At 38.1% G+C, this 262,500-nt stretch overlaps 3 protein-coding genes across 9 annotated transcripts; 1 reads left to right on the forward strand and 2 right to left on the reverse strand.

Moving 5' to 3' along the window:
- Positions 1 to 24,379: 24,379 nt before the first annotated feature.
- Tmem67 (transmembrane protein 67) lies at positions 24,380 to 77,895 on the reverse strand. 2 transcript variants are annotated; one of them, XM_042673228.1, is made up of 30 exons: positions 77,865 to 77,895; positions 77,310 to 77,483; positions 69,901 to 69,988; positions 67,329 to 67,417; positions 63,257 to 63,350; positions 61,535 to 61,634; positions 59,846 to 59,915; positions 59,677 to 59,751; positions 56,578 to 56,640; positions 54,042 to 54,196; positions 53,821 to 53,929; positions 52,900 to 52,986; positions 52,508 to 52,573; positions 50,554 to 50,710; positions 49,646 to 49,769; positions 47,606 to 47,711; positions 46,802 to 46,858; positions 44,844 to 44,942; positions 41,773 to 41,871; positions 41,020 to 41,106; positions 39,815 to 39,914; positions 39,573 to 39,712; positions 37,412 to 37,552; positions 35,146 to 35,226; positions 34,337 to 34,453; positions 29,696 to 29,812; positions 29,488 to 29,592; positions 28,173 to 28,275; positions 25,565 to 25,707; positions 24,380 to 24,703 (listed from the first exon to the last, which is right to left on the reverse strand). In XM_042673228.1, the coding sequence occupies exons 4-30, from the start codon at positions 67,383 to 67,385 to the stop codon at positions 24,623 to 24,625; spliced, it is 2,733 nt and encodes a 910-aa protein (XP_042529162.1). In that variant the 5' UTR covers positions 67,386 to 67,417; positions 69,901 to 69,988; positions 77,310 to 77,483; positions 77,865 to 77,895; the 3' UTR covers positions 24,380 to 24,622. The 2 variants fall into 2 exon arrangements, with proteins under 2 accessions (XP_042529162.1, XP_042529161.1); XM_042673227.1 differs by lacking the exons at positions 77,310 to 77,483; positions 77,865 to 77,895 and having other exon boundaries at positions 69,901 to 70,124.
- A 169-nt stretch (positions 77,896 to 78,064) lies between these two features.
- Positions 78,065 to 85,206, forward strand: Rbm12b (RNA binding motif protein 12B). 4 transcript variants are annotated; one of them, XM_042673230.1, is made up of 4 exons: positions 78,065 to 78,242; positions 78,415 to 78,484; positions 81,175 to 81,224; positions 81,777 to 85,206. In XM_042673230.1, exon 4 carries the CDS (start codon positions 81,805 to 81,807, stop codon positions 84,646 to 84,648), a length of 2,844 nt encoding a protein of 947 aa, XP_042529164.1. In that variant the 5' UTR covers positions 78,065 to 78,242; positions 78,415 to 78,484; positions 81,175 to 81,224; positions 81,777 to 81,804; the 3' UTR covers positions 84,649 to 85,206. The 4 variants fall into 4 exon arrangements, with proteins under 4 accessions (XP_042529164.1, XP_042529166.1, XP_042529165.1 ...); XM_042673232.1 differs by lacking the exon at positions 78,065 to 78,242 and having other exon boundaries at positions 78,349 to 78,484; positions 81,777 to 82,156; positions 82,190 to 85,206; XM_042673231.1 differs by lacking the exon at positions 78,065 to 78,242 and having other exon boundaries at positions 78,349 to 78,484; positions 78,730 to 81,224.
- Positions 85,207 to 88,307: 3,101 nt separating this feature from the next.
- On the reverse strand, positions 88,308 to 109,681 carry Cibar1 (CBY1 interacting BAR domain containing 1). 3 transcript variants are annotated; one of them, XM_042673233.1, is made up of 9 exons: positions 109,599 to 109,681; positions 108,359 to 108,593; positions 104,706 to 104,774; positions 103,952 to 104,053; positions 101,598 to 101,603; positions 99,416 to 99,520; positions 95,078 to 95,191; positions 90,433 to 90,552; positions 88,308 to 89,210 (listed from the first exon to the last, which is right to left on the reverse strand). In XM_042673233.1, the coding sequence occupies exons 1-9, from the start codon at positions 109,601 to 109,603 to the stop codon at positions 89,121 to 89,123; spliced, it is 846 nt and encodes a 281-aa protein (XP_042529167.1). In that variant the 5' UTR covers positions 109,604 to 109,681; the 3' UTR covers positions 88,308 to 89,120. The 3 variants fall into 3 exon arrangements, with proteins under 3 accessions (XP_042529167.1, XP_042529170.1, XP_042529168.1); XM_042673236.1 differs by lacking the exon at positions 109,599 to 109,681 and adding an exon at positions 109,116 to 109,255; XM_042673234.1 differs by lacking the exons at positions 101,598 to 101,603; positions 103,952 to 104,053; positions 109,599 to 109,681 and adding an exon at positions 109,116 to 109,234.
- Positions 109,682 to 262,500: the final 152,819 nt, after the last annotated feature.

Raw genomic sequence — 262,500 nt, forward strand, 5'->3', positions numbered from 1 at the left:
TTGAGATAAGAGTCTCATAGATTTTCCTGCCTGGGCTGGTTTTGAACCACAAATCCTCAGCTGTCAGCCTCAAGAGTAGCTAGGATCACAGGCATGAGCCAACAGCACCCAGCTTAACTCTTTTGCTTCAGTATGCCAGAAAAAGGGGGAAATAAGTACCAAGAACTTTTATTGGGCTTAAAATTCTGTAAGATTATGAAGCAGTCAACTGACACGGATCACAAATGAATGCTGTCTCAATACTGTCTTCAGATAAAGCAAAAACTGCTTGGGATGAAGGAGAGAAGACATGCATGACACTATCATGACCCTCAGCGAAGTCAAATCTGATTAGACCATGTTTTCTAAGGAAAACAGTTTCTGAGGCAACAGTGTGTGTGTGTGTGTGTGTGTGTGTGTGTGTGTGTGTGTGTGTGTGTGTGTGTGTGTGTGTAGCCTACTTCAGTGGTAGGAAGCAGTGGCATAGGGCAAATGACTAGAAGTACTAGATCCATGGATGTTTCCTCCCGTCCTGTTCCATAATGTCAGCCCTTGTTGGCACAACCCTTCTATTTGCCATACAGTCCTATCTGTACCCACTCTTCTGTTTCTTTCTTTTTTATTTTTCTGAAGGCTGAGTATGACTTTGTCTGCATGTGCTGTTTCAAACTTGTCTAATCAATATCAGACTAAGGCTCTCTCCTTTCTTTAGAAAAAGCCATCTGGGATCTTTGATTCTGTCAGGGAGCAACTTATAATGCAGTCACTCTCCTTTCAACACTTTGCCCAGGCAGTCTCCCCTGCCAGGAACTGAAAGGCTTTAATTTTGTGAACCATCAAAGCTTTTTCCTCTACATGGAGTAGAATAACCTTCTCTTTTCAGGTCGAATCCAGTAGCCTCCCAGACCTGAGGATGTCACCAAATGCCATGTTTCTGGTGTGCAAGAACAAAGAAAAAGCCATTCAAAGCTGAGCTACATATTACATAATACCTTGTTAGAAAATCTACGACCCATAAAACACTTACCTACTCTGTGAGGTTTAAATAAAGCAGAATGGCATTCTTTTTTTAAAGAACTGCTTTACAGTTCTCTTCCTGTCAGAATTCCAATTATTCTATGACTCAGTGGGTATGTGTCTAGATTTTTTTTTTAAAAAAGGAGGGGGGGTAAGAATATGAAGAAGTTTTTAGAAGAAGTTTGTAAAGGAAAAGTTTAACAATATAGTTCTACATCAAATACATACACACTTTATTTCATGATTTGAAATAAAATTTCAAAATAGTATTTTAAGAATTAAGCCTTACTGTATGAAGGATGAACACTGTACTGGGCACACTGGAAACACAGTATCTCATTCCTGTCATGGAATTCACTGTAATCTGTTGTGAGGACACAGTGTTACATTTCACCTTTCTCAAGCAGTAAGACTGATTCCTTTTCCAATGGATACGTTATGTATAGAGATTTTTATTTATTTATTTAGCCAGTTCTGGGGCTTCAACTCAGGGCCTTGGGATTGCTCCTAAGTCACATTGTGCTCAAGGCTAGTGCTCTACCATTCTGGCCATGGTGCCACTTCCAGCTTTTTCTGTGATTAATTGGAGGTAAGAGTCTCATAGACTTTCCTGCCCTGGCTGGCTTCAAACCATGATCCTCAGATCTTAGCCTCCTGAGTAGCTAGAATTAAAAGCATGAGCTACCAGCACCTCATTAATACATTAAATTTTAAAAAATAGTTTTATTATCTTTAGGTACAAAGCAGTTGCCAGTCAACAAAACAGTTTATGAATACCATGTGTCTTGATCAATGTCACCTCTTTTGACATTCTTACCCATCCCTACCAATCTACCCTTCCTTCATTTTTAATTTTGTAGGATGTGCATTGCATTTCCTGGTGTTTATTTTGTTAACCTTCGATTTAGCCTTTTTAAGAAATTATACTGTTTGCATTTTCTCTTGAATTTACCCTATTTCAGTTCATGCATTTGAGTGCATTTGCATACCACCTAAAGTATTTACATATTTATAAACTAATTCTAGCTTCCATATATGAGAGAAAACATGTAGCCTTTGTTTCTCTGGTCCTGACTTCATAATTTAAGTTTTTGTTTTTGTTTTCCAGGTCTTCCATTTCACGATTAAGGACTTTGAGGTTAAAAAAAAATCAGACAGAAAACGTTAAAATTGCATGTGTCTGTGTCTATGTACACAATTCATCTTTCCTCATTTCCCAACTTTGCACAGGCACATTTGAGTTTCACCTGTGGTGGCTGCTGCTCATCTTTTCCATCTCCACCTTGTCTTGGGCCCTCGGCTGGACTGTTTTCCCCAGGATCCTGACACATTGATTGGACTGTGTGCAGATGTAAGGGGCTCATCTTCCACTTGGCCCAAAGAAACTCCTATGTGATCCCTTCTCTCACTGTAGTCTGCAATGAGGTGGGACAAAGGCCACTAAAAAGGGTGCTCAGGACACAAACTGAATGGTCACATGCCACGTAGATACATGAGTGACTGAACTTTGAAGAAGTGAGAAACTTTCATTGTATATTCATTTCAACTTATTGATATAGAAAATGGGTTACATCCCGCTTTCACTATATTTGATGTCAGTATAACATGTGGAGGAGATGGGGACAAACAAGTCGTTTAAGGATTCAGGTGGACCTGTTGCAACAATGAGAAGTACAAAATGTCATGTCAAAACCAGCTTTACAATGTCGGTGGGGGGGGGGGTGGGGGGGTATGATTGGGTGGGAGGGAGGGGGGAGGCTGGGAAGGGAGGTGAATGGTAAACAAAGGAGGAGGCTGCAATGCTTGGTAAGAAATGTATGCATTATCCTGCCCATGTAATTGTAACCCCTCTGTACAGTATGTTCTCAAATAAAATAAAATAAAATTTAAAAAAAAAAAAAAAAAGAAAATGGGTTACATACTCACAGTAGAATATTATTCATCCTTACAGAAAAACAAAAATAAGTCATTCGTAGGAAAATGGTAGATCTGAAGATTACCATTCTGAGTCAAGCTCAGAAAGACAAACATCAAATATTGTTATTGGGTTTTTTTTTTAAATCAGGTACAATCTAGAGCTAGGATAATAAGAACAAGACATGATGGAAAAAGGAGGACTAGTTTGGGAAAGAACTAGTAAGGGGTAGGAGAAGAAGAATGTGGTGGGATAAATATGTTCAAAGTTTGTTATGTGTATCTGCCTGAAAATAGCATAATGAAATCCACTAAAACCTGTTGAAGTGGAGGAGGAAAGAGGAAGGGAGGTTACCTAAGGATGAAGGGGTGAATTGGTCAGAGTACAATATATTCATGTATATAAATGTCACAAGGAAACCTTTTGTTCAATTATGCTAATCAAAAGATTTTTCAAAACCACATCCCTGTGATTTGCATGTGTGTGTATGTGAGAGAGAGAGAGAAGAGAGAAAGAGAGAGAAGTTTTTAGTGCATCATCCATTTATAATCCATTCAGTACTCTTGTCCTCTCTCTACTTACCTTTTTCTTGCTCCTATTTTTTCTTATCCAATTATTAATCTTTCATCTTTAGTAATCAAATCAAACTGTCCTTAGCATGTCTGGGATTAAAGTTTCCATGGTGTTGAAATAATAATAAATAATCAGATTCGATTAAGTAGAAGAAAAAGGTCAACCAATGTTAACTTCTTAGAAAAAGCTTACTGGTAAAATATTTCAGGTTTTTTTTTTTAAATTAAACATCTGTTTGAGAGCATGGCAACGTTGATCTAAAGACCACACACACACACACACACACACACACAGTGCAGTAGGAATTGTGACAGACGTGGTTATCTTATCTCAGCATGAATGACCCAGCAGATGTGAACATGACAACAACCCTCTACCGAAAAGGAAGTCAACCAATGTCATTAACTTTGAAATCAATATTAGTCTAAGCCCTTAGCCAACTCCTTTGTTTGAATGGCCCTTTGGCTTATGGTGGACAGGCACGGACCTTGTAGAACAGTGTCAGGCAATTACAGCAGGCCGGGAAATGGACTGGTAGTTTATGACAGGCCTAGGCTTCCAAAAAAACTGAGGTTTCAAAACAGCTTTAAAAAAAAACACTCAAATACAGTGACAACAGGGTTATACCATGGGGGGAGAACATGCAAAGAAACAAAAAACCACAAAGTACATACAAGTTCATTAAAAAGAGCAGCAAGAAAAGATAAAATCTCTTGTGTCCCTATCTTGGGGTTCATTTCACTTAGCATCAGCTTAATATGGTCATATGTACATAGCTTTTGACCTCTTGTGCTTGTCCTAGACATATACTAGTTATTGCAGATAAGGGAAACCATGTGACTGTGTTTGATTCTGGTGTCCTGCATCTTGTATATATTCTTCTAATATGGGGAGGGGAAGGGAAATAACAAAATGCTGAAATACGGATACAGGATGACCCATTGTAACAATGAGCTGTACAAGACACTATGTTGAAAATGAACTTTACAACTTTGGGAGGGGAAGGTAGGAGTTGGGGATGTGGGGAAGAAAGGGATGGTGGGGGAAAAACAGGATGGATAGCAATGCTCGATAGGAAATGGACTCATTACTTTGCTCATGTAACTGTGACCCCTCTATACAATAGCTTTACAATTATATGTATATAAACACTCTAGGGTTGGGAAGGTGGCTCGGTGGTAGAGTGCTTGCCTTGCATGCATGAGGCCCTGGGTTCGATTCCTCAGCACCACATAAGCAGAAAAAGCCTAACGTGGCTCTGTAGCTCAAGTGGTAGAGCACTAGCCTTGAGCTGGAGAGCTGAGGGACAGTGCCCAGGCCCAGAGTTCAGTCCCCATGACTGACAAAAACAACAGAACAAAACAAAATCCACTCTAAAAACTAAAAGTAACATTCCTTCCTGGTTTTGTGTGAGCTACTTTGTAAGACTCAGTTTGGCACTTTTCTTCTTGCCCCATGCCAGTGCTTATCCCACTGGACTCTGCAAATCTATTCAGAGGCTACCAGCAGAAATGGCTTCCAGGCAATTCCACTTGGATTTAACCAGAAAAAGCCAAGCTTCATTGTGCTATGTGTTGCAAACTGGGCTTTGGCATACACATTTATTTTTTAATAGAAGTGGGACACTTGGCTTGGACAGGTTACAAATCATTGCTTTAGGTTTTGCCTGGAGTTCACATCTATTCTCAAGAATTCTGGTCTCACCCACCCCGAGATGTTCTCATCTGAGCCTACATCACATAGCTTTCCCGAGCCCCTGCTCACAATCCCCCTCACACTCCCGCACCTCCACTTACTTTGCTGCGTGTCTCACCGACACCTCCTCGAAATACCCTGAAATAGTATGTTATCCTGCCTACTCTTCCTTAAGCCATAGCATCACCATCTACCTGATTATCCACAGAGAACTCTGAGCCTACCTGCTCCCTTTCTTTACTCTTCCCACACCCAGCCAGTCATTTGCCCTCATTTATAAAATGTCCCAGCTATCCTTCTAGTGTGTCCTTCCTCTCCATCCTCACTGCCACTGTCTTGGTAAACCTGGTTATTTCCATCGTCTCCAATCGGCTCTCATGTCACTCTGCCTGGTGGTTGTCGATGTGTTGTTGTTGTTTTTTCCTTCTCAACTACGGTCAGAGTCATCATAGTTCATATTTAGTTTTAGAGTTGTAATGAACAAGTTGCTTTTGTGTGCACATTTAAATCCCACATTACTCCATCAAGATGACATTCTTCATATTCTTGTTCTTATGAAGCCTTATGAAAAGTATCTTGACCAACAAGTGTTAAAAAGTCATAGAGCTGAGATTTGAACACAAATCCAAAGACTACAGTTTTTGCTGATGATAGTAAAGTACATGAGGAAGTCCAAGCCTTTCTAGTCTGAAAAAAAGATGTAGTATTAGTGTTCTTAGAGCTTATTTAGTAGTTCATGGTACAGCTCTAGAGTTAGAACTCTTATTATATTGTGAAACCTTAAATTATGCAAACTCTCTAAAACTTAATTTTCTTTTCTTTTTTTTGTGTGTTTTGCTTTTTAAGACCTAGTTTTACTTCATAGCTCAGGTTGGCCTCAAATTCATTGTCTTCCTCTACTTTGTGATTTCTAGGATTACAGTCATCCTTCCCATTGCCCTCCCCCCACCTCAGTTTCTTAATCTGCAAAACAATGCCAACAATAGTTTATTCTCAAAGTCCTGTGACACACAAAATTCAGCAGGTGAAGCCTTCTATACTTAGCTTGTCTTAAAGAAAGTGCTCAATGGACATCCCTCACCATTTTCTTTACATTTCCCCCTATTTCAAGTAGATCAGCTGTCTCTTCTCCCCTGCGAAGCCTCAAAAATCAGTTAAGGATTTGCATATATTCCCATAGTTAGATACTTGGTCAGATAAATCCAGCCCTTAAGGTCAGCAGTGGAATTTCCTGAAGGCTGGTCAATTGGTCTTCAAAGAATGTTCCCACCCACAACAGACTGCTTCCTGGAAAATTTGCCCAGTTCTCTAGTTTTAGGCTCTCATTTCCCTGGCCCTGCCTCTTCTGCCCTCTACCACTTCTGATTTCCCATTTGCCCTCCAAGTTTGCCCTTGCTCTGGTTTTTGCCTGTCCTGATGCTTGACTCCAGCATGACAGTTACCTGACATCAGCACCATTCCCTGGGCAAGAAGGCTTTGGCTTCTTGTCTTGGCTCTCTGTGGCATCTGTTCTCAGTCTGTACATTCTATACATTTCAAGGTTCACTGTTTCCTTTTTACCAAGCAACTGGTTATTAATAATTGCTCACTCTTGAACATAAATTCCTGGAAGTTTCTTTCATTGAGCAAGTGATCTTTTTTTTTGTGGGGGCGGGGGTCCAGTCATTGGGCCTGAACTCTGGGTCTGGGCGCTGTCCCTCAGCTCTTCAGCTCAAGGCTAGTGCTCTACCACTTGAGCCACAGTGCCACTTCCAGCTTCTTTTAACTAAAATTATGAATTAGATAAATCATGCATATGGAAAATTGGCTGTTTAGTCCCTTGTTATACTGACTGTTGACATTCAGATTTTTATTTATTTATTTTATTTTTTTGGTGGGTCATGTGGCTTGAACTCTGGGCCTGGGCGCTGTCCCTCAGCTCTTCAGCTCAAGGCTAGTGCTCTATCACTTGAGCCACAGTGCCACTTCCAGCTTTTTCTGCTTATGTGGTGCTGAGGAATCGAACCCAGGGCCTCATGCATGCAAGGCAAGCGCTCTACCACCACTGAGCCACCTTCCCAGCCCAGCAAGTGATCTTTTGCAAAGTATATGCTACAAAATATTGCTTAAGTTGAAATACACAGAAGGTTTTGCATCTATAAACGAACCTCTTTGTGTTTGATTCAAATATCATCGTTTTCAATGAATACATTTTCTTTATACACTAGACATTAATTTTTCTCAAAAATCTATAAAACAAAGAAATGCCTATATAATCACTGTTTCTTTCCACCTCCAATACCTATAGTTACCTAGAAACATTCTTTAGGAAATGCACAGTGTTCATCAGAGTAAGTGATTATTCTTGATACTGAGGTACTACTGCACACCATTAGTGAGCATAATTTGGTACAATCTTTGCAGAAGGTAATTTGAAAATTTACATTACCTTTGAAACTATTTTGGAACACTCTCCTAAAGATATAATTGCAAATAGATGTAAAGTTCCGGCTATTGTAGTTCATCTCAGCATTTAGATTAGAAGAGAAAAAACATATTAAATGTTCATGAACCCAGTGGAGAACCATTTCCTAAACAAGACACAACAGACATTTGAGTCGCTTGCTCTGTGAATATTGTGTGGCTGGCCGGCATACACTAGGAAAGAAATTCCCAATTACAGGTCAGGTCAGGTCAGGTCTTGTGACAGGCACATTCAATAGCAGGATGGGTGTTATGCCAGAAAGGGCCACTTTTCTTCTCCATTATAGCACAAACCAGAGGAAACTGCACACCCCATAATCTAAATCAGTGGTTTGAGGAAGCACGTGAATGGATAAAACAGAGGAGTAAGAAACAGAGGAGTAAGAAAAAAAGACTCAAAACAAGACTAAGACAGAGCTTTTTCCAGACTCCCTCCTGAGTAGACCAGGTTCCAGGACTCCAAAGAAAAATGCTCTCGTGCACCACCTTCTGATGGCCATTTATGAGTACATCAAATACAAAGGTATTTCCGTCTCATGGACTCAAGTTCCAAATAGTTAAGATCAGTTAAAGGTTTGCAATAGGAAATAATTAAAAGGTCCAACAGTAGAAGATGGATTGAGGAAATGTTTATAGAAGATTGTTTGCTAACATAAATGTATACACACATAGGAGTGAAGCTAGCAGGTTATAGTGAATAGTCTTCTGTAAAATACAATGCTCACATATGTAGTATATGTGTATATATCCATCCCCAAACAAAAATATGGAATGGGACATCTTACTACAGAATCCCAGACACTGTGATTAGATCCAGCAGCAAATAATACAGACAAGGGACCTCCTCATAAGCCGTCATTTACTATGGTGAAATATATAACATAAAAACACAAACGAATCATATAACTGCGTGTACATTCTGTCGTCCATGCTTAAGATATGGTTTGTGACAAACAAGATAGAGATGAGTCTGTCCTAGAGGACCTCTCAGTCTTTCTGGGGAGGTGTGGGTGGGAAGGGTCTCCTAGACCCAAAACTGACTCTATCTTTAATGCAGTAGGAGTTTGTCTTGCCCATGAGAATCAAAATACCAGTTTCCCACAAATACCTCAGGGTCAGGAAATATGCTTTGCCCCTTGAGACTCCGGGAAATGTAAAATCTGTAATTTGTTAAAAAGCCCTGCAGCCCTATTTGTTTCCAGGGGTTTGAAGATGGGCAAAGTTAGGGGGGGAAAAACCCCTAACCTTTTGCCTGCCCAAGTGTAAACCCCACTTTTTGCCCACCAAATTCGCATGCCAATTCAAACCAAAATGAAAGGTTAGTTTAAACAGCTACTATAAGGCAGACTGTAACTCCACTGGCCACCTGTGAGTGACCTGATGTGACTATGCAATCTTTTGTGTGTGTTGCAAACCCATTGGCCACCTGCGTGTGTCCAGGCCTGACCGCATGGATTTTGCCTTTAAAAACCTGAGCTTGTGGGCCGTTCAGGGTCACAGTTTCAGCTCCCGAGTCTGTGCTGCGTCCCGGGCCGGTCAGCTATCCACTTCCCCAATAAAGTCATCTTTTTACATAAGGCTGTCTCTGAGTGGTGGACTCTTTTCCCCGTAACAGAAGCAGACAAAACAAGTTAAAACTGACACCATGATCAATACTATTTTCACTGGAGAAAGGGAAAGTTTTAGGATTCCCTATTAAGGTAAAAGAAAACCCTAAACTTAACTTCCTAATTCCCATGCATATTACAGAAACTTGAAATCCACCATAAGAAGCATTTTTAGAAAAAGGAAACGTACTAGGTCAAAGTGTAGCAAAGTTTTATTTAGCTGGAGTAGGGAATTGGGTCTGGCCAGAGCCATCTTGACCACATGGGGGATGGTAGGATCTGGCATCTTGTCTTCATGGTGGGGGAAAGTGAAGTTCCCACCACCCACATGAAGGACTTGCCTTAATCCCTAGAGGCAGGGGCAGGGCCTTGGATGATAGGTTACAAGTCTATCAGTCCAGTGTCTGGTACTCCAGTTTCCTGTGGCCCTGCCCCCTAACCTGATCCTGTTTTAGGACCCAACCAGCTCAGGCATCCTGATGCCATGCCACACGTCTCTGTGTTACTGTCCTGTCTTCTGTCTCCTCACTCTTCTCTGGTCACCATGGTGGCCCACTTCAGTGCTCCACTGGAGCTGAATTGGTTTGTTGGTATTGTTTTTGTTCTTTCCTCTCTGGCCTTCGTGGCTCAGTTTCCTAACTGTTAAGCATACACTTAACAAAGGCTACTGGTCTTTGAGATAGGAGTCCACCATGCAATCGCTGGCCTTTTAATAGATTCCAAGATTCAACCACTCAAAATGTGGCTCCTCTGTTTTCTTACTGTATAAGCAGCAACGCAAGCTGGTGCCCGTAGCTCATGCCTGTAATCCTAGCTACTCAGGAGGCTGAGGTCTGAGGTTCACAGTTCAAAGCCAACCCAGGCAAGAAAGTCCATGAAACTCTTTATCTCCAATAAACCCCTAGAAAACCAGAAGTGGTGCTGTGGCTCAAGTGATTGAGCACTCACCTTGAACTGAAGAGCTCAAGAACAGAGGGCAGAATTCAAACCCTACGAGCAACAAAAAAGACGAATCAGAAGAAGAAGAAGAAGAAGAATCAGAAGAAGAAGATGAAGAAGAAGAAGAAGAATCAGAAGAAGAAGATGAAGAAGAAGAAGAAGAAGAAGAAGAAGAAGAAGAAGAAGAAGAAGAAGAAGAAGAAGAAGAAGAAGAAGAAGAAGAAGAAGAAGAGGAAGAAGAAGAAGAAGAAGAAGAAGAGGAAGAGGAAGAGGAAGAAGCAGCAGCAGCAGCAGCAGCAATGCTCAGGAAAAAGTAGGGAGAAACAAAAAGGATTGGGAGCAGGGAGCCTCAAAAATGGCCGTCTTTGCTTCAGGTGTATAAATAACTTCTGAGCTAGAGGATTACAGATTGAATACCCACCTAGACACGTGGTCCTCTAGCAACTATCAATTATTTTGTTAAGTTCCTATGTTTGCTATTACTTGAACCAGAAGAAAATGGTCTCAGAGGAGTCATTATTACTCAAAACTTGACAAGGGACCCCTAGATCTTGTTGTAATGAAAAACATAAAGACAAGGAGTACAACTTTAGGATGTTCCTATTTTAGTCCAAGGATTCATTGATCAGATGCATACTTTGTTTTCTAGTCTGTCTATCCATTCAAGGAGATTGCAGCTATGAGCATGTGCACACTTTTGTGCTCAGCTCCACCCAGACCTGAGCTCCCCCCAGCCCTGGAGTTCCTGCCATACAGCCGGCCCCTCCCTCTCTCCACCCAGACCCACCTGAACTCCATCTACCTCACTTCCTACCCCCCAGACCCTGCTACCTAGATAGTGGAGGTCGCCACGTGCTCTCTTTCCAGAAGAAATATAGCTCCGCTAATAAACCTTGCAATAATCTTCCTCCTGTGCCTGCGTGGTGCTGCGTAGTCCCCTGGGATGGATGTGTCCGATCCTTTCAGCAACCTCCTTATGTCTAAAAGAATGGAATGTGGTAGGAGAAAGACTTGTGATTTTCAGCTTTACTTCCTGGTTCTGTTTTAATTCTTGAACCTGGCTTAATTTGTGAGATGTATAATTGTTTAATTTCCCGGTTGCTTTGCTATGTATTCTGCCTATGAATTGAGAAGTGGGAGTATTGTAGGTGAAATATGGATACTGGGTCTAACCAATGCCATTTTGACCTCACTACCATCCTGAAGTCTTAGTAAATGATGAGACTTTTCATCCAGTTACAAAAACTCTAGCAAGGAAATACATCATTCTTTAAAAAAAAAAAGTTTTGCTCCAGAGAATACTTGCCCTTGGTAGTCCTTGGTTGTTCCCCTAGATAGTTTGCTTTGCTTATGTATACACCCAACTTCAGTTCCCCACCCCAGCCTTGTAGCTTTTGCTTTTATAAGCTTTGTGCTAGCTGCATTCCAGGGCCGCAGGCTCTTTAGGACGTGTATCCACTTGCAGTCACCAACCTCTTAAAGGTGGCTTCTCTGTATCTCGCTGATCAAATTCCCATATAACATTCAGAGGCCCCAGCGAGATCCTAATGCCAAGGGGGGCACTTGGGTTCCTTGAAGCCACTGGCAGACAGTGGGGGCCTGTCTACTGCTCTGACCGCCAGCCCATGGACACCATGCCACTAAATCTTTTTTGGAGTCACTCAATAAAACCTCTGGTTTTTCTCTGTTTCTGTTTTCTGGAGATCCATCTATCTGGACCGTTGTGGAAGGGGATTGGACAAAATAAATACCCACCCCAACAGGCCCTCAAGACTTTGAGACAGCAGGAGAGGCGTTTGATTTGGTTTTGGTGAGTTAACTCGTGGTGAGCTATCTGCTCTTCTTGGAATTGGTTTTTGGGAATTGTTCCTTGTCAGATGGTCCTAATTAGGATATCCATCTGGTCTCATGAAGATATTTTGTCTGTCTGTCAAGCTGTGTCCCAAGTAGTCCCTCTCTCTCTATGTCTATTTGGTAGCACTAGCTTTTCTTTGTCTCACTCTGTTCTTACAGAGCCTGCACCAGCTACACTCTGTCTCTAGACAACTGCAATCTGTCCCTAGAAATAACGTTCTTCCCATAGTAAACCCACTGTCCCCCAGTGTCTGCTTAAGATAAGAACTTTCACAGGGGATTTGGGGGAATCCTAGGGGAGTCAGGTTAATCTCTCTGTGTAATGTAATTTGGCCTCAGTATAAAATGCTCTAGTCTGAAGAGTAGAGTAACGTCACAGGGTGGTTTAAGCTCCCTGCAATCTGCACTCTTCCACCAAGCTTACTCTCTCCATCCATCTAGGAAGTATGAAAGGTCAATCCATATGCTAATGTGTTTAAACAAAATTGTCTAAACAGATTCTGTTTTTGGTTATCTGTAAGAGATTCTGTTTGTTTGCAGGCAAAAATATTTGTTTTTAAGTTTCTGTTTTGTTAACACTGACCCTGCTATGGGCAAAAGTATCTCTTGTCACTAGAATTCCAGAAAACTTATATCCAATATTCATTTTTTAAACCAAGTGTACTTTAAGACCTTTGTGCACGTGTGTGTGTGTGTGTGTGTGTGTGTGTGCGAATATGTTCAAGGTAATCTGGTATCTTGATACAAAAAACTGTCAGCATGGTATGAGAAAAAGTAGTCTTTTCCATCTAACTAAAGTGCTTCTATTTTACATTTCTCCTTTTGGTACTACTATGTGGGAGATGTTGATTTGTTGTTCCTTACATTGTTTCTGAAGCTTGTTATCCTCCCTAATTTCTCATAAGGCTTCTTTCCCAGTTTGGAGTAAAAAAAATGTTCCTAATGATATCTAATCCTGGAAGTCCAAAAACTGAATTTCCCATGATACCCTTGGTAAGACAGGACAAGACTTCAGAGGTCTCTGGCTAGCCAGGGCCATTTCCCTACCCAGCTTAAGCAGTTGAAGAAGATGGATCTTTGCCAATCAACTTTCCTTAAGATTGAGAGACCAAAGTCATTTTTCTTTTTGCAAAAATGAGGCAGGATAGATTAGAAGAAAATAGGCATGGGAAAACAGTGGTAACAAGTTGAGTGTGGAGACCTCATTTATGAGAGATGGTTATAAGCCCAAGCCTTCTATGTCTGCCCAGTAAATCTTAGTTTTATTGGAGGAAATCTAATTACCAAAAGTTGTCACCCTGTTACATTGTCCAGGGCATCAAAAAGGGGATTTAGTAGTAAAATTGTGCAGCTGCTGCCACTGCCTGGGAAGCTGCCTTAAAGCCAGTGGGGCCCCTAAGTATTTTACTGACTGTTCCGGACCCCATCCTGCCATCCAAGCCAGTGTACTCAGAGGAAAAACAACATCTGGCTAACACATTGGAAAGTAGATCTTGCCAGACAGTAGGATTTTCTTACTCAAAGCTCTAGGCAGGACCTTGACGACCAGGTACACCAAACAACCTCCAGATGCCTGTCCTCAGGTCAACACAAAACAGAGTAAAAAGCCATCCCCAGGAATAAGGGTCTCACTAGTAGTAGTAGTAGTAGGCTAGTAGTAGTAGTAGTCTAGGCTGGCCTTGAACTTGAAATTCTCTTGGATTGCAGACATCTACCACCACATTTTATTTATTTTATTTTTAATTTTTTGGGTCTGGTAGTGGGGCCTGAACTCTGGGCCTGGGTGCTGTCCCTCAGCTCTTCAGCTCAAGGCTAGCACTCTACCACTTGAGCCACAGTGCCACTTCTGGCTTTTTTTTTCTTTTTGCTTATGTGGTGCTGAGGAATCGAACCCAGGGCCTCATGAATGCAAGGCAAGCGCTCTACCACTGAGCCACCTTCCCAGCCTCTACCACCACATTTTAATGTGTAACAATTGTGTCTTAGGAACAGAAAGTAGTGCTACAAAGACTAGGATCACCAAGTGTCCTAATGATATGAAAAGGATTACAGGCAACTTTTCAGTGAGGACAAAGTACACTTAACCTTGAGGTCTGATGGGATTCAAGAGCCCATGAGATTTTCCTCACACATACTGTTGTTTTTCTTTTCACTAACAATTTAAATTATAAGCTTGAAAGTGGTGCTGTGGCTCAAGTGGTAGATCGCTTGCCTTGAACTGAAGAGTGCAGGGACAGCGCCCAAGCCCAGAGTTCAAGCCCCACAACTGACAAAAAAAAATAATAATAAATTGTAATCTGAATGACACTAAAGGAAGCTCCATCTTTGGATAGCATAACATAAATTTTCTTTTTGTCAAATGAGTTTTACCAGTACCACTGATATATGTGTACATATTTTTGCAGGTATAATCATATACGATTTAAATTCAGAAGTCTCATTTACAAGAATTCTGAGTGATTGGTTGCACATGACAAGCAAAAGAAGCAACCTAAATTATATTATATCCCTGTAAAGCAATTATCAGGCCTTCCGTGGCTGTCCTTAGGGGACTTTAGTTGCAGCTTTCCAAGGCCTTGCAGTGAGCATGGACCTGCCATAGAACTGCTTTGGCATCAGTTTTCTGAGCTACAAAGGAGGGAGGTGAGCTGCCACTGCTTAGGTCAGGTCCACTCGATCTGGTAACTTATAATATTGTTCCCCTGTAGCAAAACTTGACAATGTCCTAGAAAATAAAGTGAAGCCTACTCATTGAAAACTAATAATTCCTATCCTAGAAGCTTTACAGAAAAGGAGCAATTGCTATTAAAAATAGCTATTTCAAGCCCCATGACCAAAAGAAAAAAAGAAAAAAAAAAGCTATTTCACACTCTAGAAGGTCGAGAAATCCAGCTCTGTTTTGCCTAAGATATGACTACAGATGGCTTTGATGATAGTAGAGGTATTTGCAAGGCACATCCTATGAGGAGAGACTTTTGCCAAAAGACAACTGTTTTGTAAGTAAAGCTGAAGGAGGGTGGGCTTTAGTGGTTAAAGGAGGGGTAGATGGATCTTCCCTCCAATCTAGACCCCTGGGCCTAGCCCATCTCCAAGCAAAGAGGACTTTGAGACAAGTCCTTTTCCCTTACTTTCAAGCAGTTTGCTTTCCCTTAGCCCCTTCTTTAAAGACCGACCAGTGTGTGTGTGTGTGTGTGTGTATGTGTTTGTGTCTGTGTGTCTGTGTCTGTGTGTCTGTGGGTGCACATGTACGCATGTGTGTAGCCCACTGCTAGGGCTCAAATTCAAGGCCTTGTGTTCTTCAATGTGCATGCTCATGGCTGGTGTTCGACCATACATCTAGCCCTGCTCTTTCTGGTTAATCGGAATTGGTGTCTCCTGGTTTTTTTTTTTTTTTTTTTTTAGCCTAGGTTAGCTTCAAATCTTAATCTGCTAGGACTCAGCCTCCTGAGAAGCTAGAATTATAGGAGTGAGCCACCAGTGTGGCCAGCAGAGTTAGAGAGGTTTTGAGTTACTGCTGGCAGAGTGGCATAGAAACCCTGGAGACTTCAAGAAATCTACCATGGCCAAACAGAACAGCAAGGTCTGATTTCATTTTCTCCCATCTGTGTTATGCTATAGATATCCTCTTCATTATAGATTCACAGCAAAACATAGTGTTGTCTAATGTTAATAGTTTAGACAATGATGCAGGGCAGGGCTCAGGTATGAAGTGATAGGAGCAAGAAAGGCAAGTTGGAGAAACAGGAATTCAGCACCATTCAAAGTGAGATCTCCAAATGCCAGAGTTGACATGTCAGATCCACTAGTCCCTATACACCAAATAGAGAAAATAACATCGAATGTCAGAGAAAGATATCAAGGCATAGGCAAACCAGTGTAATTTCAGCCATCTTCAGGGTATAGACATGAGCTTTAGCTTTAAATAAACTGGAGAAAGGGAGAAAGAGGGCTGCCTAAGTATTAAACAGTCCTGGTCAAGGTGTGGTCTGGTTGCTTACTTTAGTCTTTGTTTTGGAAAGGAGAAGTTGATTCTCATTTTAATCAGGATAAACAAATCATGGTTGCCTGGTCTGTAGGCTGTTTTGTGGAGGCTCTATTGTTCCTTGGCAGTTTGCTCCTTGTGATTGCAGACAGAATGACTTAGACACATTCAAAATGGAGGCAGAGCTGGCTCATGCCTATAATCTTAGCTACTTAGGGGACTGAGATCTGAGGACTGCAGTTTGAAGCCAGCGCGTGCAGAAAAGTACCCATAAGACTCTTATCTCCAATAAACCTCTCAAAATCTAGAAGTAGCGCTGTGGCTCAAAGTGGTAGTGTGCTAGCTTTGAGCAAAAGAGCTCAGGGACAGAGCCCAGGACCCAAGTTCAAGCCCTACAATTGACAAATAATAATAAATAATAATAATGGAGGCAGGCATGCCAAGCTTTTTTAAACCCTACTCTTCACTACTTCATGGTCTAAGCAAGTAGGCAGTGCTTTTGAGTGAAAGCAATTTTTAAGCACATCTTACAAGGTTATTGGAAGAATATAACCCAACATAACACGCTTTCTCACAAATTGCTTTCCCAGTGTAACATGTATCACGTGTGGGCACATGAACACACACACATGCAGCACATCATCCACAAATGCAAAGCCTCTCAGGCATCCTCAGAAATACCAGGAGGAAGGAGAACTTAGAAAGGAGATCTGGAAGTCCATTCTCTTCTGAATGGGACGGACAGGACGTTGAAAGGCTTGTAAATGACTTTCATGAAATGTAGGATTCTTTTATTATTATTGTTTTTTTTTTTGTGAAAATACCGTACAGAGGGGTTTCAATTACATGAGCAAGGTAATGAGTACATTTCTTAACAAGCATTGTTGCCTCCTCCTTTGTTTCCCCTTTACCACCCCCCCCCCCACCAAAGTTGTAAAGTTTGTTTTTCCACATAGCATCTTGTGCCTTTCATTGTTGCAATGGGTCCACCAGTATCCCTATTTAAACAATGTTTTTTCCCTTCCCCTCCACAAATTATACCATCAACTACAGTGAAAACAGGGTTTATACTGTCGGGGAGGGACATACATCGGGGAGGGACATACAAAGCAACAAAAATATCACCTTATAAATGTATTAGAAACAATAGCAAGAAAGAAAAACCACTTGAGTCTTTATCTTGGGGTTCATTTCGCCTAACAACAACTTATCTGACCTTTTTTCTGCTTGTCTCAGACATATACTAATTATTGCAAATAAGGGAAACCATGGGACCTATGGTTCTTTGGGCCTGGCTTACTTCACTTAATATAATTTTTCCAAGCCTTTCCATTTCCTAACAAATGGAGCAATGTCATTCTTTCTGATGGAGGCATAGAATTCCATTGTGTATATATACCACATTTTCTTGATCCATTCATCTAGTGAGGGGCATCTGGGTTGGTTCCGTATCTTAGCTATGGTAAATAATGCTGCAATAAACATAGTTGTGATGGTTAGCTTTAGTATGGTCATGTTTGTGATCATTTGCCCAAAGTGGGATTGCTGGGTCATAGGGAAGCTCCATGTGGAATCTTTTGAGGAACCTCCATACTACTTTCCAAAGTGGTTGAACAAGTTCACACATCCACCAACAGTACAGTAGGGTTCCCTTCTGTCCATATCCCTTGTAGCATCTGTTGTTGTTAAGAGTTCTTGATTATAGCAATTCTAAGAAATGTAGGATTCTTGAACTGAGCATTGGCACACATCTGTAATCCCAATAATGAGGAGACTGAAGAAGGAGGATCTTGAGTCTAAAGCTAGCCTGGACAATGCAGAAGTTCCAGCACACCAGCCTGGGCTATATAGTGAGACCCTGTATCAAAACACCCAAAGAAGAAACAAAACAAGGAAGGAAGGCAAGATGGAAGGAAGGAAAGGAGGAGGGAAGGGTTGAGGAGGGGGAGGGAGGAAGGGAAGAAGTCTTCTCACACAGAAAGGACACACTAGGCCCTTGTGTGAGTCCTTTCTAGGATGCTTTCACTTAAAAAGGCCAAAGAAATGTCTAGTTCACCTACATGGGCTGTCTCTATTATCACGGAAGGAAAGAAGGAAGATAGGAGGGATATTGGGCATAGTGGCACATGTTTTGTAATGTAAGCTACTCAGGAGGCAGAAGTAAGAGGATGGCATTTTATAGCCATGCATACAAGAGTACTGGGCAAGGCTCTGAAAAAAGCAGCACAGGAGGAAAAAAGGTTTTCTATTAGCAAATTAAAACTTGGTTGGCCAAATTGTTTCTTGAGAGTGGAAATTTCCCACTATAGATAAAGCTACTTTTTTCAACTGTTGAAATTGTTTTTCAACAAACTTCTTGTTTAAATTTCCACACTTCCTCTTTTAAGTTAAATTTACACTTTATAATCGGGGCCATTCCTTTGTCCCCAAGGACACTCTGAGTACTTTCTAAGATGGATGCTTTCACTTAAGAGTCCAAAGAGATGCCTCATGGCATCTACATGGGCTCTCTACTATCATGGAGATCGTTTCCATTTAAATGATCTAGTATTAGAGGCCTCTGCTCTCCTATTTAGCATGTGTAATGAGCCCACTAACTCACGTGGTTATGACAGGGGCATTTATAGTCTTTGTTTTGTGATTGTCAAAATATTAGGTCAGCCACAATGCCACGCTCATCTGTTGCTCACTTAACCTAGTCCAGGCTGACGACTTTATTCCTGTTATCTCCTTCCATCCTTCCATTCCCCCATCTTGTAGCAGGTGTTATGGGGTTCCATGAATAAGGAAAAGGTTCATAGAGATAGAAGGGTTGCTGAGGACCACACAACAGGAAGCAGAGATGTGGGAAATTCAGAGCTAAGTCTTTCAGAATTCAAAGCTTTTGGTCCAAGCTGCAATTCATTCTTCCCTTTTTATAGCTTTATGATAATCAAGGGGAACTGAGAAAACAAGAGGAATAGGTTTGAAGTTCTACTTTGATTCATGTCAAGTACTAAAAGAAGTCACATGCATTTCTGAAATCTTCATATCTCTTTACCTTTTTTTAAGGAAAGGTCAGAATTGAGGTGGCCAAGTAAATCACAGAAATAGTTAAAATGTCCATTTAGGGCCAAAGTATAGCTCTGTGATAAAACATTATGTGTAACATACACAGGACCCTAGGTTCCATCCCCAGCACTCACTTTTTAAGGCATGCAGGAAAAGGCAGGGCATGTTTATTAAGTGCTAGGAAACAAAGTGCCATGTCAACATTGGCTACAATTTTTTCTGATCAGAGTTGGCTTGAATTCTAAAGCTCAGTAAGTGACCTAAGAGGAAACACAGCTCTATGACTCATTTTTAAGCTATTTTTTTTAATGCCTTGGTCTGCCTCCAGCTGTTCTGTTCCTTAGTTCTTCACAAAGCTGGCTGCACTAGGCAGGGGTCAATGTGGAGCCGTGCAGGAACCAACAGCTGACCCCAGCAAGGAGCAGATTCAGATGATTGCCTTTGGCTTTGTGTTCTGAGCTCGGTTTTTCCTCCTTCTGGATAAGGATCCACCGATTTGTGTGTAATGATGGCTTTGAGAGAGACTCAAGGAAATGAGAACTGTTCAGTGTGTCCAGCCATATTCAGCTAGCTATGTAATCCAAGGTAAAGCCAAATTTTGCTAATTTCTTGAGTTTAGTCTACTAAAGTCTGTTTCTGGCCCTGTAAGATAATTTCATAGCCAGGTAGCTGTAGCTCATGCCTATAATCCTAGCTACTCAGGAGGCTGAGATTTGAGGATCGTGTTTCAAAGCCAGTCCAGGCAGGAAGGTCTGTGAGACTCTTATCTCCAATTAACCACTAAAAAACTGGAAGTAGCGCTATGGCTCAAGTGGTAGAGTGCTCGCCTTGAGCTGAAGAGCTGAGGGACAGCATCCAGGCCCAGAGTTCAAGCCCCACAACAAACAAAAACAAACAAAAAGATAATTTTGTATATGGCATTATGCCTCCAAATTGTGGTGCTTTGTTACCGAAGTGCTTAGTGTTCTTGTATTTACTTGTTGTTCATTCTTTTCCATTCAATTATTAAGCTCTATGAAAGTAGAGGCCATATATTATCCATGCATACATCCTCAGCACCTAGCACAGCACCTGGTACTTGCAAACCTCTGAATATATATTTATAAATTATGCTTGAGAGGAACACACAGTTATGACAGCCTAAGACCTTACCTAGGGGCTCCTCATTATACAGATAGTAACCCTAACTAAAATACCTGCCCGTCATTCCTTCCTTCCAGATGTGTCGCAGACCCCTGGGATAAGACAGTGGCCACATACCTGGCCTTTCCATCAATGAAGAGTGCAGAACCGCTCCAGGTTCTCATGACTTAGGAGCTTCTTTTTCTGTTACATAGTTGTGCTCGGGTGTCTAATATGAAGAGTAGTGGTGGAAATCTTTAGCGAAAAATCTTGTTTATATTTGCTATGTCATTTGTAAAAACAAAAGATTTATGGTTGGAAAGTGTATATAAGTAAGTTGTTTATATATGTTCAAATAGTTATGATGAAGGTGCATTAACAAGCAGAAATTCAAAATAGTTTGTGATGTTATAGGTAAATTCCACTGTCCCCCAAAGGAAAAGAAACAGATCCAAATTAGGGGTACCTTGTAAGAGACCAGGACCCAGTAGCAGGTTCACAGCTCTCTTAGATCAAGTGACTCTCTTTCTTTTGTTTCTGGTATGAGAATGAATACAAGAAATTTAAAAAAAATTAAGTTTTTGGGCACCAGTGGCTCTTGCCTGTAATCCTAGCTACTGAGGAAGCTAAGATCAAGGTTGGAAGCCAGCATGGGCAGAAAATTCCATGAGATTTTATCTTGAAAATAACTAGCTAAAGCCACGGTGAGTGTGGCTTAACTGTTCGAGCACCAAACAAGTTCAAGGCTCTGAGTTCAAGAAGTACAAATATTATGTAAAGTATCATGCATACTTGTACATTTGAGAAAACATTTATAATTTTGCTTAATATGGAGGCTTTAATCTTAAACTTTAAAGGAAGTGGGCTTCATGGTTGCTGAAACTATATTGACTTTTTTTGTTGTTGTTGTTGGTCATGGAGCCTGAACCCTGGGCCTGGATGCTGTCCCTCAGATCTTCAGCTCAAAGCTAGTGTTCTACCACAGCGCCACAGCGCCACTTCCACTTTTTCTACTTATGTGGTGCTGAGGAATTGAACCTAGGGCCTCATGCATGCAAGGCAAGCACTCTACCACTGAGCCACCTTCCCAGCCTCTATATTGACTTTTGATAAAGTTTAAAGTTGGAACATTAAAATGTAACATATAATAACATGACATGTATGTTACATTATGACAATGTGAATCATGGTATATAAGAAAATGTCACATAGGAAATGTCATAAGGACATTACATAGTATGGACAATAGCTTAATTTTAAAAGATTTTCTTCTTTTTCTTTTTGCTTATGTGGTGCTGAGGAATCGAACCCAGGGCCTCATGCATGCAAGGCAAGCGCTCTACCACTGAGCCACCTTCCCAGCCTTAAAAGATTTTCATGTAAATATACAGTTTATTAAAATAAGAAATGGAGAACTCCATAATCATTAGATAATTTGCTCCTTTTTTCTGAGGTACTCTTTCCTAGGAGATAAATGACAGTATATTTCTAATTTTTGCATTCAATTTCCAAACTAGATTAGAAAGACAGCACCAAGTTATCTGAGCGGCCCAGCACTCTGGGCTGTAAAGGGAGAGACAGCGGAGAGGTGTCAAGGGAGGGAAGAGAGAGATGGGTAAGGAGAGTAGTTTCTCCGGGATCTGCGGCAGTGGGAGCTCTGCCAGAGCTGAATTTACATAGGAATGTTGAGCCCAGTCCTCAAACGCTTAGTGTGCACTCTACTGCCATCTGCTGTCGTTGCTGGGTTAACACACAAGATCGGCTTCATATCTCTTAAGATTTGCCAACAGTCCAGCGGAAACTTACAGATAAACTCTACTCATCCTTGTAATAAAAGTTCATCTGTGCACACTTCCAACAATACATAGTTTAACTATTTTAGCTGTTTGGGTGGTTTCCTAGTGGTATAATTTGCATTTTCATGATGATTGATAAAATTACTTTTTCATATAATCAAGTCATTTGGAAACTCTCTTCGCTCATTTTCCTATTGTTTGTCTTTTCTATGACTAAGCTACACCCTCAGCCTCCTGTTGTAAGCATACTTTATTGTTTGTTTTTTTGTGGGTCTGAACTTTGGGCCTGGGCACTGTCCCTCAGCTCTTCTGCTCAAGGCTAGCACTCTACCACTTGAGCCACAGTGCCACTTATGGTTTTTTCTGCTTATGTGGTGCTGAAGAATTGAACCCAGGGCCTCATGCATGCAAGGCAAGCACTCTACCACTGAGCCACTTTCCCAGCCCCAGCATACTTTAATATACACTTTTTCACAACTCCTTGAGTAGCAAATGAAGGCTATTATTTCCGTTATAGACATGCAGAATGAAACTCTATGTCAAATAGCTTGATCCATAATCCAAAAGCACCTAAGAGGGACAAAAACTTTTCTTTAAAACCAAATGACTCAGGTTTCTATGACTAAACCTGAACAGTCCCTAGTAAGTCATACTGCTCACTGACCTATGACTTAAATTTATCCTCCCTCAGGTAATACTGTCCAGTCACATGCTCCATGCTTACAAGCTCTGGGAAGATGAAGTGGGAATGCTTTCCTTGCATGAAGGCCAGCAAATACCACAGAAGCAAGCACATCAAGCTCATCAATCTCTCCTAACAGGCTTGTCTGCAGAATATTTTGAAGGTGGATACAGAGTGCACAGCAGCTTAAATGACCCTCTGTAGAGTTTGTGTCATTATGAAATGAAATGATGAAGACAGCCAGCAAATATTTCTAGGCAATCATTAAAACTAGAGATGGGAGCTACTTAAGTTGGCAAAAGGTAATAGACTTGGTGGAAAATTATAGATTTAGAATTTAAATTGTACAATGTGAGCAAAGGAGTGGACAGTATGTGAAAATCTGAACACACTATTTAACTTTGTATTTAACCAAAATACAAAGTAATACTGTTCAAGACTAATTTAGAATGATTTTGAATATCTTCTCTGCTTCCATTTATCAGCAAATGGGCCACTTGATTATATATTTTAAATTTTGCCATTTAAAAACATTTCCACTCATAGGAAATTGTCATGAATAAATAAGGCCTAAATTTCATACATGTGCTCCTGAATGGATGCTTGAAAAATCTATGCTGATACAGATATACTTATTTGTCTCTGCAGAGACAAATATCTATTTATCTCTGCAGAGACAATTAGGTATGTCTGTAACGCTTCAGAAACTGGAGTTTCAAAGACTTTATTGACTTTTCCTCTCTTTGTCTCCTCATTGATCCTGAAGATCCAGGGAGCAGTGACAGACTCAGCTCTGTTAATGGCGTCCTGCCCTATCCTTGAATGCTAGCTCATTCATCAAACAAGAAGCCAAACTCCAAATGCTTTATTATGTATTTTCAATTCATAAATATAAGCAGTATTTATATTGCATTGTACTTAAGTATTGATACGGCATCAATGTAGAAAGCAGTAAGAAATGTTTTGGGAGTTCATGACCATCATGTTGAAGGCTTTCAAGTATACAGGAGACTATGAAAAGAATTAAGGGTGTATGTTGAAGAAAAAAATGTGAAAAATTATTAGCTATATGATAACCATATTTTGACCCAAATTTCTTTCATATTAAAAAAATGAAGCCTAATGCTTTGAGTAAGTTTCCTTGTCAATCTGACATGATACTTTAGTTATTTATAATCTTTAAACATAATTGAACAGCATAACTTTGAAAGAGTATTCTTAAAATACTAAGAAATTAAAAGTGTAAAAAAACCTACATGAGGAAAAAACACTACACATTCTAGTAGAATAAATGTGTGTATTAGATATGCAGACACGCTTCTTGGAAAGAATATTGTAACCTTCCAGCTCAGGTGTGCAGCAGAATGAATGGCACTGTTCATGAGATATCTGACAGAGAATCTCAGCATTGCCCAATAGACCAATAGGGTGGGCAGGAAGAATGAAGTAAACTGAGTCAGCAATAACACAATTCAAAAATTCAATGCAAATTGACAATATATCTGTCAATATTTATTTACCCATAAATGTAAATAGAAAATATTGAACTGAAAGCTAGTCTTAAACATAGAATCTAATTATTTTGCCAGTTGTGAGGAAATGCAGGCAAACACAGCTTTGAAATTATCTACAGAGACAAATGATGGGGATGAGTTTGGTTATTACTAAATGTGTTTTGCTGAAAGCGATGTTTATATTTTTGCCCCACTGTCAGTGGTAGTTTGTTATTTAGTGAAGTATATACCAAACAACGTGACACAATATTTTATACCATGACACATTATATTTTTCCCCGTCCCTCACATCATATTTTTACAAGCTATAAAAATACATCTTTTGGTTAAAAAAACAGAATAATTTGTATTAAATTTTTTTAAAATATGGCAAACTAGTAAGACTTTTTTCTTGTCACATTATACCGAGTATTTAAACACTCTAGTAAATAAATTAAATCAGAAATCTTTGATCCACCAATGTTTTGGTTGCCAAATTCTTTTGTCCTACTGTGTTACGAATAAATCTGAACACCTGGAAAATTAAAACAAGTATAATGAAATATTTATAAAGAAAATTAAATATGTACATCACTAAAATATCTAAATTAAATTCAACTGTTTCTTTTCATGTATCAGACATCTAGAATCCTATAGTGACACATAAAATTATTTCAAGACCCTCATTAGAGACATCATTTTACATAAATCAAAATCAATGTAAAATTCATTTAAAAATATTTTTATGAGTTAATAATTCAACTCTCTTTGTCTTCACCAAAATATTTGGAAAGGCAATTTTCTTCTAATTCTGTAAGCTATAAAAGCATTAAAAGAACCTACCTCATAGGGGCAGAATATGTTCATAATTCTAAATCTCTAACAAGGCTGATAAATTGCATGCTACTGACTTATGTACTTCTTTGACACAGTGGAGAATATTTGGGTACATTCACCATTCAAACACTGAGTTGTCTCCCTTAAACTATTTCAGAGATCTCATCCCTAGTTACTTATTATGCACTCAGGAGGGATGCCTGAGATACAAGCTGAAGGGACTTTGGAGTGCTGATCTCTGAGCTACATCTCCAGTGACAATAGAACCGTCATTAGTGTTCATTTCTGGTATCTAGGAAACTGGTAGTTAGATTATCTTCCTACCAGATTTTGTTCACTCACCAAGCAATTTATGCCCCGACCCTAGCATTTCACTGACCTAAAGGTCAGAGTGCAGAATGTGGCCAACTGACCTGTCATTCCTTCTTATGCTAGGGTTAGTTATATCCTAAGCAAATTCCTACTGTAAGTCAGTGATGCTACTCTCTGCTAGGAAATAAATACCTATTTCTCCAAGATATTCCTTTTTAAATAAGCCCAGAAAAAAAATTAAACTTACCTCTTGTTGTAGGTATGTAAGAAAGGCTGCTAAAATAAAATTTTGGCAAGCCAAATCCACAACACAGAAGAATAACAGATCAAAAGTAAGAAGGGTGGCTTCATTTCCATAATACAGCATACTGCTGAAAGAATAACTTTCATCTGTTAAAAAATCATGACGTATATTAGAAATTAAAATCTCTAGTAGTGTTAAGTATATAATCAGTATTTTCCAAAGGCCAGTTAATGAATATCCTTATATTCTTTTTCTCTTTCTCCCCTCACTTTCTTTCCCTTCCTCTTCTTTCCTTCCTCTTTTTTGTTTTTTCTTTTTTTGGTGTTTATGTGGGGGCAGGGGGAGGTACTAGGGTCTAAACTCAGGGCCTTGTACATGCTAGAAAGACAATGTACCACTTAAGCCATGCCCTAATCCTTTTTGCTTTAGCTATCTTTCAATAAAGTCTTGCTTTTTGGCCAGAATGACCTGGACCATGATCATCACTTTTCATATTATAATTTTTTTGGCAGGGGGGTGGGGGGGTGGGTAGGTGGGTGGGGGGGTGGAGACAGTACCAATACTGGGGCTTAAACTCAGGGTTTTGAAGTCTTGTTTAGCTTTCTGGTTCATGACTAGTGCTCTACCCACTTGAGGCTGCCTCTAGTCTGGCATTTCGCTGATTATTTTGGATATGGAGTCTCAGTCTTTTCTGTCCTCAATGGCTTCTAACTACCATACTAAAGTCTTAGCTTCCTGGGTAGCTAGGTTTATAGGCATAAGCCTCTGTGTGTGTGTGTGTGTGTGTGTCTGGGTAGCTAGGTTTATAGGCATAAGCCTGTGTGTGTGTGTGTGTGTGTGTGTGTGTGTGTGTGTGTGTGTGTGTGTCTGGGTAGCTAGGTTTATAGGCATAAGCCTGTGTGTGTGTGTGTGTGTGTGTGTGTGTGTGTGTGTGTGTGTGTGTGTGTGTGTGTGTGTACCTATAATTGAAACATACATTATATATTAAGAATGATGGAATTAGAAATAAGAGAAGTCATTTTTCTATACTTCCATGGATCAATGTAGACATCTAGCAGGGCAAAAATTTAATTCTTGTTTACAGGATAAAGAGAAACTCCCTAACATGTCAGAAAAAATGTTTGGGATATGGTATCTGTCCTCTTTACCATTGGAGCACTCTTCTTATACTGTGTCCCACTTCAGATTAAGCTATATAAAATCTGTAAAGTGATTTTTAACAAATTTCCATTATGCAAAATCAATGTTTTTAGAAAAAAGTTTAATAATATACTTAATATTTTCCTTAGCCCTCTTCTTTGATAAAATAGCTGGTTAGCTGGGCGGTGGGGGTTCACTCCTGGCTCACTCCTAGCTACTCAGGAGGCTGAAATCTGAGGATCGTGGTTCAAAGCCAGCCTAGGCAGGAAAGTCCATGAGACTCTGATCTCCAATTAACCACCAGAAAACCAAAAGTGGTGCTGTGACTCAAGTGGTAGAGCTCTCGTTTTGAGCTGAAGAGCTGAGGGACAGCACCCAGGCCCAGAGTTCAAGCCCTACCACCAACAAAAATAACTAAATAAATAATAATTGTTTGTTTTTTTCCTCTAAGACAAAGTTCAAAACTTATCCATGTTGCCTTTGGTGGCTTTTCTCTGACTAGCTTGATCTGTATTCTCCTTTCTGTCCTTGGCATAATCTGTACCTGTAGCCAGCTATGTCAGCACACATGTCCAACACAAGACCAAACAATGGAGAAGGGACTATTGGCCAGTGTCTCTCAGGACTGGCTCATCTGCCATGCAAGACACATGGACACAATATATGTAAGTCACACATGGATACAATATATGTAAGTCAGGACACTGTAGATCAGTATCATTCTTACCAACCTATATACCAGGTTGCTAGTCACATTACAACTGGCATATATGCTACCTTTCTGGTGTTTATAAAACCAAGTTTAATCAATATTCCTGTCAGAAATACCAGTGATTTTGAAGAACATGGGAGAGTAAAAAATTAAATGGGAGAGCACAAAGCCCAGATTTCAAGCAAAAAGAAAAAAAAAAGAAAAACATGTTTTAAAGATTAATCTAAATTTAGTGTGTGTGTGTGTGTGTGTGTGTGTGCCCTGAGCTTTTCTGCTCAAAGGCTAGTGCTGTACCACTTGAGCCACAGCTTTACTTCAGCCTTTTTTGGTGGTCAATTGGGATAGTCGACTTTCTTGCCCTGAACTTCCTTGGTTTTGAACTGTGATCCTCAGATCTCAGCCTCCTGAACAGCTCATATTATAGGTATGAGCCCTGGTGCCTGGCATCAAATGTTATTGTTTTTTCTTTAAGTGTTTCCTATTTCTTACTGAATATACATTGTAGTAAAATCTGAATTTTATGTTACTTTACTCTTTTTGAGGCCTACTGATCATGAAATTCAGCTTTCTTGTTGAATCTTTTGTATTTTTTTTCTACTACCTGACATAATAAAATGGAACACAGAAAACGACTACTAGTTTCATGAAGTTATTATGTGTCCTTTGTTTTCAGATGAAATTTTAAAAATCACAGGAAAAATAATTATAGTACTTTTCATCTCAAACTTTGAAAATAGTATATGAGCATTTGAAGGATACCATTGTAAAAGATGCTTTTTTCCATTGGTTCCATGAACTCCATTCCAAGAATTCTTTCAAGAAGCAACTTATCTTTTATAAAGTAATCCATTTCCTTATGAACCTAAAATGAGAAGTATCATGTAAGAAAATAGTGAAGTAAGGGCTTTCCAACTAATAAAAAATCAGAAGTAGGAAATATGAAAGTACACAAGGAAAATCTGTTTTGTAAAATGAATTTACTATACTAGGATTTATAACAAAATCTGTTTTAGGACTATCTTTTTGAGGTCTACTGGTCATGCTTTCTTGTTGTATCTTTTATATTTTTTTCTGCTACCTGACATATTACTATTGCTTTAGAACTAGCTTCAAACTTAATTGCCAGCAATAGTATTGAGGATCTGACATGCTTAAAATCACTTATAACATGCCTTTCAGGTATACAAAAATAATACAATAATAAGTAATAAAGTTATTAACAAGTAATAATACAGGGAAGACAATAATGAGTAATAAAGTCATTTATGTAACTCAGGTTATACCATACTATCAGAATAATTTATACAGTTTAAAAAAATCTGCTTGGCACACTTCAATGATATCTATGTTTATTAGCATGGTAATGTGCTAACAAATCTTAATACAGACCTATTTTAAGAGAATCACCATTTACTAATAGACACATTAAATAATAGACTTAATATTTCCCTTAACCCTCTCCTTTGATCAAACAACTGTTTATCTTTTTCTTTAAGACCCAGTTCAAAACTTATCTATGTCATCTTTTATGATGGCTTTTGTCTGTCTAGCTTGATCTGTATTCTCCTTTCTGTCTCTGGCAAATCTGTACTTGTAGGCATCTATATCAGCATACATGGTATACTAAACAAAACCAAACAATGAAGAAGGGATTGTTGGCCTGTTGTCTTTCATATAATCTAACTTTATTCCTAAATCAAACTGTTGATGATTATATTGTATGTGTGCCTGCACTCGTGTGTTTGTGGTGTGTGTGTTTGTGTTAGTCCTGGAGCTTGAACTCAGGGCCTAGATACTATTCCTGAGCTTTTTTGCTCAAGGCTAGTGCTCTACCACTTCAGTCACAACTCCAGTTCCAGCTTTTTGCTGGTTAATTGGAGTCTCATTGACTTTCCTGTCAGGGCTAGCTTCAAATTGTGATCCTTAGATCTCCTCCGCTTCCTGAGTAGACAGGACTATAGGCATGAGCCATTAGCACCCAGCAAGCCCATATATATTAAAGATCTAATTCCCACTTAGCTTTTTTAAAAAGTGCATTCGATCCTAGCTTAAATACAAATATTGACATACATACATGATCGATGAAAGAGCCCAGAAATTTATTCATCATATGATATGCTTTTATACTTTGCTCAAAAGTATTTGCTGATGAACTCAATAATCTTGCAGGGCCATTTTTCTAATATAAAAGAGAAACAAAAAATCATAACATGTCTTACATTCTTGGTATTTAATAACATTAAATACTGACAAAATATGTCTGAAATGTACTTTATACAAACCCTTGTTAATATCTCATGAATTCTGTCATAGTGTTGTCTCATCTGGCTAGAAACTGCAATCTGGAAAGTCTGACCATCTGTGTTGGGTACCAAACCTCTCTGGCTACACAAATTTTCCTGAAAAGATAAAGGATTTAAATTTTAAAAAATTAAAAAACTGCCTATCTCAAAAAGAAAATACAACATTTTTCTCTTACTTGTTACACATTATAAGACTCAGAAGCCTAGTAAAATTTGGTGACACTGTATTTGAGACAATATTATCCAAGGATCCTATTTTCTTCCAGATTTTTACCAAGTTCTATTTTTTTGTAAAACATACTTCTCTACAGATCTCTATATCATCTCCTTCACTCTGTTCTACTTAAAAAAGAAAAAAAAAAACTAAGATCATTGTACATGGATATTCTTGGTTTTATGATTAATCTCATTACTCACTAATGTATACTCAAAAGTCTAGTCTTAGAATTATCTAGATTTATAATTGCAAATGGTCTTTTCATTATCTAACCACTTGAATTCCACAAACAAAAAACAAACAAAAAACAAAAAAAACCAACCAAACCAACCAAACAAAATATAAAACCCATACATAGTGATGAAGGACTGAATAGTGAATATTATGCACCAGATATCCATTTTGGGTCGCCTTTAAATACTGACAACTACATATCCATAGCATTTTGCCATACCAACCCCACCATCTAGCTGATTGTCATTGATGAACTATTCCTCCAAAAAGTTTGATCACCTACTTATTTTAAATGACTTTTTTTCTTGATCAAGAGAATACATGCTACTGTGTAGAATTTATGAAACTTTCAGAGCTACAAAAAATTGCTATAATTTCAACCTTCAGAGCTACAGTTATTTTAAGGTCTTTGATTTCCTGTCTTTTTCCTAAGGCATACACATATGGATAGAATAAAAGAAATCATGCTGATTTTTTTTTTTTAGCCAAATATATTCTGAGCATCTCCCCATGCCATTACATCTTCTATAAAACATGTAGTAATGACTAATTAATTTATTTAAGGTTCTCTAATTTTTACATATTTTTCCACTTAAAAAGAACCTCTGTGTTAAAGATCCTAAATCTAATTAGCTGATCATATGGCTAATTTCTCTTTTAAGTTAAATTCATAAAACGATAAAAAGATCATGAATTCCTTTTTGGTCAAATGCTTTCCCAAGGTTTGTAAAATTTATTCTGACAGCAAATGTTTTGAAGGTGCCCACTGTGTCCTAGATACTTTTAAGCATTAGATTGGTTTTTTGTAACTTTGACGACTTGAAGAGGGAAAACATAACACTTTTTTTTTTTTTTTTGCCATTCCTGGGACTTGAACTCAGGGCCTGGGCACTGTCCCTCAGCTCTTCAGCTCAAGGCTAGCACTCTACCACTTGAGCCACAGCGCCACTTCTGGCTTTTTCTGCCTATGTGGTACTGAGGAATCGAACCCAGGGCCTCATGCATGCAAGGCAAGCACTCTACCACTGAGCCACCTTCCGAGCCCCATTCCTGAGTGTCTTTTGCTCACGGCTGGCACTCTACCACTTGAACCACAGTGCTGCTTCTGGCTTTTTCTGTGTATGTGGTAATGAGGAATTGAACCCAGGGCTTCATGTACACTAGGCAAGCACTTTACCACTAAGCCACATTCCCAGCCCAATATATCACTTTTATATTAAGTTATTTGATTATGACTTAATTTTTTTTGCATTTACTGATTTCTTCTGTTTCAGTCTTTATTTCTTAACATCTGTCTGATGTTTTAGTTTAGTGTTTTCTTATTGATTTGCTTAATTTTTAATATAGCTATTAATATCTGCCATATTTGTTATGAGTATTCTTCTAATTTTTATCTTTATAATTGATATGTTTATACAGTATATTAATATAGTAAAAGACAGTTCATATTCCCTTCTTGGTGCTTTCTATTTTTAAGTCATTACTTAATCTGAAATATTGTTTTCTATGTAGTTTTGATTTCAATTTTTATTATTTAACCTTTCAAGCCAGAGTAATTTCTAAGCAATCTAGTTCAATGTATTAAATATATTCTCTGAGATGTCATTACCATGTATAAAAGTCTTATAAATTATACATATTATATATATAGCCTCTGAATCACTTAATTCCATTCCCCCCTCTCCCCCGGGCCCTTTTGGTGCAGATACTGGGGCTTGAACTCAGGGCCTGGGTTCTATCCCTTAGCTTTTTGCAGCTTTAGTGCTACACCATTTGAGCCACACTTCTGTTCCCAGCTTTTGCTTGCTTTGAACCTTAATCCTCAGAATAGCTAGCATTACACGCATGAGCCACTAGCACCTAGCTCTCTTGGTTTTTGTTTTTAAGTGTAACTTGTTCTTTTAAGATTTTTACTATGGAAATTCTCAAATGCACATATCTATCATTCAGTTTCAATATTATAACATTTTGTTTCATGTATTCTCCTGAGTATTTTAAGAGAATTTTATTTTCTTTAAAGGATTTTATTTTAGAGAAACAATTATAGGTAAGGCTGGACTCAAATTGATGATCCTCCTACTTCTACCTCTTGAGTATATGATTATAGGTTGTACCACTATGCCCAGTTATTAGCATAATTTTGTGTGTATGTGGAAATGGGGTTCAAACTTAAGGCTTCACACTTGCTAGGCGGGCACTCTACTATTTGAGCCATGCTTCTAACCCTTTTTGTCCTATTTTTTTTTTTAATAAGGTTTTACCAAGGCTCTGGACCTCAGTCCTCCTAATTATGTCTATTTAGCTGAGATGACAAGTACATGCCACCATACACAACCTATTGGTTTAAAGGGAATATGTCATTAACTTTTTTTTTTTTTTTTGGTCAGCCATGGTGCTTGAACTCTGGGCTTGGGCGCTGCCCCTGCGCTCTTCAGCTCAAGGCGAGCGCTCTACCTCTTGAGCCACTGCACCACTTCCGGTTTTCTAGTAGTTTATTAGAGATCAGAGTCTCACGGACTTTTCTGTCTTGGCTGGTTTTGAACCATGATCCTCAGATCTCAGCCTCCTGAGTAGCTAAGATTATAGGCGTGAGCCACTGGAACCCAGCTATGTCACTAACTTTTTGCCTGGACTGGCATAGGACTGTGATCTTCTGATTTCTACCTCTTGAAGACATAGGATTACTGGTATGAGGCACTGCACTCAGTCTTAGATTTTAAAGCAGACTCCAGATCATGCTATTTAAATCATTTGTAAATTTCTAACTAATAAGGACCCTAAAATTAATTAGTTTAATATAAGTCCATTACATTTTTCTGATTTTTTTCCAAAGATATTTGTTATAGGATCTGAATCAGGATCCAAACAATTTCTGCACATTGTATTTAATTGTTTTTCTACTTCAGTTTCTCTTGGTATATAATAGCTCTCCTAACATCACCATTATTCCTCTTTTCATGCAACTGATTTATTTGGAGACTCTGAGCTACTTGTCATTCAATGCAATGGATACTCTGGATTTGGCTGAATGTTTCCTACCATGCTATTCCTTGTATGTCCTGAAAATGGTGGCAATATCTAGATATATTTAGGAGCAATTTTCTTAGGCAAGAATACTTCATGGATGATGTCATATACTTCCTACTTTATCATATCAGAAAGTGTATGTTAGTTTTCCTTATTTTTACTTATAAAAACAAACTCAATCAGTGTATGTAGATGATATCAACCTTCATAAGTTCCCTACTCTCGTTTTAGTATCCAGATGACCTACATTCACTAATCCACAAACCATTACAAAATGGTAATTTTCTAATTTAGAATTCCTCTTACTTTTTATAATGAAGACCTTTCATGTATTATCTGTTTGCCTTAAAACATAGTTCCTATAGAAACTACTGGATATTACTAGATTCCTATCTCTTACCAATGTTCAGGGTAATAAATTTGTATCCTGATAATTTTTTAAAGTGACCTTTCAAAAGTGAACTTTACCAATCCATGTTCAGGGTAATGAATTTGTACCCTGATAACTTTCAAAAATGAGAATTTTTGGGGCTGGGAAGGTGGCTCAGTGGTAGAGTGCTTGCCTTGTATGCCTTAGGCCCTGGGTTCGATTCCTCAGCACCACATAAGCAAAAAGAAAAAAGCCGGAAGTGGCACTGTGGCTCAAGTGGTAGGCGCTAGCCTTGAGCTGAAGAGCTGAGGGACAGCGCCCAGGCCCAGAGTTCAGGCCCCACGACCGGACCCAAAAAAAAAAAAGAGAATTTTTATGTTGTTAGACACTTCGTATTCACATACTGTTTTGTAGAAAGGGAATTTCTTTGTACAACCACTTAAAGATAACAAAAAATTTTTTAAAAAGAAAAAAATGAGAATGTTTAAAATATGGTTATAATTCCTAGATTAAGAAAAGAGAGCATCTTCAACAAACTAACAAAGATAGAGCATTCAAGTTAAGTGCTGGTGGCTTATATCTGTAATCATAGCTACTCAGGATACTGAGATCTATGGTTCAAAACCAGCCTTCAATTAATCACCAAAAAGCTGGAAGTGGAGCTGTGATTTGAGTAGAAGAGTGCTAGCCTTAAGCAAAAAAGCCCAGGGACAGTTCCCAGGTCCTGAGTTTAAGCCTTGTGACTACAAAAAAAAAAAAAGAATGTTCATACCGCTTCTCTTTTAAGATTCACATTCATTTCTTCCATGTTCGTATCTGCATGCCCGTGTACAGATCGACCATGAATGTAATATCCAAAACATCTGTGGGACAACAGAAACACTGATATCTATATTTTTAAAAAGAGGAAAAAGGAAAATTAGAAACTCATCTACAAACCAATAAAATCAAGTTTTTCTTAAAATTGCTTCTTCTCACAGACTAAACTCTTGGGAAACATAGGAAAAGTTTAATAAAGTATAAAAAACAAAAAGGATTTTTTTGGAAAGTAAACATAAGTTGGGCACCAGTAGCTCACACCTATAATCTGAGCTATTCCAGAGGTTGTGATCTGAAGATCATGGTTTGAAGCCAGCCTGGGCAAAAATGTTTATGAAAGTTGTATCTCCAATTAACCATCAAAAAGCCAAAAGTAGAGCTGTGTTGAACAATAAAGCTAAGGAACTGTGCCCAGGCACTGAGTTCAAGCCTCAGGACTATCACAAAACAAAAAGAAATGAAAAAAAAAGTTACATAAAGGTATTTCTCAAGAAAGGAGGAAATTTTGATATATGAAAATTTTTCAAGAGTCATAGGATAAATAAACTATTTGGCCGCATAAGAAATTCATAATTAAGAACTGCAAATAAAGAAGTAAAACCTAAGGCAACTCATTTTAACCAACTTTGGAATTAATAGCCAGTGGAAAATTAGACTAAAAATTCAATCACACCAAATCACTTTAAAAACCTCTCTTAATGTAGTCATTACACTCAAAGGGCAAAAAATAATAGGTTCAAAATAAAGTCAGAAAGTACTTACATTACTCATAGAGCACAAATCCACAAACTGTCGAATTTTATCCTCTATGAATCTCTCATAAAAGGCAGCAAAGTACACAGTCTGAAACATTAAGCCAAAATCATGCTAATTAGCTTCCAGATTTCAATTTTCTTTTATAGCCACATTGTTGTATTTTAAGAAGAAAGAAGTTCCAAATAAGAACACAGTGTACTCAAATGTGGGATTGAATAAATAAGTACATCTATAGAAGCTGATTATTGAGGACACTTTCCTAAACACTTTATATTTATTTGTTTATTTATTGCATGTGTATGACAGTACTGAGGCTTGAATTCAAGGCTTGGTGCTGAACTCAAAGCTGGCGCTCTACCATTTGAGCCACAGCACTAGTTCTGGCTTTGTACAACAGCATTCAATGTTTAAAAAGAAAGGATATCACCAAAAAGCTGAAAAGACTAAGCTTTAGACAAGTCTGTGAAACTATAACCAGTTGATAAAGGAAGTCCCAAGGATATCTGAAGAAGATACTTAGAATAATCTTAGAAGTGAGAAGCAAAATATGCAGTTACACAGTGGCTTCTCAGATTGCAAGCTGGTACCCCTTTCTCCTTAGTATAAACCTGTCCTTTGAATGGGCCACATTCCGCTGTCATTCTGCCAGTGCAGCTCAGCATGACCATGTGACCAAGCCCTGACACTTAAACAAGGGAAGTAGGATCATCTCTCCTGCCTTCCTCCTCCATCTCCATCAGTTGTTATGGATCCTGGGTTCCATGCAGCAGGGAGCTGAGTAGAGTAAAGCTGACTTCTGGTCCTGATGGCAGCACCAAGCCATCAATTCAGCCCAGTACTGCTAACCTCTACTCTTCTTTGCCATGGAAAAATAAAGTTCTCTTTAATTTCAGCCATGTCTATACTGATTTATTTTTGTAATATTTAACCAAATTTGAAAAGTTTTAGGTGTACTCCTTTAAGCTCTTTACAATCAGATATATCTGTGATACAGTCACAATGTACACTGGTATACATACAATATATTTCCTTACTATTGTATTAATGAAAACATGACAATTCATGTTCTTGATCCTGTCTTACTTTACTGCTAATTTATTTGTCCTACTTTTGTGTTTGTTACTCACCAGCTCTTTTGTGGGAACCCTAGAGCCTGTGGGACTGCAACTGGCTGCAGGGGATTTGACAGTGTGCTTGAAGTATAAATTATACCACTGGAAAACCCTGGTTGTATGGTTTTTTTTAATCTTATGTTTAAAGACACAGGATTATGAGCATTTGACCTTTTGCAATATTCCTGTCAAAAGACAGAGTCCTGTATGTACTGGATCCTTATCCACACTGCTATGTGCCTTCCTGACTTTTTGTCATCTACCTTGGAATGTGACCTTTTTTCTATTTTCCTGTAACTCCCTTGAGTTTGCCTTGAGCTAATTTGAATGTATAAATCATAGGTTGGAGGTATGGCTTAAGTGGTAAAGTGCCTGCTTAGCAAGTAGAAAGCCCTGAGTTCAAACCTCAGTATTACCACAAAAAAAAAAAAAGGGCCAACCTTGAACGTATACATCAGAGGTAGAGGGAGAGAATTTTGCTTAACCATGTCAGTCAGTTAATCCATCCTTTGTCCCATGGTGGTATGGTATTATTACTTATTTAATATTAAAATTACTAACTGAGATATTGCTGCTTGAGCATTTCTTCATCTATCTACTGCCCTGGAATCTGCTGGTTTGAAGAAGTACCCTCTTTTAAGTTTGAAAAAGAATTTATACTATACAAATAAATAGTGATATACATACATACATACACACATACACACACACACACATAGAGAGAAAGAGAGTGAGAGAGAGAGAGAGAGAGACAAGGGGCTATTCTATGTCTAGAAAGCTTCAGACTCTGAAAGATCTTTCAGAACACACATTACTGACAATGTAAATACTGAAATCAAACTGCCTGGGTTCAAATTCTAGTTCAGCCAATTACTAATTGCATGGTTATAAGCAATTGTTTAACCTTCCTGAGGTTCAAGTTTTCTCGCTTGTAGAATGAGGATGAGCCTATCTATAAGGATCAATGTAAAAGTTAAATAGCTAATATTTATAAAGTAACTAATACAGTGCCTGAATTTCATTCATTATAAGTAATTATTATTACTGCTTCTATAAGCATTCTGCTATAGAAATCAGAAAATGGATCAACAGTTGAGGGTAATCAATATGTAAAGACTTATAGAGAGGTAGTATTAATTAAAAGTATAATTTCTTGTTACCTGCATAATTCCAATGACTAGCCAAAGAGCAATAGACACTGCATATCTCAAAATGCGGCTGTAAGGAGGTAGGTAATCTGATGAGTTTCTAGAAAGACTAGAGGATGAGTCCATTAATGCTAAATTCTTGAATCCCACAACCTGGAGTAAAAAGAAAAAAATATAAATATCTAGCTCTTTCTGCTGTTTGTGAACTTGTGTAACTTTAGTTTTTCAAGGTAAAGGAGTAGAAAGTTCCATTTTCCGTCTGCAAAGTCTCAGTATGATTTCAATGAATCTAATGTATTGATTATAAAACTTATTTTTCAAATAGCCTTTAAAAACATTGCTTCCCAAAAGATGTATGTGAGGTAATAGGTATGTTAGTTAGCTTGATTTAGCCATTCCACAATGTATACATACATTAACTTCTATTGTATACTGTAAATGTATATAATTCTTGTCAACTTAAAAAAACAGCACTACTTCAACTGAAGTTTGCAGTATTTTAAATCATATTCAAAATCCCTGGGGATACAAAACAGAAAGAGGAAAAAGAAAGAGGAATATAGAGAAAAGAAAGAAGGCAGAGTAAGAGTTAATAATTCATACACAACCCTATTAAGGCAAATAGTTAGGTACATGTCACCAATGCAAATAGGTGACAGGTATATTTCTGTCCTATTCAGTACTGAATACTACTCAGAATACTATTTTTTATAATTCCAACCATATTCATAAGGTAACTATAAATATAATAATGCAGAACATAGTCCAAAGTAGGTGTTCAATAAAAATCTTTTGAAAAATATCATCCTTATGTTGGTTCTAACACAGGAGAGAAAACATGGATCCTTGGGGAGAGTGAGTTTTGAAAGATTAGACACAGTAGATATTTGGTATTTGTGGTTGCATGGTTCCAAGGAGAATACTGTGAATGTTTTGAGTGCACAGAGCTCAGTGCTGCACTGCAGATGCTTGATTCATTTTTCCCGGCTGCTGCTCAACTGTCCCTTAACAAATCTCCAGTCTTCATTAAATTTCACTACGCTTTTGGGGGCATACTATCACAAAGTCAAGGAGAGGGAATACTCAGAGGACCACATAGAGATTTAAACACAACTGCTACAAGATGGGACTGGCAGAGCTTCACAGCATCAGGTGTGGATGTTCAGGTGGGGGCTTACTACTTTTAGTTTTGAAATCTTTTTGATTAAAAAAAAATTATTAGTTGTTTTGCCTGTGCTTGATGAAAACTGCATGTCATAAAATAAATGAGTAAGGCAGGTTTCCTGTATCTGGCTTTATCTCAAAGCTATAAAATCAAATATAATCTCTAAGGGATATGAACACTGATATTTTATGTAAGTTCCGAGGTGGGGGTGGGGGAGTTCTGATACAAACCAGTGGTTTCAGAATTTAAGAGCAATCAGATTCACGGAGCTAGAAAGTAGCATCATGGTAAGGAGGAGCTGGGGTAAGAAGGGCATGAAGAGCTGGAAAAGAACGGTAGTGGGAGTTGTGCTCAGCCATGCAAGTGCAGTTATATACTTAAAAATAGTTAAGCTTGGAAGCTTTATGTTGTAAGTATTTTAACATATCTTACTTGTAATTTTTTTTGTGTGTGCCAGTCCTTGAACTCAGGACCTGGGCACTGTCCCTGAGCTTCTTTTGCTCAAGGCTACTAATTGAGCCCAGTGCCCTTTCTGGCTTTTTCTGTTTATGTGGTTCTGAGGAATCAAATCCAGGGCTTTATGCATACTAGGCAAGCACTCTACCACTGAGCCACATTCCCAGCCTCTTACTTGTAATTTTTTTATTTTTCTTTTGTGGGAAGGAGAAAAGGATTGAAAAGAAAGGCATTACAATTTTCTAAAGGGCCTGAGCATTCTTGCTCATTACTGTTTTCTGCTCAAAGTTGGTGCTCTACTAATTGAGCCAGCTTTTTGCTGGTTAATTGGAAATATGAGCTTCACAGACTTTTTTTCCTTGAGTTGGCTTTGCTCTGTGGTCTCAGCCTCCTGAGTAGCTGTATTACATGTGTGAACAACTAGCACTTGCTAGTATTGTTTTGATAACAATTTTCAACCTGTAGAACACTCTTCCATGAGCACTGTTGTAATTACATTAACATTTAGAAAGTACCAGTAAGTTGCATTTAAATTTGTAAAACAGTTTATACCTCCAAAAAGAAGAGGACAGTAAGTACTTGAAAGAGTGGATTAATTTTTCTCACAGTCTGAATCTCATTCCATTCATTTGCTACAAAGTACGTTCTCCAAATGCTCACAGGAACAGTGGCACTCCGAACACCACCTTCACCTGGTAAGAGAGATAAAATTAGTAAAATTAGTAAAATCTTTTTTCATTTTTGTTCTGCAAGGGTAAAAAGGGAATTCTTGTACAAATGTTTATTTCAATTACCTTCAACAGCCTTAAGAACTTTTCCTTTAGGTCGCTCCCAATCAATAAAGAATATATCTATGGTAATCTGGGATATGAGTTTATGCAAAAATTGCAGAGCCTGAAAACAACATACAAAAAACAAAGTATTAGTATTAAGCCTATTATGAAACCAATATTTATTCTTTAAGAAAGACACAGTGATGACAAGAGTACATAAATTTTACAAGTGACTTCAGATGGAATTCTAATACCATTAGAAGACCACTAGATTCTCATATCATCCAGAATCACCAAACTTGTAAAATTGTCATATGCCTATTAATTTACCTTCCCTTTTTCTCTCATTAAAATAGATTAAAAAACACAGAAGACATTCTTTGATAACTGACTCTTTCTCCCAAAGTTTTGTAGGTTATCTGACTTATTTATAAGTAAAGGTATTTGTAAGTAATTTTAAGTAATTCACTAACTTTAAGTTTTATGATGTCCTCTCTTTATTTTTTTCTATCTCTGGTATAGACATTCCTAATATTTTTAAATGTTGTCGAAACATATGATTGTCACTTATAGGAACATGTTTAAACTGAGGCATGCTTCCTGTTTGCATTATTTTGGTTAAAGGGAAAAAAAAAATCTAAGTAGGAGCCAATGACTCTCCCCAAGGAACTCCTTCTTCAATGGGAAAATCAGAGACCTACCTATTCATTACTATACAGTGGGATGGGAACAGAGAGGCATGGGAAGAGCCTCATCTACTACAACAGAGAACAGGGAAGCTAGGAAGGAGTTGCCAGAGGAAGAAGAGAATGAAAAGAATATGGAGGCAAACAAAATTTCTAATTTTAGCACTTTATCTAGAATGTTACTTTTTTACCCATGAAGAACAGAGACAAAATTCATGACTGGAAGCATTTTGTCCCATTATGCAACGCATCATTAGATTTTAAAGAAGAAAATTATACACTGAAATATCATTTTATCAAAGTAGCTACAATTCATGGTAGTCAAAACTTGTCTTGAGCTTCTTTGAAAAAATTACTTCAGATAACTTATTGAATAATATACGTAAAGGTGCATTTTCTATTGTAAAGTACAATAATTCATGCTTCCTTTCAAAACCAAAGTTAATTTTATTACAAAGATTTTGAATGTATCTTATTTGTCAAGATTTAGTAGTTTATTAGCAGGCCTTTTACTTTGGTAAACTTCCCTTTGAAGCTTACCTTCAGAGCAAAAGCACATCCCACATAAGTAACAAAACGTTCTTCTTGAATTGACATTGGTAGCAAAACAGAGACAGACTTCTGTGCCTATAATTAAAAGTTCTTGGTCAATAAAACCACAACAGATTTTTGTTAAACACAATTTATAAACCACAGAAAGCACAAAATAGGGAGCTAGGAAAGTACTTAATAAATGGCACGCTCAGGGGATGGTGAGTTTAGGATCTGCCTTGGAATTCTTGTTCGGAAAATAGCCCCAAATGAACAGTTTTCTTATACCCATGTTTTCTCTCATATTTGGAAGTCAGATCTAAATTATCAACAAATATGAAAACATACAGGGTCATATGCATATACACATAAACATACTGCCTAAAGTATAAACAACTAACTTACAGTTCAACATAATGAATACCAGGAAGATGAAACAGATGTTGTCTAGATGGAGGGAAGGGACAAGGGGCAGTGAGGGCAGATGAATGGAGAGAGAATAGGTGAGTGAACACAGCCATAATACTCAATGTACACATGTGAAAATAGAACCAGGCAACTTGAGGGTGTGTGTGGGCTTGGGAGAGATGGGGGAGAATGACGAAAGGGGTAATACCGATTAAGAACTATTTATTATTACTGATCAAGATGCACTGTACTAATAAATTGATATGTTGAACTGAAAAAAATAGTTCTCTCATAAACTGAGTTTGCCAGTTATTCAGATATTGTCATTTAGGTTAAATTTAGAAACTCACTCACTTTGAAGAAAATAAGCCAATAAAGACCTGTTCCCACTGTGATGATAAAAAACACATTGGCCAGATCACCAGCATAGTACATCAAGAATTTCATCACTGCCTGCAATTTAAAAAGAATTATAATGGTTAGACTCCCTCCATCCATTTACCATTTTTCCAAGTAATATTACTTTTAATAATATTCTGTCCACTAATTTTCTCAAGCCTAAAGCCTTCTTTATGAATCTATGTATCATAAATTATATGGACCGAGTCCTCTCCTGCACATACCTTTTGGATCCTTACTTTTCATTCCGTTCCCAGTAGTCTCCTTTCACCCTTCTAATCTTTCACTAAGAAAGTGGAAACTGCTTTCACATGTTCTTTTTTTTATTTTTTATTTTTATTTATTTATTTTTATTGTGAAAATACTGTACAGAGGGGTTACAATTACATGGGCAAGATAATGAGTACATTTCTTATCAAGCATTGTAGCCTCCTCCTTTGTTTCCCCTTCCCATCCCTTCCCATCCTCCCCCCGCCCCCCCCATCCAATCCTCCCCCCACCACACCAAAGTTGTAAAGTTTGTTTTCGACATACCGACTTGTACATCTCATTGTTGCAATGGGTCTATCTGTATCCCTATTTAAACGATTTGTTTTTCCCCTTCCCCTGCACAACTTATACCCACATGAAATACAGTGAAAGCAGGAGTTATACTGTGGGGGAGGGTCAAATTTTCTTTTGGTGGATATCTGCACTACATCTATCTTTCACATTTGCACCAGACTTGGTTTTCTAAAATTAAAATTGGATTATGTTACTTCCTTTCTTAAAAATATACAATTAACTCTCTTCATTTTAAATATAAATTCTTAAGCCATGAGGTCCTTTACAATGTGGACCCAAATTAGCTTTTTATTTAGCTCTTTCACTAACTGTAACCACTCAGTGATTAATTACTCTATATTTAAATCTCAAATACTTTGGGGATGAAAGGAGCATTATTTTTCCCTTTCTATCTTGGGCAAACTCTCATGATCCCTGAGGGCACAGACCTCAGAGATGTGTTTGCTTTCTGATAGAGTGCCAGGCCCTCAGACAGTAGGTCCTCAGTGACTATTAGGGAACAAATAATTCAGCATACATTTCAATTTTTTGGAGAGCTTTTCCTGACTATTTCAAACATCAAATCAAACCCTCCTGCTCCAATTCCTTAGCACATGGAGTTAAGATACCCTTGTTAAAGAAGTTACCATGTAGCCTTTTCTCATGATTTTCATCAGTAAAATGCATACAGTAACTTTTGTTGGAAAAAGCTGAATAGAAAATTTAACCTCTATCTTATTTCAGCATGTACAAGATGGTAGTAATATCATTAATACATAGTTTCATAGCACTATTGAAAGAATTAAATGAATTATATACATAAAACTTTTAAAATTCCCTGGAACATGGCTAGGCATATTTTGTTTTTAATTTAAAAAGACTAAATAATGAGTTGGGCATGGTGGCACACACCTGTAATTCTAAATACTCAGGATTATACTTTGAGGTTAGCTTAGGCAAGAGACTTTGTAAGATCCTATCTTAAGCAATATAAAACTGGGCATGGGAATGAGGAGAGGGTGACATTGTCCAAAAAGAAATGTGCTCTTTACCTGACTTATGTAACTGTAACCCCTCTGTATATCACCTTTATAAAAACAATGATTTTTTTTAAAGCTGGGCAAGCACTTACAACATGTTATCCCATCATCCCAGCTATGCAGGAAGTATACATAGGAGGATTTCAGTCTAGACTAGCAGAATAAAAAAAAAAAAAAAAGATTCTATTTTTCAGGGTGGTAGAGAGTGGTAGAGAGGTCTCAGGTGGTAGAGAGCCACCAAAGTCGATACAATGAACTTGGAATATTTTGGGGGTATTAAGATAGGAAAATTTTCCTTAATAAGACAGTAAAATCAGATACGATAATAAAAGAAAAAATAGGTGTGATAATATCAAAATTAAATGTGTCAAATTTGTGACACAATTTGAAATGTGACAATAATCAAATTTTATCGATAAAGGACCACATGGATAACAGGTAATTGGAGAAAATAATATCTTGGGAAAAAAGCATCTAAAACCAAAAAAGGGATTAATATTTATTAAGTTTATTATTAATATTTATTAAAAGTCTTTCATATAAACAAGAAAAACTATAAGCCTAACTGAAAAAACAGTTAAGGGGTCTAAATAGGAAATTCACACAAAGAAAAACTCAAGTGATTGAAAGATACGAAGAAGCCAGGGACTGGTGGCTCATGCCTGTAATCCTAACTACTCAGGAGGATTGCAGTTCAAAGCCAGCCTAGGCATGAGAAGCTGTGAGACTCCTATCGCCAATTAACCACCAGAAAACTAGAAGTAGTGGCTCAAAATGGTAGAGCTGTGGCTCAAAATGGTAGAGCACTACTAGGCTTGTTCAAAAGAGCTCAGGGACAGCATCCAGGTCCTGAATTCAAGCCCCATGACTGGAAAAAAAAAGTATATGAGCAGTGGCTCATGCTTGTAATTCTAGCTATTCAGGGGGCTAAGAACTGAGAACTGAGTAATTAAAAGTAAGACTCTTATCTCCAATTAACCACTCAGAAGCTGGCAGTTGATCTGTGGCTCAAGTGGTAATGCTAATCTTGCTCAAAACCGGTCAGAGACAACACTCAGACCCTGAGTTTAAGCCCCAAAACAGACACACACAAAAAAAATATACACACATATAAAAATACAAAGAATAATAAGAGACAGTAAAATCAATAGTGGTATGATGACTATTAGCCTGGAAAAAAATGAAAAGGTTGGCAAAACATCAAGTGTTAAGATGGGCAAAAACTAGAATGTATCTCAGTGGGAATGTAGACTGGCATATAACACAATGGGAAGAAAATGAGGTGTGTATGTATGTATACTATGATTTAGCAATACTTATGCTAATTTAATTTACAACTCAAAGAAATGTAAAGCAACTTTCTTACTCATCTTCTATATCTTTTGAAAAGGGTCCAAAGTAATTTTTATAAAATACAAGTTATTTTTTAAATTCCTGTGATACCTGTAAATCAATTATAGGACTTCCAATGCGCCTCTTCCACCCTGCTGTCTTCAAAAGAGATGATAACACAGCTAGTCCACCTAACACACCCAAAGCAATCTAAAAAAAAGGAAAAAAAATTAGAATTAGTATGATTCCTCTCATCAGTATTTAAAAATACTGTAAATAAAAAGTAAGAAGTGCATGCTGGGCCCTGGTGGCTCACGCCTGTAATTCTAGCTATTCTGTAGGCTGAGATCTGAGATCATAGTTCAAAGTCAGACTGGGCAGGAAAGTCCATGAAATTCTTATCTCCAATAAATCACCAGAAAACCAGAAGTGGCGCAGTGGCTCAAGTGGTAGAGTGCTAGCCTTGAGCTGAACAGCTGAGGGACAGTGCCCTGGCCCAGAGTTCAAGCTCCTCAGCCGACACACAAAAAAAGGAAGAAGTGCTTGTGTTGGTGGTTTGTTCCTGTAATCTTAGCTTCTCAGTAGGCTGAGATCGATGTTTGAAGCCAAGTGGGCTGAACAAATTAGAGGTTCTTACCTCCAAATTAACCAGCAAAAATCCAGAGCTGTGGCTCAAGTGCAGTGTACTAGCATTGAGCAAAAAAGCTCAGGGACTGCACCCAGGCCCTGAGTACCAGCACAAAAGAGAAAAAACAAGTGTTCAAAGAATGGCACAGTTGGGGGCAGTTGTAAGGCCACAGGATCCATGGTAGAGTTTCACTGGCCAAATCTGAGGAAATTTGAGCAAGAAAATGAACAGTAATTGATTATAATCACCTAAAATAAATATCTACAGGAAGTGGTGCTGTGGTTCAAGCGGTAGAGCGCTCCCCTTGAGCTGAAGATCACAAGGACAGCGCCCAAGCCCAGAGTTCAAGCCCCACGACAAAAAAAAACCCCACTTATTAATAAAAAAAATAAATATCAACATGTATATACTACTTTAAAGAAATAACTGAATAAATAAACTAAGTGGGCAATGGGAAAGCAATGACATTTCAATTCATAAATATAAGGGGAATTAGGAAAACTTAAAAACATGATCAGGCAAATATCACATAATACTTTCTGCAGGGAAAGATCATTAATGGATGCTAAAATTAGAAGGCAAAATAATAAGCAGGATATTTGCATAATTTCAAAGTATCTCGTGAGATACTGGTTAACTACAAATGGAATAATATGGATAAGAACCTTGCAGAAACTATCTTGCAGAAACAAAATTATTATCACCACTAATAAATAATAACATCAAGGGTCTACTGAAGTACTTTGATATGTGTGTGTGTGTGTTTGCCAGTATGGGGATTGAACTCAGGGCCTTGGTGACAGTTGTATCTGAGCTTTTTTCCTCAAGTCTAATGCTCTACCACTTGAGCCACAGTTTCACTTCCAGCTTTCTTGGGTAGTTAATTGGAGGTTATAATCTCACAGATTTTCCTGCCTGGGTTGCCTTTTAGGTCTTAGCCTCCTCAGTAGCTAAGATTACAAACATAGGCCACCAGTGCCTGGTTCTTTTTTTGTGTATGTGAACTCAGAGCTTCAACTCCATCCCTTACTTTTTCACACAAGGACAGGGCTCTACCATTTGAGCTACAGCCTTCTTGCTGGCTAATTAGAGGTAAAGGGCTAGGCTAGCTTCAAGCCTCTATCTTCAGAGCTCAGCCTCCTGAGTAGCTAGGATTATAGGCATAAGCCACTACTACCTGGCAATATTAATTTCTTGATTACAATCACTGTATGATTATCATATAGTATGATATATGGTATATATATATATATATATATATATGATATATAAAATGTCAGTATTAGTGTTGGTCAGAGCAAGAGTATATGGCAAATACAAACTTTGACAACTTTCTGTGTATCTAAAGCTATGTATCTTTTTATTAGCTTGAATTAGTTATTCGGAATTATGCCTTAATGAAAAATAATGTAAACATTTTAAAAGATTAATATATACTCACATCTGTCTGGACATAGGCTTCTCCTTGATTCATTTCATATTTGACTGAGAAAGAAAGCTGATATTTAAAAGAAAACAAATTAGCCTTACTGAAATTATATAACATATACATACTTTTAATATAAAAAATAAATTTGTAGATGGATGTCTTTCTCACTTAAGCTTCTTCAAAGCATTATGGGACTTGTGAAATTGAGAGAAAGAACTAAGTGTGCATAGCTAAGACCTTTCCATGCTCATTCAGGATCAGCCTTTAGGAGGTACAAGGTGTCTCTCTGGTGTATACATGCCCTCCCAGGCATGGAAGCCCTTCTATGTTGTAGTGAATTGTGGCTGCAAGTCCAAACTTTATTCTCATTATTTACTTTAACACTACTAACTATAAAGCTTGTGGTTTTAATCTCCTTCTGCATGTTAAGTGTATCCCTACTCAATGGGCTTTAGATTGGTGAACACACATATGCCCATTTATAAATCTTTTGTGTCTGGTTTACTTATGCAAGAAGACAAAAGGCAAAGTGTTCCAGAAAGGACAGGAACAGATGTTGCATATCTTATCATGCCCTGGTCTCTAACAGAGATGTTCAATTACTTGTGAGTCTTCTACTGAAAAGTTTAATTCATTCTTGTATTATTATTCTGAGGATCCATAAGAATTCACCTTTCACCATTAGTAGTTAAAACTAGTAAAACTTGACAATAGGGTTTGCTAAAAACTTAAAAAAACATTGTTGTTTGACTATTATGTAAACTACATCAGCATTATGTTTACACTTAGAAGGGCACTGATTAGTAAAGAACTCACCTTCACAGATTGGCTATTAGGATCTCTGATGTCAATGTCACTGTAGGCAATGGTGATTAAGGGAGGGTATATGTTTCCATTTTTTGTGTTGGGTACAAGGTAGATGCTATTTACAAGAAAATACATTTATAATTATGAATGTATCTAGGCCTGTAAGCATAATTTATCATTTCTTTTACATGCAATATAGGTTGTCATGATGATCTCAGAACTAACCAGTGAATAAGACCTAGAAAAGATTAAATATAACAATATTACCTAATGTTAAGTGGTCAAAACTTTAATATTAAAGTATATTCTCTGAGATCAATTAGAAACTCTTTTGAGGAATGTGTTTAGTTCAGTATTAGAGTATTTGTCCTTATCAAAATAACAACAACAAAAAAACAGAAAAAAAATACCAACCCAAAACACAAAGAGAATTTTTTGGGTCCAGGTCTAATAAAACTTACAAAGGAAATTACTGAAACATTGTAAATCATCCTTAAAGAGTAGTGGTACATGAAGCCATTAGAAAGGCAGATAATATCCTGACTTTCATATAAGATTCTTGAAAAAAAAAAGTGTCACATCTAGTATCAATTGAGGTACAAAGCAGAGTACATTTTACCAAATATATTCCCTCAGTACTATATAGTAAGTGAACTCAAAACAGAAAGTGCTGGCATGGTTTCATCAAGAACAAGTCAAGCTTGACTAGACTTTATTTCATTTTTATTAGAGATACTAGACTAACAGAATGAGGAAATATTAAAACCACAGTACATTTGGATTTCAGTTGGCCACATGATGAAGCTATGGTGTTATTCTTATCTCATAAGGTAACTTTTGAGTCAAAGTAACAGTGAAAAAAAGAAAAGTGTCTATTGAAGTGCTTTAAAGTGCTACACACACACACACACACACACACACACACACACACACACACACACACACAAACACATACATACATATATATCAATCTAAATTGCTTTTCCTAAGGGTATTCACAGTATACACCATAATATACTAGAGTGAGAATCAGTTATGATTCAGTGAGAGAAATTTTACACTGGAAAAGACAAGAGAGCCTGGGCTTCTACTCTAAGATTGCATCACAGTTAAGAGTATCCTAAGAAAGGATGTAGGGAAGTACTGTATTGCTAATTAACCTGGGTCAACCTAGAACAATAGCCATGAAAGGAAATGAGAATGGGAGACTGAACTGCTAACAATCATTCAGAAGGCTCATATTAAGATACACACTTCAGAGGCTGGGAAGGTGGCTCAGTGGTAGAGCGCTTGCCTTGCATGCCTGAGGCCCTGGGTTCGATTCCTCAGCACCACATAAGCAAAAAGAAAAAAAGCCGGAAGTGGCACTGTGGCTCAGGTGGTAGAGCGCTAGCCTTGAGCTGAAGAGCTGAGGGATAGTGCCCAGGCCGAGAGTTCAGGTCCCACGACCGGACCCAAAAACAAAACAAAACAAAAAAAGATACACACTTCAGCTCACTGGTATTTATCTTCTCTTCCTTTTTTGTTTGTTTATGTTTTTGTTTTGTTTTTGGTGCCAGTACTAAGGCTTGAAATCAGGGTCTGGATGCTATTCCTGAGCTTTTGTGCTCAAGACTAGTGCTCCCTACCACTTGAGCCACAGCTCCACTTCCGCCTTTTGTGGTTAACTTGAGATAAGAGTCTCACAGACTTTCCTGCCCAGGCTGGCTTGGAACTATAATTCTCAGATCTCAGCCTCCTGAGTAGCTAGGATTATAGGTGTGAGCCACTGGTACCTAGCTTCTTACTCTATTAATACATGTAGTTAGGTCTAGATGAAGTATGACCTAACTAACTCTACATGTTTTTCTGTTATAACACCTTTTCCCCATTGGGTTTTCACCTTTATTGGTCTGTACCATTCTAGAAATACCTAAGATAAGGATATGTATTATTCCAATTCAGTTGTCTCTGCTTTTATCTGATAATTACTGAAAAACATTTTCCATTTCCGTTATGACATTTTCCCATACACTTCAAACTTAATTTAGTCATTAGACATTGGTTTACCTCAGTGATATTTGGGTAGCAATTCGAACTACTTTTGGCTGATTCCCTAGGTCATTTTCTCGTCCACTCACTGCATCCACTAAGAAAATGCGCCGAGTAAGAAGCCACTTGTTAGGACTGCTATCTTTTATTATAAAAAGAGAAAAAGAAGATTGCATTAAAAAATATTCTAGAATTGGTAGATGGCTCTCAAGAAGTTTTTTGAACACATTTAAGATCAAAAAACAAAAGCTACTGTTATAAGAAATTATTGACATCTTTATCTCACTTGAATGTCTTCTAAATGTTTGAATTTTTTAATCAATTGGATTTTATAGCATGGATAACAATGAAAGAAATTAATTAGTCCAAAAAGTAGATTAAGAACAGCTTGAAGAAAAAGCCTCGGGCTGGGAATGTGGCTTAGTGGTAGGGTGCTTGCCTTGCATTCATGAAGCCCTGGGTTCAATTCCTCAGTACCACATAAACAGAAAAAGCCAAATGGCTCAAGTGGTAGAGTGCTAGCCTTGAGCAAAAGAAGCTCAGCACCAGTGACCAGGCCCCTGAGTTCAAGCCACAGGACTGGCAAAAAAAAAAAAAAAGAAAAAGAAAAAGAAAGAAAAAGCCTCATTTTGGCCTGGTGCCAGTGGCTCACACCTGAAATCCTAGTTACTCAGGAGGCTGAGATCTGAGTCAGTGAGACTCATCTCCAATAAACCACTCAGAAAACTGGAAGTGGTACTGTGGCTCAAGTGGTAGAACACTAGAGCTGAGGGACAGCACCCAGGCCTAAATTTCAAGCCTCACGACAAAAAAAAAAAAAAAAAAAAATAGAATCTGCAACCTTCTGTTAGTGGTTTATTAAATTATGCAGGTGATTTATTTACTGATTTGTGGTCAGAAAAAGTATAGTATGTGAGATGTCTTACCTTGGTTAACAAACATTGTGTTGTATTTCAGATTTAGATTTAACACAGGCACGGCCCAAATATTTTGTTGTTGATTTTCATCAGTATATTCAAGGTAAATATCATAAAATATAGGAGTGGGAAAGTCAGTTAAGATCTTAGACATAGGAATCTCACACTGGAAAATAAAATTAAAAATAAAAGTATCACAACTTTTAAAAAGCCTACTTACTATATTTGAAATTTCAGGTTTTCAAAATAAAGTATATCTATGTGTGACTTCTAAAACATGAATTCGTAAATATGATTCTTTTTGAAGGGGAAAAAAACCCAATGCCCTCAAACTGTAACAGTATTGAATTGCTCTGATCTTGACCTCTAGAGCACATATGGAGAAGATAAACCTTCATTCCCAACATTAAATGCACATCAGTGCAGAGGTTTTAAAACCATTATTGTCCAATGGAATAAAATTTCAGTTCTTTTGATGGACAATAATGTCAATGACTTGATTCCCTTTAGCAGAGCTTAACTATTCACTGCTTTCTACAAATCTATGGCCATGTATTCAGAGTAATCTACTGCAGTTCCCAATTATGCTATACCATTCTTTCTCTGATGTTGTAAATGCAGATTCTGCCTGACATTTCCTTATAGGCTGAGTTCTGTTTAATGCAGAATTCTATAATAGTCATTATAGAAGCCCAAGAATCACTTAACTCTGTGAGCCTTTGTATATTTACCTGAGAATTGGTATCTTATACATATCCATGGCACAATTTTTTTTTTTCCGTCAGTAATGGGGCTTGAACACTGGGCATGGGTGCTATCCTTCAGCTCTTCAGCTCAAGGCTAGCGCTCTACCACTTGAGCCACAGTGCCATTTCTGGCCTTTTCTGCTTATGTGGTGATGAAGAATCAAACTCAGGGCCCCATGCATGCAAGGCAAGCTCTCTACGATATTCTCAGCCCTGCAAATTTTTATATTTGTCAATACAGCTGTTTTGCCTACTAGGCTATGAACCTGAGGCCAGGATATATGTAATTACCATGGTTTCAAACCTAACAGAATATTTACTTTACAATTTATCTGATGCAAGACTGCACAAATTATCTAATCTTACTGAGCACCATTTCATTATCTGTGAAGAACAGATGAGAATCTCACATAGATATTTTATGAATCAAATGGGACAATGTACACTGTATTGGGTACTTAACAAGTATTGATTCTCCTAGCCCATGTAAACATACAATAACAGTTCTTTTATAAAATGAAAAAGTAACATATAAGCTATTTAAAAAAAAAAAAGTTAGTTCATTTACATGACAAAATTGTAGAAACTATAAAACAAAAATAACCCTAAATAAAGCCACCCAAGACAACCACTGTTAAAAAAGTTATTTATTTTCTTCAACTGGTTTGCATGATGGTATTTTAGGTTGTGGTTTTGTTCTATGTATGTATATGTGGTATTTTATCAAGAAAACATTTTTATTCACTACTACCTGTCTTTCAGATGTTTAATGGATAACAATATTTCTTTATATTTGAATTCCAAAATGAAAAGTCATGCAAAAAGAAGAAAGGAAGGGGGAAAATAAGAGGGAGAGAAAAAGATGTCTTTTCATTTGTTATTGGGGGTTAGAGTGAAGATACTAAAAATAAGGTCATGTTTTTAACTATTCAAAAGTATCATTACTTTTCAAGACCTGTAATACTAAAAAGAGTAGATAAATAATTGACTATGAGACCCTGAGGATGTTTAAGACCCTATGGATGACAAGGAACTCTCTTCTTCCTGATTAAATTAGTGTTTTCTGTGAACAAATAATAATAAACTATATTAATAATATAGTTTCTTCCCTACTGAGTTCACTGGAGTTCAAAATTTCATATGCCATTCTAATTGTTGCTGATATATTTTCAAAAATAAAGACAAAATGCAGACTGTCCACTGTAGTTCAAACTTACATTTTGTTGATAGGTTGTTCCAAAAGAATAAGCAGCATTTAGTCTTGTCTCTGTATCTGGACAAAGCTTTAGCAAAAGAATACAAGTGATAAATATTTCTTACAAACATTTTCTTTGCTTAGAGTCAAGAGTTTTCTAGATCCCACATGGATATATGCTCTAACACTTACATAATGTAGTAAGGCTAGGATAGCTAAGGGAAATATCTGTGTTATATTTACAGTAAAAACTTAAAAAAAAAAGGTTTAAGAAATTCCTATTTAAGGGATCAGAAAAAAAATTACCAGTGGTTTGTAATTGAGATGCTAGCAATTATCTAGTCTTTACACTTCGTGTTTGCATGAGGCATAATTAAAAAGTATTAGTAATTCTTTAGCTAGAACCATGCTCACCTGTAAAATACCTCCTTCTAAACTTTGCCACTTGAGAAAATTTCCTCTTATATCATAGGAAGCAGCAACAAACTTCAGTTTTGTGTTCTGATTAAAGAAAAACAACAATAAAATAGTCCATTTAAAAGCAACATTATGTAAGATATTTTTATTTTTACTTTTTTAAATTGAAAAATAAATTCAATTATTTTCACACCTAAGAGAACTGTACTTTTTTAACTTAAAAATTATTACTTCAGAATTGAGAGGCAGTATTAGGGACAGAAATTTCCTTTCAAACTTATTAAATAGAGAGGTTTGAACGTGGGGAAAAATATCATTCCTGCATTCTGGCAAGTTTAAAGGGTAGAGGTAGGGCTCAGCATGGTGGCTCATGCTTGTAATACAAACTACTTGGGAGGTAGTGAGAAAGGAAGAATAACATTTGAGAACAGCCACATCAAAGTTAGTGTGAGACCTTATCTCAACAACAATCTAAAAAAGGAAAAGAGCTGAGGACATGGCTTAGTGGTAAAGTGTTCAATTAACGAGCACAAGACCCTGGTATAATCCCCACAGTAAAAGGCGGGAGGTGGATTATAGCCTATAAAGTGCTGGGTCATATCACAGAGACTCATGAAATATTAGGAAATATTTCTTAAAATTAAGAATAGAGATAATTTTGTATTTGGTGGTGGAAGTTCGCATCTCTATTCTACAACTTACTACTTGCTGCTACAATCCAATAACCCAGAGCTAACTATATACTTCAGAAAGATAGCTAACTGCTCTTTAGTTCTTATAAACAGCTGATACCTATAGTTTTGTATCTAATTTTTTAAAATAACCTTAAAAACTTAAGAATTGTGATTAGTAATTTTATTAGCTTTGGAAGTTGCAAATCAAAATGTAGCTATCATTTACTGATTTAGAGACTTGTACCTGGTTTTGTTCTTTAAAACTGTAATTTCTAGGAAGAGGGGTAGTACTGAGTACTTGAGGTGCCAATCCAAGCTTGTCTCCATAAAACAGCCATGGAAGATTCTGTCTCCTAAAAACAATTACATTTGTTCTAATACGAGAAATATCTCTTATTATTAATCTTCATAAAAGTAACTGTGCTGCATTTGATTCAAATGGCAGTTATCCCAAAATATCCTCACCAAAATGGAATCGAATGAACAGTACTTAATCCAGCAGTATTTTCAAAGATATACTGAAATACTCGGCATGCATCAAATGTAGTAGCATCATAAGAATTCATGTTCATCACACAAATATTTCCGAGAGCTTGACAAGATGTTAGGTTGGCATACATCTACAAAACAACAATGGCAAAGAAACATAACATGATATTAATTGTATAATCAAGAGTTGATATGAAAAATAAGCTAATTTTAATTTTATTCATTGTATTAATTCTTTTTTTATTTTCTTGCTTTCAAATACCATTCCAGTAGCTTTGGTAGAAAAGAAATGCTCCATATAGGCAAAAGGAATAAGTACTTTAATTATACATTTTTAGGCTAAAATACAAAGACAAGTAACTGAAAGAATTTAGTAAAATTTAGAACATGAGCTTGGCACCAGTAGATCATGCCTGTAATCCTAGATACTCAGGAGGTTGAAATCTGAGGATCGTGGTTCAAAGCTAGCCCAGGCAGGAAAGCCTCCAATTAACCACCAGAAAACTGGTGCTGTGGCTCAAGTGGTAGAGCACTAGCCTTGAGCTCAATTGCTGAGGGACAGTGCTCAGGCCCAGAGTTCAAGCCCCATGAAAAACCAAAAAAAAAAAAAAAAAAAATATATATATATATATATATATAAAACATGAGAATTAAAAAATCTATTAGGTAGAGGGGCTGGGGGTTTAGCCCAGCGGAAGGGCGCCCACCCGGCACACGCAAGGCCCTGGGTTCGGTCCTCAGCCCTGGAAAAAAAAAAAAAAAAAAAAAACAACAAAAAAAAACCTATTAGGTAGAATATTTACATCTCAAAGAAGAGTAGAGTTTGCATATTTGATTTGACAGATATAATCAAATTCATTTTGTATAAGTACTTTGTTTTATGAACAACCAAACAAGATCAAACTGGGTGTGTTAACCTCTCAACTTCTCTCAACTTTCCCTACCAGGAAAATGCAACTGTCCAAAACTTTAGAGTAGGGTTGGGAAGGTGGCTCAGTGGAAGAGGGCTTGCCTCGTATGCCTGAGGCCCTGGGTTCGATTCCTCAGGACCACATAAGCAAAAAGAAAAACAAGCCGGAAATGGCGCTGTGGCTCAAGTGGTAGAGTGCTAGCCTTGAGCTGAAGAGCTGAGGGACAGCGCCCAGGCCCAGAGTTCAGGCCCCACGACTGGACCCCCCCCCAAAAAAAACACACAAAAAAACAAAACAAAAAGTTTAGAGTGAACTAACTTCTTTTCCTCTCTTTATCCAATTCACCTGTAAATCCTATTGGCTCCATTTTCTAACTATGAAGATAGGCACTTCATTCATTTCTATGGTGCCATTTTGTTCACAGTTCTATTCTCCCTCACTCAGATTATTAAAACAATATTCTCAACAATGGAAACTGCTATGTCCACACCCCAACAAAATCTGTTCTCCATGTATAGCAATACTTTCAAACCTGAAGTAAGATCATGTCTTCCTTTGCACACAAATTCTGCTTTCAGAGGAAAACCCCTTGATCCTTCCCAGAGCCACTTGCTACACTTCTGTACTCATCACTTTCCACTTGCCCTATTCAGTCTGCTGAAGCAGACTGAACTCTTGCTCTGTCACCTTTGGTCCTGCTGTGGTGTCTGCTAAGACCATTCTTCCCCTACACATTTCCATGGTTCATTTCACTTTTAGGTCTTTGCTCATAATACATGCCTGTCCTGACCACCCCTACCTAAAAACAGCATGCCTATACTCTTTTTTTTATGTTCATTACCCTGATTAATTGTCTTCCAAGATCTTAGTGCAATCTGACACTTAAGACTATTAACTCTATGTGGAATTCATTTTTCTGTTTTTTTTTTTTTTTCCTGGAGTATCTAAGCTGATGGAGAATAAGGCCTGCTATACATTAGGAATCAATAAATGTTTACTAATTGGCAAATGTTTACTAAGTGACTTTCCTCAAACTGTCAACTGCTGCCAGATAAGCCTAGAGGTGTCTATTTGTATAATATGAATAATTGTTTCTTTACATACTCTCTGTTAGCCCACCAGAAAGGCTTTATTTTTCCTATAAAATATCCTATCTATGTAGAATATAATATACTTAAGAGAGAAAACTTTTAGGCTAAGAGTGATGCTCAAGTGGTAAAGCACATGCTTAAAAATCTCCAGGTCTGGAGATTTCCCAGGGGCTGGGAAGGTGGCTCAGTGGTGAAGTGCTTGCCTCAGATGCATGAGGCCTGGGTTCAATTCGTCAGCACCACATAAACAGAAAAATGCCAGAAGTGGCTCAAGTGGTAGAGCTCTAGCCTTGAGCTGAAGAGCTGAAGGACAGCGCCCAGGCCCAGAGTTTAAGACTCATGCCCACAAAAAAAAAAAAAAAAAAGAAAAAGAAAAGAAAAAAAACCCTCCAAGACCTGGCTTCAATCTCCAGTACAATAAAAGAAAACTGAGAGAATTTTTATCTGGGTAGAAAATGGCACCACAATTCTTCAAAGAAAATAAGAGTGTTTTTAAAAATTCAGACTTACCGAACATGCAGATGCGGTTGATTGCAAATATTTTGCAAACCATTCTGAATTTAAAGATATACCCTGTGAAGAAAAAATAAAGTTTAAAGTTCAAAGGAAGACTCAACTCTACAGCTTAGATTACATTAATATGTATATTGCTAAATGAAAAATGACTAATGAATCTTTCTTAATGCCAGTAGAAAAATAGAATCTAATGGAATCTTAAGAATTAAGTCTAATTAATATGATTTATTACAGACTGGACTGCATATGAAATGAAAAGAAAAAAAATATGGCTGTAATTCAAAACAACCACATATGCTATTTCACTTATGGAAAAACTAAAAATGGCAAAAAAAAAAAAAAGGAAAGAAAAGAACAAATTTTGACTGGGTTAACATTTGGTTACATTGAGTGAACATTCTGAGTGGTTAACATTTGCTGTCTACAGTTATTATAAATACTTTTCTTTTTTTTAATTAACTTTTTTTTGCAGGTCATGGGGCCTGAACTCTGGGCCTGGGTGCTGTCCCTCAGCTCTTCAGCTCAAGGCTAGTTCTCTACTGCTTGAGCCACAGCGCCACTCCTGTCTTTTTCTGCTTATGTGGTGCTGAGGAATCGAACCTAGGGCCTTGTGCATACAAGGCAAGCCACTCTACCACAGAGCCACCTTCCCAGCCCCTGTAAATACTTTTCAAGATGATACATAACATCTGAGAAAAATGATTTCTAAGGAATGATTTCTAAGAAATAGAATATTTTACAGAGTAATTAACATTTAAAATCTTCCAAAAGGTGCTTCTCAAGCAATAGAGGATATCAGAATCACTGTTGGAACATCTTTCATTCCAAACTGAAATCAAACAGATTCTCCAGGATAAAACAAAGACTTACAGACCCGTAAACCCTATGTGGGAGGTAGAGGTCTAAGGTAAAAAGCAATTGTCTGAGGCTGCCATAGACAAAAACTGTGAGACCTTATCTGAAAAATAAATTACAACAAAAAAGAATGGCTCAAGTAGTAGAGTACTTGCTTAGCAAAACCAAGGCTTTGAGTTCAAACCCTAGTAACACATACATACACACATAGGGCTGTAGATTCTCTGGCTAAGAATAACTGCTTTAATCTATACATCTTTCTAGGAAAAAAAAGCAAAAAACAAAAACAAAAAAATGAAACACACTAAGAAACACATTACAGTAATTAGACATGAACAGATACACAATCAAATTATATGTAACTTGGTACCATATCAAAGAAATGTAAAATAAAAATTGGAAGCACTATTTTCATCTCTCAGGTAAATATTTCCATCTTATGAGATTAATAAATGCATAGAAGAAAGTTTGAAGATACTCATCTAAACAATGATAAAAATGGAAAAGCAATGGCAGAAGGACTTGTAAATGTATGCAAAATGGAGCCACATACAATGAGAGGGTTAAAGCTGCCCAATCATTTTATTTATATTCTAAGCCAGGAATTTAGAAATACTTGGGAAAAATCTAAGACTAAGGATCTATACCACACTAGAAAAGATTCTAAATGATTGGGCATCTCAGACCATGTAGGAAAAGCAAAGTGATTCAACTTGAATTACTTGAAAAAGAAAAAGAAAGCAAATTAGTGGCAGTCAAGTTTGATAATCACACACTAAGACTGGGGAAGAATGCCCAGAAGACAAGCATTTTATTATAGAGGAGTAAATTTTCAGATGATCTCAGAGCTTTCTATGTAAGCTCTTGTTTTAGTATGTATTTTGTCTTTCTGGAACTACTTGGTACTTGTTTGTCACCCCACCAGACTACATTGAAGAAAGAGACTTTTTTTAATTTATCAAGATCCAGATTCTACCATCTCAGTAGCCTCACACTCTTCCCAATCACTCCTACTTCCTTACTGATGATACTACTACCCTGCTGACTATCCCAAGATCTGCCTAGGATTTGTGAGCTCCTCAGTTCCAATACATTTACACCCCAGAGCTAAGATATAGTTCAGTGGTAGAATGCTTGCCTAGCATGCACAAGGTCCTGGGTTTGATCACCAGCACCACAAAAAAGAAGGGAGGGAGGGAGGGAGGGAGGGAGGGAGGGAGGGAGGAAGGAAAGAGAAAGACGTACTGTTAAAATCATACGTTGATGAAAATTCCCTGCAGTGCTGAAACAAACTCCCCCTGTCTTTATATGGAAGGGAAAAAAAGATAAACTTATTTATGGGAAGGTAGAAGTGACTGAATTGAGGAAGGAAGGAAGGCAGGAAGGAAGGAAGGAGGGAGAGAAGGAAGGAAGGAAGGAAAAGAAAAGAGAGAGGGAGGAAGCGAGAGAGAAAAGGAAAGAAGAAAAGCAACAACCTAATTCAACCACTTTTCCTTTTTTCACCTAAGCCTTGTTACCATCACTGTTTGCTGAAAAAGCTCAGTCAGTTCTCAGTGCTCTCATCTATAAAACAAGGAATCTGGATGAATGGATAAAAAGAGTCACAATTTCTTCTAGGTGCCACTTATAGGCACTGCAGTGTAAGCAAGTATAGTATCTGATTTACAGATAATAAACTCAAGTTTAGAAATGGTAAGTAGTCCAAAGTCCAAGGACACAAAATTAATCATTGGTAAATCTAGGGTTAAAATCTAGAGTCTGTGGAGCTCTAATCTATAATATATTGTTTTGTTTTGGTCAGTCCTGGGCTTGAACTCAGAGCCTGAACACTGTCCCTGAACTTTTTTTGCTCAAGGCTAGCACTCTACCACTTGAGCCACAGCACCACCTCCAGCTTTGTCTGTGTATGTGGTACTGAGGAATCAAACCCAGGGCCTCATGCATGCTAGGCAAGCACTCTACCACTGAGCCACCTTCCCAGCCCTATATTACAATTTTTATAGGACCTACATTGGACATTTTCAGTTTAAACAGTGAAATTCACTGGAAAAGCAAGGAGCATAGACAAGCTAGCACTATACTTATAAATTATAAGGCTGAGCTGGAGGACTAATATTTCTTAGGTTAATTCTGTTTCAAAGTGACATACACAGAAATACTTTGCATTTCAGCCTGAAATTAACCAAAGTAATGCAGAAAATGTCTTCATGACTTAACAAAATAGTAAAGCATACTTACAAGCTTTCCTTGACGTACTGTTGAAATTATACGCTGATGAAAATTCCCTGCAGTGCTGAAACACAATCCCCCTGTCTTTATATGGAAGGAAAAAAAAGATAAACCTATTTATGGAAGGTAGAAGTAACTGAAATGAGAATATATACTTTATCAATGTGATTATCCTTACTAGAATGTTTGGTCCTAAACATGCACAGGACTTGCTGGTATTGATGAATGTTGGACCACATCGGACACACCTGTTTGACATTAAAAAAATAATTTTGAATGTGGGCATAGTTCAAGTGGTAGAGCATGTGCCTAGCAAGTATGAGGCCCTGAGTTCAGTCCTCAATACTACAAATTTTTTTTAAGTTAGTAAATTATAACATACATAATTTGAGAACTACTAGTCTTCCTAAATGCCAATAAAACAGATTAACTCACTATACTGTTACTTAAACAAAATAGCAACACTGATTTACTTTTATATCATTTTTGTGTTGTATAAAACAATAAAATTAAACAATAGTAGGATTATTTTCCCAACTATATTCATGGGAATATATATAGAATGAATAATACTGAAGGGTACCCATTGTAAAGTCAATCAAGTTACAAAAGAGCCTAATAATCTCATATAAATTAAATCAATTTTTACAGGTAGTCATATCAAATATACTTTTTTTGTTGTTGTCGGTCATGGGGCGTGAACTCTGGGCCTGGGTGCTGGCCCTCAGCTCTTCAGCTCAAGGCTAGCACTCTACCACTTGAGTCACAGTACCACTTCAGGTTTTCTGGTGGTTAATTGGAGATAAGAGTCTCATGGACATTCCTGCCGGGGCTGGTTTTGAACCACAATCCTCAGATCTTGGCCTCCTGAGTAGTTAGGATTACAGGCATGAGCTATTGGCACCCAGCTTCAAATATACTTTTCTTATTTTATCTGCCACAAAGTAAAAAGGTATCATAAGCTAAAAAGATGAGTATTATTCCCTCTTGAAACCTACTCTTAAATATATTAGGCTTGGGAAGTATTACAAGGGGAAAACCTCGGGTTTAGTAGGCAGTTTTGGATGCTGCAACTCAGGTCAATCTGTTGATACTATATAAAATAGTGTTACAATGTTATATATTACTATTTCTATGTAACATTATTATATATAAAGGAAAGGTTCCGTACCATATTTGGGGCATAATTATACTTCAGGCTATATAAAAACTAAATAATAACAAACAAAAATAACTTTTGCTAAGTGACTAATGTTACACTGTGCTAAGAACTTACTGGCTTTTTTTTTTTGTTTTTGGTGGGGGGGATCCTAAGGCTTGAACTCTGGCCATTGTGCCTGAGCTTCTTTTGCTCAAGGTGAGCACTCTACCACTTGAGCCACAGCATCACTTCTGGCTTTTCTGAGTAATTTATTGGTGATAAGAGGCTCATGGAGTTTCCTGCTTGGGCTGGCTTTGAACCATGATCCTCAGATCTCAGCTTCCTTTGTAGTTAGGATTACAGGCATGAGCCACCAGTGCCTGGCTACCCATTTATTTTTTAGTCATTATTCTTCACAAAGTGGGTGGTACATTTCCACAAAGGACTGGGACTTACTGAGCTACTAATGTCAAACAACTATAAACTTCACCAAGATTTGAACCTTAACCTCCCTTCTGTTCTGGGCCTCAGCTTCTACATATGTTAATATTTACCTCTACCCTCCTTTGGATCATGAGTAACAAGTGATATGACAGGAAAATACTTTTCCAAAATGCAAAAAATGTAAGATGATAACAAATATCAATCGATATTAATATATATTTACAATAAATTACAAAAATGTAAGGTGACACTAATAAAGTCAGCTCCTAGTGTATTACTAACCTGTTTCCTAAAGTGTTTGCTTCTGTGAAAGAATTTTCATTTTTGTCACAAAGCTCACAAGTTGCTTGGGATAACAATGTTCCATTGACATTTCTTTCCACTAAAACAATTGAAAAGTAAAATTAAGATATAACTCATAATAAACAGATAAACTTCTATATACTCAGAAATATTAAATAAACTCACCTATAATTATTAAAATAATTATCAAAGCACATTGTTTACATAATAGGCATGTCAAGCAATCACTATAATAAAAGTATAGAAAGGGAAAGTAGTCCCCATTCCCATATGAAGAAATAAAAAAACTAATTTTTCAAGTCATAATAACAAATCAATTAACATTTTTCTTCAAAAATTTCCTACTGTCATGATGGGATGGGGAAACAGTATTTGTAGGGACTGCTATAACTTGAGGGGCTTCTGATAATGCCTATTGAAATCTTAAATTCAAATATTCTATGCAGCATTACAATTTTCTTTTCAGACATATAACCTACAGACATACTTGTACATGTGTATAAAGATATTCATTGAGGCATTATTTGTTAGAAAACAATCAATACCTAACAGAATATCTAACAGCGTATCTCTATGCTATAAAATACTGTGGAAGGGCTGGAAGGTGGCTCAGTGGTAGAGCGCTTGCCTTGCATGCATGAGGCCCTAGGTTCAATTCCTCAGTACCACATAAGCAGAAAAAGCCAGAAGTGGCAATGTGGCTCAAGTGGTAGAGCACTAGCCTTGAGCTGAAGAGCTGAGGGATAGCATCCAGGCCCAGAGTTCAGGCCCCACAACTGACAATAAATAAGTAATAAATAAATAAAATAAAATAAAATAAAATACTGTGGAAAAGATGTAAAAGAATGATATAGACATAACTGGTATGCCTGTATTCTTAGCAGACAGGAGGCTGTGGCAGGAGGATTGAGAATTCAAGGTTTGAGGTCACCCTGGGCTAATATGGTCAGAACCTATTTCAAGATTTTTTCCACTCTTACCCTTCTACACTCAGTTCTTCACTCTACAGGCAAGATTGTTACCAGTTTCTTATGAATCCAGAAATAGGTTATGCAAATATAAGCACATACACATATACATAATTACAAGTACTCAATAAATATTGGTGGATAAAGGAATAAATAATGCCTCTTCCTTTTCTGTTCAACATAACTTGGATTTCTTTCTACAGCAAGATGTGGAAAGCTTTCTCATTATTTTCTGTGGCTGTATTCTCTGCCACTGTATACATATACCATAGTTATCTCCTCTTGGTAGATTGTTACACTGTTTATAATCTTTTTAGGAATAATGCAGCCTCAAAATCTATGTATGCATACCCTTCTTCAGACATACCATTAAATATCTGAATGAGAAATTTCTAGATGAGCAATGATTAAACAAAGATGGCCTGAATTTTAAAATTTGGTAAATGTTGTCAATTTGTTCTCCCAAAAGGTTATACCAATTTCCAATTGTTCAGTAATATATGAATGACTTCCTTTACAAAAAAATTTAAAGACCTGTTAATTTAAAATCTAATTTCTGTCAGCAATGAGGGGAAAAAGCTGAGAGTCCCTGAGTCCAAGCTTCATATAGGCATGGGTAAAAAAAATTAAATAATATTATAAATCACCAAACTATTTAACGTTCATTATAAAACAAACTCAAGTAAAAAATCACCACCACCATTTTATTTAAAAAAAAAAAAAGTAATCTTACCTAAAATTTGTCCAGGGGGACACTGGCATTTTCCTTCTGCAGTTAAGTCACTAGGGCAAGAAATACAGTTCCAGCCATCTTCAGTAACACCTTTCTAAATTAAAAACAAAACAAAAACTTCTTAATTTTTTCGAGCCTTTTACTCTTGCTTAGCTTTTCTGATCAAAACTAGCACTTTATTACTGGAGCCACTCCTCCGCTTTCACTTTTTTTTTTTTTTTTTCCGGTCCTTAGGCTTGAACTCTAGGTCTGGGTGCTGTCCCAGAGCTCTTCAGCTGAAGATGAGCCCTCTACCACTTGAGTCACAGCGCCACTTCTAGTTTTCTGGTAGTTTTTTATTGGAGATAAGAGTTTCACAGAGGGAGAGAAGGTGGCTTGGTGGTAGAGTGCTTGCCTTGCATGCTTGAGGCCCTAGGTTCAATTCCTCAGTACCACATAAGCAGAAAAAGCCAGAAGTGGCAATGTGGCTCAAGTGGTAGAGCACTAGCTTTGAGCTGAAGAGCTGAGGGACAGCGTCCAGGCCCAGAGTTCAAGCCCCACGACCAGACCCCCTGTCCCCAGAAAAAAAAAAAAAAGAGTTTCACAGACTTTCCTGCCCCAGCTAGTTTTGAACTGTGATCCTCAGATCTCAGCCTCCTGAGTAGCTAGGATTACAGGTGTGAGCCACTTATGCCCAGCCCACTTCCACTTTTTACTGGTTAACTGGAGATAAAAACCGTTGGATTTGTCTGCCCAGGATGGCTTTGAATCAGCACCCTTACATCTCAGCTGAGTAGTTAAGATTACAGGTATGAACATGCAGAAAACTAAAAGTGGACCCCAGCCTATCACCATGCACCAACATCAACTCAAAATGGATTAACGACCTTAACATTAAACCTGAATCTCTGAAACTACTGCAGGACAGAGTAGGAGACACACTTGAACTTATAGGCACAGGCAGGAACTTCCTGAACAGAGTCCCAGGGTCACAACAAATTAGAGAGAGACTTGACAAATGGGACTACCTTAAAATAAAAAGTTTCTGCACAGCTAAAGCTATAGCAACCAAGCTAGAAAGACAATCAATTAACTGGGAAAAAAATATTTACCAGCCATATATCAGACAAGGGGTTAATATCCAGTATATTCAGGAACTCAAGAAACTAATCCCTACCAAATCCAACAAACCAATTACTAAATGGGCAAGGACACTAAAGAGAGACTTCTCAGAAGAGATAAAAATGGCAAAGAAACACATGAGGAAATGTTCACCATTCCTGGTTGTGAAGGAAATGCCAATAAAGACAACCCTGAGATAACACCTTACCCCAGTCAGAATGTCCCACATCCTCAAGTCAGCCAACAACAAATGCTGGAGGGGATGCGGAGAAAGAGGAACCATATTACACTGCTGGTGGGAATGTACACTTATACAACCACTTTGGAAAGCAGTCTGGAGGGTCCTCAGAAAGCTAAATATTGACCTCCCTTATGACCCAGTCATACCACATCTAGGCATCTATGCTAAACAACAGGAACTAGTATACAAGGACACAAGCACCTCTGTGTTTATTGCAGCACTCTTCACAATAGCCAAGATATGGAAACAACCCAGATGTCCCACCACAGATGAATGGATCCAAAAATTGTTATATACAATGGAATAATATGCAGCCATTAGAAAGGACAAAATAATGGCATTTGCAGGGAAATGGATAGAGCTAGAAGAAATCATGTTGAGTGAGGCAAGCCAAGAGCAAAGGGACAAATGGCACATGGTCTCCCTGATAAGTGGATGTTAAATCCAAAACGTAAGGTGATATGACAAAATTAACAAGATTTAAGAAACAAAGGACTTCCACTCATCTGGTCCAATCACTACTAATAACTCCATGCTGCTGATCACATATATGGTATATATGTGCACACCAGAGGGAAACCAGGAGGATGACACAGAACTAGAGGGAATCAGGGAAAAACATACAACAGTGAGACCCATCAGCTGGTCTGGACATTGATCAAAATGAACTAAACAACTCAATGGCAGCGATGGGAGGAAGGGAACAAGTGGTGAACAGGGAATAGCTGATGCTATGTAAAACAAAAGAAATGTACTTATCATCCAATGTGGAAGAAATAACTGTATTGCAAAGCTCATAGAACTCATAAATGTTATAGACCACGATAGACAATTTGCCCCATGAAAATTAGAATGTGTTTGTGACTTTAACTAAGCATCATTATCCCACAATACTGTGAAATTTGGGAAATTATGTAATCACTTAATCACAATAAAAAACTTGAAAGAAAAAAAAAGATTACAGGTATGAGCCACTGCACCTGACATTTCTCTTTTTCTTTTTCTTTTTTTGTGTGGCAGTCCTGGGGTTTGAATTCATGGCTTGTGCACTGTCCTTGAGCTTGAAGGCTAGAGTTCTACCACTTGAGACACAACTCTCCTTCCAGCTTTTATAGTGGCTAACTGGAGATAAGAGCCTCATAGAATTTCCTGCCCAGGTTGGATTTGAATTAAGCTTCCTGAGAGGCTAGGAGTAGGTATGAGCCATTGATGCCTGGCAACTTTTTTCTTACTAGATCATGTTAATTTAAAATTTTTTTTTCATTCAATTTTTCATTCACAAATATAAACGATAATAAAATTCAACAAGATCTGACCAACAGAGTTGGTTGATAGCTTTGTCTTACCTGTTCTGAAATACTCTATATTTAAAATTTTAAGGCCGGGAGCCGCACCTGTAATCCTAACTACTCAGAAGGCTGAGATCTGAGGATCATGGTTCAAAGCCAGACCAGCAGGAGAGTCTGTGAGACCAGAAAACTAGAAGTGGTGCTGTGGCTCAAGTGGTAGAGCTCTCACCTTGAGCTGAAGAGCTCAAGGACAGCATCCAGGCCCTGAGTTCAAGCCCCAAGATTGCCAAAAAAAAGAGTAAAGATTCAAGAATATTAGTTTTAAAATTTTAAGTTATGATTCAGAATGAGTGAACTTTATGACCTATAAATTATACAAAAAGATGGGACTCTTTCCTTTTAGCCGTAAATAAATTGTACACTAATAAAGGTTTGTGGTAAAGTCTGACATCATTCAAAATTGAACCTCTTATACTAGATGGTATAGGAAAAACCTAGAATATTATTACATAAGTTACAAATATGAAACTAATACAATGGTAAACACAAAATAATGCCATAAATTATCTTAAATTTTTATTGAAAAAAGAAATAGACATGAACTTTACTGCCTGGGTTGGCTTCCAATCAGGATCCTCAGATCTCAGCTTTCTAAGTAGTTAGGATTACAGGCATAAACCACTGGTGCCTGGCTAGGATCATTTTCTTTTTATTGGTAGCTTTTTGTCAAGTTCTCAGCTCAGACTATTATTTCCAAAAATATCAAAATGACAACCAGATATAGCCATAATGAAGACCTTTAAATTGGCCCAACTGGTAACTTTCCATTAAGTTTTCAGATTTATTTTAGTATGACAATGAGAAGAAACATTACTACAAAAATCGGAAGTATCACTCAGAGCATTTCTAAAAATGATCAGAAAATGTATTTTAGCTTAGAATTATCCTATATAATAAGCACTATTTACTATTTTCCCCCAAATTATATAATGACATGCAAGAAAACAGCAAGACATAATTTAACTATTTCTTGATACAGTTGGCATTACACAAACTTATTACTTTAGATACCATTATGAACATCAATCCTCAAATAAAACTGTTGACACAGTAAGTCTATAACACTGACTTAATGTATACCAATGAATATCCTTAGTTGTTCCACATATGTGATACTTGTCTACTTTCCTTATAACTGAGTTACTTTATGAGGAAAAATTAAAAGTACAAAATTTTAGGCCTTGTTTTGTTTACAGCAGACTAAACATTAATGAGATATATTTCTGTAACTTTTTTCTAAGTTTACTTTTCAAAATATATTCTAGTAAGTATAAAGTTGGCTTAATCATTTTAAAGTTTGTGGGAAATGAAGTAAATGCTATATTGAAGTTAAAGACACTTATTACATCTCCCAAAAAAGTAACTTTAAATTCTTTCATACCATGTTTTCCGGGCACTTTTTACAAGTAATGGCAGATCCTCCAAGATTAGAGATCATCTGAAATCCTGGTAGGCAAACACATGAAGTTCCTAAAATGAAAAGAGTCAAGTTTTTATTTTATTTTTTATTATTTTATAAGGCGTGGGGCTTGAACTCTGGGCCTAGGTGCTTTCCCTGAGCTCTTCATCACCAAGCTAGTGCTCTACTACTTGAGCCACAGAGCCACTTCTGGTTGTCTGGTGGTTAACTGGAGATAAGAGACTCACAGACTTTCCTGCCTGAGCTGGCTTCGAACCTTGATCCTCATTTCTCAGCCTCCTGAGTAGCTAGGATTACAGTGTGAGCCACTGATGCATCAAACAGTCAATTTTGTACTTGAGAAATAAAAAGAAACTCCAACAGAGAGAACTTTCTTTGTATGTGCCAGTCCTGGGGCTTGAACTTGGGGCCTGGGTGCTGACTCTGAGCCTTTCTTTTTGTTCAAGGTTAGTGCTTTACCATTTGGAGTCATAGCTCCACTTTTGGCTTGTTAGTGGTTAATTGGAGATAAAAGAATCAGAAAATTTCTTGCCTGGCTGGCTTTTAAAGGAGATCCTCAGACATCAACATCCTGAGTAACTAGGATCACAGGTGTGAGCTACCAACTGCCTAGCAGAACTTTTAATAATTCTTAAAATCTTGAGAAATTGTACATATTGGTTAACAGAAAAATTCTGGAGGGCTGGGAAGGTGGCTTAGTGGTAGAGTGCTTCCTGGGTTTGATTTCTCAGTACCACATAAATAGAAAAAGCCAAAAGTGGTGCTGTGGCTCAAGTGGTAGAATGCTAGCTTTGTGCAAAAAGAAGCTCCGGGACAGTGCCCAGGCTGTGAGTTCAAGACCCAGGACTGGCAGAAGAAAAAGAAAAAGAAAAACTCTGGAGCCAATATTGTCTGGTTTCAAAATTCTAAAAATTAGACTTCTTGAGTTCCAGTCTTAGTTCTCCTACTTAGCTGCATCACATTGAGCAAGTTTCTGAGTTTCTTTCTCTGTATCTGAAGAAAAGAACAGTACCTATCACAATGAATTCTATATTATATGTAAAATTCTTAGAGATATATCTGGCAATAGTGGGTATCACATTGCTACTATTTAAGTTAAAGCAAAACTAAATTATTAAAAGCTATTTAACCTCTATTGAAAAAAAGAAAAATATACATTTATGTCATTAAACCATAAACATTTAATTCATTTTAATTCAGTCTTATTAGGAAATTTGACTTCTCTCAAATAAATTAGCCTCTGTTTCAAAAGGTAGTCAGTACACATTAGAAGATAATTATTCAGCCAGGCATAGGTGGCTCATCCTGTAATCCTAGCTACTCAGGAGGCTGAGATCTGAGGATCACGGTTCAAAGCCAGCCGGGGCAGGAAAGTCCGTGAGACTCTTATCTCCAATAAACCATCAGAACACCAGAAATGGCGCTGTGGCTCAAGTGGTAGAGTGTTCTCCTTGAGCTGAAGAGCTGAGGGACAGTGTCCAAGCCCAGAGTTCAAGACCCACGACCGACAAAAAAAAAAAAAAATAATTGTTCAGGCCGGGCGCTGGTGGCTCACGCCTGTAATCCTAGCTACTCCGGAGGCTGATATCTGAGAATCGCGGTTCAAAGCCAGCCCGGGCAGGAGAGACCATGAGACTCCTACCTCCAATAAACCACTAGAAAACCGGAAGTGGCGCGCTAGCTCAAGTGGTAGAGCGCTGGCCTTGGGCTGAAGAGCTGAGGGACAGCGCCCAGGCCCAGAGTTCAAGCCCCACGGCCGACCAAAAAAAAAAAAAAAAAAGATAATTATTCAGCTAGATAGACAAGGATAGCATGGCAGCATTCTCTAAGGGGCTGTTTAAGTGGAAACATTACCCATGGGAGTCTATGTAGCACAACACATACAGTTATCTCCATTCATAAATATGAAACCAATTAATGTTCAGGCCTTACATGTTATAGATTGAAATGTTTTCTCATCCATATTTCCTAACCCGGACAGCATAATGTGCACCACGCAATGACTTCAAAAGGATATATTAAATCTGAAAATGTTAATTCCATGGATGGCTAATTTAAGACTGAAAACATTTTAAGACTTTCACTTATGGGAAAAGATGTATCCTGGGAAGTTTTAGTGAGAACTGAGAACAAATAGTATACGTTTTAGGAGGAAAAATAAGCCCGATTTATAAAGATTTTAAGAGCAATCAGAAACGTTGCACAATAAAAGTGAACACAATCTTACTAGGAAAACTATATACAGGAAATGCATGGGCTGAGACTGTGAGGGTGGCCTGGTGAATTCTCCCAGTTTCCATTTTGGGTGACACCGACCATGTCCCAGCGTCCCTGGGCTTCAGTTTCGTTAAATGTTCAGTAAAGAGACTGGACCAGTCATACGTAAGGGGTTCTAAATTTTGGAGATCTACAAAGCAAAATGAAGGGATATCAACGTTTATCGATGCTACTTCCCATTTCCTCTCTCATCTTTCCTGTCACTAGTACAAGGCGGGATGTTACTTTGGTCAGGTCCAGCCCAGAATCATCTCACCCCGGGCATCTGGCCTCTGGTGGGCTCCACACGGCACACAGGAGAGCGCAGAGATATCGAAATACTGGTCGTGGCCGCAGGACTCCGGCTTCCGGAAAGGAAAGGAGAAGGCCTGGGTCAGTGAGACGCGACCGAGGACCATGAGGAGGAACGCAGTCACAGCCCTGGCGGATAAGACGGACCAAACCGCCATGGCTACCTCAGCCCCAGCGCGCGTCTCCATGGTACCCACACCCGCAACTGCGCAGTCTCCAGGTTCCCGGCAGGCGCTGCGGCGACTCCGCCAAGCTGATTGGATCATTCAGGTTCCGGGAATCCCGGCTGACTGGTTGGTTGCTAGGCTACAGGACGCGCGGGAAGGTGCTGCCTCCCAGAGACCCAGGCAGGCACCTATTTAATCCTTAAGGAATGCCTTGCATGGCTGAGACTCCGGAAACAATAGCACAGCAAAGGAATATCTGATTAGAACAACTAAACCAAATCTAAGAACTGTCATCCAGACTCGCTGGTGGCTCAACCATATTTAATCCCTGCTATTCACTGAGGCTAGCTGTTCCAAGAGAGCTCTAGCAAGGTAAGTCCTGGAAACTCTCATCTCCGATTAAACACACACACACACACACACACACACACACACACACACACACACACACACACACACACACACACACACACACACGCCAAAAGTAGGAATGAAGGTATGGGTCAAGTGATAGAACACCTAGCATTGAGCAACAGTTAAGGGGGGCAGAGTTCAAGCCCCACTCCAGGCACCAAATAAAAGTAGTTTTATGAAACAATTAAATAATATTTATGTCAGAATGTATCCACACTATGCAGTTTTCATGGGAAATAAATGTATGTTGACAAATGTTGGGTTTAAAAAGCAAAATAAAGACCTATAATGTTTACAAATGCTAGTTCTCATTCTCTTCTACTCTCTCCTGTCACCTGCTGTTGCTCTTTCATCTCCCTTTCTATTTCTTTTATCTTCGCTATCTGGGCTGTCTAGATACTACCCTGAAAACTATCCCTCACCCTTGAGAGGTGAAGGACTGGCACTAAGAAAAGGGAATTACTGACAACATTTTTTTTTGTTGTTGTTTATCATGGGATTTGAACTCAGGGCCTGGACACTGTCCCTAAGCTCTTTTTGCTCAAGGCTAGCCCTCTATCACTTTGAGCCACTGCTCCACTTCCAGTTTTCTGGTGGTTAATTGGAGATAAGAGTCTCAAGTGTAATAACCCGGGGAATCAGCTTTGCCCCCTCATCTATGGGTGGACCCATGGCCCCTGGAAGGGGCGGGGCATCAAGAAGCCAGCCTCACTGCTCTGCAGACTGGAGGGGGCTGGGTCTCCAGAGACTGACATTGCTACCCCCGGGGTGTGCCACCGGAGAGGCGGGGCATGCCGCTGATAGGGGGGGGGATGAATGTACTGCTGGAGAGGGTGGGGTGTCAAACCCCGCAGGGGCAGCTTGGGGGAGGGGTATGAATGGTGGTTGGAAACCTTTAGGCACATGAAACTGTGAGTCCTGTTAGAGTGAAGAGAGAGCTGGAGGGGAAAGCCTGCCACAGCAGAGCAGGGCAGGTCTGTGGAGGCAGGGTAAGCCTCCTCAAAAGGTCATTCGGGGCTTCCTGGAGAAGCCTTTTGGGACCTCCTCAAGAGGTCACTTAGGATCTTCCTCTAGAGAGGTCTGTGGAAAGGCACCAACTGGAGAGAACAGGACAGGCCTGTGGAGAGTGGAGAGGTGTGCAGAGGAGGAAGGAAAGAAAAGGAAAAGCCTTCCCCTTTGGAGGTTTGTAGACCAACTAATAAAGGTCGGGGCTGCCCACTGGAAGCATGGAGGTTTTGTGGTAGAGGCTGCTCTTAGTTCTGGGTATCTAGCTCAGGACAAGGTAGTTGCAGGCCCCTTTCTGGTGTAAATAGCGTAAATAATTTTTTGTCACCTTTAACTGTGCCTTGAAGGATTGTCTCCCTCTTTAGAGGTCATAATTCAAGGAAATATGGCTTAGTGGTAGAGTGCTTGCGTAGCATGCATGAAGCCTTGGGTTTGATTCCTCAGTAACACATAAACAGAAAAAGCAGGAAGTAGCACTGTGGCTCAACTGGTAGAATGGTAGTCTTGAGCAAAAGGAGCTCAAAAACAGCACCCAGGTGTCTTGGGTTCAAGCCCCAGGACTGAAAAAAAAAGTCTCAAGGATCTTTCTGGCCAGGCTGGCTTTGAACCGTGATCCTCAGAGCTCAGCCTCCCAAATAGCACAGTTACAATTTCGAGGGCTTAGGGTACAGCTCAGTAGAAGGGTGATTGCCTACGATGACCCAGGTACTGGGTTTGATCCCTGGCACCACAAAATATCTCACTGATTTAAATATGCAATATTGTAATATTACCATAGCTTAATAACTGGGAAAAAACAACAACTTTCCTTTGAGACTTTTGTTTTTCTACTTTCATTGTTTTGAACCTAGAAAATCATGTGCTTAAAATGAAATAATCCTGGGCTGAGAAGGTGGCTCAGTGGTAGAGTGCTTGCCTTGCATGCATGAGGCCCTGGGTTCGATTCCTCAGCACCACATAAGCAGAAAAAGCTGGAAGTGGTGCTGTGGCTCAAGTGGTAGAGCTCTAGCCTTGAGCTGAAGAGCTGAGGGACAGCCCCCAGGCTCAGAGTTCAAGCCCCAGGACCGACAAAAGAAAAAGAAAAAGAAATCAGCCTAATTGTTTTTTTAAAGTAAATCTACATGTGCCACGATGTTGTATTTCAAGGAGACAACCTTGGAGACTAGCTTTCAAATATTTTGGTAAAAAAATTAATATTTAAATCTCATTTATATTTTGTTGTATTCATTCAGATTATTGTTGTATTTTAACTCTCACTTTCTCCCCCAATAAAATAACCTGGAACATTTGAAGCTACATCATTTAGAAATATTAACTTGATTTTGCTTTCCCAAGAAAGTACAAATTTTGCAATAATAATAATAATAATTTGTCCTTTTATAATCTGTGTGTGTTTAATGGATGTGGAAAGTGCATCTAGAGAAGTTAGATAACTTATTTACCATTAGGCCTTCCTCAAAAAAACAGCACACAGCAATCATTATCTATGACACAGAGGTGTATAGTCTGAAATCTGTTCCTCAAAGAGAAAGTCTAAAAATACAAATATGTTTAGCCGGGCACCAGTGGCTCATGCCTGTAATCCTAACTACTCAGGAGGCTGAGATCTGAGGATCGTGGTTCAAAACCAGCCTGGGCAGGAAAGTGCATGGGACTCATATCTCCAATAAACCACTAGAAAACCAGAAGTGGTACTGTGGCTCAAACAGTAGAGCATCACCTTGAGCTGAAGAGTACAGGGACAGCGCCCAAACCCAGAGTTCAAGCCCCACAACTGACAAAAAAATAAAAATAAAAATTTTTTTGAGTAATTGCTGTGTTTGTTGCAGTGAAAAATTTAGAGAGAAAAGGACATCTTTCTGTTGTTTTTTTGCCAGTCCTGAGGCTTGAACTCAGGGCATGAGCACTGTCTCTGAGCTTCTATTATATTTGCTCAAGGCTAGTACTCTACCACTTGAGCCACAGCGTCACTTCTAGCTTTTGTTCTGTTCATGTGGAACTGAGGAATTGAACCCAGAGCTTCATGTATGCTAGGTAAGCTTCATGTTTGCTAGGCAAGCACAATACCATTAAGCCACTTTCCCAGCCCAGCATTTAATCTTTCTATATAAAAGACTGTGACTACATAAGTATTAATGAAGACAAAAAAGAAATAGGGTCCAAATAGGGACTAATCTGTAAAAGCAGTAAAAGCTTTATATGGGTGAGTTTTAAATCTAGTTTTCTTTGATAAAGTATATAATGTTATATACTCCATGGGAAGGTTTTAGAGCAATAATATTTTCTTATTGCCTACTGTGTAATTAAAGCAATAAAATCAGCTCCTATGTACCCTTATTTTCTATTTGTACCATATTCTGCACTTTGCTAGGCACTTAACAACATTAATCTTAATTCTTTAGAACAACGTTTTATGGAAAGACTATTCCTAATTGGGAAAAACGGGCTATCAAAAAGTTAAGTTTCAGGAGATGTTGAAACTAGACTTTTATTTGGTCAGGCCTAAAATTTGTCATCTTTCCACTGTATTAAGAAGCTACTCTATGGAATGTAAATAAAAATGGACACATTACACAAAGTGATACAGCCATTATAGACCACACACATGTAATTGTCTAAGACCAGTGGCTATTGCACCTAGTGAGAGTTTGTCTGTGGTCAAGGACTTGAAATATACAACCACAGTTAAGTTGGAGATAACGGGAGATACTATGGATTGATTTATATAAACTGTGATGACAGCAGAAAAGAATGTTAGTAAAGGCATAATTTTGAAACTGTATCATCAGGGGTATTTTCGTTGCAAGTAACAGAACCAGGCAATGTCAGCTCTTTCACCATAGCTTAAGCAAAAATAAATACAATTTGAAGGTGTTTGTACAGTGATGTCAGATAATTATCTCTGCAGTTTTCTGGCTTTCCCCCTTAAAACTGCAGTATGACTGCCATTTACCAGATAGCAACATTCAAGTTTAAGACAGGAAGAAAGACAGAAATTGAACCAGGAAAACAAATCCTTTCTCTAATCAGGAAAACAAATCCTTTCTCAGTAATATGTCTTGGGCTAAACTCCTTCCATGTGTCATTTTAATCGTCTAACAACCCTACAAGTTGTATCAAGAACTACAACTATTTTCATTTATCAGGTTTAGAAACATGCCCAAAGTTACCCAATTAAGATTCATTAACAAATGCAGAAGATATTAGTAGATTATAATTTAATGACAATTTAGAAAGAAGCAGACCAAAGACAGTGAGAGAACAGGTTCAAAGACAGTGAATACCTAGTAGGAAATTGACACTGGTCCATGCCTTACAATATAAAAATAAATCTACTCAGCAATGATGATTAAATGAAGGCAAAATTTGGCGTTAAAATCTTAAGACTCAGTTTGCAATTTGCAGAAAAAATTGAATTGTTAGCTCAATTGTAGGAGCTGCTTAAATATAATGGTGTGCCTCTTCATAATATAAATGCTGCAGTAAGGTCAAGAAGCTAAAATGGAGAAAAGTCTTTGATTTGGGTAACTGGAGATCATTAGTTACCTGTTAAAGTGCAGTTCCATGGTAATGGTTGGGATAGAAGAAAACCGCAGAGCTGTGTTGATACAAAATAAGCACCAGATTTTAAAATTCTAAAACTATATATTGTGATAAAGGCAAAAGAAACAACTAAGCAAGAAAATGTTTTTAGGGATAAGGCAATATGTAAGTCAAAAGAAACTGATCAATAAAAAACAGAGATTCAAAAGAAAAAAAAATGGAGAAAAGTATATTTTTCTCTTGATCAGGAAGGAGCCAAGGTCTTACATCAAAGAATCATTAGAAGATGCCTCAAAGGGAATATCATTTTTTTTAAGTGTGAAAGAAAAGAAATGAGATGAGTAAAGCTGTGAATAAATCCTTGTGTAGAGAGCAGATAAGACAAGAAGGATTGGTATTCTAAATAAAGAATATGTAACAGTAAGTAATAATTTGAAAAGACACAGTGGGTAATTAGAAGGGAAATCATTTAGAGATGCAAAAATTACAATTAGTTTAGGTCTTTCCTCAAGACTAAATCATGGTGAGGGTGGGGGCAGCTAAAAGATAAGGGAGGGAAATTTGGTTTGTTCTTTTGTTTTTTTGGGTCCGGTCATGGGGCCTGAACTCTGGGCCTGGGCGCTGTCCCTCAGCTCTTCAGCTCAAGGCTAGCGCTCTACCACTTGAGCCACAGCGCCACTTCCGGCTTTTTTCTTTTTGCTTATGTGGTGCTGAGGAATCGAACCCAGGGCCTCTGGCATGCAAGGCATGCGCTCTACCACTGAGCCACCTTCCCAGTCTCAAGGGAGGGAAATTTGGGTGAAAAGACGAATTTAGTTTGTCTACTAAAATAGGGAAGTATAGCTGAGAAATAGTTGTGGAAGTCTAGTGCTTTGTGAAGAGGTTGGTACCAGAAATCTGGCTATCACAAAGACTATATTATGTGTTGAATTGCTAAACTTAATAAGACACACATTATCCCTAGGAAATAGCCTACATGAGAACTCAAAATGAACCTACGCTTTGTGGGGAGTTATATTGGTTTTGAAACACTTCTAGGAACTACACACTTCTAGGAGATGGATATTTGTCAAAAGGAAGGGTGCTTTTCCTAGGGGTTCACAGTAAAATAGAGAACCAGACCCAGAAACAATTAAACATATAGTGCTAACTGTTCTAATTTAGATCAGAAGAACTGGGAAATTAGAGCTGACAGGCTGGCAGGCTGAAAGGCCAGAGGAGAGTTGGAGGGGCCGCTGGAGACTGTGGAGAGCAGGAAGGAAGGAAAAGAAAAAAAAAACCCACCTTAGAGGTTGCAGTTACTCCTAGTACTGAGGTGTAACCCAGGACAGGTTGTAGACCAACTAATAAAACTCGTTTGTCACCTTTAAAGTGCTTCTGTGGTGGATTTTCTCACTTGTGGGGTATTATACATTAACAACTCCATTTCTATGCTCCCCTTTATGCTCCCAAAGATGAACAAACAAGACAAAAAGAAAAACAAAAACAACAACAATGATAAACCTCTTGTTTCCATTCCCTGCAGTTCACTTGGACAAGTATTATTTTATGTGATCAGAGACACATAGTCATTGTGCCTTTGCGTTCCTCTCCTAAGAGTATATAGGAATTATTTTTTATTCTTATTTAACTACTCATTAACTACTTATTTAATTACTTATTAACTACTTATTTAACTATTCTTATTCTCACAACCTATCACTTGAGAATAGGTATTTTGAGACAGGGATTCAAAATTCATTTACATCAGTATCTTTAAAATGTAATTTGTTTTCTTAGTGAGCTTTTAATTTGCCATAAATGCAGTTACAAAGTGTGATGGGCTGCTTCATTATTTGAGAATAATAAAGCCAAGCACAAAGTTGATCACAATCTACTGCAGAGCAAGCCTCACAAAACACGCCTGTAATTGTACTTTCCATTTCTCAATTTTCTGGATTGGTACATCCATCTGTTGGAATAACAAATTTAAAAAAGATATATCACAAGCTTATTCATGTCTATAAGGATTGTTTAAAAATGTATGTATTAGGCTCTTCGATGTTGGCTTTGTTCAAGGTAAACATAAGGTAGTAAATGGCCTTTTGGAATTTTCAAGAACCTTTCAGAAAATGCTTTCAAACCTGTGGTAACAGCAGCACAGAAAGCCAAATCGCCCACTTTTTTTTTTTTTCTTTTACATCTTTTCCCTTAGCTGCTGAAAGAATCTAATGTTTGTTCTGTGTATTACGATTTGTGTACTTACCTCAGATTTTCTTGACACCTACCAGTTGACGACTCTTTCATTTTTTTGCCCGTATCCAAACACCGGGTTTACACTCAGTGCTGGTGCTCTTGGCATGATGAACAGTGCTGTCTTTTACTCATCCTCTCTCATCTTCAGATTTCTTGTGTAGGCATGGGGATGATTATGGTGAATCTGTCAGGAAAATGGAACCAAATCATTTTAGAAACAGTGTGCTTCAGGGAGATGCCATATAAATGACAAGTTGCTATTACTATGCATCCCAAAGATGTAAAACTGCTATTTTGTTCATCGATATTGTAAAAATATTATTCAAAATTAAAAAAAAAAAAGAACAGGAAAAAAGGCTGGTGCTCTACCACCGGAGCCACACCCACACGTCCGGCTTTTTGCTGGTTACTTGCAGCTAAGATTCTCAAGGAGTTTTCTTAATCGGGTTGGCTTCTGACCCGTGATTCTGAGATCTCCGCCTCCGGAGTAGCTAGGATTACAAATGTGAGCCACCTCCCCCCCCCCCCCCCCCCCCCCCCCCCCCCCCCCCCCGCACCAGCTAACTTTATAGTCTCCCAATTGATCTGGCTCGCGGGATGGCTGGGAACTGAGCATGCGCAGTAGTCCCCCTGTCTCCACCCCTCCATCCCCCCCCCCCCACCTTCCGAGGCGCCGCCTCCCTTTCCCTTGACAACGGGGAAAGCGTCGCGCCCGGCGTGCGCGCTTGCGCGTGCGCCGCCAGACACGCTGAGGAGGAAGCGGGTTACGCCGGGAGAGCGCGCATGGGCAGACAAACTGTACGTCCGTTTGTCCGAGCGCGAGGGGAGAGTGGGCGCCATCTTCCTCGCCGCCGGCTGGCTGAGGGCTTTTCCTGTTCCGTGGAGGCAGCTGCGACGAGGAGCGCGTCAGCCCCGGCCCGGGGTGACGAACTGGGCCGCAGCGGTGTGTGTTGCTCACGGCCGAGGGCTCCGCAGCCTCCCCGGGCGCCGGGGACGGGGGGAGCGGGGGAGCGGCCGGCGGGGCCGCGGCGGACGTGCAGGAGGGCGGGGCCGCGGGCCGGGCGGCGTCGGGGCGCCCCCCCCTCGCTGTACCCCGACTCTCCCTCTCCCGTCAGCTTCCCGGAGGTGGTGTGCGCGCGCGCTTCCCGGGGAGCGTGACAGTGAAGATCTGGAAGGCTCGCCTAGGTATTTCCTTTTCCTTTGCTCTGTCATGGTAGCTGGTGGTGGCCGGAGAAGGTCGGCAGGCCCGACTCCTCCGGCTCGAAGTGGGCGGCGGGGGTCAGGGGGTCAAAGGGCGTTCCGGCTAGATGCGGGGCCCACCGGGGCCCGTGGCGCGTGAGGGTGCAGCCGTGCGCCCCGGGGCGGCCGGCGCGGACCGGCGCGGAGGTTGGGCGGTCCTGGTTAACTGGAAGGCTGGATTGTGGCCGAAGGTCCGGCGACCGCAGCCGATCCCGTCGTAGCAACTTGGCCTGGCGAAGAAGAAGGGCAGAAGAAGGAGACCAAAAGAAGCTCTGACCCCCCCGGAGTGCTGACAGAAGGCCGAGAAATCGGTGCCTTGGGACGATGATGGAAGTTAACGGGAACTCCTGTACCCCTGTGGACTCGTCTCCCCGCACAGTTTTCCCGGGATCGGTGGCCGGCCGTGGTCACGACGCCTTTGGTTTTTAATGTTAACCATCCACGTATCAAAAGGCAGGTGATCGGAAAGAATGAATGTGGCCTGGGGGTAGATGATGATGATGATGATGATGATGATTTTCTCTGCAGGGAGACTTCTCGTTTAGAATTTGAATGTGCTTCACGTTGACTGACTGGGTTTAAGTAGTCTCGCAGAAGAAGAGTGAAAAGTTTTTACTCTCCCTCATCACGTCTGGAAAATGACTTGTACTTGCTAGTCACTAGTCAAGTGGATCTGACATAATGCCTGTGAAATTCAGTCTCCTGGGTTCCTCTCAGTCTTGATTAGAAGATGCACATTTCATATTGTTTAGCCACACTGGTGATTGATTAGGATGAGTCACTGTGTAAAAGCCAGCAGTTACTTAAAATGTTCTTACACTTACGTGAGCTTGTGCTTCTAAATCACAGCATTAAAGTCACAAACATTTTTGCATTCATAACTAGAAAAAAAACTACAGGTAGGGTAATTTGTGTGTGTGTGTAGGGGATTTTTGTGCAGTCTAATGTGTTAATAGAGTTTCTGGCGATTTTGCTTAAGGACTGTAGCATGTTGGCACTGCAAGAGAAACTCATTTTTTGAGAGCTGGTATTAGAAGTGGTCCAGATGTTGCTGTAGGAGGATAAATGATAACATTAGTACATTACTATTGAAAGTCAAAGATGTGTAAGCATTAGTTATATTTAACTGGCAAATTAAAACAAACTAGTCTTGAATTGGAATTCATGAGGTTTGTGCTAATAAAACAAATTGTCTTAGTTAAGATGATTAGATAAAATTTAAGTTAGGATGTGTGTTTCAACAATTTGACAATTGTTGAAAAAATGTTTACTTGTAGGTGGATTTATTTATTTTAATTAGGGAAGACAAAATGACATGCATTATGTTGCTTCCCAAAATATTTTTAAAGTTAAAAGAGACTAAATAGGAATATTGGAATTTTCACGTGGACAAGTTTTCAAGAAGCCATTTTATAGCTTTCGTTGACATATTAATGTGAACACTTTTTTGAAACCAGGCTTATTACTTCATTTTCTTTTCTAGTACTGTGCAGATATTTTAATAGCAAACCACACTGATTTTGGAGGTAGCATGTACCAAGTAATTGAATATCTTTACTAGATCAGTTTGTAGCTCAAAAAGTTTATAGATCCTTCTTAAAGGATAGCCTTTCAGACCTTTGTGTGATAGTGGTACTTAGGTGTAAGGGATAGACTAAAGCGGTGTTTGATCATTAAAGACATGTTAATTATAATTATTAATTTACACGTCTCATTTGGTGAGACTTCATTAAGTCTTGTTAGTTCACATATACATGAAAGTGTTAGGTACAAGTTTCCTTAAGTTATTTAGGAGTTCATACTGGTAATCTTTGTATTTCAAGTTAATTGTATTTTTAGTATGTTTCTGCTTCTCTACATTGTTATTTAGGTTCCTCAGTGTTGTACAGGATGGTTGAAGTGCCTTAAGGTTATTGGCATAATTAGATTCCATAGTTACAACATTTTATGTTTTGTTTTAGATTAGTTTTAATGGTATTGCTTTAAGCATATCAGGTAAAGAGTGGTGCTGAGATTTTTTTGACTTTTAGTATTTATCTTGGTTACTTTGGAATCATAAAATTTGGAAAGCCATTGATTTGGATTTATTTAAAAGCTGATTTTTGAATTTCAAGCTTTGCTATTTTATCATGTTAAATGGATGCTTTATTAATTTGAGTTGGTCTTTTGTAAGGGAGGAGAATGGCAAGAGAGATGAACATAAATATGAACTAGATATTTGAATTTTCACTGGGGAGTGATAGGGAAGGATTTAATTTTGTGTTTATACTGATATTTTACTTGTAGAAGTTTTTTTTTTTTAAGTGGATATAAAACGTTAAAATGCATTGACCTTAAGATATAACTAAATGAGCTTGGTAGTTAATACACGCTTCTTACTACCATTGCTCCTTCTACTCATGTAGTACAATTTTCAGCACATTTTTATTGTTCATTATTTGAAGATATCTACTTGGGTTTTATATTTACTTTTTGCAGAGGCTAATTAATTTCCCCTTGAAACAAAATGATTTTGTTATACCCATAATTCTAATTGTTTTCACTTTTGGTAGGTTATTCTGAAATGGATATCCTACCCTGGCATGAGACCAATTACAGGGTTCAAAGATTAATTATATTTCATTTTCTTTCCACAGTTAAGTTGCTTTTACAGAATTAACAGGTCTCCAAGAAATAAAAAGAAAAGGTAAGACATCAGAGTTTAAGGCTTTTCACAGAGACTTGACAAAAATCAAATAGATTTAATATGTCAGAGTACTCATGGCTTCTGTTGTTTATGTCTTGCCAGTGATACTAGTGGTAGGCAATTTAATATAATGGGCAGAAATTATATATTGACCACAGATGACTTCTCTAAATATGTAAAATTCATTGTGGTTGGTAAAATAACTTAATTGCTCTCACTTTGCATTAGGAGATGTGTTTGAGAGTCTGAAAGTAGTTTGGTCTTGTGAAGTAGCATTTTGCAGATTTACAAAGGAGATGTGAAAGTTGTGAAGTTCCTATTGTAAAGGATAGGTGATATGAAATACTTCAAGTTGGCTTATTTGTGTGTTTAGACAGGAGAAAGTGAATTGTTTGCCTAAAAATTAGATAAGAACAATATTTTGTGAATGTGTATCTTGTTTTCATTGATCTATGCTGAAGGAGGCAGGTACCAAGTAATTACTAAGCTTAGTTTGGGCTAAGGTACTTTAAGAAATAAGACTTGCTATTATGTGTACCTTTTTGTCTGCAGGTCATTATTGCTGTGGTTTGAGCTCAGCATGGCTGTAGTCATCCGTTTACTGGGGCTTCCTTTTATTGCGGGGCCTGTGGATATTCGTCACTTCTTCAAGGGATTGACTATTCCTGATGGAGGAGTGCATATAATTGGAGGGGAAATTGGGGAGGCTTTTATTATATTTGCAACAGATGAAGATGCAAGACGTGCTGTAAGTCGTTCAGGAGGGTTTATCAAAGATTCATCTGTAGAGCTTTTTCTTAGTAGCAAAGCAGAAATGCAGAAGACTATAGAAATGAAAAGAACTAATCGTATAGGAAGAGGGCGACGAGGATCTGGGTCATCAGGGGTTGGAAAACGGTCTAATTTTATTGAGGCAATGAAGAAAGATGAAAGTAATTCTAGATATGGCTCTTCAGTTAATCAAGATGCTGGATTTCATACTAATGGTACAGGATTTGATGATTTAAGGCCAAGAAAGACAAGGCCATCAAAGGCTGAGAATCCTTATTTGTTTCTACGAGGTTTGCCTTACTTAGTTAATGAAGATGACGTACGTGTCTTTTTCTCTGGTCTGTGTGTGGATGGAGTCATTTTCTTAAAACATCATGATGGCCGAAATAATGGTGATGCCATAGTAAAATTTGCTTCATGTATTGATGCATCAGGAGGCCTTAAATGCCATAGAAGTTTTATGGGTTCAAGATTTATAGAAGTAATGCAGGGTTCAGAACAACAGTGGATTGAGTTTGGTGGTAAGGAAATTAAGGAAGGTGTTCCTGTACGATCTGAAGAACATCCTCTCAGAGGAATTAATAATAGACATTTCCGAAAACGGTCTCATTCTAAATCTCCCAGAAGAACACGCTCTCGCTCCCCTGTTGGATTTTATGTTCACTTAAAAAATTTGTCCCTAAGTATTGATGAAAGAGATTTGAGAAATTTCTTTAGAGAGACTGATCTGACCGATGAACAAATTAGGTTTTTATATAAGGATGAAAGAAGGTCACGATATGCCTTTGTGATGTTTAAGACTGAGAAAGACTATAATACAGCATTAAGTTTACATAAAACTGTTTTACAGTATCGTCCAGTTCTTATTGACCCAGTTTCTAGAAAACAAATGCTGAAGTTCATTGAATATTATGAAAAGAAGAGACGAGGATCAATTGAGAAAGAGAGAACTGGACATGCTTCACAAAAATACTTAGAAGAGGACTACACTGGCCAGAAACTCTGTATATATATAAGAAATTTTCCATTTGATGTTACAAAAGTTGAGGTGCAAAAGTTTTTTGCAGGCTTTGCCCTTGCTGAGGATGACATTTACTTGCTTTATGATGACAAAGGAGTTGGTCTGGGAGAAGCGTTGGTGAAATTTAAATCAGAAGAACAGGCTATGAAAGCTGAACGTTTAAATCGCCGAAGATTCTTAGGGACAGAGGTATTACTAAGACTTATAACGGAGGCACAAATGCAGGAGTTTGGTATAAATTGTTCTTTCATGTCCAGTGGCAAAATGCAAGCCTGTTCCCAGTCGCGTGATAGAGATGACCGGTGCCATTTATTTGGCTCAAAAGACTCACCAGTATACTCATATGACCCTTCTGAAGACCGGAGATACCAGGTAGAGGAGTTAAGGCATCCAGGTAACCTCAAGCATCCCCAGGGACATTTCCGACAGCCCAATAGGCACCCTCCGGAAAACTTCAGGCACTCTCCAGAGGACTTCAGGCTCTCCCCAGAGGATAATAGACACACTCGGGAGGAATACTTCCGGCGGCCTCCTGCAGAAAACTTCCGGCGCCTACAAGAGGACTTTAGGCACCCACAAGAGGACTTTAGGCACCCACAAGAGGAAAACTGGAGACGGGAGGAAAACTGGAGACGGGAGGAAAACTGGAGACGGCCTTTTGAGGAGGACTGGAGGGGGCCACCAGAGGAGGATTTCAGACAGCCCCCTGAAGAGGACTTAAGGCGACCCCTAGAGGAGGGTTTCAGGCGTCCTTGGGAGGAGGACGACTTGAGGTGCCATAGGGAGGAGGACTTCAGGAGACCCTTTGAGGAAGATTTCAGACATTCCTCTGAGGAGGACTTCAGGCGGTCACCCCCGGAACACTTCAGACGACCACCTCAGGAGCATTTTAGGAGGCCACCCCCAGAACACTTCAAGCGGCTGCCGCCGGAGCACTTCAGGAGACCGCCCCAGGAGCACTTCAGGAGGCCACCCCCGGAACACTTTAGGCGGCCACCCCAGGAACATTTCAGGCGTTCCCAAGAGGAAGATTTCAGGCATATGCCAGATGAAGACTTCAGAGGCCCTCCTAATGAGGACTTTAGGCCCCCTCCTGATGAAGACTTCAGGAGCCCCCCGGAAGATGATCTGAGATGCCCTTCTGACGAAGACTTCAGGCAGCTTCCTGCGGAGGACCTCAGGGACGTTCCAGAGGAGGATCCCAGACTTCCTGACAATTTTAGACCTCCTGGAGAGGATTTTAGGAGTGCATCTGCGGATTTTAGAAGCCATCGTCCTTTAGTGAATTTTGGTCGCCCAGAAGGTGGCAAACTTGATTTTGGAAAGCGTAATATGGGAGGTTATCCTGAAGGGAGATTTATGCCTGACCCCAAATTAAATTGTGGTTCTGGTAGAATAACTCCTGTTAAAATAGTGAATCTTCCATTTAAAGCTAATGTTAATGAAATCTTAGACTTTTTCCATGGTTATAGAATCATACCTGATTCAATTTCAATACAGTATAATGAGCAAGGATTGCCTACAGGAGAAGCCATTGTTGCTTTGATAAACTATAATGAAGCTATGGCTGCTATTAAAGATCTAAATGATAGGCCAGTGGGGCCCCGCAAAGTTAAGCTGCTTTTGCTTTAGAGTGCATTTCTAAATTGTTTCCTTCCCACAGTATTGATGCAGTAAAAATGAAGATTTGAAATAGTGTTTTAAAAATATCTAGTGAAACATTTTAATTCTGACCTGTGAATATAAAAAATGTAAATAGAATGTGAATCTGGTTTTGTTTTACTTGCACATTGCTGCTTTTTTCCCCTAACTTATAATTCCATATGCCTTATTTTCTCTAATTAATGAGGTTTCCCAAGGGTATGTCTTCCCCCCTCCCAATGTTATGGATACAGTTGTATAGAGTTGTAATAGAAGAGGAAAAATTTTATATTCACTTTTATTCTGTAGTCAATCTGTAGCCAAGGAAATAGTGAGTGACTGTTCAGGTTTGGCATTTTATTATCTGTCTGCAGAATTAATAACCTCTTGTCTGAGATTCTACCATACTAAGGTCTCCTATTATAAATAATTCAAAATGAACAGACTGTGAACTTGAAATTTACTTATGTAAAAAGCTTAGGAGATTCTTAAAAGTTTGTGTTCATAACCTTGCAGTTTTTTAAAAAATAAAATCGCAACTGAAATAGACTAACTTGTATTTGTATAAAAGGGAAAAATAGTTGAAGTTGGGTAGTATAAAGTTTTCAACGCGCACATTCAACTCCACTTATGATGAAAGAGATCCAACACTGATTAGTTTTATGGTTTCTTGAATATTTTAATTTTAGGCTTCAGCCTTAGGAAGGGGGTGGAATATCTTATTAACCAAATAAGATTAACAAAAAGTAGACAAAAATGGGATCGGTTTATATTTGGAAGAGTTTGATAAAATAGGTATTTTTTTTTCTGGGAAGAATTTACTCAAGACTCATACACCTTGTATGTTTATTAGGTTCTCACGTTTTAGCTTCAAAACTTTGTGTCTCTGTAAGACTTGTGAAGTTTAATTTTGACTTTAATATTCAACATTCAGTGTAGGCAATTTTCAGGTACTGGATTAGATTTTCTTTCATCCAGGTAATACAAATGTCTGACATTTTGGGGTAACCTAATAAGTGTTAGGCACTGACTATATGCATGATCTTAGTGCCTATTATTTACTTGTCCCACAAATCAAATATGAAGCCAGAAAGTTTCAACAACCTACTTGAAGCCAGTTACCCTGTCCTAGAGCCATTTTCAACATAAACAGACCACTGATTGCAGTTAAAATCTTTTGCTATCTGATTTTATGAAATTTTTTAAATTAAGGTCATACTAAAAGTATTTTCAGGGTTAAATGATATTTTCTTACTTCTATTGTTGCTTTAAAATAGTAAAGATAAAACTAGAGTGCTCAACCATTTGTAGAAGAAAATGTGACTTTGTTTCCAGGGTTTCTCTTGGGGTTCTCACGTTACATACTGCTTTCTAATTCAAAAATGTGCATCTAACTTGATTTGATTTGGTTGGCTTTCTAATAGTTTACATAAAACATTAATGTTTCTCAGTTCTCTTATTCAGAGGCTTTCCACGGTGAGAGTAAGATTTTTATTGATAGCATCATTATTTAATATTACAAAAGTAGTTATGAACTGGATAACTTGATTATAGGATTAAGTTTATTGGTCAGTACTTGGTCAATTAGTACATTAAAGTATCTCTTGGGTTAACCTTCAGGGTTTTTTTGGCCAGTCCTGAGGATTGAACTCTAGGTGCTGTCCCTAAGCTTTTTGCGCTCAAAAGGTAGTGCTCTACTACTTGAGTCTACAGCTCCACTTTGACTTTTTGTGATTAATTGGACTAAGAGTCTCATGGCTTTCCCTGTCCATGTTGGCTTCAAACTATGATCCTCAGATCTCAGCCTCCTGACTAGCTAGGATTACAGGTGTGAGCCACTGGCACTTGGCAACTTTTCATTGGTTAAAAAAAAAATCTAAGAAACTTATTGAAGTTTCTATGATTGTTTTTATAGTGAATATCCTAATTACTAGTAGAATTAATAATTGGTAAATCTGACTGAAAAAAACTCCAATATAGTTTAAAGGATCTCTATAAACTATAGTTTAAAAAGATGATTTAAATTATTATATTTATAATAGAATACTTAAAACCAAGTATAATGAACAAAATAGGAAGAAACGGTATTTGGTTTCAAGATTACATAGATGGTTCATCTGCTCAACCCTGGAGGAATGGAAGACTTTCAAAAACACTTTAGATACAGTGATAAAGGTAAGATGAAGTTTAAAGTACAGGATCACTGAATATGTGATTTGCTTTTTACATTGTTAAGAGGCTTGCTGTACTAAGTATAGGTTTTGCGTTTGACTTTTTAAACAGGAATAATTCATCTGCACATTTAGGTGGTGTCTATCTGTTTTTATACTGTTACTGGGGACTCTGCTTGAGCTTGACTTTCAAGAACTGCACTGCTGATTGTGTGTCACCTCCATTTTTGTTTTTTTGCTGGTTAAATGGAGAAACGAGTCTCTGGGATTTGTCTGCTGGGTCTGGCACCAAACTCAGATCTTGAGATCCCAGCTACCTAAATATAGATTATAGATGTGAGTTTAGGATTTAATATTTTTAAACTTCATTATAAAATGTATTATAGAGAACTGACCTGATTTGGAACCATTTTGAACATATCCTTTAACTTGTGTCTTCTTTTGGTAAAATGGTCATAGTACACCATGGTCAAGTATACTGTGGACCATTAGTATATGCAGCATATAAGGACATTCCTTTCCCTCTCCAGAGAACCAATTTACTAGTACACTAGAATCTCAAACACATGAGAAGAGTGTACTAATTATCTTTATATACTCATATATACTTATATATTTTAATATACTAATTACCTTTACCAATCATGTACTTCAGTGATAAGAATGAGTTTGTTTTTCCTCTCCAACCCACAGATACATTGGAAGATTATTGGTTCTCCCACTTCATACCCAGTGACATTTTGTCTAGGTGTCAAAAATATTAGATCACTTCTAGAAAGTAAACAATCCTATAATCAAGACATAGGTAAGAATCATGGTAGGAATGCTCTAATGTCACTGATCTAAAATTAAGCTGTGACCCTGTTCTCCTTGGCATTAAATAATTCTGAATCCTAATGTATTCCTATTTTGGAGATAAGAAGTGAAGGCCTACATGCTGTTGAGTGGGTTTGTTGTGTTTTTACTAATTGTGGTTTTTACATTTTTAAGTGTAGTTCCATCTTAAATGGCTTAGTAACTACCCATATAATGTCCTTGATTTTGCTTCTACCCACAGAATGTAAAATACTTGCTTGGTCCTTAGAATTAAGTTTTAAGTCTAGATTAAATTATAATGGGATTTAATTTTACATTGGTGAAAGTTTTCTCACTGATACTATTTCTCTTGTTTGTGAAATATTGCTTTGGAGTAGGAAGAACTTATGTTTTATTCCTAAATTATATGTTGATTATGAATTAGGTACTGTTTGAATTTTACAGATGAGACAACTGATGGTCCAGAAAGTTACTATTTAGTACGTAACCAGACTTTAAACACTGAGAAGAAAACCTCCTAAACCAACCATTCATAGCCTCAGCTTCCTAAAAATACTAATTAGAAATTTTATTTTTGAATATTTCATTAAAGAACACTGAATTTAATCAGTTTTTTAGGAGCAGTACTTTGTTTAAAAAAAAAAAAAACTATGACAAGTCAGCTTTCTAGAAAGTCTTTATTTTACCATTGTGAATATTTTTTTCCAGTGATCCCAAGTAATTTGTTTAATTTTATATGCCTAATTGGGATCCATTATATACCAAAGTATTCCTTACCTAAAGAAAGAAAAGCAATCAGATACACTGCAAGGATCTGGCTTTTTTTTTTTTTTTTTTTAATAAAGTATAACCTGTTATCTTAATGTCCTGGCCATTTTTTTTTAAAGTTTTTAATGTTCCAGGATGAAAAATTTTCCAACTACTTGCTTACCAAGTTACATTATCATAACAGCAGTTGTGTTGTAAAAAACTAAAATCAGGTTGGATGTACTTTAGAAAGCTAAAATGAAGCCCAATTGTGTTTGATTTTACATATCAAGTGATGGAATAGTATAAGGTTTTACCAAAAGTATAAAAGTAAAAGCTCTTAAAGGTTGATGAAGAACAATTTGTTAAGTAACTGGTGTTGAAAACATGGAATCAATCATAACCTAAAAGAAGCTAATAGTTGTTAGATCTTTTGTTACATAACTTGCAACTTTAGGTATAATGAAATAATTTGACATATTTTGAAATCTTTCTTTTTTTCTTTAAACTGGAGCCAATACAAAAAAAATCACAAAGTGATGGTTAGGATGTTCAGGTGTATAATATTTTAAAAAACTTTTTAAGTCATAAATTTCCTTTAATTGATTTTTCTCATTTCTTAGGATTTCATTCTGAGGTTTTACCTGTTGAGTGAATTGAAGGTTTTATAATTTAGTAATACTGGATTTCATGTCATTTTCAAGATGAAAATGGAAATGTAGAGTTTACTTAATTTTCATCTTCTGTAACATCTAAGTCTTCATCATCTTTGTCATCGTCATCTGCTTGTTGATCCTTTTTTAGTCGACAAGTGGGTATCTGTTAAGAATAAGCACATTAAAATAGGTTTTACAGTCATCACATTTACTTCACATTTACTTATAGGAAAAGGCACAAAGAAATATTTCAAAAAATGTCCAAATGTAATAGTTTTTAATAGTGAATATTTCCTATGAACTATATATATATATATATATTTTTGGGTTATATTTTAAAGTTGAAAAGGTCTTCATGTATCATATATGTGGCATTACAAACATTTTGAATATATACAGTAATACTATGAAGGTACAAATAAGCCAAACAATTCTTGGGGTACAAAAGCAGTTCTTGAAGAAGAAACAAAATAGACGGCAAAAACAAAGGTACTTCAAGCAGTGAGATAGACAGTGGGATAGTGATGGAAAAAAGTATGGTGATTTAAATGGAATAAAAGTATGGTGATTTAAATGGAATGAGATCAGGATCTGAATACATCAGCTGTATGTCCTGACTCTTCACTTGTTCAGGACCCTCTCTCTAAGGGTGAGTATAATCTCCTAGAAGACATTTGTCAGTGTCGTCAATGTCTGAAGACAACGGTAATCATCACCATTGTGAATGTGTTTGTGGGTAGACTGCTCTATATCTTCACAATGTACAAGACAGTCTCCCACACCTGAAGCCAAGTCAATAGAGCTAAGGTTGAAAACTCTTAAAAGCATTCCAAATTTCTGTAATTGTTAGCCAACTCAGGTTTAAATAATCAAAACTTCACATGTAATACTAAATGGAATTCATGAGGTGTTGGTACTTTGATTACAGAGAAGAAAATGAGTGCTAATAAATAAAAATAGGCTTTGAGTCGTTTATTTTAAAAACTTTTGAAAATATTTATTTCAAAATTTGAAGACTAGATAGGAAGAGCTATATGAAGAACTATAATAAAAGTCCAGGTCCATTTCAGAACTTCTGGACACAGAAAAAAATGAGGACGTTTGTGTTCTAAAAAGCCGTGTTTCTGGGTCCATAATCCATTTTTAGTGTAATTTCTTCAGAATTTATGCTGTTCATGTTAGATAACATCTATATTAGCCTTCTCTGTTTTTTACCTGTTTCAAATGTTCTTTCTGTTTAGAGCAGTGTGTAATTATAGTGAAATAACATAAAGTGCATCATTCTACAGAAAATTATGAGGTCATATGACTAAAGGTAAACATCTTTAGTACTAAACAATTTCAAAGCAGAAGCACAAAATCCTTTAACCAACAGTTTAGCTCACCTGACCTGTTCCAGATACACACTTAGCTGACAGTGATCTCTGAAGAGGTGACTTTGAGTTTGCTCTTACAATATCTAAACGAGATGAATAATCTTGTGGATACAGAGAATTTCGGAAAACCTATTGCAATGATAAAACAATGTTACAGATACGAACAATAAGCAAATGAATTCCTTTCACTTAAGATTTAAGTACCACCCCAAGGATAAAGCTTGGACTTTATGAGGAAAAAAAATTAAAATTCCCCCTCTCCCCCGCCAGTCCTGGGGCTTGTACTCAGGGCCTGGGCACTGTCCCTGAGCTGCTTTTGCTCAAAGCTAGCACTCTACCACTTTTGCTTCACAGTGCCACTTCTGGCTTTTTCTGTTTATGTGGTACTGAGGAATCAAACTCGGGGCTTTATGCATGCTAGGCAGGCACTCTACCACTAAGCCACATTCCCACCCTAAAAATCGTTTTAAGTTAGAAAAGTGAAGGCTAAGATTCTATATGATGAAAAGATGAAAACAATAACCATAGAAGAAACACTTGTGTTTTTGCCAGGGAATTACAGAAGTCTTGACTCTTAAAGTATACAAGCTAGAATGGCAGCAGTGGTTCATACTTTTGGTTCTTTTTTGTTTTGCCTGTCAGTTACAAATGTAATGCCACTGCATTACTGCTAAGGAAAAAGTACCTAAGAGTACACTGCACTCACTACAGTTTATGAATTCCAACCTCATAGGACTAGACTACCATGATTTGTCAGTTCAGTTTCCGGAAAGTGATATTTTCAAATCTTACTGTCTTAAGCTTCCCTGTTTCTCTTCTCCCATTTCTCTGAACAGATTAATAGGTAAGAGTAACAGGTATATATTCAGTTCCTTCTTCCTCAAAACTTCTCACCCTATTGTTTTGAAAATCATCACCATTCTAATCCTTTTCAGCGTACATTTTTCCTTCATCTTCAACATCAAATGTGGAAACCCGCTTTTTCCCCACAGGTTCCTTCCTTTAGAAAACAAGCATAAGTTTGGTCATTTTTTAAAAAAATTCTATTAGATGTAACTGAAAAACTTCTCAAGCAATTCTATTTCATCTCCATTCAACTAATTGGGATTTTACCCTTCTCTAAAGTTGTTCTTGCCAAAATCCATTTTGTCTTCATCTTCCCCAACCCCATTCTAAACCTTTATTCTTCCATGCCATCACTAAACTCTTGCATTGTGCTATACATTAAATATATCTATCTTACTGTTAACTTTAAATATTTCTAAGGCTTCCCCTTAGGTCATTTAAAAATAATGACCCTTAACAAGCTAGTTCTATGTATATTTTATACATTCTTCAGGAAGCCGTATTCATGCTCCAGCACTATCCGGCAAAGTTATAAAATGGTAGTAATGTTTGATATTCCTTATTGTCTTTATTGATATTCCTTATGTGTCTAGTATGCATCTGAAATGTAATTCATGTGGATAAGGAACTGAATAATTTAACCTTAGCTACATAAGCCTAGTAGCTCTTATATTGGACAGTGTAGCTCTAAATTCAATTCTACAACGAAAAACATTCCAGCTAGTAGGCCATACTATAACCTTAGGCATCCCTAATTTTTTAAAATTTTAATTTAATTTTATTTTTGTCGGTGTGGGGCTTGAAGTCTCGGCCTGGGTGCTGTCCCTCAACAATTCAGCTCAAGATGAGTACTCTACCACCTGAGCCATAGCACCACTTCTGGTTTTCTTGTGGTTAATTGGAGACAAGAGTCTCACAGACTTTGTTGCCCTGGCTGGTATCAAACTGCAATCCTCAGATCTTAAGACTCCTAAGTAGCTAAGATTATAGGCGTGAGCCACTGGTGTCTGGCCCTAAATTTTTTTTTACCTGAGATACTTCTATTTGAATTGACCGATTATGGACATTTAAAAAATTGTAGCTTCTTTACAGTTAGACTTACTTTACTGAGTGCCAAAATATATTCTCTACTGAAAAATCAAACAAACTTGTGGCTCTTGGCTATCAAGAGTCCAAATGCTTTAAGGGATATCAAGCTTATTTATCAGTCTTCTAGCCTATGTGCAGAACCTACATACAGACCCTCTGTTATATTGTTTTTGTAATCCAGTTCCATAGCTTGGGATAGATAGCAGCAAACTTACTCAAGAGCCAAGTCATATGATGTCTTTTGTTTTCCTTTGTTCTCTAGTCAGTAGCTCCCACTGTGCCCTCAAGAATAGTTATATATCACATATTTTGGGACAATGCTGGGATATTTGAACCTGGCCTCTCAGGCCTGCTGGGCAAACCTCTACCACTTGAGCTGGGCCCCAAATCATTTTTGAGATAGGATTTTTTGTTTTGGCTTGGGCTGGCCTGAACTTAGTTCTGTTCATGCTTCTGAATAGCTGAGATGCAAAGGTGCCACCACACCCAGTTTATTGCTTGAGATGGAGTTCAGATGGGCTGAACTACGATCCTCCTGATCCAAGTAGCTGTGATTGCAGGCTTGAATCACCATATCATTGTTTTTAATTCACTAATTACCAGTCTCCAACAACTAGTCTTGAGTACCTCTAGTGCAAGGAACCCTGTTTCACTTTGCAACTTCAAAGTAGATGGTGTTAAATGTACTTTTGCAAAATTAATGACAATAATCATAAATTCAGTTCCCATGTTGTGGGGGGAAAAGGGAGACCCAGACTAAAGGATGGCTCCACATACATACACATTCCTTTAAACTTAAGAGAACTGAAGAACACAAAAGGAATCAAAGGATAAAGTGTAGGAGATAAAACTTGTAACCTAGGACAATTTAGATATGTGAGCAGGTTATTGAGGGAGGACCAATTTATTTGTGTATGTTTGTATGCCTGTATTGGAGTTTATACTCAAGACCTCGTACTTTTGCTTTGCTTGCTTGGCTGGTGATATACCAATTGAGCCATGCCTCCAGCCCAGATTTTTGGTGCTGATTTTGGAGGTGAAGTCTCAGACTTTTCTGCCTGGGCTGGCAATGAATGGTGATCCTCCAGATCTCAGTCTCCTGAGTAGCTAGGATTACAGGCATGAGCCACTGCTTCCTGGCTCAAATTCTGTTTTGAAGCCAGTGTCTTAAAATGCTGGCATCTAGATGTGATATAAAAACTGGATGACTCATTAAGCAACTACTATTTGGAAAGGATCTATTTTTGTTTGAACATCCCTTTTTAAACTTTGCTAGCAAAGATGAAATAAGTTAAAAATAGGTTATATGGAGCTCTTAGGATAAGAATCTAAATCAGTTAAGTATTTCCTAAAATTAAAATTACAGGAAGAATTATTGGCAATAATACATTTGCAAAACAATCTAAGATCTCTTCTAGGACTGAATGTCAAGACATGGTATCTCTGAAATGACTGCACAGAAGTGACTTTTGAAGGGGAAAAAGGAGCAGACAAATACTTTTTTATGTAAAGAACAAATAAGGTAAGGTGGCTTATAATTTTAACTAGAGTGCTTTAACTGCACCAACTTTGCTGTTGCTGGAATAAATTTTAGTGGTTCTAATAAAACATGGATTACCTAAAAGGAAAGCAAGTTATTTCTCTGTCCCTCTCAGACTGTTTTCACTTATTGTTTCCAAGAAAATTGTGTTCATAAGATCCTTCCTATTCTTGTGACCTCTTCAATATTACTTCCTTTGATCACACACCTTTATACTTCTCTACTTCACTTGCTGGATGATATAATAACAGTTCAGGCCTATGGTTTTTTGCTCAACAAATGCTTGTCCTGTACCATTTTCAGTATTTAAACACATTGTTCTTCATTTACGACAGCCTGCTACAGGACCTTTGTGTATCTATGCTGTCATCCTCAAAAATTCTCCACTAAGCTTCTTTGATTTTCAAGACTATTTGGGACCCTCCACATAAACTGGTTGCATTAAAATTTTTTTTTAAAACTACAATAAAATATCTAACTCCTTGGTAGATTTTAAATTCCTGCTTTGACAAAACGAACTACTTTCTCAATTATAATTCTAAGAGCTTGAAGGGACTTTAGTATGGCACATCAAGGGTGTTAGAAAAGGGAGAAAGGAAGTACTTGTAAAAGTGATCCCAGTCTCACAGAAAAAGTAGGGGATCATTTTTAAACCTATCCCCCAATGCAGTGGTGTTTCTTGGAAGAAACAGTTCTTACTACTCATCTAGAACTATATTCCTTGTAGTCTTGTGTAGAGAGCTTTAAAAATATCATTATAGTCAAGACTTCTGGATGGTCTGGGATGTTTTTAATTTCAGTGTGCATCAATTTTCTCACCCAAATAAGGACAGTTAAGTGCTTATCAATATTAGTAGGTGGATTAAAATAACATAGTTGCAATGAGGAAATCATATAAGTGTTTGCTATTATACAACTGACATACAAAGGCTTGACGATCTATTTTTAAAAATATGAAAAGGAGTAAAAATTAAGAAACCTTCACCTTAGTAGGAAGCTTGTTACAGTAAATCAAACTGACAAAATAAAAATGAGAAATTAGAAAAGGTCCAGCTATTTGGGTCACACGCAATAATTTAAAGCATTGCAGTGTTCTGGTTATTTTTACCCATACAAACTAAGCTCTCTTTTAAATATTTTCCATAATAACAGAAGGACTGAGCTTAGATATGGTCCTACCTCTAAATCTTCATCCTCATCAATCTTTTGTATATTTTGGTAGGCAGCAGTGTAGACCTCTAAAGCTTTGCCATGAAATAACATTTCGATAGTGATAAATTCTGAAAATATATTCTAAAAAAAAAACAACAAAGATTTGAGTTTAAAAAATCATTTAAATCATTTGATGAATTTAGTAAATATATTCCCCCCTATAGTCTTGGCATTTTGTGAAAAACCAAAGTAAATGTTTTTCTCTAAGACAAATGATAATTAGCTAGGCTCCAGTGGCTCATGCCATAATCCTAGCTACTCAGGAGGCTGAGATCTGAGGATTGTGGTTCAAAGCCAACCTGAGCAGTAAAGTCCATGAGACTCTTATCTTCAATAAACCACTAGAAAACCAGAAGTGGCTCTGTGGCTCAAGTGGTAGAGTGCTTGCCTTGAGCTGAAGAGTGCAAGGACAGTGCCCAAGTCCAGAGTTCAAGCCACACAACCGACAAAAAAAAAAAGACATGATAATTGAAAATAGTTATAAAGATCTTTTAAAGCAAGTCCTTAAAATTATACCAAGTATTTTCTTTTCTTTTTCTTGTCAGTCATGGGACTTGAAGTCAGGACCTGGGTGCTGTTCCTGAGCTCTTTTGCTCAAAGCTAGTACTCTTGTTCACTTTGAAACACAGCGCCACTTGCGCTGGTAGTTCTCTGCCCTGGCTGGCTAGGAACCATGATCCTCAGATCTCAGCCTTCTGAGTAGCTAGGAATACAGGTGTGAGCCACCAGCAAGTTCTTTTAATACCTGCTAATTAACATTTGTGATAAAATGACTGTTATTTGGTACTATATACCCTGATACCACAAGCCTATAAGTATTTGAATTAAGTTCTGAAACTTTAATAGTTCCAACTGATGTGAAAGAATATTATGCTCTGAGAGACATGTAACTATGGATGATGACCATACTGTTATTCTGTATAGGTTAGAGGCATATAGTATACTGGACTAGCAACTATTATAATAAACAGCACTATGCTAAGATAGATTTTCAGATACCTTAGAGGTTGACTGACTGGGCTAGAACTTTTTTAGGTCTTAGTCTTCCTAAGACAGTTCCTAGAGGAAAGGAATCAGGTGCCCTCAAGGAGTGTGGAAGCTGTTAGTGACAATTAGTTTTAGTGCACAAGCAGTAATAAGCTAACTTAGAAAATATTTCTGTTGGGTGCTGGTGGCTCACGCCTGTAATGAATCTGAGGATCATAGTTCAAAGGCACTAGTAGGAAAATCCATGAGACTCTTATCTCCAATTAACCTCCAGAAAACCAGAAGTGGCTCTGTGGCTCAAGTGGTACAGCACTCGCCTTGAGCTGAAGAACTGAGGTACAGTGCCCAAGCCCTGAGTTCAAGCCCCATGACTGGGGGGGGGGGGGGGGGGGGGGAAGAGAAAATATTTCTGGTCAACTAGTATTAGAGCTTCCATTTGGTTAGTAAGCAAAAAATTGAAATGTTTTCTTTTTTTTTGTGCCCCCTCAGGTCCTGGCCCAGCTTTTTTGTTCAAAACATTTGGTGCTGTACCACTTGGGCCATGCCTGTAGTTCTGACTGACTGTTAGTTAATTGGGGAAAACAGTCTCTTGGATTTTTCTGCATGAGCTAGCTTCAAACCTCATTTCTCATATTCCAGCCTCCTAAGCAGCTTGATTATAGGTATGAACCACTGTTGCTTGACTACTGTATTTCTTTTAAAAGCACAATGTTTTAAAACAACATAAAACATACTGAAAGAAAATATGAGCAAATTTATATTCTTGAGTATGAAAAAAACCTGTCTGCCATAACACCAAGGTAGAAAACCAAAAAGACCAATCAATATATTTGAAACAAAAATAAAGCCTTAAGAGAGCAAAAAATAACATAGACAGTATTTATACAACATACTTTATGTTAATATAGTTAATATAATTACTATATATATTAGTATTATAAATTGTTATAGAAATTACATGAAAATGTGCAACAGGCCTGTTAATATAAGTATATCATGTATTTAGTTATATATAATATATACAAATTATATATTAATATATATTAATGCATTTGAATATCTATTAATAAAAAGGGTTATAGTCTCAATATAAAGAAATAATAATATAAATAGAAAAATTCTAATACCCAAGTAGAAGTTAGACAAAGAAATAAATGTATTACTAGATATATGAAACAACACTCACCCTCAATAGTACTGACAATGAAATGTGAAGAGAAATGAGATACTGTTTTACCCAGTGGACTGGCTGCTACTATTACTAATCATTGCTTCATATATACTCATGAAAAGACTAGTAGAGGCAGAAACTGGCTTGTCCATTGTAGAGAGAAGTTTTTAAAGCAGGTATTACAATCTGGTCTCTGATTTATGAACCTAGGAATGCCTACTTATTCCAAGAGAATCACTGGATCAGCACAAAGGCAAATATTCATGTTTAATGACAGAATCATCTACGGTTGCAAAAAAAAAAAACCCTTAGATTTCACCCAATCAAGACTTGTTAAATATATTGTAAAATATTATGAAGATATAAAAAAGGAAGATATAGCTCTTTTATTTCTCAACAGGAATATGTCCATGTCATTAATTTTTTTTTTTTTTTTTTTTGGTCGTGGGGCTTGAACTCTGGGCTTGGGCGCTGTCCCTCAGCTCTTCAGATCAAGGCTAGTGCTCTACCACTTGAGCCACAGCCCCACTTCTGGTTTTCTGAGAGATTTATTGGAGATAAGAGTCTTTATGGTTTTTGAGGTGTTTATTGGAGTTAAGACTCTCCTGCCTGGGCTGGCTTTGAACTGTGATCCTCAAATCTCAGTCTCCTGAGTAGCTAGGATTATAGGCAAGAGCCACCGACTCCCAGCTCCATGTCATTAAACTTTTAAGAAATGAAACAGAGTCCTGTTTATTTAAAACTATGAGATAATGGTAGTGTTTTCCTAATAGGGTGAGTGCATACAGTGCTTGAGTCCAATGAGATATGTTTGTTATTATTGCAGCTTTGTGTATGTGCATAGGAAAAAGTCTGGAAGATAAGCTAAAAAAGTAACACTTTTGAGTGAGGAGAGTACTGGATTTTTCTCTATAATTTTATGAAAAACTTGTATTTATAATAAAAATGAAGCAATTAAAATTAAATTTGTGTTTCTTGCTCATGAATCAGCCAGTTTACCCAATGAAAATCCAAACCAAAAATACTGTTTAAGCTTAGGTATTTCTCTTTTTCATGGTAGTGTGAGAGGAATTGTTTTCCTGATTCCTTTCTCAGTCACTTCATTGTTGGTACATAGAAAAGCCACTGGTTTTTGAATGTTCAATAGGCAAAGGATAGCTATAATATATAAAATAATAATATACAGAGCTCAAGACATTGATAATAACCCAGTTAATAAATGGACAAACTGAACAGCCATTTCTTAGAAAATAAAAAGGCTCATGGATACATGAAGAAATGTTCAATATTCTTAGCCATAAAGGAAATGCAAATCACAATTACACTAAGATTCTGTTTTGCCCCAGTAAAATGACAATTATCAGGAAAACAGCAACAGATGCCCTGAGGATATGGGAAATGGAGGGAAAAGGAACCCTCTTAACACTGCTGGTAGGAATGTAACTAGTACAATCACTATGGAAATCAATATGGAGTTTCCTCAAAGAACTAAAAATAGATCTATCTTATGACCCTCTATACCACTTGTTGGCAGAGACTTGAGGGAAACTAAATGAATATACAAGAATGATATCTGTATACTACCTGTATTTATTGTAAAAATTCTATAAGATGGTCACAATATTTCAGACCTTTCAAGATGATTAAAAATAAATTTCACTTAAGCCTTTTGAATTCTATGATGCTGCAAAAAAGTCTCAAAGCTATAGATATTTTTTAAAAATTGAGGCAGTTAATTTTTGTGGTGGTTCCAAATTATGGTTGGATAAAAGATAGATATTAAAAACATATTAGTGACAATGTATTATAATAAACAGCACAGATGAAAAATACTGATTTATAGAACATTTCTGGATGTGGTACTCTGGGTAAATTACATCTCTGCTTAATTTCATAATAACTATCACTTCCACAGGGCTACTACTGATGATAAAAACTTAATGTAATAGTATTGATAAAAGTCTGGCATCTAGTTGGGACTGTAGCCTCTTTACATACTATTGTGTTCATAGGAAAATAACATATTTTTCACTTGTACCTTTTTTCATAAGAATTATGGGCTAAATCAGAAAGTTACATTTTTCACAAATTTAAATAAAAAATGAGGTTAGAAAACATGTCTTGAGCCTTAACAGTTACTTACTTACCTTGATATCCTTTATTTTCTGCTTTTCAAAATTGTCAATAGTTTCCTCTAAATGACGCGTTGTTCGGGTAGCATCCATTGTAGCTCTCTGTAATTCAGTTTCTGCCTACAAAAGTATTCCCCAACCAGAGATAAAATCAAATAAGTTTATTGGTAAATATTCAGAGTCCTTGCTTTTTGGCATAACTGTAAATAATTGAACACTATTTTACCAGATAGAATAAAATGATATATAGAATAAAAAATGCATATTAAAGAACTTTAAATAACATGATTAATGATCTCAAAGAAAATAAAATCCTTCCCTTTCTCTAAAGGTATTTTTTTTCCTATCTTGGATAATTTATAGTAAAACTTTTTTTTTTCTTTTTTGTCAGTCATGAGGCCTGAACTCTGGGTCTGGGTGCTGTCCCTCAGCTCTTCAGCTCAAGGCTAGCACTCTAACCACTTCGCCACAGTGCCACTTTCAGCTTTTTCTGCTTATGTGGTACTGAGGAATCAAACCCAAGGCCTCATGTATGCAAGGCAAGCATTCTACTACTGAGCCACCTTCCCAGTCCACTAAAAGCATTTTCCATGTCTTCTATGCTTCCTCTGTGTCATTTATCATAATTTTTCTTCTAGCTCCCTTTTTCCTCATTCTTCTCCAAAGAAAGGGATTATGATTTAACAACTATTTTAATAATCTCCAACATCCCAATCTATAAAATACAATAAAGTTTATTCCAAAGGAAAAAAGTTTATCTCTTATTGTGTGGATTAAACAAAACAATCTTTGTGAAGGGCTGAGAGAAGCAGACAGGAGAAAGAGCTATAGAGATCAGTTTTCATGAGTGAAAATTACTTATTTTCTGTCGGTCGTGGGGCTTGGACTCTGGGCCTGGGCACTGTCCCTCAGCTTTTCAGCTCAAGGCTAGTGCTCTACCTACCACTTGAGCCACAGCGCCATTTCCGGTTTTCTGGTGGTTAATTGGAGATAAAAGTTTCATGCACTTTCCTGTCTTGGCTGGCTTTGAACCTTGATCCTCAGCTCTCAGCCTCCTGAGTAGCTACGTTTACAGGTGTGAGCCACCAGCGCCCAGCTTTGAAAATTAATTTTTTAAATCATTACAACATTGAAGTACTTGAGACTAGCAAATATATAACTGAAGTCACTTCCTTTTTTTTTTTTTTTTTGCCAGTCCTAGGGCTTGAACTCTGGGCCTAAGCACTGTCCCTGAGCTTTTTGCTCAAGGCTAGCACTCTACCACTTGAGTCACAGTGCCACTTCTGGCTTTTTCTGTTTATGTGGTACCCAGAGCTTATGCATGGTAGGCAAGCATTCTACCACTAAGCCAGATTCCCAGCCCTTACTTTCTTTTAATAGTTCTTCAAAAGCATAGAAAAATGTTAATGCTTCTAAGTTGGCTGACCTAGACCTCAACAATTGTAGTGCTTCAATCTCCTGAATGCAGGGATTACAAGAGTGTACCATCACATCTGGCTACATTTAATACTTCTATATTATTCTTACCAAGTAGAGTTATATATTACAAACATTTCAGCATGAGATTCTACTATGGATTCTTACAAGCCAACAATAATGTTTTTATTCAGTTTATAGCTTTATACACACACATACATACACACACATATGCAAGTCTTGATTTACACATGCTAATGTACTTATACTATTTAGATCTGTGCTGTGCAATCCATATGGTAGTCACTAGTCACAAATGACTATTTACATTTAAATTAGAAAAAATGTAAAAACTGGTTCATAGGTTACTGTAATCGAATCTCAAGAATGAAACAGTTATATATACAGTAGCTATTGGACTACTTAGTGCAGAACATTTCCAATTTATTCATATATTTCTCTTTAAACTTACCCTTCAAACAATAGTTGCACTAAACATTAGAATGCTTTAAGTAGTAACAGATTGTAAAAGCCCAATTTTCTGATAAAATTAATTCCAAAAAAATGTTTTCTTCTTTATGCTATTATTATACTTGATAAAAATGTCATCATTCAATAATTGTGGGGAAAATTACATTCAAAGTTCTAAAAAAAAGTTCTGCAACATGTAATAATTCTAGCATTTGGCCACTGCATTCTTTTCCAAGGAATATATAAATTGAAACAAGTGAAAGGGTTTACTATTAGGATCCATGTCTTGACACACCATTTTATTGCCCACCTGTGACTGAAATTTTTCATAAAGGAAAAAATGCATTTCAAATAGAATAACTTTTTCAATAAATTAAGATCTTGTACCTTTATAGAATTATATACTCTTACAATTAGCTTAAGCACCCAATTTCAAGATACTAAATACATATATATTCGATTATATCTATTTTATGGACTTGGAATTCTTTATATCAGGAGTCCAAATGTAAAATAGAGCAGATAAGCTCATTCAGATAAGAATGTTTATTATGTAAAATTTCAGTTATGTGATGTCTGCTCACCTTTTGCAGACAGTTCAAGCAGACTGCCTTCTAATTGTTGTTTGACTGTTTTTGGCTCTTCCCTCGTTTATTGATATTTTAATTTTAAATTTGTAAACACACACAGAGTTGGGCTAACATAGTAAAGCCTGGGGAAGCAGAAGCTACAATTGGGGTTCTATTTATCTTCACCTTTTATCACCCTCTGGCAACTTTATTTCTGGAAGTTTGAAATCCCTTTGTATAAGCACAGCAATTTACCCAGTCACATAGCTAGTTTTAGCAAAGAGCATATGGATTTCTAGTATTTCTTCATTTTACTGAAAACGCTTCAGAACTTTAGAATGCACCAATATGCGTAACAACTGGTATTAACTAAAATTTTAAGATATAGCTCAATGAATGCAGTTAATCAGTATATTCAATGGAATTAGGTAGTTTCAAATGAGTTATAAAGTGGGAACAGAACTGGTGCTAGAAAACAAGAAAGCAAGGGATATGATGACATCCAAAAGGAAATGTTCTTTGCCTGACTTATACAACTGTAACCCTCTGTTTTTAGCATTTTCAAAAAAAAAAAAAAAAGGCTGGTCCTTTTCAAACTGTTACAAGAAGCTTGTTCAGAAGTCACCTTGGGCTCTTTTAGGGGTAAGGAGGTAGAACCCTAAAGATTCCTTTTCTTCAACCAGAGTGACTCTATTTAAGTTTGTATATTGAACTTTAACATATTTCTGAATAATCAGTTGAATTTTAAGGGTCTTTCTTAGTAAAAATATATGCTATATTTTCTGGTTTCAGATCGTCAGAACCCCCAAGTTGTAGACATCTTGACCAAGTGAGCAAGTCAGTTGACCTCTAACTATAATCTCTGGTTGTTGTATTTATTTCCCCCTAGTGAGCCCAGACCGGTTCCGCATATGTTATAGCACGTCCTCCACAGCAGTGCTTCTAACAGAGCATCACAGAAGTCTTTGTCTTAAAAATACCTTTCTTTCTGTATTGTGCCAAAATGAATATTCAGTTACCAACTGCTCAAGCAAGATGTTACATTCTACCTGCTTTTACACACCTCTGTCCCTAGGAAAAAACAATTTTTATCTCTGGCTTAATTCTTAATTAACTAATTTGGCTTGTGCCTGAGGGAGATTTATGTGTCAGTCATGAATTTTCCACCATTCTCTGGAACAGACTATAATTTCCAGTTTGAGGTTTTAAGTCTCAATAATTGGCTAGATGTTTCTGTCCCAGCCTCCGATAGGCATTCCTAGTCTTATAGCTGCCCATTTTTGTTTAGTATGAGGTTGGGCTTATATACCTTTGGTCCACGGGATGAGGGACCTGACAACTGGTCCAGCCCCCAAATCACTGCTCAAGGGTTCCCTTCAGGAATGAAGGTGTTCTGGAACCTCAAATGCCCCCAAAGAGCCACTCCTCTATGTGGTTTCTGGCTGAGCTGGGTAGTTAACAACCTTAAGGAAGTAGGAAGGAGATACATGTAAGGAAGAAAAAGAGGGAAAAAGAGGTAGCAGGGATACATTAGTACTTTCTATGCAGTCCTCGCTGCTAACACTTAGCAACTATTCTATATTTTTGTTAGCCATGAACAAGGCACATTCTAGTTTAAGAGCTTGTTGTGTTTACCAAAAGAATCTTATTATAGTAGATATTCCTATTTGGGTCCCTTTGTGCTCTTTCTGGACTTCGTTATACTCTTAAGTGTTCTACCCTTGAGATTTTTTTTAGCCCAAAATTGTAACTGGTTTCATGTGAGTTTCTTTTTAGAGAATGAAGGGAATTATTGTGGGATTTATTTCCTTTTCTCAAAAATACAGCAGCGGGCATTAATACATTAGTACTAATGGAAGGTCCTTAATTTTATAATTAATATTTGGTTAGCTACCATGTGAAAAAAAATGTCAGTTTTGAACTTAATCTGCAAATGTATTTATGAGTGGATTTTTTTGGGAAAATTTATTGGAAAAAGAATACAAGGATATTGTATTACATAGGATAATCGCTTTATGATTATCTAACTTCCATAGGAAGGATTCCTATGTATTGCATACCTTAACATTTTTTAAGACAAAAATTCAAAGGATACAATTACATGACGATCAGATGGGTTTCGTTGACGTGTTCTTTCTAACTGAGTTAACTGTTTAGCTTCTCGATTCCTTGCTGTTAATGTTGCTTTGAGGTCCTCCTGAAAATAGCATTATTTTAAAATAAAATGTCTGATTTAAGAAATGAAATATAGTCTGTTTTAAGAATGGAAAAATGTCTTTTTTGATGTAGGCATCATAATGTGTATGCATGCATGTGTATATGTATGTATGAGAGATTATTTCTTTAGCCATCTCTCAAATGAGACAATTTCAACTTACAACCATAAAAATATATACATATAATTTGATTATAGTGATGGTTACATTCAGATTTTTTTTTCCTGTGATAGGGCCTCACTTGTAGTTCAGGCTGGCCTTGAACTCTCAATATTGCCTCGGCCTCCTAAATACAGAAATAACAAGCATATGCCACTATACTTGTCATACTCATTTAAAAATCTCATTAGCTGCTTTAGAATAAAAATATAGACACATTCACTTATTAAGATAACTTGTCTACTATAAATATTAGATATTTAAATTTTAAATAGTAATATCCTTGCTGCTACAGAAATATACTACTAACTCTACTAAAAAATTTCATTATTCTCAATGATGCAAGAAACTGTCTTTCAGTGCTATGTAAAAAAATTGCTATATGTTACTTTATAATTTTTATTGAAACTATAGTTGGAAAACTCACAATCAACCAGAATACTAATAATGACATAAAAAAATGGATTTACTTACCCTTTTCATTTTTACAATGGTTCCATAAGCTTTCAAAGGTTCAACTACTTTGGCTTCAAGTCTTTCTACCTATTGGAAATTATTATAAAATATAACTGAAAAGAAAGAGATATCAAAACTTAAATACTGAAATAAAACCTGTGCTGTTTAACCTGAAATAATTACTGTTCATATTTTTAAAAATTTCAAATTAAAATGACACTGCTTAAGACATTATGAGTTAACAGATTATCACCAGAAATTGATAAGACTCACAATCTAAACTCAAACACATTTGAAAACTTAAGCTACGCAGTAACATTGAAAACATAAAAGATGGGGCTGGGAAGGTAGCTTAGTGGTAGAACGCTTGCCTAGAATGCATGAAGCCCTGGGTTTGATTTCTCAGTACCACATAAAGTGGCTCAGGTGGTACCACCTTCTAGCCTTGAGCAAAAGAAGCTCAGGGACAGTGCCCAGGCTCTGAGTTCAAGCCCCAGGACTGGCCAAAAACAAACAAAAATCAGAAAAGAAAGCTGGGCACTGATAATATCTTATATTCAGGAGGCTGAGATCTGGAGGATTGTATTTTGAAGCCAGCCTGAGCAGTAAAGTCTAAGAGACTAACCAGAAAAAAGGTTGGTGGCTAAAGTGATAGAGTGCCAGCTGAGCAAGCAAGCAGCCCGGATACAAACCCTAGTTGCAACAACAAAAAAGCATTTGGCATCAAATATGATGAGGAGCTCATCCTTGCTACAAAATTCTTTTTCTTTTTTTTTGTCAGTCATGGGGCCTGAACTCTGGGCCTGGGCGCTGTCCCTCAGCATTTCAGCACAAGGCTAGCACTGTACTGCTTGAGCCATAGTGCCACTTCTGGCTTTTTTCTTTTTGCTTATGTGGTGCTGAGGAATCAAACCCAGAGCCTCATGCATGCAAGGCAAGCACTCTACCACTGAGCCACCTTCCCTGCCCCTACAAAGTTCTTTTTAACCTCAAAGTATTAGTTGTTTTTTTTTTGGGGGGGGGGGGTCCGGTCGTGGGGCCTGAACTCTGGGCCTGGGCACTGTCCCTCAGCTCTTCAGCTCAAGGCTAGCACTCTACCACTTGAGCCACAGTGCCACTTCCGGCTTTTTTCTTTTTGCTTATGTGGTACTGAAGAATCGAACCCAGAGCCTCATGCATGCAAGGCAAGCACTCTACCACTGAGCCACCTTCCCAGCCCGACAAAGTATTAGTTTTTTAGTAAGTTTTAAGACAACTCAAATTTTAAGGCAGCCACCATTTACCACAGTGTCAGATACTGTTTATGAACTCTAATAGCTCAACCTTGTAGGAAGATTAAAGTTGAAAGATATGGCATACTGGAAACATTAAAAAAAAAGAAACACTATCCAAAAGTAAAAAGCTTCAGATTATTGTTTCAACCATACGATTTTTCTTTGCATCACTGCTAAGTTGTAAAAGCTTAAAGGTGGTTAGTGTTATTGATCTCTCAAACTGTATGGCTGACCATTTTTATAATTCATAAAGGATCACAGAAGACACTGAAGAGCTTTTTTTAAGGCAAGTACATATTTAAGTATAGCATAAGAAAAACAACTTTAGACATTAACTTTTTTCCAGGACAAGTAATAAATATGAAGACATATTGCTTAACATGAATAGGTGGTATTTTTAAGCAAGAAAAAAACTTTTAAAATGACACATATTTACACAGTCAATGAGTACATTTCATTTCATATTAGTTTTTGTAAACAAAATGTTGTATGGATGCTTCCTTTTAAAAGGTTGTAGGGCTATGAAAAAAAATGAAGTTCCCATCAAGCACTTAAAATAGTTGGAAGGGACTGGGAAGGTGGCTCAGTGGTAGAGTGCTTGCCTCGCATGCATGAGGCCCTGGGTTCGATTCCTCAGCACCACATAAACAGAAAAAGCCAGAAGTGGCACTGTGGCTCAAGTATTAGAACACTAGCCTTGAGCTGAAGAGCTCAGGGACAGTGCCCAGGCCCAGAGTTCAAAGCCCCACAATCAACAAAAACAAAAAATAAAATAGTTGGAAGCCTAAAGTCAAAATCATAAATATCCAGTAGGATGCAGTCTATACCACTAATAATACATATGCTGATTTCCAGTGTAAGGGTTATTCAAAATTTTTCAGTTCTACCTTTCATTGCCTACCTTTTGTCATTGTTCATTAGCACTGCACCATTTGGTAAGCAAGAGAAATAAAAGAACAAAAATGTAAATCAAGTTGCTTTGCTATTTGATAAATAGCATAAAAGTTTTCTAAAGGAGGGGCTGGTTTGGAGGTATAGCTTAAGTTCAAAACCTAGTGCTGCCAAAAAAACTTTTCTAGAAGGGCTAAATTATTTGACTGAAAATTTAGAATTATCTGTGAATATAAATTAGTTTTGAAACTCTCCAGTTATATATAACTGAGAACTGCTTATTATAGAAGAGATGTAGGACATTTTTTTCTAAAATGTAATCAAGTATGATTAATAGCTGCTCAAAGTTTTGTTTGCATTAGAAGTGATGGTTTCAAAGATTAATATTCTTATTTTACTTTTTGATAGTTAACACTTATGTTTTCAGCCTTAAAAGAACCAAAAGACAGGAGTAGGAATGTGGCTTAGTGGTAGAGTGCTTGTCTAGCATGCATGAAGTCCTGGGTTCAATTCCTTAATACCACATAAATAGAAAAAGCCAGAAGTAGCACTGTGGCTCAAGTGGTAGAGTGCTAGCCTTGAGCAAAAGAAGTTCAGGCTTAGTACTCAGGCCATAGTTCAAGCCCCAGAACAAGCAAAAACAAAACAAAACAACCCAAAGTCCAGATGATTGAAGTACAAAAAGAGTAATGGAATTTAAAATGATGTACAGGCCTGTAATCCCAGTACTCTGGAAGCAGGGGCTGGAAGATGGCATGTTTGGCACCACCCTAAGATTACATAGTGAGATCCTGATTAAAAACAAAACAAAAACTGGTATTTCATCCCTTGTCACACAAAAAATACAACCCGACCTTACCTCACAAGGTCTCACTAGCAGTTTGCCTCATGATATAAATAAGCTTCCCCAGTGGTCAAATTTCCAGAGTATCAGCAATATCTTATTAACCTATGTATTCACTGATTCATAATATTACCATTCTTAACATTTTCCATCTGGTATATAGACCCAAGCAAGGCACAAGACACGCTTCTGTTCTTTTTAAGTATAAATGCCAAATGAAGTGGGCTAATTTTAAGACTTCAAAAGATGCCCCAAGCCCAGCGCTGTGGTTTACGCCTGTTATCCTAGCTATTCAGGAGGCTGAGATCTGAGGACTGCCGTTCAGAGCTGGCCCTGGCAGGTAACTCCGTAATTCTTATCTCCAGTGAACTCTGAAAAATCTGGAAGTGGTGCATTGGCTCAAACAGTGCTGCAGAGCGCTAGCTTTGAGCAAAAGAAGCCAGGGGATAGAGTCCTGGCCTAGAGTTCAAGCCCCGGGGGTGGGGGAATAGGAGGGAAGAAGTCGCCCTAAAGTTTAGAAAAAGCAAGATAAATCACAAAAGGTTTCCCTCCAATAGGCATTAGGTTACTGACAAGAAAATTCCAAGTTGATTACTGTGGATTAACCCCTATGGTTAGGTAGATTCAGCCCACTGCTTAAGTGGCGTGCCCTCACTCCATACCTCAGCTTGGCGATAATCCTGAAGTTTGGCAAACTCATCAGCAAAGTTTTTCAGGCCTTGCTTTAGGTTTGGAGTCTCTGTAGAGGCATACACGTTGATTTCATTCACTAGGAGGTCTGCTTTGTCTCGCAGTCTGGCAGTTTTCCGCACATAAGCAGCAAAGATTTGGCACAGCTCTCCAAAATGTTTCTCCACATTTGTGACAGCATCTTGCAGTTGTCTGGTTTGAGCGTCCCTAGAGAAAAAGGTGACACAAAAAGCAAAACATTCTCCTTAGGGATGAGATGGCTGCACGTTCATCTAGGCAAGCAAACGATCAGGCTGTCTGCATGCAAAACCTCCCAAAGATCCCCATCTCCAGGAGAGAGCACTGCTCTCCTCCAGGACCCCATTCAGGCCTGGCCTCGGGATGCGGGCCCAGCAGGCCCAGACCGAGGCCCGGGGTGGGCCTCCCCGCGGAGGGATGGCGGCTGCTGGGCGCTGCGCCGCCCGGGCGTCCGCTACCTCCAGACTTACGGAGCGCCCCGGGCGTTGTGGGTCGGGGCAGCCGGCTGGGCCCAGGCTCTCTCGGCTGCGGCACTCACTGCACCCAGGGGAGGTAGGCCCCAGGGCGCAGTGGGCTCCGAGCAGCCTCCAGCTCAGGGTCGGAACCGGACGCCGCGGCCTAGGGGGAGAGGGGCGTAGAGGCTCCGCTTCGCCTACCCCAGCCCTCGCCTCGCGTGAGGGCGGCCCTGGGCGGCTAGGCCCCGGCTGTTACCGGCTTTCCAGGCTGCGCCTCAACATCTTGCCTCGCGCACCGCCGGGGGACCCTGGGGCTTGGAGCCCAACCACCGGCGCTCGGAGACGACCCGGCGCGCGCCACGGCGCGACCCGCCGCTGCCGGGAGCCGGGGAGTCTGGCCCGCGCGCCGCCGCGGAGCCCGCCCGGGAGTTTCTATGGAGACGCGGCGCGCGCTCCCGCAGCCGCGGCGCGTGCCCCGCCAGCGCGCGGGAAGGGCGGCCAGGCGAGGGCGAGGACGCGGCCACCCCTGCGGACCGCGGAAGGGGAGCCGGTGGGCTTTCCCGCCTTCGGTTCGCGCGGCCCCGAGCCTGACGCCCAGTCGCCGCCTGTCCTTCCAGGGGTCGGTGAGCCTAGCCGGGAAAGCCAGTCCGCCCGCGGGGGGCGCCGGCGCAGCCTCGGTCGGGGTGAAGCGCCGTACGTGCCCGAGAAGAACACGAAACAAAAGAGCTGGGCTTCCCACCTCATGTTTTACTGCTCGCTCCTTCGGCCGGCTTTTATTGTGGGAAGGGTTGTGTGGGGAAGTGAGGCGCTGGGAATGATAGGCCCGAAGCAGGCTTCCCGTCCTGCAGGCCCGAGCGCACCGACGCGCCCGCGGCGGCCACGCGTGCCACCGTGAGGTCACAAGCGCCAGCCTTCCCGGTTGCCTGGCAACGCCGGCGGCCTTGACGTTTGTGCACGCCGTGCCTCCAGGCCCACCAAGGTCTCACTCAGGCTTTGCGGTCCCCCCCCCCCTCCCCGCACGCCTGGCCCATCCATCCAGGTGGCGCACCCGCCCTTCCTTCACCTGGACTGACCCTGCTCACTTCCCCTGTCTAGCAAAGGAAATGTGATCTTCAGTACTGCGCGCAACCCCAGCACGGTTTATTTTGCACAAATGCGTGTGTCCTTTGGTGCTTCTGTTTGAGAATCTGCAAGTGGGAGAAAATGCAATATTGTTAGTCTTTCTCAGTCTGGTTATTTCATTTTTTTGGGGTGGGGGGTCAGGTTGTGGGGCCTGTTGAACTCTGGGCCTGGGCACTGTCCCTCAGCTCTTCAGCTCAAGGCTAGCGCTCTACCACTTGAGCCCTAGCGCCACTTCCGGCTTTTTTCTTTTTGCTTATGTGGTGCTGAGGAATCGAACCCAGGGCCTCATGCATGCAAGGCAAGCGCTCTACCACTGAGCCACCTTCCCAGCCCCTGGCTATTTCATTTCACAAGATGATTTTGAGTTCCATCCATTTGCCTGCAAATGACATAACTTCAGTCTTCTTTATGGCTGAATAATAGTCCTACACACACAAATGCATGTACATATAGATGTTTATATATATATCACATTTTCTTTGATGGACACCCAAGCTAATTCTATAGTTTAGAAATGACTTGGGATTTTTTAAAGTATATATATTTTATTGTAAATATACTGTACAGAGATACTGTACAGAGGGGTTACAGTTATCTGAGTAAGGTAATGAGTACGTTTCCTTTATAGCATTCTTATCCTCTCCTTTGTTTTTCCCCTACTATCCCTTCCCTCAGCACCTCCCTAACTCCTCCCTCTCTCCCCCCCCCCTCGCAAGTTGTAAAGTTCGTTTCCAACATAATGTCTTGTACATCTATCTCATTGTTATGATGGGTGAACCTGTATCCTTGTTTCAGCATTTTGTTATTTCCTGTCCCCTCCCCAAATTAGAAAACACTATATACAAGATGAAGGGCACCACAACAAATATACTGAAAACGGGTTATTCCATGGAGGAAGAACATACAAAAGAAACAAAATAATCACATATACATTATAAGTACATTAAAAACAGCAGCAAGAAAGATAAAACCTCTTGTGTCCCTATCTTGGGGTTTATTTCGTTAGGAAATGGAAAGACTTGGACAAGATTATATTGTGAGGCAAGCCAGGCCCAAAGAAACATATGTCCCATGATTTCCCACATTTGCAACAATTAGTATACCTCTAGGATAATCTTACCAGACAAGTAGAAAAGGTCAAATGCTACCTACATATGACCATATAAGATGATGCTAGCGAAGGGATTTTTTTTTATATATATATAGAGAGAGAATTCTTTCTATGTAGCCTAGGCTGGTACTTGCTGGGAAGCTCAGGCTGGCCACAAACTTGATCCTCCTGTCTCATTCTCCTGAGTGCTGGGGATGACAGACAGGAGCCACAGACAGGTTTCTGAGTGGGATGGTGGTTCTTGTTCTGTTCAGCTGGGCTCTGTCCTTCCTTTTTGGTTAGTTGATGGGTCTGCTGCTGGCTGGATTATTTTGAGTGGTGGTATGGTTTGGATATGGTTTGAATGTATACCCCAAGGGTTCATGAGGTGGCTGCTTGGTCCTCAGTGTGGTAGTGGGAGATGGTAGACCTCGAAGATGTGGGGGTGTTCATGTCCTTGGAACAGGATTAGGGATTAGTTCTCTAAAAGATTGTCACAAAAGTTAAGTTGGTCCCACTCAAACAGCTTTTCCTCCCTTTTAGTCTGTTGCCCATGGCATCTGTCATAAGAGTCTCACTAGAGCTTGAGTCAATGTCAGTACTACGCCTTCAAACCTCCAGGACTGCAAACTAAATAGCCCTCTATTTTGAGTCACTTAGCCCACTGCCTCAGTCATTTCATTATAGTAATGCAAAGCAGACCAGTATAGATAGCCCCACTTCTGTGTCTTGAGATAGGCGGCCTATCAGCAGGAGCCAGATTAGCTGGCTTCCTTATGTAGCTTAAGAGTTTCCAAACTGCAAGACTACCTTGTGGTGCCTTTAAATCCCCACTTTCACCATGTCTTTTGATATTCTGTTGGTTGATGCAGGTCATATGGACCAGACCAGCGTCAGATGATGTGACCTCAGAGGAGAGGGAGGTGACTGCTTCCAGGTGTGCCAGTTACCTAGGTGACGCAGGTACTGGGAAGAGACTTGTGCAGGAGTTGGGGAGGCTAGGGCCTGCATGGCCAAGAGCAGACCTTACACATATCACTCTGCAATTAGCCTATTTGTGTTATTTGTGTCCCTGCTACCTCTTTCTCCCTTGACTAGAATATAGTCTCTGTAAAATTATCCTTCTAGCTTGTATACATTTCATACCTAGCACTACTGCTGTACTAGACACATGGTAGCTACTCAGCAACTAGTTGAATGTATCAATGAATAAGTAAGTAAATGAGTGAAAAATCCCATGGCACAGAGGCTCCCCTGTGTGGGGAAATGGAAGGAAGCCAGTGAAGGAGAGGAAGTAGCTATGGGATGCAGTGGGAGGGTAGGTAGAGGCCAGGTTACATAGGGCATTTTGGCCATGCCATGCAATCTGGAATTTGGCTCTTGTGAGATGTGAGACTTGAAAGGATTGGGACTCTGGATGGCCATTTTCCCAGTAAAAACTCTCAGATTGCCAAGGGGTCTCCAGAGAGGCCAATCAGTTCTGGCTTTACAGGAATTCAGATTTCTCTCCTGGGTGTAGGCTAATTCAACCCTAAACTGGCTGGGAGGCTGGGGTAGACTAATGTTATGCAACTTGTAAGCTGTTTACTGTTTAGCTCCAGTTCCCTGGATAAGGAAGTCATCCACCACTTGTACACAATATATTGTCACTGTAAGAATCCATCACGTCCATCCCAGGGGACCGCGCAGAGGCAAGCAGGCACAGGAGAAAGATCATTCTAAGGTTTATTAGAGGGGCCATATTTCCCAGGAGAGGGAGCACAAGACATCCATCCCTATCCCGGTAGCAGGATGTCCTGGCGCAGGTAGGTGCATGCACAAGTGGGTCTGGGTGGAGAGATGGAGTGGCCAGCTGCATGGCAGGAACTCCAGGGCAGGGAGGAGCTCAGGTCTGGGTGGAGCTGAGGACCAGAGGTGGGGATAGTGCTAACAGTCACATGTTGATGTTTATACCTCACTTTCTTTTCTTTTCTTTTTTTTTTTTTTTTTTTTGGGTCCAGTCGTGGGGCCTGAACTCTGGGCCTGGGTGCTGTCCCTCAGCTCTTCAGCTCAACGCTAGCGCTCTACCACTTGAGCCACAGTGCCACTTCCGGCTTTTTTTTCTGCTTATGTGGTGCTGGGGAATCGAACCCAAGGCCTCAAGCATGCAAGGCAAGCGCTCTACCACTGAGCCACCTTCCCAGCCCACTTATACCTCACTTTCTACACATACTTTCCAATACGAAATGGTGAATGGAGCTGTGGGATCTGAAGCTGGAGGAAGGTTTCAGGTTCCCTGGTACCTCAAACCTCAATTCCATGGTGCAGTCTTCATTACTGCGAGCCAGAGTTCTTCAGGGAATGGAACATGGAACCAATAGGTGTGTGTGTGTGTGCAATACAATATACAGTTATATTAAAAGGAGTGATCGTGGAGGATGAGAAATCCCAAAATCTACAGCCCATAAACTAGAGATACAGAAGAAGGTCTGAGAACCAAGACAGCTGCCATTATGAAAGATGACATGTCCTAGACACAAGAAAAGCTGAAATTTTGGTCCTTATCAGAAGACCAGAAAAGATTAATATTTTAGCTTAAGCCAGCAGGAGCACTTCTTTCTTACTTAGACTTTTTGTTATACTCAGATTTTTAATTGATTAGATGAGGACTGTTCACATTGTGGGGGGCAATTTGCTTTACTCAGTCTATAGATTCAAATGTTTATCTCTTCCAGAAACACTCTCACAATCGTATTTAAAATGTTGAGCCAAACATTGGCACATGTGGCCCAGTCAAGTTGATTTGCAAAAGTAAACATCATATTCCTCTATCATTGTGAAGGTATTGATACCTTAGAGCAAGGACTGTCTTATTCATTGCGCAGCATAAAGCTTTTAGCAAATGTCTCATGCACAGTACTATGGAACAAATACACATTAAATCACACTTCTTTAGTCTCTATTCATGGAGTGAATGTGCTCTAGGAATACTCCTGAGATATGAGCTCTTTCATCTTGCGCTTCTGTCAACTGGTATTTTAAGACATACATCAGCAAAATTGTTCTCAAGTTTTTACAACTCAGAAATTCTGTCTTAGGGCTGGGAAGGTGGCTCAGTGGTAGAGCGCTTGCCTTGCATGCTTGAGGCCCTGGGTTCGATTCCTCAGCACCACATAAGCAGAAAAAAAAAGCCGGAAGTGGCGCTGTGGCTCAAGTGGTAGAGCGCTAGCCTTGAGCTGAAGAGCTGAGGGACAGTGCCCAAGCCCAGAGTCCAGGCCCCATGACCAGACTCCCCCCACCAAAAAAAAAATTCTGTCTTAAAAGCTACACTTTCTCCTAGGACATATCATCTCATTGAAGAGGAGCTATGGACCTGAACTCAAGTGCTTCAATCAAGGTTGCATAGTTAGTAGGAGAACTGAAATGGTTTACTTTCTCCATTGCATTTTCTGTGGCACCACCACCCTTTGCTCGAAATCTTTTTCCTTCCTTCCTTCCTTCCTTCCTTTTCCTTCCGTCCTTCCTTCCGTCTTTTCGTACTTCCTTCCCTTTGCAAAATGCTTAACAAGGGTAGGCATTTCAATGTCCTTCTGTCGTTGGAAGAAAGAGAGTATTTATCAAAGGATCAGTCCATCATGGAGTGTAGCATTTAAAAATCTGTGAATTATTCTGGATTACAAGCAGTATAGCAATTAACTTAATAACTATTGAGTGGTACTTGCATATATGGAGACAGAACAATACTTGATTTATTGCCAATTCTAGGGATTGAACTAAGTTTCATACTATTGTTTTGTTTGCTCATAGCTGGTGCTCTACCACTTGAGTCATGCCCCTAGCCTCACTTTTTGCTAGTTAATTGGACATGGAATCTCATGGACTTTTCTGCTCAGCTGGCTTCTAACTCTGATACTCCAGATCTCAGTCTCCTGAGTAGCTAAGATTACAGGTATGAGCCACTGATATTCAGCTCACGATATTATCTATCTATCTATCTATCTATCTATCTATCTATCTATCTATCTATCTATATGACCATTATGATGATGCTCAGTTAAATGAACCCCAAGATAGGGACACAAGAAATTTTTATCTTTGTTGCTGTTGTTTTTAATGTACTTATAATGTACTATGTGATTTTTTTGGTTTCTTTTGTATGTTCTTCTCCTGTGTTATAATCCTTTGATTCCAGTATTTGATTCCAGTGCCCAATTTGGGGGGGGAAGGGAAATAACAAAATGCTGAAATAAGGATACAGATTGACCCATTGTAACAATGAGATGAGGCAGGGGAGGGAAGAGTTGGGGAGGTGGGAGGGAAGGGATGGTAGGGGAAAAACAAAGGAGGAGGTAACAATGCTTGATAGGAAATGTACTCATTATCTTACTCATGTAACTGTAACCCCTCTGTACAGTATCTTTACAATAAAAAATATATACTAAAATATTATTTTGTGTAACACTTAATAAATTCCAATTTAGTTAGCATGCCTAACAGAGCTGCACTGCACTAGAGGCTAGAGTTCCATTAACTTTCATACTCATGTACTCAGTATTAATTATTGAGAACTTGTTATATACCAGGTGCTAGATATTCTTACTACTCCTGAACGTAAGTGCACACAACAGAATGAGTTAATTATTTTCCAGTTTTACTTCTTTGGGACTTTAGAGATGACAGCATGGTTTAAATTAGATTCTTGTTTGCTTAAAAGTTATCTTGCTAATTTGTACTGATGTTCTGCTTGCTGCCCTTAGAAGGATCTGATCCCTGGTCCTATTTTAGAAATGAGCATGAAATGGGAGCTTGGAGTGAAGGTCAGTGGCGGAGACATGTATAAGGTCTTGAGTTCCAGTCCCAGAATCACACCAAAAATAAATAAGAAAAAGAAAAAAGAAGCAAGAAATAATATTAACTAGATAATCATAGTATATTGCATTTATTTACTATCATGCCTAAAAATATGGCTTCAGTGCAACTGACACATGATGCTATATAGATAAAGCAAATTGTTTTACTGTTGATAAGTACAAGTAATCTTTTTTTTTTTTTGGTAACAAAAAGCTTTAAATATTTTGGCTGATCTCATTCACTCTGCCTTTTTAAAGATTCAGTTTATGAGAGGCTAACGTGGACGCCCTCTAGTGGTGAATTTAGTGCTTTTTTTTTTTTTTTTGGTCGTGCTTGAACTCTGGGCCTGCCTGGGCTGGGTGCTGTCCCTGTGCTCTTCAGCGCAAGGTGAGCACTCTACCACTTGGGACACAACACCACTTATGGTTTTCTGGTGGTTAATTGGAGATGTGTCCCTGCCCCGGCTGGCTTTGAACTGCGATCCTTAGATTTCAACCTACTGATTAGCTAGGATTAGAGGCATGAGCCCTTGGTGCCTGGCTCCATAAACTTATTTAGTCAAGTACTGGGTAGAAAATGAAACTGCCCTAGATACTCTTTGACAATGAGTTCTTAAGTTACCTGTGACTGGTTTCTTCTTTGTTTAACAGAGGGAATATTAGTAAGCAATTAATCACATGGGATTTGATGGGCTTTTATGTCTAATATAAGTATTTATAGTCTGGCACCAACACATTATTATGTATCAGGATTACTAGAAAGAATTATCTTCAAGTATTTATACAGAGGTTATTAATGCAACATGTCAATTTAGGAGTATAGTGCACTTCATTGTCACCCCTTTCATAATTCTCCCCCAGTCTCTCTCAACCCCACCTAGTCCCTCAGTTTTCCTAGTTCAATTTTCACCTACTTATTTTGAATATTGTGACCACATTCATTCACCTTGGAAGGAATCTTTTTTTTTTTTTTTTTTTTTATCAGTCGTGGGGCTTGAACTCTGGGCCTGGGCACTGTCTCTCAGCTCTTCAGCTCAAGGCTAGTGATCTACCACTTGAGCCACAGTGCCACTTCCGGTTTTCTGGTGGGCTATTGGAGATAAAAGTCTCATGGTCTTTCCTGCCCAGGCTGGCTTTTAACCATGATCCTCAGATCTCAGCCTCCTGAGTAGCTAGGATTACAGGCGTGAGCCACTGGTGCCCAGTAGAAAGAATCTTAAAACACAGTTTTCCAGGTCTCAGATCCAGAATTTCTGGTTTAGGAGATTTGAAGTAAGGACCAAAAACATGCATTTATTACACTTTCTTACAGGTACTGATTCCACTGGCCCAGGGACATACTTCAAGAGTCATTGTTCAAGATCCTACTGTGGTCAAGCTAAGACATATTTCTCAAGGTTTAACCATAGGATTGTTGTGAAAAGTAAATTGAATACTAGTAGCTAAGTGCTTTAGCATTGTATCTGGCATAGAAAATGTTATGCAAAAACTGGCTTCTATTAATACAATAGTGTTATCAATGTTTTCCTATTTGAAAAAAATATAATGTAGAATTTTTTAATAATGTTGTCGAACAAGTATTGTTAGCAAAATCATACCAACAACTTTACTTATCATTAAGGTCTGTGTTTGGCACTGCATAGCCATTGTTAATCTATTAATGTTTATGCATTAGTTTTGCATATTGATTTGAAAAACTGATTGATTTGAAAAACATAAAGAAATGCTATGTCAAAAGGAAGGAGTGACCAAAAATGCAAACAATTTAGTTAAAAAGTAAAGTAGTAATAGATTATAACTTAAGATAAAGGCAAATATCACTTCTCCATACTGAGATAAATCATTGATTGAATGCATAAATAAAAGAAATGGAGAAGAAGCAACGAATCTGTGCAGACGAATTCTAAACGGTTTATGTGGATACATTGTCCTGGTGTAGTAAAACAGACTTTTTGTGTGTACAAAAGTATGAAAAGAGGAAAAAAGATTAACTTTGCCATGCAGAGACATCACAAACATTACCTGAGTCAGGTGATCTAGGTCAATACTGGTAGAAATAAGTAATGATACTAGTATGTAAAATATGTGACCTTTGTATAACCTCATCATATACCTGTAGTCTTCTTTCTCCTATTCCCTAACCTCAGTGTAATCATGAGAAAGCTATTAGATAAATCCCAGTACAAGACTAGTGTACAAAATCCTTGACCAGTACAAAAAAACCTGTTAAGGTAATCAAAAATAAGGAATGTTTGAAAGATCGCAATGGCCAAAAGCATCCCAAGGAGGCATGACAAATAAATGTAACGTGGTGTTCTGGATGAGATCCTGAAAAAGAAATGCATGTTTGGCTAAACCTAAGGAAATGTCAATGAAGTGTGAACAGAAGCAAAGTTTTTGACTCTTAGAAAAAAATTAATAGATATCCATTATTGGAAGTTCAATTAATATTTAGAGATATAATAAAGAAAAATTGTATACTAACAAAGCATGTTAATATTCAGTGAATGCTTTTCTTCATTAGCTCGTTACCTGTCATTTATCTAGCTATCTATGTACCTATTTTTCTACTATGTATGTCTATTTACCTATCTGGGAGGTAGAGGCAGATACACACACACACAATATAGAGACTGTTATAAAAATCTAATTTTTTTTTGGTCGTGGGCCTGAACTCTAGGCCTAGGCGCTGTCCCTCAGCTCTTCAGCTCAAGGCTAGCACTCTACCACTTGAGCCACAGTGCCACTTCCGGCTTTTTCTGCTTATGTGGTGCTAAGGAATTGAACCCAGGGCTTGATGCATGCAAGGCAAACACTCTACCACTGAGCTACCGAACTTTTGTGTTTTTAAAAAATTTTTCTTGGAGTATTCTATACTTTTTAATATTATGAAATATTAAAAAATACAGAATTTTAATATTATGAAATATTAAAAATACAGAATTAAAATTGGCAGACATCTATATGTACATTAGGTAGATTTTATTATATTTTATCAGATTTTAATAATCACAAGTGCCAGGTAATCTAAAATCCAATCCCTTTTTTTAATGATAAAAAGTACTCTTGGGGCTGGGAATGTGTCTTAGTGGTGGAATTCTTGCCTAGCATACATGAAGCCCTGGGTTTTATTCCTCAGTAACACATAAACAGAAAAAGCTGAAAGTGATGCTGTGGCTCAAGTGGTAGAATGCTCGCCTTGAGCAAAAGAAGCTCAGTAGTCTTGTTGAACTTACTTTTCATGATAATACCTAAATGTGTATGCACTCTTTCCATTACCTTTTTTTTTTTTTTTTGCCAGTTCTGAGGCTTGAACTCAGGGCCTGGGCACTGTTCCTGAGCTTTTTGCTCAAGGCTAGCACTCTATACTTGAGCCATAGTTCCACTTCTGGCTTTTTCTGTTTATGTGGTACTGAGGAATTGAACCCAGGGCTTCATACATGCTAGGCAAGCACTCTACCACTTAGCCATATTCCAAGCCTCTTTTTACTTCTTATATATTTTTTTTACTTCTTATATATTTATATATTATATAAACTATATATGCTAGTGCATATATATGCCCTAGTGATATAGGTTAAAAAAAAACTGGTATAATATTTTACATACCTTACATATTTTAAACTGGTATAATATTTTACATACCTTTTTGAAATTTATTTTTTTGTATGCTAGTCCTGGGGCTTGAACTCAGGGCCTGGCACTGTCCCTAAGCTTTTTTTTGGTCAAGACTGGTGCTCTATCACTTCTAGATTTTTTGGTGGTTAATTGGAGATAAGAGTCTCACAAACTTTCCTTCCTAGGCTGATTTTGAACTGTGATCCTCAAATCTCAGCCTCCTGAGTAGCTAAGATTACAAGCATAAGCCACTCAAACCTGGTGGTATTGTATTAATCTACCAATTTTGCCTGCCCACTAATGAATCGTTGGCAACGTTTATTCATAGATCCATTCTGTGGTAAGTTCTATCATTTAATTATCTTCTTTCTTTTGTCCTGTTTGACATGGAACATTTCCACAACATTTTTTGTCTTTTATGTCACTGATATTTTTTAATAACTTTTTTTATTGTAAAAATACTATACAGAGGGGTTACATGAGCAAGGTAATGAGTACATTTCCTATCAAGCATTGTTATCTCCCCCTTTGCTTTTCCCCTGCCATCCCTTCCCTCCCACCTCCACACCTACACCCCGCCCCCTTGCCTAAATTGTAAAGTTTGTTTTTCAACATAGTGTCTTGTACATCTCATTGTTGTCACTGATACTTTATACTTTATACTTCGTAGTTTCCATGTTCCCTACCCTAATTTTAGTAGCATGTTCATTGTTTTGTACTTTTCTGATGTTTCCTCATAATAGATTAGCTAAGTACTGTATAGTTGATGTTTTGTCATCTTCAGAATACCATGTCTCTATGCATTTGTTGATCATTTCTCCTTCATCAGTAATGTCAATGTTAATATGCCAAGTCGTCAGTGAACTTTTATATATGGCAGACATATATTAAGTACTAGGTTCAAAGATGAATGAGGTAACTACTTCATAGATCATAGTCAAGGCAAGAAGCAAAAAGGTGAACAGAAAAATGACAAGTAATTGAATCTATGTTCAGGAATAACTGGTCGGAGAAGTTTGGGGAAGTTGCTCAAGAACAGAGGTCCCAATGTTTCACAGTGCTCATTACCTTACTCATGTAACTGTAACCCCTCTATACAGCATCTTTACAATAATAATTAATTTAAAAAAGAATAGTGGACCATGCTGATAGATGCTATAGATGCTCCTGAATAACATTTCCTGCTTTAGACTCACAGATAAATAAAAGTATCCATGCATGTCAAAATAAAACAAACATCAAAATATGGTACATAGACATGTTTAATTTTATGTTTTGTTTTAGAACATCATTTGGTTACAGAACTGTATGGTTCTGTAGGTCTGGAGTGCTGAGGAAATATACCTGCATGCTAAGAGAACATGCTCATTGTAGATTACGTGCAAAAAATGTCATATATTAAGTATCTAGTTAGAATCTTCAGCTAATAACATCCATTTAGAAACATCAACTACAAAATTAAAATATACATAGAATCACAGATCTTAGTACAGAAAAGGATTTCAGAGGTCTGGGAAGGTGGCTTGTGGGGATTGCTTGCCTAGCATGCATGAAGCCCTGGGTTCCATTCCTCAGTACCACATAAACACAAAAAGCCAGAAGTGGTACTGTGGCGCATGTGTACTAGCCTTGAGAACAGAGAGGCTTAGAGACAGAGCCCAGGCCCTGAGTACAAGCCTTAGGACTGGAAAACAAACAAAAAAGAAAAGAAAAGAATTTCAGAAATGCATCCATTTCATTCCCTTCTCTTTAGGCAGACAACAGTTTTACAGTTGAAGTCAGTGGGTTCAGACAACTTTAATGTCTCCAAAAAGTCAAGGTTATAATGCTATAACCCTGATGACATGCCAAACACATTCCTGGCAATAATAGAAACAATCCATCTTTTCAGAATGAATAGTATTCTTTCCTTCTAGTACACGCTGTTTCCCACTATTCCCTATGGATTTTTAGGAAGTTCAGTTTTTGTGATCTCTAAGACTCACAGCTAACCCTTCAAGGCACATAGCACAGTTACAAGTTCTGTTGGTGTGAACCATTTAAAATAGCACTTCTCTGATGAAAATATAACATAAGCCATGTTGGTAGTTACACGTTTTGTAGTAGCCATATATACAAGGAAAAATCAGTGAAATTAATTTAGGTAACTTTTATTTGACAAGTATATCTAAAATGTTAGCATCCTAAGCTGTAAATAATATAAAAGCGATTGGGATAGTTTACATTCTTGTTTTCTTGGGTCTGTTGTTGGGCTTGAACTCTAGGCTGTCCCTGAGCTTTTCAGCTCAAGGTAGTGCTGTACAGTTGAGCCACAGCACCACTTCTGTTTTTCTGGTGGTTTACGGGAGATAAGAGTCTCAGGGACTTTCCTGTCCAGGCTGGCTTTGAACTACAATCCTCAGATTTCAGCCTCCAGAGTAGCTAGGATTACAGGTGTGAACCCCTGGTGCCCAGGTAGTTTAAATTCTTTTATATCTTAATTTATCTTAATTTTAGCTATCCAATTTCAAATGTGCAATAGATATACTTGTCTCTGGGCTATCATATGCTTTAGTGCTCACAATTATATCATATCATTTATGTATTGGATTTTGAAGATTTAGAATGACCCCCATAATCTACCTTCATGTTTTTATTATTTATTGTCAACTGCCTAGGGCAAATACTTCAGAGAACAGTCATTGCTCTCCATTAGACTTGACTTTGACCTAACCTTGGGTTGTGGGCTCACATATTTGCATGGTGTTTTCATTGAATTGCAGAATTTTGTAAATGAAACTGTGCAGTAGCACTTTTATAAAAACACGTACATACACATAATTACTTGTTACTCAAGCTTATGGTATCAACAACTAGTGATGTTTTCAAAAATAGGTGAGGGATAATGTATTAATTTAAATTTATCTCCACATCTCTCTTATAGATTGGTACAAAGCAAAATAAAAATAAAACTGCTTTCTCTTAGATTTGAATAGAGAGAAAGAAAGACTGCTTTGATGAAAAAAACATTCAGATTCTAATTTCTTAATTTGATATGTCAATAGGGAACATTTTTTTTTCTTGGCTGCTATTAATGGCAGAAGGCTTTAATAAAATAACATTTCAAATTAGTGGGAAAAGATAATGTAATAAATTATCTTAGGACAACTGAGCTCCCATCTGTAGGACTATAAAATAATAAGATTGGATCTCAAATGTACTCCTATACCAATACAATGCCATGTGGAGCTAGGACATTTTGTTTCAGACATTGGTAGTGGGGTGCAAAACTGGAGAACAATTTGTCAATGTCAGTTTTAATTTTGATGTATTTATACATATATATTTATGCATGTGCACAAAAATAAGTAAATATACTATTTTAATGAATATCAGTGAAAAGTTAGAAAAATAGAAAACAACCAAAATATTGATTAGTATAGGCTTAGCTAATATCCTAACAGAAGATTTTATTCTAGGATATACTAGTAAGAGAGGAAAACAAAATTACAGTGTCGCAATCAAGTCGAATTTAGTCTATTTTTTTTTATAATTTTTTTTTTTTTGGGTCGGGTCGTGAGAGCTGAACTCTGGGCCTGGGCGCTGTCCCTCAGCTCTTCAGCTCAAGGCGAGCACTTGAGCCACAGCACCACTTGCGGCTTTTTTCTTTTTGCTTGTGTGGTGCTGAGGAATCGAACCCAGGGCCTCTGGCATGCAAGGCAAGCGCTTTACCACTGAGCCACCTTCCCAGCCCGATAAATAAAATTTTATTGGAATACAGAATCAGCCTCTCTCTCTTTCTCTGTCTCCCTCTCCCTCGCTCTCTCTCTTTTGATCAGTCATGGGGCTTGAACTCTGCCTGGGCACTGACCCTGAGCTCTTCAGCTCAAGGAGAGTGCTCTACTACATGAGCCACAGCATCGCTTCCAGTTTTCTGGTGGTTAATTGTAGATAAGAGTCACACGGTCTTTCCTGCCTGGGCTGGCTTTGAACCTCAATCCTCAGATCTCAGCCCACTGAGTAGCTAGGATTTCAGATATGAGCCACTGAAGCCTGGCTTCTTGTTTGATTACATGGACTATTTTTGTACAAAAACCTATGACATTTTTTTGTACTATAACAGAGTTGAATACTTGCTACAGAGACTGATGAACCAAAAAGCAGAAAGCATTTACTATCTGTCTCTTTAGAGAAAATTGTGCTGAACCCTGCATGGTATTATTTATGATATGCTTATTAGTTTAAGCAGCCTATAAAATGATTAGAAACTACCACATCCAGATATACCAATTTTCAGTTGTAACCTGAAAATACTGTCAATGTATACTTGTTGAAATTCTTTGCCTTTAAGGAAGTTGAAACCCAAATCATCAAGGATTACGATTTTTAATTATGTGATTTTTTTTTACAATGACCTATTTTATTTCTCTATGAGTAGTTCTATACTATACTAAGAAAAATGGTCAAGATGGAAAACTCCAAAAACTAAGTCATTATTTTGTATACAAAATAGATTGAAGTTATTTTTCCTTACTAAACTCATTGTAACAACCATATTGCGGGAAGGAAAGATAGCAGAATAGGAGTTACTCACAAAAGTATAACTAACACCCCAACTTCTCAGAACCAGAAGACCAGACCAGAGCAAGATGAGAAAGCCCAGGACTGGCCTAGCATTCCATGAGTGAATAAGCTTTGGCCTTCTTGTGCTGTGTTGCCATCTTGCTCATCTGACCTTAATGCATCCACCATCTGGCCTTTGACACTTGTGGCATACCCAGGCAGGGATACTGCCTGGTTTGCCCTCTTTGACAGTAAGAATGGGGACTGTAGTTCAAGCTCTTTTTTTTTTTTTAATTCTAGGAGACTATTTAACCTGAAAATTATTTGTTGAGAAGAATTGTGAGCACACTGTAAATGAGTCGCACTTCAATGTACATATCTAACACATTTGTAACAGTTTCTGGTCATGTACAGTGGAATGATTCTGGATGAATGTGGAACCCTCAACCAATGGGGTTGTGCTTGTGAGGCCACTTAGCTTGTCTGGCCCAGGGCTGAGTGTACTATTCCTCCTCTGCCATTCTAGCTCTGGTAGTCACTTCATATCTGTTATGGGTTGTTCTGTACACTGACCCATACAACTTTTCTTCTAATTTGTAAAAAATTCTTTATGATACTTTGAACATTCACCCTGAACAGAGCTGTAGTTATCTCCTTGACATCTTCCCCAGGATTCCCTCTCACTCCATTTCTGTATTCACCACTTCCTTGATTGTTGTGATCTTTGATAACTGTAGATGATATTCTAGACTCCGTTTCTAGCACCTTTTGATGTACTGCTTTTTAGTGTTTAGCCATGCCTTGGTTTAAAGCATACACATTACACTTAACCAGATAATACTTGTTAAAACTTATAACTACCGCATGGCTCTTGCAAATCTACAGGTACCACCTCCAGTAATTACAGTAATAAATCTTTCTTTCTTATAGCTTGCCTCTCAGATAGTCTTTCATGGTTCTGCTTCAAACTGTTCCTGTACTTGAATGTAACTTGTATTTCTGTCCAGAAAAATACTTCATCCTGCCTCATTTATCTTTGAATCCCTGGAAGGATTTTTACTGTCTCATTTTCAATTCCCAGCTTCCTTAACTCCATTATATTATTCCCTTCCCTTCTTTCCCTCTCTCTCTCCCTCTCTCCCTCCATGCTTGCATGCCTGCCTGCTTGCTTTCTCTCTCTCTCTTTCTTTCTTTCTCTCTCTCCCTCCCTCCTTCCTTCCCTCCTTCCTTTCTTTCTTTCTTCCTTCCTTCCTTCCTTCCTTCCTTTCTTTCTTTCTTTCTTTCTTTCTTTCTTTCTTTCTTTCTTTCTTTCTTTCTTTCTTTCTTTCTTTCTTTCTTTCTTTCTTTCTTTCTTTCTTTCTCTCTCTCTCCTTCCCTCCCTTCCTTCTTTCTTTCTTTCTTTCTTTCTTTCTTTCTCCCTTCCTTCCTTCCTTCCTTCCTTTCTTTCTTTCTTTCTTTCTTTCTTTCTTTCTTTCTTTCTTTCTTTCTTTCTTTCTTTCTTTCTTTCTTTCTTTCTTTCTTTCTTTCTTTCTTTCTTTCTCTCTCTCTCCTTCCCTCCCTTCCTTCTTTCTTTCTTTCTTTCTTCCTTCCTTCCTTCCTTCCTTCCTTCCTTCCTTCCTTCCTTCCTTCTTTCTTCCTTCCTTCCTCCCTCCTTCCCTCCTTCCCTCCCTCCCTTCCTACCTTCTTTCCTTCCTTCCTTCCTTCCTTTTCTGGGTCTGGGCCTTTAACTCAGGTCCTGGGCTTTGTCCCTGAGTCTCTCTGTACTCAAGGCTAGTGTTCCCACTTGAGCCATAGTGTCACTTCTAGCTTTTTTTGAATAGTTTATTGGAGATAAGAATCTTGCAGACTTTTCTGCCTGGGCTGGCTTTGAATCATGATCCTCAAATCTCAGCCTTCTCAGTGGCTAGGATTATAGGCACGAGCCACCAACACCCTTCATCTTGTGTTTTTGAGGTAGGGTCTTGCTAACTTTTTTGCCTGGCTGGCCACAAACTGTGATCTTTCTATCTCCAGCTACTTCCCCTAGTAGCTAGGGTTACAGAAATGTGCCACCACACTTGGCTCCTTCATTACTGTTTATTGTATTTAAATGAGCTGTTTTTGTTTATCCATCTAGTCCTTGATTAAAGATTGAGTGTTAGGTATTTTGTATATCATGCACCTAAAATCATAGAGTAAGTCTACACAAAAGGTTTTTGAATGCATGTGTTGATCTTTGGAACTCATGTTGGCCTTAAGAGCTTAAGGTTCCATGAATATCATGGAAATTATGGTACAAAATCCATTTATCAACAATTATTGGTAATTACTCTGTGGTAAAGTGGCAAATTGCCTGGAATATATCAGTAAGCAAAACAAAGATCTCTGTACTCTTTATAGTGATGAGATCCAGATAAAATAATAGACATAAAACACATTTTTATAGTATGTTGGAGAGAGACCAGGATTTCTGATGTCATGATGGACACTCCCTGCTCCTTTTAAGACTGATCTATTAATATTTGACATTTGAGGGATATAGTCTAAATGCTTTATGGGCTTATATACTCTCAGACCAGTCACATGAGATAAGTATTATTCTTTTTTGTTGTTAGTATTTCATTCCTTTTTATTGTTCAATTATATTGCATTCTTTGAATATAATACATTTTACTTATCCATTCATGAGTTGATAGATTATTTTCTCTTTGGATTATTTTGGATTATTTTCTCTTTTTACTGTTATTTTGTGGGTTTAGGTAGCTTAAAGAGCAATTAAAAAATAAACCAGTTATTGAATATTGTTTCAAAGTGTTTTTTTAAAAAACTAGATTGCTAATTTTTAATGAAGTAGGTTAGGCCTTTAAAAATTCATGGTAAGTGCATGTGAATACAAAAGCATGAACTGAACTAAGGTATGCAAGGGAGTAACTCCCTTATAGTCTCGGGTTTTATTCTTATAGAGAATGAAGAAAAACAGAGTTCAGTTAAGTTGACAAAATTGACAGGTCACACAGCTGCTATATAGTAAGGCTTGAATTTGAACTCAGGCAGGTTGATCTAAATGCTCAGGTCTTTAATCAGTATTAATTAGCACCTTGTTGTTTATGGGAGGAGATAAATTTGCCCAAGTCTCTTCAATTTTGAAAGACAGTTTTACTGAAAGATAAGAAATCTTTATACAGCCAGGGGGCAGCAAATGATTGATTTTGAAGCATACAGAGAGTAATTGAAAAAAAAATTCTGATAGCTTTTTAAAATGTTTCATTTTAGTCAGTGTCTCCTAAAAAAGACACTAGAAAATTTCTCCAATTTTTTCTTTATTCTTTTGGAATAAAGTTATTTCCTTTCATGCTAGTAGTAACATTTTAAAATTCTGATTTAAAATAATATACACAGAATCATGTTATCCTCTCATTTTGAATATTGATCTAAAATATCAAAATATTGATCTAAAATATCAGTGCAACTATATTTCTCACTTTGCTTTCATCTTTTAAGATTTTAGAATATGTTTATTCTTTAAAAATGTTTTAAATTCTGTTTATACAATTTAGATAAAAAAGGGAATAAAATGGTATGCATATGAAATGCCTTTTAAATACTTAAAAAAGGAAAGGGTAATATGGAAAAATGACCACCACCTTAATATTTTAATTTTTAAGATAAATATTCCTAAGCTATTAAAAAAGTATATTGGCTACATACTGTAATTAGAAATTTAGGGACTATCTTTAGAATTTTTTGGGGGGACTATTGGAAATTGAATTCAGCCCTTAATTGCAAGCACTCTATCACCTGAGCCATATGTTTTTAGCTTTAATTATTTTTTCAGATGGTATCTCACTTTGCCTGGGTGAACCTCAAACACGATCTATTACAGGTGGACCCATTGCAACAATGAGATGTACAAGTCGTTATGTCGAAAATGAACTTTACAACTTTGGTGGTGGGGGGAGGAGGGTTGGGTGGAGGGGTGGGGGGGGGAGGATGGGATGGGAAGGGGAAACAAAGGAGGAGGCTACAATGCTTGATAAGAATGTACTCATTATCTTGCCTATGTAATTATAACCCCTCTGTACAGTATTTTCACAATTAAAAAAAAGAAAACAACAAAAAAAAACCACGATCTATTTTATTTTATTTTATTTATTTTTTTGTGCCAGTCCGGGGGCTTGAACTCAAGGCCTGGACACTATTCCTGAGCTTTTTTGCTCAAGGCTAGTGCTTTATCACTTGAGCAATGGCTCCACTTCTGGCTTTGTTTTTGGTGGTTAATTGGAGATAAGAGTTTCAAGAACTTTTCTGCTCGAGCTGGTTTTGAAGTACCACTGGCCCCTGGCCTGATCCTCTTATTTTAAAGGGATAATAGAACAGCAGAATGGAGACTCCAGTCTTTAAAAAGTTTTAATAAATAGCAACTCATTAATTCTTACTTAACCTGATGGAAAGCTAAGGTTTAGGTCTAATTTCCCTATATCAAATGCAAAAAAATGGAATTTATCATATTTAATGAGTCTGTATTAACTAAAGTTTAGAAGATGCGCTTTTTTTTGTCATCAGGAGAACACTCATTGGAAGTAAGGCATGTTAAGTATTACTCTGAGAAGAGTAGGGGGGGTATCAGCTGGAGCAGCAGGAGCTGAGGTGAAGGTGGGAAGAGCTGGAGTGAATTGTTCTTGGCTGCTGACTGCTGGGAGATGAGAGAAGTCTAGGCTCCTGCTTAGCTCTTATCTCCTGCACAGGCCTATCAAGCCTGCCTCACCTCTGCCTGAGGTTCTCATTGTACCTCCCTAAAGACCCTGCTCAAAAGTACCTCCTCTTACTAGTCACCATCTGGGGGTGAAGAAGTGAGGAGAAGATACTCTACTATCCAAGCTATGTGGGAAGTGTCTTAACATGTCACCTTACCTTGTAGAAGATAAACTCCAAGCAGCCAGGAGAAAAAGGTAGAAGGATGACCGAGAGGAAGGAGGGAGAGGGAGAAGGAGGAAGGAAGGAGAAGGAACAGAAGGAAAGGAGGAAGGGAGAAAGAAGAGGAGGAAGAGGAGGAAAGAAAAGAAGAAAGATTGAGAGAGAAAAATATTAGATAGAGAAACATATATCTTTACACCCTTTATACCACAGATTATTATCAATGCTTTGAAATAACATATGATTTTCTTGAAGCTTCTTCACAATAGGAAAAATGTATCTTTCCCTACGAGTTCATTTTTCAGGTCTTAGCTCACATGCCTTCCGCTTGGCCCTTCCCTTTCCAGTCTGATCCTGTAGTCTTGTGGGTGGTAGTTATCATTGCCCTTTCTTCATACTCGATGGAAATTGCCTGCCTGCTTGTCTTGACTCCATATGAGGTAAGGATGTCTAGTGTTCATAGTTGAATCCCCCAGACCCAGAGTTCATGCCTGGTACAGATTGCCTGACAGAAAGCAACAGAGTCCATGAGGTAGAGAGTTGGAGAGCTGCTTGCCTGCTGAGGGCAGTAGGGCAGAGACTCTGGATTTAAAAAAGTGTGACTGGCAAATCCAGAGGCCTAGAGCTGTGAAAGGAGGGATATGTGTCATGTTATTGCTCAAGGGTTATCTTTTGCCAGTGAGAGCAAATAATTATCTGACTCTTCTGGGTCGTAAATAAACAGTTGGTGACATTTCCTAATCCCCCTGCCCACTTGTGGGGCTTTACATTTGACAAAGAATTTTCTTCTTTTTTTCAGCTAACAAATATAAGAGGAAGCCTGTATATTCTATAGTAAAGAGAGTTCCATGCACAGGCAAGTATTTATGTATTGATTTATGTATGTAAGCCCAAGCACATTATAATACTATAAACATAATAATATGACATCTGCTACACATGTAATGAATGTGTAATATACGCATTCATCTATCTGTATGTATCTATAAAATATTTGATATTTACATGGTTTTCCTTCACTCCATTGATGTACAAGCTCTCTACAGTGGACTTTCAGAGCTGAGGTCCTCTTCCCTCCTGCTGAGTCTTCTCATATCTCACACTGGATATTATTGTTTCCTTTCCTGAAATGCTAGCAATCATGTTTGTATCCTTCTTCCAGCTCTTAGAACCATTTCTTTGCTATTTAGACTACATCTGTATTCTGAGCATCTCTACTGGATTATAAGAGCTTTGATCTTATACCCCTTTGGGCTTAATACTCTTACATGCTGAACCTTGTATCATAGGCTCCTGCTTTAGATTTCTCATCCTGCTGCAGAATAGAAAGTTGCAAGGAGATTCAGTGAGTGAGGACATTGTTCTTGCTGCACTTTTTTCCTGGAGTGTCCCACCTTCAGATATCTATCTGCATGGCTAGCTCCCTCAGTTTTGCTTTTCAAAAAAAAAAAAAATTAGCTTCTTGGTGTCTGAAATCCTCTTCCTATTGCATAGCATTTCAGATTCCCTTTCCCTTCTTTATGTGTTTTTTTTTCCCTTTGGCACAAAACACATGTTGCTTTTGGTGGTAATTTTTGTTCATTTGGCTTGTTTATTTTCTGTCTGGATTACAAGTTTGACAGAGACTTTTATCTGTTTTGTTCACAACTGTATCCCTAGTGCTTAGCACACAGTAGGAGATCAATACATATTTAACAAGTAAGGAAGTAAATAGATAGAAGCATTCAATAAACACAGAAGAAATGAATCATAGCACATAGGCATTGGATCTGAGCCTAGAACTTATGTCAAGGGAAATGAGTCTTTTCCTCCCCAACATATGTAGAAAGACATTAGCTAAATTGATTTATATTTACCTGGATCTATTACATTTATGGAAAGACATCTAATAGTTTCATTAGTATTTATGATTTTTTAAAAAAAGAGTGGGTATATTGAGATTTCGAACTTATTTGCACACACCAAAGGGTCTCTGTGTCCTGGATTGCTGGAGAAATGATTATGCTTGGAAGACATCTGTTCAGCTCATCATTTTTGTTTTCTCCTGTGGTTTATACAGTTGAGCCTATTGGTATATATTTGTTTACATAATGTGGCATATGGTATTGGTCAGTTCAGGATATTCAGAAATATCCTGAAGATTTGCAGTAGCACTGAGCCTCACAATGTGTTTTTTCGGTCGAGAGCTTAGATTTCTTTTCTGTTAAACAACCACTTACTGAGGATATTGACAAGAATTTTCATTTAGATTTTTTTCATCCTACCATCAAATAATTAATTTCAAGAAGATTTGGTTAAGTGAATGTAGAATAAATAATTTCTTCTTCACTGATTGAATGTATGTTTGAATTTCTGGAAATTTGATAAGCCATGATAAAATGTGGAAAATTCTGGGACCTTTGGTAGAATTTGCAAAAATATATAATAAGTAATATTGCTTTTCATTGGTCTGAATGCATATATTTCCCAGACTATCTTATTCTTGTGAAGTTTTACAATGTTATTTTGCAGTGAAGGAAAAAAAATCAAAGAAATAAGAATACTCTTAGGAAAATCATAGAATTTGCTCTTAGAGCAAAAAGACTGTGTCTTATGTTTTATTCTAATCAATTTCCTTCTGCTTAATTACAATTTTTGGTTTTGTTAAATTAAAAAAAATCCAGACTCAGTAGGAAGAGTTTCAAAAGGATTATGGCACGTGAGAAAATATAGAGAACAAAGTCTTATGTAAGTTCTCTGGACAGGGTGACTCTTTGCAGTAAGCCATTTTGCAGAAACAAAGGGTTGAATGACTTCATTTAACGTTTGATGTCCTGAAGCACAGGGTTCAGATAACATTCCTTACTATTGGGTCCTAAAATCAGAATGGATTTTGGAAAATTCTCTGGCTTTATTCATGTTACAAAAGGATCCAAATGAAAACAATCTGATGATATTCACTTTTTCATTCAAAATTTTCTCTCCAAGGTGTTTCTGGAAAAAGAAAAGACAATATGTAAAGTATTTAAATAAAATAAAATGAAGCTAAAAATTTGTTTTTGGAGCTTTATACTGGCAGAGAAGTACATATTTGAGGTTGGTATAGGGTGATTTATCTGGGAGCTGACAACCAGAGAGATTAAATTTTGAAACAAAATAAGAATACTAAGTGTAGGAGAAAATCATTAAAAAATGCTGATGAATGAAAATCACTATTTGGAAGGTAAAGTAAGTAAATCCTAAACTGCTTGCTTCACAGCCAAATTAAAGGCTATTTGCTGGTCTTCTCAGCAATGTGATATCATAACAATAATATTTTTATAGCAGAAAGTTGAATAAAAATGTAAAGAATCAAAATAAAATATTACATGCTTCACTTGTAATGTATAAACAGACCATGAAACAAAATTTACATTATTGCAATTTATTCTCTGCAGAAACATTGTTATTGGGTGTGGCAACTTAGAAATGATTGTTGATTTTACTTTGTCTTCTAACCCCATGTTCACATTAAATTCTAATTTCCCTCAAAATGCTAAGAATATGAGGAAAATATATAATTTTATTAAAGGTTCTGAATTTCTAAACACATGCAAAACAAGCACTGATTAGGTTTTGGGACTCTTATTTTTTTGGTCAGTCATACGGCTTGAACTCAGCCTGGGAGCTGTCTTGCGCTCTTCAGCTGAAGGCTAGCGCTCTACCGCTTGAGCCACAGCGCCACTTCCGGTTTTCTAGTGGTTTATTGGAGATAAGAGTCTTATTGACTTTCCTAACTGGGCTGCCTTTGAACCTTGATCCTCAGATCTCAGCCTTCTGAGTAGCTAGGATTACAAGCATGAGCCACCAGCGCCTGGCTAGGTTTTGGGATTCTTTTAGGGGTGCTTTTTTAGATGTGGCTTCCTGGTAGGAAAACCTATTCTTACTGGGTCTAGTCTGTAAGCAAACCTAGTATCTCATTTGGGTTTTGTCTTCACAGGCTGGATGACCCCAATGTGACCTCAATTTTCCTAACTTCAACTTCCTTCTCTATTAAATGTAGACTGGAGAGATTATAAGGACCAGTCTAGCTTCTTGAAGCCAGAAACCTTGGGATTCATGTGGGAATTTAAAAGTATTGGGTCATGAATGATGGCAAAAAGTTGCATATAGATAGAAAGAAATGTTTTCATATTTGTAGATTTTCAGTTTAGAAATGGTTGTAAGAGATCAAAACATGGAGGGGGATGAGATGGGAAGAGAATACAAAGATATAAAGCAAATCCATAGGAGAGATTTGCTCTGAAAAGATCGAAGTAGTAAGGGAAGTGCTCAGTATCCTGCCTTCCTCCTTCTGACTGTAGTCTATTTTCTTCCATTTCTCTTCTCCTCCCCTGTCTCTACAGAGTACTCAGCTTCTCACACGGCAAGCCTTAGACCAGTTTCCAGTCTTAGCCATGCCTGTGACAGATAGCTTATCTCTTTTCCCAGGAAGAGGGGTTTGAAATGGCTTACAGTGCTATATCTTCTCCAGACAGTAGATGTTGCTCGTTTACTGTTTAAAAGGCCTTCTGGCATTCTGTTTATCAGTGTTCCTTGCTCTCTATATCAAATTCTGTGTTGAATCACCTTAGAGTTAGATATGTTTGATTTTTACTTGTCTGTAATCACATCTTCTAGGCAGTAATTTTGCAAATTTATGTAAAATACGCAAACAGTGCCTCCTCATGTTAGGTATTTCTGCAGAAGAGTTATTTTCTGATTTTGATGTCACAGGGAACACTAGCTCAGAGAGCTTCATTAAATCATGCTGTCTTCCGTGAGGGACTGAGATCCCACCTTTTAGAAATGAGATGAAAAACAAACATATTTGCATAATTGGTAATATCACCAAGCTTCAGGATTCTAATGCTAACACATTTTAAAGAAACTTTCCAAATTATATCACTAATTTGATTTTTACATTTTTTTGTATGTTTTTCCCTTTCTCTTCTCAAAAGACATTCTTTGATCCTAAAGGAAGCAACTGAGAATCAGTTTTCTGGAAACAGTTTGCCACTTTGCCCTAATGTGGCAATAAGCCAAAGGGAACATTATATGTCAGATATATGTGTCTCTATGAGAGGCCATTAGAAATATTTGCCTGCGTTTTGTAAAATCTTCAAAGATGCTTTTTTGGATGGCGTGTTAAGGATTTTCATAGAAAAATTATAGAGAATTTGAAGGAAATTAAATGGATAATTTTTGTAACATACTTTGTTTTGTTGGTTGTGTGGCTTGAACTCTGGACCTGGGTGCTGTCCCTCAGCTCTTCAGCTCAAAGTGAGTGCTCTACCACTTGAACCACAGCACCATTTCTGGTTTTTTGAGTGGTTTATTGGAGATAAGAGTCTCACAGAGTTTCCTGCCCAGGATGGCTTTGAACCTCGATCCGCAGATCTCAGCCTTCTGAGTAGCTAGGATTACAGGCATGAGCCACCGACACCTGGCTTGTAGCATACTTTTTATAAATAGTTCCCAATACGCAATTTCATTTGTTTTAGTAAATGTTGATTTTAAAATGTAAGTTGTTTTTTGGCCAATGGAGTAGGGACCATATTTGACCAAAAGCCTAAAAGCATAAATGGAAATGAATGCTTTTAGTTTTCATTAAAGTCTTTAAAAAGTTTGAATGATGGTGGCTCATGCCTGTAATCCTAGCTATTCAGGAGGCTGACATCTGAGAATCTAGGTTCAAAGCCAGCCCAGGCAGATAAACCTGAGACATTAAAAAAAAATCTCCAAGTAACTAGAGAAATGTAGAAGTGGAGATGTGACTTAAATGTTAGTAAACCACCCTTGAAAGAAAAATCTAACTGAGAGCTCAAGTCCCTGAGTTCAAGGCCCAGTACTGGCACACATACACAACTAGTCTTTAAAACTCTTAAGTTTTCATAAAACCATGAGTCACATTGGCTTTTTCTTGAAAATTCCTTTAGCTTGAAAAAAAAACCTGAAACAAATTCAATCAGTCTTGGAGGCTTTTTTTTTTTTTTTTTTGAGGGCTGTTATTTAAGAGGACAATCTACACATATATAGGAGTTAGGTTAAATTGTTAATGAGTTCTATGATTTGCATTAAAAACATTAAAAAAATCTCTCATATATACTCAGACCTGGTGATTTTGTGCAGGTTATAACCTAGAAATGATTTCTCACATCTTCCCACAGGAGGGTCCTGTCATTTCAGCGTCTTTCTTTTTCTCCAATTACGCGAATGTCTTGGCACTGAGCACAATGCCTCCCTGACTTGGTGATGGATTTGTGTAGCTGTCAATCTTAGATTTATTGCTGTGGTTGGGAATGAGCTGTTTCAGTAGCACATGCCCTGCAGATCTTTCCGAGCTAGTGAAAAACCCACCAAAAACCCCCACAAAAAACCACAAACCTATACATTTGAGGCAAAGTATTAGTGTATACCTTACATGTCTGCAATCATGAGATTATACAGGGTTTTTCTCTAAATAAAGTTAAAAATTCAAAATGACAGCACAAATTTCTTAACTTCCTCCTTGCTCTGCTATATTACTGTCTGGCAACAGCCATAGCTAAACCCATGATTTTGATTTCAAACTTTGTAAGTGAGAAATCATCTTTGTGAGCCAGAATACACAAAGCAGCAGTTGCAACAATATCCTTCTACAACACATGTTAGAAAGAACATCACAAACACATTGCCAAAATTATTAATTTTCTAGAAGAAAAACACATGAAGCAAATCTTTCTGTGGAACTAATACTGCATGCCTTGAAAATTGCTTTAACTAGCAATAACATATTGCTGTTGAATTATATGTTCAAGACATTGGAATTCTTGTTAATTCATACTTTAACTGTTGTATAGCTCAAATTTCCTGGAAGAAACCAGACATCTTTAAATGCTGAGGTTCTGAGGACTCAGAAGTATTTCTGGGAGCCAGATTCAATTTCTTATACTTTAGAATGAAACAAGGAAATATGTAGGTTCCTTTTTCTCTTTTTCCCCTTACTGCCTTTCATAATCACAACAGTTTTGCTTATATTTTGTCTCCAGTTTCAATATACCAGATATAAATCTTCTTTCAATCAATCTTTTTTCTTTCAAGTTATGTGGCTTTTTTTTTGTGTCAGTCATGGGGCTTTGAACTCTGGGCCTGCTGTCCCTCAGCCCTTCAGCTCAAGGCTAGTGCTCTACCACTTGAGCCACAGTGCCACTTCCAGTTTTCTAGTGGCTTATTGGAGATAAGAGTTTCATGGACTTTCCTGCTTGGGCTGAGTTTGAACCCCGATCCTCAGATCTCAGGCTCCTGAGTAGCTACGATTTACAGGCGTGAACCACCAATGCCCGGCTGTTTCTAACTTTTGATAAATTCTTTCTCCAAGATGTTTCTCCTTTTTTGCTTTATTAAAACTAATGCCATAACTCTCCCTCACATCGTATTTGACAGGTCAACTTCAAATGAATCTATCTACAACACTGCCTTTTCTCTCTCTCTCTCTTTTTTTTTGTGTTGTCTAGAACTTAAAGAGTTTAGGCCCAATTGCTACTAAAAGCAAATAACAGGCTTTGTTGGTAGATTTTTAAAAACCTGACCCTGCTAGCGTGATCATTCCTATAATGACAGCTCTACTCCAGACACTGCACTCCTCCTGGCTCCTACCTCTTGGCCTTTTCTCCTGCTGTCTTCTGCCATGTCTCCCTCTGTTTCCCTTATACATGTTCAAATCAGTATATTCTTCACTCTGGCCATGGTGCAAGTTCCAAATGCTGTGCTGTTTCCCAAAGTGTACCCATGTGGCTGTTTTCCTGCTGAGATTTCTTTGCTGTTCCCTTTCAGTATATTCTGTGACTTGCTTTGTGTTCTTTTTTTTTTTTTTTTTTTTGGTGCTGGTTTTGGGGCTTGAACTCAGGGCCAGGGTGCTTTCCCTGAACCTCTTTGTGCTCAAGACTAGCGCTCTCACACTTGAGCCACAGCGCCACTGCCAACTTTTTCTTAGTAGTTTATTGGAGATAAGGGTCTCTTGGACTTTCCTCCTGCTTGGATTGGCTTCAAACCATGATCCTCAGATCTCAGCCTCCTGAGTAGCAAGTGCTATAGATGTGGGTCACCAGTACCTAGCCTTTATATATATAATATATATATATATATTATATATATATATATCTTTAAGTAGTTGTACTTGGGAAGTGTCGATTAACAAAGCAGTATATTAATATAATGCTTCTTGGTCGGTGTCATCTCTTCCTCCTTTGACCTAACTCTTCCCTTAAATTTCTTAATTTTGTGATATCTACGGCAGTCTATAACTCTCCTCCCACTTTCCCCCTTCATTGCCTACCTTTCTCCTTGTGCACCCCCTCTTGCAAGTGCCCATTTCTCAGTGCTTATTTTGTTGGACTTTTAACTTAGTCTTTCTAAAAACTTGCATTACTTTAGCTCTCCATAATGTCTACTATAATTCAGTTAATTCATTTGTAACCATTTGCATACCATCCCATCCCAGTTATAGATTTATAGGACATTCTATCTACCACTTATGAGAGAAACCATGCAACCTGTGTTTCTCTGGGTCTACCTTACTTAGAAGGATGAGAATATTGGTCGCTTTTGCCCATCACCCACAATGTTTTAATTGTTGCTGTTGATGGCATCTGTTGCTTGTCTGTGTAAGAACTGTGGAGACTGCTCCTTGCCCTGAGACACCATGGATGTTATGCATCTGAAGGTTCCTTTTTTTCTTCAGAGAAAGACTGGCATGTCTTTGAAACAATGTCTTTGAACATTGTTTCTGCAAATTTGCTTTATTAGTATTATAGAGAATATACTGTAAGTAGAACTAATATTTCTGTCACCTCTCTAAGAAATCTTATACCAATTTTCCATCACTCCACCATTGGCTGGCATGTTTTAACACCAAAATTTTAAGAGTGAATGCTTTTGAACATCTCTTTGAAAGTATAACCATTGAGTCACATCAGCTAGGAAAACTATGCCTTCCCTCCCCTCCATGACTATTCCCCCAACCTTGCCCCCAGAAAGCCAAGAAAGAGCAGAAAAAGAAGTTTTAGTTCAAGAGAAATTAAAATGGAAGAAATTAGAGTGTGTATGGATTGGCAAGGAAATAAAAGAAGGTTATGAAATAATTATAGCAGAGCTGACATAAATCACCAGATAGTTTTCTATGTAAACATCAGATCCTCTTGGAGAAATTATTTCCTTCCAAACTATTTTGGGGTTTTAAATTATATATTCCACTAGCTGTTTTGCAGAATATCCATTTGACTTGTTTTTAACGTCAATATTTAGAAGACCTAAAATCATCATTCTTTTTCTGAGGTCTGTCTTACTCTGTTTTCAGTTATTAATAACACAATATCACAGACTGGATAATTTAAAGAGAAAAGAGGTATATTTTGGCTTATTATTCAGATTAAGAATCTGCATTTGGTGGTGGCTATCGGCTATCTTTTTTGGAGAATCCCAAGAATGCACAAGGCATTACATGGTAAGAGAGACAAGTGTGTGTGTGTGTGTGTGTGTGTGTGTGTATGTGTGTGTGTGTGTGTGAGAGAGAGAGAGAGAGAAAGAGAGAGAGAGAGAGAGGGAGGGAGAGAGAGAGAGAGAGAGAGAGAAAGAGAGAGAGAGAGAGAGCCATTATATTTATTCATTATACTTAATTACAGGGGTTCCATTCTGATGACCTGAGCTAAACCTAATCACTTTCCAAAGGCCCTACCTCTAAGCACCCTAGTTGGGGTATGTTTCAAGTACTTTCTACCTTACAATGTGGATTAAGCTTTCCTATGATTTTTGGAGGGTGCAAATCATATTTAAATTATAGAAGATCTCAGTTCTCAACACTTCATCAAATTATCGAAACAGAAATGGATAAGCACAAATTTCTTCTCAAAAGTATAAGCATGCTTACAGTTTGGTATATAAATGTGACAGATGATCTATAATTTTATCTATAAACTTTGGGATGAAGTTTCAGTTTTAAAATTAACATGACTTATGAAGTTGTGTAGGGGTGTATACCATTACTTGGACTGAGAGTGGTTATAGGGAGAGGGGAAACAAGCTTGCCTGTGACCACCTCCCCTCAGCTGAATGAGATCATCAGGCACCATTGCTGGGACTAAGAGTGGATGCTTTGACTCTTCATCATTGCCTTTTCCTTGTATTTCAGGTCCTCCACTGCTGGGGTTACCACTACTAAAGGCCTTTGACAGCAGAAGAGCTTACCCCAACAGTGTTTGAAGAAATGTTTACTTTCTTCCCAATGCCACCATCTCCATTGTCAGAGTGTTCACAGAGTAGGTACCCTACAGCTACTGCTGTGTGCAATATGCCCAGTTAGTCATCTCCACTCCTATGTGGCCATCAGAGACAGGGGATCTCTGACCCCAATACGGTTTATGCTGTGCCCCAAACCAAGGAAGCTAGGGAAGAAATTAGGAGAGTACATTTCAGACCATGGCATTGCATCTCACACTGACATCCAAAAACTATCTTCATATGGAAGTCACCTTACAAAATTAATAGAAATAATTGAACTACTACTAAGATCACAATAATCATGGAAAGATAAAGTTTACTCAAATGACAAAAGATAGTGAATGCTACCAAGGGTAGAGAGAAAAGGGAACTCTCATACACTTTTTTAAAAAATGTAAATTTGTATAGTCATTATGGAGAACAGCATGGAAGTCCTTTAAGAAAGTAAAATTAGGGGCTGGGAAGGTGGCTCAGTGTTAGAGTGCTTGCCTTGCATGCATGAGGCCCTGGGTTCGATTCCTCAGCACCACATAAGCAAAAAGAAAAAAGCCGAAAGTGGTGCTGTGGCTCAAGTGGTAGAACGCTAGCCTTGAGCTGAAGAGCTGAGGGACAGCGCCCAGGCCCAGAGTTCAGGCCCCATGACCGGACCCTCCCCCCCCCAAAAAGAGTCAAGAAAGTAAAATTATATCTACCATATGACCTGTTACTATCCCATTATAGAACATATATCAAAAGGAAATGATTCCAGCATATCAAAGAGATACTATATGTACTTGTTTGTTAATCACAGCATCTAGGATATTGAATTAATGTAGATTTCCAGGAACAGATAAAGAAAATGTGGTAAATATGCACAGTGGACTATTATTTGGCCATAAAAAGAGTATCATTTATAATAAAATGGATGGTACTAGAAGATGTTATGTTGAGTGAAACATATCAGATATAAGATAAATTCTACATATTCTCTTTTATATGCAGATGATAAAATTGATTGGAATGTTTAATAGTGATTACCACCTAGATCCAATCAGTAATTGTCTAAGTTCTAGCATTCGACACAACTGTAGGGGGGACTATAGTTCTAATAACTAGTTCTATAATTTATGTGTAACTGAAAGAGTGGAGCTTGAAGGCTCTAAACACAAAGTAATGATACAGAGGTTACAACATTATTTACTTTGATTTGATCAGTACCTCCTGTATACCCATACTGAAATATCACAGTGTACCTCACAAATATGCACAATTATTAATTGTTAAATGAACTACTTAATATTAAAATGATTAATTTTTAATGAACAACTTAAATGTTTAAAACCATGAAACTATTAACTAATCTGATCAACCATTATAATACATATACATATATTGAATTATTCCATAAATTTGTATAATTAAAATAATTTAAAATAAAATAAAGATAGTATAAGTCATTGTATATATTGTTCTAGAATTTTTTTTTTATAATATTGGACTACTTTTTTTCTTCTTGGTACTGCATTGAAAATTTCAAGTAATTTGGTTTTCTGCCTAACTTGAAGGCTGATTTGAATTAACAATCTTTTTTTTTTTTGTCAGTCATGGGGCTTGAACTCAGGGCCTAGGCTCTGTCCCTGATCCTCTCTTGCTCAAGGCTAGTGCTATAGCACATGAACCACAGCACCACTTCTGGCTTTTTCAGAGTAGTTTGTTGGAGATAAGAGTCTCACAGGCTTTCCTGCTTGGGCTGGCTTTGAACTGTGATCCTCAGATCTTAGCCTCCTGAGTAGCTAGGATTATAGGCATGAAGTTACCAGTGCCTGGCAACAATCTTTTTTTAAATTCAAAATTGGTAAATGTATTAATAAATTGTGTTTTGGAGTAATCCATCAATCTTGTATGGTGAATTATAATTAAAATATGGCTTAATTTTCATGTATATAATTTTATAATTTATACTCAATCACATGCTCTTGCCTTAGCTACATTTTTTTTTTATTAAAAAAATTTTAAAATGAGACAAAATTGTAAAATTTAAGAAAAGAGGAACAATTGGGAGAAAGAACTTCTTTTGACTTGGGGCAAATGAAAAGGTGATTTTGATAAAAAATCACACTTCTCCTTAGAGAGCAGGAAGGTAATATATGGAGATACCTCTGCAGCAGCCAGATGTGTGCTTTAAGGATACTACCAGATGTTAGATGTGCTCCAGGAGACCTTGCAGGATTGAACAGGTAGTGTGGAATATGCTGCCTGAGCTCCAGAGAAGGAAGGTCTATGAGCCAATCAGAAAAGATTTCTTCAGAAATCAAGCACACAGAAGGCTCAACAGCCCCCAGCTGCAGTGTTAGTTTTCCTCACCAAAGAGGAGGCAAGTTTCAGCATAGTGATGCTTATCTGCAATCCCAGCTCTCAGGAGCTAAAGCAGGAGAATTGCTAGCTCTTGGTCAGCTTGGGCCTCATTGTGAGATGTTGTCTCAACACACACACACACACACACACACACACACACACACGCACACACACACAGAGTGAACCCAACCAGTCCGATAAGCAAACAACAACCAACAATGACAGCAACAACAATGACAACAAACAGGGCTAGTGGGAGTGAGGAGAGCTAGATCTAAAACTTAATGTATTTATTTGCTGGTTCTCTTACATGAAGATGGAGGAAAAGGCATGCAGAGAAATAACTCTGACTGGGCTGGTAATGTAGCTTAGTGGTAGAGTGCTTGCCTAGCATGCATGAAGCCCTGGATTCGATTCCTCAGTACCACATAAACAGAAAAAGGTGGAGTGGCACTGTGACTCAAGTGGTAGAGTGAAAGCCTTGAGCACAAAAAGCTCAAGAACAATGCCCAGGCCCTGAGTTCAAGCCCCAAACAACAACAACAACAACAAATGCAGCAGCAGCAGCAGCAGAAATAATTCTGACTGTACAAAATTGATTCAACTTAAATTTCAGACCTGAAAAACATAGCTGCAGTTGTTACACCTACCTGTTATATATATTTATTTCTTTTTAGTGGTCATTACAAATGGCTGATTTGTCCACCTCCCTCCCTCTTTCATTCTTTCCCTCCCTGCCTCTCTCCCTCCTCTCTTCCCTTTAGCTGTGAAACTACTTGCATTATCATCTTGCTAAAAGCTGATGATGTAATAAGTCAGTGTCCTAGCCCACAAGGGACCTGTGAATGGGACTTAGTGTCCATAGCTTGTGGAATTCAGTAAGGGAAGGAAACAACTTGATCATTGCACATTGGAATGATTGATGTACAGAAATCAAACAGAGCACAATGAGAGACAATAATGCTGAGGAGATAATGACAGTGGTTTGGAGGGAACATCAAAACCCAAAGTGGAGATAAGTCCATACAAAGTTAACGAAGAGCATAAGCTACAGCCTTGAGGTTTGAACTCTTTGTGATGTAAAAGAGCTTTTCAAGGTAATAAAGACAATTATTTCCCATGCACCTGAAGCTTTTGTAAGGGAGAGAGTATCACAAACTAGAAGGATAGGTATGTGTCTATCAGACTAAGCAAGGTGAAGCAAGGAGATTTTTGGTTTTGTTTTTGCTTTGAAAAAACCCAGGAAGCTGTGCAAGAAGATTAGGCAGGTGAGAAATAAAACTAATTAATGTTTTGATGCTGGGGCTGCAGTAGTGGGCACTTATGGAGGTAGGCTGAAGAAGCAACAAAGAGAATGGGAGAAAGACTCCTGTGTTGTTGGTCTGTTGGTCTCTGTAAAAGCACAGAGGCTTGTGTCAGGGTTGATAGGGAAGGGGTAAGAAAAGAGCTGGTAAGTGAGATGGGGCAGATTGTAACACAGGAATGGACAGGGCTAGTATGGGAACTGTTTCTGCTTGTCATAACTCTCACCTCTAATGATCCCTCTACTCCAGAATACAATTTGAAAGCTACTTATCTGTGGAGGGCTAAAAATAAGAATTTGGCTGAAAAGTTCAAACATTAACAATGTTTGACGTAATCATCCATTTTACCTAGGGTTGGAAGCTGTAGTTTCCTTAAAGTGGTGGCTCTACTTTATCATATTCAAAAGTTACTAGACAGTGTTTGATGATGAAAATGTGTTCATCGAGGTATATACAAACTGTTGACCACATGTTTTATTTAAAGCATTCTGTGGAGAGAATGGTTTCTAAATCCTTGACTTTTACTTGCATGATTGACATCTCCTGATTGAAGGAGAAGATTGAGGGGACAGCATCAACAAGGCAAAAGGCCATAAGAAAAAAAAAAAAGGAAATGCAGGTTGGATAGAGCCGATGATTTAATGGCACAAAAATGAAGCTAAATCACATAGTCTGCTTGATCTCAATCTTTTTCAAAACTCTATTCCTTATTTCAATGAGCAGTATTTGGAAGGTTAAGATGATGGTTTTGTGCTTTTCAGGCCTTAGGCAGGGTGTGCTTCTGTATTTAATTTTGCTGCAGTAACACATGCCCCGATGGAGCCCAGGCTTGATTATTGTAATTCTCTTTTAGTAGGACTTCCAGCAGGGCTTTTCTGTCACTTGCTGCTCATGCAGAATGCAGCAGCACATCTGTTGGCTGATTTGAGAATGGGCAATCATATTACCCCATTCTGTATAATTTGATATGCGTGGGTCACTGAGGACTCTGGCAATGTTTCTTTGTTTCTCTCCCTCTCTCTAACTTTAAAGGATGAAAATTACATTTCCTCTGTATCCATGCCTATCTATTTTTCATAATCATTTATCTTTTCTTAGAGAGAATTGTGTGGCATTTTACCTATGGTTAAGTCACATGATTTTAGGCTAAAGGTATCCATACTGTTTGTTGAATGAAAAAGAAAAAACAAAAGAGAAAAATGAGATTAATCCTATGAGGCATTGTTTTAATACATTTTTTTTCCATTTAATTAAAAAGGCTTATATCCCAAGGAAGAATGAATACCTATCCTATCCCATTCTGTTCCTTTCCATTTTGTTCTGCTCACTGACTTTTAAATCTAGCAGCAACCTGCAAGGCAGAGACAAATGCTCGTAGTGTGCAGCTTTGTCTGTGGTTTGTCATGGAGCTTTTGACCCAAATGGTCAGTGAATGCAGGGAAAGTTGTGGATGCAGAAGTAAAGAAGTCAGTACCCATGACCCTCCACGACCTCTCTGGACCTCCAGATGTCTTTCTGGACTTCCAGACGGGTATTGTGACTATGATTTCCTTCACTGACAAATTTATTTTTTATTTTTTGACAATTAAGAAAACTTTTATTGAAGCTTACATTGTGGAACAGAAATAAATTTTAATTGATTAAAGTCTAACACCAATGTAGAGAGAAATTATGGCACCAAAAATTTCCCCCCTCTACCATGCTAGGATAGATTTCTATTCAATCTACGGTTCTCATTTTCTAGGTTTTGCTCCATATAAACTTGTGCACGTTCTCAACATTAGAACTCTTAATTATGTTAGCAAAAGAAAAACCAGACCTCAAGCAAAAACATGCACTGACAAATTTATTGAGGTTAAATAAGCATGGAGGACATGGAAGAGACTGGAAAGGGAGACAGATAGCTCAGGTGGAGCTATTACAGCCACTTCAGCACCTCAGGAAGTAGAGAGGCGCTGACCTTGGAGAGACTGTTACAAGGAGCTTCACTTATAATCAAACATTTCCTATTGCAATCAACCTTTTGTTATGGTCTCCTATAATAATTACTCCATTTGTCCTTTGGATACTTTTGTCATTACAGTCAGTGATAGTTTGAGTTTTTGAAAGAAAGAGCCAAATATTAAGAAGGAAATAGAATCCAAGAGAAAACTATACTTTTCATTAATGGCTCTTAGTGTAACCTACTCAAGAAGATGTTAACTTATCCTAAGAACAACCTAGGTGGAGGCTGAAGTGAAATCCCTGCCCTTGAACCTTGATTTGCGCCTCAAATTCTCATTAGTGTCTTTATAGGTTGCATTTTCCATCCTTGGTTTCTTTAGAACAACCCAGAACATGTGTTACAGGGATTAAATGTTATGCAGCAGTTGTGAAGTTCCTGCTGGGACCCTCTCCTGCCTCCTTCAAGACTGATCTTGAGGTCTATCTAATTTGGAAAGTCCTCCGTGACCCACCAAACCCACAATTTACCACATATTTACCGCATATTCATTGTATTTTGCTATATACTAGTTAAGTATACAGTTTATATTATTAACCAGTCCAGATAGTTTCTAAAGTCTTCGAGAGCATGACATGTAAGTGCTATTTCTTTTTGTATGTAGGCTATTGAAACCAGTATGGTGGACTATACATGAGTCACACTTAACGTAAATTTGTCCTTGATAACAGGACTGGCTTGATAGCCTTATAAATTGAGTGATTTCCATACATACAACACTGTGTAATTTACTTAGAATTTACCTGTCTCAAAAGAGGATGGCCAGGAATAGGTAGCTATGTTAGATAATTTCCTTTGAAGATTTTTCTCACACACTGCTCTTTTTGGTAGTTCAGTTTCAGATGAGGAAACTGAGGTTTGGAGTCATTAAGTTATTGCTCAAAGTCACACTGTCAGTGGTATGAAGTAACATAACTCCAGTGCTTTGGTTTCAATTGTGCTTATTCTTAGCAAGCACACTGGAATGTGTATATACACACCCACACATATACTCATACATACACATACATGTAGATATTTAGTGTACAGCTCATATTCAATAAGCTAGGTGGAAAGAAACTGTTAAGTTTTGGTGTATTTAATTCTATCCATAGAATAATTTTTTTTAACTCAATGGAGTCACCTGGAAAGGTGCCAGTCCTTGAACTCAGGGCTTGGGTGCTGTCCATGAGCTTCTTTGTGCTCAAGGGTAGCACTCTACCACTTGAGCTACAGTACCACTTCCAGCTTTTTTGAGTAGTTTATTAGAGATAAGAGTCTCAGGGGGACCTTTCTGCTTGGGCTGGCTTCGAACCATGATCCTCAGATCTCAGCCTCCTGAGTGGCTAGGATTATTGACATGAGCCACCGGTGCCCAGCTGCCTTTTCTATTTTTTTGAATTTGGATTTTATGTTTTGTGACACATTTTTTTTTTGGTTTACATTTTTTTTTATTGTGAAAATACTGTACAAAGGGGTTACAATTACATGGTCAAGATAATGAGTACATTTCTTATCAAGCATTGTAGCCTCTTCCTTTGTTTCCCCTTCCCATCCCTTCCCATCCTCCCCCCATCCTCCCCGCCCTCCCCCCACCCACCAAAGTTATAAAGTTCGTTTTCGACATAACGACTTGCACATCTCATTGTTGCAATGGGTCCACTTGTATCCCTATTTAAACGATTTGTTTTTCCCCTTCCCCTCCACAAATTATACCGACATCAAATACAGTGAAAGCAGGGGTTATACTGTGGGGGAGGGACATACAAAGCAATAAAGAAATCATCTTATAAATGTGTTAGAAACAATCGCATGAAAGAAAAAAAAATTTGAATATATATCTTAGGGTTCATTTCCCTAACATCACCTTATCTGACCTTTTCTGCTTGAACTCAGACATATACTAGATATTGCAAATAAGGGAAACCATGAGACCTATGTTTTTTTGGGCTTGGCTTACTTCACTTAATATATTTATTTCCAAGCCTTTCCATTTCCTAACAAATGGGCAGTGTCATTCTTTCTGATGGAGACATAGAATTCCATTGTGTATATATACCACATTTTCTTGATCCATTTGTGACACATTTTTTGTCCTACAAAAATAACTATGAAAGCAGGATCTTCTTGTTTCTTTTCTTCAGTCTTCCTTCTAATAAATCATGAAAGCAGGTAGGCACAAAAACATTCTGTGTAATTGGTGCAGAGGCCAAATCAGTGATTATGTGGATTTAGTAAAATAATAAAGTTCTGAGAAAGCTGTGAAATATATTCACTTTAATATTGGTTTGTATTTTAAAATATGAGTTTTACAAATATAATGAAAGCAAGGTGAAAGAGACTGAAACATTATTCATTGGAGTAAGTTTGAAAAGAATCCAAAGATGAAGGAATCAAAGACATAAACATTTAAAAAGATATATAGTCCCACTGGTCAGAGTGGCTCATAGAATGATGCAGGCGAGCTGTAATTAGTGCTAGATATAAATAGTTAAACACAAAGTAGTCTTAGTTTATACAGTAACAAAAGCATCCTTGCTATGCAAATACGATCATTTCTGCTTAAATAAACCATACAGTATCAGTCTCAGGTTGGTAATTAGAGAACATAATTCTTGGGACACTCCTAAACAAGGAGTACTAAACCTCTTGAGATAGTATGATTGTTCAAGGCTTTACAAACTTACAAGAATATATTGCTAGGCTCTGTTAAGAAGTAGAATTGGCTATTGGATTTTGGAGGGATTGCTGTTTAAATTTGGAACCTCCAGGTCCAGGTGCAATTCTTTGCACTGTTGATTAAAAAAAATAAACAAATCTCCATTGTCAGGGCTAAAAGGACCAGGGAGCCCATCACTGAAGATATCCACTTAAGGATGAAGGCCGTTTGACAATAAGATTTCTTAAATAGATGAAACTGCCCCATGATTTATATTTGGAAATAGCAAATAAAATATTTTGAAGACATGTACTAGACATAGTCACTTCAGTAAAAAAGATTTGTGCAGTTCACTAGTCTGTAGCTTTTCAGGACCTGTCTAAAGAGGATTCTTCATAGATTGTAACATATGCTGAATATGTTGAGTTGCATAAAGGAGATCTTTTCCCAACATCAATCTTGAAGACAAGGTTGAGTTTGGGTGCCAGTGGCTCACTGGAAAGGCAGGAAAGTCCATGCCCTGAATTTAAGCCCCAGGACTGGCACAAAACCAACCAACCAACCAACCAACCAAACAAACAAACAAACCCAAAAGACTGTGGAACTTGAGGAAATTGCTTTCTCTTTGGGTTCTGGAAAGGAGATATTAGAGAATTGAAAGGAAAAGTGAGCTTAAAGGCTCCTAGATGTTTCTAGATGGTTAGGAATAATATAATCACACCTTTATTTTTATTTTATTTTTATAAAATAAACATCACTTCTGAGGATTCCCCAGGAAGTTACAAAGATCACACAGTGGGGGGATTCTTATAAATGTGTCTAGTAAATTATTTTCTAACTCTTGATATTCTTGATTGCTCAATCTCAGAAGAACTGTTAATGCCTTAGAACTTTCTAGAAATTGGTTTATAATATAGCTTCAGTTTTGAAATTTTATGAGAACTTTTATGAAACATGTATAAATAATTTTATTTTTCACATTTTTGGCAGTATATGTGTGTTTTCACTTAGGAAAATGACAAAAGACCTCATTGAAATACAGAAAGTACAAGTACAAAAATACAAGAAAGTACAAGATTTGTATTTGAGTTCATCTCTGACCTAGTCTTTTTGTGGCTGTGGGCAAGTCATTTCGTAATTCTGGTCCTCAATTGCTCCATTTGTAGCATGAGAGCACTGCTTGTAGTTGTATGCATATACTCATAGGACATTATACTGAGTTGTATAAGTATGCATTTAATATATATAGACTACCATTTTCTTTATTATATCATTTATGAGGTAGATATTTATCCAAGGGAGTGTAACACAAGTGTGGATCAGGAATGAAGGGGAAATATAATAGAGGAAAGGAAGCATCTTATTGTCTGAGAACAGTACGTACCACGAAGGAGTATTAGCAACTCAAATCTTCCATATGTGGCCAAATAATTTATACAAAAAGAAACAACAAAAGAGATCTGGACCAAGAACCTGAACCAATCTTTTAAATCTCATCAACTAATAATAGCTTCTGAACAATTTTTGGGAATTGACAGGTTGTATTTACTCAGAACATTTAAAAAACCTAGTACATTTATTTTTTTTTAAATCAAAATGACATTCAAGTACACAAAATAGGAGTAGTATATATTATTAAAAGAGAGTTTTTAATATCCACTATATTTGCTTTTTGAAACAGGTACCATGTTATTCTTATATTTCTCAACATTTTTTGGGTTAAGAAAATCACCTCAGTCCTAGGATTGGTATTTAGAGGCACTCAGGAAGCAGTGAACATTTTCCAGAATTACACTCTGTGAATTTTGTTTTTATTGTCTTGGAGAGACTTTTTAAGTGAGAGTTCTACTAGCCTTGTTTAAAATCCTGAAAATCTAATGTCTATTGGCACCATTAATCTAGGAGCAGGCAGGGAAGAATAAGTCTTTCTTGTCTTTTGAAGAGGGTAGGGACACTGTTCTGTGTGGATGGATTGAATGCCCGTATAAGCACATGTGTCTTTGGAAACAGTGGGGAGGCGCTGAGACAGAACCCTTTTAACCCTGCTGGGAACATCTTCTTTAGATTGAGTTTTACAATTAGAATGGTATGAATAACATAAATAAACTGGTGGTGATTTACCTTGCTTTTTTATTTCATTTCCTGGAGTTTTATGAGTTTCATGAAAATATCAGACGGCGGGTAGTCCACTCATCTAAAATTATTTGTTGATTGTCTGAGAAATAATTTCTTTCCAAGGAAGTCCAGCAATGGCATAGTGCTGATTTAATTGTTAAACAATTCTGCTTATTTTTTTCCTAACTCTTTGACCATGGGTAGCCTTTCTGTGTTCTGGGAGTGCTCAATAGCATTGGACCAGTACTGCCTGTGTGAATCGGTCTATGTGAGTGTGAAATCCTGTGTTCTGGCATTCTGTTTTCTTCTTTATGTTTGGGATGGTAACAATCAGGCAGTTATCTCCTATTGGGGGGAGAGTTAAGTGCTTCCTTTTTCCTATCATGATTCTGTTATGTAACTGGGCGCACTACCAATGTGTATTTACAATGTGAACTTCCATTAGTCAAAACCAGATTTTATGTAAGTTGTGGTCATGATAAAGAGTAGATGCCCCTTAGAAGGAACCTGGAAAGCACTGTGGATGATTTCCTTTAGTACTTATGGATTCTGTAAGCTTTCAACTTTTCCTGTTTAGTTCATTTAGCCAGGCAAAAGGCCAAAGTTAGTCTTGGCCCAAAGGCACACCACAGCAGGGAAAAGCTGGGTAAGGGACATGTCTTTCCATGTTTAAAGTCACAGAGGGATCTTAAAAACAGCCTTCTGATATTTATTCCAGGTAAATCTTTCCCTCAAAGATGGATGTTAAGTTCATTAAGTGGAAATTTCATTCTACTTATTTCCATTTGGATATTGTATAAAATTGAACTTCTTTTAAAAAAATATTTCTGTCCTGGAAATAAATGCTATTGACAAATAGTCTTATTGTCTTGTGAAGACAAGAAAACAAAGGAAAAGGGCACACCAAAGATGAAGGTGACAGCCTACAGAATGAGTCAGGACTTCTACCCCGTGCTCTTGTGCTGCCTTTCCTTTTTCCTATAAGTAAGGCTTAGTTTCACTTGGATAAGAATTCTGCCCATTACACACCTTTGTTTTAACAATCCCTCCATCTCAATCAATGAGACCAAAAACTTTATCCATTTGCAACAACAATTTTAATCCATTTCAAATCTGTGTTCTTGACTTTTCATATTCAATAATTTACTAAGTGTAGGATGCTTTTATTCTAAATATATATTTCCATTCTAACATGAATTACTTAATCCAGAACCCCTATAATTTTCTATTTGAGCTCTGATATGGTCCTTTTAGCTTGCTTTCTTGACCTTAGTCTCTTTGGCTTCCAGTCCATTCTATGTTCTTGGACTTACTTTTCCTCAAACTCCATTTATATCATCATCTTCCCTGACTTGAGAATCTAGTACATCCTCAACTTCATTACTCAGGTCCTCCATTATTCATCTCCTATACATACATTATGCATGAACAAAGCAACTGGCATGTAGTACTAGGGCTTGGATATAAGGCATATACCATCTCAACCTTTGATGACCCTTACTTCTTATGGAGAAGAGATATTTATCCCATAGAAGAAATTCTGGAGCTGAGGTAGGTTTTATAAAGGTGGTAATCTTAGAACCTGGTTTTGAGGAAATGAAGTTTGACAGATAAATTGGATTGTCAAGAAAAAGGAAGTATGTAAGGAGAGGAAAGAGCATTTTTTGAGAATTGCCATTAATTTGTAATCTAGCTAAGAACGTAGCAGCTACTGCTACTCAAGTGAGACTTGTTGGTCAGGAAAGATAGAGACCGTGATTCCCAGCTTTCCAGCATAAGACCTCTGCTCTGGCCAGGCATACACCTCTGCCATCTTGTTTTGTTTTTATATCTGGGCATTCACATTTCTCTCAAAAAGAACATATCATTTTCCTGGATTTTCCAGTCTTTTAATTCTCTTGTAACATTTGGTTAGGAGCCTTTTTAGCCTTTTGTTCTCTTTACAGTGTCTTATTTCTAAACTTTTTTAGGTTGTCCCTGGCAACCACTATTCTATTTTTTGATTTTATGGATTTGGCTAAGTACCTCCTCTAGGTAGAATCACAATATTTGTCCTTTTGCGACAGTGTTATTTTTTCTTTTTTAAAATTGTAATTGTAAAGGTGATTTACAGAGAGGTTACAGTTATGTAAGTAAGGTAATGAATACATTTCTTTTTGAACAATGTTCCCTCTTCCCTCATTTTCTCCTAGATTCCTGCCCCCCAAACTCCCTCCCCACATTGTATAGTTCAGTTTCAACATAGTGTCTAGTGAGTATGGCTGCTGGATGTGTTCACCCTTTGTCTCACCATTTCTGAGCTCACCATTTATGAGCTTCCTCTTACCCTCCTCCAAACAGATTAACTTACATACAAGACAAAAGGTACAGAAAGCAAAAACAGAAAAAAAGGAGGAAAAAAAAAGCAAAAGACATAAACTGGGGCTGGGAATATGGCTTAGTGGTAGAGTGCTTGCCTAGCATGCATAAAGCCCTGGGTTTGATTCCTCAGTAACACATAAACAGAAAAAGCCAGAAGTGGTGCTGTGGCTCATGTGGTAGAGTGCTAACTTTGAGCAAAAGAAGCCCAGGGATGGTGGCAGTACCTGAGTTCAAGCCCTGGGACAGACAAAAACAAACAAACAAACAAACAAAAAACCCATAAAACTTCTTGTTTCCTTTTCTTGGAGTTCATTTTAGTAAGTTTTATCTTATATGCTCATAGACCCACAGCTATTAAGCCTTTGTGATCCTCTCGTTGAGTCTCATTGTTTGAATGTCTAGAGTCCTTATGACAGGATTCTTTTAGTTAGTGTTTTGCCTTCAAGTTTCATTCATGCAGCTTTGTCAGAATTTCCTTCCTTTTTAGGGTCAAGTTATGCATTATATGTATTTATTTAGATTGGTTTATGCGTTTATGAATTAATGAACACATGAGTTGCTTCTACCTTTTGGCTTTTGTAAATAATGCCACCATGAACAGTTACAAATATCTGTTCAAGTCACTAGCTTCACTTTACATGAGTGTTTATTAGGTTAAAAATACATTATTTTAGTCTATGTTACACAATTTTGGATGAAATAATTTATTATCTTACTTATTACAGAAATTATTGAATATCTACTAAGTGGTATGTGGTAAGTGTTTTAGATAGAGCAGCAACTATATCCACTAGCATTCACTAAGCACTTATTATGTAGCAGACACTGTATGTCAGTATACAGAAAGCATTCTGTGTATAATGACATTCAATTCTCAGACTGATCTCATAGAAGAACATTTGTTCTGCTTATTTCAGGTGATGAAATGAAGCGATAAGGTCATACAGTTAGTAAGAAGTAGATATTATTAACTCTCCTACAACCCACAAAAGCAGATATTATCTTTTTATTTGTTTAGTTGAGAAACTTATTGTTCAGAGAAATTAATTGGTATACCTTATACATAGTGAAGAAACCACAGAATTAAAATGTATCTTTGCTTTACCTGATTCCTTGCTTTTCCTGACTTATTTTTATTTGTTTAATTTTTTTAAATGCTCATTTTTTTTGAGAGAAGACTTCCTTCTGGTTATCTCCATTTCTTTTTTTTTGGTCCGGTCGTGGGGCCTGAACTCTGGGCCTGGGACGCTGTCCCTCAGCTCTTCAGCTCAAGGCTAGCGCTCTACCACTTGAGTCACAGCGCCACTTCGGGCTTTTTTCTTTTTGCTTATATGGTGCTGAGGAATCGAACCCAGGGCCTCATGCATGCAAGGCAAGCACTCTACCACTGAGCCACCTTCCCCCCCCTGGTTATATCCACTTCTAAGCACACATTCAGTGGTCACTAAATATCTGATTTCTTATTCCTATGTCCCCAAAGTAAATGAATATATTAATCTCATTCTATGTAGAAAGGGCAGAATATCTTTAACGGAAACTAAAAGAGTCTGAGGACAGGGGATGGAAATAAATTATGTAAAACAATATGAGGTGTGGTGTGGTGTCAGTAGTCATCAGGTTGAGGCAGAAGGATTTCAAGTTCAGGGCCAGTCTGGGCTACAAAGTGAGTACCTATCTCAAAAAACCTTACCTCAAAATGAGAATATATACAGTATACACACACACACACACACACACACACTATATATATTATATATATATATATATATTATGTACACACGTTCTGGTCTTAGATTCAACCCCTGACTCTAGTGCTTACTAGCTTTGTGAACTTGTGAAAATTGTATAACCTTTCTGAACCTCAGTTTCCTCTCTGTAAAATTAGGTATGACTCTCTAATGATTTTTGTGGGATTATCATGTATAAAGAGCCTAGAACAATATTTGTTATGGTGGGTGAGGAAAGGATGTTGCTATTATTTCTAATGACCCAGTCATCTTTCTATGTTCTTTCTCTTTTTCCTCTTTTTTCCCTTACATTTACCTTTGTTCTTTCTCTTCCTATTTTTCTTCTTCCTCTTCCTATCTTCTTCCATCTTCCCATCTTAATTGTCTTTAGGAGATAATAGGGATATGAGCTAAGATGGCAGAAATGGGAACAACGATGAAGAATGCATTTCTAGAGATGTTAATACAAAAAGAGATAGAGAGATGCAGCAGCAGTGTAATTCTAGCTTCTGGAGAGGTTGAGGTGAGGGGATTGTTGGAATGAAGGCAGTCCAGGCAACATCGTGACACTCAGTCTCAGAAAACAAATAAAACCCAAAACAAGCAAAAAAAAAATAGCCTCAACAAACAAATGACAAAAATTAGTGGCCAATTACCCTTATAGTTTGGAATCTGTTGTCATAGCACATGGAATACAGAGTTAAATGTGCTGCATTCTATGAAAAAAATCACTGGGTATTCACCAGAATTGCACTGCTCTTGTGAATTATTAAAATTTGCTAATGAGTTGAAAAACAACCCTAAACTCCCTTCAGGCTGCTGTCTCTGCCCCTGCCATGGAGAGATCTTTTATGATAAGAAGGGAGAGATTGGGAGGAGGGAAAATTAGGTGGGGAAGGGGATGGATGACAGGGAGCTACAGTGTGGATGGACGGCCCCACTGGGAGGAGGGCATGCGTGAATTGAGAAGTAAGATCCATCCATTATATAAAAATAAACAATAAGCAACTTTTGAATCACAGTGTTGTATTTCCTTCTGGGATTCAAATGACTACACAAACCACTTGAGCTTCGTTTTTATGGTTTATGAAGCTCCAGGGAATTATGCTCATAATTTATACTTGCTGGTTCCACACAGTGTTTATGGCTCCGTATGCTATGTATGATGATATCGTGTGCATGCCTGTACACAAGGTTTAATTAATGACCTAGAGATTATCCTTGGCCTGTCTTATTGATGTCTCTGTGTTGGAAAATATGTGCTCACAGGCTGAAAAGTACGAGTGGATCAGGGTTGTGTGCAGCAGCCTTGGCATTTGGAATGAATTTCACAGCACCTCATGGTTATGCCAACTGCAGATTTGGTCTTTGGGATTCTGCATGTGCTGCGCACCTTTCCAGCCATCCTCTGTGCTTTTGCAATATAACTGAAGCAATTAAAAGTTAAATTAGATTTTGAGTCCCTTTGATCCAATTTATTTCCTGTTGTTTTTTTTTTTTGGAGTGTGCAATTGATTTTTTTCTTGTTTTTGAGTTGCTCTTTCAGAAGCAACTAGCCTTCTCTATTTCCTGTTAGGGGTAGGTCCAATTGTGGACCCAGGCAAGAATCTTTTGGGATATGAAGACAAGACAGGTCAGGGACACAGGTTGCAACTTTAAAAAACAGTATCTGTCTTTTTTTGGTACATTTTTATTATAAAAATGCTGTACAGAGGGGTTACAGTTATATGAGCGAGGTAATGAGTACATTTCCTATTGAGTATTGTTGCCTCCTCCTTTGTTTTCCTCCTACCATCCCTTCCCTCTCACTTCCACTTCCACACAATTCCCCACCTCCCCCCCAGGCCCCTGCCCAAGTTGTAAAGTTCATTTTCAACATAGTGTTTTGTACATCTCATTGTTACAATGGGTCAACCTGTATTCTTATTTGAGCATTTTGTTTTTTTCCCTTCCCCTAACTTATCAGAAGTAGATTTTAGAATGCTAAGCTGGAAAGTGACTTAATTAGATTGAGTTTAGTAGTTTTCACACCTTTAAAAGTACATAAGATACTTTCTTTATAGAAAAGCATATAGAAAAGCCAACAGATAAAACAAAAGATTAGCTGCCCAATAGTTTGCTCAGCTAAGAGGCAGTGTGGAAGAGAGGTTAAAATACTGGACTTTCATGCTAAACTGCTTGCTTTCAAGTTCTAAATTTCTCTACTTAGTAGACAGATCAGTTGCTTAACTACTTCTTGTCTCAGTTTTTTCATTTATAAAACAAAGATGAATAGATTTTACTTTATGGATTATTGTGAGAATTAAATAAATGATTTATTGTTAGATAAGTACTTAGAATATTGTCTTGCATGTGATATTAGGTAGTGAACCTAGGGCCTTGCTGTATTTTATTTTATTATTATTATGTTTAAATAGTTGTACAAAGGAGTTGCCATTCAACAAAGCTGTTTATAAATATATCTTGATCAATGTCACCTGTTTCCACATTCTCACCCATCCTTCCCCTACCAACCCTTCCCTTCACTCTTCTTAATTTTGTAGGATATAACTGGATTATTGACTGTATCCTTCTCCTCCTCTTCTCTTCCTTCATCTACCCCTTTCCCTTTGACCCCCATCCCACCCCAGTTGAGTACCTACTTCCTGGTGTTTTATTTTGCTGAACTTTGATTTTTTTGCCTTTCTAAAGAATTATACTATTTGAGATCTCCCTTGAATCTATCTTTTTATACACTTACCATCCAACATATTTACATTTTTATACACTTACCATCCAACATATTTACTTATAAGTTTATAATTTAAATCCAGCTTTCACATCTAAAGGAAAGCATGCATCCTTTGCCTCTCTGGACCTGACTTTCTTCACTTCATATAATTTTTTTCCAGGTCTTTCCATTTCTTTATAAATGGTACAAGATCTTTCTAATGGATGAGTAAAATTCTGTTGTGTATATGTACTACATTTTCTTGATTAATTCATCCATTGAGGAGCATCTGGGATGGTTCTGTACCTTGGTTATTGTGAATAGTGCTGCAATAAACATGGTTGTGCTGATGGCTTTACTGTATCCTGGTTTATAATCTTTTGGGTAAATCTTTTGAGTGGAATTGCTGGTTTATAGAGTCTATGTTTAATTTTTGAGGAACCTCCATGCTGCTTTACATAGTGTTTGAGCAGGTTTACATTTCCACCAACAGTGTATTAGGGTTCCCTTTTGGCTGCATCCCTACCAGCATCTGTCAGTTTGTTTTCTTGATCCTGGTTAGGGGGAATCTCATTGTTACTCTGCTTTGCATTTTCTTTATGGCTAGAGATGTTGAACATTTCTTTATGTTTGAGATGGGGTCTCAGTAGCTTTGCCTAAGCTGGCCTCAAATTTGAAATCATTTTGCTTTTACTTCCTGAGTGTCTGGGTGTGCCCCACTATGCCTGACTGTGTTACTTACTGGTACATGCTGCAATTGTTATTTGACTCATTGAAATACTTTGAAAACCGCCAAGCTACTCAAATATTTATTGACTTCTTACTATATGCCAATCAGAGTGGGAAGAGCTGGGGAAAAGATGATAAGTGAAATAATCTCTGCTTTTCTGGCTTTGGTGTCCAGCACAGAGGCTGGTAATTTTTTTTTTGGCAAAGGGCCAGATAGTAAGTATTTTAGGCCTTCTGGTTGCCTTTGAGAATGGAGGCCTGAAGTAGAATTGTTGGAAGCCCGTTGCACTTATCCAAGTGAGGGGTGATGTTGGTTCAGGCCATGAGCCAAGTCAGTAGTAGTGATTTATCAAGGGAGTGAGAGCATCTCAGATCCTGGATATGAATATTTTGAAAATGGCACCAACAAACTGGAAGTGAAGTGGAAAGAATGAGAAAAGTTAAGGATGACTTTTTGTTCATAAGATTCATAGCATTTCTGGCTCATCACACAGTCCAAGAGCCTTCCTTTAAGGGTAGAAGAATGGCAGCATAGAGGGGAATGACTTTGTCCAGGGGCAATCAGAAAGGAGCGGCCTCATCTGGTGCAGAGGCACAGGCCCATTTCCCCCTTTCTCATTGTCATTCTTTTTTGTTCTTTTTGGTTCATCTTCTGCTTCCTCTGACTCCATAGCAGTAAGCGCTCTTCTAGCCTGTCCATAGCAGCCTACTTTTACTTTTTTTGTAACAAAAATTATACTGTTTGATAATTGCCTGTTTCTTCTCTGTCTCATAAGATAAGCTTTTTTTTCTTAGAACAACAGAAATTTATTGTTCCATGTTTCTGGAAATCAAGGTTAAAAATCAAGGGCCATCCTTCCTCTGAAACCTGTATGGAAAAGACATTTCTCTCCTCTTTCAGGTGTGCTGGACTCAGATACCCCTTGGCATAGGGAAGCACAACTCCAGTTCATAAGATGAACTCTTAAGGACCCTAGCACTGTGCTTGGCACCTAGTAGGTACTTACAAATGCTTGTGAGAACAAATAACCAAGGTTTTTCAAATAACCTTTTTTCTAATTATGACCTCTTAAAACTCTCACTGCTGTTCCCTCATAGCTTTTCTTCCACCAACCTTTCATTCAGAGGTTTGGTATTTTTTTTTTTAATTAAAATTATTTTTTATTATAAAGATCATTTTTTTTCCCTCTTAGATTCTTAGGCTTGCTTCATGTTTTTTATTTTTTTATTTTTATTTAAGAATTTCCCTAGAGCCTGACACATGGAAGGGGAAAAATCCTTAGATTTTCCTTTTAAATTTTATCTGTTAAATAGTAACTCATCAGGTAGGAAGACATTTGATATTTTAAATCTCTCTTTTTTGCTATCCTTTGGTTTCTCAACAGCTCTTCTTGTGGGTGGTGGTAGTGGGGGTGCACACAAGTTCAGAGCATCTTGAAACTCTGTCAGGAATGTAGCACAGTCACTGCCTGGTGTGTGGTATTTGAGCCTGTAGAGTACAGCTGGATAATGCAGGTTTACTTATGCCCACAGCATAAAGCCTCCATCGAAACCCAGGCCTCTCTTTTGCCATTACTCTGAGTTGAATATGTGCTATAAAAAGCACCAGGTGTCAACAATCTGGGCAACCATGCCCTGACTAAATTCTGGTGAGGATGCACCTGCTGCAAGTGTCCTCTAGACTGCTAGTCACTGATGCTACAAAGCCACATAAGCCCTGTGTTTAGCTAAATTATTACTGTAAGTCCTGCAAACTACAAAAAGACAGAATCAGGTTCCACGCAGAGGAGATAAAACACCTATTACTTATGGCGACCGGAGGGATTTTTATTCTTTTCTCTTGCATGTTATTTTGAAGAATATGTAAGTCTTTTTTTAAGACTGTTGTCATATTTTTTACTTTATGACCTATTGATTACAGCTTCCATCGTCTCAATTCAATGATAAAATGATAGACAATATGTTGCCTAGTATTGAGTTGAGTATTCTCTATACAGGCTTTCATTTTGTTCTCCCAACAGTCTTATGATAGGTGCTAATATCACTCCAATTTTACAGATCAGGAATGAAGTGAAGTAAATGACCTGTGATAGTTAATTTTATGTGTTAACTTTTATGTGCTAAGTGATTTACTCAGCTGGTGAAACTTCATTTCTGAGTGTGTTTTTATCTTCACTCTTATGGCTTGCTGTAACTACAGGAACAAAATCCAGTGTCCCATTCTGACCTTTTCCTTTGCTCCTAGTGTGCTACTTGTAGCATCTCCCCACAGAAGCTCTATGTTTTCCATTAGCCAGGAACATTTCTTCTCACATAATCCGTGACTGGTCATCCTTATGTTTCTCATCTCTGTTCAGATTTTATCTCCTCAGAAAGATAACTGCTCCACTCTTTACTGTCCCCTAACTCTAGTCTTCAAAGCACCTGATTATATCTTTTTTTTTTTGTCGGCCATGGGGCTTGACCTCTGGGACTGGGCGCTGTTCCTCAGTTCTTCAGCTCAAGGCTAGTGCTGTACCACTTGAGCCACAGTGTCACTTCCAGTTTTTTTTTTTTTTTTTGTCGATCATGGGCCCTGACCTCCGGGCCTGGGCACTGTCCCTCAGCTCTTCAGCTCAAGGTTAGTGCTCTACCACTTGAGCCACAGCACCACTTCCAGGTTTTTCTGCTTATGTGGTGCTGAGGAATCGAACCCAGGGCCTCATGCATGTGAGGCAAGCACTCTACCACTGAGCCACCTTCCCAGCCCAAGTTTTTTTTTTTTTTTTTGGTTGGTTGTGGGGGTTGAACTCTGGGCGTGGGAGCTATCCTTCAGCTCTTCAGCTCAAGGTGAGTACTCTACCACTTGAGCCACAGCAGCACTTCAGGTTTTCTGAGTTGTTTATTGGAGATAAGAGTCTCATGGAGTTTCCTGCCCGGGCTGGCTTTGAACCATGATCCTCAGATCTCAGCCTCCTGAGTAGCTAGGATTACAGGCATGAGCTGCTGGCTCTTTTACTATATTTTGTCTAGTTTTCTATTCTTCTCTAGAATGTGTGCTGTAGTGCACCAGGGATTTAGTAACTTGGAAAATACCTGGCCCCTATTAAGGAATTATTAAATATTTGGAACAAATTGACACAGAATTTTTTAAATTTGTGTTTTAGTTTTGGTGCCAGTACTGGGGTTTGAACTCAGGGCCTGAGCTCTGTCCCTGGACTTCTTTGCTCAAGGCTAGCACTCTATCACTTGAGCCACGGCTCCACATCTGGCATTTTGGTAGTTAGCTGGGATATAAGAATTCCATGATTTTTCTGCCTTGGCTGGCTTTGAGCAGTGAACCTTAGATCTCAGACTCTTGAGTAGCTAGGATGATAGGTGTGAGCCATTGATGCCCAGCTGATGCGGTTGTTATTGAAGAACTAAAAATGAATATGGGAGAAGGCAGAGTTGGGTTGATGGCTTCTAGTGAGGGGGGTGTGAAAAGCAGGAGGCAATTTACTTCTCTCTAGGAACAAAGTAAGCCAGAGTTGGGGGAGCTGTTCCCACCTCTTTCTGTTTTCCATACCTGTTGCCTGCCAGAGGAACTCCCCAATCCTGTTGATTGGCGTCTAAGGCAAGCAGCTCATTGGCCATTTCTGAACTGAACAGCTGTGCTTTTCTGCATGTCCCCTGTACTTGGGGGTCTCTCTGGAAATGGGAAGAATGGCACATAGGATGTTCTCTCCCTGGGAGGACTTAGGAGGCACTGGGAGCCTATTTGTCCATTTGGGAGCAAAGTCCCTCAGGAGAAGCTTAGTACTTTGAATAGCAGAGCCTTTCTCTGAGAGAAACTCTCTAAGGAATTTCTGCTCAGGCCTCTCAGGGTAGAGCAGTGATTTGTAGCAGTTTTAGGTCTCTTTATATTCTCCTTTCATCTCTCCCCATTGATTTTGCCATTTGCGGCTTATAATGGAAATGAGGATGGCTGGTGCAGATGGAGCAGTTACTAGACTCGCACTCTTCTAGCCAGGGTACTCCTGGGGAATCAGCTGAATGGGTACTTGCTTTTCTAACTCTTCTCTGAGCTTCTTCTCTGGGTTGTCTGGAAGATGGTCATCAATTTTGTGTACTGGAACATATTACCTGGTGTGAAAACACATGAAAGAATTAGGAACACTTTCCAAAATAAAAGCTTGTGAGAGAATATAAGTTTACAACTTCTGATAATTTATACTAATTTTGGGGGTGCACTTTACTAATACAGGATAAGAAAGTAGGTTAGGACAGAATCTTTCCAACCAGTTCATAGGAAGCAATGGATGTTAAATTTTCTGCAGTTTGATTATGAGGCCTGTGTCATCAGGAATGCTGGCATCTATTTTAAGGAACCTCCCAAATATATATGATAGCATCCATGCCCAAAAGTCAGTCTGGAGCATGACTTTGCTCTGCCAAAACAACAGCAAGGAAACTCAATCTCTGCTTTAAAACCAGGCTCCTTAGCACTTGCTTCCTAACCTCCCCACTGATTTCCTTTGGTATTGTTTCCTCTTGTCTCATTCCCAAGCCCAGAGTAGTTAAGAAGCAGCAAACTGAAAGAAGGCAGAGGAGGTTGCAAGGCAAGCCATAGTGATCGAAGTGAGAAATGATGGCTGACAGCATGAGAGCCAGGGAGGTGACAACAAAGCTAAACCAGACACGCAGGACTGCTGCCTGCCACTAGCTGGGAATTGTGGAGCTGTGTCTTCAAGGCCAGGACAGACTCAGTGGGAGACTGTCTACACTTGTGACACCCCAGAAGGGGACACTAGAGGGAATATCTGAACAGGAAGATGTGACTCTCCAAAACTTGTATGTAACTCTGCCAAGTCAGAGATGTGACTGGGGAGGAAATTGAACACATATTGTTTGATTCAAGGCAGATGCTGGGAGACCAGGAAAGATGGTTTCCAAGGTAGGTGAACATGAATGCTAATAAATACTCAGAGGCCAAGGTGCATGGGGGTGGTTTAGTTGTTCAGAAATCAAATTAGTATGGTTTGGATTTTTGTGGCCAGGGACCTTTTGCTTAGCTGTTTAAAAATCTGGTGTAAATCTGTTCTTTTAATATTGAGAATGGATATGCTGTGAAGGGATCTTTGGACATATTATGTGCATAACATATGATGCTTTTTAAAATCAAAATGCAGAAAGAAATGAAGCTTTAGTTAAATAAAGATTGACAGAAGTATATATGTACATGTATTTGTGAGTGTGCTCAAACCAAGAACAAGATAAAATAGAAATAAGCTGCCAACAGAACAATGTGGCCCTATCAGTATATGTACGCTTTGTATTGCCAAGGTGATGTACAGAGGAGTTATAGTTACATAAGCAAGGTAATAAATACATTTCTTGTCAAACTTTTTACCCCTTCCCTCGTTTTTCTCCTATTTTTCCTCCCCCACCTTCCTCCCCTCCCCAAGTTGTACAGATCGTTTCCAACATACTGTCTTGTGTATGTCACTGTTGCATTGGTTCCCCCTTGTCCTTTGTCTCACCATTCTGTTGTTCCCCTTCCCTTCCCTAGTTCAAATAAACATATATACAATACCAGGGCACCAAGATTAAATACAGAGACAACAGGGGATATACCATAGGGGAAAGAACACACAAAAGAAACAAAAAATCAAATAGCACATTAAAAACAACAACAACAATAAAATATCCCTCTTGTGTCCATGTCTTGGAGTTCATTTTTCTTAGCATCATATTATATGGTCATACATACATAGCTTTTGAACTATTCTGCTCAGCTGCTAAGATTATCCTTGACATATACTAATTATTGCAAATAAGGGAAACCATAAGACCTATGTTTCTTTGGGTCTGGCTTACTTTACTCAGTTTCCTATTGAAGCATCACCTGCGGATTTATTAGTGCCCATAGCCTTTTCTTTCTTTTCCTTTGGCTATAGAAGGCATGTCTTTCAATGGAAGGAGTGGATTTGCTCCTACCTGTGCTCAGGGCCCCAATCCTACCAGTTACTTTTGTTTTCCTTTTGGTGCAGGTCCTGGGGCTTGAACTAGGGGTCTGGATGCTATCCCTTAGCTTTTTTTTACTCAAAGCTAGTGAGCCACACGGCTCTACATCTGTCTTTTTTTAGTTAATTGGAGATAAAAGCCTTACAGACTTCCTGTCTGGGCTGGCTTCAAACTGGATCCTCAGATCTCAATCTTCTGAGTAGCTAGGATTACAAGTGTGAGACACTGGCACTTGGCTTCCACCAGTTACCTTTGAAACCTTATTTCATGAATTTTTTTAACGTTCCTTTTTACAAGTAGTTTTACAGGTCTTCCATCTTAAAAAATCCTATAATTCTGCATCCTAAAACTGTTGTCCTTGCTCTGAATCATACTCTGTCCCTGCCAGGGAGAAACACAAGCTCCCTGTCTCTTCTCTATTCCTGCAGTCTGAGTATTCCTAGTATTCCAGGGAATTCCAGGTTCACTGGCTTTAAATCTCTGGCTCTAATAACCAACACTCACCAGATAGCAAAAGCAGCATGCATTCTTTTTTCAACCATTCATCTTAGCTAATTTCTCTTTGGCACCTTGAACATTCCTTCTTTTTGGATGTCTTCTCTTAGTTTATTTGTATTTGGTAATACTTATGAATTAAACTTACCTTGGAAATTATGTCTTTTTAATAAAAATAATGGAGGGAATCTTTGCTCCGAATTTAAACTGTTTTCTCCAGCCATGTTTCTTACCTTGAATGCTGGAACCATCTGGTCTGTCTCCTGAGAGTCAGATGAGTCTTTCTACTAATGAGCCAGTCAAAGGCAGTTTTCATTTCTGTTACTGTGTTCTTGATTTCGAATCTCTCTCTCTCTCTCTCCTTTCTTTTCCTCCCTCCCTCCCTTCCTTCCTTCCTTCCTTCTTTCCTTCCTTCCTTTCTTCCTTCCTTCCTTCCTTCCTTCCTTCCTTCCTTCCTTCCTTCCTTCCTTCCTTCCTTCCTTCATTCCTTCCTTTTTCTTTCATGCAGGTCCTGGGGCTTGAACTCAGGGCCTGGCTCCTGTCTCTGAGTTTTGTTTTAGTCAAGGCTAGTGTTTTACCACTCAAGCTTTTTTGGTAGTTCATTAGAGACAAGAGTCCCAGGGACTTTCTTGCCTGGGCTGACTTTGAACCTCAGTCCTCAGATTCAAGCCTCCTGAGCAGCTAGGATTACACGTGTGAGCCACCGGTGCCTGGCAGTATATTTCTTTTTATTCTTAGAATGTTCATTTTTCTGTATTTACCTGTATTCCAACATTACTACATAAAAGCTTGTTGGTGTGCTAGGGGTGGGGTGGAAGAGAGAGGAGAGAGACAGGAGAGAGAGAGAGAGAGAGAGAGAGAGAGAGAGAGAGAGAGAGAGAGAGAGAGAGAGAGGAGAGTGTCATTCAGTCTACAATCTTTTACTTAAGTTTAGTCTTTCAGGGAGCCTGTGTCTTCAGGTTGTGGCATTCAAATGTGTTTCTATGCCTCCTCCAGTGTTACCTCTCTTGTTACCTACCAACCCCTGGTTGCAGTACTTTTAAGATTCTCATTGTGAGAACCTGGTGGGGGCCCCTGGGACCATCCCCCCTCAGCCATATCCCACCCTCTACTAGTCTACACTTAGCCTTCAGCAGTCGGTCAAAATTACCAGTTAGGCATTCTTGACAGTTTATGTAGCTTATAGAGTTTCTGCTCAAGGAATCTTGGCTGTTGTATCTTTTGGCATGTGTTTTATTTTTTTTTCAAAATTTCAAAGAAGCAGTTTAGTCCAATGAGAAGCCTTCCAAAACCTGATTTTAAGTTTCTCTAGCCTTTGCACATTGTAGGAATATGTGGAATGTCAAGACATTTGCATATGGGTTGACACGTAAGTCTATATCACTCTAGTCCCTCATCTTCCTATGCAAGCCACATTACCTCTATTTCCAAAATGACCATCTATAACTTTAGTCTAGCCATTGTGCATTGTGACCAAACTTACTTCCCTCCCTCCCTCCCTCCCTCCCTCCCTCCCTCCCTCCCTTCCTTCCTTCCTTCCTTCCTCTCCAGTCTCCTTCTCTCTCCTCTTCTCCCCTCCCTTCCTCTCCTCTCCCCTCCCCCCCCCCCCACCTTCCTCTTCCTGTCTCAGTGTCTTAAGTGGTGAAATTACAGATATGTGCCATCACACTTGGTCATCACAATTTCTAGTTTGGATAACTGCTGTGGACTCCTGACAACCTACATACCATACTCTTGTTGTCACTGACTTATAGTCCTTTATAATCTAGTGGAAAAGACAACTTTTTGGGTCTAGGGCCAAGAATCTGGGTATATATTTAATAAAAAACTTAAAACCAGTTCTATAATTTCCACTTATTTAATCAAATGTCTCTAAAAAACTTGGACACATTTAAAGGAGCAAAAGAAAAAGGCCTGGGCTGGGAAGGTGGCTCAGTGGTAGAGTGCTTGCCTTGCATGCCTGAGGTCCTGGGTTCGATTCCTCAGCACCACATAAGCAAAAAGAAAAAAGCCAGAAGTGGTGCTGTGGCTCAAGTGGTAGAGTGCTAGCCTTGAGCTGAAGAGCTGAGGGATAGCACCCAGGCCCAGAGTTCAGGCCCCACGACCGGACCCAAAAAAAAAAAAAGAAAAAAGAAAAAGGCCTACCAAGGAAAAATAAAATTGAGATAGAATATAGTATATAATATTTCTATTTGCTGATATAAAATGACTGGCATGTTTATGATCTTTGGTTACTTGAGCAAAGGAAGGGACAGGATTGAAATTTATTTACTTATTTATATTTTGGACAGAAGTGCAATAAAATTCTGAGGGATGTGAGAAGACATCCATTCTGCCAGGACATATGTACATAAGAGTGAACACAGGTAAGGGCCATAGCATATCTGACCTATTTGCGACCTCAGATGTTTTAATCCACTTCTTAAGACCAAATGGAGTGATAACCTTAACGTGTCAACAGTCCAGAATTTAACTGACCCTGGAGACATTGCATTAGTGTCCTCTGGGCAAAATCTAAATGAGATGGCGGTCAGGTATGTACACAGGAGTGGTCATTACTGTGGGCAGATGTGCACAGCTAATGGCTGGTGGTGGGGATTGCTGCAGGGGGAATTCCATGATAAAAATGACTTAAAATGAAACAACGGATTATCCAGAAGGGTGCTTTTCCACAGTCTACACTTTTATTGGTGAAGGCAGTCAAAAGAAAAAAAATGCGCCATTAAAAATGAGAGCTGCTATAATGTATTTATTTAATACCATGGATGTAGTGCACACCTTTATGCATATGGATGGATTTTTTTCCTTTCTCTTGTTCTGAGTAAACTAGATGAAATAACATTAAGTGTAATTTTCCCCCAAAATAAATGTAGAGGGAAGACTAGGGCTTTAAGGCAATGTAGGTACCTAATGTACAGGGGCAGAGGGACTACTTACAAAGGAGTTAAGTCTTTATGCACATAAGCCAAACTACCCATGATCTCATTATACCACAGAGAACTCGTAATCATTGCTCCCAAATCACAAAGAAAAATCAGTGCACAAGTGACCTATGTATTAGCATCTCTGCAAATCTCAGGCAGGAGCTGAGATTTATATACATTTTACACACCCCTGAGGAAATACTCATTTTATATCATTGATAGGCCAGATGTATTTTCTTCTGTGAAATGTGATCAGAATGTAATTAGAAGAAAATATACTGTGTTTTTAGAAAACAAACAGCATTATTTAAAACTCCTCAGTAATTTAAATTGTGTAGCAATATCAAATTAGATGAGATGTGTGGAAGGGCTATCATTGTGTGAGTGAACCTCTGCCATTGTACTTGCTACAGTGCACTGATGTGGTTATATAACCACTGAAAATTTCATATGTGTGAAAAAACTATTTTACTTGAATAATATTACTAATGTGATAAGATGTCCCACAGTAGATAGTGTGATTCTTTGAAAATGCCATTTTCCCCCAGAGCCTATTTTATATGGAAGGAAAAAGGAAAAGATAGAGTTTTGTGGAAAATATATACAGTTCTAATAGAACTTGCTAGAGCAATCATACAGGAAGCTATTATTCTACTGCATCTGTACATTTTACTGTACCAAAGTGATTAATATGACAAGAATTTGAACTTTTTTTGGGCTCCACTCTTTTAGTGTAGTACCATCAAAGTATACAAAACCCCAACAATAATTTCTATGTAGTCCCAAGTCGTGTAAAATTACAGGTGTATTTAAGCATTTAAATGGATTGCATGACATAGTGTAGACAATTATATACAGGAACATGAATAAAACATATTCAATTGCATAAACAAGGCAGACACCAGCCAAAACAAAAGATGAAAATTTTTGCTATTTTTCCTTCTGTACTATGGAGTACAACATTTTATGTAAAATGAACATGTCTGGGGAGAGGGCATAATTTATAACCAGTGTACTACAAGGATTTTAAGACTAGTTTTATGTGAATAAAAAAGATGAGTAAAACCTTGTCAGTGTTTCTAAACCTTTTTGTAGAGGTTTGGAGAGAGGATGTATTAGAGACAATAGGTTTAACCATAGGATTAACAAGGGCTATTTACAACAAAAGGCATTAGAGATTAACTTTATAAAGCAGAATATTCTCATAAGAAGATTTGAACTTGCTGTCATAGTATTTAAAAATCTATCTCTATGACTGGTATATATGTACATTTAACCAATGTGTCAGTTCTCTATTACATTTACCTTGGGAATATTTTTCTATATAGAAATCACATATTTTCACTGTGGTAACATTGTGGTTATATAGACATAACATGAAATTTACTGTTTTAAGTGTGCAGCCTTATCACTATCCACTTTCTGAACGTTTTCATCTTCCTTGACTGAAAGGTTTTTTTTTTTTTTGGGTCCAGTCATGGGGCCTGAACTCTGGGCCTGGGCGCTGTCCCTCAGCTCTTCAGCTCAAGGCTAGCGCTCTACCACTTGAGCCACAGCACCACTTCTGGCTTTTTTCTTTTTGCTTATGTAGTGCTGAGGAATCGAACCCAGGGCCTCATGCATTCAAGGCAAGCGCTCTACCACTGAGCCACGTTCCCAGCCCCTTGACTGAAAGTTTATGTCAAGTAAAAATAATTAAAATTTAAAATAAGAAAAGAAGATTTGAGTATCATTTGGGACTACTGATGGGTTCTAGGTAGCCATATCCTTATCTGTCATTTGTCAAAACCTTACAAATATAAAAAGTGTCTAGAGAAAAGCAAAGTTTGTAGGTTCACATTAGAAACAAGACAATTAGTGGTTTAAAAATATGAACTCAAAGTTTCTGATACTACTCCTATAGAGAGGAGTCTATATGCTTTTTTCTTGTTTCTAGATTCTGCTTCAACTCATAGAATGAAGCTGAGGAAAATCCAGGTGACCTGAGGCTTGGTTAGAAAGGCCATGCTACTTCCACCCAGTTCTCTGGGAATGCTCACTCTTTATAAAGGACCCCAGTGAATCCTCACTGAGATTACTAGGCTAGAGTGGCCTCATGTAGTACTTTGGTTGGTAGGCAGTGGCAAGTGGGAAATCCACCTTGCATGTAGATGTCTCATTGAGCATATGACTTCACCTCTTTGTGGTCAAAGACTTGAAGGCATTCAGTAACACAGATAAGCCATGATCCCTTTTCCATACCCTAATTTGTCTCATAGGATTGTGAGAATAATAAAGTTGTTATTTCACACTACTAAGTTTTGGGTTCCTGGAGTTTAGCAGTAGAAACTGGGACAAGCTAGTATTTCTCAAACTTAACTTTATTTGTTGAAAACAAGTTCTCATGTTCCATCCATGGATATCCTGACTTATCAGGTCTGAGAGTGGGTGTGAAGGCAAAGAAAGCATTATTTAACAAACAACATGGCAAGTTGACTGTACTAAGATGCCACATGAATTCCTGGCCAATTTTGATATTGGAATTTCCATGATTTGTTTACTTGGGATGGGCTTTTATGCCCGTTGTGTTTCTTACTTATGATTGTGTAATAAAATGTATAAAGGAATGTCTGTCTTTTCAGCCCCAGTTGTAAAAATGCACCGAGTAGGACAAGACCCTCTCCTATTCAATGAGAGGAAGGCAGGTGAAGTTTGGAGTAGGTGGTAGGTTTTAATGGAGGAGGCAAGGATTAAATGAAGTCTTTGTGCTGTCTTGCAGCTGCCCCAGGAGACAGGGAAGGTATCACAGGTAGAGGATGACAGTGGGAGGGAAGCAGAGACTCAGTGGAGAGGATGCCTGGTCAGAGTTTTGGGAACAGAGATTCTAGGTAGGACTGATCAGACACAACCAAGAAGCATCTTTTCTCCCCAGTTTTTCGATTTCATACCTTTATTACCCTGTACTGCTATTATTTCTAACAACAGTGACAACAAGCTGACCATCTTTCAGGAAGTATTTTATGTATGTGTTGCTCATATCTATTTTCTGTCTTTCTAGAGCCAGAATCACATCTCATGCCTCTTTGTAATCTGTGGTTACCAGTGCTGGGCATATGGTAATCATGCCTGCACAATAAGAGAAAATGATAAGGGATAATCTTTATGGGGCACATTTTATGCCAGACTATGTAATAGATGCTTTGTGTAGATAATCTTATCATTTAGTCCTAACAGTAAACCAATCAAACATCGATCATTATACTCATTTTACTGACATGAGAGCTGAAACAGATTTGTGACTTGCAAGATCCTAAATGGAGAATCCCTACATTAGGACTGAGAAGTCAGATGTCAGAGCTTGAGGAGATTCTTTTCTTTTTAAAATCTTTATTGTAAAGGTGATGAACAGGGGGATACAGTAATATAAGTAAGATAATGACGTAGTGTCTTGTGAGTATCATTACTGCGATTGGTCATCCTTTGTTCTTCCTTCATCATTTTGTTATTTCCCTTCCCTAAATCAGATAAATGTATATACAAGATGGAGGGTACCAGAATCAAAGACAGAGATTGCATGGGCTAAACCCATGGAAAAAGAGAAATGAAATAACATAAGAAGAAAGAAATAGATACAGTAGGCTAATTGAAAAGATAATGAGTACATTTCTTTCTAAACACTGTTAGCCCCTCCTTCATTTTCTCTTGCTTACCACTCCCTCTTCTACCCCCCCCCCTCCACCTTGCCCGCCAAGTTATATAGTTCATTTCCAACATAGTGTCAAGCGAATATCATTGTTTGAAGAGATTCTTGAGTTACCCGTACAAGTTGAGTACTAGTCAGGTGATACGGGAAGGGTTGGCAGGGCATATGAAATAGAGGGAAAGTAAGAGTGAAGGGGCAGGGGGTGAAAGAACGCAGCCAACGCAACGGCACATAGATTGGCAATGGGGCAGTCATGAAAAGCTTCACAAGGTATGAGTAGATTTGAGCTTCATTCTTAAGGAGAAAAGACAACCATTTGGATATCACTATTCCATGGATTAGTAGAGTTTTTTTAATTTATTTTTTTAATATGGGGGTGTGAACTCTGGGCCTCACGTTGGCTTGCTTGATGGGTCTTCTACCACTTGACCAATGTCTTCAGCTCAGTTTTCATTGCTGGTTAATTGAAGATGGAGTCTTGTGGACTTTTTTTTTTTTTTTGGGTCTGGGCTGGTTTGAGATCCTCTAGATCTCAGCCACCTAATCTAGGATTACAGGCATTAGACACCAGTACCAATTTTAGAATGGGCTTTTAAGTGGAGGCTTGAGAAACATGTGGTATTTGGTGAGGAGCACCACAGTCATTGGCAGGGGACAGGAATTATGTTACCTTTGTTGCACTAGTTGGAATAATTAATTATATGATGCTACTGGAATCTCAGTTGAGAAGCACTGTATGACATAACTGAACACTTGAAAGAGAGCTCCCTAAATATTTTTTACAGGATCTAGTCAGTAAATTATATGGACTTATCATATTTACTAAGTTTCATTGCTAAAATGAGAAAATATTTTTTTCTTGACTCTCAGGAAGTGGTGGTACTTTCAAAGTCCTTAAAAATGTCAGTGGAATCAGTACTTACATAATTTATTTAAGAGCTGATTCCACAGAAACCTGAAACAGCTCCATGTTAACTTTTGGATGTGACTGAAGAATATTTTCATCTTTTGACTTCACAATACTTATTCACATGGTCATTCATTAAGTCAACAAATATTTAGCAATATCATAGGAAAGATAGGCAAAAATGTCTGCCCAGCTCAGTGCCGGTGGCTCACGCCTGTAATCCTAGCTACGCAGGAGGCTGAGATCTGAGGATCATGGTTCAAAGCCAGCCTGGTCAGAAAAGTCTGTGAGACTCTTACCTACAATTAACTACCAGAAAACCAGAAGTGGCTCAAGTGGAAGAGTGCTCGCCTTGAGCTGAAGAGCTCAGGGACAGCGCCCAGGCCCAGAGTTCAAGCCTCATGACCAACCAAAAAAAGAAAAAAAACCCACAAAACTCTTCCCTTATGCCAAAGGGAGTTTACCACTTCAAGAGCCAAAGGGGAATTAAGCATGAGAAAGATGGCTTGATTGCTTCTTTTGTAGGCGAGAATTATTTATGTGAGATCTCTGAAAATATAACTAGGCCACATTTCTTCATAACTAGACAAGCCTGCATCCCCAAGGGTGTATGTACTGTCCAGGCCTTGCAAGAGAAGTAGATGTAGACAATGCCATTAAAGCCAATTGGGAACACACCCAGGACTGTTTTGGGACTAAGAGTATTGGGGATTTATAAAAAGCTAGAAGAGAAGAGTGAATGTCTACAGGAAAATTTGTCAACATAGTTATTTTAACTGTCATTGATATTTCAGTGAAAATAATGGTCAAAAGGACATTAGCACTGGACTGAATTGGCTGCAAATAAGGCAAACTCTAGGCTGCCTAAAATTCCTACAGCAGAATTACTTTCCTCAGTTTATTTTTCAGTTTATTTTGTCATACCTCTTTGTTGTGGGCAGTAGATAGGAAGAAGAAATATACATAGGAGAGGGAAAGTAGGAGAGGGAAGGGAAAATAGGAGGAAATGGCGAGGAGGAACAATGTTTGCCAAGAAATGTACTCTTTACCTTACTTATGTATATATAACTCCTCTGTAAATCACCTTTATAATAAATTAAACTTAAATTAAAAGAAGGAAATATAAATAGAATAGGAATATGGTATTGTTATCATATCAGCATCATCATCATTTTATGTATTTTTGTGTGGTACTTTAGGTAGTGTTCTCAATTTGATGAACCAGAAGAAAGAGAGCTACATTAGTTCCTTTCCACTAACTTGATATAATTGTGGGGATAAACCAAGAAAGAAAAACATTTTTTCCTCTAAGGCAGTTTCTCATGTCTTTGCCTTGGGTCAGCCTCAGATTGTGAAGGGTCAGAGAGCTTATCCAACCTTCATGCTGATAAGTAAAAATATATTTCATGGATTCTCACCTCTAAGTTAGAGATACGGTATAATTTATTACTCATTAGTAGCCAGGGTCATTATTTTTGCATTCTTTTTTCTGAGCCCCAATTTCCATGGAGTGATGTTTAGAGGGACAGATGATAAGTGAACATGTCGTAGGTAGCATGTAAGAAAGGACACCTGAGCTCAGGGAGCCATGATCTGGACAGTTTAAAAGTGCTTGCCCTTTGTTCCAGGGTGACACCATCTCTATATTGTAAAATCAATGGAAAATTGTCTTCCAACAGAGAAGACATTCAGTACTTGCACTAGATGAAATTGAAAGCATGGGACTAGAATTCACATTCAATTTTGTTTAGAGAAAATAAGAAGTAGGAGATATATCTTTAAAACACAATCTGTGGAATAGGTTTTTATAACTACTACATGCTTTATATAATCTACCTTACTTTAAAGCATGGATTTTAGAATCAGACAGAGCTGAGTTCAAGCCCTAGTCACCACTTCCTGTGCCACTCATTTTATCCTTAGCTTTAGCATTTTTTCACCTGTAAAATGAGAAGAATTGCTACCCCAAAGATCTTCTGTGTTATCAGTGAAGTGGTGCCTGGAAAGAGGTTAGTACATTGCCTGGTATAGAGTAGTTGCCAAATAGTGGAAACTGTTTACATATATTAAGAATAAATCTATGTGGGAAGCTGGACAACTGAAGGAAGGAAAAGAAAGAAGGCTTACTTTTTCAAGTCTGCTTTTGTTTTTTGAGGTTCTCACTTTTTTTCAGTTAGAAAGTTTTTTTTTTTTGGGCTAAGTTAGTAGGAAAAAGCCTTTTACATTTTCCACATCTGTATCCATTATGCATTACGTTGAGTTGATAAACCATATAGATATATTGTTCCTTTACAGTGATTATCAAGGCCAAGAACTAGAAAGACTGAAAACCCACACCGACACAAAAGCAAATGATTAGAACAATGGTCCTAGGCTACACGCCAGCTAGGGAAGTCCAAAGACTGGGCCTAGAAGAAGAGCATGAATTGATTACCAGTTTGCTACAGATATACACTTGGCCAAGGGTAGCTAAGAGGGAGGAAGGAGGCAGGCAGCTGGAGACTTCTCCTTGGGACGCTGACTTCTCACTGGGAATAGTTTGATCATTAAAATTAAATATTATTTTCCATGTGTTCCATGATATTAAAAAGCTGGAGAGCACTGATTGAAGGGTTGAGCATTTTAAGTCTCCGTGGGGAGGATTGGGAATAGAGGGAGGAAGTGATAAAGTATCATTAAACAGATTATATTGAACTTAAGATTTGTCATGGCCAAAGCATGGACAAGATCAGCAAACTTGAAGATTCCAGGAAGACCATTTATTTGCCACAGAGTTGCCTGGTTAGAATGGTGATACTTGGCATTGGGCATTGTGGAAGGTCATATGTATTATGGAGTTTGAAGGTAGAAATTCTAGCTGGTGAGTTTGGGGACTCTAACTTCTCTCTAGGACAGACTGTGCCACAGGGTTACAAAGCTAAACCTTGTTTATCTGGGAAATAGGGTGTCAATGCCAGGGTGGGTCTAGAAACCATAATATAGTATTACCAAGTGCCAGGATAGTGCCTAAGGCCCTCATGTTTTCCTAAGTTAGGGAAGGTGTGAATGTCTGGGACATGGCCAGATTTTAAAGCACAAGCTTAAGGGGATTTAGGCTTGAATGTTAAGTGAGAAGCCAGGCCTGGAGCCAAGAAGACTGCAAAACCCACCTTTTAGTCTAAGCACTGTAGCTGAGCTTGTCCAGTCTAGAGTCTATTAGCCAACTGTCCTCCGTATCACAGGATGTCTGTGAACTTCTGTTGGTGGATGATAGCTTTGTTCCTCACTCAAATTCAAAAACACTTTACATTTGTTTTGCCACATTAGAACACAGGACAATTTTTTTTTAAATTGAGTGGGTTAAGTAATAAGCTCAGATGATAATGTTCAGTCCTCTTAGCAGCATTTGAGTCATTTATTAATGCAAGGACATTAATCTGTTCTATTATAAATACAAGATAATTATTTCCCAGATGATGTGTGAAGCTCTTTCTAAATTTCTTTTCTTTATTTAGTCCAACAGAAGAACTAACATATGGTGCTTTGGCTATGGATACATGTGGATGAGGTCAGTTTTGAATAAAGCAGACTGATTGATAAGTGGGTGTGGTTTTGAGAACCAGCCAATAAAGACATTCAAGACTTCAATGACTGGGACTAGGGGTTGGGAGCATGAGGATAAATGCAGTAGGAACTGTGAGCTCTTCTCCCATGAGATTTCTTTTCCTTTTTTTTTCCTTTTCCAGTTGTGGGACTTGAACTCTGGGCCTGGGCTGTCCATCAGCTCTTCAGCTCAAGGCTAGTGCTCTACTACTTGAGCCACAGCACCAATTCTGGTTTTCGGAGTGGTCATTGGAGATAAGAGTCTCATGGACTTTTCTGCCTGGGCTGGCTTTGAACTGTGATCCTCAGATCTCAGCCTCCTGAGTAGCTAGGATTAGAGGCCAGTGCCCGGCCCCCCACGAGATTTCTAATGTAGCAGAAGAAGGAGGTTGAGCTACAGAAATCATTTGGGGAAGGTAAGAACTTGGACACCCATGGAGGTGAGACCATTCCTGTGGCAGTGTTGGCAGTGCCCATTGCCCGGCAGAGGCAGGTAGACGCACCCAGAACAAGGCTCCACCTTGGAGTTTAGCTTAACTTGGAGGTGGGTTTTGTAGAACAAAGATGAGCTGAATCCAAGGCAAGCTAGGAGATTATAAAAGTGATTTGGAGCTTCATTCTTTTTCTTTGCTTTCCTTTTGCTTTTAGATAGAGGATCTCTTTAGCTCACATTGGCCTTAAACTCACAATCTTCCTGCCTCAGCCTCCTAAGTGTTTGATAGGATTTCAGGTGAGCAGCACCAAGTCCAGTAAGCCTCATGTTTTAGAGAAAACAACAGAAATAACAATATGAAGGCAAATTTTTCGTGAATCAAGCTCTAATTTGAGGAAGGAAGCTAGAATGATAGATCTTGCACCCATGCTAAGAAGTTGAAACATTTCTTATTCTTTAAAGTTCTTACATTTTATTATTGATTCAAAGTTCTTTCCGCGCCCCCTCCCCCCCCCCCATCCACAGTGATAATATTTGTATGTTCTAGGAAGAGAAACGGATCTCAGTAGATTGGGGGCTGGTCATCTATTACTAACAGAAAGTCCCTTATGAAGTGTTCAGCTCTTGGGTAAACATTGGTCCTTTCTCTGTCACATCCCCAAGTTCTGTCTCACACCTTTGTGTATTGCTGAAAGTTTGTGAGAGAATAATAAGAGAAAAGGGACCTACATCTCACTCTGGTGAAGAGAACCAAGGCGGAGAGATACCATGAAAGTAAAATATCCCACCCTGAATAGTTTTCTTTGGCATATTTGTGAGTTGTTCATTCAGAGAAATTACAGACTTCTGTAGAGATAAGAATGGCCCTGAAAAACTGTCCTTCTGTAAAAAGGAATCTATGTTAGCAAAGTGAAGTAGCAAAGGCAGACAAGCTTCTTTGATCTCTTCCATGCTTCTGCCTAAAAAGGATCTTTGCACAGGAAGCAGAGATTGGTGGTTTGACACTTGACCAATACTGAGATTATTGCAGGTGAGTGTCACCTGGGAAATTGTTTACTGAACATCATATCCTCTCCCAACCATTCATAACCTTTGCTGACTCTCTTCTGCTCAGAGTCTCAACCCCCTCTCCCTTTAAGCTCTCTCTATGGCTCACCTATTTTCCTCCACTGAGTCTTATTCACTCAGTGCTTTAGGCATGTAACGTTTGTATGGTTTTTGAAACAGAGGGAAAAACTAAATAAATCTTCTATTGTTCTTGCTTTTAGTTCACTTTTTGCAACAATGAGATGTACAAGATGCTATGTTGATAAACGAACTTTACAATTTAGGTGGGGGGAGTGTAGTTGAGGTGGTGAGAGAGAAGGAATGGTAGGGGAAAAACAAGGGAGGAGGCAACAATGCTTGATAAGAAATGTACTCATTACCTTGCTCATGTAACTGTAACCCCTCTGTACAGTATTTTCATAATAAAAAAACTTAATTAAAAAATAAAAAACCTATTTTAGAGGTCAAATTGCTAAGCAATATATTATTAAATTTCCATTAGCTTTGCTGTAAATAACACCTCTGACCTATGGGTTGGATGGTAAATATTGCCTAAGTTGTTTTCAGGAATAGAGGCTGCTTTTGTCTATCTCAAATAGATTGAAACCACTGACCCTTCACTTGGCCCTGTTTAAATGTCCAATCTGTGACTTTTTAACATCAGAGGACCAACACTTTGGCTTGGAGCATGCTAACAGTGCTATTTACTGAATGTGTGCTTTATGAAGAGCTGTTGTTTGATTATGCATGCAAAGACCATTGATTATTCCAGGTTTCCTTATCCCTGATTATCTCCCCCTATACTGGAGATCACCTGTTTCTTCATCCCATAAATGTGTCTGGGCTCTATCCTTGGGGAGGTGGAGTTGCGCTCTCCTGGTCTCCATGTTTGTCTGCCTTCCCCTTTACAAAACTCCTCATTTCACTGACTGGCATGCTGTGTGGTAGGCAAAACAGGTCTGGTTTAGGAACATTCTTTTCTCTGTTTTCTATCTACGGTCAGTTTGTTTTTTTTTTTATGGATTTAAGTTAGTGTGCCTTCAGAGGGAAAAGAACATATTTAAAGTATCCCTATAATATGAAATAGACATAGAAAGAACCTAAAGAAATCAGGTGGGGCAGATTTCTCCAGAGTCCTGCGCTATGGGAGTGACACTAATTCATGTGTGAGCTTGTTTTTTGAGCTGTATCTGAGAGTTGTCTCATCACGCTTATTCCAGTGTGCCAGGAAGTTGCACAGGGATGTCCAGGGAGCTGGCATGGAGGTCATAAAGGTATTTTCTTTCTGGGACATCTAGGAAGAGGTGATGGGTTCTACAGAGAAGGTATCCAACTCTAAAAATCTCCATAGTAGATGATGTTATGCAAAATGAATCCCAAGATAGAGACACAGTGGTTTTTTTTCTTTCTTGCTATTGTTTTTAATGTATTTGTAATCTACTATGTGATTATTTTTTGTTTCTTTGGTATGTTCTTCCCCCACGGTATAACCCGTTTTCACTATATTTGATTCTGATGCCCTGCATCTTTTTTTTTTTTTGTCGGTCATGGGGCTTGAACTCTGGGCCTGGGCGCTGTCCCTTAGCTCTTCAGCTCAAGGCTAGCGCCCTACCACTTGAGCCACAGTGCCACTTGCAGTTTTCTGGTGGTTTATTGGAGATAAAAGTCTCACAGACTTTGCTGCCTTGGCTGGCTTTGAACTGTGATCCTCAGAGCTCAGCCTCCTGAGTAGCTGGGATTACAGGCATGAGCCACCAGCGCCCAGCTGCCCTGCATCTTGTATATACATTTTCCTAATTTGGGGAAGTGAAGGGAAATAACAAAATGCTGAAATAAGGATACAGGTTGATCCATTATAACAATGGAATGTACAAGACACTATGTTGAAAATGAAGTTTACAACCTTAGCGGGAGGGTGGGAGGAGGTGGGATGAGTTGGGGAGGTGGGGAGGGAAAGGATCATAGGGGAAAAACAAAGGAGGAGGTGACAATGCTCATAGGAAATGACTCATTACCTTACTCATGTAACTGTAACCCCTCTGTACAGTATACAATAAAAAATATATATATAAAGAAAAAACTCTCCATAGTGTTAAGAGTTAGCATGGAAGAGCAGGAAGACTGTAGGGACATGTAGTTTGCATGGAGGGGAGAGGACGTCTTATGTGGGTAATGAATACCTTTGTGTACCTTTGTATACCTTTGTAGCAAACTTCATGCCCTCCCTGCCAAGTAACAATCAGGGATGCATGCAGTATCACACAAAAGTGGCAGTAGGAGCCACTGAAGAGATCTGACTTCAGTTTGATTTTAGAGGTACAAACACTCCGCAGTCTAAAGATGATCTTGTGCTGTGCAGGGTTTCCCTAACTGCTGGCAGGTGGGAACGTTGGAGGGGAACAGCATAAACATATAGTAAGATGATTTTCATACCTGGATATGATGAGCTTTGATAGTATTCCCTCTTCCCTTGCTTTCTCTTGCCCTGCACACCTCCGCTAGCCTCCTGCTTGTACCCAAATAGTTTCCCTTCTAATTTCATGTCTTAGAAAAAAATTAGATTTTGCATATGAGAGAAAACGTATGACATTTGTCTTTCTGAGTTTGGCTTATTTTGTTCAACATGATGACCTCCATTTTTCTTCATATGATATGATTTCATTAATCTTCATGGTGAATAATTTTTCATTGGTTATGTTTATACCACATTTTGTTTATTGATTCAACTGTGTTAGGAGCCTCATTGATTCTATACTTGGTTATGGTGAGTAGTGTCAAGATAAGATATTTGCTTAGGTATCTATATTACTTGCTGACTTTGATTCATTCCAGAGTATATAATTGTTACCTGTGCTGAAATTATTTAAATAAAAGCTGGGTGCTGGTAGCTCACACTTGTGATCTTAGCCACTCAGATGGCTGATATCTGAGGATTGGAGTACAAAGCCAAACAGGGCAGGAATGTCCTTGAGACTCTTAGCTCCAATTACCACCAAAAAGCTAGAAGTAGAGATATGGCTTAAGTGGTAGAACATTATTAGCCTTGAGCAATATAGCTAAGGGACAGTGCCTAGGCCCTGAATTCAAGCCAGAACTGTCATACAGAAAAAGAAATTATTTAAATGATACAAAACATGCTTTTGCTTTTAACCCAATTTCACAAGATGAACATAACTAATGTTAAATATAAGAAGCATGTTTTCTTTTGTTGTTACTAATAATTATCTTTGAGCCTAAATTGTTGTTCAAATCTTAAGAAGCTCACATTTGATTTGGGAGTAAAAGTGAGGCAAAGTGTCAGTGAATCCACTATTTTCAGGTAGGTGGTGGGTTGGACAATGTGAAACCAGTTGTAAAAGTGGCTCAAATAGGGAGAGATCAGCAGCACTGATAGATTTGTTGCAATGTGTTTAGGTAATTCTTCCCGAGTCTAGCAACCAATGACATGTATTTTAGATCGGACTCTGAAAGATTGGTGAAGATCTTCCTATTCAAGGGGTAGCCTCAGAACAGAAGCATTAGCAACCTGCAAGTTGTTACAAATGCACAATCTCAGAGCCCAGTGCAGACCTTGATAACATCACTATTATTCTATCCCAAGTCTTTGTGCTCTAAACAGTCAAGAAAGCTGTATTTTTTAGCTTATAGCCTAATTTCCATTTCCATCAACCCAGAGCCCATGTTTGAAAATGCATAAGCAGTTATTTCTATTATGATGATGACTATTATTACTATTACTATGATTTTATAGTGTATATTTTCTTTTAGGAGCTGAGAAGTCTTAAGAAATGTTATATCACTAATCCTTACAATATCACTGTGAAATAGGTAGGTGGCAAATATAAACAAGTATCAATATTATGCTAAATCACACTTAAGTATATGGTATAAAATCCTGAGTAATCTAATGCAAGCAATATCATTTTGCTTCTGGTAAAGTATTTTATGTTTATATTTTTTATAAATATCTATAAATCTGTAAAGAATAAGGCTTGGTGACCTATTACTTTTATTTTACTTTATCTCTGATAACATGTAAGTAAGTGATGTTTTCTTGGAGACTCTCTTTCTCCCTCCCCTCCCCCCCGCAGTGTGTGTGTGTGTGTGTGTGTGTGTGTGTGTGTGTGTGTGTGTGTGTATCTATCTGAAACAGATTTTATGAACATTCCTCAGTGATACCTCTCTTGCCTCATACACTGAACGAAAACACAGACACAGAATTACCAAACTGAATCAAAATAAAATGCTGGAATTGAAGCCATTTAGCTTCTAAATTGAGATATTTTTGGACTGAGACCAAGTCTTGTTTCTACCTGGTTAATTACTTATCACGTTAGCCTTTTCCAACTTTAAGTCATTTCCCCATCTAGCTCTATTATCTAAAAACATAAAAATTTTAGGATGTGTTGTTGAGACAAAGTTTTGTTAATATTACTTTTTACCATTTTAAAAATGGAGACATAAATAGATAGCGTCTCATGTTTGTAATCCTAGCAACTCAGGAGGCTGAGATCTGAGGATTGCGATTCAAAGCTAGTCTAGCAGAAATGTATCTCTAATCAACCAGCAAAAATCTTGAAAAGGAGATGTGAAACGAGTGGTAGAGTACCCGCATTGGGTGAAAAAGCCAAGTGAGAATACAAGGCCCCGAGTTTAAGCTCAAATACCAGCACACACAAAACAATTGAAATATAGCATTTGACAGCTTTATATGGAGTATAGTACGATAATTTGATACATGTATGTATGAAGATCAAAATCAGGATAGCAGGAATTTCCATCCTCTCAAATGTTAATCATTTCTGTGTTGGGAGCTTTTATATTCTTCAGGTTGTTTTGAAATATATTCTAGATTGTTATAATCAAAATTTACCCTACTGTACCATACAAAACAAGAATGAATTCCTTGTATCTAACTGTAAAACAACTGGCATACATTTTACTTAAGAAGTAATTTTATATTGCTATCATAAATGTTAAGACCAGCTACTTGTTAGTTGGTATAAAGTGAAGTAATACTCTACTAAAACAAACACCCTGAATCAAGTAATGTTATCAAATTTTATTCCTAAAACTTTAGGTCTGTTTTTCTCTTTCTTAAAAAGTGGGTTTAACAAGTACACCATACACACCAAACTGTCTGCCTTCTTGAGGCATTTATGAGAACTAAAAATTACTAAGGAATTTTTTTGGTATTTATTATCATCATCTCCTTATTACTGTAACTCAATGTTATTTAATGTATCTGTGTGTACTGCCCCAACTGAATTACCATTAGCTTATACAGTCTTGAACACTGATTCTCAGCTACAAGTGGAGAGGTCTACCCATACATTCTCCCATTTCTTCTCTTTTCTCTATTAAATACTTCTCCTTTGGGACCTTGTAAAACTTCTCCTATCTGCTGTGTCTTCTCTTCTCCCATCATCTGAACTTTTTCAGACTTCTTATGGGAGAATCCATTTTCAGAATTGGCTAGGCAATGAACTTTCTGAGAGCAACATAGCATCTTGATCTTTTCTGGATGTTGCTTTGCTAATAGTAGGTATTCAATAAGTAAATGTTGCTTATTTGAGACAAAAATTTCTTGACCTTGCTATAGATATGAGTGTCCATTTGCTAACTGTGGTTGTCTCTATAGTAGATTGGTAGCTCTGAGAGTTCTGGTTGATCTTGTCACTCATCTCAGTTTCATTACAGTAGAAATAGAAAGTGTTAGTAGCCTAGAGGTGAGAATAGTAAGTTGTAAATTGTTTCTGCTTTGGCCTGGTAGTTATGGTTTGTGCTATTTGTAACTGAACATTCTTAGTAAGCTCAGAGCATCTCTGTACAACTCAAAGAAGGTAAATGAAATCAAACTGAAACTTTGGGTTTGTATTTAATCTAGTAGCCTGATTTTCTTGAAGTCATAGAAATCCTTGCTGGGGGGAAGGCAAGGATTAGACCACTGGGCAGTTTTCATTATTCAAACCTATCAGATCATATTGTCTTCAGTGTGCAACATTTTTTCAGGCTCTCCTTACCATGATGATTGCTTTCCAATTTAGTCCTTCCTTTTGGGCTCTGTTTGCCAGGTTAATTAATTGCATTTGTCAAATATCTTGTTTCTAAGATTTGGATGCGATATTCCCCAACAGATCACCAAATTTACAAACAAGTTGTTATGCTGAAATATTAATATTTCATTTGGGTAAAATTGAAAGTGCCAAGATCATTATCTAAACACTAGTAACTCCTTATTTGGAATCATGTTTCCTATCTGAAATCTTCTTTGTGTATAGTTATGCTACACATAAGCTATACTTGATGCCTGTAAGGAGTTTCTTTGGGAATATATTCTTTTTACGGAGGTCTTGATTTCATCGGGGAAGCTTTTTTTCTTTCTTTTTTTTTTTAAACCAGTAGAGTACATTTTAAAGAACAGCAAAAATTATTGTGAAAGATTGGAGCTCACATAGGAGCTAGAGAAGTCAAATCTAAGCAAGCAAATGCACATTCTTTCTCCTTATTTCTGGTTAGAGTTGTGGAGATTGAATTTGCATGGCCTTTCTAAAATTGCCTGTATCTGTAGGAATGCTGAAGGGTTAATCCATTTCATTTACTTAAATATTCCAAGCCACGATGAAAACATTTTTGCACCTAAGAGGAAAGATTGTGGGTGAAAAACTGAAGATACATGATTTATCACTCCCCTCACAAATAAAATTTATTCATTGCATCCACCAGCCATCACACAGATGGTCAGAAAATTGGCTTTGTGTAGGGATGTGGATTCAGGCATGAATATTAATATGAGACAGATGTAAACGCATATTAATATGCATTTGCTTTGCATGGACTGACATTACAATATTTTCATTAAAGAAACTGCATTTGAAAAGAAAGTATAGGTCACCTTTTACAAAGCATAAAATTGTATATAGCAGAATGTATTTGTAGGCTGTGGAAAACTGCTGTTGCTAAGAAATGAAAATAATGTTGAATCTGGGGCTGGATGTTTGCAACATGACAATGGACAATGGTGTCGGGCTGATTTTTGCCCCTCTGGATGATAATTAGGCTATATTTTTGAACTTTAGCCATAGTGTGTACAAGCCGCTATTTAGACATTTGAGGCAGCAATGCCTTGTTTGGATAGAACTCACAGACAAGTGTAAATTATGATTTGGAGGAAAACTAAACTAGAAAGATCCATTCACATCTAAGACACAAATTTTCAGTGTGAGGTTGCTGTAATGGCTGTGATTCACAAAATAAAAACTCTAAGGATTTTTGCAGGCATGGTACTTGGGGAATGATTTTTTTTTTTGGGTGCGGGACAGCGTTTACGCTGACATCAGCGCCTGCATCTGTGCTCCGTTAGTATCTGCTTATGGTAGCATCATGCTTCCTTCCCAAGTGGAAGGAGAACGTGATATTGTAAAATGCTATTCACATGCTTGCTGCTTTGTACTCACAAACCATTCACAGGATGTTTTGCCACTGAAATATTGCTTACTGGAAAGAACAGCAGCTTTCTTCTGCTTGTGAATCCCTTTAAAACTGCTGTGTTGGCTCTTCAGACAAACATGATTACATCCTAGCACATGAAAGTGCAAGTTAATAATTATAAATAATCTGTTATTGATTATTCACTTCAGTGACTTCACTAATCCTTACAAAACCTCCAGGAGGCTTCTGAATTCCATTCTCCAGCCTGATTTTCCCCTTGGACTTCTTCATGCCTTTCCAGCTGCCCATTGAACAAATCCATCTGGAGGTCCAGTTACGTGTCTAAAAGCAGGGCTGGCATTCCCATCCCCCCACTTGAATGGTCTTAAACAGCGACCATGTGCGCCAGAGCCAGCAAGCTTTGGTGTTCGTGTTCGTGTCCAAATTCTGGCTCAACTTCTAAGTGACCATATGATCCTAGCAAATATTTTTCAATTTTCTCTTCTTCAGTGCTGAAGATGGAACCTATGGTCTGGTGCATGCTAGACAAGCACTGTAGTATTAAGCTATATTCCTAGCTCTTGGAGTTTTGAGAGAGAGTCATAGATTTGAACTTGCTATGAAGCCTAGGCTGGCTTCAAACTCATGATCCACATTTCTTTCCTCTCTAGAGTTCTGGGATTACAGGAATAAACAACCATACCTAGTTTTATAATTTCACTTTTCTGAGCACCAAGTTCTCATAAGGCAAACAAGAGACTATCTATATCCATGTCTATAGATAGATCTATCTCTCTATCTAGTCTTTATCTCTCTATCTCCAGTTTTTGTCATAATCTGTGCCAGTTTTTGCAGCAATCTTTATACGAATGGTATATTAACTATGAAAACCTTGGAAATATGCTCTGTGTTTGGTAGTTTTTCAGACTTATGATCATAATTTTCTATATTTTTTACTTGTCCTGTAGTTTTTTGAATCTCTTTCCCTACCGAGTTATTGCTTATGTCTACGTCATTAACTTTTTCTACTTTTGTTCTTAGGTGGCCTTTATTAACATCTTCTGGCCTTTTATGATATAATGGTTTGTATAACTGTTTTCTCTACATCCTTATCTAAACCCTGGCGCAGATTGACTCTCCCCAACCACAGGGTTCTGGTCAGGATTCTCCTTTGTTCAGAATGTCTGAGGGTATGACATTATGTGTTATGGGAAATTCCAACTCTTAGTTGGCAGAGTCTTATTTGTTGAACCAGTGATCTCTTCCTTTTGACTGGTGTCTATCTTAAGGCCAATTCCAGGTACACAGCCCTGTGGTCTTGACCACCTCTTCCTAAACCTGCTCTCAACTTCCTGCCTCAGCTCTTGCTGGATTGTTTATTTTGGCAATACTAGGCCATGTGCTTGCTAAACAGGTGCTTACCACTTGATCCATACTCTAGCACTTTTTTGTTGTCTTAGTGGTTCTGTGTGTCTCTGTGTGTTTATGTATATGCCAGCCCTAGTCCCTGTCCCTGAAATTTTTCACTCAAAGATTTCACTTTACTATTTGAGTCACTGTTCCACTTCCAGCATTTTTTGTGATTAATTGGAGATAAGAGTCTCATGGACTTTCTTGTCTAGGCTGGCTTTGAACTTTGATCCTCAGATCTCAGCCTCCTAAGTTGTTAGGATTATAGGCATGAGCCATTGCTGTCAGGCTTGTGTTAGTTACTTTTTGAATAGGATCTCATGTTTTTGCCTGGAGCTGGCCTTGGACTGTGATCCTTCTACCTAAGCATCCTGGATATCTGGGATTGCACACACCATCATACACCTGCCACATTGCCTGGATTCTTTTCTTTTTTTACTTTTCTTTCCTTTCCTTTTCTTTTTTCTTTCTTTTTTTTGGGTCTGGTCGTGGGGCCTGAACTCTGGGCCTGGGCGCTGTCCCTCAGCTCTTCAGCTCAAGGCTAGCACTCTACCACTTGAGCCACAGCGCCACTTTCGGCTTTTTTTCTTTTTGCTTATGTGGTGCTGAGGGATTGAACCCAGGGCCTCATCATGCAAGGCAAGTGCTCTACCATTGAGCCACCTTCCCAGCCCTGCCTGGATTCTTTTTGAGAGAGTACCCATCTGTATTATCACCTGGTTGATTTGTATCCATTCAAATAACCCCTCATCCAGGAATTTGTTTCTTGTAAATATCCAAAGCATGTAACTTTAGTCCAATAAAAGTGTGATGAGTAATTCCATGTATCTACTTGACTGAGCCACAGGATGCCCAGCTATCTGCCGAAACATTATTTCTGGATGTGTTTGTGAGAATGTTTCTGGGAGAGATTAGTGTTTGAATTGGAAAACTGAATAGACTGTCCTCCTCAGTGGGTGAACACTATTGTAATCTGTTGAAGACCTGACTAGATCCAAACTATATGGGAAGATTGTCATCTCTCTTCCTTCCTAACTTCTTGAACAGTTTTCTTCTGCCTCTAGACTAGAACTTGTACCATTAGCCCTCTGGTGCAGAGGACTTCCAAGTTGGAAGTAATTCACCAGGTTTTCTGGGTCTCCAATCTCACAGATGGCAGCACAGTGGATTTCTCAAATCTCTTTACACACTGGAGTCAATTCTTGATAATAAATGTATTTTTCCCCTCTCTCTCCTATTGTTTGTTTCTCTGGAGAATCCTGACTAGTATAACATGTTTGCTGAAAGATTTGACAAACATTTTGTAGCACTCTAATTCATTCAACCCATATTTCAACTCTACCATGCATAAATTTTACAGATGAGGAAACAGAGCCTCGGGAGAGTTAGGTAACCCCCTTGGTCACACAGCTGTTTAGGTCACAGGTCCAAGATCCAATCCAGGCACTCCAGCTACAGAACTGACTATTATACACATGTGTATAATATGTGTTCTATGCCATCTTTCTTCCCAACTTTAGTACTTTTTAAATATTTCATTTGTCTTCTCACCAAGCTTGTTCTATTAGTGCTATTAACATACCATCACAATCTTCTACCAAGCTATCCATTAAAAGATAATAATAGTAAAATATCATTTGGCTGGATTATAGAATCCTTTAACCCTTCTTTGTCATGTTTGGGCCAGAAGATAAAATCTAATATTTATCTGAAAAAGGATTCTGGATGAGCTATGTGACAGTTGAGTATGTATGTGTATGCATGGTAAAATGTATATAGAAGGCATTTATAATATAAATATATATGAACTAGGTATTTCATCAAGTATTTGTTTGCTGTATTTCATTTCAGGACTGATATAATGAGATACTGCTACTCTGATGCTATAATTCTTCTATGTCCTAGGTATATGGGCCCTGCACTGAAGATTTTCATCAAGTTGGTATAACTTTCATCAAGCAGACCAATTACATTCTCATGCCAGTAGGCAGCCAGTAGTTCATGGGTAGAAAACAAGCCTGCTTTTCTTATGGCCTTATTTCTAATGTCAAGCATAATAATTGGAATCTGGCTAATAAACAAATGCCCAAAGAACTATACTATGTCCTCACATTGTTCTAAGTACTCTTAATAATAAGTTATTTATATGTTAATGTATTCCTTCATGTTTGTTATGATCACCCTTGGTGTGATTCCTAAAGCTGCAATACAGAGTTTCCCATCTAGTCACTTACAAAGGAACAAAGGAATGAATCTTTATTTCCCACTTGAGGGCAGCTGAGCATCACAGCAAATAGGGCCTACGGTGATTATAGAACACGTTTGATAGGTCCCCAGACCCTACTTTTTTCCACTCATGCAGGCAGCCAAGGTTTTAAAAGCAGAGGTTTCTAGTCAGGGCACACACACCTTCACAAGATTTGTGGATGGGCTTTGGGGTCCATAACATGCTAATGTTGTGTATGAAAGTAGATATGGATTTGGTAGAGGCCCCATAAAAAAATCTTTAAAGTTATTTATTTTTATTACATTAAGTAATTGTACAAAGAGGTTACAGTTCTAAGAATTAAAGAAAATTCTTATTTTATTCTTTGTCTTTTTGTCTTTTACATGATAAAAATGATGTGTTTATTACAAAAAGTTAAACCATATGGAAGAATAGCAAGTAAAAAATTTAGTAGCTGAGAAGTGTATCAAGTAAAATTTTAGAATTCTTTTTTCTCTATTTCTAATTTTTGCATCCTTAATCCCATCCCCATAAAGGGATTATGCTACAATTTTATTAGGCAACTGACCTTAATAAGTATGATTATTTTGGGATAATTACAGAAAATGCAGATAAAAGTGCAAGAAGATTTCATGTTTTTCCCAAATGATAGTACAATATCAAACTTGGAAAACAGATAGTATTACCATTCACAGAGCTTCTTGAGATCTTACCAGCTTCTCTCTTTCTCTCTCTCTCTCTCTCTCTCTCCTCTCTGTATTATAGGTACATTTGTGTAACTACCACACTAATCAAGGTACACAACATGGGTTACCATAACAACACAAGCCCTTCCTTTTATAGCCACATCTACTTTTCTCCCTGCTATCTATAATCCCTGACAACTACTACTCTGGTCTTCATCCCTATAATTTTGTTATTTCAAGAAGGTTATATAAATGGAATCATTTGATTCCTAGTCTTTTGAGTTTTGCTTCCCTCCACCCCCACTCAGCCTAAGTCCCTTGAGATTCATCCAAGTTGCTGAGTAGATCAATAGTTCACTCTGTTTTTGTTCTCCTTTATTTCATTGTTTGCTTAGCCACTTATCTACTGGTAGGACACAGGTTATTTCCAGTTTGGGGCTTATTGTTCAATATAAATATAAATATTAGTTTATAGGTTTGGGGGATAAATGCTCAACAATGAACTTTCTGGGTTAGATATAGGTATATGTAGCTTTACAAGTTGCTGTGAAGGTATTTTGGTATCTCTAAGCTTTTACAGCTTATTAAAGAGGATTGTGACCCTAGGAAAGTTGAACCAAATTGACGTGACCCAAATCTAGCCTGAACCTAGTGGATGCTTGTGTGAAAATGTTATATGAAGAAATTGATCTTTTCTCATTCTTTCTACTGTTACTATTAGCATTTTACACTAAAGCATATCTTTTTTTTTTTTTTTTTTGTCAGACATGGGGCTTGAATTCTGGGCATGAACACTGTCCATCTGCTCTTCAGCTCAAGGCTAGTGCTCTACCACTGGAGCCACTGTACCATTTCTGTTTTTTTTGAGTGGTTTATTGGAGATAAGAGTCTCACAGACTTTCCTGCCCGACTGGCTTTGAACCATGATCCTCAGATCTCAGCCTCCTGAGTAGTTAGGATTACAGGCATGAGCCAACAGTATCCGGTCTAAAGCATGTCTTTATTCATTTCAATTCTGGTCTTAGGATTCTCCTGAATCTTGTTCATCTTCAATCTTCTTAACATTGATTATCTGTAAAAGAAATAAGAAATCAGCTGCAATTTAAGGATTTTGACTGGATTTGCCAAATGTTCTTATTTATGTACATTGCTGACTATCGTTTGTCAGTGTCCAATTTTGATATTTCTGTGTGTGTGTCTGAGCTGACCCTGAGATTTTTTTTTGCTCAAACTAGTGCTCTACCACTTGAGCCATGGCCCTACTTCCAGTTTTTTTTTTTTGTTGGATAATTTGAGCTAAGAGTCTCACCGACTTTCCTGCCTAAGCTAGCTTCAATCAGCCATCCTCAGGTATCAGCTAGGATTACAGGTGTGAGATACCAGTGCCTGACAAATTCTGCCTTCGAGTTATGTTCTTTTATTTTCTCTTGTGTTATATATTCCCAATGTCCTTAAAGAACAGTCCTTTGAAACCCAGTTCTATCGCTTCTTTTGCTGCATGGGAAAATTGGAAAGAAAACAGCTTTGCTTAAGTTGGTGGTGAGACAAAATTTCTAGGCCAGAGGTAAATGATGATAAAAATTGATTAAAAGCAGAATGATAAAGGTTTATAATTTAAGATAAGGCACTTCTGGTTCTTCATTACATTATTTAAAGTGTAAATATACACATACAAAACTAGTTATAAATAGAAACACAAGCAAATTCCACCAGTGTGAGCCTAAAAGAGTAACCAATATGTTTTTCCTGAATATTTCCAAATTTCCTATTTGACTTAATAATTTTCCAGCTTCAAAGTCAGTTTGGTTCCACTTGACCCTGGGATCCAGCATACCTGATGAGTCATCATCAGAGACAGACAATTTGTGGGCTGGAGTGTACATTCCGTTTGGTGCCCCCGACTTACCCGATAACTTCATCTTCACAGCTCTGACTGTAACTTGTCTACAAGTCCTCAACATCTACATTCTCTTTGCTTGGTCTTAGCTGACCAAGAGTCAAATGATTGTGAGGAAACAGCAGAAAGCGTCTTTGTATTTTTCTTAGTTTTTCCTTCTGTCTTCTCAGCTAGCAGTTTTCAAAAGCTAATTCAGTGCTAAGCACTGGGAAGAACATTTTGCATGCATTCTTACAATTAATATTTCTATCACCCTTGTTCTCTAGCCTATGGCTGTCTTTCCCGAAGCTTTCCATTTCTCTAAAGCATGTTGATTAGTATTCATATCACACTGGATACTCAAGGCCAGTGAGTTATTCTCTGGTAAAGTGAGCTCTCCTGCTTCTCCAGCCGAGGTTCATTTGGTTTGTATTCACACCTGTGTTTCAGATGTGTTTGTTTTTGTGCGTATATAAGTTCATTTAATATTGCATAAAATGATGATATATGGATAGGAAAGCAAGAAGACTTACTTGGTGAGAATTAGGATAAATGTTCAGAAAGTACTGATAAGAAAAGTCACTAAAGATTGCCTTAAATTTAGTGTGGATAAACATGTCTTTTATTTTGGTGGGTGGGTTGAGACCATACTGTGTTGCCCAAGTTGGTCTCAGATTCCTTGGCTCAAGTGTTCTTTCTACCTCAGCCTTCTAAGACCTAGGGTTGTAGTCTTGTTCTTCTTTAAAGGAAGTAAAACAGCAGATTGTAGAAATGTTATGACTATGGTTTATACAAGAAAGATGATGCTGAAACTGTAATGAGATTTTTTTTGGTGGATGCTCAGGATTAAACTCACAGTCTCAAGTGTGCTAAGTGCACTGGCTACACCTCAGCCTCTAGGAGATTTCCTTAAAAAATGAACAAACAAAACTTGGTGAACGTTCATTTATGTGGTTTATAGTACTGAAAATTAAGATATGTTTATATCATTTTGGGGGAGTCCTCTTTTAAGTGTTTATAAAACACTGAATTATGCAGGTAGATATCCTGCAGTGCTAGAATTGCATTTTAAAGATAAGGAAAGTTAGAGCTTAGAGGTTGTGTAACTCTTCTTCTCAGAGGATGCCCTGATTTGCTATGAGATACTCAAAACTAAGAGTGACGGGACATCCATAAGTGTTGGGAAGTTGCTCGATCCTTTATCAATCTGTGAACTTTAAAAAATGCTAACTTATAATACATACATTGGTGTTTAGAAGCATTTCTCATGGTGATAATAAATCTAGCACATTATTACATTATACTAACAGGGATATTCAGTGAAAGAAAACAAGATGTGATATAAATCTGATTTGGGGAAGAATTATATAACTAAGAGAGAATTTTATACAAGTTATACATTGGATATGTGTGTGTGTTTTAGATTTATAATCATCATTGAATATAAATATCTGCAAATATAATAGACTAAAGGGTTTGGACCAAATGTGAGTTGCTTTTATATCTGAATTGTGAAAAAATGAGATTATTTGTTTTTTCTTTCTTTAAAATTTTTTCTCTCTTGCACTTTTCAAAAATTTTAAATAATCATTTGAAATGTCCTAAAAAGCTTTATAGTTTTCCTTTTCTCTACTATATAAAACACGCTGGGTAGACTATTGTAATCTTAATAATGGTGGCATAAAGTCAAGGGAAGAGAAGGCATCTTCTACAGTATTCCCTTTGTCTGGCCTTTTGGACAAATTGCTTTAAAAATCAGGCTTCTATTCTGATCTGTTTCGTTGTGATACCTGGCAGTTCATCTCCTATGTTTCTCTCCTGGGTCTCCCACTACCTTATCAGCCCCACATCCTGAAGAATTGAATGCAGTATAAGTTGATTTAACAGAGCTTCTGTCACCCCAGATCTCTATTATGTGCAAGATTATAGGAAGTCTCCTGTCTTGTGACCTGGAATGGCCCAGCTAGAATGAATAATTCACCATCTAGTCTTCTCCAGTCACCTATTTATCCCTTACCTTTTAAAAATTGGAGCTTTCTAACAAATGAAAAAAAACCCATGGGTAAACAAGTTTCAGATTTCATTTCTTATACACCTTCAGTAGATTTCTGAGCTATATAAATGTGCAAATGAAAGCTTTTGCCCCTTATCCACTTGACTTTTTCCATGCAATTCATTTAGGTATGTCTCCATTTTTTCCTTTTGATGTAACAATTGCTGGTGTGAGGAGGAATTGTAATATGTTTTGTTTGGAATCTAGCTGACTGAGGTATGCCAGAGGAATGTAATGATTTGGGTTCATGTGTATGTGTGTGTTTTTTTTTGGGGGGGGGAGTTGTTTTGTGTAGATGAATTAAAAAAATCAGCATTAGTATAAAAAATTGGTACCAGTACATGGAGATTTTTGTTAGAAACAAAGTCTTTTTTTTTTTTTTTTGCCGGTCCTGGGGCTTGAACTCTGGGCTTGGGTGCTGTCCTTGCGTTCTTCAGCTCAAGGCGAGTGCTCTACCGCTTGAGCCACAGCACCACTTCCAAGAAGCAAAGTCTTAAGCTGTAGTTTTCTACAGGAACCTGGTAATAATTTATTAAACTTTAACAATTTAAGGAATCAATGATGGTAGGGGGCCTCTGTGTGAAAAAGCAAAAAAAAAAAAAAAAATCTCAGTGAGGTTTAGAGCAATTTTCTTCCTTTTAATCGAGCTCAGAGTGTTTCCAATAACCCATGCTTCACAGTTGGGAATTTTCTTGGAGTTCTCATAGATTGTAGGAAGAATGATAAAACAGCTGTTATCAGACTGTGTGAGGATCTATCTCTTACCTCATCACCATGGGAGGGTGAGGTACAGCTGCTACTTGATAAAGAAAGTAAGAGCTGGGTCAGTCTGCCCAGCCAGGGTAAATATAGACTGTAATTGCTCCAATGGGAGACACATGTACTCACCCAAAGAGATGTTCTCCGATTTCTCTGCTTGAGACCTTGGGAGGTAACACCAATGATGGCTGTGTTTGGGTAAACAGGACAGGCAGCAGGCAGCTGATTTCAAGGTCACAAAATGTTTATCTCTGCCTTTCTCTTCCAAATTTAACACACTTGTGCTATAAGAACAGTCCCAAGAGTTCAGTCTTACGGCCTTTTTTTTTTTTAAAAACTCAATTTACACTGCAAATTCACTTGCCTATCAAAATGCAGAAGTAAATGGAAAACACATGAAGACAAACCAAGTATCTTTCATTACAATGTTGTCCACAGGCAGAAAACTAGAATTCACTCAGATTATTTCTTAGGAATGCACCTAAGGATGCCTGCTTACATAACTCTGATGCACAGCGGCCTACCTCATTCTACTCTGGGTTTAGCAGATAGCCAAGGTTTCACCATAGTACAGAGTTTGAGCCCTTGCCATAACCAAACACCTACTGAATTTTGATAGATAAACAAATGATACAGTAGTATGATAAAAACGCAATGAAAAGAATTTCAAGAAATGAAAAAATGAAGTACTATCACTTTATCATTTTAATGATAAAAGTGAAATATGTTTAAAATAAGACTGTGAAAAATGAATGAAATAAAATACCTGAATTATAACATTATGATCTAATGATAATTCTTGTTAACATTTTGGTATATATTTTTTCCATACTGTTTTTATGCATAGGTAAATCACTCTCTACGTACATATACACATTATTTTATGATAATGGGAGAACTGTATTTATAGTATTTACTAATACACTATGCACACTTGAAAATACAACATGGTGATTATTTCAAAATATTAAATATTATGGCATCATTTAAAATAGCTATCCAGTACTCAGTTGTATAGATTTATTATTGTTAAGCTGTTTCTTTACAGATGGACATTTAATTTGTTAGTTTCCACTATTTTGCTATAATAACCAATTTTTATGTTTAATACCTTTGCAATACCTTTTTTACTGTAAAGATACTGTACACACTGGTTACAGTTGCATGAGTAAGATAATGTGTACATGTAGTATCGAACATTGTTACCCCCTCCTTTGTTTTTCCCCTACCATCCCTTCACTCCCTCCTCCCTGCCACTCTCCAAGTTGTAAAGTTCATTTTCAACATAGTGTCTTGTACATCTCATTGTTACAATGGGTCATCCTGTATCCTTATTTCAATGTTTTCTTATTTCCCTTCCCCTCCCCAAATTAGAAAAATGTATATACAAGACGCAGGGCATAAGAATCAAATACATTGACAACAGGGGTTATGCCAGGGGGGAAAACATACAAAACAAACAAAAAAAATCACATAGTACATTAAAAAGAATAGCGACAAAGAAACAAAACCTCTTGTGTCCCTGTCTTGGGGTTCATTTCTGCAATACCTTTTTATTTTATTTTATTTATTTGTTTTTGTCGTGGGGCCTGTTTTATGGGCCTGGGTGCTGTCCCTCAGTTCTTCAGCTCAAGGCTAGCGCTCTATCACTTGAGCCACAGTGCCACTTACAGCTTTTTCTGCTTATGTGGTGCTGAGGAATCGAACTCAGGGCCTCAAGCATGCAAGGCAAGCACTCTATCACTGAGCCACCTTCCCAGACCTGCAATACCTTTTTATATTTGGCAAATTATGTTAAGAAATAGAATTTCTGGACAAAATTTGATACCATAGCCAACTGTTACCTAAAAGTATCAAATCAATTTATTTTCCCACCAAATCTTGTATTAAAATCACTATTAATTCTCTGGAGCATTTGTGAACACTAAATTTTGTATTTTTGTAATCTATATTAATCTGTTAAAGTATTATTAATTCATGACTCATATTTGCATTTAGAGACTTGAGTAACTTTTACATGTATGTATACTATTTGTATTCTTACTCAGTTACTTGATTCTTCATAACCTTTGCTTATCTTTGTTCAATTGGAATGTTTTTTCTTATTTTTGTTTTTTTCTGTATTAAACTTTATTAATATTTCATGAATTCTCCTCTGTCTTTTTATAACTGTCTTTTTATAACCTTATTAATGATATTTTTGTTTAGACAGAAACTTTGAAAATGATATATAATCAAATTTATCTATTCCTTCCCTTAATGAACTTAGTATATTTCCTAGGCCAAGATTATAATAATTTAACTTACATATTCTTCTGTTACTTTTATTATTTATTTGTTTCTATGTGAATTTATAAGAATGTTGTATAGTGTACAGTATGACCTGGAACTAACTTTTACTTCTCAATGATTTCCCATGATCATTTACTGAATCTTCTATTGTTTCATTATTTGTTTTGAGATGCTTCACCAGATTATAAATTCTGATATATAATGAATCTATTGCTAAATTTAATTTTCTACAAGTCTAGCCACTAAATGTCATGCCATTTTATATTAACAGAATATATTGAATAATTATAAGACATATCATTCTGTATATTTAGCCATTACACTATATCATATCTCTATGAATATTATGAACATGATTTTAGGGGTTAGGGTACCTGTCATTTACAAAATATGCTATTACAGACATTTCCAGCTGTCTCTTAAATTACTCATGCATTGGTTTCTTTCTGTATAAAAGTAGAAAATAATACTTAGCTCATAAGTTATGGTGACAAGCAAAATAACCCAGGTAAAGCTCCTTAGGAGGGAGTAAAATATGGTATGCTCCATGATAATTGTTAGTGTGTTATGGAAATATATTTAAGCCCTGGTTCCACTTATGATTTTGTCTGCAACTTCATTGGCCAGGTTAACTATAGACATACTCAGGGAAAGTAGGTAATGATACACCATTATATGGTTGGCTGCCAAAGCTCATCATTTTAGGGCAGCAGTTCCTTGGTTTAGTCACCCTGCTTCAGGAATTTGTTCTCAGCTTTGTGATTTGGCTGGTCTGGAATTACTGTATATCTAGATTGCCTGGTTACTTCTACTAAATTTAAGTTCTGAGTGTTATTTGTCCCGAGAAGGTATACAACAACCCCAATTAAATAAGACTCTCTTTCAGGTCAAATGCCCTGTCTAGAACTTTCTTGGGCTGGAAATATTTATAAGCACAGCATAATCCCATCATACTCTCCATTGTTTTACATATATTAATTTCTGTGATGTCTAACTTTCCTAAATTCATATGGGTGGTGTTTTACCTGACATCTTTCCCCAAGGAGCTTAAATTACCACAGTTGTTTGTGATTAGGGATTCCTCCTCTTTGTAATATCTACTTTTCATACTTGATATACTTTTAAGACAACTTGATATGACTCTTTTTCTGCCCTCAACCCAACTATTTCATAGTTCCCATAACTGGACTAATTATGCTCATATACAGTAGCAGTGTAATTCATTAGTGACAGAACCATTTCTTAATGCAGTGTGTCTGTTCATGATTGGATAGATTTTTTGATGAGTTTTTCCTTTACCACACATCCACCTCTCCTCTTCATATAGCTTCTCTTTTGTTTCCTTGATTGGGTTATCCATGGTATTTCTTATATTTTTATTCTTATCTGATGGCTCAATGGGTTTTGAAATCAGCATAACAACAAATTTACATAAAAGTTCTAAGGATCCCTAACTATGTGAATACCTTATATACTGACTCTTAACTACCTTTATTTGCAGTGGGACAGCGTCCTCTGATGTTGCCTCCAAATCAGAGAATGTGGGCCCTTGACTACAGCGTCCCAATGAATACTGACTCTTTTTTTAAAATAAGTTTTTTATTGTGAAAATTTTGTACAGAGAGGTTACAGTCACATGAGCAAGGTCACGAGTACATTTCCTATCAAGCATTGTTGCCTCCTCCTTTGTTTTTCCCCTACCATCCCTTCAGTCCCACCTCAACTACACCCCCCTTTCCCCTCCCTCTCTCCCCTCTCCCCCAGCCCCCGCCTAAATTGTAAAGTTCATTTTTTGACATAGTCTCTTGTACATCTCATTGTTGCAATGGGTCCACCTGTATCCTTATTTAAACAATCTGTTTTTTCCCTTCTGTTTCTCAAATTCTACAAAGATCAAAATACAGTGAAAATTGGGGTTATACCATGGGGGAGGGACATACAAAGCAACAAAAAAAAAATCATGTGGTACCTTATAAATATATTAGAAACAACAACAAGGAAGAAAAAACCACTTGTGTCCCTATCTTGGGGCTTGTTTCACTTAACATCATCTTATTTGACCTTTTCTACTGGTCTCAGATATATACTAGTTATTGCAAATAAGGGAAACCATGGGACCTATGTTTCTTTAGGCCTGGCTTACTTCACTTAACATCATTTTTTCCAAGTCTTTCCATTTCCTAACAAATGGAGCAATGCCATTCTTTCTGATGGAGGCATAGAGTTCCATTGTGCATATATACCACATTTTCTTGATCCATTCATCTACTGAGGGGCATCTGGGTTGGTTCCATAGCTTAGCTATGGTAAATAATGCTGCAATAAACATAGTTGTGCTGGTAGCTTTAGTATGGTCTTGTTTGTGATCATTTGGGTAAATGCCCAAAAGTGGGATTGCTGGGTCATAGGGGAGCTCTATGTAGAGTCTTTTGAGGAACCTCCATACTACTTTCCAAAGTGGTTGAACAAGTTTACACTCCCAGCAACAATGCAGTAGGGTTCCCTTCTGTCCACATCCCCTCCAGCATCTGTTGTTATTAGAGTTCTTGATTATAGCCATTCTAACTGGGGTGAGGTGGAATCTCAATGTTGTTTTGATTTGCATTTCTTTTATGGCTAGAGAGGATGAGCATTTCTTCATGTGTCTATTGGCCATTCTTATTTCCCCTTCAGAGAAGTTTCTCTTTAAGTCTTTTGCCCACTTATTTTTTGGGCAGTTGTTTCTTTGAGGATTTGTTGTTGGGGGTTTAACTTTTTGAGTTCCAGGTATATTTTAGATATGAGACCCTTGTCTGTTGTATGGCTAGTGAAGATCTTCTCCCAATCTGTGGGCTTTCTATTGATCTTGCTAGCTATGTCCTTTGCCATGCAGAAGCTCTGCAATTTTATACAATCCCATTTGTCCAACCTTTCTTTGATTTGTTGTGTTTCTGGGTCTCTATTAAGAAAATTTTGGCATGTGCTAAGGAGACCTAGGGTTTCTCCTATGCCTTCATGTAATGTTTTCACAGTGTCTGCTTTGACTTCGATGTCTTTGATCCATTTGGAGTTGATTCTGGTTCAGGGTGATATATAAGCATCTAGCTTTAGTTTTCTACAGGTGTTAAACCAATTTTGCCAGTACCATTTACTGAAGGGACTGTCTTTCTTCCATTCTAATTTTTTTTAGCTCCCTTATCGAAGATTAGGTGGCTATAGGTCTGTGGGTTCATTTCTGGGTTCTCAATTCTATTTCATTGGTCTTGAGGTCTGTTCTTGTGCCAGTACCAAGCTGTTTTGATTACTATGGCTTTGTAGTAGAGTTTGAAATTGGTATTGATATTCCTCCAGCACTGTTATTTCTGTTAAGGATTGTTTTTGCTATTCAGGGTCTTTTATTGTTCCATATGAATTTTTGGATTGCTTCTTCTATTTCCTTGAAGAATGAGGTTGGATTATTGATAGGTATTGCATTGAATTTGTAGATAGTCTTGAGAAGTATTGCCATTTTCATGATGTTGATCCTTCCAATCCAGGAGCATCGGAGGTTTTTCCACTTTCTAGGTTCTGTGTTGATTTCCTTTTTCAGGTTTTTAAAGTTTTCATCATAGAGGTCCTTCACTTCTTTGGTTCAGTTAATTCCTAGGTATTTTATTTTTTGTGGGGCTATTACAAATGGAGTTGCTTTCCTGATTTCAGCTGCGCTCTTCTCATTGTTGGGCATACAGAAAAGCCATGGATTTCTCAGGGTTAATTTTATACCCTGCTGCTTTGCCAAAGTTTTGAATAAGCTCAAGTAATTTGAAAGTGGAGTCCGTGGGATTCTATAAATACAAGATCATGTTCTTCATCTTTCCCTATTTGGATCCCCTTTATGTTTGCATCTTGAGTATTGACTCTTTTATACAATGAAAAAGAATTGTGTGCTTCTTCCTAGTTCCATTTTCCCAGAGAGACATAAGGCAAGGAAGTTATAGTTTTCACACCTAACGCTATTCATCTATACCATAATAACAGGCTTTATTGTTCTAAACTGCTGTATAAAAGAACAACCACTATTGAGCCATTACCTATATATATTTTTATCACCCACTATTCATTATAATGCCTTGTGTTCTGTCAGTGTTATCAGAGGCAACCAGTATTTATTGGGCATCCATTGGATGTGTGACATTGGAATAGAGGCTGCCAAGGGCACTTATTTAGAATTAGGCATTACAAGAGATCAGGGTGACTATTTTTCCCTACAGTCCTCTATTATATCTTTCACCATAGCTCAGACCCTCAGGTTGGTCCAATTATTTATTTTGTACTATCAACTCTGTTAGGATTTTCTAGACTATAAATGCCTTTGTCCTGTGTGTTAGATGGGTTCAGTGCAATACAGTCTTCAGACGAATTTGAGGATATAATAAGAAAAGAATCTTTTTATTGTATTTACATTTTAACATATAGCAAGACGCAGAATATATACCTTGCTCCAGTATTTGGAAAGTAGCAAAGATTCCTCAGAAAAGAAAGTACATGTCTATATTTGGTGTGTGTGTGTGTGTGTGTGTGTGTGTGTGTGTGTGTGTGTGTGTGTGTGTGTGTGTTTATTTTGAATGGTATAAAAACTTCTAGTTTAATTTCAACATATATGCTCTTAGGCTTCATAGGAGTCCTGTAAAACACTGCTTACTTCATAACATGTGATGTCCTGGAATTTCTGGGAAGGCTTTAATGTTCTTTCCCAGGGATTATTTCTGACTTTTTGGTTTCTGATCTGCATCCCTGATTTTCTTAGTCTTTGAGTTCATCAATCATCTTAACTCTTATAGTACAGATGTAGCTGTAATGTAAACACCTCATTTATATCACACCCTAGGGTCTAGTGGGTCCAATGGCATGACATCTGACCATGTCAGCCACATAATACTTCTTTTGATCCTATTCTCTTTCAGCCTCTGGGTATCTGTTGTTACAGTGCAGAGTCCTGCTAGACACTTACAAGTGACCAATCTATAGTGGTCTCTGCAATGGTCTGGGAAACATGTCCTTCAAATGCACAGGTGGTGGTAGTACTGTGAGGTAGCAAACCTTTTTGATGTGGTGCCCAGTGACAGGCCTTTAGGTCATTTGGGTTGGCATGATTCTAAAGGGGCTAGGAGGGCACTATCCCCTCCCACATTTTCTTTTGCTTCTTGGTCATGAGTTAAATGGATTTGCTCTAGTGTGCTTCATTGTTACAGATGTGCTGGCTTACTGGATCATGGAACCATCAAAACTGTGAGACAAAACCAACCTTTTCTCTTTACTAGTGAATGAGCACATCTATTTTGGTATAGTGATAGAAAACTAATGTGATCTCCTTGAAGAGTTTGGAGCTTTTGAAAAAAAAACATAAGAATGTCAATGGACAAGTGGTAGTCATTATTATCACTAACGAAAATATTGGTACAAAGTGTCAATGCATAAAATCCTACCATGTGAGATAGGTATTTCTTATCATTTTGCTTGCAAAATGTGTGCTTTTCATATTTGTCTTTTTATTCAACAGAATAGATTTTTTTTATTGTAAAGATACTGTACAGAGTAGGTACATTTACATGAGTAAGGCAATGAGTACATATCCTATCAAACTTTGTTACCCTCTCCTTTGTTTTTCCCCTACCATCCCTTCCCTCCCGACCTCCCCAACTCTGCCCCCCCCCCAGTTGTAAAGTTTGTTTTCAGCATAGTGTCTTGTACTTCTCATTGCTACAATGGGTCAACCTGTATCCTTGTTTCAGCATTTTGTTATTTCCTTTCCCCTTCCCAAATTAGAAAAATGTATATATAAGATGCAAGGCACTGGAATCAAATACAGTGAAAACAGGGGTAATACCATGGGGGAAGAACATACAAAAAATCACATAGTACATTAAAAACAATAGCAACAAAGGAAAAAAACCTCTCATGTCCCCGTCTTGAGGTTCATTTTTGCTTGGCATCATCTTATATGGTCATATGTACATAGCTTTTGACCTTTTCTGCTTGTCTGGTAAGATTCTCCTAGACGTATACTAGTTATTGCAAATAAGGGAAACCATGGGACCTATGTTTCTTTGGGCCTGGATTACTTCACTTAATATAATTTTTTCCAAGTCTTTCCATTTCCTAACAAATGGTGTGGTGTCATTCTTTCTGATGGGGGCATAGAATTCCATTGTGTATACATGTCACATGTTCTTGATCCACAGGATAGATTTTTTTTTATTCAGCAGAATAGATGCTATTACCTTGTTTGGGGTACATTGTGAGGTTTTGAAAAAAGCATGTTATCAAGAACCAGGCAGATCTCAGGTAGTTTTCCTCAACATTCCTCTACTTGACTCAGTAGTGAATGTGAGTAATCCTCTTTCTTTCCTTTCCTTTTCTTTTCTTTTCCTTCCTTCCTTCCTTCCTTCCTTCCTTCCTTCCTTCCTCCTTCCTTCCTTCCTTCCTTCCTTCCTTCCCTCATTCCCTCCTTCCTTCCTTCCTTCCTTCCTTCCTTCCTTCCTTCCTTCCTTCCTTTCTCTCTTTCTCTCTTTCTCTCTCTCTTTCTTTCTTTCTTTCTCTCTCTTCTTTCTCTCTTTCTTTCTTTCTTTCTTTCTTTCTTTCTTTCTTTCTTCTTCTTTCTCTTCCTTCCTTTCTTTCTTTCTTTCTTTCTTTCTTTCTTTCTTTCTTTCTCTTTCTTTCTTTCTTTCTTTCTTTCTTTCTTTCTTTCTTTCTTTCTTTCTTTTGTTTCAGGCAGGAGACAGTAACACAGCAATTAACAGAAATAATTGAATACTGGGAATTAAAAACAAAGTCTTAGAGAAATGAAGTGATAAAAGTCAAATATCAGGGTACCATGAAGATGATAATGCAGGAAGCAGCTGCCATCCTCTTAGCTTGGAAAACAAAAAGAAAAAGTTGGAATGGTTAATGTTATGATGATTAGAGTAGGAGCTCTGCAGAGCTGAGATGAAGCAGAAGAGGAAGAAGAAGAGGAAGAGCTGAGGAAGATGAGCTGGCTAGCTGGGCTGGTGTTTCCTAGGGATACCACAATTGAGCTTGTTTTGTGAGCATTAGAAAGGTGCATCCTCAAGTCACTATTGCCAATGGAATGAAAATTGTTACTTAATCTGGAATGAATCATGGTTTCTAGGGCTAAGAAGTATTGTTGAGATGATGATGACAAGAACAGGAAGGAAAACTAAGAAAGATCAATCCCTCTTTATCCTTGATTCTAGTAGGGACCCTCAGGAAAGGCAGAGGTGCAGTCCTAAAGGATAGCCTGAGAAACAGTCACTCAGTAACCAGCACAGAGTGAAATTACCTATTCCATGGACTGACCACAATTTTTATTATCATCATTCTTTCCAAAATATATATAAAGAAACCAGTTGGGAGACTGGCTAGCAGGCAAAAACTCTTCAATTCTTTTCAATTCATGTTAGTTCACAAAATCTACCAGCCAGTTATAGTTGTTGAGGCTAGCTACAGCAGTCTAGGTGTTAGTAGTATTGGCTCTGGAATGTACTGATTATTACCTTGAACTTTGGTGAGTTAATTACATTCCTTATGCCTCAGTTACATTAGATAACACATGCAATCCTAGCAAACATGTGTTTGAACATTTCAACTACCATCAAATCACCATTATCATCATCACCATGCCACCATCACCACTGTTAACTACAAAGTAGTCTCAGTGTAGAATATATTTGAGAAGCCAGCGTTCCCTAAAATTGGCAAAGGTTGCCTTGGTTATCTGAAACTTAATCATTGTAAACTAAATACAGTTTTTTAAATCCTCTTCAGTCATCACCCTCATTTTAGTTTTTTTTTTTTTTTTAATTCCCATTTTTGAAATCTTTTAACTGATATTCTGAAAGAAGGCATATCACTAATTTCGTTTTCCATTACGGGATATTGAGATCTGATTTCTCTTTGAGACTTTCCATGAGTCATGAATGTGCTTGTAAAAGGCCTGGAAGGGATTCAAGAATCTATCATCCTGCTCTCAGGGACTCTTGAATTCTGAAGCATTCCTGGCTCCCACTTGCTCAGGGATACAGAGCCTGTCACTAGAAATTCAGAATGAATGTTCTGCATGGTAATGTGGTACATCATTGCTAGGTCCTGAGGCAAGCTGAGGACATCCTGGATTGTATGCATTATGCATGAGAGGGTGTACAAAATAAAGGATCAATCATCTTCTCCCTCAGATAACATTGATCATTTGCTACACATTATTTGGCTGGGCTCTGTGCAGATTTATTTTCTCCAATGAGAATGAGAAGCAGATTGCCTGTTTTCCTAATGAGCAATGACATCAATCTAGCCAACTCTATCTCTACTGCACTGAATAGCCCTCTTTCTGTCTCTCTTTCCCTCTCTCTTTATCCCTCCCTCCCTCTCTCTGCCTTCCTCCTCTGTCTTCCTTTGTTTTCTTCCCTCCCTCCCCATTGCTCTCTCCCTCTTTCCTCATCCCCCCTGTCATAGAAGAAACATGGAGAACCTCTGAAGAATGTGCCAGCTCCTGTGAGCCTGTGAGGCTGGTGACAGAGTGGGAATATTGGGTCTAATTCAGGGTGATGAAAAGTCTCTATTTTTTTCTTTTAAAATTCAGAGCAGTGTTTTAGTCTCTGTTTTTCCAGCTGATATATTCTGATGGGCTGATCTTCAGAAAATGCTAAGTGAAAAGTCACGCAATCATGAGGAGGAAGGATGTCATGTGGAACACATGAATAGGTAATGGTGTGCTCTGGACAGCCTGCACGGTATCACTGGAAAACCAGCAGATGTCAACCAGACACAGTTATTACAAGTACTTCTTAGTCAACACTTTTTAAAATGAAATCTCAAAACTGTTTTGATTTGCATTTCCTTTATGGCCAGGGATGTTGAGCACTTCCTCATACGTTTCTTTACAGTTGGTAGCTCTTCTTCTGAGAAGTCTCTCCTTAGCTCCTTTTCCCATTTAGTGATTGTTTCATTAGCGTTGGGAGGGCCAGTTTCTTGAGCTAATACTTTGTGCTGAGGATTGAATTTATGACCTCACACTTGTTAGCAAAGTGTTCTCACACTTGAGTCATGCCCCTGGTCCTTTTGCTTTTTTTCATTTGCTTTTCACATAAGGTCTCATACTTTTTCCTGGGCTAGCCTCTAGTCTTGATCCTCCTACCTCTCTCTTTCAAGTATTTGGGATTATATGTGTATCATCAGTTCAAATGACTTTTTAAAGTAGTAATGGGAATCAACAGATGGCATTCAACGAAAAGTAGAATTAAACCTTTTCTTCTGTTGATATGGTATTCTCTTCATCCTGGTAGCCAGGGACGACAGTACACTGGAAGGAATAATGAGATTCTTGAAGAGAATGAAAAGTCTTGCTAGTGCATACTCCCACCTTTATGTAGGAAAATTTATTCTAAAAGAAACAAGGATTTAGGGACGTTGACATAAAGTTGGGTGACTTGGGAGTTGGGGGTGCAGACAATCCATGGCAGATCTTGGTAGGACTGACCTCATTACAGGCTCAGTTTGCAAAGAAGCACTAGGCTTAAGAGAATGGAGATTGCAAGCCTCCGTCTATGCAGAGGGTAGACCAAGAGGAATCCCAGAGCTATGGGATGTTCAGGTAGATAATATTATATTAATTCTAGATATGTCTGTGAGGGTGATTCTGGAATATTAACATTCGAATTAGTAGACTGAATGAAGATCTCCCTCCCAAGTTCAGCAGATATCAAGTTGTTGATATCTGAACAAAAAGGCAAGAAGGGTGATTCTACTTGAGTTGGGACATCTGTCTTCCCCTGCCCTTGGACATTAGTGCTCCTCTTTCTCAGGTCTTTGGGTTTAGACTGTGATTTTATACTGTAGGCTCTGTCTCTAGTCTTTGAAGTCAGACTGAATTATACCACCAGCTTTCCTGGCTCTCCAACCTGCAGATGGCAAACTATGGCACTTCTAGACTCCATAGCTCACTGAATGCCAGACACAATGTCAAGTCTGTGAGTATTTCATAAGCTGAAGAGCATCCCCTCCCACCTTCCTTTCTTTCTACAAATGAGGAACTTGTACATTTGGATAGATGACATTTTCCCAATGTTCTCAATTAGCAGATAGAGAGGCAATCTGTAAGATAGCCTGGTCTAACTGCTATACCACATGACATCATTGTGGTTGGATCTGGGAGGCCTCTTCTGAGTCAGACCCAGCTCAGGGACTGTTCTGAACCAAAACACGCTCCTTCTTCTAGATTCTTTCTTTTATTGATTCATCCTGGGTCAACATATTGTTTGGGAAGTTCAACCACCATGTTATGTTGATGGTATTAACTTGTAATTGCCTCCTAAACTGTCTTTTTATTTTTGTATCCAAATGTACATCTTTACATTGTAGATCTTATTAAAAGCCATCTTGGTATATTTAGCCTATTGCTCATCCTGTCAAAATCTCTACAACTTTATGAATAACAGATTATTCTTTTTTCCTTTTCCTTTTTTTCTTTTTCATTCTTATTGCAATGTAAAGTAAAGCCCATAACCCATCTAATTTCCCTTACCCCCTTCCCTAAAGTTCTAATACATTCAGCAAAGATCTATTCCTCAGCGTCTGTCTGTGTGGTGTTTATTTTCTGCTTTGCTGATTCAGGGAGTATAACTGTACCCAAATGTGCCTTTAGACATCAAACTCTTCGGGGCAAGGTCTCAGCTCTTTGTTTTGGCACGTGTTACCTATTATACAGCTCAGTGTACACCCGGGGCTCTAGTAAGTAATAACAATTCAGGAGTATTTCTCACTCAGAGAGCTGTGTGGGCAGCATGTTCACGCTTTCTTGAAAGAACATTCCAGTGACCAATTTCCCCTTGATATTGGAGGTGGTTGTCTCTCTGCACCTGTTCCACCTGCTGCCCAGCTGCTATCTGCCTTTGTTGTTTGCTGAATCTGCACTGCCCATAGGAGCCATTCCTGTGAAGTCACGCAGCCCAGGCTTGCAGAGGATGCTTGGCTTTTGGGATGTTTTCATTTTAACTCCAGTCATATATCCTCTTCCCATTCTGTCCTCTTTCAGCCCCCAAACTCTCTCCCCCCATCTAGAGATGATGTTGAAATGTGAATCCCAGATGATTTCCTGTGGACAGAAGCCCCAACCAGAAGATGTAAAGAAGTAGGAGAGCATAGTTAGTGAATTTGAGGTAGTAAAAGCCACCAATCAAAGCCTGAATTTCATAGATATTTTTTAGTAATAGAGACTGATTTTGGTTTCTTTTTCTTCTCTTTATCTCAGGAGAGGGTGGAGTAGAGGGAATTTTGTCTTTCTTTTGTTAGCTTTAAAAAGATTGATTTAAATATGGTTAATGTATATATCATCACCTGCCAAATACAGAAAGCAAAGGGTCTTGAATAGCTCCAATGGATTTGAAAACAACGTCAGATTGGTTGCAACCAGATTAAGTTGCTGTAATTCTTAAGGGGTCTTAAGGGGTCAATTGAGAGGAAGATATCTTACATCCCTGTATCAACTATACTTCTCTCAAAATTTGAATAAAAGATGCAATCTGCCCTGGTGAATTGCTATCAAAGACAGAGAAAGGTAGCTTTTTACTCTTAAAGGACTTAAGAGCCTGCACTACTTATCTCAATCTCATGCTTTCTGGCTGGGCAAACCAAAACCCATCACAATGCTTATATCCTTGATCAAATAGCCTTTTAAAACAGCATTTACACTGTGAAGGGCTCACACCATTCACTTTAGCTACTTAGGAGGCTGAGATCTGAGGACTGAGATTCAAAATTCTGGGCAAAAAAGTTCTTGATACTCATCTCCAATGAACCACCAAAAAAGCCAAAACAAAAATGGTAGAGTGCCAGCCTTGAGTAGAAAAGCTAAGGGACAGCCCCCAGGACCTGAGTTCAAGCCCCAGTACCAGCATAAAAATGGAAACAAAAAACCAAACGAACACAGAAACACACACACACACACACACACACACACACACACACACACACACACACACAGAGGAAACATCATGGCTTTTTATCATACTTCCATCTCGCACATCCAAAGTATTCAGGTGACAAACTGTGTGTTAGGAAACTCCTATGCTATCCTAGAAGGTGCAACCCACACCTGTAACTGGCATTAGCTGTGTCATTGACACTTTATGCTTAAAAAATAATTCATTTCTTGAATTCGGTGACTGAGTCTTCAGCTTGTGCTCAGAATAAACCTGTGTTTTCTTCTATTTATCACCAGAATGAGACACAGCACTAACTCTGTGTGAGAGAAGCTAAGGAGAAGGAGGGAAAGACAGGAAATAGGATGTGAGTAGCTCTTGGGAGGAAACAGAAGGGAATACCATTGCACAACCTCCCAGTAGAGAAGGGCCAAGGGGCTTGTCTCCTTTACTAACTCTTGCCAACCTGGGACATCTCAGCCCAGAATTCTGGGATTCAGTGCCTACATGTATTTGTCTCTTTTTGAACCTTTGTTGGTGGAAGAAAGCTCTGGGTGTTCTTAGAGATGCTTCCAGAGTGTTCTGTTTGATTATTTGAAATAGAATCCTATTATTATCCTAGGGATTTTTGGGCAGTACTTTGAGTGGTTTAGTGGACATCTGTCTTGTGGTTGAAATCCAGAGAGGAGAAAGTGGAGGGAGAAATACACAACAATGGATTGACCAGCAGCAATCAATGCGATCAATGATTTCTTTGAACAAGGGACATACAGGCTTAAAACATGCTTTTGGAAATGTCTGATAGACAATAGACTTAACTGAAAGTAGGTTCTCATAGCTGCTCTTCCCCTGTCCTTTTGGCCCATGTATACCATACTTCTTTAAGCTCTGGGACACTGCACTCTCTCCTGAAGTTTTCCTCACTATACTGAAATCCTAATTATTTCAGCAAGTTATAATATGTGGAAATTAGTCATTTCTCCTGCTGAATTGTAAATACCTATACAGGTATTTTTATAAATTTATTCATTTACATAACTCAAACTCTTATCCAATGGAAGGATTGGGAAAGGAAAGGTGAAAGAACTAACATCCACCATATATTAGATGCTATTTCTTTTTGTGCAGGTACTGGAACTTGAAGTCAGGGACTCATGCTCTTGCTAAGCTAATCTGCTCATGACTACCATTTGAGCCACGCCCCCACTCCAGGCTTATCGAAGGTTCATTGGAGATAAGAGTTTTCTGGCTTTATCATTTGCCTAGTTTTATAATTATAGGTAAGCCACTTTTCTGTTTCAGTTTTCTTACAGGTAAAAATTAGCATTTGGATTATAGGTAGTCTGAGTTTCCTTTCTAGCTAGGTTTAATTAGTTTTTGGAATGCTTAAGAAATTTTCTTTCTTTTTAGCAATAGCATTGGAATTATTTTACATCTGCTATAGTTTATACCTTCAATGTTTCCCAAAGGCCTGTATGTTAAAGGCATGGTTCCCAGCATAGTCCCTGTTGGAAAGGTAGTGGAACTTTTAAAAGATGTGGCCTAGCAGGAGCGCTTTAGGTCATTGGATTAAAAAACCTTCAAGAGAAAGGGGAACCCAGGACACCGCATTTATCTCTTTCCCCTCTCTTGCTTCCCATTCATGAAATGAATTCTTTGCTTTCTCATAGGCTGCCTACCCTAATGTACACAATCCCACAATTAATCCCCAAATTATGGTGCCAATTAATCATGGATTGAAATCTCAAAATTGTGAGTCAAAGTGAACTTTTCTCTTTGTAAGTTGATTTTCTCAGTTGCAAACGTCATTAATACATTTATAAGCTGTGATATCTTTTATTTTCAACTTTACTTAATGTCCTTCATAGTGATACGTCAGTATTTATTTTTTATATTTCCCTTTTTCTTTCATTATCTTCACATACTATCACTTACTGTCCACTTATTTAACCAATGAAGAGAAAAATTTCTCAATGTTCAATGTACAGATGCAAAAATACCATGGTTTCTACATTATATTTGCTTGGCTCTCTATTCTTAACATATCCTTAGTGTGTATGTATGTATGCATACATGCAACATACATGCCTGTATATGTTCATGAACATAGAATTGAGAAAGTATATACAAAGCTGGTTCCTGTAAGCCAGTGCAAGCTGGTTTCTGCTGGGTGCTAATGGCTTTCATTCTAAAATACCTATATATAACTGAATACTGCACATAACACTAAGAACATACAACATGAATTGTATATTTTATTTCTGCTCATTCTGTTCTTTACTTTTATTTTTTGAATTGTATTTTGATAGTTCTCACACTCATGACAAATAAATAATACAAAAGCAAATATATGCACACATACCGATATTTATTCCTTATGTAATTACATACAAATAGAAGATAGCCTGTTTTCTCTATATAATAAATCATCTACCCTTTCATATTCAATGAAGAAGGTCACTTTAAATGTTCATATTTCTTTTTAAAATTGTTTTCTTTTTTATTATCTTTAAATAGGTGTACAAAAGGGTTTCAGTTCAACATGCCAATTTATGAATATGATACATCTTGACCAATGTCACTCCTTTTATCTTTCTACCCTAATGTCTATATTTCTCAAGGATTCTTACAAAACTTTCTTCATAAGTGTATTTTTACCCTGTATTTTCATTGATAAATTATTTATCAATGGAGTTATAGCTGGAAAAACATTCCCCAAATATTAGATCATCATGTTTGGAAATGATGTAACTTTTATAACTCAGAAATTAAAAAAATACGCACATAGTAATTTGGTATTTAGTCAGTCACAGAAAGGCTACAATGCGTTAACTGTTGACTGAATGATGAGCATCAAACACAGAGTATAATTAACACAGACAGAAGCTTACTGCCAACAACAGTTTGAAACAATTTTAGTCCTCTATTTCCTGCCAACTTCAATATATAAAGAACCTTTCATTGCATGATTGAGAAAATTTGTTTTTGCATGGGGAATTCAGCTTGTCCCTCCAGAGCCACCAGAATTGTGGCTCTTACAGAGTGGAAACTTAATGGGCATTTGTTGGATTGAACCAGATCTACATTTTGAAAATTGGTCCTTAGACACCACAGTCCTTGTAAGTAAAATCTCATTGAATTTCATGAATGGAGGTAATATGTTCTCTGTATTCTTATCTGCCAAGAGAGATGCTGCTAGCCTAGTAAGCATTTTCTAAGGGAGAAAGGACAGTGACAAATATCTTATTCAAGCAAAACCAAACTTTTATATAAATTATTATTGAGAATTTTAAGTCTGGGATGATTCATTAGCTGATTTGAGCTGATCCATATGTACAAGAAAAGATATTATTTCTAAGTTATCCATTAACAATTTGTCTGCTACAACTAGGACCACATTTACCACAATACGTGTCTGAATCCTGGACAATCAGCTTGTTTGTTGTGGTGAGAGCCTGTAGGGCCTGGACTTAGAAAAGACTGTGTGACTGAGTTAGCTGTGAGAAGAGATGTGTGAAATGTATTAACTGAAATACATGTAGATTCAGGGGAAGCTGGAAAGATTAAATGGAAGGTCAACAGAATAAATACTGAGAAATGTTATTTGAAAGGGATGGGGTGGGGTGGGGTCAATGAGAGGGGGATAGATGAATAAACAGAAGAAAGGGGAAATGCAGTTAAAAACTCAATGCATGTGTTACAAAGTTAGGAAAAGTCCTGGGTGGATTGGGAGAGGTTGGGCAAGACTGTTGAAAGAGGTGACATTGACCAAGATGCATGGTATTGACAATAAAAAGATGTAAATGCTTGTAGGTGTGCCTGTAGCATTCAAAATGGTTCCATTTATCCTCTGATAAATAGTTATCAGAACATAACAGTTATCTGTAGTCCTTGATTGTCTTTAGACTGCCATTTAGCCATGAGATGGGCCTGGTCTCGCCTCTTCCCTTTGCATTTCTTCTTCCTGTGGATCAGTCCAGCTGAGTTACTCACAGTCAGGCTTCCTCATACCTATTGACTATATGAGCCTCTCTTGCTACTTGATATCAGCCTCTGCCTGCCTCAGACTCATCTTGGTTTATTATTCTAACTCATTCTTCTAAACTCAGTTCAAATGTCTTTTTCTCAGGATGGCATGGCAGTTGCATTGAGTGCTCATCTTGTGAGGTGCATTATCTGCCTATTCTTTAAAACTGTACATCTAAAAGATACCACCTTCCTTGGGAAAAGATAGATAATCCACAATTCTTTAGTGCTTCAACAAGAAGATAGATAAAATTATGAAAAATAACTCATCAGTTAAATATTCACATCTTCAATTTGATCTGCTTTTTTAGTTGAGATCTTTTGTTGTAACAGATGTACAATTTAAGAAAATCAGGGGGCTGGGAAGGTGGCTCAGTGGTAAAGCGCTTGCCTTGCATGCCTGAGGCCCTGGGTATGATTCCACAGCACCACATAAGCAGAAAAAGCTGGAAGTGGTTCTGTGGCTCAAGTGGTAGAGCGCTCGCCTTGAACTGAAGAGCTGAGGGACAGTGTCCAGGCCCAGAGTTCAGGTCCCATGACTGACAAAAAAAATATCAGGAAGGTATCAGTAGAGATAACTGAGAATCTAAGAAGGGGTTTAAGCTATGGGCACATCTGTTGGATCTGGGTCTCAGATGATACCATCAGAAATGACTCAATGAATATGTCTTTTTCCATTGCATGTTTTGAAAACAATTTTTATTATCTTTAAGTAGTTGTACGAAAGAGGCCATTTAAAAAGCAGTTTATGAATACAAAGCATCTTGATCAGTGTCACCCCTTTCAACATTCTCATTCCACTTTGACCCATTCCTTTCCTTACTTTTCTTAACTTTGTGTACATACAATGAATTCTTGACTGCATTCTCCCCTTTCCCCCAATTCATGATCTACCCCTCCTCCTGAGGCCCCACCCCCATATTGGATGTACTCATTTCCTGGTGCTGATTTTGTTCAACTTTGATCTAGTCTTTCTAAAAGAGTATACTATTTGAGCTCTCCATAGAGACTAATATACTTCAGTTAATTCATTTGTAACACTTGCATACCACCCAATGTTTTTACTTCTAGATTTATGAGTACATTCTGTCTACCACAAATGAAGAAACCATGCAAACTTTGTTTCTCTAGGTTTAGCTTACTTTGCTTAATATAATTTTTCCAAGTCTTTCCATTTCCTCATGAATGGTACAATATCATTCTTTCTGATGGATGAGTAGAATTCTATTTTATATATATATATGTACAACAGATATACACAAATCTCTCTCTCTCTCTCTCTCTCTCTCTCTCTCTCTCTCTACTATGTTTTGATCTTTCATCCATGAGGGGTATCTGGGCTGATTCCATACGTTGGCTATGGGAAATAGTGCTGCAATGAACATGGTTGTACTAATGACTTTACTGATGTAAACTTGTTTGTATTCTATTGAATAAAATGCCCAGGAGTGGGTTTGCTGGGTCATAGAGAAACTTGCTCTGCTCTCCAGAGTGGTGGAACAGGTTTATATTCCTACCAACAGTGTATTAGGGTTCCTGTTGGGCCACATCCTTACCAGCATTTATTGTTTGTTTTCTTGATAGTGGCCATTCTCACTGGGGTGAGGTGGAATCTTAGTGTTGTTTTGAATTTCATTTCCTGAATGGCCAGAGAGATTGAGCATTTCTTCATGTCTATTGGCAATATTTATTTATTTTTTTTTGAGAAGCCTCTAAGCCCATTTATCATTTGGATTGTTATTTCTTTGAGAGTTTAATTTTTGAGGATTTAATTTTTTTAATATAGTGTCTTGCACATCTCATTGTTACAATGGGTCAATCTGTATCCTTATTTCAGCATTTTGTTATTTCCCATCTCCTTCCCAAATTAGAAAAAATGTATGTACAAGATGGAGGGCACTGGAATCAAATACAGTGACAACAGGGGTTATTCCATGGGGGATGAACATATAAAAGAAACAAAAAAACCCCCATGATCCATTATGAATACATTAAAAACAACAGTAAGAAAGATAAAACCTCTTGTGTCCCTATCTTGGAGTTCATTTTGCTCAGCATCATCTTTCTTTTGTTTGCTTTATTTTTTATTTTAATAAGTTTTTTTATCGTGAAAATACTGTGCAGAGGGGTTACAGTAGGTGGGGGTGGGGGAATGTAGTTGAGGAGGTGGGAGGGAAGGGATGGTAGGGAAAAAACAAAGGCAACAATGCTTGATAGTAAATGTACTCATTACCTTGCTCATGTAATTGTAACCCCTCTGTACAGTATTTTTGAGCTTTCAGTATATTCTGGGTATTAGGCTCTTGTCTGATGTATAACTTGTAAAGATCTCCCATTCTGCGGGTTTTCTATTAAGCTTGTTAGCTATATTGCACTGGGCATTTTTATCTAGCAAGGGTTGTCTGTGTGATTGGAAAAGAAAAACATGGTAGCTCAAGTCTTATATAGTCCAGTGCAGCTCACAATTTCAGAAAGATACTGAGAATTCATAGAAATCTACCCCAAATGATTAGGGTTGACTGTTGTTGGGTTCTACACATAACCTTGAACTGAAAACTTTTGGTCCAAATTTTCCATATCACCCAGGGTGATATGGCATTCTCATTGGACAGTTTATATCACATCAAGCATTTGTAGAAGGTAGCGATCCTTAATTGAAAACTTCTTAGTTTGCAAAAGGAAATTATATGGCAAGTCAAAAATAGGAAAACATTTCTATATAGTATTGTTTATCTTATAATCAACCAATTGTTTAAAGCCTACAGTTTATCCAGGTCAGTTAATACCTTCATGCATCTTCTGTTTTCATTCATGAGGACTGACATAAAAAATGTCTGGAGGATGCCCACATACTTAGATTCTGAACTTAGGTACATAACTCTTTGGTTACATTTGCTATTACTACATCCTTTTATTTATTGCTTTTGAAAAATAATCTTTAATATTTGTTAAGTAGCTTTAGATTTATAGACAAATTGTATGGCTAGTAACCCCTGTCTTCTATTATTATGGTACATTTGTCTCAACTAAGGCATCGTTATTGGTGCATTACTGATTAATTGCTACAGTTTATTTGGATTTCACTCATTTTCCTCTTACTTTGTTTCCTGTAAAATATAAAAACAATGCTATGCTTTCCAGTCTGGGAAGTGGGAAGGGATGAATGATACCAAGCTGAAAATGCTTCAATTGACATAAAATGCTAAGATTCAATGTTTGCAATACTGGAGCACTGCAACACTCAATATGAGTGGCTTAGTCAGGGAACCTTAGGTTCAAGCTCCTGCACCAGTTCCTTAACTATTTTTTCTCTTTCCCTCTATACTATGATGAAGTTAATTGTTATAGCTTCCTTATACAAAGACATATATGCATATATGTGTATATATATGTATATATATATTCCTTACTGTTGTGCAGAGTGCTTAGTCAGTACTACCAGATTAAGTGTTAGCAATGGTTATTTTTACATATTGAGCACCTTCTACATACAAGGTGTTCTGCCAAATACTAGGAGCTACAAAAGATTGCATAGGTATGGCTGTTCTTGAAATAAGGACTGCTGGGAAAAATGTTAAGGCTTCAATTCATAGCCTGTTACTCATTAAAAATAAGGGATGTGTCTGTCCCTATTCTCCCTCTGTCTTTCAACAATGTGTGGAATGTGCCTTCCTGCATACCTAGGGGCCAGATCAACTCAATATACCTTCACAGCCAGGGTGGTGCCATAAATATCTCCAAAGACCAGTGGATGCTGGTCTGTATCTTAGAGGAGGAACATTTTGTTTTTGTTTTTGTTTTTGGTCCGGTCGTGGGGCCTGAACTCTGGGCCTGGGCGCTGTCCCTCAGCTCTTCAGCTCAAGGCTAGCGCTCTACCACTTGAGCCACAGCACCACTTCCGGCTTTTTTCTTTTTGCTTAGGTGGTGCTGAGGAATTGAACCCAGGGCCTCAGGCATGCAAGGCAAGTGCTTTACCACTGAGCCACCTTCCCAGCCCCAGGAACATTTCTTTTTTTATACCATACTTATGACTGGTTGAAAACTACTCTATCCCATTTCAAGAATATGATTAAATTCTACTCTTCCCTTTGTTTTGGTGGCAGTTCGGTCTCAATACTGTTCCACTAAGCTTCCAGTAAGGCTTTGCATGTGTATTGGGACACTGACTTGTTTGCACTTCTACTGTCATGGACATGGATGTTCCCATGCCTGGCATCATTCTCATACTCTTCATGAGCACGTACTAAGACCTGTCATTGAATTGTTAATTTTTAGTAATCCAATATTTTGTTATCCTTTTAAGGATATAGTCCCTGTTCCTATCTATCTTTTCCTCATCCAACATTTTCTATTAGGAACACGCCTGACTGTTCATTATACTAAGAAGTATAGGTAATACCAAGAACACTAACTCTGAGTAGAAACATCACCTAAAACAAATGGTAATGAAAAACCTAGTTTATTTGCCCAGGAGGATGTGAAGTATTTATATTCCACTTTCTAGTAGCAATATCTTCTGATGCTCTGAGGGTCTTTAATTATGATGGCCAATTCTTAAGGAAAACTAACAAAATCATGCTGCACATAAAAACAGCCATTTAGGCTATAATATGAACAGACCAGCCATAATGCAGTGTTTTTATTTTCTTGAAGGCACTACTTTAATTGGACATATCATTAGAATATAACGAAAAAAAAAAAAACAATTTCTCAAAGTGTGGCCACTTATTAACTTGCCTGATTTTATAAACCAAGGTTGAGAGTCTAGGACTATTGGAAAGTATAAGGTTTTAGTTGTGGATCTGTGGGATCATTAACTTCTTTCTTTAGTGACACAGACCAAAGACAAAAATGTCATATTTCTACTACTCAAGAATAATTATGAAGTTAAATGAGATAATCTTTTGAAAGTTCTCTGAGACCCTGGTTGGTTATAAATAGGCTCCAAATAAAAGTTGATCTGAATTAGTAAACAAGATGTTCGCTGTTATACTGTAAAATATACACTTGCAACCTCTATCTGTTAAAGAAAAAACCCAGGGCACAGGCTTTTAGCTTTGAATAACAAATTGATATATTTTAATAATTCAGAAATAGAAAACTTTATTGGACATAATTCTAAATTAGTAAGTAAAGAGATGTTTGGTAACTTGCAATACAACTAATGGTTGGATTAAAAAAATATTTTCATGATTTCCAGATGTTTTAACAATAGAAATAAGAGCATAAAGTCTTCTCATGATTTTTACAATCTTACAACCACAAAGCATTACCTTCTGTCAGGTTTAATTTTGGGGTACATCCAGTCCTTAGGAAATCTGATACTGCTCCAGAAGATTTCACTGACTTGTCTCATCCTGATCCCCTTGCTTCTTCTACAGACTTAAAAAAATGGCTTAGCTTTCAAATGAATCGGGTATTTGAGGGCAGTTGGGCCTTCCATGCTTGAATAATTAAGTGAGTACTTTCTTTTTTTAAAGCTACACATTAGTAACTTAAAGGAACTGGGGTAAGTGAACCACTTTTCAGAACCTGCATGACAATTTTGAAAATTAAACCAGTTAATAGAAAAAAATGCTAAATCAATGGCCATAAAATTTAATGGGTTTATAGCAGCCTTAACACAGTAGGACTGAATTATCATGTTAATTTAATTTCCATGTCTAAATGAACCAGAAGGCACAATAAAGGTCAATTAACCAGCTCCCTTCCCTGTCTTCTTTTTCTTTTATTGCCGGTTTTAAATCACATTCAGCCCCACAGCACTCACAGGGATTCTGGAAACTCATTAGTTTTTCTTGAAATTAAAACAAACAAAAAAAAAGAAGAAAGAAAGAAAAAAAAAAGAATTGAAAACTAACAAGTAAACCATGTGCTGAGTGAGAGCAACCACTGAGGGCTTTCCACAATTTGGAGAATCGATGTATTTAATGAAAAGTCTTTACCCTTGTCATATGGAGGTTATAAACTCAGTCCCACCAAGCCTAAGGAAACACCCAAGTTCAAGGTCTCAATTATAGTGTGTACCAAGTGTTCATTTACAGTAAAAAAGCTGTGTGTGCTACTCTTAACATTTATGAGGCAAACAAGGAAGAGAACCATCTGTGTGCCATGAGCCCTCTGGTAATACACCAAGAACCTTAAACTTTGCACAGACTGCAATTTTAGCATTGAAATGTGTCACTTGGCATTAATAGGTTTTAAAAACTTCTCTAAAAAATTTATTTAATAGAGGAGAAGTCAGTTTTCTCCCCATCACCTGCAAATAAATTGCTTCTTGTTTTGGCTATAATTAATTTGTCATAATGGATTGTAATTTGATATATAGGTCTAAAATTTGAAATCGTCTTGTGTTTTCTAGTTATGTGAACAGCAGCAGGGATGAGACTTGTGAACAAGAAATATTTTATTTTACAAAATCGTTAGCCAATAAAAGTTTTTTCTAATTCCATGGTTTGACATTATTTGAAGAGTGGTATGGAGAAATTGCAAAGAAGACCAGAATTCCTATTTTAAAGGATGTGGCTTTCAATGAATGCTAATTTTCTCTTTTCAGAAGCACTCATTATTCATAATTTACTTGTTTGGAATTATTTCTTAAGCTTTTAGACCTTTCAGAGAACAATGGCTTTTTTTCTAATTCTTATGACAAATAGTTAAGTAATTTAGACTTAGAAGTTCTAAGGATTTTACTATAAGACCAAAGTTTATCATTCTTGTAAAATAAAATATTAGTTTTCCTTTCATTTAAGAAAATTAATCTGTTCCCTTGCCTGTCTTCCTTTCCCATCTTAGATTCTATCTATCCATCATCTGTCTGTCCATTTGTCCATCTTCTATCATCTATCTATATATCTATCTATGTCCTCAGTAAAAACTTGCCTCTTCTTTTCTCTGTTACCTCTTGTTTGTCTCTACCACATCAGGGTCTGTGAGCTCCAGTGTGAGGGTTTAAGAAAAGCACTTTATCTTCTATAGCTTCTTGCTTCAGGTTTTAATGATAAGGAATCCTGTTACACTAGATTCTCAAAATTTTTGCTGATCAGCAGAATAATATACCTATTTATCTTGTCCGGTCCAACCCTCCACCCCTTTAAGCTTCTGATACTGAAGAGGTTGATTAGATTATTGAACTGTTGATAAGATTTCTGTTAGAATCATTGAAGTTACTGGACAATGACTATGTGACATGTCACACTTTTCTTTATGCAGGAAATATAAAGATATAGTTTGGGTACATGGTAACCTGTATAAAAGAGGACAGGGAATAATAGAGAAACAGGAGAGAAGGAGAAGATAAGAAAAGGGAGAAGGGGAAGATCAAAACAGGAGAAAGCTATGGGAATGCAAGTCTCTTTTGATCACATTCATGAAGCAGAATTGCCCCTTCCAGGTCTGCCAAAATCTGCCTGCATCCCCACACATGCATGTGCACCCCTGTTTATTGATGCTGATAGCATTATTGCTGTTAGTACTTGCTGTGTAACAGTCAGGACCAAAGGTCTAGCTTGTGATTTTGAGAAATTTTCTCCTAGGTGAAAAGCTGTTGCCTACGCTTCATAAACCCCTGTGTCTCAGAATACAGGAGTACCTTTGATCTCTTTTGACATCTATGTGGAGTTAGAAAGTTACTGCACTCTTTGGGACCTTCGTTTCCTCACTTAGTAGAAGCAGGAGTTTGACCTTGAAGCTTAAGGAACTCTTAGTTATGTGGTTCTCTGAAATTCCATTTTAAGCATGGGATGAGATTGCCAGGCAGGATCAAAATGCCATAGTTTTCCATTTTTTCCAGTACTCTACTCCTGTGGTTCAAATTTATTAAATTGAACTGATTTTTCCCTCTAAGAAACCGTGTGTGTGTGTGCACACACATATGTACATATAGATTTATATCTTTATCTACACATACACATCTGTATACATATAAACACACATATAAATATATAAATATACACATATGTAGATGTTGATTTACACTTATAGATGTAAATCTAAATATGTATATATTTTTATCTATTCTCCAGTGTATTGGAACTTTATTAATAATGCTTTAAATGAGGAATTTAAGTGTTGTCTACATTGTAAAGAGAAAAAAAGTCTGCACTGTGACTCTCTGGACTGGCAGTCACGTTTTGTTTTGAAATATTGGGGATTGAACCCAAGACCTCATACATGTTAGGCAAACATGCTATCATTTGAGCTATGCCCCAGACCTTTTGTTTATAATTTGTAGAGGTTTTTTTTGCTCACCTTTTAAGGTTTTAAAAAATTATCTTTCAGTGATTGTTCGGAGAAGTTGCCATTTAACAAAACAATTCATGAATACAATGCCTTTGGCTCATTGTGACCCCTTTTGACTATATTTTGTTTTTGAGACAGGGTTTGGCTAACTTTGCCTGGGCTTGCTTTCAGTTTGTAATCCTCCTGCCTCTACTTTCCAAGTAGCTGGAATTATAGGCATGTACTTGCTTCCATGCCAAGGTAGTCACATTCTTTTATTGAGATGAGTTTAGTATAAGTAGAAGATATATGCTTATTTTTAGTCTCAGCTGGGAAATGAGAAGAATGGTACTTATTACCCAGCAGGAAACATCTGTCCATTTGGTAGCATAATACATACATGCTTCCAGGGATGATATTTGATATTATACTTAGACCTCCCCATGGGGACCTAAGACATCACCTTAGAGGAAGAATTCTCATGCTTAATATAAGTTGGCCAAACCATGGCCACTAAATAGTACAGGAAAGCACAATTTTGTACAATAGTGGGGTTGGCTTTGTCTTTAAAAAATGTTTGCTAAGAATACAGATTGGCAGAATAATCATTCTTAGATTGTTTTCTTTTTTGAAGCCTCCAGAATGAATGAGTAAAAGCACGACATTAAAATAGCTTGGGAGGCTAACACCAACACCTCCTCCTCCTCTTCCTCTTCCTCCTTCCCCCCCTCCCACCGCCTCCTCCTCTATTTCTTCTTCGTTTTTTTTTGTTAACGTTATAGAGCACTGTCAGGAGAGGCCAGGGTGAGTAAGCAAAAGGGGTTACTAGGGGAATCAGAAGGGTCCAAGGTAAGAAGTGGCGCTGTAGCTCAAGTGGTAGAGCGCTCGCCTTGAGTTGAAGAGCTGAGGGACCACGCCCAGGCCCAGAGTTCGAGCCCCACGACCGACAAAAAAAAAAAAAACAAAAAAAAAAAACTATATAGACGGGTCCAAGGTGTAAGAAGGAGAGCTATTGGCTTCTGGCTCAGGGATTCCCCACACCTACTTGCACAAGCAACCAAAGAGAGGCAAAGAGAGAGAAGGGGTGGGGGAAAGAGAGAGAGAGAGAGAGAGAGAGAGAGACAGACAGACAGACAGACAGACAGAGACACAGAGACACAGAGAGACAGAGACACAGAGACACAGAGACACAGAGAGACAGAGACACAGAGAGACAGAGACACAGAGAGACAAAGACAGACAGAGAGAGACAGAGACAGAGAGACAGAGAGAGGAGAGACAGAGAGAGAGGAGAGAAAGAGAGGGAGAGGGGGGAGAGAGAGAGTGACAGAGAGAGACAGAGAGAGACAGAGACAGAGAGACAGAGAGACAGAGACAGAGAGACAGAGAGAGGAGAGACAGAGCGAGAAGAGAGAAGGAGAGGGAGAGGGGGGAGAGAGAGACAGAGAGAGAGAGAGGGAGGAGAGAAGCGAGAAGGTGAGGGAGAGGGAGGGAGGGAGGAGGGAAATTCAGTGAGAATCCTTGGCAGAATGGTATTCTTTTTATTTCTCAGTTGGGGTAGAATATTCTTGTTTTATAGTTACTTGTCCTTTTCAACTCTGAGAAAGAAGATAGTTTCTCCTCCTTCAGCTACATGATCTGTATTTTGTTTTTTCTTCATTCCAAGGAGAAAAGAAAAGCAAAACCTTATGCTTGTTTCTCTGAAAAGTTTTGTAAATTCAGAAAAGTAAAGATATGGCTGAATACTTCAGTATGTAGAGTTGTACAACCTGCCTTACGTCCTATCCAGCAATTAGAGTTGCTTGGTTGTCTGCAGCCTGGGCACCAGTGGGTTGTGGCCGTGGCTCATACTGGCACAGAAAGAAGAGTGTGGTGTGTCTGAGAAAGGAGGGAGTAATCCTTCATCTCTGGTTATGCACCACCACTCTGGACCCAGTGAAAGGGAAAATCTCAGCAGAGTTCCTTGGAAGGCAGGCTTTGCAAATTTGCAGAATAAGTCTGGTGTGTGACCTAAAAAATTTATTTTGTTATTTTATTTTATTTTTTATATTTTTATTATAATGGTGATGAGCAAGAGGGTTAGTTACATATGTAAGGTAAGGAGTACATTTCTTTTTAAACAGTTACCCCCTCCCTCATTTTTTCCCTCTTACCCCTCCCTATTTCCTTCCCTCCCTCCAACATTTCCTACACAGTGTCAAAGGAGCATCATTGTTGCATTAGTTCATCCGGTGCCCTGCTGTTTCTGTGATTCCATTTACCTTCCATGGATCAGATAAATTTCTATACAGGACAAACGGTACAGAAAACTAACACAAGAAAAAATAGAAATAGCTGCATGCAGGGCATGAGAAGAACCTTTTTTCTCCAATTCTTGGAGTTCATGCTGCCATGCTTCATTATATATGGTCTTATGCACTTATCAGTTGGGCTATTGAGATCCCTTGCTAAGAATACCATTGACATATCCTACTTAACCCCATTGTGTATATGCACTGTAAGGTAAATTAAATAGGTAGGTTTCATTAGGTAGCTGGTGAAGAGAACACCACGCGCTATTCATGCAGGAGAAGAAGTCCATAGGTGGCCCAGGCTTTGACCTAGCAGGAGGGGAAGGTGACTACTTCCAGGTCAGCCAGTTACCTAGGTAACAGATACTGGGCGGAGACTTAGCCAAGAGGTAGGGAGATGTCCCTGTGCAGACCTTACATTCCAGCCTTTTGATAATTGTGAAAAAGGGTGAAGATTCTCTCTGGCTACTTCCTGCTGGCAAGGGGCATCGACAGTAGGGGTAAAAGGCTGAGATGTGGTCCCCTCTGGGAGAAGCCAGCAGGCAGCAGCTGTCCCTTGGTAGGCGTGAGTCCTTAGATGAAGTCTGGAGGAGGCAAATCTCTTGGATGAAGTCTGGAGAAGTCTCATGAGGCATTGAGGGGCTGGAAAAAAAATACTAGCGAGTGAATAAATGGCAAGAGGAAGGACTTGGGGCTGAAAACGCTTAAAATATCCCTAGCTACTTCTGATATCTGGCAACTAGGTAGAGGAGAAGTCAGGTAACAAAGGCAAGAATGCAAATTCCTGTCCAGTTAAAAGGTAGACAGGTATGGACACTAGATGGGCAGGCTTACTTCTGTTAACCTCCCAGCTCTGGTTAATTTTGAAAGGGCAGGCACAAAGTGACAGATGTGACATCATCTCTTACTCCTCTCCATGGTCCCATCTTCCTTAGACTGGCTGAGTCTAGGTGCTGGTTGCTGGGATGGCTTGTCCCAGTTGGTACTCATGGAGGTTTGTTTTGTTTTATTTTGGGTCTGGTCGTGGGCCTGAACTCTGAGCCTGGGCGCTGCCCCTCAGCTCTTCAGCTCAAGGCTAGTGCTCTACTACTTGAGCCACAGCACCACTTCCGGCTTTTTTTTGCATATGGGTGCTGAGGAATCGAACCCAGGGCCTCAAGCATGCAAGGCAAGCGCTTTACCACTGAGCCACCTTCCCAGCCCCACTCATGGAGGTTTGAACTCAAGGCCTGGGCGTTGTCCCTGAGTACTTCTGCTCAGGGCTAGTGCTCTACCACTTTGAGTTACTGTACCACTTCCAATGTTTGCTGGTTAATTAGAGATAAGAGTCTTGAGCCATGCTTCCAGCCTGGCTCTTTGCAGGTTAGTTGGGAGATGGAGTCTTAGGGATTTTTCGGCCTGGGCTGGCTTTGAACTGCAATCTTTGCCACAAAAACCCTTTATTATTTCCAACTAAAGCAACAAGGAGATCAAGTAGAATAAGTAGAGCTTACCTGCTCCTTATCAAGAATTGACCAAATATTCTGCAATGACAAAACTCATTAAATGTTATGAGAATCTTAGCACAGATATGCCCAATATTTTAGCACGTAGTCAGTACTAGAATACACAACACCAAACAAAAAGGCAAAACTCAAAACCTAAAATTTTTGACAACAAGGTTTAGACATCTTTGATAGCAAAGCACATCAGGTGGTCGAGCCTCAGTTTCCAGGGCCAGAGTAGAGAAGTGGTGTGGACATGGATGTGAAGACCAGCAATGGTATTGGTGAAAAGTCTCACGTGGTGTCTCAAGGCAGAAGAGGGATCTGTTCCCAGAAAAGGGGTGGTTAGGAAATTCTAACATTTCCAACTCAAAAACCCTATCCGAGTCACGGTACCATATGTAAGGTATATTAAATAGGTAGCGTTCATTAGGTAGCCAATGCAGAGAACACCTCGTGCTATTCAGGCAGGAGAAGTTTATTTACCGAACTGCTGCCCCTGCCGTGCATGGTGGAGAGGCATGGCTGAAAAAGGAAAAAGGGGTATTTTGTTATTTTAAAGGTGACATACAGAGGGAGTACAATTACATGTCAGGTAATGAATACATTTCCTTTTGTGTAGTTACTTCCCTTCCCTCACTCTCTTCCGGTCCCTCCCTCCCATCTCCACCCATGAGTTGTATAGTTCATTTTCATCAATATCCAGTGGGTGCCACTGCTGCACTTTTTTTGCACTTTTTTGCTCAAGTTCTGTACCCTCTCTACCACCCTCCTGAAGATATATATGTGAATATACTATACATAAATAAAGACAAAATCATCAAAAAATTTTTACAGAAAGATCTCTTGTTTCCATATCTTGGAGTTTGTATTTGTGTGTGTGCATATATATATATATATATATATAAAAGATACAAAATATATGATTACTAGACATATTTAATTAATATATAAAGTCACATATATAATTATATATCAATTAATTTATCAATATATTAATTATGATATATTATTGATATGTATTTTATATATTATATGAGATTATATACTCTATAGAAGCATGTAGGGATTGCACCTTTGTGTTTCTCTCCTAGGCGTATCCTCTTTTGGTCTCATTGTGTGTGTCTGGAATCCTGGATAATTTTTATTCTTTTATTCTTTCTAATTGTCCTGTAAAAATCCTGCTGTGTATAGGTACCACATTTTTTGGATCTACTCATCTGGGCATCTGGGTTGTTTTCTTATCTTGGCTATTGTGAATAATGCAGCAATGAACATGGTGGTGTGAGTGTCTTTATCATATCCTGCTCATGATGTTCAGGGTAGATGTGCAGGAGTGGTATGACTAGGTTGTAAGGAAGATCTATGTTTACCTTTTTTTCTCATCAATTTAAAATTTTATTGTGAAAATACTTTACAGAGGGGTTACAATTATATGGGTAAGATAATGAGTACATTTCTTATCAAGCATTGTAGTCTCCTCCTTTGTTTCCCCTTCCCATCCCTTTCCATCCTCCTCCCCCGGCCCTCCCCCCCCCCCCCTTCTCCCTACCCAATTCTCCTCCTCCTCACCCACCAAAGTTGTAAAGTTCGTTTTTCCACATAACGACTTGTACATCTCATTGTTGCAATGGATCCACCTGTATCCCTATTTAAACGATTTGTTTTTCCCTTCCCCTCCACAAATTATACCAACCTCAAATATAGTGAAAGCAGGGGTTATACCATGGGGGAGGGACATACAAAGCAACAAAGAAATCATCTTATAAATGTGTTAGAAACAATCACCTGAAAGAAAAAAACATTTGAATACATATCTTAGGGTTCATTTCCCTAACATCAACTTATGTGACCTTTTCTGCTTGACTCAGATATATCCTAGTTATTGCAAATAAGGGAAACCATGGGACCTAAGTTTCTTTGGGCCTGGCTTGCTTCACTTAATATAATTTTTTCCAAGTCTTTCCATTTCCTAACAAATGGGGCAATGTCATTCTTTCTGATGGAGGCATAGAATTCCATTGTGTATATATACCACATTTTCTTGATCCATTCATCTACTGAGGGGCATCTGGGTTGGTTCCATATCTTAGCTATGGTAAATAATGCTGCAATAAACATAGTTGTGCTGGTGGCTTTAGTGTGGCCTTGTTTGTCATCATTTGGGTAAATGCCCAAAAGTGGGATTGCTGGGTCATAGGGGCGCTCTATGTGGAGTCTTTTGAGGAACCTCCATACTGCTTTCCAAAGCTATGTTTACCTTTATGAGGAACCTCCAGACTGTTGTCCAAAGTGTTTGTACTAGTTTACATTCCCTCCAACAGGGTTTCTTTTCTCCTGCATTTTGTCAACATTTGTTTGAATTTACAATGTTTTATTTATTTATTTATTTAAATTAAAAAATTGTCAAGGTGATGTACAGAGGGGTTACAGTTACATAAGGAAGATAATAAGTTCATTTCTTGTCAAACTTGTTACCCCTTCCTTAATCTTTCTCCTACTTTTCCTCCTACTTGCCCTCCCTCCAATTCCCCTTCCCAAATTGTACAGATCATTTTCAACATATTGTCTTGTGAATATCGTTATTGTTCCATTTCTTCCTGTGTTTTCTTTGTCATTTTCAGTAGTTCTTCTGAGAAGTCTATCCTTACCTCTCTTGCCCATTTAGTGTTTGGTTTAATTGGTTTAATTTGGTTTAATTAGGTTTGGGAAGATTTAGTTTCTTGGGCTCTTTGAATATATTGGATATAACATTTGATAGATGTCTGTTGGACATCTTTCTAGTTTAGCAACTATGTCCTTAGCTGTACAGAACAATTTTATTTTGATGTAGTCCATCTTGTCAAGTCTCTCTTCTATCTGTGTGCCCTTGGGACTCTTTTTAAGAAGTTTCTAACTGTATGTTTCAAGTCTGATGTTGAGGTCTTGATACACTTTGAGTTGTGACAAACAAGAATTCACTTTTAATTTTCTGTATTAAGAATGCCCAGTTTTTGCAATGCCAAATATTAAAGAGGCTATTTTCCCCCACTGTATGGCCCATTGGTCTTTGGGTCTATTTTTGTGCTAATACCAAGCTGTTTTTGTTATCATAGATTTGTAGTAGAGCTTGAGGTCTGCTATTGTGATACCACTTGCATTACTTTTTGTGCCTAGAATTTCTTTGGCTATTCCAGGTCTTTTGCTGTTCCATATGAATATTTTTTATTGTCTTCTCTAGCTTGGTAAAAAGCATCATGGGGATATTGCTGGCGATTGCCTTGAATTTATATATCATTTTTGGCAATATGGCCATTTTCATAATATTGATTCTACCTATCCTTGAACATGGAAGGTCTTTTCATTTCCTGATATCCTCTTTGATTTCTTTCTTCAAATTTTTATAGTTTTCAGTATAAAGATCTTTTATGTCTTTGGTTAGGTTTATTTCTATTTTTTTGAGGCTATTTCAAATTGAGTTGTTTTCCTGATTTCCCTTATGGCTTGTACCTTGTAGGCATACAGAAAGGGTAATGATTTTTGTGGGTTAATTTTGTATCTTGCTACTTTGCCAAAGTTGTTGGTTAGTTCTAGGAGCTAGAGGGTAGAGTCTTTTGAGTTCTTTAGGTATAAGATCATGTCATCAGCAAATAGGGAATAGTTTGATTTTTTCTTTCCCTATGAAATCTCTTTTATGTACTTTTCTTTCCATGTTGCTCTAACTAGAAATTTCAGAATGATATTGAAGAAGAATGGAGAGAGTGGACATTGTCTTGTTCCTGACTTTAGGGGAAATGGTTTTAGTTTTTCACCATTCACTTTGATGTTGGCTATTGGTCTTTCGGTATATAACCTTTATTATTTTAAAGAATGTTCTTTATATTTGTAGCTTCTCCAAAGCTTTTTTTTGTACATTTTTTTAGTTGTAAAAATGGCATAGAGAGGGTTTACAGTTACATGAGCAAGGTAATGAGTATATTTCCTATTGAGCATTGTTGTATTTGTTTTCCCCCTACCATCCCTTCCTTCTCATCTCCACAACTAGCCCTCCCTCTGCCCCCACCAAAAAAAGTTGTAATGTTTGTTTTTCAACATAGTGTCTTGTACATCTCATTGTTACAATGGGACAACCTGTATCCTTATTTCAGCATTTTGTTTTTTCCCTCCCTCTCCCTAAATTAGAGAAGTGTATGTACAAGATGCAGGGCACGGACATCAAATACAGTGAAAACAGGGGTTATACCGTGGGGGAGGGGCTGGGAAGGTGGCTCAGTGGTAGAGTGCTTGCCTTGCATGCATGAGGCCCTGGGTTCGATTCCTCAGCACCACATCAGCAGAAAAAAGCCAGAAGTGGTGTTGTGGCTCAAGTGGTAGAGCCCTAGCCTTGAGCTAAGGAGCTGAGGGACAGCGCCCAGGCCCAGAGTTCAGGCCCCATGACCAACAAAAAAGAAAAAAAAAGAAAGAAAGAGTGATACCATGGGGGAGGAATATACAAAGAAACACATACAAAAAACATGGTATATTATAAATACGTTAGAAACAATAGCAAGGAAAAAAAAACACTTGTGTCCCTATCTTGGGGTTCATTTCGTTTAATGTCATCTTATTTGACCTTTTCTGCTTGTCCCAGACATATACTAGTAGTTGCAAATAAGGGAAACCATGGGACCTATGTTTCTTTGGGCCTGGCTTACTTCACTTAATATCATTTTTTCCAAATCTTTCCATTTCCTAAAAAATGGGACAATGCCATTCTTTCTTTTTTTTCTTTTTTTGGGGGGGGGTCTGGTCGTGGGGCCTGAACTCTGGGCCTGGGTGCTGTCCCTTAGTTCTTCAGCTCAAGGCTAGCACTTTACCACTTGAGCCACAGCGCCACTTCCTGCTTTTTTCTTATGTGGTGCTGAGGAATCGAACCCAGGGCCTCGAGCATGCAAGGCAAGTGCTCTACCACTGAGCCACCTTCCTATCCCCCAATGCCATTCTTTCTGTTGGAGGCATAGAATTCCATTGTGTATATATACCACATTTTCTTGATCTATTCATCTACTGAGGGGCATCTGGGTTGGTTCCATATCTTAGCTATGGTAAATAATGCTGCAATAAACATAGTTGTGCTGGGAGCTTTAGTATGGTCTTGTTTGTGATCATTTGGGTAAATGCCCAAAAGTGGGATTGCTGGGTCATAGGGGAGCTCTATGTGGAGTCTTTATTTATTTATTTATTCTTTATTGTGAAAATACTGTACAGAGGGGTTACAATTACATGGGCAAGATAATGAGTACATTTTTTTATCAAGCATTGTAGCCTCCTCCTTTGTTTCCCCTTCCCATCCCTTCCCATCCTCCCCTTCCCCCCCCCCCCCCCCCCGTCCCCCCCCCCCCTGCTTTCCTCCCCCCCAATCATCCCCGCCCTATGTGGAGTCTTTTGAGGAACCTCCATACTACTTTCCAAAGTGGTTGAACAAGTTTACACTCCCAGCAACAATGCAGTAGGGTTCCCTTCTGGCCACATCCCTTCCAGCATCTGTTGTTACTAGAGTTCTTGATTATAGCCATTCTAACTGGGGTGAGGTGGAATCTCAATGTTGTTTTGATTTGCATTTCTTTTATGGCTAGAGAGGATGAGCATTTCTTCATGTGTTTATTGGCCATCCTTTTTTCCTTTTCAGAGAAGTTTCTGTTTAAGTCTTTAGCCTACTTATTTATCAGGCAGTTGTTTCTTTGCGGATTTGTTGTTGGGGGATTTAATTTTTTGAGTTCCAAGTATATTTTAGATTGTCTTTTGTATGGCTAGTGAAGATCTTCTCCCAATCTGTGGGCTTTCTATCGATCTTGCTAGCTATGTCCTTTGCCATGCAGAAGCTCTGCAATTTCATGCAATCCCATTTGTCCAACCTTTCTTTGATTTGTTGTGTTTCTGGGTCTCTATTAAGAAAATTTTGGCCTGTGCCAAGGAGACCTAGGGTTTCTCCTATTCCTTCCTGTAATGTGTTCACAGTGTCTGCTTTGACTTCAATGTCTTTGATCCATTTGGAGTTGATTCTGGTTTAGGGTGATATATAAGCATCTAGCTTTAGTTTTCTACAGGTATTAAACCAATTTTGCCAGCACCATTTGCTGAAGAGGCTGTCTTTCATCCATTCTATTTTTTTTAAGCTCCCTTATCGAACATTAGATGGCTATAGGTCTGTGGGTTCGTATCTGGGTTTCTCCAAAGCTTTTTTTTAGCATGAATGGATCTTGTATTTGTCGACGGCTGTTTTACTGCATCTATTGAGATGATCATATGGTTCTTGTCTTTGGCTCTGTTGATGTCGTGAATTACACTTACTGATTTATATATGTTAACCCTGCCTTGATGTTGTGGGATAAAGCTTATTTAGCCATAATGTATGATTTTTTTTATTAGTTTCTGGATTTTGCTGGGTAGTATTATATTGAAGAGCTTTGCATCAGTGTTCATCAGAGAAATTGGTCTACAGTTCTCTTTTTTTTTTGTTGTTAGATCCTACGTGGTTTGGGTTGAGAGTGATACTAGCTTCATATGGCATGTGACTTTTACCTCATAATGTCCCCAAGCACCTGAAGCATGGGTTTAGGTTTCATAGTCAGGTGGATTGACAATGAATTCTGTGTTGAGAGTTGTGATCTAAATTTCCAAGCACTTCCAGCTGACTCTGCAGGGCAAATCCCTTCCAGTACCATGAGGATTGTCCACCAAAAATGCATTCAACCTGCTGCCCACTAGGAGCCAAAGCAGAAGAAGATAATGAAGAGTCACTCAGTAGCAGAAGGAAAGGTATCTGCATAGTCCACTACTTTCATCCTGGATAGTATTGGTACCACAATCCAACTTCGATGGTGAGATCTTATATTGATATGAGTCTTTTGAAAACTACTCTAGCAAGCAGTTTTAAATAGTAGACCTTGAAGACTATTTAATTTTGTGTTGGGCTACATTCTAGTGAGCCTGAATAGACGAGTTGGCTGCAAAATGTCCCATTAGATAATAAAATAATCTCTTTTCTTAAAGAAATAATTTCTATGTATTTGTAATCTAAATGTTGAAGAATGTTTCCCGAAGAATCCACCTTAGTTATTGTCTAATTGATAGGGAGCTGCTCCTCAAGGTAGTAATTGCCTTAGTTGCTCCTTGAGGCCACTCTCAGAACAGCTGTGTGACATTAGCATAAACAAAGATGCTAGGACAGGTTGCCACGGACCAAGGTTATCAAAAGATTTATCAAATGGTTTGAAGGAAATTAAGTAGTTGGTGGGTGAAGACATTTGTACCATTTGCGATTACAGTCTGTTTTGTCAAGAGCCCATTTCCCATCCATTTTGATCCCTTTTTGGTATTTCAGTAAATGCTCTGAAGGACCATTAAAAGCCAAGGATCAATACAGAGATCATGTAACTTGGCCCATAAATGGTGTCTGTCTATAAAATCAGAGGCTGACAATAGAGTAATAAATGTTGCAAGCTTCAAATTATTTTTAACCATTTTCTCTAATAGGAGAAATAGAGTGTAGTAATGGTCCATAATAGAAAAGCTAGCTCTCAGGCACTTGTACTCTTCCTGTGGGTTATTGAGAAATCAAGGTAGGCAGCTGTGGAAGAGCAAACTGGTATAGATTTTTGAAAGGATATTTGAGGGCTTTCAGGTGGTAATGAAGGGTAGAAAGCTATTCCCCCCCCCCCCCCTTCAAACATCAGGCTATTCATCTATTTTAGTAGAAATTATATTGTGACTAAAGTCAATGAATTTTCATAGATTGGTACCTGTAATTTAGAATAGAATTTTACTATCTAGTTCCACATAAACGTGCTATTTTAATAAAATCAAACAAGTAGAAGCGTGGTTTGTTCTAGAGAAAGTTCTAAGATGCTTAAAGCATTGGGGAAGTATAACAGAGTTCTAAAAGTAAGAAAAAGTGACAATTATCAAGTCCATTTGGTGATAGAAGCATGCGGGTTCTGAGATTTGTGTTCTATGGGTCAGAGAAAGATAACTTGATGAATGAATGAGAGGTGGAAGGGATGGAGAAAGAACACTGACATGTTGTAAAGAGACACGAGGCACGATTTCACCATGAGCTACCACTCCAGTGAGAGCTGCAGTGGAACTTGCCACAGACTCTGCTAAAGTCTCCTAGGGAGTGAGCCAGGAAGGCAGGAGAGAAGACAGGGATTTGGGGCTGAATCATTCTTTGCTTGCCTGGCAATGAGATACAGAGCAGAGGTACTATAGCACAAATTGGCAGTTCTATTGGTAAGTACAATAGCATTGCCTGGATGTTAGTAAGTTGATGCCTTACATAGAACAAAAAGTTAAGGGCAGTTAAAAAGCAATTGAATACTGACAGAGAGGCTCTTTGTGGGTTTCATCGTCTCTTACATTCTGCACTGTGTGAGCAGAATAGATTGAAGATTAAACTCAGGGTTTATTAGAATGGTCAAGTTTCTAAGATGATTGATCAGTGAAAAGCCCATTATATCAAGACTGGGTTCCTGGCTGGGAAAGCATGGCACCCTGAGACTTGAGATGGGGTTATTTGATTTGGTGTGCCAAAGGTTTTGGATCCCAAGGTCCCATTGAACACTTGTTTGCAGAAGTTTCCCAGTCATTCCTATAAAGAGTGGAGATAGGGACATAAGTGTTTTTTTTTTTTCTTGCTATTGTTTCTAACGTATTTATAATGTACCATGTGATCTTTTTGTTTCTTTGTATGTTCCTCCCCCATGGTATAGCGCCTATTTTCACTATATTTGATTCTGGTGCCCTGCATCTTGTATATATACTTCTCTAATTTGGGGAGGGGAATGGAAAAAACAAAATGCTTAAATAGGGATACAAGTTGTCCCATTGTAACAATGAGATGTACAAGACACTATGTTGAAAACCGAACTTTGCAATTTAGGTGGGGAGAGGAGAGTGCAGTTGTGGAGGTAGGAGGGAAGGGATGGTAGGGGAAAAACAAAGGAGGTAACAATGCTTGATAGGAAATGTACTCATGACCTTGCTCATGTACTCATGTAACTGTAACCCCTCTGTACAGCATTTTTACAATAAAAACATATTAAAATATATATCAGAAAAAAGGAGTGTGCACTCTTTAGCCATTAGGATAAATCTATATTATATTGAAACTCCATCTCACTCCAGACAAAATGGCTCTCAGTAGGAAAACAGCAATAACAACAATAATTTCTTGGAAGGATGGAGGTAAGGAAATGGAACCTTTATACATTGTTGATGGAGATTTGTTTAAAAAAATAAAGTTAGCACTACCGTATGATCCTTCTATACCATTCCTGGGTATATGCCCAAAGGAATCTAAGTCAGCATACAAACCTGCATGTTCATGTTTATTGTAGCACTATTCACAGTAGCTAAATTACAGAATCAGCCTCTGTGTCCCCCAACTGATGAATGGATACAGAAAATGTACTATACAGTTATTCAACTATAAAGAAGAACAAAATCATGCCACTTGCAGGAAAATGGACGGAACCAGAGACCACATTAAGTTAAATAAGCCACTCAGAAAACAAATATTACATGCTTTCTCTCATTTAAAGAATCTGGATTTTTTTTGTTTATTTTAAGGTCTGAAAGTCACAGAAGGCCCATTTGGGAAGAAGAAGGGGACTAACGGTAGAGTGAGCAAGATAGGGTAATACGAGGTGAATATAACTAAAAATACCTTATGTATTTGTATGAAAATGTCATAGTAAGCATAATTATTTTATAAATTAAAGAGAAAGGAAGACAAGAGAACATTCTCCATAGGTAGAAACAAAACTGTGGAAACATCCCTCTCACAAGGCAGTAGGTCTCCCCATTATGATCTGGCCTCCTCTTTTGCTGACAACCAGATTCATAAATACTGGGTCTGATAAAGAAAGGAAAGGAATGGGGGAGCATCCAGGGGTCCACATTTGAGGCTGAAGTGCTCTCAAACACCATGCTGGATAAGAGTGAATTTGTTAACTTTGGGATATTGTTTAAAGTCATGGGATCCAATACTCTAACAAAAACCTTGTATGCCTACTGGAAGCAATGTCCCCACAGTTGGAATGCCTGAATTACTGTGGCAATGATGTGAGAAGGGACTAAAAGGCTCATGGTAGCTCATATTCTGGAGTAGTAGGGCTGGAAAGCCCATTTAATAGATCTAGGATATATCTAGTTTATCTGTAGCAAGCAGAGATGAGCTAGATCTTAACATCACTAAGAAGTTCAGTAAGTGAGACTGGAAAGATAAATGCACAATGGCTACAATTTCTGCTGAAAACAGCTTGGTAAACTGACATGCAACCTTTGCAACCATTTTTCCCAGAATGGTCAAATTTATTCACAGGAAGTTTATTTCTGATTCCAACTTAGGAACAATCACCAAATCCAAATTTGCTCCTCAACCAACCTTATAAGATATGCAACTCCTGGTTAGCCTGCTCCAGCTTCCTCATGGCAACAATTACTTGATGCCCTCCCTTACATTTTTTTTATGGTCCTGGGGGTTGAACTCAGGGTCTGGGCATGTCTCTGTGGTCCAGATTAGTGTTCTACCACTTGAGCCACAGCACCACTTCTGGTGTTTTCTGAGTAATGTATTGGAGATAAGAGACTCATGGATTTTCCCGCCCTGATTGGCTTCAAATAGCAACCCTCAGATCTCAGCCTCCCGAGTAGCTAGGATTATAGGCCTGAGCCACCAGTGCCCAGTCCTGCCTTACTTTTTACTATGAAAATCTTCACTCTCCTGCTTGCCTTTGCTTTATGCTAAACACAAGTGATCGTGAATGACTATCTTATAGCAAGTTCTGAATACGCAGCCTTTATATGTTGTCATTTGGGTAGTTGTCACCTTTTCCACCTGACTCTTTCCATGGGCAAAGGCTGATGGAAGGAGAGGCTGTCATAGTCCTCCCTGATACTAATGAGGATTATGGAGTACCAGAACTATAAGGGCCAGGTGGTGGCACTTAGCTGCCTGAAGCCAGGAGGTTGCAAATTTTGGGAAAACTGCCAGGTTGAGTGGCAGCCAAAGAAGCTAAGTCTACAGAGGGCTGTGGAGAGATAGTTAATAGAATATAAATTACATTGCTGAGGGCAAAATAGAAAATGAATTAGAGAAAGCATTGCTCAGTATATTGCATACATTTAATCAAAGAAAGCAATCATAGAAGAATAGGAAGCAGAAGGGGGTCACCCCAGTAAAACATCACAATCTCCTTTCTAGTTCTTGGACCTGAGCCAGTTGTAGCTCCAGAACCAAGTGCCTAAACAGGTTCTGGCTGCCAGTGGGAAGAATACACCATCACCGTGGCGCGTATGTAAGGTAAAAATTCCTGCAGCCCTTTCACGAAAGAACCTATGGAAGTTATGTGAATGACTATATAATGGATGCACTAAGCTCTCTAGGTTGTGTTGAGGTCTCACTGGCTGGTCTTTTTTCCTAACAGTGTAATTGCAGTTGACACACTTGGAAATTGGGATTTAACCCATGAAGTCAGAGTTCATTAGGAGGTCCAAGAGAAAGCCTTTAAAATGGTTTGCCTACATTCCTAATTCAGATAGTAAATAAAAAGCAGTATCGTATAATGGAGGGAAGGGGACTGTTAAGGACCTCAAGGTTGTAGGAGTGCAGTATGGCTGGACTGTTACATCCAGATAAAACAAGGGAGGTATAAGTTGAATTATTATACTGATAACATCATGTTGGTCAGGCAGAATGCGCAAGGAGAAGCATGTTAGTACACCTTATTTAGGAAACCTTAGCACTAGTCCAAAGGGTAGTAGATAAATTCCCTGATGATATAAAGATCTGTGACAGAGGCAAAGGACCAAACTCTATGACTTCTCATGTAAGCAAAATGTCATTAGTTATTGTCAGCGCTGGACTGTACAACCTACCAGCAAATAAGTATCAGAATAAGACCCAGATATTTCTTAACATAGCTGAGGCCATCCAGGTACTTGAGGCAAATTGAGTTCACTGAGCTCTTCTTGTCCTGGAAGTTCTGGCAATTTGTTTTCATAGAAACAAATCACTATTCCAGATGTGAATTTCCCTATGGAAACTTAGCCAGCACGACTTGCAGCTGGAACTTCCCTGACTCATAGCATTTGTACAATGAAGGAAGTGGAGGAGTGAGCCCTAGTGGGACCTACTGGTCCCATTGCATCCTGTACCACATAGTACCTGACAACCTAACCTAACAGTGCATCAGAAGATACTACTATTGAAGATGTCACTAAACGCCACCTTGGAGGCAATACTCTGCAAGCATGGGTCCTTGGACAGAAACGTAAGAGACATTCTTAGGTTGCTGTTTCACTCTATACTGAAATTCTCAAGGGACAAAATCCCATACATTATTCTTTTGGAATATGGCTTGTAAAATATGATAAAGTATACACATCAAAATTGAACAATCTCTTCATGTCTAATGATATACATCACTGGATACCAAGAAAGCTAAGAAAAGTGTCCAGTATCCTTGCCCTCATGAGCAAACAAAACTGTCCTCCATGCCAGCTGATTCCTCAGACGCTTCCCTTGTGACTGTTGCAGCAAAGATCGGATGGCAACACGAACAGTTCAAATTAGCATGGGAACAACATTAAAAATGATGATATGTTTTTGGAATTTCAGAATCAGAAGGACTCAAAACCATAAATATTATATTTGCCAATGTTAAGGTTCTATTGAACTGAATTGTCATTGCAAATTACTGTGATTAAATGCTGGCCTTTTATATTGCACAGCTTCTCTTAGAGTTAGAGGAATCTTAGCTCAGGTCTCCTGTATATTGCATTTGGAAGAATTGTTTTTCATTATTGCCTTCAGGTATCTTGTAATATTATGTATTTTTGAGGACAAAATGAAAGTATATAATGCAAATAAGAGTGGGTTGGGACAATGTCTTCACATATCAGTATAATTTGATGTCACATCATATGTCTGTGAAGTAAACTTTACCTGCCTTACTAGGGAACTGAAACTCTTACTGTGTAATAAGTCCTATCTCTACTATTCATTTGGCTCCTAAAATTGTAAGAAACACATTTTTACTTCCAAAATGATTGTCTTATTTTAAACCCAGCTGTGTGTGAATTATTATTAATCCCTAACCCAGAAAGATTTATCTTCACATAATAGGTTATTTGGCTGGAAATAGACAAAATCAATATCAGATGGTTTTTCAAAAGAGAGAATGACTATATTTGTAAAGGGATCTGGATGACTGTGATACTGCAAAGAAACAGAAAGGCTATCTAAGGAAAATGATACATTAACTACCCAAGTTAGTATCTAAAAAAATTGTCAACAGGCCTAACTCCCATTTTAGTTTATAGGTTCTTTTGAACAATTATGTTATATATTTAAGTTCCTTAACATTTCCCAATTGTGTTATTAATGTGAAATCAGTGAAACAAGCACTCACAAATGTATTTTCACACAAGGAACTAAAACATGCCCCAAAGAGTGAAATTTTCTTTTCTGGTGGAATTCACTGTCATTTTGGAATGGAACTCAATTACTTCAGAATCCAACGGGATGTAAAACATGTGCTATGTAAGGCTTGTTGTCAGATGCTATCAAGGAACCAAATGCCTTAGCTTTTTTTTTTTTTTTTAAGGTCATAAACCTTTTCTGTGGAAGAAAGGAGAAGGAAGAGGGAGATAATGGTAGATGATGTCAATGGTGGTAAAAGAGGTAAAGTATATTCCCAAACAAGTCATCAACTATAGTGTGTTTCAAGATGGAGAGATGAGTTTCTTTTTCAGAATTTCTATCTTTAAAGTAACTTGGACAGAGCTGGCCAAGTAGTCCAAAGGAAATATGCCTTGCCCTAGAGATCACAATTAACTTCTTACAAGATGACTAGTAGAGTACTACTTGATATTGAGATAAATAAAGGACAAACCAGCCTTCTTCCCACTCTTACTTTGTTCTAAGCCTTGGACAGAGATTTGATGAAATGAGTGTTACATTTTTACACATAGGAAACAGGGAGCTTGGAGAGAAGAAACAATATACTCCATGTACACAGCTAGTAGAAAACATAAGATCTAATTCACAGGGTTCTTCCAGGAAGATTACCAATCTGTATTTGAGAGATATTTTTGTCCCCAAATGGCTTTCACACTGTATATTCAATAACCACTTGATTTTATCATGTGCGTTCCATTTAGTGATATCTTAGAAATTTTATTATGCATTAAATTTTTATTATTTTATCCATTAGATTTTATCTACACACAGTAACATAGATACTATTATGTATCTGTAAGCTTCTTTGGTATCTGAGACCATGATTTATACCAAGGTAAGTATTCACTACTCATAGTATGTCTCCTGGCTCATTGGACATTGCTTAGTGGAGTTTTAACTTTTACTGTTTTGCTGGTGTTCATCATTCATTCCTTCATCAGTGGGGACTACTGATGGAATATGAATGAAAGAAAAATATCTGTGGAGATGAATGGGTAATTATGGTTTAAAACAGTGGCTTTCAAATCTCTTTATGAAATCTATAACTACATATTTTTCATTGGATCTAGATTATCTGTGTGCATTCTAACACTCCAGTCAAAGGTATCTTGAAACAACAGTGTTGTCATCATAGGTGATGGGCTCTGATCTATTCTACCTTATTTTATAGAAGAGGCTGAGATATGAGGACAGCATGTGGTTCAAAGCCAGCCCAGACAGGCAAGTCTGTGATACTCTTTTCTTTTTTTTTGGGTCCGGTCGTGGGGCCTGAACTCTAGGCCTGGGCGCTGTACCTTAGCTCTTCAGCTCAAAGCTAGCACTCTAACACTTAAGCCACAGTGCCACTTCTGGCTTTTTTCTTTTTTCTTATGTGGTGCTGAGGAATCGAACCCAGGGCCTCTTGCATGCAAGGTAAGCGTTCTCCACTGAGCCACATTCCCAGCCCCACGTGAGACTCTTATCTGCAATTAACCACACATACACAAAAACGCAGAAAAGCCAAAAGTTCAGTGGAGCTATGGCTAAAGTGGTAGAGAGCTAGCCTTGAGTGAAAAGTTCAGGGATGGCACCCATACTCTGAGATAAGCCCCAGTACCAACACACACACACACACACAAACACACACACACACACACACACACATGCACATCAGTGTCTACTAAATTGATTTAATGATATCATGGCCTTCATTTTGGAAACAAACACAATTTAGGTAATTATGAGGCATTATACAGGCTTTCAATCTCTATTTTATTAGCATACATTAATAGTAAAGGGGAAATTACTTTTGATAATTCTATAGATCTAACTAGTGTACTTCAAATGCTTAATCTCTTGTAGTATTTGGGATGGTATTAAAATAAACTTGGGTATTCTGATAGGGTAGATTGCAAAAATTGCCTTAATTATTTACCCCTTTTCCATAGCCATGGTTTATTTTTTTTTTTTTGCTATGTAACTTTAAAGTGTGTACCAATTTGATGTTGGCCTGTAGGCAATTTGCTTTGGCCAATAAGAAGTTAAGAAATATGATGCAATAAGAAACAGCACATATGTATGTTGGAGCTTCATTGCTATTGGCCTTTCTTGTTTTAGTTATGAGAACAGACATGACTGATTCTAGAGCCACATGAATCAGAGATAAATCACTCTAGGTGTTGCAGTTAAGGCAGCAGCCAACACTTACGTGTGTTGAGCTTAGCCAAAATTAGCTGAGGTACCTACCACCCTGGACATGCAAAAAAAAAAAATAAGCCTTTACTGTTAAGTACGGTAAGGAATTGGGTTTGTTTTGCAATGTTACAGTGGCAATAGATAACACACAGGCGACAGAACTCAGGTATATACTATTCCTGTTTGAGTATGCATTGTATACTTATCTGCTAGAATCATTAAAGAGCGAATTCATTATGCTTAACTTCTTGAGCATCAAAATGTATGCAGCTAGTTGATTGGGGTTAGCCACTATAGGTATTGTAATAGCAGTTCTCAGATTTTAGTGTTGATCAAATTTTAGTGTTGACCGGATCTACTGATTTATAACCTAAGATTAAGTTTGAGAACTGTTGAATTGGTGGGGCTCTGTATCTGTTTTTAGGACTTCTCTGCTACTTTAGTCTTTCCTTTAACCTCCTGATCTAGGGCTCATATTTTCTGATTTTTCCATGTAAAAATTTTACCAGTTCGCCACAATGATGAGATACTAACAGACTGCCTTTTTAAGTGGACCAAGCATTTCTATATTTACTAGTCAGGTTTCAGTGATAGAACTAAACCTACTATGATCTTCATATCTTTCTTATTTTCTCTGACTTTAGGGGTATTAATGAGTTCCCTAGATTGAGAAATATTAAATCTCACTGATCACCTCAATCTGGTGCTTTTCAATCATATTAGAGTTTGGAATCACCTGGAGAGTTATGAAAAATTCAGATACCCAGGCCATACCCAACTGGATTATTTCAGATTTATGGGGATGAGTCTAAGTTCTTAATAATCTATAGGTGTGATTTCAGCATGCCATAGGGTAGAGATCCAATGGTCTGGTATATTTTTCATCCAAGTTTTCTACTTTTAAAGTCTAAAAGTAATAAGCTTCGGTGCCTTTATGATTTTATTGTAAAAAGAATTAGATTATGCACATTGGGCAATACAAAAATAAGACTCTTAAAATCCTCGTTTTTTCTTCTCTATTTTTCCTGTTAATGAAAAAGTTTCATTTTTACCCTTACGGTTATTATATATTATATATTTATCTAATATATACCATATAGGATATATTATAAATACTTATCTCATACATATTAGAAAAAATTGAGATTAGAAAATATCTCCTTCATTCATATAGCAAGTATGTTATATGTCTTATGTTTCTGCAGCTCTAATATCTGAAATTCTCAGATAAGTTTGCAACTTCCCTGGACTGAGGGAGCCCCATTGCATCTCTCCAGACAGTCTAGCTCCAAGTACTAAACTAACTTAATGTTTTATCTTCTACATGTATGTGTGTTGGGTGAAGGATACTTATACTTTCTGCTATATATATTTTTTAACATGAAAAGAGCTTGTTTTCCCACTCTCGCATTCTCTCTGCTCTCTCTGTCTCTCTTTGTCTCTCTGTCTATTTCTCTGTCTTTGTCTCTGTCTCTGTCTGTCTGTCTGTCTGTTTGTCTGTCCGTCTGTCCGTCTGTCTTTCCTCCTTCACCTTAGGAGCCAGGAAAAATACTCAAGTGGGAAAAGGGTATTATTTCACTCCCAGGAATAACAATGATAGAAACTTGGAAATAAAAGTAAATGTGTATAGGTGTATAGGTAATGCATTTTAAAAGTCTGAAGTGCCTCTGGTTTATTCATTTAAAATGAAAATATTCTTCAATCATCAAAATCTTGTTTATAGCTTATTTGGGAAACTTTATCTTAAAACCAGATATAGATTTTGGAAGGAAACCAGAGTCCTGGACAGCCAAATCCCCTAGGAGTCACAGGGAAAATTACTGGAGATTAAAGTTTTTCTTACTAAGCTTGAGTTATTCAGATTCTGGGAATATAAAAGATATAACTTAAGATGTCTTTCTTGAAGTAGCTGTATTTCATCAACTTTAGTTGATAGAGTTAGGAACTTGCTATATTTGAAGGAACAATTACTCAACTCTTCAGAGTTTCTTTATGTTAAAGACCAAATTCCCAGCTTCTATATATTAGTAAATCCTTTTATGCAGAGCCTCTTCAAACAGGATTACTTGTATTTCCAATGATTTATTTGGCAAGTGGCTTTTTGAATGCCTATTATATAACTGGTTCTATTACTTCCTAGGAATTTATTACTGGGCAAGATTATTCCTGTCCTCATGGAACTTGAAGTTTAATAAAGAAGTCATTTAACCATTAAGCAAATAAGTGACCCACAGAGTGATTTAATTTCAGTTGTTGTAAGTGTAAAAAGAGTCATTACAGTGTGCAATGAAAATCATTAATATGAGAATATCTTATTTGGTGATTTGCAATGATTTTCTTAAGAATAATATTTTGGATGACATTCATAAATATTAGCTGGCCTGTTGTTTTGCAATGATAGATTTCAACCAACTCACTGAAAGCTGGTATGTGTATGGGAACCAATTTTGTGTGACCAGGTGCCTACCATGTCTCTGTAAAAATTTAATTTAGGAAACCAATAAGTATATGTTTATAGAAGCCAAGGGTAAGCAGCTAAAATGGCAAGAGTGACTCAATAATATATACACCAATTCAACAAATATTTGCACTGACAAGATGCAATGAACAAAATAGACAGGAACTTTACCCTCAGGAAGCTTGCAGTGTCGTAGAGCAGACAGGTAGTTGTAAGCAAAGCAAACAAGTGACAGATACAGCATACCAGTTACATTTAACTGCTCTGGAGAGAAAATAAAGCAGATAGGGAGTTTGAGAGTGTTGGATGTTGCAAAGTTATCATAGCCTGTTTTAGTGTAATACTCTTGGAAGAAAATGTACTGATTTTTACTTACAAACCAGGATATTTGGCTTGCAGCTGACTGGGGCACTCCCATATTTGAAAGTTCATTGGAATCCTTTAAAGCTGTCATCCATATATTATGAATATTATGAATGATGTTGTTTTCCTCATGACTTGTGATTTTCAGACACCATATAAGGGAAAGTACTAACAGAGAAGTCCTGGAATACAACAAAGCAAGAATATAGCCCCTGACACCAGATTACATGCCTGAAATTGGGTCTCTGCTACTTGGTACTTATAGGAAAATAACAGTGCTTTGTCTTATTATAATAGGGACTGTCCTGAAACGTTATGTAACATATGTGAAGAAAATAAAAGAATGCCTGTCACATAGGAAATATCTTCATTGTTATTATCATTTATCTTTACAAATGAATTTCAGCACCTTCATAAGCTTGTTATCTATTTCTTCCCTTTTTTCAACTCCTGATTCTTATGATTAGGTCATTTTTATTTATTTATTTTTGTATATATTTTTATTGTAAAGATACGTACAGTTACATGAGTAAGGTAATGAGTACATTTCCTATCAAGCATTGTTACCCCCCTCCTTTGTTTTTCCTTTCCTTCCCCACCACCACAAGTCCTCCTTGCCCCCAAAATTGTAAAGTTCGTTTTCAACATAGTATCTTGTACATCTTATTGTTACAATGGGTCAACCTGTATCCTTATTTCAGCATTTTGTTATTTATCTTCCCCTCCCCAAATTAGAAAAACGTATATATAAGATGCACGGCACCAGAATTAAATACAGTGAAAACAGGGGTTATACCATACATCATAAATACATTAAAAAACCAGTAAAAAATACAAAACCACTTGTGTCCCAATCTTGGGGTTCATTTCACGTAGCATCATCTTATATGGTCATATGTACATAGCTTTTGACCTTTTCTATTTGTATGAGTTTTAGATTCAAGGATTTCTGTATTTTTCTTTTTATGTGGTACCAAGGACTCAAATCCAGGCCTCATGCATGCTAGAAGCACACTCTTTCACTAAGTTAAATTCTCAGCCCTAAATTCAAGGATTTCTGATCTAAAGTGTTTTTTTTTTTTGTTTTTTTTTTTTTTTTTAGTCGGTCGTGGGGCTTCACCTCTGGACCTGGGCGCTGTCCCTCAGCTCTTCAGCTCAAGGCGAGTGCTCTACCACTTGAGCTATAACACCACTTCTGGTTTTCTGGTGGTTTATTGGAGATAGGAGTCTCACGGTCTCTCCTGCCCGGGCTGGCTTTGAACCGCGATCCTCAGATCTCAGCCTCCTGAGTAGCTAGGATTACAGGCGTGAGCCACCAGCGCCCGGCCTGATCTAAAGTTTTAATCACAATGTTCCTTCCAAAATTCTTACTCAGAGCTTTCCTCCAGAGGGAGAACGTAAAAATCTGTGTTGCTTGGGTGATAATTACTACCTATTTAAGAAATTTATAATTTTCTAATGAATAATTTCACTGGCATTGAAGGATGGACCCATTTTCTGAGGCAGACTTTAATGGGATACGTGTTTGTTTTTTGAGGGTGGTCTTATTGGAGCATTCCCTTCACTTAATCAACCCTGAGCACTTATAGTGAAATACTATTGTATTTCGGTCACAGGAATGGAACATTTCCACAGTTCTACCTACAGCTTCTTCCTTGCTTTATGTCTGTTATTCCTATGGTATTCCATATCTTTTGACCTCGACAACTTTACCCTTCTAGTTAGTGAATTTATCCTTGCTATTTCCCACCAAATGATAGGGCCCATGGAAGAACAATGATGTCCAGAAGAAAGTTCTCCAAATAATTGGTTACTATTGTATTGCAATCTATCAACTGTAGCACAATTTAATATTCTGCTTCAACTAATGAGAGAAATGACATTGCGATATAAGTAAGAGTTTAGCCGCCAAATTCCATGTGTACTCATCCAAAGCAGCCTGAAATCCCAGGCCTCTTTGTACAGATAAGCAAAGCCAAAATTACAGAGTGGAGTTTGTATGAAAATGTAAACACAAAAGCCGCAGCTGGATGACCTCTGCTTTAGGACTGGGACTGATGCTTTCTGTTCTGCCCATTCTCTCTGGGCAATGACAGGTCCTAAGCTAATGCCCACTTTCTGTGTAACTGTATCTATGAGACTCTAACTTCATTAGATGCAGGAAGACAGAGAAATGGTAGTTGGAGTAACTCAAGATTTGTGGAGAATTAGGAAAGAGAGCTCTCCAGATATTCCAGCCATATTATGGAAATGACCAATTATAAAGTATATGTATATGCGTGTGTGTGTGTGTGTGTGTGTGTGTGTGTGTGTGAGTATGTGTGTATGTGTGTGAGTGAAGAGACAGAGAGAGATGGGGTGGGTAAGCTGGGGTGGGCGTGGGGAAAGGGCTGTGTATACTTTTGACATTGACTGGGTAGATGCTGATTATCTGTAGTGGAATAATTTTTTTGTCTTTGAAGCCCATTAATTTTTTTTCCTGGTGAAATCATAAATTTGTTCACTCATCTAGCTATCCATCTAGCCACATAGCCATCCCCAAATTTCAAAAAGTAGCTGTCATGGGAAGGTTGCATTAAAATTCTTCAGCTCTCATTACATGTTTTTTTTTTTTTTTTCAGAAAGACCTTCTACACTTAGTTTAGGTTTTTAGTACTCTTAATTTTTGTCCTGTCATACTCTCATCACTTTTCACCCTATTTGTTTTATTCATTATTTGTTTTTGCCACCAACCTGTGAGCTGTTTGTTCACCAATATGTTCCTGAGGCTCAGCACTGAGCTTGGCAGTCAGTCCAAATGCAGTAGTCTAGCTATGAATTAGCAGTACTTTCTTAGGTTTACTCACTCTTGAAAAAGTCCTTTTAGCTTCATTCCTGAAAAAAATATTGCTTTTATCTAAGGATTGTGTCTTGATATGTGTCTGTCTGTCTGTCTATGTATATGCATGTTGCAAAGCTTGAAAACCCATCTAGATTTACACTTTACTTCCCTGACTGCTCTTGCAAAGAGCAACAAGAAATTGACTGTTATTTCTTCTCATCTTCAGCTACACATATTTCCATGTAGTTTTAGGAATTAGCCACTGAGGAATAATAGGTTAGAGGGTTTTGATGATAGTTTTGGCCCATAGAACTCATTCATCTTAGGGCATATATCTCCATCTGCCAGGCAGGGGTGCTTTTTCCAAGAAGTATTCAAATGTGGGGAACATGTGTTTGAGTTTGTGGCATTTGGGTTTAGATAAATTTTCTAAGCTGATGCCTCAGCAGCAAAGAAAACTGACCAGAGTTCTAAGGCAGATGTGGTGGAAACAGGACATTCTCAAGAGAAGTACTGACATTTCTAATGAAGGAAAACAAACTTCATTCATACTCAGCAGCTCCTCCCTCGAGGTATCTAAGCAGGAAGCATGGAAAAGGGGGAAGCTTGAGAGCCATACCCTCTTAAGTCTGTAGGGAAGGGGTCAGTTCTGGGTCCCATTAGGAAGCCACAGAACACAGTTCTTGAAGGTTTTACATTTGGCTAGAAGATTATAAAATATCATTGTTCTTTTTCAAAAATTCATTTCCCTTTCTACCTAATTATTTTTCTATTTTTAGGGATGATTGAGATAAATAATTAGGAAACCGAGCTTTCACTTTTGGTCTGAATTTGTGTTTAAAAGAGAGGAGTAACCCAATAATTATGACCAGTAATATAATAATTACTATTTGATTAGTGAGTAGGATTACAGCCAATGCCTTCCAGAAATTACAGCTGGGGAGGCTACCCAGCTTTCTGCATGGCACAGCTGTATACTCAAAGGGAAGGTATCTTTAGAAAAAATCTCCATGGAAAATAGGCAAATGAATGCTCTACTTTAGACTTTACTTCAACCTTCACTGTGGTGGGTGACTGCAATGTTGTTTAGAGGTCAACTTTACACACTGGATATCAGTATTTTAAGAGGACTAGAGCAGAGGGGTCAGCCTGGGAAAGTCATCTGACCACATGACAAATGCAGAGTACACACATCTGGTCTAAATGGCTGGGTAGAGCCTCCAGTTCTTGACATGAATTCTCAAAACTCTAAGTAGCTGGGTAGGGCATAGACAGCAATTCATATTCTTCAGTTTGGAATTGGACTACAATCTAATTTAAGATAATTTAAAAACAATGAGAGTTCTGCAGGCACATTTACATGACTGGATATTTAAAATATTAGAACCTGTAGCGTCCTGGTTACTCTTGAAGGATTTATATCACAAATATTGCCAATTGTAACTCTCAGTACTCAAAGCATAGAGGTTGGTTTTACAGCATGGAAGCACTGATATAGGCCTTATTTCTTGTAAGTCATTTTGAGGTGCAAAACTTCAATATTTGTGTTCCACAAGTGCCTCCAGTCATGAATCAAGAGCTGGATGACACAGGTAGCTGAAAGTTTTGCTGCTTGAAGGTGATAGAGTGTATTATGTTCTATTGGATGTGTTAGGCCCTCCTCTAAGTCACTTATAACTTGGTGAGAAGAACATCAAAGGCTGAAAAGAATTCTTATGGATTATCCATAGATTTTGCTTCTCTGAAACAACTGTAGTGAAGGAGAATATTAAAGGGACCAGACCAACGATGATAAAACCACCTGGGTAGATATGAGGGCAAATAGATTATGTAGGTCTTTTTTTATTATTCTCTCTGTTTCTTTTTCTGTTTTGCTTTCTCTGCCTCCCTCTCCTTTCTGTTTCTCTCTAATCTCACTCTTTTTCAAATGGACGGATAGAGGGGAGTGTGTATCACAATTCTCTTTTCAATAGGTTCTCTGCCCATTATTTATTTAGTGTCCTATCTACGGGAGAGGCATACATCATTGCCTTTCCTTACAGGCATACATTGCTTGTGGTAATACTAAAGTGAACAAAAAGTCATGAGGTAAAGTCTGATTTAAAAACACACGTGGGATAAACTTAGGAGACTTCAGGATTCTATATCAGCTGGTGCAATACCACTCAATATTTATCATTAGTTAATGCCTTGTTAAACACTGAGAATAGACAGCAGAATAGAATGAGTCCCTATCCTTAAGTAACACATTGTGCTGTGAGGGAGAAGATACTGATAAGAATGTTTCAGTGGAGTGAGTGCCACAGTAGACATACCTCTGTAGTACAATTGGGTTTGTTAAGAAAGAACTCCGAGTTTGCCTGAGAAAAATCAAAAGATAACTCCTTACTGAAAACAAAGTAAAAGTTTATCAGGGGCATTTTGGGCAAAATGAACACTGCATAAAAAGAAAATGTAAGAATAGTGTGGACAGAGTATGTATTGAAAAACTGGAAAAGGGAAAAAAATGAATAAGTAGTCAGGAGCAAGGTCACAATAAATACTGTATGCCAGAATTCTTCTGAGAAATAAGGAGCTACAGAAGAAACACTGGATTTTAAAACATTCTACGTGAAAGATTAAATTGAAAGGATTATCCTGGAAACAGGAGGATCTGAACATAGCTTCAGTAAGAAGTAATTGAAACTAGCAAAGGTGATATTTTGAGGGAGATTTAAGAAAATAAAATATATGGTACTTGTTAAATACAATTGTATACCAAAAATGTCATCTAAAGCAACTCTGGATTTTGAGCAACACAGGCAATGGTATTATTGATTTACTTGATAAATATTTATTATATACTCAACAGGTCATCGTATTTTACACTGTACTTGGAAAGACATACTCTCCATAGGGCAAGTAAAATGGAGCTGTGACTATTTCTTTCAATATGGATTCCAATAAAGGATTATAGATGATATCATCACTTAGAGATGTGTTAAGCTCAAGGAATCTATAAGACATTCAGGAGAGATGCAATGACCAAATTGTGACAGAAGATGAGGACTCAGGAGAGACATACTTTGGAATAATCCAAGTAGTTCATAGCCAAGATTTGTAAGCAATGAAATCACAAAGAGGGCTGGGTTATAGTGCTATAAGAGAAAATAGTCAAGGGGAGAAGCAATTTTTAAAAGGCAACAGAGGAGGAATACCAGTGAGTAGGACCAGTGAGAAGAAATTATAAGAGATAAATTAGAGGAATTATTTTTTGCCTCTGGTCTCTCAGGGCTCTGGAGAGTCTTCCTTTGCTTATACACAGGGTAGTACACATTTGTGTTATTTCCAGTGCATCAAAAAGAGCAGGTACTATGTCTATTTAATACAATGCAAGCATTAGGAAATTCAATCTGTTCTAAAATCTGTATCAAAGAAAGTAAATGTAATGAAATATGTGATATTTGAAAAGAGCTCATGTAAACTTTTCCATCGCTCTGACAAAATACTTGACAACGAACAACTTAAGGGATTAAGGATTTATTTTTGCTCATACTGAGAGCTCAGTTTATGGTCACGTGGCCCTATGTGCTTGAACATCATGGAAATAGAAGAGTGTGGCAGAGGAACTTCTTACCTCATGGCTGACCTGGATATTAGAGGGGGGAGGGGGAGAAGAGAGAAAGGGAGAGGGAGAGGAGAGAAACACAGAGAGACACAGGGAGACAGAGACAGAGACAGGGAGGCAGAGAGAAATGCAAAGGGGTTGGGGAAAAGATACCTGTGAGGACTCACCCCCAGTGACCTACTTCCTCTATTTAGGCTCCATCTCTTAAAGTTTCCAGAATGTCCAAAAATAGTGCTAACAGATGGGACTCTTAAGTTTTAGCATATGGGCTGATGGTGGGCATTTTATATTCAAACCATAATGGAGCCTAACTTGGTATTTATGGAATTCATGATCAGGGAAACTTTAGTTCTAGACTTCATTCCCAACTGTTTGTCAAGTTACTTGCACTTCAGTAATGTATTTGTTCTATGTACTTCAGTGTCCTCTTAGTAAAATCAGGGTGTTGAGCTGAAAGACAAAGTCCTTTTTGGTTCTAAAAGTCTGAGTTTGGACACATCATTTGAGTGTCATGCTAACAAGATGATGTATTGTTGAATGGAGGTGTCCTGTCAGCATTCACTGATATATTATCTTATAAAACATGGGGACATTAAATATTTGATAGTGGAACTCGGAATATTGATTTTTTTCCCCCAGTCATAAATGGCCTTTGCTTTTGAAGAATGGAAAGCGTTGCAGAGTTGTTTATACCAGTAGATTGCATCCCTGCAAAACGAATGTCAAACAGTGCATCTGGGTATTGTCTTGATAAATTACATGACTCAGTGATCACTGACCCACATTTTGTAATATGATTTTTATAAAACCCGTGTGACAATGCTAATGGAGATAGATGCACTGTGTAGTTCTTATAGAGCAGAAGTGAAGAGTTTTTCTGGAAAAAATAAAAATAGGAAATATAATCACAGATTTGCTATTATAAGATTTCATATAAAGAAAGAATGTTAGGTGGGTGGATCTTTTTAAATAAAGGGAAGTTGTTAGAATTTTAGGAAAATTTGCTGAATGCCAACCAATAATACTGCTTTGTCAAAATAACTGTTTATTTCTGTACTTCTCAACTCTCCACTGGCATAGCACCAGGTGTGAAATAATAGGCTTGTGTTCTGTACATATGCTGGGGTTCATGACACTTTGGCTCATGCAGTGTTGTTTGGGGATTTCTGTTTTATGACTTTATTTTAGTGGTGGCAGCATGCATCTGAGGATTCACAGCAGAGAAAAGACTCTGACCTTATCAGTGAAGATGTTAGCCTCTCTTTTGAAAGAAGAATTTGTCTCCAATGACAAATTCACCAGTGTTTATGGAAAAAGCAACAGGACAATTATAAAGACTTAAAAAAAAATCTTGAAACATTATGTCCTATCAGGTAACCTGCCAAGACAGAAGGAGAAATTTAGTTATCTTCAGAATGTAAGACTTATTGAAAAAAATACAATTTTGGGAGTGACAATTGAGTATCAGTAGAGCCATTCTTCTAATTTCATTTTGTTATATTTGAATTCACATATAATTATCTATTCTTATGGTGATGTTTTAATACATGTGTCTATTTTGTACTGGTTGAATTAGGGTAACTGCACATCCATGATTTAATTTTAAAATAAATTTAAAAATAATGGTAGGAATATAAAGAAACCTAATATGATTTGGAATCTTTTTGAGGAGAGGGTTTTTATTTTTAATAGTTGAACATGATGGTTCACACCTGTAATCTCAGCTTCTTGAAAAGTGGAAGCAATGGACATCAAGTTTAAGAGCAGTTCAATCAAGCCTATGGTCCATGCTATAATCCTAGCTATTCAGGAGGCTAAGATCGAGGATTGAGGTTCAAGGTCCACCTGGGCAAGAAAGCCCTTAAAACTTATGTCCAATTATCTACCAAAAAGCTGACAGTGATGTTGTAACTCAAGTGATAAGAGTGCTGTTGAAAACGAACTTTACAACTTCTGTGGGGGGGCGTAGTTGTGGAGGTGGGAGGGAAGGGATGGTAGGGGGAAAAAAAATACAACAATGCTCAATAGGAAATGTACTCATTACCTTGCTCATGTAACTGTAACCCCTCTGTACAGCATTTTTACAATAAAAAACATACCAAAAAAGTGCTGGCCTTGAGTGAAAAAGCTGAGGGACAGTGCCTACTAGGCCTTGAGTTTAAGTTTGATACTCTCTCTCTCTGTCTGTCTGTCTCTGTCTGTCTGTCTGTCTCTGTCTCAACAGCAACAACAACAACAAAAACCCAACCCAATTTAAAGGTACTGAACACTTTACTCAAAATAAAAATGAAAGGGTTGGGAGCATAACTCAAAGCAAAAAGCATTTGCCTCTTAAGTGCGAAGCTCTGGAATCAATCATTACTACTGCAAAAATCAAGTAAACAAACAGAAGAACCAAAAGCACCCACAACTTTCTCTTCTTAATTTTTTTAGGGATTGAGAACAAGGAAAATGCCAAAGTGAGTTTGCTGAGTGAACGTCTAACCTGAGAGCATGTTCCAGCAGGGATGGGAGCCTGGAGGTCAGATGCCCTCATCTGTGTGACTGGAGATGTGTGTGTAGATGAGATTACTCAAGGGAGAGTTTGAGGAGGGAGATAAGCAAAGCTTTGAGAGTCAAATCTTGGTAAGGATCACATTTTTAAGTGGCTGGTGGAGAGAGACAAGGAAAGTTAAAAAGAAGAGTCAGTCAGTCATGAGAAAAATCTTTGTGCTTAAGGCAGAAGAGAATTTAAAAAAGAAGGGAATGGTCAACAATGCCAAGTGCTACAGGGAGATAAAGTAATAATTGAACCGGAACATATCTATTGTATTTGTCAACCAGTAGGATATTCTGACCATTGTGAAATCCAGTTTAGCGGAACAGTCATCACAGAAACCCAGGTTGCAAAAGACTGAGGAGTAAATAGGAAAAGAGCAACCAGAAACAATCTATACTCCTTTATTTTAAATGAAATAATGAAATCCCTGTATTGCCTGCATGTGTATGTGTCATGAAGAGTTGAAAATTATAATTTCAAGGATAAGAGGGGTTGCAGAGTATTGTAATGATGGTAAAGAATTATCAGTTGCTACTTGAGTTTGGGCTGGTTTTGTTATTTTCTCTAAGCAAAGCAGTATGACAGATCATAGCAGTGAGTCAACCAGATGCAGGATTGTTCAGTAAACGTCCTTGGAAGGACATGGAATACAAGCCAGGACGCAAGGAGGAGAGAAAGAGGCCAGGGGCCACACTAAGCTCATTCATTCAAAGTCTTTAAAAGCAGTGGTGGAAAACTGTAGTCTAGAACTCAATAAAAATCCCCAAGTCACAGGCATGGGGAAATCATCCTCAGAAACAAACGTAAAGTTCATGAGTAGTATTTGGTTTTGAGAGCAGACCCACAGAGGCAACAGACTATAGAAGGAGCATAGGATAGAGATGGTCCTGACAAATGTTTGAAGATACCCATGGCTGTGCTTGAACTTGTCTTTCATGTCAGAGTGCAGAGGTGAATGGACTTTTAGAGATGAGCCACTTTTAGATTTCTTTCCTCAGAAGTTTATGATAGAATGGCAGGACCATGTCAAGTGGAGAAAGGCATAGCTCAGGCTTACATACAGAAAAGGACAGCTGGGTACTGCATCACAAGTCCTCAGAAGGAAGGCATACAAAAAGATTTCACATCATTATCTTTGGTTACTTATATCACAACATCTGCCATAGTAGAGGCATCAGAATTTGTAGGAAAATGTTAAAAGTCATGAAGACCTGTTGGTGATCCTTTAGAAGAATGGTCAATGAAAGAGCGATCAATTACCAGAAGTTTAAATAGTGAATTAAAGAGGGCAAGGATGATCCAGGTACAGGTGGTTCATGTCTGTAATTCTAACTACTCAAGAGGCTAAGATCTATGAGGGTCTGCGCAGACCCTCATAGCCAATTAACCAGTAAAAACCTGGAAGTTGAAGTGTGACTCAAGAGTTAGAGCACTAGCTTTAGTAAAAAAGCTAAGCAAGAACAGGAAGCTCTGAGTTCAAGCCCCAGTACTGGCACAGAAGAAGAAAGAAGCAAGTGGAGGAGGAAGAGAAAGGAAGGCAAGAATGAGCAAGTGGCAAAACTGGCTTGGGTTAAAGTCATTAGCCCTTCACTGACACAGAACCAGGCATGACTCTGATGAATTCTGTAAGAAAATATGAAATGGGAAAATTCCATTTTTCTATGTAAAAACTTTTTTTCTCAAATATCTGCCACAAATGGTATGAGCATTTCCAATGTATTGGGTTCATTGCAAAAAAATGTTCATCTTTAGAAAACATCTTCATGGTGCAAAATCTCAAGCTACAAAAATCTACAGATTTCCACTTACAAATTCTAATTCACTGTCACCCTAGGCCTTGTTATGGCCAATTAGCCAATCCATACAACTTCCTAATTCATTTATTTTCTAAAAATGTCCTCCTTATGTAGTATAGTGATACCATTCAATTCCTCTGCAGTTAGGCTTTTGAGAGTTTTAAAGGCTTCTATTCTTTTTGGTTATATGTTGTAATGATTAAAAAAATAACATGTAGCTTCTGGTTCTGCAAACCTTAACATAGGGTGTATGAACCTAGAACTGAGCACACTTCTCTACGTGTAGGGAAGTGACAGGTAGTGGGACTGTTACCCAGCTTGAACTCAACACAGTGAGGTCAATGGTATTACCAGCAGGCCTGCTTTATTTAATCCTAGCAAGGAGGTCATATGGGTCTCTAACACAATAAGTAATGTTTGAATTTATATTTTTACATTAATTGTTAGAAAGTAGGATTCCTCATTTGATCCTTTGATAAGACATTCTTTTTAAAATGTAAATATGGGCTCAGATTTTATGTTGTTTTCTTAAACTCTCCCAGTGTGTTGGAAGCTTTCCTAACCTTGATCATGCTGAATAATGCGTTTGCTTTTCTAGCTTTGTGTCATCTGTAAGAATGCTTTGCCCCAGTTTTTGATAAATACATTGAAGAAAATAGAATCAAGGAGAAGGCCCAGAGAAATGCCAAATATTATTCTTCCTACTTGATAACAAGTTTATAAACGGACATTTCATGGGACAATTTTCCAAACAGTTTTAAATCCCCTGCGTCCTTGCTCTGTAGCCAATGCTTCTCTACAATAATACTACAAGAAACTGCCAAACAGTTTAGTGAAATCAATGTGTATTGTCTGCCTTAAAATCCTCCTAAGTTTCTCCATTACTTTCAGAAGAAAGTCCAAATGTTTAAACACGCTACAAAGATCTGGTCTTTGCCCATTTCTCCTGCTTTTTTTCTCCTCATTCCTTGCTTCCTACTTTGAAAGTCTGCTCTGTCTTCCTGAATTACTAGCAACTCTCTTCATCACCTTACCCTCTGTCTGCCTGAATTTATTCGCCTCCTATTTTCCCTGATCTGTTCTCTACTCCTGACCCTTGCTCCTTTGGCCTGGCTTGTATGTCTTTGCCTTTCAAACTGTTACTGAGATGCCCTCATCTAAAGCTGCCTTTCATCTTTCTCTATTACATGCACATTTAATCCCATGAAGACTGACCTTATGTTCTTCTCTATCTTCACCACTAGCTTCAAATCCCCTAGAAGGTGATGCAATACCTATCTTGTGGGGCATTTTATCCCCCAGGTCTCTTAAAGTACATATAGCCAGGAACTCAACACATTGGTTGAAATCAATCCTGACTGATATTTGAATAAGATTTAACTGTAACGTTATTTCTCTCTACTTTCTTTCTAATAATTCATGGAAGTTTGTCACAAATTATTTTTGGTACCTTCATGCTGGCTTTGAAGTGTACCTTTTTCTTTAATATCATACAAATAATCAATTTAAGGATACACTTTAGAATATTGCTAGGTCTGAAAGTCAAACTCATCTGGCTTTAGATTACAAACCTTGCCCCCACTTTATGAAATTTGAAGCATTTGCTTAGTTCTGATCTTCTGGCATTTTTCCCATTCCCTCTGATTTTTTTCCCTCCAAGACACTAGCAGCTGCAATAACAGCTGCAAATTGTTTTAATTGTTTTAGATGTAATGCATCTGGACTTGAACACATTTTAAAGTTGCTAGACACTCTCTCACTATCTCCCCTACTAAGATTCGTGTTCAATCTTCTACAATCCCAATATCACTCTCCTTCATGGAGAAGAAATGGAAACAAACAACAGTCAATTGTTCTTTCTTTTCTCCTTTACTATCTTTTCAAGCAAGGATGTTTTATTTCTTTGTCTTATTAAAAACAGAGCTCTAAAACACAATAGTACTCTTACTTTAGTCTCATATAATCTGAGGTCTAGAAAATTTTCTCAGCAAAGTTGGTGGGGCCAGAAGAATCTAAATGGAAGGACATAAAATAGTGTGTCAAATAGAGAAAGTTAAGGCTACAGTGGTATATTTTAGTTAGCTGAGTCTACCTTGGTTAAAAAATGATGTAGTTTTATTTCATACCTTTCTCCATTCATCTATATATCTTTTAACTCATGGTTCTCAAACATCAATGTATATTAAAATTACCCATCTATTCTAAACTGGTAGCAATGAAGTAGGTCCATTTGTAGACAATGTAATGAGCACTGAGGATCAGAGAGCTGTAGCCTGGGTGTTAACATTTAGTTAAAACTCTCCCAGATATGCTATATTGAGAGAATTGAGAACCACAATTATAAGTACTTGTTATGTGTTCAAATAGTGCCGTGGAAGATATAAGAAGATAAATACTTTCTTTTGTATTCTAGTCTTTGCTCTCCAAGAACAAAGTAGTACTCTATTTTGAGTAGACAAAGCATACACACAGAAAAGAACAAAGCAAAACTACAAGGTGGAATATTGCATGAATAAGAGCCAAAGTGAGAGGCAGAAACACAAAATTCTATAGAGGTAACAGCAACAGGGAGATAAATCATAAACCAGTTCTGTGAGAGAAGAGTCAAACTCTGAAGAACACTTTGGTTTGGTAGAGATAACAGGAAGCACACAAGTAAATGGAGTTCTGATGTCAGGAATGAGTATGGTGTATTCTGGGCATTTTATCTGACATGATTATGCAGGATTAACCAGAAGTTTTATTTTGAAAAGAAATCAGCCTAAAGTGATAGAAATTAGGCCCAAGATGGGACCTTCGTGCATTATTTTGAAGCATTTTTATTCTAAGGGAGTAGGTAATTTTTATTTTGAAGAATTATAATCATCATCCTTAAATATTCTCAAATGTTTTATAGACAAACAGATTCTTTAGGCTGTTGAACAACCTCAATTTTGCTGAAAATGGAGTGTAAGATCTGCAGTATAAATTTGGAAAAGGGAGAGGAAGCCGATCTTATGGCCAAATGGAAGTGCTATCTCCAGTGCTCAGACTCCTGTGTGCCGCTGTGTTGCTAGTAAGTGTGTAACCACAGGCTCTGCAAGGTGGGAGAAAACCCCAGACTCACAGTGTTTGCCAACTTTCCTGGTGTGTGACTAATTCCAAAGCCACCAGCGGTCTAAAACCCAGTTTGCACAATTCCTGACAATTTGACATTGATAATTGCCAACCGGTATGTGTGGGTTACAGCAGCCACTCCTATGCTTAACCCTACCTCTGTCACAGTCATGGTTTGCTCCTGGCAAGACTGGCATTAGGTATGGGAAGCTGCCTTTGAAGGTTAATATTCAGCTTAAATGTGTGTGACTTGTTTAAAAATATAGAGGTTAAAAAATCCTAACAACTTCATGTTGAAAAATGCAAAGAGACTTTAGACAGCTGGGTCTTCAAAATAGCCGTTCCAGAAGCTGTTCCTGTGAATATAGGGGACCCCTGGAGAGCTCAGAGGCTGGGTGGAGATCTTCTCACTTTGGTTTGATGCTATGCCGTTTTCTTTCAGAGCTGTTAAGCGTTTAAAGGCCTGAGGAAATACAGGCTCAATAAACCAGATTTCCATTCCAGGGTGCTTTGTAGGTGCCCAGAGGAATCACAGGCTACACTGGTCCTCTGAGCTGGCCTTCTGCTGCTCAGAAGGCTCTTGGGTTGGGCTCTGAGCCCAGGTGCCCTGGTTCTCTGGTGCAGCGGCCGGCTGTGCTGCACCTGCCTGATCTGCGTGTGCAGACTCTGCAAGCCGTTCAAGTCCATCAGATTTGCTCCGATGGTGGCTGTTGCCGCGCAGCCCCATCCTTCACAATGCCAATTATCCTGGCCTTCAGTTCTGGCTGTACAGGAGTGAGCGCATAGGAGCCCATTTCCTGCACCCAGACGCCACCTGGGTCCTGGGGCTTAATGCAGGCTTCCAAGGGCTCAGGCGCCACCACAGTGCCCTTCCCTTCCTACCACATCTCTCCTGCCTTCTCCGCTTCCAGAACGACTGACGTGTGGGTAAGAAGGACATTTAGTCCAAAATAAAGACTAAACTGTTTTTCCCTTTCTGATAATGTTCTGGGTTCTGTCCCTTGGTATTATGCTCCATAATGTGCCGCGTGCTGCCATTTTGTCATCGCTTTGGGTCATCCTTGCTCACAATTGGTTATTTACTCAGGGGCTTTTGAAATTATTGAGTTGACACATCTGTCAGACGGCAAAAGCAGAAATGCTAAAAGGTCACTTGGAGAGAAACCAGCTGCTCCAGACAAACCTTTCTGCCTCCAAATAGCACAATCATTACAGGCTGACAGATGGGGCTCTCCTTGCCTTCAGGTATTTAGCCACACTACCTCATTGCCAGGTCAGCCGGGCCTCCTCGTAATTACCCACACAATAGGCATCTCTCTGCTTAAGAATAACAGCTCCATTTTCTCTAAATAGGAAATCAGTTTTCTCACAGATATGAGCTTCCCAAAGCCTGCCACAAACTTTCCTATTAACAGATTAGTTTTGACAGTGGTAAGTACATTTCTATTACTTCGGCAGCCTTCATTACACCCTGCACCATGAGGCTCTGTCTGAGTTAATGTGTGGAGGTCTGTGGACAGTCCCTGAGTAGATTGCCTCTGGGGTGGAGGCTGAGATTCCCTTTTCTGCCACCTCCTCTTCCTCTTCCTCCCCTCCCTCTGTTGGGAGGATCAGATCAATGGTAGTGCCTATTTAAGTTGCTCTGTGAAAGGGTGTCATTTAGGTGACTTCAGATAGCTCATGGTGTGTGTGTGTGTGTGTATAGGTGCAGGTGCACATGACAGTGGGAAATAAAAACTTAAAACTATGTTGAACTACAACTGTAGAGAAGTAAAGGAAATCCTTCCAGAAACAGGTTCTCCCAAACTCTTTTGGGAGACAATTATTATGTCACCAGGTGAAATAACACACTGATCATCGTGAGACTAGGCCTTTCAAATCTGAGTGGTGGTGCAGGTGGCTTTTGAAAATCTGAGCATAAAGATGGCTCTTGGCTCCAAAGCAGCAGTAGTACCAGTAGTGAGGTAAGTAAGTGGTAAGGTAAATAAGGATATTAGAGATGCTTCAATGAGTCTGTTTAAAAGTCATAGTGTTGAGGACACATGTAAGGCCAGTGGTGGAAGGACATCACTCAGGAAGTGGGTAAGACCATGCTGATCTTATTTGCTGGCTGTAGAAAGTTTATACATACACATGAATGGAGCCTTGAGACATCTTTGGAAAATGCTATGAAAGAACTTCAAACAGGAAAAGTTTCACCAATCACAAATGATGATAACTGGGTTTGATTTTCTAAAATTGACAGTACATTGTCAATTGGATCGATCCCCCTTGGTCTGGCTTGTCTTTTAGTCTTCAGTTCCCATCCCTGCATTCTTTTCATTGTCTTCTGTACTGAGAGAGAACTTAGACAATCTGCTAACACGACCCGTTAGTTCTAAGATAGTCTTCAATGTCCTGGTGACTAACCCAGTAAATACTACATGACTTTATCCATTATTGCATATGAGTGTATCTGGGCAAATGGTTTGGTCACCTCATCATGTATTCATCACCTAGGCAACCGGCCACTTATCAGGCTATAGTTCACTTATCACAACATACTTTAAGACAGAAATGTTGCTGTCATCACCAGTCCTAAACTATTATGTCATGGACAGTGTTGAATCTCATTTGGCACTCTACCTTGAAAGACTTCCCCTTAAACCAGATCTCAGAATTCTGTAGAATTTCTCTTGGTTTCCCTCCTCCAAGCATAACTAAATCTCAGTCTTGGTATTCATTGCACAAGTAAGTGTAACCACGTAAGCTTTTTGCAATCAAAAGGCTTTTCTGATGGTGTTTTTGAGGGAGTGAGGGTCAATAAGATGGACTGATTCCTGACCCTGAAACAAATCAGTACAGGAAGGTAAAACCTTCCAGGAGGCCCCTGATCTTGGAAGAACTTATTTAAGAACATTGGTGATGAGGGGGCAACCTGGAGCAATTTAGGAGCAAGTGAATATTTCATATGGAATTCTGGGAGGAAACCTGGCTGAAAAATAGACTTCTTATGGTCCTTGCAACAGGATTCAGAGTCACTGTAATTTAAATATATATATATATATACTTTTTATTTATTTATTTTTTTGTTGATCGTGGGGCCTGAACTCTGAGCCTGGGCGCTGCCCCTCAGCTCTTCAGCTCAAGGCGAGTGCTCTACCACTTGAGCCACAGCGCCACTTTCAGCCTTTTCTGCTTATGTGGGCCTCATGCATGCAAGGCAAACACTCTACCACTGAGCCACCTTCCCAGCTCCATAATTTTAATATTAAAGAACAAATTATCTTACTTTGAGATCATGAGGTGTTGAAACCTGGGACATGCCAAGTTCTTAGGCAGAAAGGATATATTCTGGAGCTTTGAAGGAGAAGGAGACTCATGAGATGGTGGCTATTATCATGATCATTTATTACTATTATAGGCTAATAAGAGAAAAAGATTGGACAGGGAAAGATTTTATTCAACAATGGGAACATTTGAGGTGAGCCTTGGTGAATGGTGGTGGTGGTGGTGGTGGTGGTGGTGGTGGTGGTGTGTGTGTGTGTGTGTGTGTGTGTGTGTGTGTATGTGGTAAGTGGTGAGGACATTTGGAATAGAATAAGTTGAGGCAGGAAATGGTGCAGAGAATGAGCATATGATTCAGAGGCCTGGATTTAAGGCCTGATTCTACCACTTAATATGGTAGAGGCACTCACAAGCAAGTTCTTAATGTTTCCAAGTCTCATCCATAAAAAGGGGACATGATAATACTTTATTAAGGTTATTACAAGGATAAAATGATATAATTTATGTAAAGTGATTAGAAAATTATGTGGAGGTAGTAAAGGCTCATTAGATGGTGGCTACTATTATCATTTATTACTATTATAGGCTAATACAGTTTCAAAAGAAGAGAAATGGAAAGAAAGATCAAGGCATGTTCTGGAAAGACTAAATCCTCTACATAAAGGTATATATAAAGGTATAGTAGGAAATAATTCTGGAAAAATTGAGGCCAATTTTAAAGAATCTTGAATTTATTAAAAAATATTCTGTTTGTAGTAAGGAGCTCATGCAATGTTTTAAGCATGGAAACGACATGATTAGAACTGAGCTGGATAAGATAGAAGAAAAGACTAGAATTAGACCAATGAACTAATAGGTTATAGAAAAAGCCAATAGAGAGTAAATTGGGGAGATAATTATAATATTAAAAAATAATAAATATAAGAAAACATGGAAGTATTTTTAGGTTATAAATTCCCTTTGCCCATTCAACTTAGGAAATATAAGACACATCAAATGGGTTTTAATCAAAACTTCAAAACTAGTTCATCATGCTGGTGTTATAGTTTATATTCTAGTTCTCCCTGTTATGTGACATCTGATCCTGAGAATGCAAAGCATGTAGAATGTACTCAGAGAAAAGCTATTACCCAGTTATCTCTGAACTCTGTCTAGTTTATAATGCATTTACATCACTTAGGAAGTGACCATAGGATCAGGGCACCTTGAGTACTAGTGTGGTCCTTAGTTTGATGGCAATTCTATAAATTCTAAGCTAGTAATCTTTTTATCATATGCTTGGCCAGATTTGATGTCCGTCCTATCATTCTGAGTTCATATCCATTAAGAAATCCACTGAATATAGTGTTTTTTGAATCAATTCTTGCCATGCCTTATCTGAATGCCATGCATTCAGAATTATTTAATTAGTAGGCTTTAATTTGCACTAAACAGAAAAGTCAGGATTCAGAGAAAGCATCAAGCGACACAAATGTTAACCTAATTGGTCAGATCTGTGTTAATTATCAGGTAACTTGGCAAAATAATACAGACACTCACAGACAAGGACAAAACCCTTATAAAAGTCTCTCTTAACAAGGCCTCACTTCTCTAGAATAGGCTAGCAGTCTTCACAGCCACAGCGTATTATTTGCAGTGGTTCTTATTAGAAATTCTATTTTTAGATGGAAGGTGAGAATTAAGGATCTGGAGATAAAAATCAGAGTAAGTGGAAGATATACAAAGGAAGGAGTCAAGCTACAGGGGCTTGCTTGATATTTAGAAAAGAAAAAGAGAGAAAAAAGTGTTTTATTCTTAAGTTATTATGCTTTTGAGAAAACAATATAGTTTAAATCCAAATCATCTTCAAGGATTACTCAACAAAAGGTAATACTTCCAATCCCACAACTGTGGTCATATTGTAATCTTTTTAGATTAGATACTAGGGGTGGGTTTTCTGGTGGCATTTATATTACAAAGTATTTCTTTAAACCACTTCTCTCAATTAAGCTAGCTAAATCATAGATTACATTTTACCCTTTTTTGAGGCAAGGATCACATGAACAATGGAGGAGGTAGAGAGGGTAGTATATATAGGGTTCAAATGGTTAGATGGAAGTGACCAATCTAAATTTCCTCTCTCCTTGTTAGAGATTCATAGAAATCAGTGTCAAGAGGGTTGAAGGTCAATTGCTAATTGTACTGGATTAAGAAGTGCCTAGGGATGCTAAGCGAACTGAACTCTAAGACGTGGACACCAGAGGTTTTTCTTTGTTGTTGTTGTTCTCAATGTACTATGTGATTTCTTTTTCCTTTATATTTTCCCCTCTATAGTTTATCCTCTGTTCTCACAGGGTTTTGTTTTGGTACTCTGGGTATTGTATATACATTTATCTGAACTAGGGAAGGGAAGAGGAACAACAAAATGGTGAGACAAAGCACAAAGTGGGAACCTATGCAGCAGTGATACGCACAAGACAATATATTGGAAATGATCTGTACAACTTGCTGAGGGGAGGAAAGAGGGAGAAAAATGAGGGAGGGAGTAACAAGTTAGACAAGAAATGTACTTATTACCTTACTTAGTAACTGTAACCCCTCTGTACATCACAAGAGACTTTATCTTTCTTGCTTTTCTTTTTAATGTACTTATAATGTACTATGTGATTTTTTTTGTTTCTTTTGTATGATCTTCCCTCATGGTATAACCCCTGTTGTCACTGTATTAGATTCTGGTATCCTGAATCTAGTATATTCATTTTTCTAATTTGGGGAGGGGAAGGGAAAATAACAAAGTGCTGAAATAAGGTTACAGGATGACCCATTGTAACAACGAGATGTACAAGACACTATGTTGAAAACAAACTTTGCAACTTTTGTGGGGGGGCGGGAGGAGTTGGGGAGGTGGGGAAGAAAGGGATGGTAGGGAAAAAATAAAGGAGGGGATAACAATGGTTAATAGAAAATGAACTCATTACCTAGCTCATGTAACCATAACTCCTCTATTCAGTATCTTTCCAATAAAAAATATATAATAAAAATTTCAACCTTAGTAAAATAAAATAAAATGATTAATGCATACCTCCCCCCAATGGACATGTAATCACTACCTTATTTATATAACTGTAATCCCTCTGTATATCACCTTGACAATAAAATTAAAATAAAAAATAAAAAAGTGCCTAGAACTACTGTAAGGGAATTTCCAGACTGGACTAATGTATGGGGAAGACCTACCTGCCTTATGTATGCACAACACTGTCCCATAGCTGAGTGACTAAATGGAGTAAAAGAGATAAAAGGGTAGTGCATGTTAGTGCAGAACTCACTTTTAAAATATTGCTTAACTTCAAATAATAGTGATTCTAATGACTTTTCAAACATCATGAGAGGTTGTAAGTGATAATAATTACTGAATATGCTATGCATAAAACTACCACAATCAATAAGTTGTTAGTTCAAACACAGATTAGAAGATAAATTTACTTGGAAATTGTGTTATATCATCCCTCTCTGCCTCTGTCTGTGTCTCACTGCCTCTGTGTGTGAGTATGTGTGTGTATATGTATACTCTGTATATGTATATATTTATCCTCTCTCTATATGTAGATCTATATATATTTCTCAACACACACACACATGCCCAAATTGGTTACTCTATAGAAAGTAATGAATTATCTATGTAACATAGTATATATTTTCATCATATAAGTCAGATGAATTGTGACTTATTCACCAACTCCTATGTGTATGTGTATGTGTGTACGTGTGTGTGTGTGTGTGTGTGTGTGTGTGTGTGTGTGTGTGTGTATGTGTGTACTTTTCTTGGCAGTACTAGAGTTTGAACTCAGGGCTTTGTGCTTACAGTCTAGCCTTCTACCACCGGAGCCACATTACAATGCTTTTTTTTTTTTCTATAGTTCTTTTTCAAATAAGGTCTCACATTTTTTGCAGTGTTGGGCTTTGGACTACATTCCTCCTACCTCTGCCTCTTGCCTCACTGGAATTATAGGTGTGTACTACTGTATTCAGTCAGTTCATTTGTT

Source organism: Dipodomys spectabilis, unplaced genomic scaffold, assembly GCF_019054845.1.
Source record: "Dipodomys spectabilis isolate Male_0828 unplaced genomic scaffold, ASM1905484v1 ptg000783l, whole genome shotgun sequence".
Lineage (NCBI taxonomy): Eukaryota > Metazoa > Chordata > Mammalia > Rodentia > Heteromyidae > Dipodomys > Dipodomys spectabilis.

What these genes read in the sequence shown, in the direction of transcription:
- Tmem67 (XM_042673227.1), bottom strand. Translation starts at nt 70,123, where the DNA reads ATGGAGACGCGCGCTGGGGCTGAGGTAGCCATGGCGGTTTGGTCCGTC. An exon ending in TTCATGAGATATTAACAAGG is followed by an intron (nt 29,593 to 29,695) that starts GTTTGTATAAAG and finishes CTTTTATATTAG; the next exon opens with AAAAATGGCCCTGCAAGATT. An exon ending in TGGGCTCTTTCATCGATCAT is followed by an intron (nt 28,276 to 29,487) that starts GTATGTATGTCA and finishes TTCTCATTTTAG; the next exon opens with GTTCATAAGGAAATGGATTA.
- Cibar1 (XM_042673236.1), bottom strand. Translation starts at nt 109,141, where the DNA reads ATGTTGAGGCGCAGCCTGGAAAGCCG. An exon ending in AGGCGCAGCCTGGAAAGCCG is followed by an intron (nt 108,594 to 109,115) that starts GTAACAGCCGGG and finishes CTTTTTCTCTAG; the next exon opens with GGACGCTCAAACCAGACAAC. An exon ending in AGGATTATCGCCAAGCTGAG is followed by an intron (nt 104,775 to 108,358) that starts GTATGGAGTGAG and finishes AATTTCCAATAG; the next exon opens with GTAGAAAGACTTGAAGCCAA.
- Rbm12b (XM_042673230.1), top strand. Translation starts at nt 81,805, where the DNA reads ATGGCTGTAGTCATCCGTTTACTGGGGCTTCCTTTTATTGCGGGGCCT.